Source organism: Pseudorca crassidens, chromosome 7, assembly GCF_039906515.1.
Source record: "Pseudorca crassidens isolate mPseCra1 chromosome 7, mPseCra1.hap1, whole genome shotgun sequence".
In the NCBI taxonomy this organism is placed as follows: Eukaryota; Metazoa; Chordata; class Mammalia; order Artiodactyla; family Delphinidae; genus Pseudorca; species Pseudorca crassidens.
In genome coordinates this window covers 104,693,583-104,979,548 of record NC_090302.1, presented here as the reverse complement: position 1 = coordinate 104,979,548, position 285,966 = coordinate 104,693,583, and the positions used below count along the sequence as shown (strand labels likewise).

The window sequence follows — 285,966 nt, the reverse complement described above, 5'->3', positions numbered from 1 at the left end:
TCCTTAGCTGACGCCGGCAATCATTGTTCGCTGTTAGAAGTACAGGCTCTGAGCTTCAGCACCCACGATTTTTCCGAGTCCCCTGAGATGAGTTGAGTGTGTGCCAGGGGGCTCATGCTACCTGAGGCTTGGACGTGAGTGCAGTGCTGGGAGAGGCGAGAAGCCAGTCAGTGGGAACCTGGACCAGCAGTGGCCAGGAGGAGACAAGGGAGGAGGGAAAAGTGGATCTGCATTGGCAATGCCTTCAGAAGCGCAATTTATGGCTTCAGTACACAGCTGGTACCAAAAGGACTCGGCAAGGAGAATTTTGGGGGGGGGGACCTTCAGGCATCAAAAGGTCTCAAATCAAAGGAAGAGTAAATTATATTCATCAAAAGCCTGATCCAGAAAGGGGATCCGGGTTCTCTGGTAATTAGAACGTCTATTTCCAGAACATTCTTTGGCCTCAGCATTCCAGGAATTGAAGTTTTACTGAACCTCAGGGTTTGGAGCTTAAGTCATTGCACTGTGTGTTCCTTAATGTCTGTACTTCTCCCCCTGGGGTAGATGTGAGGTGCGATAAAAGCACACAACAAACATGGCACTCCTGCATTGAGCGGAAATGTCATTTAAAGATTTAGAAAATAGCTCAGAAGTTTAAAACACAATTACATAATGAAATAGAATGCAAAATTCATAGATTTTATTTATTTATTTTTAAAATTACTTAATTTATTTATTTATGGCTGTGTTGGGTCTTCGTTTCTGTGTGCGGGCTTTCTCTAGATGCGGCGAGTGGGGGCCAATCTTTATCGCGGTGCGCGGGCCTCTCACTGTCGCAGCCTCTCTTGTTGCGGAGCACAAGCTCCAGACGCGCAGGCTCAGCAGTTGTGGCTCACGGGGCTAGTTGCTCCGCGGCATGTGGGATCTTCCCAGACCAGGGCTCGAACCCGTGTCCCCTGCATTGGCAGGCAGATTCTCAACCACTGCGCCACCAGGGAAGCCCCCAAATTCATAGACTTTAACAATTAAATTCCAGCTATTGAAAATACAGGGCCTCAGGATGTACTTTGGTTTACTGGCACTGCCTTTCCTAACGTGCTATGCAACGTTGGACAAGTATCCTGACCTCTCTGAGCCTCTGTTTCCTCAACTGTAGAACATGGGAGTGACTCGGACTCCGCCATTTCCCAAGCCTGAGGATTTAGCCTGCCACGCTTTTCTTTGTATTAACTTCACCAATCCATCTCTTTCCTTATGTGTCAGTCAGGGTCCTCCAGAGAAATAGACCCAATGTATATGTTTATGTCAGACTGCTTTCAAGGAGTTGGCTCAAGCCTGAGATCTGTAGGGCAGCCCCACAGGCTGGAAACTCAGCCAGGAGCTCTTGAGACAGAACTTACTCTCCCAGAAACCTCAAGTGTTTGTTTTTAAGGCCTTTCAGTTGATTGCATGCGGCCCACGTACATTTTGGAGGGTAATTTCCTTTAGTTAAAGTCAACTCATGGTAGATGTTAAGTGTATCCACAAAATACCTCTTTCACAACAACACCTAAGTCGGTGTTTGACGAAACAATTCAGACTGTAGCCCAGTAAGTGGACACGTGCCTACTGTCCACACCTGGTGGCGGCGAGTGGGGCTGGTTTCATGGGTGCTTGGCCTGTGCAGTGCTCAGAAGGCCCCCATGCTTGTTTTAATGCTCTGCTGTCACCCTCTTGAAATTCTCTTTCTTTTTCAGTTGAAGTATAGTTGCCCTCGTGAAATTCTTAATCGTTTTGTGCTGGGCCCTGTGAATTACACAGCTGGTCCTGCTGAAGGGGTAGCTCTTGCCCTCGAGGCCGTGGACTTAGGTCTTGAGCCAGCCTCTCTGGGGAAGTTGAGTCCAAGTGGACTGGCCAGGTCTCTGTGGCTGTGCCATTTCCCTGACACTCCATTACACACTCCCTGGTATTGCTATTTAACGCCCTATACACATTAGTCTTGTTTCCCTGAATTCGAATATAAATTTCTTTACTTTTATTGGGGTAAAAATATATATAACATAAAATGTACCATTTTAAGCATTTTTCAGTGTAGAGTTCAGTGACATTAAGTACATTCACTTTATTGTGAAAACATCACTACGATCCGTCCCCAGAATTTTTCATCTTCCCCAACTGAAACCCTGTACCAGTTAAACACTATCTCCTACTCTCCCTCCCTCCCAGCCCCTGGCACCCACTGTTCTACCTTCTGTCTCTGCGAATCTGACTACTGTAGGTACCTCATGTAATTGGAATTGTACAGCATTTCTCTTTGTGTGACTGTCTTATTTCACATAGCAGAATATTCTCAAGGCTCATTAACTGTAGCATATATCAAAGTTTCCTTCCTTCTTAAGGCTGAGTGATAGTCCATTGTATGTATATTCCACAATTTATGCAGTCACCCATCAGTGGACATTTGGGTTGCTTCTACGTTTTGGCAACTGTGAATAATGCTGCTATGAACATGGGTGTGCAAATATCTCTTTTGAGTGTCTGCTTTCAGTTCTTCTGGGTATGTGCCCAGAAGTGGAATTGCTGGATCATGTGGTAATTCTATGTTTAGCTTTCTGAGGAACTTCCATACCATTTTCTACGGCAGCTGCACCATTTCTTTTCATTTCCACCAGCCATGCACAAGGATTCCAATTTCTCCAGGTCCTTGACAACACTGTTATTTTCTGTTGTTATTATTGTTTTGATAATAGTGATCCTAATGGGAGTAAAGTGATATCTCATGGTGATTTCATTTTCATTTCCCTAGTGATTAGTGATGTGGGGCATCTTTTCATGTGCTTACTGATCATTTGTGTATCTTCTTTGGAGAAATGTGTATTCAAGTCCTTTGTCCATTTTTTTTTTTAAGGAATTTTGCCTTGTAAAAAAAATTTATTTATTTATTTATTTTTTATGGCTGTGTTGGGTCTTCGTTTCTGTGCGAGGGCTTTCTGTAGTTGCGGCGAGCGGGGGCCACTCTTCATCGCGGTTCGCGGGCCTCTCACCGTCACGGCCTCTCTTGTTGCGGAGCACAGGCTCCAGAGGCAGGGGCTCAGCACTTGTGGCTCATGGGGCCAGTTGCTCCGCGGCATGTGGGATCCTCCCAGACCAGGGCTCGAACCCGTGTCCCCTGCATCGGCAGGCGGATTGTCAACCACTGCACCACCAGGGAGGCCCCTTTGTCCATTTTTTTTTTTTTTTTTTTTTTTGTGGTACGCGGGCCTCTCACCGCTGTGGCCTCTCCGGCCACGGGGCAACAGGCTCCGGACGCGCAGGCCCAGCGGCCATGGCTCACGGGCCCAGCTGCTCCGCGGCATGTGGGATCCTCCCGGACCGGGGCACGAACCCGTGTCCCCTGCATCGGCAGGCAGACTCCCAACCAGTGCCCTTTGTCCATTTTTGATCAGCTGTTTGTTTTTGTGTTGTTGAGGAGTTCCTATATAGTCTGCGTATTAACCTCTTATGAAACATATGATTAAAATATATATTTCTGGATGCCAGGAACCTGTCTTAAGGTTCGTTTTTTAAAAGAGTAAATTTAGTTATTTAATTTTTGACTGCATTGGGTCCTTGTTGCCACGCACGGGCTTTTAGTTGCAGTGAGCCGGGGCTACTCTTTGTTGTGGTGCGTGGGTTTCTCACTGCGGTGGCTTCTCTTGTTGTGAGCATGGGCTCTAGGCATGCGGGGTTCAGTAACTGTGGCACTTGGGCTCAGTACTTGTGGCTTATGGGCTCAGTTGCTCCGAGGCATGTGGGATCTTCCTGAACCAGGGCTTGAACCTGTGTCCCCTGCATTGGCAGGCGGATTCTTAACCACTGCGCCACCAGGGAAGCCCCTTAAGGTCCTTTTAATTCCCCCAAAGCACTTGGCACCTTGTAGATGTTCAACAAGAGCCTGGTGAAAGAATAGCCACAAAGTGTGGTAGGTCAGAGACAGCTTGAAACTAAGTTTGCAGGAGGGATATGAAGAGCATTTTCCAGGCAAGTCCGAGACCCGTTACCTCTGGAAGGCAGTTGGGGAATCAGGGAGCCCCTGCTCCCAAAGGATTACCTTGGAGATGAAGAGGAGGGAGCAGAGAGTGAATGAACTCTTGGCCTTTATTAAAAAGAAGGCAAGGAGAGTCCCACTCCCCAAACATCCCCTGGAATAGACACACTGTAGGTCGGGCTATGGGAGGTCAGATGAACAGGTGGACCCTCTGGAAGAGGGCAGTCCCAGGGCAGGGGGCACGCACCTGAGCATCTGAAAGACCCTCGAGAGTGAAAGAAAGCAGAGCACAGAACACACGACCTCTGTGCCCAAACACATGCCAGGGGGACCCCTCCCTGCAAGGGTGGGCGAGAGATCCCTGAAGCTCCGGACACCCAACCAGCGGATGGAACCTGTGAAAGGCTGAATCCCGACCTCCTAGACACAGAACATTTGGGGGCTTCTCTGTCTTCTGGGAAACAGGATGTGGTGATTGCAGGCTTGGGCTGAAAGGATGCGGCGGAAGAGGTAAATGGGGATTTGGTGCTCTTCCTTACATGGGGTTCCTGTGAGGATGAGGGAAGTGGGAGCTGCCCGGATCCAGACTCCTTACTCTGGGTTAGAGCAGCTGTGGGCACCGTGGCAGAGCGCCCGGGGGAAGAGGTCTGTTCCCCATCAGGCCGGAGGGACGCTGAGCCTTCAACCTCATGGGACGTGGGCCTGGGGAATGGGATGGGGTGGGCTCGACGTGTTTTCTGTTCGGGCTTCAGTAGAACACCTTCTCCAGATGCGCATTCAGGAACATCCCTGAGGGGTCCAGCTTTTCTCGGATGGCACAGAACTTCGGAAAGGCAGGATACATTTTCTCGAAGTCCTTCCGGGTGCAGTTGTGGGCCTGAGGAAGCAACCAGATACAACAGGCCTCGTTCCCTGGAACCAGCATTGCAGAGGGGCTGCAAACAGGCCCCCGCGTCTGGATGCCTGCATGTGTGACGCTGCTACCCCCAGGCACACACAAGCACATACATGCACGCATTCATTCCCATGCACCTATAATGTAGAGACCCAAAGAGGAGGGAGGAAGTTCTTGCAAAGTAAAGAAGGAAGGTGTTAAAATGCAGCATTAAACTTCCCATTCCCTTTGCCACCTGGCAGTGTGTGAGTGGAGAGGGCTCTGGCCCCAATTCAACTGCTACTTAGTAAGTAAGTCCCGTCACCTCTGAGAGACCCCTAGTTTCCTGTCTGTTAAATAGACCCACCGCCTTATCCTGCTCGTAGGGTTACTATGAGAATTAAATAAAATGAAAGGTGAGGAAGTTTTCTGAAAACTCAGAGAATTAGTCACTGGGCTGTTGGAACATGAATGCAGAGGGAAGATGGGTCTGGTTAGGGTCGTGGGGGGGCCCTCCTTCCTGTCGCTTGCTCAGCCCAAGTTTCCCCACATCTAAGCCTTGGGCAGGCAGGGCAACTGGGAGGAGAGGCGCCCTCTGGTGGAAGCCTCAGCTCACAACAGCTGCCCAGCTGACAACCCTCATGAAACATCCTACCTTGGCCCAGTGGGGCCTGCCCCCCACCTTCTTCATGATGGTCTCGTAGGCCAGCCAGTAGTCCAGCCGCGGCACGTCCTTGCCGTAGGGCCTGGGGAGGGGGCAGAAGGAGGTGAGGCCCTGTCTCTGCTTTGCAGGGTCCCTCCCACTGTTATCAGGCACCTTGCCGGTGCCCTCAGGACATGGACAGCAGTGACCCAGCACCTCGAGGGCTTCTGCTCAGAAGGATTTGGAAAAGGTTTACATCCTCTTGCATATTTTTTAACTGGCCACTGAAAGTTGTCATGAGTTTAAATAATTTTAAAGATTTGTGTGTGTGTGTGTGTGTATATATATATACACACACACACACATATATATGTATGTATATTTATATATCATGTAGCTTGAAGATTTCAATTTTAAATCTAAATATTTTAAAATGTAAATTAAAAAAAATTTAATGTAAAGATTACTTTAAGGATATATATATATATATACACACACACACACACACAGACACACGCGCAAACCTTAAAAATAAACATTATATCAGAGCCCCTCACTGATGTATGGAAAGCATGGCCACATAGCCTCGCTGGTCAGTCCTGCAAAGTCAGATTTACTGACAGAAAACATCGAAGTCAGAGCTTTAAAAAATTCAAATGTTATGATGCAGCCCCATGGCAACTTTCTCACTTCTGAATTGACATGCACAGGTAGGGATAAGATAGACAGACAGATGTGGATGAGGCCGGCTGCAAGTTTGTCCCTACATGAAATAAGCCGCCTCTCATTCAGTACGTGTTTCAGAAACTCTCTTCTGGCTTCGGGGACTCCCGCCAGGACAGCGCCTTCTTGAATTGGCCCTTGGGATCCCTTGAGTTTGGGGTTTTTTACATGCTGGAGAAATACAGCATAGTAAGATTCAGGCTGGGAGAGAGTATATTTGTCTTTTGCAAAGTCAGAGAAGGGCTATGATCAATGGGGGATGGGAAGGAAGGAAGACATGTCTTAGGCAGGAAGTTTTAGGAAAGAGGAGCTTCTTAAACCGTCCACGTCCATAAGCCTCATACAAGAGATTACTGTGCAACTAATCAGGAAAAAACGCAGTCGTGAGCTTAAGGTATCGGCACAGGGCCTGGTGGAGCCGGTTAAGATGGGCAAATGCATCCAGGCCTGATTCTCTTTTTGGCTGAACTGAAACCTGGCCTCAGAATCCTTCTCGACACAGTTCCAGGCTCTCGGAATCACTGACTAGGGCAGGCACATGAGATAGCATAGACTTGTCATTCAGTAATATCAGCTTCACAAGTAGTAGCTACGCATATTAACATTAACATTAATATTACATATTCATTAATATTAATGACTGCATTAACGTAACATAGGCTAGAAAGGGTGGTCGTAGGAACTCGAAGGAGAGAAAAACGATTTTCTGCGGCCAGGATCAGGGAAGTCTCCTGGGAGAAGATGGCGTTTGAACTGGCCTTGAAAGCTGGGGAAGGAGAGGGGTCCCTTCGAAGCAGGGTGGCAGGGTGGGGGTAGGGAGCCCAGCGCCACCCTGCCCCCTACGCGAGCTGCTCACCTGTACATGATGATGTTCATGTAGCAACTGTCGCGCTGGAAGCAGGGGCTCAGCAGGATGTCGTCCCCCCGGGTGAAGCGCACCTCCACAGGGTAGTGGGCCACCACCTTGGGGTGCGCTTCCAGCATGGCCTTCAGCTCCAGCAGGGCCTCCTTGGTCTTCTCTCTGCACTCGGCCCAGGGGGATGGAACCCAGACCTCAAGAAGGGGCCTCCTGAGCTCCCATGAGGCTCTGCACGGCTTCCCAGCCTTGGGGGCCTCGGGGATCCCGGTCCCCAGGAGGCCCCTTCCTCATGGCTGCTCTCAAAGTCCTCCTCACAGAAGAGGAGACCTACCAACTGCTCCCAGCTCAGATCCCAGGGCCCCCGCCCAATCGGGGGCTCCCCTTGGGTCTCTGACCACAGCTGTCCCATGCCCCGGCCTCCTCTTCTTCAGACAGAGTCAGGTCACTCTGATTCCAAGACTTCTACTTTTTCTAATAGTCCTACCCCAAGAGTGTGGTGGTCTCAGCCCCTGAACATGGTAACAGAGGCATCCCTTAAGCCCTGGGCACCAAACCCCCCACCCCGACCTTTTCTTGGAGAGGGACAAAGAGGGGCAATTCAGAGAGAAAGCTGCAGTGATCTGGGCTACAGACCTAGCCTCAGTCCCGAGGGGGGTGTGTCCCTCGGGACTGAGATGCAGAGTACCGGCCCCCAGCCTGCTCCATGGACTCTGCCGACCGAGGGACCAGATGCTGGCCAGCCTGCTGTTACCCGGCCGCATGGCTGGAGAGGAGCTGATGGGGAAAGCGGAGGGGATCCCCTGGCTGGTCTCCTTGAGAGTCACAATGGTGCAAGGGCACCGGATGGGGATTCAGAGCCTCCAGTTTGCCCCCCACTAATAACAGGTAGAACGGGGAGCCTGGTTGGCAGTGTACGTGCTAGGGCAGATCCCAAGGGAATCTGTTTGTTGCCGACCCACCCGCAGGCTGGCCCACGCAGCCCCTACCTGGGGATGGCCCAGTCCTGCACGTGTTGCTTGAAGCGGCACTCGTAGGTGAAGATCTTGTGGCTGCGGTTGCAGTTTTCCTTCTTCCCATTGAACAGGAGCCAGAAGAAAAAGCGGTTGATCCAGCCCACGAGGCCTGGGAGGAAGGTGCTGGGGGGGCAGGGCAGAGGGGCCTGTGATCATCGTATTATCCAGCAGTGAGTGAGTGCCAGCTGTTTGCTGGGCGCCGGGCAGAGTCCTTTACAAACCAGGACTTCATTCTCCACATACTCTGCCACGTACGCTTACCTACAGCCTGGAAATCCCTCCAGGGAATGTGAATATCGCCCCTCCATCACTCTCTCCATGGCTGCCCCGTGATCCAGTTATGGATTTTAACTCACATTTTATCCCTCTCTTCCCCTTTAATGGCTAGGTTATTTTCAGGGTTTGGGTTTGGTGAAAAACCCAAAATGTGATTAAAAAAAAAAACATGTAACATAAAATTTACCACCTTAACCATTGTTTAAGTGTACAGTTCAGTAGTGTTAAGTATATTCACATCGCTGTGTGGTGCATCTCCAGAATCTTGCAAAACTGAAGCTCTGTCCCCACTAAACAACAGCTCCCCATTGCTCCCTCCCTCCAGCCCCTGGCAACCCCCATTCTACTTCCTGTCTCGATGAATTTGACTACTCTGGGTGCCTCATAAAAGTGGAATCACACAATATTTGTCCTTTTATGTGTCTGGCTTATTTCACTTAGCATAATGTTTTCAAGATTCATGCACATTGTAGCATGTGTCAGGATTTCCTTCCTTTTTAAGGCTGGATGGTATTCCGGTGTACGGACATACCCCATTTTGTTTATCCAGTCAGCCATCGGATACCTGTGTTGCTTCCACCCTTTGGCTGTTGCAATAATGCTGCTGTGAGCACAAGTGTGCAACTATCTCTTTGAAATCGTGCTTTCAGTTCTTTCTGATATATCCTCAGAAGTGGAATTGCTGGGTCATATGGAAATTCTATTTTTAAGTTTTTGAGAAACCTCCATACTGTCTTCCCCAGCGGTTGCACCATTTTACATTCCCACCAACAGCGCAAAAGGGTCCAATTTCTCCACGTCCTCGCCAAAACCTGTCATTTTCGGTGTAGTACCACCACATGCCGCACCATCACAAAGGTCTTTGTACTTATATCCTTACCAGATTGTTGGGGCAAAGGGCAGGCAGAGTTTTGATTTCAGCAGGTTGCTGCCAGTTTAATTCCCATAAGGACTGTAGTAATTCACCCTCCTTCCACACCTGGCCATCCTGGGAGGACTTGATTGCTGTAAGCGGCCAGTGGGGGCCAGTGGCCTAGCATGGGGGCTGGGCTTATGGATTCTTGTGTTTGGAAGTGAGCTGCCCAAGGAATTGCAAAGGGAAGGCTCTGCGCTTCTTGGGCCACGAAGGAGCTGTCACCTGGCTTTCTGCTCTGGGAAACTCATTCACCAAGTCACATTCTTCCAAATGTATACTTACACACACACACACACAGATTAAAGTTCATTTTTTCTGTCTTTATAAAAGAAATCAATTTTCACTGTAGACGTGTTGGGAAGCCAAGAAAGCAAAATCAGCCTTCTCTTTGCTTCTCCTTCTCCCGCAGGGGTTGGGAGGGTGAAGGGTACACGCTGCAGGGGTTGGAAGGGGAGGAGAATGCTGTCTCTCTCAAGGCAGATGCTCTCTAGTGTCCCAGGCCAGCATGGCCATGGGGCAGCTCCCACCGGCCCCAGGGCACCAGGATGCTCTCAGCACAGGAGCTGAGCTTGGCCCTGGTCCTGGCTGACCCTCCAGGGATCTGTTCCCGAGAAAGCCTGTCTCTCTGTCCTGGTCAGCCAGGGCCAACACCATCACCCCTACAGTTGACCGCTACTGAACACCTCAAGGACAGAGACCAAGCTTTTCGTTAGCATTTCCTACACAAATACTATGAGCCTCCCCTAGGTGCCAGGCGTTCTTTGGGGCTCTGAGGATTGACAGTGACAGGACAGACAGCATCCCTGCCCTCATGGGGCTACAGTGAGTCTGATCGCAAAGCAGCCATTAAGTCACCAGGTACCCAATCCATTATGTTAGTTTTCATTCCCGCATCCTTGGGCACATAGTTCAGCGAGAGGCCCAGAGCTGCAGGGATGAGGCTGAGTGGATGCAGTTTCCAGAAGACATGAAAACGGGGGCCACATGGGCTGTGCTCAGAGGTCATGGAGCTCCCCCGGAGCATCCGCCCTGGCTAGGATGTGCCAACTGTGATTTACAGCCCAATTCATTTAGATGCTCCCTGGGCCCGGACTCCACAGACACAAGCACATAAAGCTGCCAGGCTGCTGTGATGGAAGGGGAGAGAAGCTGGCTGGGCATTTTCCACTCTCACCCCCGATCCGTTATCTGATGGAGCAACGGCCTCTAGGTTGGACTCACCGTCTTTAAAAAGACACCAAAGTCCTCAAGATAAAAGACTAGATGGCTACATTTGATAGAATTAAATACATCTACACATCATAAAACACCATGAAAGTGAAAGATAAGACACCAACAGGGAGACCAACACACATAACCAACACACAAGGGAGACACCAACACACATAACCAGCAAAGGACTGGTGCTCAAGATACATGTAACTAAAGCTGTACAAAACACTAAGAAAAAAACAAGCCAATTTTTTAAAAGAACAAAGTGCGTAAATGGGCACCTCACAGAAGAGAAATCTGAAAGACCAATAAACTGAAAAGCTGGGCAGCCTTATTAATAATCAGGGAAATAAGAATTAAAAACCATAATGAGGTACCATAGCACACAAAAATTTAAAAGCCTGACAGGTCCAATTTTGTCCAGCTTATGGAGGACAGAGAATCTTACAGTGCTTGGCAGTTAACTTGGTATCACTACTTAGGAGAACATCCTGATCTTATAAAACTAAAGATGCTTATACTTGGTGACCCAGGAATTCCACTCATGATTATACACTCAAGACATCAGAAGCAAATTTCCAGAATGCTCACAGGAACGTTGTTTGTAATGGACAAAAAAATTCCTGGAGACAACCCAAATATCCAGCAACAAGAGCATGGATACATACATTGCGGTAAATGCGTACGGTGAAAAATGAATAATTACGGCTATTCATATCAACATGGAGAAATATCACTATCAAAGCTGAATTACCAATTTTTTCTTTCAGGATTCAGAAAACTACAGTATCAATAAAAGCAAGAGAATGATAAGCATAAAGTTGGGGGGGTGGTTTACCTTTTGGGGGAGATACTGTGATCTGGGAGTGCCACCAAGAGGACTCCAATTTTACTAGTGTTGTCTCACTTCTTAATACGGTAGCAACAACAAGATGTGGGTGCTTACTATATTAGTCTTTATATTTTAAATTTGTGTTGCCTATATTATTTCCATGTATGAAACATTTCAAAAATCTTTATCTGATGCCATTCCATGTCTTGTCTGGATACAGAGTCACCACTCAAGGCCCCATAAAACCTTCCCCATCACTCATAGTTACGTGTTTGGTGGCAGACATGGGGCCTGAGCCTGAGCACAGACTTCAGGCTGGGAAGGAGGTAAGAAAGAGGACAATACGAAGCTTCACGACACCTGTGAGCCAGGGAGTGAGGCTTGGGCACTGGTATTTTTTAGAAAGCTCCCCAGGCTTGAAAACCCCTGCTCTGGACCCAGGAGACAGACCCAGTTTGCACAACTAGGTAGGATGTTGTTCTTCTGATGGACCACATCTGCAACAGTATATGGCAGGTGCTGGGAAAAGAGACACTTGCATTCCTACCTGATCCAGAGCAGGAACTCCAGTAAATAGAATCCAACAGCATAGTCCCAAAACCAGTTGGCCGAAGAGGAGGGAGGCTGGGAAGCAGAATTTGTGGTCAGTTTGGGGCCAGAGCTGAGTGTCTCCTTAGAGGGAGATGTGTCCCAGGAGAGGCTGTGTGTGTGTCCTGGGGGAAGGGTGACCCACCTGCCAGGATGATTGAAAGCCTCACTTCCTACCGCTGATTCCCAGGCCCTATCCCCTCGGTTTCATGCTTTTTGATATGTTCAGGTATTCATGTATTTTGCACAAGACAAAACTGTGCATCTGTCCCTCCTCTTCAGAGCCCACGGGCCGGGTGTCCAGCAATCATCCTTTATGAACCCTACGCCAGCCCCTTGCACACAGTCGGTGTCCTGGCTTTTGCCTGACTTGTTCAATCAACATCATCCTAAGTGATGGTTTTGTTTTCTTCTGCTGAGAAGGTCACGGTGGGGAGACAAAACCAAGGCTTTCTTCACCTGTACGGTTGGGGGTGGGAAAGATGGGGGTGCTGGAGGGAAGGTGGGATGTATTAGCTGGCTTCTGAGGTCTAGCCCAGCTTCCTAGGACTCAGCCTATCCTGTCCTGCCCACACCTCTGTCCCCTGTTCCCCTGCCCCACATCTAGAGTGTCTCTTGACCTCACCCCTACGCATCCCTCCCTGCAGACACATGGACCCTTACTGGGCCCACCTTCCTTCTTCCTTCCACCCTCTGGCCTTTTGTGCTTCTCTCCTCAGGCTCAGTGATGCTCACCCTTGCTTTTCCTCTCACCTCTCACGGCTCATCAGCACGATAACAGGCGTCAGGCGCCCTGGGAGCTGGCGGGGGTGGGGGGTGGGGACATGTGGGAATGGTGGGCTGTGTGTGAGGAGCGGAAGATGCCCCGGCTACCTTGTTGGTGTGGTCCTGGTAGATGACGCTGACGTTCTCGCTGTGCGGGAACCAGAGGAAACGGAAGTATTCGGATTTTTTCAGGTGGCTGTCCAGGTTGTCAAGAACCTGTCCGAGGCAGGAGGGAGGAGCAGAGATTGTACTGGTCACAGGATGACGGTGGGGATGCTGGGAACCAGAGCCCACCATCAAAAGAAAATACCTGATGGTGTCCTAACATTGCCAAATAGCACAGAATGTGTCTTATAAGATGCTGGACGTTAACAATATCCACTTACAGGTGGACTTCCTTTAGTAACTTAGAGGACAAAAATGACCTCTCATTTGTTCTGGCTTGAGTAATTACTATCTACGTAAGTTTGGGCAAGTGCCTCAGTTTCCTTATCTGTAAAGTGGGATTAATAACAGTACCTATGTCAGGATTGTTATGAAGATTTAAATGCATTCATGCTTAGAAAGTGCTTAAAACGGTGTCACAAGCTTGGTGAGCCCTGTATAGGTACAGGCTGCTGCTGCTGCTATTACATTGTCATTGTCATCGTCGCTTATCCCCACAAGGCCGGACATGTCGAGGGCCCTCAGTGAAATGGACGGGAGAGTCTTGCTCGAATACGGCTCATCATTTGCACATGTGGAAATAACATCGCAGAGCAAATCATGTCTCCTTGACATCCATCAAGCTGATACAGGACAAGTTCTGAGCCAAAGCAGAGACGGATTTGGGGTTTGACAGGCAGCCGGGAGGGAGGGGAGGAGCAGTGGTCCTGGAATAAGTTCTGGATTCAAGTCCTGGCTCCGCAGCTGCACGACCTTGCAGGAACCACACCCCCTGAGCCTTGGTTTTCCCACCAATAACATGTGGGCACTTGTGCCGATGAAATGAAATAACCTATGCTGAAGCTTCCGAGTCGAGTGCCTGCCACGTGGCCTGTGCCCAGTGGAGAGTCTTGTTTCTGAATGTGAGCAATGCTGCCACACATTTAGGGCCCCGGCCCTATTCCCCACCCCCCGAGTTCTCAGCTGTGAGCCTCAGGAAGCCCTCTGAGGCCTCTGGGCAGCGTGTCTTCATCTGTAGAAACAAGACCTTAATAGTTTTCCTTCCTTCCTTCCTTCCTTCCATCCTCCCTCCCTCCCTCCCTCCCTCCCTCCCTCCCTTCCTTCCTCCCTTCCTTCCTTCCTCCCTCCCTCCCTCCCTCCCTTCCTTCCTTCCTTCCTTCCTCCCTTCCTTCCTTCCTTCCTTCCTCCCTTCCTCTCTTCCTCCCTCCCTCCCTCCCTCCCTCCCTCCCTCCCTCCCTTCCTCCCTTCCTTCCTTCCTCCCTCCCTCCCTCCCTTCCTTCCTTCCTTCCTCCCTTCCTTCCTTCCTTCCTTCCTTCCTTCCTTCCTCCCTTCCTCCCTTCCTCCCTCCCTCCCTCCCTCCCTTCCTTGACTGTTGTGAGGACCAAGGGAGTTGATGGATGTGAAAGCAGTTTATAAGCCGTTACACACAACTTGTGATTTCCACATCTGTGAAGCCAAGATGAAGCGCTGAGATGAGCCCACCTAAAACTTCAGTTTGGAGCATCTGGCAGCAGTGCGGGAACTTTAGAATTCTGGATCCTTGTCGTCACTTCAGGAAGGCCCCCTAACTTGTTAACCGATGCTTGATGGGGCCTGGGGGATACAGGAATGGGGTGCCTTCCAGTGACCCGGCTGCCATGCTAAACCTCCCCCGGCCCATGCCAGGCCCAGGCTGCCGGTCACCCTATTGCATCTCCGCACGTGTCTCTCCAGTCTTCCCTATAATCCGCTCCTGCTGCCAAGGATGGTGGCTGACTTAGCTGCCTTCGCTCTCACCGGCCCTCTCGCACTAGCCTCATAATTTGCTCCATTTTTCATCTCTCCAGACAATGTCACAGGGAAGCATCCCAAAACACAGCTCAAAGATCCCCAGCAGCGCTCCATTTCCTACGGAATCGAGCCCAAATAGTTCAGGACTAAGAAGCCTCCTTCTACAGACACTGTCCGGTACCTTCACCACTGGCCACGAGTGACAGTGGAGCACCTGGAAAGTGTGGGATCTGAACTGAGATGTATTGTAATTTTAAAGTTCCATGTAAATCCACCCCCCCCCCCCGGCCCCAAAGCTCTCTCCTTCCATTCTATTTATATCACATCCATCCCAGAAGTATATTACAGGTATCGAAGCATACATCTGTCTCTGAAATTCATCAAGCGTCTCCTATAGGTCAGTGACGATTTCATTCATATTTAGTTTCTCCCCGAGGGCAGAGATCAGCAAATTTGCTTTCTGTAAAGGTCCAGATAGTAAATATTTTAGGCTTTATCGTCTCTGTTCCAGCTACACAACTCTACCATGGTAGCGTGAAAGCAGCCACAGAGGATACATTAACAAGGAGCGTGGCCGTGTGCCAATAAAACTTTATTTACAGAAGCAGGCAGTAAGCCAGGTCTTCTCTGCGGGCCGTAGTTTCCCAACCCCTTGCCCTAGAGCTGCTAGCGTAGCTCCTTGGACACAATAAATGCGGGAGGGCCCTATGATTCCTTATTTGAAGAGGAGGGCCTTTTCTGCTGGGCTATAGACCTGGGGAAAGTTCAGGAAGAAACTCCAGAACCCTGTTACTATCACTTCCCTCCTGACTGAGTGGTGGACCCCTGACCCATCACCTCCGGGCAGAGCTGATTTTCTCCTGGGAGAGCAGGGAACACAGTCTGGGGCTTGGATGGAGGATGGGGCTAGGACACGAGAGAGCAGAAAATCCCCCATTTCCTCATGTCCCAGCATCCAAGGCCATCCTATATTGCCCAGAATCTTAGCAGTAAATGTAATGGTGCCCCTTTCTCAGCTCTGGTGACTGAGAGATGCGTGCCCAGATTTCCACCCCGAATGGAGTGATGAGAGCCACTGTCACATCACATTTTGTGCCTCTCTCCTGACCTCTGTCGTTTCTTTTCCTCCCTGAATTAGAGGGACAAGGCATATCTTTTTCCCTGACACTAAACTCTAAGTTCCTGGAGGCATGCACCACGCACGCTCCAGCTCTGTACCCTCTGTGCTCCCTAACTTAGCATGGAGTAGTGGCTGAAGGCTGGAGTCCATCCAAGGCCCATCCCATTGTGAGCTTAACTCTCTCCCTTCAGGGCCTACAAACAATCCTATCTGGAGGAGGAGGATCCCTAGGATCATGGATTTCCTCGGTCTGACCTGTGGTTCCTGGGAGCACCACCAAAGGGGTTTGGGCCCCAGAGGAAGTCTGCCTTGGCATGTTATTGGCATGAAGGGTTCTAGAGGATTCATTCCCACCAAAATTAGTGCCACTACTGAGTTGGTTCTTGGGACCTGGTTACCAGGCTCAAGAGCAGAAGCTGAGAGCTCCATGTCCCATGGCTGGGGGTTACCCAGTCATCAGCGAACGACCACCCAAGATAGTGGCAGGCACTGGGATGCTGCTGACAAGGCTGGTGTGTCCCTGGGACCAAACCTGCTTCCCAGAGCGTAGCGGGAGCGAGTGATGCAGGCAGCCAGCAGTACCCCTCACATCTCATTATGGTTTGCATGGCATAAAGGGCAAAAGGCTGACAGCTATTTCCAAAGTCCTCGTGTCTTCCCACGGGCTGTGATTTCATACCAATCAGACTGCAAAGCGTCAGAAATGCTGAGACTGTCACAAAAAGCCATGAAGGCTGCCCTTTTCTTGGCCTCACTGCCCAGAAGCACTGATTCCGAACTCCCCCTTCCCCTCATATGGCTTTGAGCAACCTTCAGAAACCGTGTTGAGATGTAGTTAAGGACATCAGTCACGGGAAGCACGGAATTGCACCTGAGATGGACCACACACAGCATGGGTGGGAGGAGATGCGGAAAATCCCAGAAAGGGATGGATTTTCAATAAATTCTTGACCCACTGACCTTGAGTTACCTGGTATTGAGGTCTGTATTTTGTGGACCCTGGGGAGGTAAAAAGACCTCAGATAACATCCCTGCTCTCCAGAAACTGACCACCAAGCAGGAAGGAGGAGGGAAAACAAATGTTAAGAGACTCCTGAGCAAATTAGGGCAACCAGCACGTGTGGCCTGGAAAGTGCAGTGTTGGATTCAGAGTCTAGAATCTACCCACAGAGCAGGTATCAGTAGGTAGTGTTCTCTTCGAATAAAGCCAGAGAGAGGACGGACTGAGGGTCCCTCTCTCGGAGGCTATAAAGGGCAGTGGACTCAAGGGCTGTGTGTCCTTGAGTCCTGACAGCAACCCCGTGGGGACAGTGGTGCTCCTATCCCTACTCTATCGGTGAGGAATCCAAGCTGGGGCTGGGGGAGGGCGGAACTGTGCAAAGTCACGGCGGGTCAGTGGAGAGGGCGGTCTGACTCAGAGAGGTGTCACAGGCTCTACACTGCACCCTCGTGGTGGCTTTCCTGGGACTCTTCCAGAGCTCAGGCTGGAAGCCCCAGGATAGATACACGTGCTGGATGGGAGGAAGGAAATAGGAAAGGAAAGACACACAAGGGAAGGAAAAGTGGCCGAGAAGCTGAATCTTCAAACCCGCCTTTACATGCAGGAAGCCATCGTCACAGTCCTTTGTACTGGCTTCCGGTCCTCTCCTCCAGTGCCCTCCTGTGGCTCACGGCCAGCCCACCTGGAGGGCTTGGCCATCAGGGAGCCCACCCTCGTCTAGAGGGGACATGAGGCTGGGGGGCTGTGTGCATCTCGGAGCAGCTGCTACTTAGAGGCAAACGCTCGGGGCAGCATGGTCTGCAGCCCCAGGGGAGGTGGGACAGCTTCCTAGACACCTGAATGGCAGGAAACTGGGAGCCGATGTCAACGTATGAACCCAGGAAGGTTTACTGTCATCCTATCGGTTCTCAGGAACCTGAGTGCTCCTGGAAGTGAGGCCCCGTTATTTTTCCTTTTGGATTAGAAGGAAAACCTCCATGCAACTCAAGAGTGAGGAACAACTGGTCTAGTGACGGTTCTCCGATCGGTCCTCTTTCCTTCCTCTATGGGCTGTTTCCTCCTATAGGGAAGCAGCCTGGGTCTTGGATCCCACCTCCATCTTACACTTCTTCCCAAGCATTCCCAGCCCCTTGAAGGGGCCCCTTAAAGGCTGCTCTGAGTGGAGAGAGGGCAAAAGTGAACTGAATGTGGGCCGATTGACTGTACATACTGCCGGCAGTAAATGCCAGGGCTGTAAATGCCACCCACCCTCTGTGCAGTCCTTATCTGTGGCCGGCGACTGGGGGCAGGGAAGGCTGTCCGTGAGCGTCCTGCATATGCTGATGCCGGGCCCGACAGAGACCTAAGCTGGGTGTAGGGCGCGGGGCGGCATAGCAGCAGGAGCCGCTAGTGGGTAGGGAGAGAATCCACGGGGGATCTGCTGACTCGTGGAAGAGGGGGAAGAGCAGGGTCTAGCCCCGGGAGGCCTTGCAGGATGGGCTGGGGTCCCAGGGGAAGGACGGGGCCTTCCCATCAGGGTTCACGCCCCTCCTTGGGGATAAGGGCCGAGAACGTCACCAGATGCTCCAGGGGAAAGAAAGAATAACGTAAGAGAGGACCCTCTGTCTCCAGGGCTGGGTGACGAGGTGCGGGCACAGTTTTGTATCGAAGTGTCGCACTGGTTTACAGAACGTCCGCACTGAAAAGGACCTCGGGGTTCACCTAATCTGACCCCACTTTTAAAAGACAAAGAAACCGGGGCTCCAGAAGTTTGAAGGACTTGGTCAAAGTCACACAGAGTGAGCTGCACAGTCAGGCTTGGGGCCCTGCCTGCTTCCCCAGAGCCCTTACAATATACTCGTTGAGTGTTGATCCATCATCCATCCATGTATCCATTCATCCATCCATTCATTCATGCATCCATCCATCCATCCAGCTAACCAACATGGGTTTTCATTCATTCAAAAAAACACTGCTATCAATCAGAAGCTATCCTTTCTGCCCCCCATCATCCAGTTCCTCTGAGCTCCCCTGACCTGCTCACAAAGGAATACTGCTACAGTAACCTAGGGCCAACGAAGGTCTGGTGAGGTCAGCCCACTGCCCCATGCAGGGGGCCTACAGAGCCGCGGGGGCTCTCAGTGGTGCATGACTTACTAATGCCCTCCATTTATTTTCTGAGGCTGAGTGGTGATGAAGGAGAGACAGTACCTCTGTCAAGGTTGAGGGAAAGGAAGTCTCCTGCAAGTAGAACTGGGGCACGCACTGCAGGGTGATGGTGAGGACGACTCCAAGGCTGCCCAGGTGCACCCGTGCCGCCTGGAACACCTCTGCGTTGCTGGACTCAGAGCACAAGAGAATGGTCCCGTCCGCCGTCAGGAGGGTCAGCGCCACCACCTGGCAGTGGGAGAAGAGCCACATTTCAGAACCCCTAGACTTTGCGTGATGCCCTCACTTCCCCGTTTGTCCTTGGAAGTGAGGCCAGGTGTCTCCTAGTCCCAGAAGCTCACCGTCATCTGGTCACAGGGAACTTTCCCAGCTGGGTCTCCAGTCACAGCCTGAGGGAGCCTCAGTCTTGAGGGAGGGAGGAAGGGGAAATGGGGAGAAGGAGGCTGTGTCTGGGTGGCATCGGCCCTCAGCCGATGTGGTTCCGCGGGACCCCAGTGGCTTGTCCTCCCACCACTGCCTTGGTCATTCCGTGGACTTCACACTCGGGATGCAGCGAGCTTGTCCTCGGCCCGGAAGAAGTCTAAGATGACACAGGCTCCAAAGAGCCCTGAGGCCCTGGGTACAGGGGGCTTGCGAAGGCAAAGGGAGGATGTGTGTGCATCCGGGGGAGAGCCGGCCCTGCTGTCCCAACACGCAGCCCGGGGACCAGGGTCCCCTGCAGGCTCTCTCTGCCTGTTGCCCCCCTGGGCACCGACTCGAGTCCATCTTCTCATTCAGGGACCTCTCACTTGCCTCAGGAACTAGATTCCCCTACTTGGCCACACACAACTGGAAACCTCTGGTCTCTGCAAAGAGTGGGCTGCGCAGTTGAAGACAGGCGGTTATCGTCAGTGTCCTTGCCCTTGGCCCCCATTTCCAGAGGAATCCGCTTTCACTGCCCGTGGAAGTGCTTTTCCACACCCTGCTACCTGCTCATTTGGATGCAAATTGCTTTCGACGTGTGCAGTTGGTGGCTGGGTGCTCAGGGTGATAGAACAGATACAGCTGAACTAATTCTAATTAACAGCAACCAAGACGAAAGAGGAGACATTGGCAGAAATGGGGCACGGTGGCCCTCTGTGGGAGTGAGGGCGTCAGAATGATTTTTATAAAAATCAGACTTTGGGGCTTCCCTGGTGGCGCAGTGGTTGAGAGTCCGCCTGCCGATGCAGGGGACACGGGTTCGTGCCCAGGTCCGGGAGGATCCCGCATGCCGCGGAGCGGCTGGGCCCGTGAGCCATGGCCACTGAGCCTGAGCGTCCGGAGCCTGTGCTCCACAACGGGAGAGGCCACAACAGTGAGAGGCCCGTGTACCGCAAAAAAAAAAAAAAAAAAATCAGACTTTGTCTGAGATCCAGGGCAGAGCATGAGAGCTGCCAGTGAAACACTGCAGCCGGGTCCAGTGACAATAAAGGTGGACAGTGGTTCACCAGCTGTGTGACCTTGGGCATGTGACTTAACCTCTCTGTTCCCTCATCTGTGAAATGAGGAGAATAACCAACTCAGAGAGAGTATGTGACGCACCCAGCTAACTGCCTGGGATACAGTGGATATTAAATATGCCAGTCCCCTCCCGTCTCCTGCGTGCAGGGGCCCATGCTGCTCAGCTGAGCCTCCTCAGGGAAGTGGCCAGTAAATCTCATGTGCATTTTGATTTCTGGCCACTCAGAATTCTTTTCCATACTCTGCTGATCATTTTGTAGAAACTGAGGCAACCAGCTTGACCTCAGCCCTGGAGAGCAGACTAGGACTGTGGCCAAATCTTGGGAGGGGTGGTTTATTATCCTTCAGCCCCAGTTACCACTGGGCTCTCCTGGACGGTGAACCCTGCTCTGAGGGGGTAACGACAAGTCTATGGAGGGCTCTGAGTGCCTGGGAATCAGGTCCCACAAAACCTACCTTGCTTTGCTTCGTGGTCGAATGCCCTGGGCCTTTCCCCTTCCCTGGCTCACGGCATCCCCTCAGGATGCCTCTCCCTTGCCTGGTGATTCTCTGAGGCTTTTGTGCTTGAAAGAAGGGGGAGGAAAAGGACAAGGGCCACCAGTGTGAGTGCATAAGGTTGATGAGAAAGCAAAGTGCGGATTTAAGGAACAGTAACTCTGAAGTGGCTCCCCCTCGTGGTGTGTGAGAAAACAAAGTGAAGCCTTGGAAAGTGCTGTTGGCCATTTTCTTTCCACCCCATGCAGCTCTGGACTGGAGCACGTGGGACCAGCTCCCAGAAGCCACAGTCAGACAGCACCTGCCGGGGTGTCCGTCTTCCTTAGAACAGAGGAGCCGTGCTCCTGGCTGGCTAACTGGGGAACACGTAAGCCATCAGTGCGGTCAGTGCCGCCAGGATGCTGAAATTTCTTTGACAGCATAGAGTGTGGGCTCTGGAAAGGGTCTTGTCCTACATACAAACCCATCACAAACATGTACTGAGCACGAACTGTGTACACTCAGCTAAGCACCTGCACGCACTGCTGTTGCGATCATCCCCATTCTCCAGGGGAGCAAACTGAGGCAGCCAGAGGGGAAGAGACCTGTCCCCTCCCTGGTCACACAGACAGTAGTCAAAGAGCTGAGAGGCAAAAGCCAAACCCCAGCACTTAGCAGTGATGTTCCGATGGCCAGAGGCCACATGGCCCAGAGTGTAGGTGGACTTTGGCAGGGAGGCACGCGGTGAGTTACGGCCAGCATGAGGGTCTCTCTCTCTTCCCCGAGGGTGAGCGGCCAGCCTCCACGGGTACCCCCCAGCAGCCTGCTTCACGGAGCCATAGCCTGGCCTGTTAGAAGCTCCTCCTAAAACTGAAAGTTAAAGGAGTTTGCCCCCCAAAGGGGTGGCTCCTGACGCAGGCGTCGTGAACTGTCATCCAGCCCCCGGGCATTGACACATGCTGTCTCATTGAACACCCTCCCTGGGTTGAGGAGTATTCTCCCCAGGTGACAGCTGAAAACAGGGATGTCCAGAGGAGTTAAATATCTGCCTACGTGCCACACACAGCACACATCAGGCTTAGGTCTGGGGCGCAGGTCTGAGCCCCAAACTTGTGCCCCAAATTGGGCTCTCGTGAAGTTTAAGAAATGCTTTTTGGTGAAGGTCAGGTGCGGATCCCAGGCCCGCCTGTGCTGGGCTTCTTCCTGGCTCCTCCCCGACTTGCTAATCTGGAAAGTCCCCTCGCTTTGCCTGACTCCTGCCTAAGACCTTTCTATGGGGATGGACCCCTTTGCTCTGCTTGCCCTTTTCCCCAGGGTGGCCAGGAGGCTCCTGAGAGGCAGGGCTGCGTCAACATGCACGAGGGCGCCTTCGTCACTTGTGTCTGCTGGGAACGGATGAGGGTTAGGGGAGACGATGTTTCTGAAGGACCCCTGCCGAGTCTCCGTCAGAGGTGAGACCGGGTGGGTTTGAGGCCCTCGTGGAGCTGTGCCGACACTGCCCTGGAGTACCTGCTTGTCCAGCAGCCACGGTGCAAAGGGTGAAAGGGGCTCCGTCCCAACCTCCCCTCTCCCTGGCAGTCAGTGGCGAAGCAGATAGACTCACCTGGGTGGCTAGGATGCCGTGCTTGATCCCCGTGTTGTGTGTTCCGGACCCGATGACGCCAGCTGCAGTCACGTCTGACACGGCTCCCAGGCTGGAGGGAGGGGGAGGGACGAAGGGACCAGTTAGGCTTCCTGTGACAATGCCCCCTAGGGTTTCGGTGTGAGGCCCCTCAGAGCAGAATAGTTGATCCATCTCCTGCCTGGGAATCTCATCCCCAACTTACCACATCTTAGATCGTCTGACTCAAGCCAGCCCTTGTCTGTGAGCCGCGTGGCCCGTCAGATGAGCTAGTGGGGATACGGCTCAGCTCCGAGGGGAGGCCTGCCTGCCTGCCTTGGGCTTTCTGCAGCCGAGAACATCCCTTTCCTCCGACCTCCATCTGCCAGCAATATCTTCTCCACCAACCACAGGCCAAACGCTCCTACTAAGACTTCTCCAGACCCAGCCTGTTGAGGCCTGTAGAGTCCCCATGTCAGAACTGCACACACAGCCATCCCAGGATGGTAGGAGGATGCAGGAGAAGGAGACCATGTCACCCCCTGCTCAGAAACCTCCAGGGTCCCCCGGGGCCTCCAGGTCAAGCCCGCACCCCTCAGCCTGGTGTTCCAGGCCCTGGAACAAATAATAAGAGGGTGCTGTGTGCACGAGGACCAGATTCCCAAAGGGGAATAAGATGCCTCCACCGGCGTGGGCTCTGAGGACAGGAATTAGCAAGATGTGCTCCGATCTCAGGGTCCAGGAAAGACAGTGGGTCAGGAGTTTTTCAGAAATCTTACTTCTCAGGAGCTTTCTCTGAGACATCCCAGCCCCGTCTGAAAGGAGAACGGAACCAGTGTTTACAGAAGGCCCACTGGGAGCCAAGGAGATTGGAGCTTTGCACGCTTCACGATAGCCCAGTTGCCTTGGTTCACACTTGAGAAATGGGCCCGGCCGGCAGGGCAGGGATCGGACCCAACCTGGCCCTCAGCGCAGACCCAGGGCCCCAGAGGCAGGAGGGCCCTGGCTTCCAAAGAGGCAGATTGACAAGGATGAGAAAATCTAGCCTCATACCCTCCTGCAATGGGACCTGGGGCGGCCCTGGTGAAACAGGAAGAGGAGGAAAGGAACCGACGCCTCTTCCTTCCTCTGCCCTCACCCTTGTGTCACTCTTACCTTTTTGTCCACATTAGTTGGGTGACTTGGTGATATCACCCCTTGTGAAAATACCAGAATGTTAAAAGAAGACCACAGAAATCCTGTTGCAGGGAATGCCCCAGCGTGTGGACAGGCAGATGCGCGAAGACGTTCATCACAGCGTCATGAACGATAGTGAAGAACTGAGGACGACCACGTGCCCATGACAGGGGAGGGGATGGTTCACCAACCTGCAGTAAGTCTACCCTTGTCCATGAAGCTCACAGAGACTAACGAGCGACACGGAAATGGGCTTGGGACCACGTTAAAAGAAAGAGCTGATCTAAGTGTCCATTGACAGATAAATGGATAAGGATGTGGTACGTATATACAATGGAATATTACTCAGCCATAAAAAAGAATGAAATAATGCTATTTGCAGCAACAGGGATGGACCTCAAGATTATCATACTAAGTGAAGTAAGTCAGATAGAGAAAGACTAATACCATATGCTATCACTTATATGTGGAATCTAAAATACAACACAAATGAACTTATTTACAGACCACAAGTGGACCCACAGACATAGAAAACAAACTTACGGTTACCAAAGGGGAAAGAGAGGGATAAATTAGGAGTTTGGGATTAACAGATACACACTACTATATATAATATAGATAACCAACAAGGACCTACTGTACAGCACAGGGAACTATATTCAATATCGTGGAATAACCTATAATGGAAAAGAATCTGAAAAAGAATACACGCACACACATATATGAAACTGAATCACTTTCCTGTATACCTGAAACAAACACATCACTGTAAATCAACTATGCTTCAATAAAAATAAATAAATAAGTAAAAGAAATAAGCTGGACAAACGTGAGGCCCTCAGGGAGGAAGAACTAGGAAGGAAGGATTAGACTTTAGTCCTCCGAGGGGTGGAGAGAACAAGGGGAAAGGTCACTTCCAGAGTCTGTGGAGCGAGACAGAGCCAGGAAAATGAAGGGGGAACCGACATTTACTTCGTAATTACTATGCGGGGCACCTTTGACTCACGCAGGGCTCTGAGCGCCCCTATTTCACAGCCCCATTTTCTAGATGAGAACTCTGAGGCCCAGAAGGGTCAAGGAACTTGAGTGACAGCTGGTACGAGGTAGAAGCAGGATTGCACCCAGGCCTGCTTCTGGAGCTGGGGTCTTCACCAAGCTGCTGTCCTCCCTCTTAGGAACAGCGCCTGTGTCCTGCTCCCTCTGGCTCACCACACAGTGGAAGCTCCAGAGCTTTCCAGCTGCATGACTTTGAGAAGCACCTTTGCTTCAAGACCCTGCTTTCTGCATCCTTAAATGGGGCCTTCCTCCCAGGTGATGATATGATGAGAGAGGGCATCAAGCCACCGGCATGTGGCCTGACACAGCTCTGTGCTTCCCCCCAAGCCCCCAGCCACTCCTGAGGTCCCCACAGCATCCTTGGAGCTGCAGACCTAGGTGGCCCCTGGGATACACAGGACAGGACATCCAAACTCCCTTTGAGAGGCAGATGAGCCCTGTGCAGGCAGGTACTTGAGGAGGACTGGGTCCCCAGGGAGGACAGAGATATATCATGAACAGGGCACAGAGATGCTCCAGGGCCCAGAAGCTAAAGCCTGTGATTAACAGAACGTATCTCCTGCTGGTCCTGGAGATGTGTCTGCTAGCTGCGTACAGACCCCTGCCCACTCCCACACCTTCCCTCTCCTGGGCTTTCACTCACGCTGCTCTCTCTGCCTGAATCCCTTCTCTCCTCTCGTTTTTCTGGTTCACATCAGGTCATCCTTTAGGGCTCAACCAAAGGGCCCCTCCTGCAGGAAGCCTGCCCTGATTCCCATCCATTCACACATTCCCCTGCCTGTCAAGGCTGAACATGGGCCCCCAAGAACACCACGGTGCCCTGAACACTTCTCTGGCATTGAGCCTCTTGCTTTGTGTCACGCTTGTCACTTCGTGGGTTTGTCTCCCCCCCTTGCAGGGAGCTCCTTGTGAGTGGGTCTGGGTTTTATTCATCCTGGCCTCTTCTGGGCCTGAACAAAGCCTGCACATGGTAGACACTCCATAAATGTTTGAGTTGCCATGACCCTTGGAGAGGCAGAAACAGAATGGTTTTCAGAGTGAAAAAGTATAGTGATGCCTCAGGGCCTGCAATGAGAAAGCTAGGTGAATGGACCACCCGCACTTGAAGACCAACCACAGGCTTCTATGATGGCAATTTCCAGCTGTGAAGAGATTGCTACCCCAATATCCAAAATAATTCTGTCACTTGTTTCTAGTGGTTGAAGCCCCACAGTTAGACATTCACTCCTTTGGCTGCATTCAGCCAAATTCATTTCCTATTTCAGTGGAAACCTCCTGATATTAAACTTGAGCATTCACTGATACCACGTTTGGAAGGAAAAACAAGTGAAGCCACATATAGGTAAACCAGGAAGCCCTGTGTCTCAATCAGCATATGCTCTTCTGCTTCTCTGAGTGCTTACTTTGTATATCTTTCGCTTTGGGTTCATATAGTTTTATTTCAAGTTTTAAGAAAGGCTTAATGCATGGTTTTCCCATCCCTGTACTAGACTTTTTTAAATGCTAGCCTGTTTCTTTCTACTCTCACACAATAGCCCCTGAACACAGGGGATGGGGAGATGGGTACTCTGTGGGGGAGGAACAGGGGTCCAGAGAAACAGGTGCATCCTAAGAAGTGCTTCTCTCTGGCTCCTGACAGATGCTTGAGTGTCCAGCCAAGGCCAGGGCAGGGATCAGGGGCCATCACTGGCCCACCTGGGAATCAGGGAGGTGGCTCTTACTTGGACAAGGCCAGGCCATGCTTGTCTAGCTGTGGGTGCAGGTCAGCCAGGAGGATGCCGGCCTCCACGGTCACCTGCTTCTTCTCCATGTCCACCTGCAAGAGACCAGCAGAGATTGGGATGAGCTAGGCCGTCGCTCAGTCCTTGTCCTGCAGTCCCGCAGGGCTGTGAGTACAAGCGTGTCTCCCGCTGCAGGCAGCCAAAGGGGTGCAGGCAGAGCCCTAGAGTGCTGGGGCTTTGGGACTACTCTGCGTAACCCTTCTTTTCACAGGGGAAAGAAATAAGAAGCAGGGAAGAGAAGGGATTTGCCCAAGTCACTGCGGGACTGGGAGAACTGTGCTGTGTCCTGAGACCCACCGCCCCCAACCATGGCTGCCCCGGGGGCTGGGGGAGGAGAAGTCTCCCTCCATTTCACAGCGAGGAGACTCAAGTTCAGGGACTTGGAGTCACTTGCCCAAGGTCACACAAACATCGGTGGCGGAACGGAGATGAGAATCCCATCTGTGCGACTCCAAAACACACGTTCCATTGACCCCGGGCGCAGAGCCTGGCAAAATCAATTACCGGAGCGCAGTCCTCACTAATGAGCGATCAGAGTTAATTTCTGCCATGACTGATGTCTTGACTGGAACATTTTCTACGGGGTGGTGACCGTCAGCCTGAGCAAATCAGGAAATAAATAGTAGAGAGAAACCCAGAACCTCTGCTAGCATGGCTGGAGGGGAGGGTGCCTGGCAAAAATTACAGCTCAGGGGAGCTGGCCCCGTCAGATCAGGTGAGAACAGGAGCCCTCCTAACGGGCGGCACGCCTGCCAGTACTCTCACTCCCAGGCAGGCACCTGAGGTGGTGGTGGTGGGGCCTGAATTCATGGCTGAATTGCATGGACAGTATCCCAGCACAGGGCTGATGTCAGACCCCTGAGTTTGCGGCCCGCTCAGCTGCTGATCGGCTGTGTGACCTTAGGCAAATCACTCTCCCTCTCTGATCTTCAGTTTCCCCATACGTAAAACAAGTTAAGTGCAAAGCCTTCTGGATTTGTCATTGTGAGTCCACCTCTGGGGGCCTGACTTGCCATTCTTGTTCTAGAGAAGTGGAGAGGAGGCTCTGGCCGGAGGGGAGGAAGGACATCCTCTCCGTGGCCACAAGGGGGCGCACAGACCAGACGAGAGGCCTGAGCAAGCCCAGGCAGGACCCCGGGGAGGGGCGATCACTGGGGACCAGGAATTGGGGGGTCACCTTGGGACTCAGAGGTGGGGAGGGGATAAGGCCCAAGGGAAAAGGCTAAGGAGTCTCCGCCTGGACTCTGAGACGGAGACCACGGCTGCCCGGCATGGGGCCCAGCAGCGGTGGGGAGCCCAGGGCTCCTGGTACCTTGAGGACGCGGTTCATCTTGCCCATGTGGATCATGAAGCCGTCGGTGCAGGCGATGTCTGAAGGTGAGTGGCCACCGCCCACCACCTTCACCCGCTTGTTCTGCTGCCTGGCCAGGGCCAGCACCTGCTGAGGCAACGCCTGCATCAGCCCCGGCCCAGGTCTTTCCCTGTGAGGCCACGGGGCCACCCAGGCTCTGGGCCCCCAGCCCCCCAAGGCCCTGCCTGGCTGGAGGCCGCTGTGCAGGCCACTCCGGGAAAGAGCCAGAGAGACGGGCCGGCGAGCGAGTGGGAGGGAGAACCAAGGAAGCACCCCAAAGTGGGGCTCCTGGGTGTGCTCCCCGAGGCAGCTGGCAAACCTGATCACATTCTTCTCCTCGCCAAAACCTTTCAAAGGCACCCGGCACCTTCAGAAGAAGGCCCGTCTCCTCGTGTTGGCCCACATGGGCCTCAGCTGCCTCCCAGGGTGGATGAAGGCTCCCGGGGGCAGGGGCGGTGGCTTAATTTGACACCGTAGCCCCCCAGTGTCTACCCCGGGCCTGACGGGAATAGGCCGTCTCTAGTGATCTTGAATGAATAAAGAAATGAATGCATGGTGTCACTCAAAGGAATCCATACTCTTTCACCCTTGTGTCTGGGCGTGGAACACCAGTCTCAGGATTTATATACCTCGAGGGGTTCCAGGGTCAAGGAAGATTGGGAACTGCTCCGAAGCACTTGTCTTCCACACCCACCCCCACGTGCGAAGCACGTTTAAGGCTGCAGGTTCTACTGAATGTCAATACAATGAAGACATCTGTTTAACACCATCTCCCTCGCACTCCCTTGACCACACAACTATTTTTATTTCCCCCCCGCCCCCCCCCAACCCTAACAGCTCTCCAGGGTAAACACAGGCCTGCAGTAGCCTCCTCCTATTTGTAATTCACAGTCGTGCAGGCTAGCACGGCTAGAAACAGCCTTCACACGCAGGACATCAGCACCCCTCCACCCTCTCCCCTCAGCTCAGAATGAAGCATATTGCCTCGGCATTCAAGGCCCTCAGATCTGTTCAAAGCCACTTTGCCTCTCAGCCTTCCTCTTCTGCCCTCCCCTTCCCCCATGCACCCTCCGGCAGCCATGTCTGACGACTCTCCAGGTGTCCTCCTCACCTTCCTTCACCTCACACTGCCCTTGCCCAGCTCCCTGTGGAGCTCCTATACATCCTCCAGGGCCCGGCTCAGTGACCACCTTCCTTCATTCTCACGCATGAGAGGTTGGGGGTTTTGAATCCTGGTTTGGATCCTGGCTCTGACACCTACTAATATGGGAAAATTACAAAGCCTCTCTGAGCCTCAGTTTGCTCATCTGGAAAATGGGGGTAATAATCACTACCTCACAGGGGCTTGTGGGGATGGATGAGACCACAGATATGAAGCAGTGGCGCTGATCACTTAGTGGTGACAGTGCCGTTCCCACCACTCTCCTCCAAGTGCCCTCACACACACCTGTGCACAGACTCACACCCATGCACACACACACAGCATGAATTTCTCCCTTCTCTGTTCTCTGCTGGTGCTAGTGAAACATCTGTATCCTCTGGGGTTAGTCACATGCAGCCTGTCTTAGGGGCAAGTCTTTTAAGGGCAGAAGTCGGGTCATGTCCATTCATTCATTCATTCATTCACTCATTCAACAAATATTCAGTAAGTGCTTCCTGTGTACAGGTCACAGGGCTGGGTGCTGAGGATAAAATGGAAAAGAAGACAAGCATGGTCTTAAATCCTTATGAGGGAGAGAGACAAAAGCATGCAAATGTTCATGTCAATGAAATCAGCACAGGTTTTGAACATGCAATGAAAGAAATAAGCAAGGAGCTGAGATACAGAAGATGGGGAAATACTCAGATAAGATGGTTTGGGAAGCCTCTGAGGAGGTGATTTACTTTGAGACCTAAAGGATGAAAAGGAGGCAGTCTCATTAAAAGGGATGGGATAGGCATCCCAGGCAGTGGGAACAGCAAGTACTAAGGTACAGAGGTAGTGAGCCAGGGAGAGAGGGACCTTAGGGAGGCCGGAGAGACAGGCCCAGAGGATGCATGGCCTTGGGGTCAGGAGTTGGGGTTTTATTCCACAAACAATGAAAGCTTCTGAAGAGCAAGGAAGTTGCCCAATTCAACTTAGATTTTAAGAAAATTACTTTTGCTGATTGTGGAAAGTGCATTTGAGGGAGGTAAGAACTGAAGCTGGGAGATCAGGGGTGAGGCCATCACAGGCCACGGCATGTGAGGAAGGGATGGTGGCCTGGGCTTAGTGACAACAGTGCCGGAGAGAGGGAGGTGGGTTCTAGAAACTTCTGAGGCAGGACTTGCTGAGGTCCGATAAGGGACAGTGCCCTACTTCCTGGCTTCTAGTCTGAGCAATCCCGTGGTTGGTATAGAGTCAGGGAGGACTACACTAGGACAGGTTGAAAGCAAACATCAAAAACATCATTTGGGGCATGTAAGTTTGTGATGTCTTTGATGAAAGAAGTCAAAACGAATCTGAAGTTCAGAGAAGAGACCTGAGCCGGAAATAAAAATCTGGCAGTCATTGGCAGACAGCACAAGTGGTCACGCAGCAGCAGCGTTCAGCTGCAGCCGACCCCGTGGAGCTGTCACCCCACCGGCAGTTCTGGGTTGGGGATGAGGGTCTTAGCTGGGAAGCCCACCTCCTCTCTGGGGCTGGCCTGGTCCGCAGGGCCCAGATGGAGCTGGACGTCCAGCGGCTGGACCACTGCGCACTGTGCTGAGAAGGACACTCACCTCTCTGATCTCCTCCACGGACGTGGGCTGGTAGTACATCTCCGGGTAACAGCCATAGGTCCTCGCCCAGTTTTGGAATTTGACTCCTTTGTACCCATGGACCTGTGATAGGACAAAACCCGGGTCACCACCAGTAAGTGGTCTAGGGCTGCCCTGACCCCCATCCCCCTGTCCCAACATTGTAGAGATGGGAGGCTGGGGCCACGGCGCTGAGCCACTGGGAAGCTCAAACACACAGTGGAAGCTCTAAAGCCGTGCAGCCACGTGCGGGCTTCCTGCTACGATCTCCCTTGACCCCCATGGTCAGCGCAGCAGATCACGCAGAAAACTCGGCCCCTCCTTCGGAGAAGGGGGCTACATGAGATCAGGGGTGCAGCCCTGGGAGACAGCACAGCAGCCTTTCCTGGCCTGGAGGCCATAGCAGAGAGCCTTGGGGAAAAGGCTCCCGTTTGTGGGATCCCCGCTGTGTGCTGGGCACTGTTCCGGGGTCCTCCACATGTCATATCTCTCCGCATGTCACCTTATTTAGGCCTTACAATAAAGCCACGAAATAGGTAATATTACTCTCATTTTCAGGAGCAGAAACTGAGGCCCAGAGAGGTACAGTAACCTCCCCGAGCTCACAGAGCAACCAAGGAAAGACACAGGAGTCCAATCCCGGCCTTCCTCTTCCATCTCTTCCCCAGCACCCCAGTGGCTCCCCAGAGCCGCGAGTCTATTCAAGAGCTTCCCTGTGGCCTCCCAGTAGCCCCACACCTGCCCTCATTTTGCCCTCCCAAGCCGGGTTCGCAGGCCCAGCCTGGATGCGGACCGGCAGGGCTGAACGGCTGGCCACGTGGACCTACCATGGCTCCAGCGGTGGGTCAGTGGCCTTGGCGGACTCCGGCCTCCTCGTGGAGCAGAGCACAGGGCAGCGGGGTGCGGAGGCCGAGCGGAGCGGGGGGCTGGAACCAGCAGCGCAGCGACGGTGACCGCGGGAGCTCAGGGCCGACTCTGCAGCTGCAGCACACAGAGGGGCTTGGGGCCCCGGCAGAGGTGGATAAACAGCGTGACGACAGGCTCCACCCAGACAAACAGCAGTTTGGCCTGCCCCCTGCCCCGGGGCTCCTCTCAGGCCGCAGGGCAGGCAGGCAGCCTTTACAAGGCGGCTGCTCTCTCCCCGAAAGCTGTTGAGCTCTGACACCAAGTACAGGCATTCTGGAGCCGGAGGACCCCCGGCCTCGAAACTGGGTCCTTAATGCCGCAGGTCAGGGGAGGCTGTGACATGGGGGCCCGCGTGTTAGTTCATTTGTCAGAGCTGGGGGAGGGGTGCACCAGGCTGCCCATCGCTATAGGGAGACAGAACGGGATGCTGGTGGCTGTAGCACGGGGGCGCGGGGAACGGGGTATGGGGGGGGCGGACGAGTGACACTCGGACCAGGCAGAGTCTTCTAGCTGAGGTCTTCCTTCCCCAGGCCTTAAGGCAGGCAGACCTGGGCTCCTCTTCCATGCCTTGTCGGTTAACCTCTGTGAAGCTCGGTTTTCTCTCCAATAAAGTGGTGGCACTTTTGCCTAATCCTCTGGGTGGACATAAAGGTTAGAGCAGACGTCTGAGGAGCCCCGGGACACCATCAGCGCTGGAAAAGGTTTCAAGCTCTTGCATCTGCCCCCAGCGTTGAGCTTTCGGTGGCAGGCTCCTTGGGACGTCCCTGTCCACGTCACCACCCCTTGGCTCAGTGCCTGGCACCGCACCAGCCTCTGAGGCACGTTTGTGCAATGAACAGATTAATCAGTCACTGAGCATCTTGGCATTCGATCTCTCCAAGCCAAGAGCTGGGGTCTAGCGGGAAGCGTTTTGGAGGCGAGGCCGGGCTGGAGGATCGGAGCTTGGGGTCAGATATACACAGAAGAAGTTCTGGAATGGGGGTTGGGGGACACCTGTGTCCTCCAAACCAGGATCTTCTCCAGCTGCCAGGTGCATGTGTGTGTGCGTGTGCATGCGTGTGTGTGTGTGATCACACTCCCCAACTGCAAGGTTGTGTGCTGAGGGGGAGTGGTAGCCATGTGCTCCCCACAGGGAGAGCCCAACTAGTGGAGATGCCGTTGTTTATGATCGCTTAGCAGCAGCTCAACAGCAGAGGGGAAAGTCCCAGGTATGGGTGAGGAATCTGCAGAGCTCAGGGCCACAGAAAGGAGCCGATTTGGCACAAGAGCTGGGACCTGTGTTATGGGCTGAATCGTGTTCCCCCCACCAAGTTCCTAGGTTGAAGCCTTAACCCCCAGGACCTCAGAATGTGACTGTATTTGGAGATAGGATTTTTAGAGGTAAAGTTAAAATGAGGTCATTGGAATGGGCCCTGATTCAATATGACTGTGTCTAAATAAGAGGAGATTAGGACACAGACACAAACGGAAGGCCAAGTGAGGACGCAGGGAGAAGACGGCTGTCTACACGCCAAGGAGAGAGGCCTCAGGAGAAACCAACCCTGCCGACTGCTTGGCCTTACACTTCCAGCCTCCAGAGCTGTGAGACCACGAGTGTCCGTTGTTGAAGCCACTCAGTCTGTGGTTCTCTGCTGTGGCCGCCTGCAAGCCCCTGTGCTAGGGTCTCCACCAAGGACTTCATGCGGGAGAAGAACAAGCCCGCTCGCCTCTGCGCTGTTTCCCTCGGGCCGTCCCTGGTGGAAGTCAGGGCCAGGGTGCTCCAATCACCCGAGGGCACCTCCCCATAGGCTCCCTGCCTGTGAGAGGCAGGCCTTGGTAGGGGTGCAGCGGGGAGGCCCAAGGGCTGAGGGATGGAGAAAGCACCTACCAGGTTGGCTACTGTCCCTCCTCCGAGTTGGAAGGGGGTCCAGGGGCTGTGGCCACCAGATGGGGAGGGGTAAGCATCATGCCAGGAGGGCAAAGAGGCCCCTGGCAAGAAGGGGAGGGGACAGCCCGATGCCACCCCAAATAAATAGCTTGCTTCCCGCTCACCCTCAAGCCCTGTCCCACAGCTTCAGGCAAAATGTACCCCGTGCCCACCCACAGATGTTCCTCTGCAACTACAGTGGAAGCCAGTTTTTCTCCTTTGGGTGAATGCATTCTGAGGCAGGACATTCCAGAAGCTGGATGCCATGGGTGTCGGTGGGCCTGGACTGTGTCCCCAGACTGCCTGCAGGCTCCCCTCCCTCCTCTGCTGAGATTTCCTGAAGGCTGGAGTCACCCACCAGGCTTGCTTTCTTCACCCTGTGCTACCGCCCTTGCATGGAACGCTTCTTCCCTCACCCCCAAGCCAGTCGCATCACTTTTATGAATCGCCTTTATGGAAAAAAAAAAAAATGACATGAAAAGAAATATAAAGATCAGCAAAAATGGTGTCTGTCAGTTAACTGAATCTGCCTCGCCACCACCTCGTGGTTGAGGTCGATGGTATATTGCTCATTTCTTCTTGTCTGAAGGACTCAGCTTGTTCTATACTTGCTGAGTCTCAACTTTTTCAAACATTTGCTGGCAAGGGAAATTAATGTTACCATCTCGATGGCCGCTGAAGCTTTCTTTAAAAATCATTTCCCCTCCTGTGCTTATTAATCAGTGAAAACGAGTCCTTAATATACAATTTGTACATGGTAACTTAACATATTTCTTTGAAACACTGTGAACATTTAGAAGAGTGTTTAATGATTTCTGATCGGTAGATATACTTCCTAGTCCCACTCAGCCAGCTCGTTCTCTTTAAAAAGGCTGATGGGGCTTCCCTGGTGGCGCAGTGGTTGAGAATCTGCCTGCCAATGCAGGGGACACGGGTTCGAGCCCTGGTCCGGGAAGATCCCACATGCCGCAGAGCAACTAGCCCCGTGAGCCACAATTACTGAGCCTGCATGTCTGGAGCCTGTGTTCTGCAACGAGAGGCCGCGATAGTGAGAGGCCCGCGCACCGCGATGAAGAGTGGCCCCCGCTTGCCACAACTAGAGAAAGCCCTCGCACAGAAACGAAGACCCAACACAGCCATAAATAAATAAATTAAATTAATTAAATTAAAAAAAAAGGCTGATGGACGTATATACACTACCAAACTTAAGGTAGATAGCTAGTGGGAAGCAGCCACATAGCACAGGGAGATCAGCTTGGTGCTTTGTGACCACCTGGAGGGGTGGGATAGGGAGGGTGGGAGGGAGGGAGACGCAAGAGGGAAGAGATATGGGGACATATGTATATGTATAACTGATTCACTTTGTGATAAAGCAGAAACTAACACACCATTGTAAAGCAATTATACTCTAATAAAGATGTAAAAATAAATAAATAAAAAATAAATAAATAAAAATAAAAAGGCTGCTGTACCGACTGTAAAATAGCTGGCTGGTGGGAAGCAGCAGCACAGAACGGGGAGAGCTACTCGGTGCTTTGCTATGACCTGGGGGGGGGATGGGGGGGGAGGGAGGCTCAAGAGGGAGGGGATATGGGGACATGTGTATGCAGATGGCTGATTCGCTCTGTCGGGCAACAGAAACTAACACAGTATTGTGAAGCAATTATACTCCAATAAAGATCTATTAAAAATAAATAAATAAAAAGGCTTCTGTAAGGCATAAAGTTCATTTGTTGTCATTCAACAAATGACAAAGCTGGATGGCAAGGTTTAAAGCATCCCCTGCTTCTTAGGGTTCCCTTCCATCTCAATCCAGGATAACTGATGGAAACACTGACCAAATAATACATCTCCTCAATCTATTCCAATGGCAACCAAGACCACTGTTTGCGGCTTTCTCTGGATTCTTCTTACCTTGATTTGCATAAACAAAGACTTGTTTTTGTCTTCCAAATTCTGATACAAGCCAAACAGTCACACAAGCTCCCCAGTGCTGAGGCGTTCTGCCCATCCATCTTGGCAGCAACTTTATGCAAAACAGTAAGGAACTACATACAAAACAGAGGTTAGGTCCTAACCCAGGTCCTTTTAAAACTGGAAGTAAATTTCTACTTGATTAAAAAGTGAGTTTATGACCTGCAGAATGGGAGAAAATATTTGCAAATCGTATAATGGATTAATATCCAGAGTATATAAAGAACTCCTACAACAACCAAAACCCAACCCTGATTTAAAAACGGGCAAAGAATGCCCATTTCTCCAAAGAAGATATACAAATCGTGACTAGCACATGAAAAGATGCTCGTCACTTAGTACTAGGGAAATGCAAATCCAAACCACAAAGAGATGCCCCTTCAAACCCATTAGGATGGCTATTACCCAAAACTCAGAAAACGACGAGTGACGATGATGATGCGGAGAAACTGAAACCCTCGGCATTGCTGATGGGAATGTAAAATGCTTCAGTCCGTGTGGAAAACACTACCATGGAGAGAATTCCCGTGCGATCCAGCAATCCCACCTCTGGGTACGTACACAGAAGACCTGAAAGCAGGGCCTTTAAGAGATACTTACTTGTACACCCAAGTCTCAACTGATGTATGACTGGATCAACAAAATGTGGAATATACATACAACGCAATATTATTCAGCCTTAAAAAGGAAGGAAATTCTGACACAGGCCACAACATGGACGAACCTTGAGGATTTCAGGGGCTCAGAACGAGCCTCCCCAGAGTGTGTTACTTTTGCACGAGGAGCTAAAGGCAATAGAGCTCCTGTGGGTTCAAGAGAAACTACTGCTCCTTCCTCAACTACCTACAAGGATTTAAATTGGGGATTTTTCCCAGAAAAGAGTTATTACCGGAGATAAATTCTGTCTGAGTGGCACCATGTATATGGCAGGGCAAATACCTAAGTACCCAGCATCTGCTCTTCCTTTTACCATCCTGTGAAGGGCCTCCTGTCCTTGGAAGGCCCAGGCTCCTATCCCATTCCTTAGCTCAGGGGGGCACATATACCTCATTTTACTTTTCTCTCTCTGACCCTCTCACGTATGTAGGGTTCCCGTTATGTGCAAAATTAAATTTGATCTTTCCTGTTAATCTATCTCATGTCAATTTAATTCTTAGACCAGCCAGAAGAACATAGAAGGGTAGAGGAAAGTTTTCTTCCTCCCTGACAGGATCTTATACTAAGTGAAATAAAGCCAGTTACAAAAAGAACAAATACGGTATGAATCCACTTATATGAAGTAACTAGAGGAGCCAGATTTATAGAGACGGAAACTAGAATGCGGGTTTCCAGGAACTGGGGGATGGAGAAAAGAGAGTGAGTGTTTAATGGGGACAGGGTTGCTTGGGAAGATGAAAAGGTTGTGGAGATGGACGGTGGTGATGGCTACACAGCCATGTGAACGTCCTTAATGCCATTGAGCTGTGCACTGAAAAATGGTAAATTTTATGTTACGCAAGTCTGACCACAACTTTTAAAAAGTGGATTTACAGGAATAGGGGTATCACTGGTATTCTTTCTAAAGCAGGTACCAGCCTCAAAATCCAGGAAATATGTATGGAAATAAGACAAAATGTATTTAGGTAAACTGCCACAATGACTACCCACACCTCATCAATATGAAAGCTGTAAAAACCTACAGTATCTTTAAATGCTTCAACTGTGTTATTAGAATAATTATCGCATTTGTCTCGTGAAGCAGAAGCTCAGTGACATACCCTCGTGGTTTATCCAACGGATCCTAGGGAAGATGTGGAGATGTCTAGCATCTGGATGTCTTCTCCTGAATTCAGTGCTATCGGCACACGTGCCAACAGTAAGAGATCTACCGAGGCTTGGGACGGTGAAAATACTCAGACCATTGGTCATCCATCTCATGAAGCAGGACATCAAATACTAAGCATTTGAAACTAACTCATTTACCCATTCAAAACACCAGGCATGCGCTGGGCTAGGGTCAAGGATGAATCACCTAGACAGGCAGGCTCCAATCCCAAGAAGCTGACAGTCTGGCAGAAGAAACAATTAACAATTGGGTGCAGCGGCCAACACTGGGGAGAAACTTCCACAAGTGCCAAGAAAGTATTTTATGTGTGGCCAGATGGATTCCTTTGAACTGCGAGGCATGACATTTCCCACCCAATTCTTGTTGCCAAAACCTTTGAGCTTCTGACCTACATATTTTAACCATTGTTTAGTTTTAATTTGTGCTCATGGTAATGTCAGTGTGAACAGTGGGCCTTAGAGTCACTTCCAGGCCTAAAACCGTGGGTTCGTTATACCCCAAGAGAGACAGGAATAGCTTTTTGTCGCATGTTCTAAATAGATGCATTTTTAGAAGGTATTTCTCCTGGAAACCTTGGACCCTGCTAGTTGACAGCCACCGAGTGTGAGGACAGAACCTGGGAGTGATCTCAGCTCCCTGGAGGGAGCTCTATGATCTCACTGATACGTGGGTGGGGTCTTCCATGCCTCTTTTAAAAAGCTATTTCCCTCTGCAGAGGTAAATACACTTGTTATTTATGCCCTTTGTAGTCTGAAATAAAAATAACATTTTTAAATCAAATCAATTTGAACATACTTCAAACAACTTGTAGTTAACAAGGCATCTGAAAAGTATTTTCGGGAATGACCTAAAGACCTTTTCCAAAGGAGCGTTTTTTTTATGACCCTCAATCTTGTATGACTGGTGATATTTGTGTTGCAATGCTACGAACTAGATTCGTCCGGCCCTTATTTGCCGAAAGAGTAGAATTTCTGAACATTTTGAATGGTTTACAGAGATTACTGGGTAGAATACTGGAAATGGAGATAGGCCGAATAGGTTTGCCTACTTGTGCTTCTTCAGATGAGAGATGTTCTAAGATTCTTGTTTCCTCCCACCAATTCTGGACAGATAAGCCTGGACACACGCAGTTAGTGAAATAATGTTAGTCGGCTGCTGTAGGCATTCCCCCAGAGCACACATTTGCTTTTTAAATGAGTCCTTTAATTCTCTGATCCAAAAGGGAGGAGGTGGTGGTGGGCTGGCTGGAAGTTTAAAGCCCTCAGAAGCCTCATCCTGGGATAAACCGGAAATTTTATGGCTAATACTTCATTAGCACGTCCCGTGTGCCAGGCACCGTTCTAGGGCCCTGTATGTATTCACTCATTTAATACTCACGACCACCTATGAGTTTGGTGCTATTAATGTCCTTTTCTACTGGAGGAAACTGAAGCACAGTGACCTCTTTCTCGAGGTCACTCTGTGGTCAGTGGCCGAGCAGGGATTTGATCTGGGTAGTCTCACCCCAGATTCAGAAAAGAAAAGAGCTTTTGGTAGATGGAGCTCAGCCTGCAGAACCAGACAGCATGCATCTGAATCTAGGCTCTGCCCCACAGGAGCCAAGTGACCTTGGGCAAATTATCTGAACCTCAGTTTTCCCATCTGTTAAATGGGAAGGATAAGAGTTGGTCAGTGTAGGGCTCCAGGCACACAGGAGTATTTAAGAATGATCGCTGTTAACATTTCTAAGCTGCCCCTTGCTTTCTGCACACACCTGGACATACGTACCCTTTTCTGCCTGGTTAATTTACATTCATCCTAATTCAGAATTCAGCCTGGAGACACCACCTTGTCCACAAGCTTGCCCTGCAGAAAGAGCAGCGAGGGAGGTGAACATAGATTGGTGAGCACACCATGCCAACAGAGCAGGGAGACAGGGCACATGGCTACGCGTGGCTGGTGGCCACTCTATCTGGTAGCACAGAACCGACCATTTCAATCGTGTCAGAAAGTTGCACAGGAATATAAATTGGTGCAGCTACTATGAAAACAGTATGGAGGTTCCCCAAAAAGCTAAAAATAGAGTTGCCATCTGAGCCTGTTATCCCACTTCTGGGCATATATCTGGAGAAAACTATAGTTTGAAAAGATACATGCACCCTATGTTTGTTCCGACACTATTTACAATAGCCAAGACATGGAAGCAACCTAAGTGTCCATCAACAGATGAATGGGGAACGAAGATGTGGAATATTAGCCATAAAAAAGAATGAAATACTGCCATTTGCAGCAACATGGATGGACCTAGAGGTTGTCATACTAAGTGAAGTAAGTCAGAGAAAGACAAAAACCATATGATACCAGTTACATGTGGAATCTGAAATATGATACAAATGAACTTATCTACAAAACAGAAACAGACTCGCAGACATAGAGAACAGGCTTGTGGTTGCCAAGGGGGAGGGGGGTGGGGGAGGGATGGATTAGTAGTTTGGGATTAGCAGTTGCGAACTACTACCTATAGAATGTATAAACAACAAAGTCTTACTGTATAGCACAGAGAACTATATTCAATATCCTGTGATAAACCATCATGGAAAAGAATATGAAGAAGAATGGATACACATATGTACCTGAATCACTTTGCTCTACAGCAGAAATTAACACATTGTAAATCAACTATACTTCAACAAAATAAATTAATAAAAAAAGAAAGTTCTACCAGAGAGCACTGTTCCGGATCATGCAGAGACTCGTAGAGTCAGAGCAGAGGAAACAGTGTTCACCCAAACGCGATACTTTCTTAGAACAATCACTCTGCTTTTCTCCCAAGAACTCAAACAGCACTAAGCCAGTTGTCTTCATTTTATTGAATAAAGGAGTTCCCATCTCTGCTGAAAAGCTTCTAAATTGCTGATTTTGCATCATCAAAACGCTGACTTGATTATCAAAGAGAAATCACCCCCTGGCCATCCCGTTCTGTCCCCCACAGAACACTAACCATCCTTAGACATAAAGCGATACGTTTATACCCAGAGGATTAATCACACGTGATTTTTCCTATATCTAAAATTATGTCAAATCTGACTCATTTCATTTAGAGAAAATCACTCTTTGCTGCAAACCCCTTGAGAACGACGCTGCTGGTTTTGAGAGATGCGGGTAAGGCCCCATCCGGGTACCAGAGAAGCGCCCCAGCAGATGGAGCGGTTGGACTGCCTGCTGGCGGCTGACACACGTCACACCCTAAAGCTTCGACACCCCCGGTGGGTCGCTGGCGTCGGTCTCCAGCCACTCAATGAGGATCTGATTCAACTCTGTGGGCCTGGAACGGGAACAGAAGGCAATTCGCATCTGTCTGGACGCACTCCCTCACTCAGGCCAAGGCAGGGGTGGTAAAGCAAGCGGCTTATTGGAGGCGAACAGGGAGCCCTGACGTCCCCCACCCAGGGACCGCCATCTCCTTACTTCTCCATCTGTGTCCAGTGTCCACAGTCCTTAATGTGACCCCTTTTCAGGTGAGGGATCTGGAAGAAAACCCCACCCGAAAAAGTAAATGGCAGAAGGCAAGTTCTCTGCTCCCGGTGGGCCGCCCCCCTGAAAACCCCGCGTGATTTAGGAAGGGAATGACCACTGATCAAGCTCCTACTGTGTGCTAGGTGCTCCACATGCACTGCCTTATTTATCTTTTTATTATATACATTTATTTATTTTATTTATTTATTTTTGGCTGCATTGGGTCTTCGTTGCTGCGTGCGGGCTTTCTCTAGTTGTGGCGAGCAGGGACTACTCTTCGTTGCGGTGCGCGGGCTTCTCATTGCGGTGGCTTCTCTTGTTGCGGAGCACGGGTTCTAGGCACGTGGGCTTCAGTCGTTCTGGCACGCGGGCTCTAGAGCGCAGGCTCAGTAGTTGTGGCTCATGGGCTTAGTTGCTCTGCAGCATGTGGAGTCTTCCTGGACCAGGGCTCGAACCCATGTCCCCTGCACTGGCAGGCGGATTCTTAACCACTGCGCCGCCAGGGAAGCCCTGCCTTATTTATCTTTGACCATGATCCTTTGGGTAATATGAAGGCTCAGAGAGGTTAGGTAACTGGCCCAAGGCCACACAGAGAGTGGCTGAGCTAAGATTCAAATTCAGGCTGACCCACACTCATCACAACAGACTGTCTCCCTCCAGAACCATTAGGACTTGGCCCGTTCACAGCCTGGAAAATGGCGGGTCGAGCTTGGCTCTTGCCCTGTAGCCATGACTGCGTCCCCTTCCCATGTCGCCTCCCTCCTCCCTGGTGGTCTGCACGCAGGGCTGTTCAGTCTCCCTTTCGGCGCCTGAATCCCCAAAGTGGGTCACAGCCCTCCCCGGACTGGCTCCACCACCCACAAAGGGCGTCCTTGGCAACATGCCTTGAATCACGCTCTCTCCACCGCACTGGATGATGCTAACTAACAAAGACACTGCCAAGGGCAGGCGAACGCTCTCAGCATCCAGCCAGGGTGCACGAGCCGTCACGGGGACCCCACCTGCAGGCCTCCCAATCCCTACCAAGCCCCACACTTTCAGCAGAGTGTGCTTCCACAACACGGTTTGACACCCATCTCTCCACCTCAACGGTCCCCTCACCCATAGGTCCACACAGCTCAGCCTGGCCCAGTGGGCTCAGGATAGCCTCCCAGCCGCACCCTCTGACCTCTCTCATCCATCCTCACCTCTCAACACCCTGTCTCCTCTCCCGTTCTCTCTCTGCCGGGCAAGGCTTAGGAGTTCCTCAAGGCCAGAGGCAGTGGTCAGCACCTCTGTGAAGCCCTCGCTCCCAGCTGGGCCCTTGTCCACACAAGCCTCCTGCATATGGGGTACACTGCTGGACATGACCTCCTGTGGGGTGGGGTCTGCACCTCATTCATCTTTACCGCCCTGGTATCTAGCACTGTCCCAACTCATCTAAGTGCACAGGAAAAGCCCATGAAATGAAAGAAGGAATGAGTGATGAGAGATTGCATCAGTGAAGGGGAAAGGAAGCAGCAGTCTTTTTTCGTTTTCTTTTGGCCACACCGCGTGGCATGTGGGATCTTAGTTCCCTGAAGTGTGGAGTCTTAACCACTGGACCACCAGGAAAGTCCAGGAAGGAGCGGTCTTTTTTTTTTTTTTTTTTTTTTTGCGGTACGCAGGCCTCTCACTGCTGTGGCCTCTCCCGTTGCGGAGCACAGGCTCCGGACGCGCAGGCTCAGCGGCCATGGCTCACGGGCCCAGCCGCTCCGCGGCATGTGGGATCTTCCCGGACCGGGGCACGAACCCACGTCCCCCGCATCAGCAGGCGGACTCTCAACCACTGCGCCACCAGGGAAGCCCTCGAGGAGCAGTCTTAATCGCTGCTCCCAAAAGGCGACAGTGATGCTGCTGAGGAAGCCCTCGTCAAGCGAGCGGTTCCCCCGAACATCCCACTCTTCATCCTCTGGGACGCCTGCGCCCTCCTCCAAGAAGCCCCGATGGCCCCAACCAGGACCATCGCCTTACCCAGTCCTCCATATGCTTGGACATCTCAGGAACGAGCACGAAGTCCTTCTCCGCGGTGACCATCAGGGCCGGCACCAGGATCTGGGGAGGGATAACGGGAAGGAGAAGCAGCCTCCACGCTCAGGCCCTCCCTCACCCGGGCGAGGAGATGTTATTTTCACACCGCGGGGCCTCCTCCACTATCAACTCCCCCGCAGAAGACCCCTCAGCACCACTGTGGTCTGGCTTTGTTTCCGCCACGTGCTTTGCGTGAAGGAGGCACCAGTATTACTAAAGATCTGAAAGGATGGTGTGCGAGATTAGAAGATGTGTATCTTGCTCTCTGCTCCTGGTTCCCGGCATAGAGCCCCTGAAACCCTTGTAAATCCCTAAGTGATGAGAGCACTCCTGTTCCAATGAGGTGACTCTGGCTGGGCTCCTGGATGGGGGCTGGTCACCAGGAAGACAAAGCCATGATTAGACACCTGGGATTTTCAGCTCCCTCCTTCCCCCCACGTCTGGAAGGCGAAAGGGATGAAATGGAGTTAACGATTGATCGCGTCTACGTGAGGAAGTCTCCATAAACATCCACATAACCCCAGTAGCAAGGAGTTCGGAGAGCTTCTCGGTTGGTGAAATCCACACCAAAAGGATAACACACCTCAGCTCCACAGGGTCAGAGGCTCCTGGGCTTGGGACCCTCCCAGACCTCACCCTGTGGATTCCTTCGTCTGGCGGTTCATCTGTGTCCTTTACCAAATCCTTTAATAAACTAGTAAACGTGAGTAAGTGTTTCCCAGAGTTCTGTGAGCCACTCTAGAAAATTAATAGACCCAAGGAGGAGGTCCTGGGAGCCTCCAATTTATGGCCAATCAGTTGGAAGCACAGGTAACAACCTGGACTTGGGGTTGGCGTCTGAAGCAGGGAGCAGTCTTGTGGGACTGAGCCCCTAACCTGTGGGCTCTGACGCCGTCTCCAGGTAGCTGGTGCCAAAACTGAGTTAAACTGCAGGCCACCCAGCTGGTGTTGCAGAGAACTGCTTGGTGTGGGGAAAACACCCACACACTTGGTGATAAGAAGTGTCAGAAAGAAAGCGATTTGTGTGGAAGTAAAGGAGACACACAGGAGGAAAAAAATGGGTTTTTCTCATACGGATGGATTCAGCCACGTATTGACCACACAGGTTTTGTGTGTGTGTGTGTGTGTGTGTGTGTGTGTGTGTGTGTGTGTGTGTGTGTGTGTGTGTGTGTGTGTGTGTGTGTGTGTAAGAACACGCGTGTGGTCCACTCTGTGTGACTGATATTCCTGACACCAAACAGGTGGCGCTGGGAAGGAGGAAAGATGCCCTTAGATGGAGATCACTATTCCTTTTCTATGAATTGAATAGAATATTCAATTGAATAGAATATTCACACTCTGCCCTTCACTAGGGCAGCCAGAGTGTGATTGGGCCAGCCTGACATTACAGGCAGGAAAGGGACTTCACTTTTTGTCTACTGATGCATGGGGCACCGCAAGGTCGAGAGAACCTCCTTTTACTCTGTGTTCTCAAGCTACCATGACAATTTCCAAATGGTGTTCACTGTCCCTGGGTAAGGAATGCTCACCGTTTTTTACCTACAACACAGAACTGTGCGCTTCTCACTGCGCCCCGTTCACCAAGGGGTGAAGACCCAGTGGTGGTTTTGTGGCTGAAATGAATCCTGAGGCTGCTGTGGGGGTGGGATGGACACTCTAGAATGTTCCAGGTGAAAACGTAAAGCGGTGGCAGAGGCAATGGGAGGAGGTGGGAGAAGAGGAAGATCTGGAAGGAAACTGCAGAAGAGGGGGGTCCCCAAACCTACTGCCATCGGGGTTCACCTCCCCGAAGACCTCATCCTCGTCCCTCATGCTTTGAGAGAGTCTGCCAATCAAACTGCAGTTTTGTCATTTTTGTCCATCACAGATTAGAGTGATGATAGGCTAAAGAGCATTAATTAAACCACTACTACGTACTAGGCACTGTTCTAACTCAGCATCTGATGTGCGTCAACCCACTTTATCCTTACACAGCTCCTGCCTGAGGTAGGCACCATTCTTGTCACTTCCATATTAGCGGCCACGGAGAACAGAGTGGTTAAGTGCCTTGCCCAAGGTCACACAGGGCACAGGTCCCACATCCCAGGCCGACTCTCTGCCCAGCCTGCTCTGAACCACTGTTTTTATGCTCTACTGCCTCAAGATCTAACCCTGTGAGGTCAGGACCTCGCCTGTGTCATCTGCACCATTCCTGGCATATAGAGGGCCGATCATTTTTGACTGAATCAAGAAGATGGCCAGGGCTACCGAGTGAGCTGAGGAACGTGAAAATGCAATTTCCCTTAGGTTTTTAATGTTCTGAATGTAAACCAGGGACCCCATGACTCCCTTTGCAGACCCAGGGGTTGGAAACCTGTCTTCTGCTTGACAAACAAGGAAACTGAGACTCAGACTGACTCGGTCGAGGGGAAGGAGCCAGAGGTTACAGCCCCGTCTCTCTGAGAGCATGTAATGTTCCTCTGTGAGCCAGGAGCTTCATCCTTGTTACCTCTGGGAGTTAACTGGACCACCTGCGCCCGGAGCCAGGGCACCACCGGGAGACCTAGGCGGTCCAGACCGCTGCTGCAGTCACCTGGCAGACCCCTGTCCCCGCCCTCTCCCCACCCTCTGCCGTTCCAGGAGAAGCAGCAGCAAAAGAGGTCCTAAGAGGAAACCCTGCAGCGCAGGCACCTCCCAAAGCAGCCGGCCGGTCTGTCCACCCCTGGCTCTGACCCAGCGGCCTATCCGTTGGGTCCATGGATGCCCGAAGGGTGACTTGTTGGGGAGGAGAACAGCGCTGAACTCACCTTCCTTCCCAAGCCTTTGCAGCCCCACCGCCAGTTCCTTTCCATGTTTCGGTACCAGTTTAGAGGTCCCCTGGGAGGGGCGGACGAAGGAATAAAACGAGGAAAGCTTTTAGTAGACGCTTGTGCTACAGACCCCACCAGCAACCCACTCGGCATAGAGCCAGTCTTCCCAGGAAGAGCAAAGGCTCCTGCAGGGCGAAGAGAACAGAGCCCAGGATTCACACCCCGGTGCCCTGCGTGCCTGCCGGGCTTTATCGAGCACGGCCTGGTGCAGGCACAGCGCTGGGCTGAGGGCTGATGTTCTCTGAAGTGGGCATCTGGGGACACACAGAAATCGGCCCTACAGGACTCTCCATTTTCTCCCGGGACTGTCTCGGAAGACGGGGGTGGGGGAGCCTGGTTTAGTGCCCTCACCAACCAGGGCCACTCCCCTGTCCCAGGGAGCTCGCAGAAAAGGGCCACCGGGAGGTGCTTCCTCCTAATGTGACATCGGGAAGTGATGCCGAGGTGTCTCCTCCGGACAGGTAGGGTGGCTCCAGGGCTGTACCTGGAGCACTGTCCCAATCCTCAGGTGTGGAATGGGTTGGTGCTGTCCAGCCCTTGAGGCTTCCTGTGAAAGGGAGGGCCCGGAGAGACCTTGGACACGTCACGTGCCCTTTGGGGACTTCTGATTTTCCCTCCTGTGCAAGGAGGGGTCGGATCGGATTGCCTATACGTTCCCTTCCAGAGAACCTCTGTCCCCCAGTCTAAGACTCTTAAATTGTCCCCCACTTCGGGTGGGGAGGGGGGAAGAAAGGAGATGCTTAGGGAAAGGTTGAAATTGTGATACTGGAAACACTGGGGTCTAAAGGCCACCACGGGTGTTCACTGCCAAGGTCGCCACACTGTGAACTTGTGGGCTGGGCTGACGAAGGCGGTCCTGCTGTTGGGCTCCTTCTGCGCCCCTGGGTCTGAGTGAGAGATGGGGGCGTGAGGAGAGAGGAGGAAGATGGAAACGCGGTGACCTGCAGCGCCCCTGAAGGACTCACGAGCTTCGAAGATTTGCAATACCCAAATACGTGAAGGGACACACAGAAAAGGGGCTGTTAAGAGGGATTCTCAGGGATCTCAGGGCAGGGCCCTGAACCGCAGCATAGAAACAGACCTGAGAAAAAGGAACGAAGTCTGACAGAGACTACAACATGGGCAGACCAGAGTGAAAGGAGCCACACACGAAGGATCACACAGCGTACGACTCCGTGTGCATGAAACATCTGGAATAGGCAGCTCCAGGGGGACGGAGAGCAGATGGGTGAGTGATCAGACCTGGGGGCCCAGGGGAAGTGGGGGTGACTGCGAAAGGGAACAGAGCTGCTTTCTGGGAGATGAAAACACTTTAAAACGGATCGTGGCGATCCATAAAATGTGTCGTGACGGCGCAGCTCCATGAAATGACTAAAAACCATTGAACTGTACACTCTCAGAGGGCGAATTCTACGGTATGTGAGTTAGAGCTCAGTAAAGCTGAGCCTATAACCACCGCCCCCCCACCGAATATGTATGCAGTTTTTGAGGTGACGTGGGGTTTTGTGTTTTTCTGAAGTAAGAACTCAGAGCTGTCATCTGATCCTCACAGAGGTCACCACTGAAAAAAAGTTGAAAACATCTGCTCTGAAGGGGCCCCTAAGCATAAGGGAGAACAAGCTGAACTCTCCAAACTAGAGCAGGCTGAGCATCGTCAGATAGTGAGCCTCCCGGCACTGGAGGCATTCAAGCAGAGGCTGGCCAGGCTTTCACTGGGACTGAGCTGGCACTGGGCCTCACCCTGCACTGCGAGAGCAGAAGAGCCCCCGTCTGCCCACCTTCTCTCTCCTGTGTTCTCCTGGGGTGCTGTTCTCTTTACCTGAAACCAGACTTCTTGAACTGCTGAACGTAGAACTGGATGTCCTCCTCGGTGACCATCCTGCTGAGGCTGGGCTCCCCTGGCGTACTCACAAAGAGTCCTCCTACAAAAAGCCGCTTGTTTCCTCTCCCACCCTCTGGGTCAGGTGTCCAAGTTCCAACACCTGAGACCCTTCACCACCTCTGCTTCTTTTATTACTGCTCTCTGTCTCCCCAAGAGACTTGGGCTCCCCAAGGGCAATGACTCTGACTCGTGCTTGTGGATACCTGCCCCTGCCTCACACCAAGTGTGCGCTCAAAACTTTTGAGGAATGAAGGACTGAACGATTGACTCCGTGAATAAGTAAAGAGGTGGAAGGAGGGAAGGGAGAGGTGTTCCTGACCAGTGAGAGGAGTGTGGTCTTTAGGCTTGGAGGAGTTTAACTCCAGCCTGGCCACTCTGGACAAATTCTGTAACTCTTCTGAGACCCATTTTCCTCATCTGTAGAATAGAGATAATAGTGAGAGTTCTTACGGATGTCACGAGAAATATAAACAATATTACTAAAGGGGGCTAACCCAGTGTCTGATGCACACAGTACGTGCTCAAACAAGTGATAGCAATCATCATTATTAATAAAAATACAAGGGAATGATGGCAAAGTCACAGGCTTGGGGTCAAGCAAGGTTCTGTGGGAACAGTGCCGGATCCAGGAGTCGAGGGGATGAGCGCCAGTCTGCTCCCGGCTCTGGCTCCTCACTTATATCCAAACTGGGAGGGAGAACAGGGGCTGTCTTCACGGGATGGAACTGAGCCTGAAGGAGGGGAGGCCAGGGCACTAAGACAGAGGAGACCTGGCTGGGGGTCTGGCCTGATTTCCTCTCTGCCTGCACCAGGTGACCCTGCAGAGGTCAGTTCCTCTCCTGGGTCTCTGTCCTAATCAGTAGAGGGTGGATCTGCCCTGAAGAGCTCTGAGAGTCCTCCAGGCTCTGACTGTTTAAGATCTTGAATCCAAAACTTCACGGGGGAGAGGAAGCCAAGGCTGTGTGGTCAGCCCAGGGTTAGGGTGAGTGCGATTCACCAGCGGGAACTACGTTAAGCAAGTCAGGGCTTAACTAGTTCAGGGCGGGCAGGTGGCTGCTTCTGCCCACAGCTGGCAGATGGAGAAACACTCATTTAACGTTCGGCTGGTTCCCGTCATGGCCCTCCTGTCTCCATTCCCTCCTGAGAATGTCTCTTACCCATTTCACAGACTCTGTTCGTGGTGAGAAAAGTCTGGAGGGAGAAAAGTTAGAAGGGATGTCATGGGTCAAGCAAAGGAAACATGCAGGAACGGGGCATCTAAAAGCCCTACAAGTGCCAGCAGACTATACAAACATGCTAAATGCCCAAGAGAGCTAGGCGGGTCCTGAGCGGTCAGAGCAGAGGCGGCTCACAGCCAAGCTCCAAGGCCAAGCCTGCTCCTGGGTGCTGGCGGGTCTTGGGAATGTAAGGACTTGGGTGTATCAACCAGTGGGAACAGGAGATGAGACCTCAGGTCAGATGCGAAGGTAAAAGTGAGATCCTCCCCACCCCTCCACGGTGAATCCGCTCAATCTGGGGTCCTCAGTTAAAGGGTGGACTAGAGAGAACCCACCCACCATGACAGAGGGATGTCAAAGGAGTTGGTCCATTCAGTTTGGTACTAAGAGGAGACCAAAAAAAAGCTCCCCTGGGGATTCACAGCCACAAGTCTGCCTTCACACGTGTTTCTGTTTGAATCCACACTACGAGATCTGGAAACCCCCACTAAGTGAAGTAAACAACAACAGCAAAAGTGAGCTTGGGCTGGCAATGCCACCAGAAGGCCTGGCAGGAGAAGCAAAAGCTAAACCGCCCAGGAGGGCCATTTCCTCCATCTCAGCTGGAGCAGGTTGGAGCAGAGTAAGCGCTGCTACAGAGGAGCTCACAAACCCAAATTATAGAGCTCGCTCCCTACCCTGCCCCACCCCCTGCACATATACACTAAAGCCCCATTGCAGGAGACAGCAAACACAGCAAACAGTAAAACGAGACTCTCCAGGAAGACCAAATAATAGAACTTGCACAGAGAGAGAATGAAAAATGAGGATGCTTCAAATGATTAAAGACCAAAGAAGGAACTGAACAACAAGAATAGAACAAGACTCTACTGAAAGAGATCAGAAGGCTTTGAAAAAGAACCAAATGCAACTTTCAAAATTAAAGATGGGCTGAACTGCAGATGAGACATGACTAAAAGACACATAATACACCAGAAGGTAGACCTGAGACCAATTTCTTACAAGCAATGACAGAAGCTTCTAGAAGAAAATAATTGTCAACCTAAAAATGCTATACTCAGATAAACTGTTCTTTGGGATTGAAAGAAAATAAAGATATTTTCAGGCCAAAAAATTACGAGTTTACTGCTAACAGACTCTTACTGAGAAAACTATAAAAGAAGGTACTTCAGTAAGAAAGAAATTTGAACTTAGTATAAAAGAGTGAGGTGACAGAAGTGGTCAGCAAAGAAACTGGCAAAAATCAGGCCAGCTAAGTAGGCACTGACCAGATACAGCAACAGCAACAGTGACTCCTAACACGTAAGACAGGAGGGTGGGGTTACCGCATTAAAGCATTTTAGGCTCCTGTGGTTGTTCAAGAAAAGGGTTAGAAGCATCAATTAATTCTGCACTTTGATAAGCAATTATCCATATGAAAATGGTAATAACAGCAGAATTTCTAAACTGTCACCATTATAATCCTTCTTTGATCTGGGTTTCATAGCCCTACTGGTGTGTGACAGAGAGGACAGGACCTTTCCTCATTAATGAAGGGACCAGTGGAGTGAGGACCCTAACTGCCCTAACTACAGAAGTCAAAGAAAAGAAGGCAAGTTGCTTATTCCCAGACCCTGACATCCCCTATCCCCCCATCCTCCCAGGGAAGCCATCTGGGGATCTGCACCCCTGCAGCTCCCTCTTCCTGCTTATCCCCTACCCTGCCTCCCACACCCCTCACCTCATCACTTGCTCTGAAGAAGCTTCTGAAAGTCCGATTCAGGTTCTGTTCCAGTTCAACCTCCGCCACTCCCTAGAACAACGAAGAAAGCAAAATGAAGGACTCAGCAGAGATCTTGGAAACTGATCTGACCCAAAGCCAGAAGCTCCCAACCTCTGTCCCATCCAGCCCAAGTTTCATTAGAAGTGCATGAATTTGAATTTTCATATTGAAACACGTTTGTTTTGTTTTTTTTAAAAGGTTTGAATAAAACATGAGATGCTCACAGTGGTCCCGTCCACCCCACCCCACACCGGGGAGGTGGGTTTACGGCTGCTGCTTTCTTTTCTGTTTATCTAAATCCCTACAGTGGGAATGTATTACTTATAATAATCACTTTATTATTATAGGCTGGGGAGCCTATAATAGTAAGAGTATGGCAGTGTATGGTGGTCCATTCTGGCTGCTATAACACAATACCATAGATCGGGTGGGTTATAAACTCAGACATTTATCTCTCACAGTTCTGTAGGCTGGGCAGTCCAAGATCAAGGCATCAGCAGATTCAGTATCTAGCGACAGTTTGTTTCTTGGTTCATAGATGGTCATCTTCTCACTGTGTCCTCACATGGAGGAAAGCACATGGAGGAGAGCTCTCTGGAGTTTCTTCTAAAGGGCACTAATCCCATTCATGAGGGCTCCACCCTCAAGAACTAATCATCTCCTCGAGGGCCCACCTCCTAATACCATCACATCAGGGTTAGGATTTCAACACACGAATTTGGGGGGCTCACAAACACTCAGTCTAGAGCACAGTGCTGGCCTACTTTCTTCTCCTCCTTTCCAACTGCTCACCTGAACCAGCTAAACTGAGTTGCAGGATGTTTTCTGAAGGGGCGCCCTACTTTCTCAGCTCTGTGGTTTAACGTATTGTAACTTCCACCAAGAGCACCTACTTCCCTCAGCTTGGCCTTCAAGAAGCCTTCAACACCTGTGCCAAACACTGCCTTCTCCAAGAAGCCCTACCCTCCCCCATCACAGTGAAACAGTCTCAGCTCTTCCTGGATCTCACAGAGCCTTTCATGTCCTCTCCATGGTCCACCCTGAGAGCAGGCAAGCTCCTACTCATCTTCTTCCCCAGGGCATCTGTGACTGGTCCTGGATGGAGCAGAGGCTGAATGTATGTTTGTTCCTTTCCTCCGAGGAATGTTCCCGCAGAGAAGGGTCCTGTAAGCCAGGTCAGCAAAGTGTTCTGGTGGCCAGGGGCCCTCAGACCCTGCACACTTTAAGAGGTCCTGCTACCCTGCACTCATTTGTTCTGCATATGGCACGTCATGAGAGCTCTGGATCTACGAGACAGCAGCACTGCAGGCAAGGAAACATTTATCATCAAGCAGTGCTGGATCTGCAGTTCGAGCTTTTCTGAAGCAAGCAATGCTGGCATGTGAATTACAATCCCCTCACATGCGTAAGATTCCATTATGACAGAGAATCAATCGTGGCCTTCAGTTACGTGATGAATGTCGAGGCGAGAAACAGCCATGGAAGGCAGTGCATTTTACGCGCTCGATAAACGCCCTGCACGTTGCCACGGGTCATCGTTCTTATTTATTGAGAGCAGTCCCTAGCTGCTGTTCATGAGCTTGTGATGTGTCGCAGTGTGTGGAGGAATCTCCACGAGTCCAGAGGTCTGGACTGGCTGCAGAGCTCAAATAGTACTTAAAAGAGCAAATGAATGTCAAAAGGGTCAATAAAAAATCAAAGACAGCCCAAAGGTAAATAAGTCTCTCTCCCCACGTGAAAGCATGTCAGATCAACAGGGATGAAGAGGACAAAGGTGAGGGCCAGAAAGGGGAGAAGATAAGAGCATTTGTACTCTGGTTGTGTGCCCTGCCGATACCATCGGACGCTCTGTAATTCATAGAAGGTGATACCCTATTTTTAAGTCCCACAGACCAATGACAAGCCTCCCACCAGTCCAGCTGGACAGGGTTCCTCCCTTTGTGCTCCTGCTCACAGGAATTAAAGGATGAACTTTGGAATCCAACAAACAAGGCTCCAAGCCCCACCACTACTACTTATTAACTGGGCAACTTAATCTTCCAGAGCCTCAGTTTCCTCATCTATAAAATGGGAGTTTTTTAAGGATGATAGGAGATAATGCCTGTTTCTGACCATGCCTGGTAGATACATAGGAGGGAGGCCAATAAATGGTGATTATTGTTATTATTATTATCTCCATCGTTAAAGTTATCTAGTTGCATGAGAACTGTCTATTTTGGGATCTGGTCCCCTTACAAGCCTGTGAATTTCTTAGGGACACACACTGTATCTTACGCATATTTTTATTCCCACTGTGATAGCACAGTAATAGCAGGTACCCAACACAGGCTAGAAGGTTGGGAAGAAGAGAGGGGAAAAAAGGAAAGAATGTGAGATAAAGACTTTGGTGGGGGGTGACTTCTAAACGATCACGTGGATTGTGGCTTTTATTTTCTTGCCCTCCATTGCAAGCTCACACTCATCAAAGAGGATGTGAAATAAAATGCATATTTTATGGCAGAACAAGAAAAATTTAAACATAAAAAAAATCTTCTCTGCCCTTTGGCCTCCTCTCTCCCCTCCACTGCGCACTGCGTACCTGCATTATGCATCGACCAAACCTCCCCCATCAGCAGAAATACCTGCTCAACCATAAAGAGCAATATTCTCCCAGCATCAACAAGACAACTCCTTAAAAGATAACATTCCTTCCTGATGTCGTAAGGGGCCACGATGAGCCATGACCCACTACTTGCCAGATTGCGTAAACTGTCAATAATACATCATTTAATACACAGCCCTCTGTCTCAAAACACGTAACTGCGTTTTGACCTCGAACAGGCAGAACAGCTCTCAGAACCTTCTGAGAGGCTGTCCCCGGGTTATAGCCCTCAATTCGGCTCGAACAAAATTTTCCATTTCTGTCTTAGATCGATGGATTCAGTTTTTTGTCGCAAAGGTAATTCTCCTCCAGCTTGAGGTGGAGGGGAGCAGTAAGCCTACAGAACTCTGCTCAATGTTACGTGGCAGCCTGGATGGGAGGGGAGTCTGGGGGAGAATAGATACACGTATATGTATGGCTGAGTAGCTTTGCTGTGCACCTGAAACTATCACAACATTGTTAATCGGCTACACGCCAATATAAAATAAAAAGTTAAAAAAAAAATGAACGAGTCTGCTCTACTGTTACCTCAAAGCTATCACCTGGGCAGGCAGCTCTAGGTTCTAAGGAAAAACTCCTAGAACAAAGCCTTTGGAATTCCATGAATCCTGGAGCTTTGTCTCAGAAGACTCTGGGGCTGTTTAAGGAGAAAGGCTTCCTAAGAGTCAACACGGAGCTCATGAAGGATATGAAGTATAAGAAACCAACCTTGGAGCTTCCCTGGTGGTGCAGTGGTTGAGAGTACGCCTGCCGATGCAGGGGACGTGGGTTCGTGCCCCGGTCCGGGAAGATCCCACGTGAGCCATGGCCGCTGAGCCTGCGCGTCCGGAGCCTGTGCTCCGCAACAGGAGAGGCCACAACAGTGAGAGGCTCGCGTACGGCAAAAAAATGGAGCAGGTGGTGCTGAAATTATCCAGCTGATTCTATTTGTCTTTGCTGCCCAGAGCTGCCTCCTCTTCCCTTTCTTACTACACAAATGCAAAGGCCATGATCCCTTCTCTGAGAAGAAAAACACAGCTTTTGATCTGAGTTTCCACCAGACTCGGCAAATTCACAGGACAGGAGAGTAAACGTTGGCCAAGAGTTCAAAGAGCTCAAGGAGCTGGATCTTAACCTGCAGTTTGTCTAAGCCGCACCTTGAGGTGCTCAGCAAACTTGAGCAACAGTTGGAAGGGCTGGGGGCGGGCGTCTGGACCCCTGAGTGTTCCTGGACACGGCCTCCAGGCTGGAGAGCGGTGCGGAAGACGGGGTGGGGTGGGAGGAGGGACGGGAAGGAGGGGCTCCCAGGGCCCACCCCTGATCAAAGAGTTGCTCTATGTTATGTTTTATTCATTGGCTTGAATTCAGCTAACGTTTAAAGCTATCATCCACGTGAAAACCATCCAACTAGACCATCCTTTTTCTGATGAGGAAACTGAGGGCCATAGATAGGAAGGGACTTGGCCAGTCCGTTTCCTCACCAAGAAGGAGCAGACAGGCTGGCGGGACCCCCCCCCACCCATGGTTTCTCCTTAAGGCCCAGCTTGATGCCCATCCGGACCAGCCCCAGTTGCTGGATTCACCCAACCGCTTCCTGGGAGCCTTTTAGTGGCCAGATGACTAATTTGAATATCGAACATTTCCCTGCCAAGAGGCTTTGTTCTAAGAACAAAACCATCCTCCAACAGCTACCACAGACCAATAAAGGTACCAATTTTTCCACAAAGACTGTAACAACCTTTGAAATCCTTGCTCTACTAGGACTGCAATTAAGTAAGCATCTTTCCCCTGAGGTCCCTCCTTCCATCAAGACCTTGAGCTTATCCTGGTTTGCTCCTCCCCTCTCTGCTTCGATGCACAGAGCACACAAAGAAAGTCCAAACTCCCTCCAAAGTGTGGCTTAAGAGGAGGTGTGTGGGCTTTGAAGTCAAACAAGGCGAGGTCAACATCCTGACCCAGTCACGTACCTGATCTCAGGCGAGTGAGGGAGGCTCCCAGAGCCTCGGCCCGCTCAGCTGAAAAGATGGGAAAGAACGCCACATACTGTTGCGAACAGAACCACCTGGCCCAACAGGCACTCAAAAGCAGCAGTTGCAACCCAAGTGTCCATCAAGGGGAGAATGGATGAACTAAAAACTCACACAATGGGATATTATTCAGCCTTAAAAAAAAAAAAAAAAGGAAATTGATACACGCTCCAACATGGATGGATCTGAGGACGTCCTGCTGACTGAAATAAGCTAGACACAAAAGAAAAAAATACTATATGATTCCACTTATATGAGGTACCTGCAGTAGTCAGATTCACAGAGACAGAAAGTAGGTGGGTGGGTGCCAGGGGCTGAGGGAGGGGAGGATGGGGCGTTAGTGTTTAATGAATAGAGTTTCAGCTCTGCAGGATGAAAAGAGTTCTAGAGATGGACGGGGTGATGGCTGTACAGCAGTGTGAATGTACTTAATGCCACTGAACTGTACACTTAAAACTGGTTAAGATGGTACGTTTTGTGTGATGTGTATTTTACCGTAACTTAAAAAATAATAAAGAAAAATAATTTTTAATGAGCTGAATTCTGTTGATACCTACCCTAAATGTAGTCTGATCAAAGGTAATACATAGTGAAACCACTACTTCCCTTTTTCTATCTCCTATAACTAATACAGCCTAAAAGAAATAAAAAGCAGTAATTCTCAAAGTATATTGTCTGGAGACCTTTGGGGGGCCCTGAGGCCCTTTCAGGGAATCCATGACAAAAAACTTTTGTAACAATACTAACATGTTCTATATCCTCTTTATTCTCATAAGCGTACAGTGGAGTTTTCCAGAGGCTCCAATAACATGTGACATCCCAACAGACTGAACGCAGAAGCAGGTAGGAGAATCCATCTGTCTCTATTAAGCCAGACATAAAAGAGGTTCGAAAACTGTAAAACAATGCTATACTTCTCACTACATTTTTAAGGAAAATAAAGATTAAAAAAAAATAAAAAGATGTTATTTATATCAACATGGGCACATTATCCTTTTTTAACGAATCGACAGTTTTAAATTTCAATATCTCGTATGGTAAATACCAGTAGATATAACCCACGTGAACTAAAGCTCTTTGAGGTCCCTAATAATTTGTAAGAGTGCAGAGGGGGCCTGGGATCAGAAAATCGCAGAATCACTGTTAAAAGGGAACCTGAGCGAGATAGTCAATGCCCTGCGCGATCCCCTCCAGCCACTCTTGAGTGGAGTCAGCTGCCCAGAGGTCTCTAATTCACCGAGAAGGACGGCTGCCCGCCCATCACTACGTGGGAGGTGGCTGGATCACCCCCCTCCTCGGGGTTATGGTCGTTGTTCTCGAGGTGTGGCTCCAGGACCTCACCAAAGAAATGTGAATCCTTTGGCCCCATCAAAAACCTACTGACTCTGAACTCTGGAGGGGGTGTCCAGGGATCTATGTCATAATTAGCCTTCCAGGTGATTCTGAAGCACACTGACATTTGAGGTTCATCGGACTACACAGTCACAGAAATTGACTGAGAATCACAGAAGACAGCTGTCAGAGCTGGGAGGTTATGCGCACGGGGGTCACCTGGGGGACCTGGTTAAAAACGCATATTCTCATTGGGCAGATCACAAAGGGGGCCGGTGAGTTCACATTTCTAGCAAACTCCCAGGTGACACTGATGCTGCTGCCCGCCCCCTCCCCGACTCCGCACCTCACCTGAAAGCCCAGGGCCATCCAGTTCAGCAGCTCTTAGCCTTTACCGAACTGCTAAGTTCTGATGAAAGTTAGGGACTCTTCCTGGAAAACTGCGTGCGCCTATTAAACTCTGGGGGCAGTTTCCAGATGTTCCAGACCTTCTGAAGTTCACCTAAAGGATCACTGACTCTTTGGTTACCCTCTCTTTCTCATCTCATGACATTTATCCCTGAGTTAAGGGGTTTCATAAGCATCTTCAGTCACTCGTCCCCTCAGGCTGGCAGCCCCTTCTCTCTCAGATCCCCCCACCCAAATCCTACTCACCTCCCTGGGTCCAGTTCAAATGCTCCTTCCTTTGCTGAAAGGTAACTGTGTTTTCTTGTGGGCTCCCAGAGTAAGCTGGACCTCCATTACAGTCCTTTCTGCTGCCTTATTCCCTGGGTGTCTCTTACGTGCCTGTCTCCCCAAGAGTTGTTTAAGCCCTCAAAAGTTGTCACTCACCTCTAGATGTCCCCCGAAACTGGCACACAATAGATGGTGCAGAGCTACCTGCTGGATGAACCAGTTCTTCACAATTGACACTGGTCGAAACGTTTCTGACATTTCAACAGGTTTGTCAGGCTCCAGCCCTCCCCCCAGTTGTGGGCCACCTGTGTTTTGCAGCAGTTAGGAGTCTTCTTACGAATGTCCAATTCAAAAAGATAAGAAAGAAAATGGAAAAAAGAGGTGGAAGAGAAAGAAACGGGCACACAACCCCACGCCCTCCCTCTCCCTCTGCTGCATGTGTGGTACCACAGCAGGGGGAGCCAGAGTGTCAAGGGCCCGTCGTAACCTATCCACAGGGCCTGGGGGCTGGGCCAGGGGAGGAGGCAGACAGGTGAGAGCAACTCTGACGCATGGGGCACTCGAGGTGATGGCACAGCTGGGCGGGGTCGCGTCCTCTGGGCACACAGAGGGCAGTGGGAGGGGGTTGGGTTTTGGGGGCTGGGGACCAAGCAGAGCCAGAGATTGAGAAAGGGTCAGCTAAGAGGTGACAGGGACCCAAACACCAGCTTCACAGTTTTATTTGGGGCGGTTTCCTTCCCAATCCCTAAAGGCTGAGGCAGCTGCCACTCAAGAAGCTAGAACCAGCACTTCATTTCTCTCCCACCACCAGATGCTTCTCACCAGTCTGAGATGCACCTGAGTGATTCAAACACCTGGGAAAGGGTGACAGGCAGTGCATCGCACCTTGGTCTGGGATGCTGACTTCTAGTCCAGCCGAAAGAATGAGATGGGGGCCCCCTACGATAAGCGTTAAACCTACAACAACTCTTTACTAATTCCGACATCGACTACAAACTTGGGGCTGCTTTCCGGGCCTTGCACAGGGACACGTCCTCCTTCCTGTCCCATGAGCCCGGGTCTCCTTCCAAATAAGTCAGTTTCTCACAGTCCCCACCCTTCATCCTCATGGTCCCCATCTGTTCCAAGCTGAACTGTGTCTCTCCCAAATTCCTATGAAGTCCTAACTCCTAGTACCTCAGAACGTGACTGTATTTGGAGGTAAGGTCTTTAAAGAGGTAATTAAAGTAAAATGAGGTAATCAGGGTGGGCCTGATCCAATGTGACTGGTGTCCTGATAAGAAGAGGAAATCTGGACAGGGACACACACATACAGAGGAAATGCCATGGTGAAGACACAGTAAGAAGAGGGCCATGTACAAAGCAAGGAGAACCGCTTTAGAAGAAACCAACTGTGTAGACACCTCGATCTCGGATTTCTGGCCCCTAGAACAGTGAGATAATACATTTTGCTGTTTAAGCCCCCCAGGCTGTGGCACTGGGTTATGGCAGCCCTAGCTGACTAATGTACCATCTAAATCATCTTTATCTCTCAAGATCAAGGTTACTTCAAACTAATTCAAGACACTGTGGTTCAATTCAAGCCAGAGGAAGCTCTTTAGCTGTCCACACTCTGGGCTGTGGCAGTGGGGCTCTGGCCTCAGTGGAGGGTGTGATACCCAAGCATCTTGTCATGATGTTGCCGGAGGCGCCTGGTGTCTTACTGAATGAGTCAGATTATTGCTTGAATCAAGAAGTTCCTCTTCCAAGGCACCATCTTACTAATTAAAATCATTCTTGGAGAAGAGTTACTCGCCAAATCAAAACTGGGATGGCTGTGACCCTCGCTGGCAATGGTACCTCCTATGAGCAGCAGACGGGCTAGGGCTGGATGAGGGATGAGATGAGATGCTCTCGTGCTCTTTGTCAATTAATCTGATCTATTCTTCTCTCTTTGGAGTGTTAGGAAACATCTTTTATCCTCTTTGGAATTGCCCAGACATAGCTGGGCATCGGGGTCCAGGGCCCATGAACAGAGGAGCAGGTACCCTCCACAGATGAGGGCAGCTATGGGGGGTGCAGCCAGGCCAGATGCTGCTGTTTCAGTGAATCCAGTGAAAGGAGGCAGCCACACCCATCACACATCATCCAAACCCCAGTGGGCATCTTTGAAAGGCATCTTGAGCTGTGGCACATGGGTGACACCTAGAAACCTTGCACACCTCTCAAAGGATGCTTGGGGCCTGATGCAGGGCTTTTAGGCTCTGCCACTCTCTGTAATCACAGATGTCACTCCTTAGCAGAGATATCAAATCCCTGGCAGGAGGCCAGGAGCTGTCACCACCAAGAGGTGGGTTTCACCAGCCTCTCAGCCAGAGAATTGAGAGGAAGCGGCTCCAAAATAGAGTTCAGCCCCCATTTCCCAATTTCAGAGAAGCAGGGAGCCCCACGCGCCAGCCCCACCCCCCAATCCCCTTATCACCCCAAATACACACACAGAGAAATGCATCGTCAGCCGGGAAGGACCAGCCCCGCTCTGGCGCCAGCTTCACCTGAACCCATCGGTGAACTCACTTCTCATTAAAGCCACAGAAGATTCAAGGGGACAGAGATAAGTCCGATCAATGGGAAGAAGGAACGAGGAAGGCAAAAGAAGAACAAAACCTTGCTGGGATCATTGCTCACAGGGCCCCAGACTTACTGGTTCCTGGAAGTAGAGCTGGTAATCAAAGGCAGAATTGGCTTTGATTCTCTCCATTGGGGACACTTTGGGATTTGCTGGTATGAAGGGAGTATTCAAGCTGGCCACTGCCCTGTAGAAAGAAGAGGTGTCAAGACACAGACCCCATAAGAAGACAGTCTGTAAGGACCAGAAAGGACCTCATGTGTCAGAACCCAAGCTCAGAGTGGGAGAGTGCTACACACAAGATCTCACACCAGCAGTGCAGGGAGAACGGGACCTGAAACCATACTTCTTGACTCTCCAGCCCAGTGTGTGTGTTTTGTTTTGTTTTTTTTTGCCACTAAACTGCAGTATTTCTCACCTACTTGCCTTCAACAAAGACACACGCACGTTACGTGCAGTATATCCACCTTGATTACAATACGTGAACAGTACAATCTTTCTCTGGTTTGTAAAAACACAGTCATTTCTTCCTTCCTTCACTCACTGTTTCCTCTGTGTTGAGTGTAATTCCACGCCACATACTAGGGGAGAGAAAATATAAAACCAATACTCCAAGAGCTTATAGTCTAATAAGGAAGGCTAGTCAAATACACCCATGACTATATTATGAGATAGACTGCAAAATGAGGCATAGGAATTCCTACAAAATACCACAGGAATTCAAGGAGATAAAGGATTTCTAGGTTTGGGCATCATGGAAGACCTTATGGAAGAGATAGCATTTGAACTTGACTTTTACAGGTGGGGGAGAGGTGGGGAGGGGAACCAATACCTGCAAGGGAAACATCATGAGGTCGCCTGAGCCAGTTCTAGAATGAGGCAAAGCCTGGGGATGAGTTTGATGGAGCGAGGAGTCTACAGGGCCAGAAGCCAAGTGGTTAATGGGGCATCTTGGGAAATGAAGCCAGAAAGGCTCGTGGGACCGGGAACATGAAGGGCCCTGAGTCTGGACTTGAAGCTGCAGAAAACCAAGAAAGCCATGAGGGCTTCTGGGAAGAGGTGAGAGTGGATGGAAGCTGCAGTCAGGAAGTGATGTATCAAGCAGCGATCCATCACGTGGATGCACAAAGGGGGAGAAGCCAGCAGACGACTAGTCATCCTGAGGGGAAGAGGATGGCAGCAAAAGGAATAGAAGAGAGGGTGAATTGGAGAGACCACACAAAGGCAGAACTGATAGAAGTTAGCCAGGACTACATTGAGCCTGGCTGGTCGGCAAAGAATTCCGTATCCCATGCTTACCCTGTGGAAACTTGTTCCCAGAAAAGAAACAGATATATAAAATAGGAGCAATGGGATAATTAGGGCAAATAAAACAATCAGTGGAAGGACTGGTGAGGCTTAACCAGCACCAACCAACAGAAATATAATGCAAAATAAATAAATATATATATATATATATATATATAAAAAATGCAAGCCATATATATAATTAAAATTTTTCCAGTAGCCAAATTAAAACCAGTAAAAAGGAACATTTGAGATTAATTTTAAATATTATTTAATATTAATTAACTTAATATTAATTTTAAATTTAATGTTAATTTAATATTTAATCCAATATATCTAAAGTATTAATAATTTCAACATGTAATCAATATTAAGAATTCCTAATAAGATATTTTACATTCTTTCTTTCATACTAAGTCTTTGGAATCTGGAAGGTATTTTCTACTTACAGTAATCTCAATTCAAACTGGCCACATTTCAAAAGTTCAACAGCCACAATTAGACAGTGCAGGTTAGGGTATAAAATAAGTTATACTGATGTCTGTAAGTTCCTAATGCTACCACAGGGAACCTATTTTAAGCATTACTTAAATCACAAGTCAAGAAATTCTAGCTTTTACTAAATATTCTGAACAGAATGGGGTTTTCTTTTTAATCGCTTTGACATATCATTTATCCCATATATAAAAAAATCATCACTAAACGAGATGATAATATATAAATGCTGCTGCCAACTGCATTAAGATGAAGAAAAAGCTGAACCACAGCCTCCTTCTGGCAGCAGCGTCTCCAGGTGATTGTTAAAGAAAGGATATAAAACAAACAAGAGAATAGACCCTGATTTTAAATAGGTTCCCAAAGCTTATTTCAGTAGAAAGGCAAAACCAAGGATTCAAAGAAATATTCCACATTAAATGTGGGCTTTTTTTTTTTTCTTTCATTCATTGTCTGGCTAGAAAGGCAGAGATTTGTGCTGTTAGCAATATCCTTAAATAAAACATGCTCCCAGACCCAGAGATGCGGGGGGACAGCCCTGCGAGAGGGTCTCAGCTCCCTCCCGCCCTCCCAGAAAGGAGGTAACAGGGCTGCTTTGATGAGAGCAGACGTAGAATGAGCAACTACTCCAGAATCAACAGCAGGCAGGGTGGAAACAGCATAGGAGAAGAGGAACGGGAAACCAGAGCACGCCCGCATCTCGGATCTGACGTTACTCTGCACAAAACCTCATTTGGCTCACGTTAAATCTTTTAAAATTCTCACAGGAGAACTAGATTAAGTTTAATAAAACAACAACAAGTGGAGACCATATGTTGTTGCTCTATTTCTTTTTGTTCCCTTCAAGGAGCATCTAACGCAGCCTGCAGGGTAACTTTTTGGTGAACTTGATTCTTAAGAGCTTTCTTATCTCACTTTTGAATGACAGAGAGGACAGAGAGAGAAGCTAAAGAGATCAAAACAGCGTGCAAAAACTTTAAAAATACTTTAGGAAATGTGTGATTCTTTCTGGTCTTTGAGATCATCCAACCATTTGAGCTGGGCTTGAGCTGAACAAAGTTTCTCCAGCGTTTCCATTCCTATAAACTCAGCAAAATAAAAAGTAACTGGATTAGTTAGGGAAACACAGATGGCTGCTAAGGATGTTGTTTTAATTAATTTGCTAAGATCCGAGGCTGAAATGGGAGGTCAGACAGGCTTTAACTGCAGTTACCAGCTCAAATGGGGTGTGGCCACAAGGACCACCTGACTCTCCAGGTTCAAAACCCATCACCTGAAAGCTCCCACTTGTGCCCTGAAATGTCATTCTGAGAATGATTATGAGTGATGTGATGGCAATCATGACATATCATTCCAACCTGACATCTGTTTTACTGTATTTTGCAGGTTGAAGAGTCGGGTAGGAGTGACCATTACCACTTTGTGGTTGAAGATACCAGGGCCTAACGGGTGAAGTGATTTGTCACGTAGCCAGTTCAGGGTAAAAGTGAAAGCCACATTTTCTGACTCTGACCAGGGCTAAAGTGTCTCCTGGCACTCAGTTCTATGACTCTGACATCCCCTGCTGCCTCACTTCCTCCCCTCAAAGCCCACCCTCATTCTCCTGCATTCCCACTGGCTACACAGGCCCTGAATTATTCGTTGCATTACTGGTGATTGGGACAGGCCTTGTGCCCAAGACGTTAGCTCATTAACCCCTCCCTACTTATACACCAATGAGCTAAGGAGCTACGGTGTCACCTTCCCAGGTAATAACCTATTGTTTTCAAGAAGTTTTCTGGAATTCAAGACCTGAGGAAGGAGTCTAGGGAATTCAAGTCCAGTCTGACCCAAATTCTTGATGCCCGAGGCCTAATTACCTCACTCTCTTGGGGTAGAAAAGAGCCATATTCCACACCAGCATGCCACCCCAGTCGTGGCCAATGAACACAGCTTGAGCGATGCCCTAGGAGGACAAAGAAGGGGGCTGAGTGTGAGTAGCTTTCCGGGACAGGACAGGGGATGCTGAGAGCCGGAGGCCTGGGGGCTCCCCTTAGGCCTAACCGCAGCAGCTACGCCCAACACCCGCCCTCTTGAAGCCTGTGGTCCCATGCACGGGCCCCGCCGACCCTGCACACAAATAGCTGGCCTCTTAAATCTTCTCAGAAGACTGAGGCCATTGGCCATGAATTCCCTCTCTATCTTCCCACAAATCAAACTTTGTTTCACCTCCTTTCCTCCCTTCTGTCTTCACGTTAGAATGACACCGCCCCTGCCCTCCGTGCTCATCTTTCACTGAGTGGTTATTATTCTGTTCCCCATTCTTTCGGATCTTTTCTACACGCCTCAGAAGCATCCTTTACCTCCCAGTTTCTCCCTGCGCCTTCCTCTCCTCTGCTGCTGTAACCACGAGCGACCACAGCTCCCTTCGTGCAGGATCTTCTGTGTCACAGGCCCTTTATCTGGAATCCTCCCAGTAACCTTCGAACTCACATTTTACCAATGAAAAGATGGCTCACAGGGGGCGGGTGACTTGGCCAGGCTGCACGGATGGTAAATGGGGGAACCGCCATTCAGACCCAGGTCTCCTAACCTAAACTAGGGCTCCCTCCTCTATGCCACCCGCTGGGCGCTTTAGGGCCTCCGATCCGCCCCGGCCCCACCACCAGCTGGAAAGGAGCTGGAAAGGCGGTTCCTTGCCTCAGCTCTCTGCCACACTCCGTCTGCTGTGTTCTCCCGCTTTTCACAATGGTTTATATCAGGTGCCTCCCTAACGACCTTCCTAAGTCCCTCCAGTGGCTTCTTCCCTGCTACGCCCAAGTCCACTGAAACTTCTCTCTTTAAGGCTACTAATCACTAATAATTTTGTTCCCCTCTTGGTTCTCATTCTTCCGATTGTTCTGCAGTGTGAGTGAAAAAAATGCTGTCTGGCGTATCAGTAAACAAAGGATGTTGCAGCCACCAAGTCACTGCAGTCACCCCGCTGGTGAACCCTCGGGAACTCAGGATGGAGGCAAACAGGCTGCCCACTGCCAAGCCCTCAGTCATGCAGCCGCCCTCAATGGGGCACCCGGAGGGGATTCAGGATGGAGAAAAGCAGGATACCGGCCCCAGCTAGCAGAGGTGCATGTCGAAGGAATGATTTCTATGAGCCCAGACTCTTGCACCTTCCAATACAGAGAAAAATGCTAAATTCCTTAACTTGAGATACGTGGTTTTCTTTAATTAAGAGTAATCTTTTGATGCTCCGACTACCTAGACTTTGTTGCAGAAACTACTATATATCCTGCCTCCTCTCTTACCTCTCTGGAAGCAGTCTCAGAGCTATCTGAGATGCTGTATCGGGCTTACGTCCTCAGTTTGTCCACCAAATAAAACACACTTCTCAACCTTTAGGTTGTGCTTTTTTTTTTAGTCAACAGCAGCATGAGGCATTTCCTTTGAAACATTCTTCCCTGGGCTTCTGTGAAACTCTGCCTTCCAGACTCTTCTTGCTTCCCTGAGTCTACGACTCCCTCTCTACCTCTCACTTGGGACTATTCCATGGCTCAGCCTTCAGGCCTGTCGTTGGGGAGCTCATCTCCTCCAAAGGCTTCAGGCACCACCTCCAGGTGGCAAATGACCACCTCATCTGGTCACCCAGGTCATCCAGGTTGGCCCAGTCTCCTTCCCACATATCCTAGTCATGACTGGGCCGGGGACGGACACCTGACCCAGCTGGCCAGCAACCACAGAGACTCCCTCTCAACCATCAGAATAAGAGACGTTCCCAGCCAGTTGGAAATCTTCTAGAAAAAGTCAGGAGTGGGGCGGCCACACTGGGCCTTAGCTATCCCCATCACACTCAAAAGTTCCAAAGCCAGTTCCACAGGACTGAGAATCTGCAGAGGATGGGACATGACATTGTTACCGCACGTCCTACACCAGGCCCTGCTGTAGATCTGGAACTCCTTCGTCATCTCAGCCCCCCTGTACCGTCACTGTCCTGGCTGGGCCCTCTGCCCCCTCAGCCATGCTGCGGTGTCTCCCTTCTGCCACGTGACCTGACTGAAGGTGGCAGAGGATGTACCTGAGTCTCAGAAGAGTGTGTGTGCTCTGCGGCAGTGTATTCTCAGATGACCCCTGTTGATCGTTTTCATTGAGTTTGACATTCCAAACCATGTTAAACGAAGACATTCGATTTTAAATATGTCAAAAGGGATGGAAGTTTTAAGAAGCTGGGAAGTATTAGCCTATCGGATGTTTCCCAACCTTCTTCAGCTGGCACTAAGGCTCTTCATCTGGCTTAAAGCCAACAGAGACATTCTATCCCCTGGAAGATGCTTTTCGTGAAACAAGAACCAAACCAATCTCACCTCTATATTCTCCAAACCTGTCTTTATAATCCCTTCCGACCCACCACCCCACCTTCCCCCTCCCATACCACTCCCTTCAGGGCTCTAACAGCTGACACCTTCAAAGGTCACAGCTTTTCTTTAATTGCCCACTTCCAAACAGAATTCTCCAAAGAGATGAGTTCAAAATAATTACTTACCAACTTATCCAGGAAGGCGACCATGTCCTAAGAAAGAAAACACACACACAAAATCAGAACTGTATCCATCACCTCAGCGGCTTTGAGGTTAGAATTACTGTGTTTGCCTTGGTTACAGTCTGAATTGTGTCCCCCACCTTCCCCACCCCACCCCCCCGCGAAATTCATATGCTGAAGCCCAAACCCTAACCCCTGGTACTTCAGAATGTGACTCTATTTGGAGATAGGATCTTAAGTAAAGATGTGATTAAGTTAAATGGGGTCATTAGGGCGGGTCCTGATCCAATACAAGACAGAAGATTTGGACACAGACACATACAGAGGAAAGACAAGAACAACAAGAGAAGCCACCACAATGAGAAGCCTGTGCACCGCAACGAAGAGTAGCCCCTGCTCGCCACAACTAGAGGAAGCTGGCACGCAGCAACAAAGACCCAACTCAGCCAAAAATAAATAAATAAACTAATTAATTAATTAAAAAAAAAAGGCAACAACAGATATGTCCAGAGGGCCAGACTGCACGCCCCTCCTGGCAGCAGTGGCATGAGAGCAGAGTACGAACTGCAGTGGCTGGAGTCATGGCAGGACAGGAATTTAGAAAGTTTCTTCCCTTCTTTGGCCAAGTATTAGTTGAAAGAAGTGCAGCCAAACCTGTATCCAAAGGAAGCATTATGCTTCCAGAAAATACTCAAGGAAAAGTATTGCAAGCAACAGTAGTTGCTGTTGAATCAGGCTCTAAAGGAAAGGTTGGAGAGATTCAACTAGTTAGCATGAAAGTTGGAGATGAAGTTCTTTTCCCAGAATATGGATGAACCAAATTAGTTCTAGATGACATGGATTACTTCTTATTTAGAGATGGTGACATTCTTGGAAAATACATAGACTGAAATAAGTCACTACTGAAATGGCATCACTGAGGCTGCCCATTCCACTGAAGTTCTGAAATCTTTTCATCATGTAAATAATTTCCATGTTTCTCTTTTATAATAAACTAAGGGGGAAAAAAAAGCAAGCACAGATGACAGGTTCCATTGGTGAAATTACACACATATTTTTTTAGAAGGAGGCTCACAGTATTGGTGTAATTCACTTCAATCATTTATTTTCATCTTCCCCCCCAAAGAGAGGGGAACAATTATTGAATGGTGTCAGGAGGTCTTTTGAACCCTCTGTTATATGGACTGAATGTTTGTGTCCCCTCAAAATTCCTATGTTGAAGCCCTAATTCCCAGTGTGACTGTATTTGAAGACAGGGTCTTTACAGAAGTAATTACAGTTAAATGAGGTCATGAGGGTGTGGCCCTGACCTGAAAAGATTAGCGTTCTTATAAGAAGAGTCCCAGAGAGCCGGCTCTCTCTCCCTGCCATGTGAAGACAGTGAGAAGGTGGTCACCCGCAGGCCAGGAGAGGGTGCTCACCAGAACCTGACCCTGCTGGCACCCAGATCTCGGAACTGTGAGAAACACATTTCTGTTGTTTAAACCACCTGGTCTGTGGTGTCTTGTTATGTCAGCCCAAGCCGACTAATGTACACACTAATGGGGAATTTAGCTGAGGGTTTCCCAGAAATCCTATAATGTGCAAAGTGAGGTTCCCCATGAGGAACCAACAGACTGTCTGACGTAAGAGGGTCTCTAAGGGATGAAGGGTGCAGAATTGTGGTCCAGTTACAGTGGTTGAGGTGAGCTGGGACCCCCATCAGTGAGAGAAGCGATTAAGGAGGAATGGGGGAAATTAAATAGGTGCAGGGACGTCTTTACCTTCTCCTTCTAGGACCCCCAGCTGATGTTGTCCAAACCACTCCCTCAGCACTACAGTTTTATTCATAGCATCTCTCTGCTTTCTTCTTTCTTTATTATTCCTTTAACTTTGGGGTTCTCAGACTGGCTCCTCAGACTTGTCCGAGCACGGACAAGCTCCCCTTATGAGACATCAAGCCTGCATGTGGGGCCTGATGGGGTGCTCCAGGCAGAGATGTGACCCTCCTAGATGAAGGCTTTCTGTAATTTTAGCATAATCACTGGCATCGCCAGTTTTCTGGCCAAGCGGGAGGCTGTTTCTTCCTCTCGGTCCCTCCAGCCTTTGCTTTTGCTCCAGGGCTGATGGAGGTTTGGGTGACAGTCTCTCCTCACCTCAGCCTTGGCCTTCCCCTGCAAGCTCTAAGATGAGGGTCCCTCTCCCCGATGGTGCGTATGCCTATCTTAGAACAGGAATGCCTCTGCAGTCCCCAGTCCACACACTAACTCCCTAGGTCTGGCCAACAATGTGTTTACCACAATAAAGTGATTTTTTTAAATTCTCAGAAGGGAAAGGTGATATGGTGGGGTAGCTAAGAGCAGGAGCATGGGAGCTACTACAGGGTTTAAACCTGGCTCTACAAGCTGTTGACCTCAGGCAATTACTTAACCTCCCCGTGACTCAGTTTCCTCTTCCATCAAATACTTAGAAAAGTACTTGATATACAGTCAACAATGGCTATTATTTCAAAATACTTCGACTTTCAGAAAGAATTTGTACCCAAATGTTATGAAATGCTGCTTTCCTAGGATTTAAATGAACACCCACATTTCTGTCTTATATCAATGAAAACACAAGGATGGAGAAGAAGTTACAGATGTTACCCAAAAATCCTTCTTACGTTGCATAACACTTCCATGGAATACTCTTCTATTTCTGCAATTAAAAATAAAAGAAATACACTTAATTTGCATGTTTAAAAATTACCAGAAAACTAAAAGAGCCCCTTTGGCAAAAAAAAATATCTTATTAAATTCTTAGGTTGATATAGTCTGCTTGTTTATTTTTGTTGTTGTTGCCTGTGCTTTTGGTGTCATATCCATGAAACCATTGCTAATACCAACATCATGAAGCTTTTCCACTATGTTTTCATTTAGGAATTTTAGTGTCAGGTCTTCAGTTTAAGCCTGTAATCCACTTTGAGTTGTTTTTTGTGGATGGTGTAAGGTAAGGGTACAATTTCATTATCTTGCATATGGATATTCAGTTTTTACAACACTATTTGTTGAACAGACTGTCCTTTCCCCATTGAGTGGCCTTGGCACCCTTCTTGAAGGTTATCTGACCAGATACACAAGGATTCATTTCTGGACTCTCTATTCCATTGGCGTGTATGTCTGTCTTTATACCAATACCATACTGTATTGATTACTGTAGCCTTGTAATGTATTTTGAAATCAAGAAGTATGAGTCCTCCAGCTTTGTTCTTTCTTAAGATTGATTTGACTATTTGTAGTCTTTTGTGGATCCATATGAATTGTAGAATTGTTTTTTCTATTTTTGTAAAAAATGTCATTGGGATTTTGATAGGGATTGCATGGACTCTGTAGATTGCTTTGGGCAGTATGGACATTTTACCAATAATAGCAATTCCAGAAAAGAAAAAGAAAGAAAAACAGAGAAAACAGGAGAAAAAAATTTTCAAAGAAATAATTCAAGAAAATTTCCAAGAACTGAAAGTTAAATGTACCCAGAAAAGTAGATGAAAAAAGACCCATATCATAGCACAATATCATAACATTTTAGAACACAACAGATAAAGATCCTAAAAGTCTCAAGGGTAAGGAAAAAAGGTACCATGGCACTGGAATGCTATATAGCAACGAGGGAAGCTAGAAAATACTAGGACAAAGCCTTCATAATTTTAAGGGAAAATAATTTGTTACTTAAAATCTACTGCCAAATGAACTGAAATTTATATACAAATGATCTGAAATGTACATATATGCATTCCAAATCATTGCACTTGGCTTTAGAATTAATGTTATGTATAATCTTTGACAACAGTTAACATGTAAATTATGTTTTTATTTAAAAAAAAGAGTCATAATTAGGGTATGACCATAAGTCCCAGTTTGTCCAGGACAGTTTTAGTTTATGTGTTATTATTAATAGTTTCTCTTTTAATAGTGTTGTAGTTTGAATGATAAATTATATTACTAAGTAATGCCCAGGGGATTCAGGGAAGATTGCAGTATAGATAAATAAAAATAAACATTTAAATAATGAAATTAAAAAAAAAAAACCTTAGATGTCTTTCCTGAATATTTGGACTGAAGTCCTTCCTTTTGTCTAAAATGCTTCTGCATTGTTCAAGAGGCAGTGAGGACCAGCTGAGTCGACACCATGACATTTAGGGAACAACCATGGAAGCACATCTCTGTCATGACAGGCTGAGTGGCCTGGTGGTGGCCTCCTGAGTGACTGAGAGCCCCAGCCCACGTCAGCGGGCTTCAAACCCAACACAACAGGCCTGACGTGCATGCAGCCGAAGCAGCTCAGAAAAGGGGTGGTGAGCTGCTGCTTGGCTTGCTAAGCTGCTAAGAGCATCATTGACCACAGAAGGACCAGCGACTCTGCTGCACACCTCGCTGCTTCCCATCCCTGCCTCCACTCAGGGTTCTTAAAGGTTTGGGGCTGAGGATCCCTCTGAAACGGATAAAAACAATGGACTCCCCCCTCCCCAAGGAAAATGCTCATAGACCCACACATGTTCTCAAGGGTTCACAGGTCCCTGACACCCATCCTTGGACAGACTCCCACTGGGATCCACAGACGCTGGGTTAAGAATCTGGCCTATGAATTACCATATGATCTAGCGGTTCCACTTCTGGGTATATACCCCAAAGAACTGACAGGAGGGACTCAAAGAGATATTTGTACACCCATGTTCATAGCAGCAGTATTCACAGTAGCAACCCAAGTATCTATCGATGGATGAATGGATAAACAAACCGCGGTCTATACATACAACGGAATATTATTCATCCTTAAAAAGGAAGGAAATTGTGACATATGCTATAACATGGATGAACCTTGAAGACATTTTGCTAAGTGAAGTCAGTCAGTCACAAAAGGATAAATACTGTATGATCCACTTAGATGAGGTACCTAGACTAGTCAAATTTATAGAGTGAGAGAGCAGAAGGGTGCTTGCTGGGGGCTGAGGGGAGGGAGAATGGGGAGTTATTGTTTAATGGGTACAGAGTTTCAGTTCTCCAAGATAAAAATAGTTCTGGAGCAGGATGGTACCTCCTACATCCTATATCCTCAATGACTAGCAGGAGACCCCCTTGGGGCACAGGCCATTGGGTTTCTTGAATTCATTCAGAGTATGAGGAGGAGAGACCTCTGGGGCCCAAAGTGCACAGACACAGACACTGCAGGAGCTGGGAAGGGAGGGGGAAGTCAGACCCCTAGAAGGGCTGCCTGCTCTGACCTGGGACCAGGGGAAGACAGTGCAGTTGGAGAACTCAGACAGTCAGAAGGCATGACCAACACCGACATCTGTAAAACAGCTAACCCACCAGAAGGAGCAGATGACTCTCCGTAGCCTTTCATGTCCACCGCTAGTACCCGGAAGCCCGCCTGGGCCAGAGCAGGGATCTGGAAAAGAAACAATTCAGACCCTCTCCAGTGTGGGCTCATCAGTGTTTTGCTGACGTCACCTCTTTGCTTCCTTCTATCTCCCTGTTATTGTAAATGGTTCAATTCAAAGTGCCACGTGGCACTACCTGTTGTCCTCACCATGGGGCTGGAATGAGCCCACCCGGCTGCCATGGATGGTCGTAGGGTTTGTGCCCTGCACCTAATGCCACACCTGACAGAGCACCTTTCCTAGCAAAGACCTTGCAGATTTCTATAGTCATTACAGAGATGTCCCAGCAGGTGGCATAAAGCATCTTGAGGAAGTATGTTTTTTTTAATCTGCAAAGGTGGCATATAGGCTAGCACAGGTCTGAGCTCTGGAGCAATCTCCGGCCCCAATATTTCAGAGATATCGTGGTATACTTGGGAGATCATGCTCCACAGTAAGGTGTCAGCTTCTTAATGATATTCCAGGCTGGCTCACACCATCTAGACACTTCTCTCCCCTCACCCTGACTGGGGCGTACTTCCCCCAGTTTCCCTTACCTGGTACCTCCAAGAGAACCAGCTCTCCGGAAATCCGTGGCAGAGGCATACGGCAGGGCCAGAGCCCAGCTCCACAAAATGCAGACACATCCCAGGCTGTAGAAGAGAGAGGTGAGCGGGGAGTGACCTCAGTGCAGGCCGGGGGTAACCAGGCACCTCTTCCGCAGATCGCCCCGGGCCATTTCAATACGTTGCCAGATCGCGCCTGACCCAGCTTTCTCAGCTAAAAACCCACCAATGTTAGAAGAAAATGTCTGAGAAGAGACACGTGATCAAACTGTGCAATAAAAACAGGCAGTTTCACTGGAACAAGAGCCTGAAAAGAAGATCATAATGTTGGAAAACAAAACAACTTGGCCTTCCTCCCTAAGAGGCCCTCATCCTGTCAGAGTTTCTGCTGTCATTTGACATGTTTTCCACATTTTAAACTGGGGGCTGATTTTGTACGGGCATGGTATTCACATGAAGGTGCAGAATACCATGATTATTTCATTAAAAGCTGTTTAGCTCTTGAATATGAACATTTTTTCCAGCTTTGCTATACTTCCGGTCCTTTGTGGGCTACGTGGGTATGGCCAAGACTGCCGGGGCCCAACATCCACCTCCTTCTCTTCTCCTTGCCTCCTGCTGGCATTTTCCAGGCCTCCCCCAACCTTCCTGCAGTGGCCGCGTGACTGGCCAGTGGCATATGAGCAGAAGAAATGTGTGGCCCATCTGGGCCGTAAACCTCCCGCGCACCTGGTTCTCCCTCTTTTCCTATCCGCACCTGAATGGACTGGGCCTTGAGGACGGAAGAACCTGCAGAAAGAAGGAGCCTGGGTGCTTGAATGACTGCGAGGAGAGAGCCTACTCCCAACCCACATGGGATTGTGCTGCAAGCCAGAAACAAACTTGGAGTCAAGCCACTGAAAGTGTGGGGCTGTTTGTTACAGCACTGAGCCTACTCTGACTATTACAGGGGGGTCTAAGCAAAAGAACTAAAGCAATATATAGTCAAAGTACCCTATTTTTCCCCCAAAGTACTTTATCTCTAACTTTCTAGTGGAAACAAATGAGAAAAATAAGCTTCACTTTATAGAAATCCACTTGGAACAACTCTATTTTGCTGCATCTCACACTACTCCAAGCTGGCGTTCCAAACCGGAAGTTTCATTCACAATTCCCAACAAGCTATTTCGCTCAAGAAAACATCAGGCTGACATTTCACAAACCCTTTCTTGGACTACAGTCTTTTTTTTTAATCAGAATATGTTCTCTAGTCTTCCCTTTAGTACTTGGCAAAAGGAGGGACTTGAACTTTAAATTCTATGCTCCTTTATACTGAAAAATGTTATAGTTCTGATGTCCAATCAAATGATCCTACTCCGCCTCTGTCCTCAATGGATCTTAACTAGAAGGCTCGTTCTTGCTGCTAGGTATTTGATTCAGCTGAGTAGCTCAGCAAATGCATGCACTTTCCCATCCTTTGAACAGTGTGCTCTAAAATTGCCGTTAAGCCAGAAAACTGAAAAGACCTATTATCAACGCACTTGGAGTTGCATTAGCATCAACGCAATAGCACTCCCAGAGCCTGGGCTCCCCAGAGGCCACTGCCCCAGCCCTATAGTTTTGGGGTGAGGGCAGAGGAAGTGGTTAGGCAGCTCTGATCACACTCCTTCAAGGTCAAATGGGGAATCTACTGAAACTGGCTGGATACGCAAGCATCAGGATTATGAGAGTAACCCTGTCTGTAGGATTGGAGAGGCAGGGTCACAGCCCAGACAGACCCCAGCCCCAGGCAAAGAGCCCCTTACTCGGCATGAACATTAGAGACGAGGTCTGAAGGGGGCTTATGAAACCTTATGAAACTGGTCCAGGAGCACCCAGGGTTCTAAGAGCAGCCACGTTGACCAGAAAAGCCCTTTCTCGCTATCCAAATCCCACACATCCTCTGATGCTCACTTCACCACTGAATCTCATCCCCCGCAATTACAGTCACTTTCTCCACCCCCTTCAGAGCCCATTCTGAGCGCTTGAGCCACTGCCGTTAGGGCCGCATCCTGTGATGTAACTGCAGGGAATGCTACCTTGGCAGAATGCAGGCCATACAATCCTTGAGGTCACAGAAGACCTCCATTCATCTAGGTATTTCTCTCTGTGCCTAGCAAATAGCAAATGCTCACTGAACATCCATGGGGCTCTCCTCCGGGGCATCAGGTCCTCCCCAGGTCCCAGACCTGCACAGCTCAGGACACCAGCTCCCTTCTTTATGAAGCACGAGGTACTACCCCCCGTGATCAACACGGGTTATTTCAATTAATCCTTACAAGAACATTGAGGGGAGGTATTATCGCCATCTCATTATAAAGCTGTGTACACTGGGGTCCAGAATGATAAGAAATGTGCCCACGTTTGCCAACTTAGTAAGTGCCAAAGCCAGGATTCAAACTGGTTCCACCCGGCTCCAAAGCAACTGCTGAGTTTTGTTTTGCTTGGGAGCTAACCCGTAGCTTTAGGTCCTGTCTTAGTTAAATGGCCACAGTGACAAATGAAGAAAGATCCCAAAGTGAACCTGAGAAGATGTTTTAAAGCCCTGCTCTGTATCCCGGCTGGGTCAGGAGTCAGGGCCTCTCTGCACGTGGCCTTGGTCTTGCTGCAGCCCTGACCCCTGGGCTAATGACTGGGCGTTTCCCTCTCTGTATCTGGTGCCTCCCTGCATCCCTATCTGGCCCGTGCCTGACACAAAGGAAGGGCCGATAACACCCGATGGATGAAATAATGAAATAAAGTGCCAGACATGCAGGCTGTGGGGACAGAGCAAGGCCCCACGTGGCCTGTTGTTCCGTGGGAGTCTGACCACATTGGTCCGCGTCTGCTATTGATTTTTTTTTTTTTAGCTTCTTAAATTTTCATTTATTTATTTTATTTTTGGCTGTGTTGGGCCTTCGTTTCTGTGCGAGGGCTTTCTCTAGTTGTGGCGAGCGGGGGCCACGCTTCATCGCGGTGCACGGGCCTCTCACTGTCGCGGCCTCTCTTGTTGCGGAGCACAGGCTCTGGACGCGCAGGCTCAGCGGCCATGGCTCACGGGCCCAGCCGCTCTGCGGCATGTGGGATCTTCCCAGACCAGGGCCCGAACCCGTGTCCCTGCATTGGCAGGCGGACTCTCAACCACTGCGCCACCAGGGAAGCCCTGCTATTGATTTTTGAGGAATCATACTTGTGGGAAATACCATTTCCATATACATGATGGATGTGTAGCTACCCTTGAGATTTCACAAACGTCTCACAAGTCGTTTTAGGGGGGCTGGTTAGAGAGACTCAGCTGCTGGTGAGAGAGCGCTGACTCACCTTTATGGGCACGTACCCATGGCTCACGGTGCTTGGATCGCAGGGGATTGGTCGGGGGGCTGCAGTTTGGAGAAGCTGAAAGTAAGAGAGACACAGTGAGGCAGATGGCTCTGCTTCCTTCCACGAGAAGGCCTCAGAGTGAGTTCACAAAACTCCATAAGACAGCCCCTGGGTCACCTTTGCCATGGCTTCCTGAGTCCTATGCGTGACTGACCAACCCAGCCCCCTCTTCTCTAGGGTCAGTGGAGTCCGGTGACTGAGTTCTGGCCAACCGGATGCAGACAAAAAGCATGGCCTATGCCATTAGAGATGATCATACTAAGTGAAGTAAGTCAGAAAGGGAAAGACAAATACCATATGTGTGATCTCACTTACATGTGGAATCTAACATATGGCACAAATGAACCTACCTACAAAACAGAAACATACTCACAGACATAGAGAACAACCTTGTGGTTGCCATGGGGGAGGTGGGGAGGGAGAGGAATGGATTGGGGATTTGGGGTTAGTGGATGCAAACTATTACATTTAGAATGGATAAACAACAAGGTCCTACTGTATAGCACAGGGAATGATATTCAATATCCTGTGATAAACCATAATGGTAAAGAATATTAAAAATGTATTAAAATAAAATTTAAAAAAAGAAGAGCATGGCCTGACCACCAGAGCTGTGAAAATCCCTACATGATTCTCTTTATTCTTTTCCCCCTTTTCATCTGGTGTTCAGCGTGACCTCGGAAACCACCAATAGAAGACGGGGGTTCTCCATCAACCTGGGTCCTAGAATGGCTGTGAGGCAAGCCCCTGGCCACCACCCACTGAATTTCACATCTGCGAGGAATAAACACCACTTGCTCCCAAACACTGAGATTTTGGACTTTAATGAATATAATTCTTCTCTAGGGCAGTTCCTCAAGTGGTCACCCAGGCTCATGCTGGACACAGCCAGGAATGCCAAGTTCACAGAGCAGTCATCCCATCATTACATGACTCTGTTGAAGGGTTTCTTCTTCAAGTCGGCCAAAATCGAACTCTCCGGGCCTTGTATGGGTCAGCTCGGGTGGCCACAACACTGTGCCGCAGACTGGGGTGCTTAAACAACAGACATTTGTTTTCTCACACTTCTGGAAGCTGGAAGTCCAAGAAGGTGCTGGCAGGGTTGGTTCTTCCTGAGGCCTCTCTCCTTGACTTGTAGACGGCCGTCTTCTCCCCGTATCCTCACATGGCCTTCCCTCTGTGTGTGTCTGTGTCTTAATCTCCTCTTCTTATAGGGACACCAGTCCTAATGGATTAGGGCCCATCCTTATGACCTCATTTTACCTTAAATACCTCTTTAAAGATCCAATCTCCAAATACAGTCACATTGTGAGGTCCTGGGGGTTAGGGCTTCAGCATATGAATTTGGTGGGGGAAATGCAATTCAGCTGATGAAAGCCTTCTGCCTGCCGGCCCCAGTTCTGTCCTCTGGAGACCCAGGGGGGTCAGGTTACCCATCTTTGTCCATCTCGGTAAACAGGAAAATGCCTGAGCAAAGCATCCTTAAGAAGCTTCCGTAATGTATTGGTGTCGGTTTCCTTGAGACAGAAATCACAAAGGACAGGATGCTGAGCACATATAAGTGGGCCTTTTGTGAACAGCATCATGTTGGTGACTCCCACCGTTTGACTTCTCATCTTTAGTCCTAAAGGTGAGACCTAAGGAAGAAGCCGTTCTCTTCCGCTACCCAGTTTTCTGCCCTCTAAAATGCGGAGGAGTAGGCTATGGAATTCACCTACTTCGAAACACGGAAGAGTCTTCCTGGGCATCCTCAGAGGTTGAGATAGGTGGGCGCCCACCTCTGTGGCGTCTGGAGAGGACCCAGGGTGTGGCCCGTGGGGACGGGCAGCTGGGTGCCTCTGACGGCAGTGAAGGAGCCCAGACACCCACCAGGGCCAGCGTACCCTGGGGTCCTTTATCTGATGTGTCCCCGACTTCCTAGGTCACACACCAGGGGATGTCCCATTGGTTCCAGGGGTGGGGAGGGTGCAGGTTTCCTACTCTAATGATTCTGCCATGTGTTTGTCCAGTTTATAAAGCCCATTTATGACTGATTCCCACAGCCTTCCTGAGAGACAAGAGGCGCTTCTCCTCTGTTTAAAAAGAAATGATTATCATTTTTCCTTATACCTTCCCCATATCCCTGAGGAAAAGGTAGGTGGGACAATGGCTCACTTTCCCAATTTTACAGGACAGGTGTCTGTGGCTCAGAGGTAATGAGGGGAGGAACCTGGTAAGTGGAACCGGCAAAAGGATGCTCCGATTCCAAGTTTGGATGCTTTCTTCTCTGCTACACAAGACCTCCAGGCTTGCAGAAGGACAAATCAAGCTTGGGTGAGATGCTCTAAGGTTGTAGAGTCATTAGATATACGTTTTAATTTATTTGTTAAAGACGAAAAGTCAGCTGTTCCTGTTATGGGGGCAAAACTGTGTGCCCTCCAAATGCATCTGCTGAAGTCCTAACCCCCAGGACCTCAGAATGTGACTAATATTTGGAGATAAGGTCTTTAAAGAGGTGATGAACCTTAAATGACGCCCCTGTAGTGGACCTACTGGAGACAGAATCCAATCTGACTGGTGTGTTTACAAGAAGAGACACATACAGGGGAAGACCGTGTGAAGACACAGCGAGAAGCCTTCAGAAGAAACCAACCCTTAACAACTTGCTCTGAGACTTCTAGACTCGTAGAGAGATTGCTGTCTCAGCCACCAAGTCTGTGCTACTTTCTGGCAGCCGTAGGAAGCTAATATAGTTCCCTTTGAAAAAACAGTGTGACGCCTTTTACGTCAATCAAGTGTATGGGCTCCCGCACCTCCTTTCCCATCATACTGACACGAGCAAAGCATGGCCTACAAAAGCCTACGAAACTGTCACTCCCAGACTCAGTGGGATCAGTGATCTTAGGTAACATTACAAGAACAAAAGGTGCCTCCGCTCTGGCACAGCAGGCTAATCCCATCAGCCCCCAGGGGCATTATTACGGGCAGCCCAGCCTCCCGGGCTCGGGACAAGTTTACTCAGGAGCCTTCCCTCTGACTGCCAAGAGGGTGTGACGCAGGTGGAGCTAAACCACTACATCTGAGTGCAAGCAGCATGACCAGGCAGAGCAGAGAAGCACTGGGGCCCCCCTCCACACCCCAGGGGCAAACCCAGCAGCTACATTCTCAGTATTTACTCTGAATGGGTGGCTTTGAAGGCCCCACTCTAGTCTTGGTCCTCTGAGTCTGCCAAGTATAGATTCTTGCTCTCAGAGTGTCCTTTCCCTGTTCACTGACTGCAGAGAAGGAAACAGGAAGTTCTTCATGGACATCATGCTGATTGCACTAAGGGTAACGGTCTCCCACCGAGGAGCTCCCTACTGGGAACCACACCGGGAGCAGTGAACGCCCTCACTTGTTTTGTCGCTTGCGTACCTAAACACAGATGAGCGACAGGAAATCTGACTCAGCGCGGACAGAAAGTTACCTGCACCCCGGTTACTTTCTCCAGCTCCCTCAGGGCAGTGTCAGTGTCATGCACGAGGATGGTGACCATCCCCAGGTCACGGGCCGGCTTCAGATTAACTTCGAAGTCATCCAAGAAAACCACCTGAATGCAAAGAGCATGGATACTAGCATCACTTCTACCAACGCAAAACTCATGCACAAGGGCCACTGGCCAGAAACACATTAAAGTGAGAACAGCGGTTGAGATTAAGAATTAATAATCTCACAATAAGATTGATTAGAGATTAAGAATTATTTTTTCTCTCCATGTAACTCTTTACTCTTAAAATTAAAAACATTTAATTACATAAACATAAACACACAGATAGATATACATGTTCACTGAATTCTGAAACTGTAAAAAGATTAAAGAAGAATATAAACTTATCAGGATGACATTAAAATTCATCTAGGAAAATGTATGAATAGACCCCCCAAAAAATGTCTGGAAAAGAACTATAATAAAGTCAGATAATAAAACAGAGAGTCGAGGAATAGACTCATATCCAAATGAAAATTTAGTTTCTAATAAAAGTGTCATGCTCAATTGGTGAGGAAAAAGATTATTTAAAAGATTATTAAATTATTTCAACAGTTTGGGGGAAAAAGTGGGTCCTTCCTTCACTTATTCCCCAAATAAATTCTGAATAGATCAAAGATTTAAATGTCAAAAGAAATGATACTTAAAGAAAAAAAGAAAATCCTTAAAGTTGTAGAAGAAAGCATGGGGCAGTTATTTATAATCTTGGATTAGGGCACACCTGGTTGTCTAAGCAGCTCATCCAACCTAAAAGCCATCAATGAAAAGACATTTATTTATATGCATACTAAAATTTAGAGCACTGTTATAATGCTTAATCAGGGGGCTGAGAAGAGCAGGCAAAGTTTGAGAGGAGAAGGGAAGAGATCTGGGATTGAACAGGTAAGGATTTCCCTCTGATCAGCTTGTGGGTGAAGCAGGGTTAACAAGAAAGGGTCAGAAATGCCAGAGAAAGGGATTTCATCTTGGTCCAAAGGCCTTTTTGGAGATTGGAGTAGGGAAACACAACAAAAACAACATTTTAGACTAGATAATCTAGAGACGGCATGAAGACAGAATTTAGGGGTGCGGGGATACCCCTACAAGGAGAGTTCTGCAGTATTGGAGCCCATTCCTGCCCAGCCTTTGGTGGGGTGACCCTGACCAGCCTGTGTCTTGGGAAAGTCTCCCAGGGTCTATGTTTCTTTTAGGTAAACTGAGGCAGCTGGTCTGGCAGCTTTTGACAATACCTGTTTTAACCAAGGTCCTGTAAGAGCCACGGAGAGGAGCCAGATGCCCACCTCCGGTAGAACTTTCTAGGTTGAAGTGGTGGGTAAAAGCCCTTCAGAAGTCCTGGCCTGGGAGAAGTGGCACCTGCCACTGGACATAGGACCACCCTGCCAGGTCCCAGGTGTCCCCCATCTCTTCACGCCTCCTCAATTTTTCTTGATTGCAATATCTCTAGAACATTCTTTTCGACTGAAAGGCAGTGTCTAGGTACCTCATTGGGGCTGGCCTTCAAGACGTCCAGCACGAACTTGTAGATCTGAGGGTCAGGCTTGGCCATTCCGATCCTGCATGACTCAATCAGGAAATCGAAGTGCGGCCTGAGCTCACACATCGTCTGGGCCAGGCTGCCTCTCTGGGTGCTGTCATCCAGCCAGATGTTGGTGAGGATGCAGGTTGTAAATCCTGAGTGAGACGGTACCAGTGAATAAACCAGCTATAGAACTTTGCTCTGAGAAGCTCCGGGTATCCCACAGGGGGCCCCAAGACGGGGCCAGGCGGGGTTCTGCTCACTTACATCAATCTCCTGATGTCTGGCTTCTAAACTGACAAGTTAGAAAAGCACCATCGTTACCCATAAGCCCCTCCCGGTGCAGACGCTAGAGCCCCTAACAGTGTGCACCAAGGGCTTTCAGATGGAAACACTACATCCCTTCATTTCTTGCAATCGTAGAGCAAGAAGTTGTGATATTCGTCAGCTCATTGGATCAGAGTTTTGACCTTCATCAGCCCATTCGATCCTCACACCTTTGGGGCAGGCAGGGCAGATCTTACCACCCCACTTTTACCAATGGGAAAATGGAAGCTCAGACACATTTTAAGCTGCCCAGAGCCGCAGAGTGCAGGCAGAGCTGAGGCCGGCCCAGAATCCCACCTTTGGACTGCCACTCCAACCCTCCTCTCAGTCTACGTTACTGCAAACTCTGCTGGACCACGCTTCAAAACACCTGCCTTGGCAGAGACGGTGCTCCCACTTCAAAACCAGAGGAATGTAAACAGAGACAGCATTATCCCCTGCCTAACCACACAGGACAAGAACCGGGAGATGCTGGAAACAAGACAAGGATAAGTCAATGGACAGACCCTTTCCATGTAATATGAGTGGGAAATATGTCTCAGACACAACCAGGTAAGGCTACTGATACGTGGGGAGGATGACCTCAAACATGCCTGTGACGAAGAGCTGGGCTCTGCCACTAAATAAATGTCTATTCAAGGAAAATCAAGTGAAGGAATTACTAATACATATGAGTATAAATGTGCCTGTCATTGAATTCAATGCACATTTAGATGTATTTTGACCTGACCCTCCCAAGGGTTCTCGTGTGGTTGGGTCAGAGAATGGCCAGTCTCAGATCCTTACCCTTCTTTTTGAGAGTGAGAGCTGCCTTAAGCATGGGGTCGTTGACCTTTCTTGCTGCAAGCGCCTTGCCAAAGATCTGATTTATAGAGAAATTCTCAGGGAGGCAGATTCCAGAGTCCTCAGAACATTTCCTGCAGTTTTCTTCCATGAATGGCATCCACTGTGAAAGTGAATTGATGAGGGATTGTCAATTGGTGAAACCACTTGGAAAAGCTTTGGGCAGCATTTACTAAATCTGAACACATGCATTCCCTGTGATCCAGCAATTCCACTCCTGGACACATACCCAGTGGAAATGTCCACATATGTTCACCAAAAGACATGTACAAAAATGTTCATAGCAGTACTTTTCCTAAGAACTGCAAACTAGAAACTACTCAAATCCCCCTGTTAGGGCTGAACTGGGTCCCCTACAAATTCATGTTGAAGTCCTAACTCCCAGGACCTCAGAATGTGATTGTCCTTTGGAAAGAGGGTCTTTAAAGAGATCATTAAGGTAAAATTGTGGTTCTCCAAGGACAATGGTGCTTCAAGGACAAAGGACGACCCTGCCTGTAAAAGTTGCAGCGTTACACCCCCAACAGGACTCTTACTCGCTCCCCTTACCGTGTTGTGATGGTTACGAAATTCCCTGAGCCCACCTGGGCAACGCCCACCTGGGCAACAGGACCTGGCCCAAATAAGGAAAGGCATCTTGCCTGTCCCACTCCACCCTATAGAAGGAAGGTATATGTGCCTCGACCAATCCGTAAATGAAATTTTCACCTCAGACCGTTCCTTTGTTTTCTGGCTATAAAAACTGATCAATAGCACATGTTTGGGCTCGACTCTCCCAGACTACTAGGAAGTCAGCCAGCCCACTGTTCAGGCAGCCACCCCTCCCTCTAATAAATTCTATAATCTTTACATTCTGCCTTTGTGTCTGGAAATTCTTTTCCAACTTGCATTGGGACCACGACAAAAATGACGTCGGGGGGCCCTAATCCAACCTGACTGGTGTCCTTATAAGAACAGGCGATTAAGACACAGACACACACAGAAGAAAGAATGTGAGGACACAGGGAGAAGTCGGCTACCTAGAAGCCAAGGAGAGAGGCCTCAGAAGAAACCAACCCTGCCAACACCTTGGTCTTGGGCTTCTAGCCTCCAGAGCTATGAGAAAATAAATTTTGTTGTTTAAGCCACCCAGTCTGTGGTATTTTGTTATGGTAGCCCTAGCAAACGAATACACCCATTAATAGCAGACTGGATTGTGGTATATTTATACACTATCATAGTAGCACTCTTGTCTCGTATATAATAGTCCCGAACTAAAAATTACCCAAATACCCATCAATAGCAGAATGATAGAGAGCCCAGAAAAAAACCCCACGTGTCAATTAATTTATGACAAAGGAGCCAAGAGTACACGATGAGGAAAGAACAGTCTCTTCAATAAATGGTGTTGGGAAAACTGTATAGTCACATGTAAATGAATGAAATTCATACCACTTCTCCCTTTCCTTACCTTCCAACAATATTACTGCAGCTTTTTTTTAATTGATTCACGCTTCAGTAATGTTTATCCCCAATGGTATCATTACAGTTTTCATTCACGAGTTGCCAAAATATGTGTGTGTGTGTGCGTGTGTGTGTGTGTGTGTGTGTGAAAGACAGAGAGTTTTAAAGTGACCACAATTCACTACACTCCCCACGCTAAGACCACACTTGTCTTCACTGGAAAGGTGGGCTTTGCTTTCTATTATGATGGGCCCCAAGTTCTCTGTTAGACTGATAGGTGGCTGTAATTCATAAATTAAAAAAAAAACCAGACTGCTTTATCTGTGTGCTCATGGAGTAGATTCTCAATAGCCTTTCTTCTCCGAGGCACTAATTGAGAATTCAAGTGGTTTTAGATCCTGATTACTTTATTTAAAAATAATCTCCAACTATACTTCAATTTTAAAAAATCGAGGTTGTAGTAACAACAATAACTACTATCTATTGAGCACTGATTACGTGCCAGGCACTGTGCTAAGCACTTTTCAAGCTTCATAACAACCTAGGAGACGGAGCATCTTATCGATCTCATTTTACAGGTGGCAAAACTGAGACTCTGAGAGGTTCTGTGACTTGCTGTGCTCACGCGTCTGTAAGTGGGAGCTATGCTCCAAATCCCGACATCAGATTCCACAGTCCACCCATCTTATAGTTGGTAATTAACAAAACTTCCCCTGACCCAGTAGCCCTTGTCTGATAATAAGTACTCTAAGGATGACTACTATCAAGAAAACAGAAAATAACAGGTTGGCAAGGACGTGGAAACACTGGAAACCTTGTGCACTGTTGGGAGGAAAATGTAAAGTGGTGCAACCGCTATGGAAAACACTATGGTGGTTCCTCAAAAAATTAAAAATGGAAAACTACCCTATGATCCAGCAATCCCACTTCTGGATATATATCCAGAAAAACTGAAAGCAAGATTTCAAACTTATATTTGTACACCCATGTTCCTAGTAGCATTAGACAAGGTGACCAAAAGGAGGAAGTAACCTAAATGTCCATTGATAGATGAATGGATAAACAGAACGTAGTCTATCCACACAAAGGAATCTCATTCATCCTTAAGAAAGAAGGCAATTGTGACACATGCTACAATATGGATGAACCTTGAAGACATCATGCTCAGCAAAATAAGTCAGTCACTAGAGGACAAATATTGCATGACTCCAGTTATATAAGAAATGTATAGTAGCTAAAGAGAGGCAGAAAGTTCAGTAGTGGTTGCCAGGGGTTGGGGAAAGGAGGAATGGGCAGCGTTGTTTAATGGGTATAGAGTTTCCATTTTGCAAGATGAAAAGAGCTCTGGAGATGGACGGTGGTGTTGGTTACCCGGCGTGAATATACTTAACACTACCGAATTGTATACTTAAAAATGATCAAGGTGGTAAATTTTATGTGATGTGTATTTAACCACAGCTTAAGGGGGAAAAAAAAAAAAAAGCTACTCTGGCTGCTGTAATTCCCTGGCATAGATCTTCAAGGGCTTGGAAATTTCCTAATCACTGGGGTGTGGCCCTCTGCTTGGATCAAAGAGACAATAGACAATCTGAAATGTCTCCAGCCCAGTCTTGTGAGTTAAGCGTTATAAGGGGTAAACGGGTGAGGCAGACATGGCCCTGCCCTCACGGAGCTTACGGTCAGCAGGGGAGATGGGTGTGTAGTTACAGAACACCTTCTCAAGGGAGTCTATGAGGGGTCGCCACACCTGGGAAAATGTGATCTCTCCCTTCATCATGCGGGCGCTGGAACCATCTGGGCCTCCTTTCACGAAAGCTCCATTCAGAAAGCCACTGCAAGACACAAAGAAGCATCAGGAACGTTCAGATGACTTCATCACAACGGCAGGTAGGGGACAGACACCTTGATTTTGGACTTCTAGCCTCCAGAACTGTTGTTGAAGCCACCCAGTCTGTGGTCCTTCGTTCTGGTAACCCTAGGTGATTAATACGCCTCAATTCATATCCATCTCTTATATGTGGTCCTGAGGAGTAGCAGACATAGAGAGAGCAGCTCATTGCCTTCTCGCTTCCCTACATTACAAAACATAAGGTCCCATTCCACTTTCTTGATCATTTCCCACACCCAGTGGTGGCTGAGCTACCCCAGCATGGCTGGCTGGGTGACACCAGCCATATAATGGATGGCACGTACCTGGCATGCACGCACAACTCTGAATCCCTGGCCGACTTTAATAACCCATCGCCACAGCCTATACCACTGCATCCAGACACTGATTTATGATCCTTCTTAGTCCAGTGTCCCAGGCAAATATTTACAATGGACTGGAATCGGCAACCCAGTTAAAAGTATTTACCATTCCCATGTTAAGAGAACAAATATCTGGGAGTTTCGTATCTGATAACAGTCAACAACCTTTTACCTGACTAACCCTCTTGCAGGTAACAATAATCAACTTTAGACAAAACATTAAAAAAATATATATCCCGGGCTTCCCTGGTGGCGCAGTGGTTGAGAGTCCGCCTGCTGATGCAGGGGACACGGGTTCGTGCCCCGGTCCGGGAAGATCCCACATGCCGCGAAGCGGCTGGGCCTGTGAGCCATGGCCGCTGAGCCTGCGCGTCCGGAGCCTGTGCTCCACAACGGGAGAGGCCACAACAGTGAGAGGCCCGCGTACCGCAAAAAACAAAACAAAACAAAAACAAAAACAAAAAATATATATATATATATATCCCTACTATCTGTACCCTTGCTCCATTTTCCAGCATCGGCAGTGGCTTTGGCACATCTTTGCCATCAGTTGTCTTTTTTAAAAAAACAGCATTGTTAAATTATGCTTACATAACAGCCAATTCACATGTTCTCAGTGTACGATTCAATGACTTGTAGTAATTTTATAGAGGTGTGCAAATATCACCACATTGCAGTTTTAGAGCATTTCCATCACCTCGAAAAGATCCCTCGTGCCCTTCCCCAGCTGCCGTCCAATTTCAAAGAGCAACATACAGTTCAACTCAACAATCTTGCACTGAGGACCGAAGGCATCAAGGCATTGTGCCAGATGCCGTGATATAAAGATGGAAAAATTTGGATCTATTCTTAGGGAGCTCACAGGAGAACAAGGGAGGCAACATATAAACAAATAACTATTACACAGTGGGTGAGTGAGATGGAAAAGCAAAGGGAAAATTGTTTTTTCTGCCTGAAGATTAGGGGCTGATAAAAGAAGGGAAGTGAAGGAAGAATACAGCTCTAGAGGAAGGAGATGTCAATGACTCTATAGGACAAAAGCAGGCAGTATTTTTTAAAAAGAAGCAATTTGAGATAAGTTGTTGCCATTGGAAAGCATGACTTTCAAATTTTAAGGTTAATAAAAGCAGTGAACAGTGAAATGGCTATTACAGAAAATGAAATTAGTGAATCAGAAGACCCACCAAATTTTCCAAGAACAAAGAGTAAAATGATGAAGCAATTAAAATTAATGTGCAAAAAGATAAGACCTATGGAGGCCAAGTTCCTTCAATAAACAAGAAAAATCACAGAAGGAAAGATCAGAGAAGCGATAGTCAAAGGAATAAGGGGAGAAGATGTCTCTGGGCTGAAGAAAAATCTGAGCTCTCAAATCAAAAGTGTTCGCCAAACACGAGGCTAAATTAATGAAAAAAGAACCACAGCAGGTATAGGGTAGGGAAATGTTTCAAATTCCTGGGATAAGAAAGTATAACAGACAACATTTTGTGTAGAGAAACAGATTATACACAAAAGAAAAACAATTCAGACTGATAACAGCCTTCTATTCTGCAACTTTAAATGTAAGAAGATTGTGGAGTAATACTCAGGAGACACTGAGATAAAAAGATAACAAGAAACAATATGCCCCCAATCCATCCACAGACAACTTACTTTATGTCCAGTGAGGTCCTTTGTTTTAGAGATCTTGGTTGATTTCAATAACTGACCAGTTGGGTCATTTGGTTTTTTCTCTTCCCATGCTTTAAATTCCTGCTCTGGTTTTAAATTCGCCAATAAAGAGTGAGCCCACAAAACCACAGTGGCCCCCACCATGATCCCCAGTAAAAGCAGAATTCGGGCCCATGTGCTCGCTCTCTTTCTCCTCACGTCCTCACTGTGTGGCCCTAGGAGTGCTGTGTGATTTCCAGGTCTTGTAAGTAACAAACCTTTACTTTTTTCCCTGATGACTACTCCTGAAGGGTGTCTTGCAGTCACAGTAAGAACCACAAGGGCTGGTCCGACCACAACGTTGATTATTCATAAGCTGAGAACCACACAAACCACTTTCATACAGGTAAAACTAATACAATTGTTTGCTATCACGGCTTTCCTGGAAAAAAAATTCAAGAAAGACTTCTAGTCAACTTAAAGATAGATCAAAATAAAAATCTTGAGGACAGGAAAGAGATGGTTTAAAAGAAATGATAACAAACAATTGGAAATGAAATTTTTTTTAAATATCATTTACCTTAAAATTAAAAAACAAACGAACAAAAGAAATCTAATGAAAGACGTGTACACTACGTCTTACACTACACTAAAAACTACAAAATTAAGAGAAATTAAAACCCTTGAAAGAGATTAGCGGGGAACCTTCAAGATGGTGGAGGAGTAAGACGCGGAGATCACCTTCCTCCCCACAAATACATCAGAAATACATCTACACGTGGAACAACTCCTACAGAACACCTACTGAACGCTGGCAGAAGACCTCAGACCTCCCAAAAGGCAAGAAACTCCCCACGTACCTGGGTAGGGAAAAGATAAAGAAAAAACAGAGACAAAAGAATAGGGACGGGACCCGCACCAGTGGGAGGGAGCTGTGAAGGAGGAAAGGTTTCCACACACTAGGAAGCCCCTTCGCGGGCGGAGACTGCGGGTGGCGGAGGGGGAAAACTTCAGAGCCACGGAGGAGAGCACAGCAACAGGCACGCGGAGGGCAAAGCGGGGAGATTCCCGCACAGATGATCAGGGCCGACCGGCACTCACCAGCCCAAGAGGCTTGTCTGCTCACCCGCCGGGGCAGGCAGGGATGGAAGCTGAGGCTCGGGCTTCGGTCGGAGCGCAGGGAGAGGACTGGGGTTGGCGGCGTGAACACAGCCTGCAGGGGGTTAGTGCGCCACGGCTGGCCGGGAGGGAGTCCAGGGAAAAGTCTGGACCTGCCGAAGCAGCAAGAGACCATTGTTTCGGGGTGTGTGACGAGAGGGGATTCAGAGCACGGCCTAAATGAGCTCCAGAGACGCGTGCGAGCCACGGCTAAAAGCGCAGACCCCAGAGACGGGCATGAGACGCTCAAGCTGCTGCTGCCGCCACCAAGAAGCCTGTGTGTGAGCACAGGTCACTATCCACGCTGCCCCTCCTGGGAGCCTGTGCAGCCCGCCACTGCCAGGGTCCCGGGATCCAGGGACAACTTCCCCGGGAGAACGCACGGCGCGCCTCAGGGTGGGGCAACATCACACAGGCCTCTGCCGCCGCAGGCTCGCCCCGCATCCATACCCCTCCCTCTCCCCGGCCTGAGTGAGCCAGAGCCCCCGAATCAGCTGCTCCTTTAACCCCGTCCTGTCTGGGTGCAGAACAGATGCCCTCAGGTGACGTACACGCAGAGGCGGGGCCAAATCCAAAGCTGAGACCCGGGAGCTGTGAGAACAAAGAAGAGAAAAGGAAATCTCTCCCAGCAGCCTCAGAAGCAGCGGATTAAAGTTCCACAATCAACTTGATGTACCCTGCGTCTGTGGAATACATGAATAGACAACGAATCATCCCAAATCGAGGAGGTGGACTTTGGGAGCAACTGTAGACTTGGGGTTTGCTTTCTGCATCTAATTTGTTTCTGGTTTTATGCTTATCTTAGTTTAGTATTTAAAGTTTATTATCATTGGTAGATTTGTTTACTGATTTGGTTGCTCTCTTCTTTTTTTAAAATTTTATAAATATATATTTTTCCTCCTTTTTCTCTTTTTGTGAGTGTGTATGGGTACACTTCTTTGTGTGATTTTGTCTGTATAGCTTTGCTTTTACCATTTGTCCTAGGGTTCTGTCTGTCCATTTTTTTTTTTTTTGTATAGTTTTTAGCACTTGTTATCACTGGTGGATTTGTTTTTTTGGTTTGGTTGCTCTCTTGTTTCTATTTTTTTAATACTTTTTTCTTTTTAATACTTTTTTCTTTTTTAATAACTTTATTTTATTTTTCCTTCTGTCTGTCTGTCTTTTTTTTTTTTCTTTCTCCCTTTTCTTTTGAGCCGTGTGGCTGACAGGGTCTTGGTGCTCCGGCTGGGTGTCAGGCCTGAGCCTCTGAGGTGGGAGAGCCTAGTTCAGGACATTGCTCCACCAGAGACCTCCTGGCCCATGTAATATCAAACAGTGAAAGCTCTCCCAGAGATCTCCATCTCAACGCTAAGACCCAGCTCCACTCAATGACCAGCAAGCTACAGTGCTGGACACCCTATGTCACACAACTAGCAAGACAGGAACACAACCCCACCCATTAGCACATAGGCTGTCTAAAATCATAAGGTCACAGACACCCCAAAACACACCCCCAAAAAACACCTGGACATGGTCCTGCTCACCAGAAAGACAAGATCCAGCTTCATCCACCAGAACACAGGCACCAGGCCCCTCCACCAGGAAGCCTACACAACCCACTGAACCAACCTTAGCCACTGGGGACAGACACCAAAAACAATGGGAACTATGAACCTGCAGCCTGTGAAAAGGAGACCCCAAATACAGTAAGTTAAGCAAAATGAGAAGACAGAAAAACACACAGCAGATGAAGGAGCAAGAAAAAAACCCACCAGACCAAATAAATGAAGAGGAAAGAGGGAATCTACCTGAAAAAGAATTCAGAGTAATGATAGTAAAGATGATCCAACATCTTGTAAATAGAATGGAGAAAATACAAGAAACGTTTAACAAGGACCTAGAAGAACTAAAGAGCAAACAAACAATGATGAACGATACAATAAAAAATTAAAAATTCTCTAGAAGGAATCAATAGCAGAAGAACTGAGGCAGAAGAATGGATAAGTGACCTGGAGGATAAAATTGTGGAAATAACTACCACAGAGCAGAATAAAGAAAAAAGAATGAAAAGAATTGAGGACAGTCTCAGAAACCTCTGGGACAATATTAAACGCACCAACATTCGAATTATAGGGGTCCCAGAAGAAGAGGAGGAAAAAAAAAGGGACTGAGAAAATATTTGAAGAGATTATAGTTGAAAACTTCCCTAATATGGGAAAGGAAATAGCCAAGTCCAGGAAGTGCAGAGAGTCCCATACAGGATAAATCCAAGGAGAAACACACCAAGACATATTAATCAAACTATCAAAAATTAAATACAAAGAAAAAGTATTAAAAGCAGCAAGGGAAAGGCAACAAATAACATACAAGGGAATCCCCATAAGGTTAACAGCTGATCTTTCAGCAGAAACTCTGCAAGCCAGAAGGGAGTGGCAGGACATATTTAAAGTGATAAAAGGGAAAAACCTACATCATCAAACTCTACCCAGAAAGGATCTCATTCAGATTCGACAGAGAAATTAAAAGCTTTACAGACAACCAAAAGCTAAGAGAATTCAGTACCACCAAACCAGCTTTACAACAAAGGCTAAAGGAACTTCTCTAGGCAGGAAACACAAGAGAAGGAAAAGACCTACAATAACAAATCCAAAACAATTAAGAAAATGGTAATAGGAACATACAGGTTGATAACTACCTTAAATGTAAATGGTTTAAATGTTCCAACCAAAAGACATAGACTGGCTGAATGGACACAAAATCAAGACCCATATATGTGCTGTCTACAAGACACCCACTTCAGACCTAGGGACACATACAGACCGAAAGTGAGGGGATGGAAAAAGATATTCTATGCAAATGGAAATCAAAAGAAAGCTGGAGTAGCAATTCTCATATCAGACAAAATAGACTTTAAAATAAAGACTATTACAAGAGACAAAGAAGGACACTACATAATGATCAAGGGATCAATCCTAGAAGAAGATATAACAATTGCAAATATATATGCACCCAACATAGGAGCACCTCAATACATAAGGCAAATACTAACAGCCATAAAAGGGGAAATCGACAGTAACACAATCATAGTAGGGGACTTTAACACCCCACTTTCACCTCTGGACAGATCAACCAAAATGAAAATAAAGAAGGAAACTCAAGCTTTAAATGATACATTAAACAAGATGGACCTAAAACTGACCATTTTAACCACTTTTAAGTGTACAGATCAGTGCCATTAAGTACCCTGTTGTGCAACCATCACCACTATCCATCTCCAGAACTTCTTCGTCTTCCTATCTTTACAACCTAAAATTTTGAACCCATTAAACAATACTCCTCTTTCTCCCTCCCAGCCATCATTTTAAATCAGATTATATTGCATACATTTTGTATCCTCCTCAATCATCCAGAAAACATTAGTTGTATATGAAATTTAATCTTACACTGTTTACTATCATCGTTACTAGTGATTTTTGCACACCTGAACTCTTGAGACTCAACCATTATATCTAGAATTCAATCGTTGTTCCCCAAAGGGAATCTTCACCTACTGAATACATACATTCATAGCTAATAATGTACAGCTGACCCCTGAACAACACTGGGGTTTAGGGCACTGACCCTCTGCAAAAATCCCTGTATAACCCATAGTTGGCCCTCTGACTACGTGGTTCCTCAAAATCCTTGGATTTGACCAACCTCAGATAGTGTGGTACTGTAGTATTCACTACTGAAAACAAACAAAAAAACCAATGTACCAGTGGACCTGCGCAGTTCAAACTTGTGTTGTTCAAGGGTCAACTGTATTAGGCAAAGGAGCTGGAAGCAGCAGATTTGTCTCATGATAAAACTGGAAGCAAAGTAATCTACCTGCCTGGGGAAAGTTCTGGTGAGAGTGAGCACGAGAGGCTGGAAGGAAGGATGGTTAAGTAACCTGGCTGTGGCAGTGTGGGGCAGAAATGTTATTATTGTTTCCACCCCAACTGGCCAATAGCAGATGGGTGTACTGCAATTCAATCCTGACACTACCTGTCCAGAGTTAGCACAGACCCCACAGGTTGAAGGCAAGTCTTCCACAGACCTGCCCTCACGTCAGACACCAGCTGCAGTCTCAGGGGTTCTCCAGGCCACCCATACTTCTGACCATCTGGCTACAAATTTGGGGGTTCCCACAACCCTCCAGTTCTGATAATTCACTAGAACAACTTACAGAACACTGAAAAGTGTTACTTACTTTTAAGTTTTACTATTAAGTTTTATTTTAAAGAATACAGAGGAGGCAAGGTCTGCGAGGGCGCACAGGGCATCGGGGCCCTCTCGCCATGAAATCAGGGCACATCATCCTCCTGGCAAACTGATGCGGTCACCAACCAGGAAGCTCCACTGAGCCTCAGTGTACAGAGATTTTATTGGGGCTTCATTAGGCATGATTGATTAACTCATTGGCTACATGTCTGAACTAAATCCCCAGGGTTCTCCCCTCCCTAGAGCTCTGGCAGGTACAAAGTCTCAAACCTCTAATCACAGAGATGGGCCTTTCTGGTGACCAGCCCGCATTAGGAAGCTCTGCAGAGCCTCCCACCAGGTGAGTAACCTCATTAGCACAACAAAGACACACTGATCGCTCAGGAAATCCCAAGGGTTTTTAGAAGCTCTGTACTAGGAACCCAGGACAAACACCAGACAAATTCATCATTATATTGATAGGAAAAACACAGGTAGCAATGAACATGTCTGCTGACAGAAAAGATTATGTTAATAGTAGGAGTTACTATATATGCATATTAAAAAAACAAAAGTAATCTTAAGGAGAACGAGAAACAAAATGTATCAGTAAGAAGACTAGAAACAAGATGTTTCCCCAAGGGAAGCTGGAAGAAAAGAACTTGATCAACCCAACCAAAGATGGGAAAAAGAAGGGAGAAAAAAAGAAGTAGCAGAAGAGATGGTAAGTGGAAAACATAAATCATGGTAGAAATCACGAATTCCTAGAAACCAAGAAGTGACAATCCAATACAAAAATGGGCAAATGGTATAAACAGGTAAACGCCAAAGGAAAAAATACAAATAGCCAACAACAATGAACAGTGGAGAGGAAAATGCAGACTGATACAAGGTAATGTTTTTCCTTCATCTGACTGGCCAAAGTTTAAAAGGGTTGGGACTTCCCCGGTGGCGCAGTGGTTAAGAATCCGCCTGCCAATGCAGGGGACACGGGTTTCAGCCCTGGTCTGGGAAGATCCTACATGCCGTGGTGCAACTAAGCTGGTGAGCCACAACTACTAAGCCTGCACTCCAGAGCCTGCAAGCCACAACTACTGAAACCCGCATGCCACAACTGCACCTAGAGCCCATGCTCTGCCCAAGCCACCGCAATGAGAACCCTCTGCACCGCAATGAAGAATAGGCCCCGCTCGCTGCAACTAGAGAAAGCCTGTGTGCAGCAATTAAGACCCAACACAGCCAAAAATAAATAAAGAAATAAATTTATTTTAAAAAAAAAGGGTTTAAGAGAACCATCTCCTCTGCAGGGAGGATCTGGGCTGGCCTTCTCATGCAATGTCGGGACAGGTACAGCATTTTTTGAACAGCTTGGCAGGATCTGTCAATATTTTAAATGTAAATACATACACTTTTACTTGGCAACTCCACTTTTAGAAAACTACCCTACAGAAACATTAGTGACATTATTTGTAACAGTGACAACTAACAAATAAATAAATGTCCACCAACAGGGAAAAATGGTTAAATAAATTACAGCACTTCCGTATTGTGGAATACTAAGGAGTGGTTAAAAAGAGCAAGGTAGATCTATGTAAATGGACACAAAAGATATCCAACTGTCGAATGAAAGCTAAAATTACGTAAAAAAATGAAAACCTAGAACAATATATGTTCTATGATTCTATTGTTTTTTTTTTAACCTACTTGTCTACCAATCTACCTACCTACCACTCTATGCGTAAATGTGTCTGTAAATTCATATAAATAAGTGACAGGCTGACGATCCCTTATTTGAAACCTCAGAACTACGTGAGTTTCAAAAGTCAGAATCTTTCCGATTGTTAAGGTAAAATGGGGGCTATACCACACATTAAGTACCCTCTCCCGGAAAGCCTGCAGCAGCCTTCATCATCAAACTCATTAATATGTTTACAGTGAGATGTGTGACTATTTACAGTAGTAGGATAGATAGTGGTAAGCCTCATGCTTGTTCAGATCAGACTTGCTACCACATGAAGACAGGTCGGATTTCACTGCCCCAAAATTATGAAACCAAACAAACGAAACCCTTGGTTTTGGATAAATGAACTATGTGTCAACTAAGATGATATCTGGGATGGGGAAAGGAACAAGGAAAGGTGAAGAGGAACTGACCTTTCCTGTTCTACATTATTCTGTTCATTTGAATATATTCATAATAAGAATGCATTTCTGTTATCAGTTGTCAAATTAAAACCCATATGTAAAATTAAAAATGAGGAAAGATGCTTCAGACAGTACAGAGAAGCCCAGAGGTGCAAAGAGCAACCCCAAATCTGGGAACTGCCCCAGAAGCTCCTGGAAACATTCAATAAATATTTCCTGAAACAGCACACAGGATATGAGTAGGAAGTTCTGCTTCTCAAATACTCTTTCTGTATTGGCTGGTCACTTGTTTCTCGTGCTCAGAAAACGTTCACTGAGCAGTGCATATGGCGAGCACCTCAAGTTCTAGGGTCAACATTTTTGAAAGAAACTGACACTTTAATCATTCCAAGGGTTCAGTCAGTCCAGTGGTGCCAGGCAGACCGTCCACGAGGCTGGGTGAGAAGGTATTAAATGCAGCACACGATGACTGTCTACAGGTCAGATCTGGATCTCAGGGAACCATCCTGGTTCCTCCAGATCATGTCAGCCGCCGTTGCCAAGGCACCACCTTCTCCAGCAAGCACACCCTCCGCGGCCTCTGCTCTGGAGGACCACAGATGAGACTGGAGCTCCCTCTCCCTGCTTCCCCTGTATGATGCTGGAGGAATCTGCATCCCTCTGTTTCACCCCAGGTATTCAACAATCTCTCCACTGCTGGAGTTCAGCACAGCCACTGGCCCCCGCACCACCTTGTCCTCAGGCAGGTATTGACAGATGTCTGGGCCCTCACCCCCTAATCCACTCTCAGCTTCAACACCAGCCTCTCACAGGCTTCCTCTGTCCCCTGCAGCCTGGATTCTTCATCTTCATCTTCGTCTTCCATGCCAGTGACCCTGCAAACTCCTAGCTCAAGAAGGTCTCGTCTGCTTCTGTTCCAGTCTCCACCGGGCTTCACCATCTCTCCACACTGTTCCCCCTTCCAGCTGCCAAACTCTCAAATCTTAAACCGGGAGCGGTGGCCTCTTTCCTCTTGCCGATGTACTTGATCCATCACCGCAGCTGATTGTGAGCAACAATTATTTTACTACATCTCCACCCCAGCTCAACTCAGAGTCAACTGCTATCAAATTAGGTACGCACTCAGCCTGACCTTCGCGTGGTGCTACAATGCAGGCCCAGCCAACTTCCTCACTTCCCTCTCATGCCTTCCCTCCTGTCTGGCTAGGCTGGAATATTCAGTGTTTTGTGAACTCTCCTTGCTTTCCACCTCCCAGCCTTTGCTCACCTGGAAAGTCCTCCCTTCACATCTCTCCTCATCAGCATCCTATCAGTCTTCTCAGGGTCTGCCTCTGGTTCCTGATTCCCCCTGATCAGACCTAATCTCTCCCTCCTTTGAAGCAACTAAGAACTGTGTACCTCTCATGGCACTGCCTTCATTTTGAACTATGGCACCTGTGGATGTCTGAGTTTTTATACCAGATAGCAGGCAAGTTGGAAATGCCCAGTGCAAGGTAGGCCCTTGAGGCTCACTGTCTGAATTCACACCTTCATGGTTAGTTCACAGACTCCATAGGCTAATAAGGTCAAAGTCACAGACTCTGACCTCCTGGGGTCAGCTAGGTTTGCTATAACCTGTTTATGGCTTCTGGGAACAATCGTGACCGTGGTCACAGGGAGAATGTGTGAGTCAGTGTCACACTAGATGAACGAAATATGCCCCAAAATCACTCTGAATGTGCATGAGACTTTAATAAATAAAAAGATGTATCAGGAACACAGTTACCCACCCACCTTACACGTCATCTAATCTAACTAGCACAATAATTTCTGGGGGAGGTGTTTTCTTATTTTAAGACTAACACTAAGGTCTCAGTTGAGTTGACTAAGTCAGGTTAAGCAAGGTCACCCAACTCTAAGTGTTAGAATTGAGATTTTAACCTGGGTCTGACTCAGAGACCAGTGCTCTTTGAAATTCCCCACATCTGTAAACTTGTACACTTGTGACCTGTGTACTCACAAATATACTCTCAAGTATATTCTCTGGTATACTCACAAGTATACTTGTGACTTATATATTCACAAGTCATGTTCACTCCCACATTGACGAGGTCACAGGTACAAACATATCTCATATTGTAGCTTACTCTCTTTTTATGTCTTTAAAAAAAATAAAATTTATGGGCCAAAAAAAAATAAAGTGAAACAACACCGTGGTTAAAAGAGCTTCCAGGAAATGCAATCAAAACCATAGTGAGATATCACTTCATATCTGTTAGAATGGCTATTATCAAAAAGACAAGCAATAATGTGTGTTGGCAAGGATGTGGAGAAAGGGAAACCTTTGTACAGCGCCGACTGGAATGTAAATTGGTGCAGCCAGAGGGATATTTTGGTATATTTCTTCCAGGCATTTTCAACATGTAGCTTTTTTCCATAGTTGAAAAATAGTTTTTCCATAGTTTCCATGTTGTATAAATAGTTGTACACTCTGGTGGGTTAGTTTTTTTGCACTTATTGTAACAGATATTTTCTGATGTCACTGAAATCTCTTCCTGAACGTCACGTTTACTGGTGATGCTTCCTTGTCTACCATTTTCCAGTGCTTAGGCTTTGGGGCCGTTTCTGGTTTGCTGTTATAATGTGCAGGGCACAGGACTTTTTTCTCTAGAAACCTCAGCTTAGGTCTTTAAGATCCATTCCATTACAGAGAAGTAAGCGGGCAGCAGTCAGCTCGCGGAGCAATTTCTCTTACTTTAAGAAAAGCTTTCAGGGGCTTCCCTGGTGGCGCAGTGGTTGAGAGTCCGCCTGCCGATGCAGGGCACCCGGTCCGGGAAGATCCCACATGCCGCGGAGCGGCTGGGCCTGTGAGCCATGGCCGCCGAGCCTGCGCGTCCGGAGCCTGCGCGTCGGGAGCCTGCGCGTCCGGAGCCTGTGCTCGGCAACGGGAGAGGCTACAACAGTGAGAGGCCCACGTACCACACACAAAAAAAGAAAAGCTTTCAATATAAAGGTCAATTTTGGAGTCCTTAGAGAGATTTAAATAATCAGCATTCAGAAAGACAGTGGATCTAGTTACACACACTGGTACTTTAGGGTCGAGTAATTGTTTTAACCTTTCACCTAGCGCTCTCGCCCTACAGCAATCTGAAACCAGGGCTGGGAGTCCCGAAACGCAACTTCTCCCAGGGCTCGCGCTCCTGCCGCCCGGACACACCCGCGCAGGCTTCTGAGTGCGGGCAGCGGCCCGGGTCCCCTTACCTGGGCAGCGCCAGCTCCTCCTCCGCACGGTCCCAGGAGCTGGCGAGCGAGGGCAGCGCCAGGACCCCGTCCAGGTCGAACACGGCAGCACGCAGCGCCATGACTGCCTGCACCTCAGCCTTCCACCCAAGTACAGACCGCTGCGAGGAGATGGACGAAGGCCGGGGCGCGGGACCAGAGCGGCGAGCCGACGGGGCCTCCCAAGTCGAGTTCGGCCCCGCCCAAGCCCCCTGTCCTGGCCCCGGCTCCGCCCCTGCCCCGGCTTCCGCCCCGCCCTCTGTTCTGGCCCCGGCGCCCCCAACCCCCTTGCCCTGGCCTCCGCCTCGCCCCCTGTCCCGGACTTGACCACGCCCCACAGCCGCCCCAACCCCTCGTCTTGGTGCCGCCGGCGTTTCGTCCCACCCGGCTTCACTTGATGTACCCGCACCCACCGCGGCCCAGGCTCCATCTCCACCGCCTCCCGGCGCCTGGACCTGGGGCTAGAATCTCACTTCGGCCCGGAGAGAAAGGGGGCCTGAGAAAGAGCCAGAGGCCACAGACCCTTGAGAGAGAGAGAGAGAGAGAGAGAGAGAGGCCAAAAGTTTCTTCATTAAATATTTGGATCCTCTATATTCGTTTTGGTTGTCATATCTAGTAAAGTAATAGCTTTGTTGCCCTTCTTTTCTAGATTCTGTACATATAGTTACAGGTCTGTCACTATCCTGACCGTGAGCCTCTAGTCACACTCTTCTTTGTCAAAGCAAAATGTATTTCTAGAATAAAATATCATGCTCCAGGTATTGTATGCCGACCCAGAATACGTCCATCCCAGTCTCTTGTGAAATGAAGTTTAGAAGGAATAAATGTGAACTATGATTACCCCTTTGTACAGCCTTCTTGTACTAATGCTGCCTAAAAAGGTTTGAGCTTTGTTTTAAACCACACTCTTGGCTCATTTGTGTTTCTGGAAAACCTAAGCCTTAGGAGTGTCCGAGCTGTGCTTGCAAATGGGTTGTTGGACTCTTGGTGCCTTTGTAGTCAGCTCCATGAATTAAAACATACTCCTGGCCTGATGTTCCAACTTGCCATGAGCACAGCTCAGGACATCGGTGCCGAAGACCTCCCTCCCTCCTTCACAGTGTCATCTGTGAATTTACCCAAGATATTTTCCCCCTTTAGCTAGAAGAGATAGATACCTGCTGAAATCAAGAAAGACTTGATCTACCAACCATCAATCTGATCGACAAAAGATATGAGTCTGCCTTGGGGTGTCTTGTTCTAGTGAACCAGGACCACACTTGCTTCTCTTGCTTTATAACCTCTTCTGGGATTGTGCCTGAGACAGTTAGTGTTTTCTGAGATCCGCTCCTGAGAAGCAGGAAATAATTAACCACACCAAATGTTGTAGAAATAACTGAAAAAAAAATTCGATATTGCACCTGGACGACGCTGGGTGACCTGTTTCAGAACACTTTCAGTGGAGTTTTTGGAGATAGATGCTAGATTACCCTAGATTTGAAGACTGAGTCAGGGTTAAAGTGAATACATACAGTAGTCACTCAAGAAGTTGGTGATCTCAAAAGTAAAATTGAGTTAAAAAAAAGAAAGCAAATGACAGCCTGCTTATGTAGTATGAAACCACTTAAATTGAAATCTCCAGTTTAGGCTTCCCTTTACCTCCACACTTGCATATGCAATTTCTTATTCAGCACTTCCTCATGAATATCTCATAGGTTATCTCGAATTTTTCATGACTGAAACAGAACTCTGGCTGCATTCCCACCTCCCAGGCCTGCTCCTGGTCTTACTAAAGGGCCTTCCCTTCCAGTTGCTCAATTCAAAGAACTTGGACCCCTGGTTTCCAGCTAGCCCCTGTGTCCTTGAACTCAGTCCCAGTGGTGGCCAGCTGATTGGGGCAGAGGTGACAGCTTCCACATCCGTGGTGGTGTTTTTCTGGGAGACTTTCTTAAAGGCCCAGTCTGAGGCTCACTATGCCATTCTTTTCAAAGATTTTGCAGGTTCCTAATTTCCTGTATTCAATCTCTCCCTATTTAAATTAACTAGAGTGATTTCTGTTGCCTGACTGGTGCAGTACTGTTTAGGAATACATGTATGTGTTTGTAAAATGTAGCGAAGTGAAGAGAAAGGTCACACTGACCGAACTGGATTTTATAAATCCCCCTTAAAAAAAAAAAAGAAACTTAGAATATGAGACTCCACTTTAGATGGAAATCATCTTTGGTGAAATTATGGAGCTGTCTTACGGACCTTTGTTTATTCCTGGGCTGTAAACTATAGCACCTGGTGAGTTACAGAGCTTCCTGGATGAATTGCTGAGGCAAAGATTAGAGGTCTCGACTGCATTTTATTGTGCTCTGCTCTTTGTCATGGGTCATTGTCCCGCTGTGCTTTCTGCCACCCAAGGTACGGGAAGATGAGAGCTCACTCAGCTGGGCTATGGAAAAGGGATATCTTTTTGAAATGTACATCCTAACCCTTATGTTTGCTAATTTGAATATTTATAAAATTTGTTTTAGGTGATAGCACGGATTCATAAAACATGGCTAATGTAGTCGTGAAAATTCAGAAGTTACGTCTGCCGTCAGTCACTAAATTTGTATTGAACTCATTACACTGAACTCATTAGATTTCGTGTTGGATTTCCTGCCCCTGCTACCCCTTCCCACCTCCTGCTAGGCCTTGGTTTTCCAACGCTACTTTAACACTGTTTAATTCCTAGTGGTTGAGAGAGAGGTTCACACTGCTGCTTCTCCTGCTGTAGGTGTTTGAATCAACCTTAAAGTTGTCTCAAGCTGTTTTCTAAACCCACATTCCACCTGAAGCTTTGTCTTTCTTTCGTGCAGCAAATGAATTTCTTTTATTCATTCAACAAATATGTAGGGAGCACCTGCTATGTGCCACGTGCTTTCTCGGCAATTGGGATTCATTGGTAAATAAAACAGACAAAAAATAGAGATGACCAAGAAGTTTCCATTTTAGTGGAATGATGAATTCAAGGAGTTGCCAGTTGTTTGTGGGACAATGAGAAAAATGAGACAGGGAATATTGATAGTGGCTACTCGTCGTGTTTCTTCTTTGTCATTGTTTTGGCTGCCAACACCTATAAGCTCTTGCTACATTTGGAAAATTCTGCCCCGTAGTGGACATCTATCATTCAGAGATGCACAATGTCCTTCAAACATCGCTCTAATTTAATATCTCACATTTTGAGTTTTACCTTCTTAAGGTAGCCTCCGCAAACACCACGTTAGCTGGGCTCCCTTAACACTGATCACGTGACAGGGGCTCTGCCAGTCACGTGAGAGTTGGGTATGGGAATGAGCAAACTGAAGCAACAGCTGTGTGAGCTGGAACTTTCTTCCAGCCACAGCAGTAGCAGAAGCATCTAGTTTTGATCTCGGAGAGACAGCAGGGGCTAGAGGTCATAGGCAAAGTGGCCCTGACTCTTTTCCCCGTTTGAAAGCTAGAATGTTTCCAGGAGGCAAAAACTGTAAAAACAGGTACGAAGTTTATTATTAGAGACACGGCATAACCTGTGGGAGAGCCCACAGAGAAGCAGTTTGTTTATTTAAGACAGAAGCAAGGCAGAAATACACACCCAGAGAACAGTCCTGGAGTCCTGAAAGAGGAGGCGGTAAGGAGGTGATTTAAATCACATAGGGCAGTCCTTCCAGGTCTTTGTTTACACTTGACCAATTATCTTGTTTCTTTTCTCACACTTGACTGGTCCCAGGACACTCCCCAACACGCATGCGCAACTTTTTGTTAAGGTGGATCCCACTGCAGAGGCCTGTGGGTGCATGTCCACACTTATTATGCAGTGGCATCCCCTCCCTTTCTGACCCACAAGGAGCCTTCCTGCGCATGTGCAGTCAGGGAAGTTTTCCTGACCTCAGGAGTGGCCGTCTTATCTCTTTATTTCAGCGGAGCTCAGCTTCTGCCACTAGCTTTGTCCTTGGAGTGTCTGGGTGAGAACAAAGCTTCGATTTTACTGCCCTTGACAAACACCAGCTGTCCAGCCCAGGGGACCATCTATCTCCTCTCTCAGATTCTCTGGGGAGGCTGAGACGGAGCTTCTCCAGTCTAGCTCTGGCTGTGCATGGTGCCAGTGGGGTGACACGGTGATGGCTTTGTTAAAATTGTACCTGGTGTGGTTTGCTGTCACTGCATTGTTCTTGGCTGTGTGGTTTCCACACCTGCTTCTCCTGTCCTCCCTGAGATGCTGTGAGATATCAGTATCCTATAACGAGACCCTTTCTGCTTATAAGACTGAGAGAAATGTCTGTGGTTGCAAAGAAGAACCCTGTAAGACGTAGCCACCTTATGAATCTTAGAAGGAAGAGCCACTCTGACCATAGAATCCAAAAATGCTAAGGGCTCACGTTCTCAGGCGAAGGCCTGTGAGCTTAGCTCAGCAAATCAGACGTACCCAGTCCAGACTTTACAGCAGGAGCTGGTGAGGTGAGCAGGGCAAGACGAGAAACGTTTTGGTTGGCAGTTTCGGGGTGGCAGCAGCAGCCGTGGTCCCCAGCTGGCAGGGACGGAGCAGGCCCTGTGACCCTCTGCTTTCGGCGGCAATAGTTTCAGCGCTATAGTTGACACTCGTAGTGCGAGCACTTCAGCGATAGGGTCCAACTCTAACTTTTACAATGACGAAGGCTGTGCCTGCCTTTTCTTCCTTACTTTGTTAATCTATTTTATTTTCTGCCCACTCCATTACTTTATATGCAGTATGCTTTTGATGGACTTTATGGTTTGTTCCATAAGAAACAGAATTTCAAGATGACCTTGTGTCAGGATGAGAGCAAGAAAGTGCATTGACTAGAGAGGCAAGACTTGGAGCTGACTGGAGTAACCGACGAGATGTAAGACTTTGTCCCTTTGGGGTTACGATGAGCTCTTTTGTGTCTGTGAGGAATGGCTGTCTTGTGTTAGTGTTCTAACTGTGTTCTCTTAGATTCACTATTGGTCCGTTTGGTATGCATTACAAACAAGGCAACTAATGGCCAAAATGGTTTACATCTTCCCAGTGATCCAGCCTTCAGGGGAGTACAGACATCATACTACAAACCCTCCAGCCAATCTCAAGTCCACCCCCCCGGCCATCTCCTTTACCTCTCTCTCACACCGGGCCAATATTTCCCCTGCAGTGAATCACCCCAGGGCCAGGTACTGAACCACCGGAGACCACCCCTATACCCACAGCCCACAAAAATGATTCAAGCTTTCCAGTCCTAGGCTGCTGACCCTGTCCTGCCTTCCCTTCCCTACAGAAACTCCAATACATTCTCTGGGCCATGCTTTCTCCTTTGCCCTTCCTGCCCTCTGTCTGGCCCATGTGCTTCCCCGTGTGGCCCTATGTGACATGCCATGATTCCTGCCTCTGGGGATCTGTGAGTATAAACTTCTTCCTCTGTGACAGTCATTCCCGTGTCTGCATGTCTTACCATACCTGATTGAAACAAATCCTGGGTACACATTTTAGAACAGAATGGGTAGGTGTGAGCATGTTTTTCAAAGTGTAATTATGGAAAGTTGGGTGTGCATTGGTGGGAGGAGCCAAAGAGCAAATTTGTGGGAGTTTCTCAGCATTTAAACTCCTTTCAAATATTCTGGGAAAGTTCCCAATGTGGCAGAAGCCACCTTTCACATAGAAGTTCCAAACACCAGATTCCTGCTTCCTCAGCCTTCCATGCATTTCGTTCACGAGCCCATGATCAATCAGATGCGTTTATCCTGACCTTTGTGTTGGGAGCTAGTGACACAATGAAGTAGGAATAGAGGAGGATTAATTCTGACAGCAGCAGGAGTGGCTGGTTTCCAGGGACAGCAGTGACAGCAGCACCAGTGACAGATGGTGCAAGGTTTTGCATCCACTTCTGCAGCAGCAGGGCCCACTATGCTGGTAATAGCTTGTGATTTGGGCTTTAGTCTGGCTGGTGTTTCCCTCGCTCTCACCTGTGCTCCAGCGGGGGGGTTCTCCAGCTTTGTAAGTACACCTGTGAACTTCCCATTGCCCTTTAATAAAATCATTTTCTGCTTAAATTAATCAATAGATTTTTATTGCTCAAACCAAAGACCCTGACTGATATAATCTATTATTTTCCCTTTTCCTTCCCTCTTTCCTTCCTTCCTTCCTTCCTTCCTCCTAGCTTTCTCTCTCTATGCATTTAATACTTGCATAACTCTATATACACACAGATATACATATATATCAATATGAAAGTACTTATGGTAAAATATTAACATTTGTTAATTCTGGATAGTGGGAATGTTGGTGGTTACTTTTATGTGTTCTAATATTCTCAGAAGATAATGCTAGCAATCATAGACACATGTGTAAATATATGCATGTATATATCATATTTGTATATATCACATATATATCGGGTTGGCCAAAAAGTGCGTTTGGGTTTTCTGAAGATCTTACAAAAACCCGGACGATCTTTTTGGCCAACCGATATTTACATATGTACACATATATATCATGTATTATTTCAGTTTTCTAAGCCCTTTATTTATACTAACTCATTTACTCCTCATTACAAGCTTATGAAGTGGAGCCAGTATTCATATCCTCCTTTTACATATGAGGAGACTGAGGCACGGAAGGCTCTAGAGACCTGTCCCAAACCGCACAACCAGAAGTTAAACCCTGGCAGTCATGTCCTGCGTCCTTGGCTTTTAACAATACGTGGGAGATGAGATAGCAAGGTGCAGACCCCAGAGTGTTTTTAGGATGGAGAATGAGCTTCCTTATGGGCTGAGGGGAAGGAACAAGCGAGAGGGAGAGGGAGATACGAGAGAGCCGGGCGACATTTGATAGATGGGGCCACCGGCAGGATCACAGGGCCACGCTTCGCCACGCACAGCAGGAGGAAAAGGACTCCTGATCTGATGCGGGGGAGAAGGAGGCAAAGGGTCAATTTATGGTTTGAAGGAAGGTGAACTTCCTTTTCTGGGAAAGTGAAGGCAAGGTCACCAGCAAGGAGGCCGAGGAGGAAACAGGCAAGCTGCCCCCAAACCAGGTGGCAGCACGAGGGAGCCGGGGTCCTGCAGGGGAGAAGGGGAAGGAGAGAACCGCAGGCTGCTGACTGGCGGCTCTGTCCTTGGTCCTATTTTACTCAGAGCTATACTGCTCTATTGACAGACAGACCCAGGAGATTCCCCATCTATGGGTGAGGTTGGGGGACCCCAGGAAGTGATCCTGGAGCGCAGGATCCTTCAGAGCAAAGAACGAAGCATCTTCGTAACCAGACGGCAAGTAATCTGCTGTTGGTCCCCACTGGACAAGGACTAGATAGTCACAGGCTCCTCCCCCTTCCCTCCAGAGAGGGTGTGTGTGTGTGTGTGTGTGAGAGAGAGAGAGAGAGAGAGAGAGGGAATGAGCATGCGTCTGTGTGCCTGCCAAGCTGGCGGTCCCTCCTGTGGACCCGCCTGGCTCTTACCTGCAGAAGCATCCGTGCCAGGCTCTCCGTGCTGTCCTCCTCAGCAGGACCTGCATGCGGCTTCTCTGGTCACCAGAGCTGGGAGCCTGGGCACAGCAGCCTGTCTTCAGAACTTGTCCAGCCCTCCCCAGGAAGCCAATCTGACTCTCAGTGTCAGGTCTCCCTCATCCGCCAAGGCATGTCCTGTCCCAGCATCTTTTGACAGGGAAATGAAGACACCCAGCTGTGCCCTGCACCTGCCTTTCCATTCTGGGGGGACTTTGGCCAGCTGACCAGGACCTCCAAGCCAGGCTGGTACTCTGTTCTTTGAATGGCTTGTCTTCTGTGGTCACAGGTAAGAAAGGTGCCCCCGAGCTTGTGTTGGGGACATTGTGAGGGCGGTTCAAAGTGATATGAGCAGATCAGCAGCTTCTGGGCACTTAGGAGGGAGGTATGTCAGAATGCTGGAAGTTGCCTGCTTCTAGAAAAATTTTAGTCTTTTGGTTGTCCCTGCTGGGGCCGTTCAGAGCCCAGTGACAGTCACCCCCTCCCACTGGTGAGGGTGGCTCCGTCTCAGGACTTATTGGCTTTACTTTGTTGAATCTGCTTCTATGTCTTTATTACCACTATTCCTCTTTGGTCATTTATTTATTCACTCAGTAAATACTCTGTATGCTTTAACAAAGGCTAACAGACATCAGTGTTATTCACTGACTTGGAAGACAGCAAGTTCTTCGTTGCTGGGTTTTTTTCTGAGGCTGGAATTTGTGGAGGAAAATGATCAGCTGGTGTGGTAATCCAAATGACCTTTAAGATTCCACCCGACCTTGAGATGGCAAGCTTCTGCGATTAATTGATGTATTGAGCAGATCAAATATAAAAGCTAGAAATAGGCTCTCTCTTCCCTAAGCACCTCTGATGAAATGATTTGGAAGAAAAGACACTTTCATTTCCTCAATCAAGAGACTTTCTTTGGGGTGTTGACAGTTATGGGAGCGCAATGACTCCCATGCTTGGGATTGTGCCAGATGGCGGAGAAGTGTGGGGTGAAATCGAAGCAGGTTTTATGGAGAAGGTGGGACTTGTGAAAAGAATAGAGTGGGGGTGAGAAGTTGAAAACCAGCTGCAGTAGGAAGATGGACAAAGAAATCAGCCCACATCACCTTGACTTCAATGGAACCAGCATTCAGGATGTGGGCAAGAGAGGCTGACTTGAGTTGGGGTATGGGGCACAGGATGGTCTAGACACACTGGTACATGGCAGCGATACAAGCACAGTGAGGATATTGGCGTCTGAGCCCTTTACATATGCAATATTTTTTGTACAGGTTTCCCTGTGAACTCCATTCACCCAGACCCACTTTACAAACAGGGACATCAGCCCGCAGACACCCACCCCCACCCCCGAACCTGCCAATCTGGCCGCTTAGAGGATCAAAAGGTCCAGGACTCTTTCTCTTTCAATAGCCTTCTAACAAGAGGTGGAAGTTTAATCACTGTCAAATACCTGGAAGAATTTCTCCTTTGGTTTTCGGTGACAAATTAATGAAATTATCATAGTGGGCTAATTACAAGGGATGAGGCATCTCATCCTGAGGCATCTTGCAGGAATTTGTCCGCTGGAGTCAATTCAGTCTCATTTGCACATTCTTCCAGAGGGTCCAGGATGTCTCTTGTTGGATCTTTATACGATGCAAGTTCAGCACGCCTGGACTTCTATTTCTTTTTTTCCCCTGTTCTCACTAATGGGGAAAAAAAAACATGCTTTTATTTAGTGCACTTGGTTGAAAGGTGAAACAGATTATAACCTTGGGATCTGTGCACGTGATATCAGCTGGAAGGAGAGGTGAGTGGAGCTGCACACAGAGGAACCTCTTAGAACCTTGAATCCAGGTGAGCCTGGCTTTGGGGTAGAGCACCTGTACCTTGTCGCCACCTGTCTGCCACAGACCTCAGTCGTGAGCGTGGCTGAGCAATGACAATCGTGATGCTAAGATCTATAAAACACAGTCGAGTACTGGCTGAGTTGCCCATACAAAGTTATCCTTCTAGTTGGCACCACTGAGTAGCACTTGAACATGTTATAGTTTAGAAGCTGAAGATGTGAGCTTGAACCCCGACTTCATAGCTTTTTAACTATGTGGCTTGGGCCAATCAGTCAACTTTTGTGAACAGCAGCATTTTTTAAATTTAAATAAAAGAGATAATAATAACCCTTCCCCATACCTTCCTAGGGGTGATGGGAGGCGCAAATGAGGTCAAAGGTGAGAGGCACGAAGGTTCACTTGTGTCAAAGATGCATCATCCTAAGAACCCTTTCCTGGGCTCACTCAGGCTTGGCAGTCAGAGGGAGCCACGTGGAATCCCCAGGGAGCTCCGCAGTGCCAGCTCCCCAGGCCCTGCTGGGGAAGCGGCCCGAGGTTCAACCCACAGCCGAGGCCCGGCCTGCCCTCCTTCTGATGTCCAGCGGCAGCCGGACCCCTCCTCTGAAGCCATGGGCCCCTCCCGCCCTGCACTCCCGTCCACGACAAAGCTCGGGCTGTGGTGGCTTCTTCTGGTCCCGGCAGGTGAGTGGGGATGGTCCCTAGGGCATCCTGTCACAGCTGTGAGCTCATACATGCCTCAGGGAGGAAACTCCTGCAAGTGGGCTGGTGGCAACTACCAGAGCCGCAGGGAATGGAGCTGTTCCACCGCGGGAAGGTGGGGGGGCGATCGCTGCGTCGCCCAAACCTCCCCGAGTCGCAGTGCTCCCCATCTGCAGAATGCCAACTGCACTGTGACCCTCCCAGGGCTATTGTGTGGTGACCTGGAATGAGAGCCTGTGACTAGCGCCTGCGATACCGCTGGCACACGGCAGCTGTTCTGACCGATGTTCTGAATTTTAGAGCAGTGGTTCTCGACCTGCTCAGGCAGGAGAACCCCAAAGAGGTGAAGCTGTTTGCAGAACACGGTGAAATCAGACACGGATAGACAACTGGGGACACTCTGCCCAGCTGATGAGAAGGAGCAAATGCCTGTGGTTTGAGGATAAACAGGCGAGATGCTCCAAATGGAAGAGAATTTCATGGCTGGCATTAGTGGTTCATGACAAGAGGATGGGAGTGAAAGTTCCCGGGGCCAGGTTCACGATGACACGCGAAGCCCTTCCCCCTGCAGCTCACCCCACACAATTGGGCTTCTCCCCCACGTTGCTGTCCCTTGGGGCTCCCCAGTTCCAGGCTGGATCTCATCCCCTGTCTGACTTCTTCTCACCGCTCTGCACCCCTCTCAGCACTTGTTTTCACCCCTTACCCATCAGTCACAGAGTAACTGACATTGCTTGAGCACCAACCATGTGCTGGTTGCTTTGTAAGCTCTAACACACAGGATCATATTTCCTCCTCGATAGTGTTTTGAAATAGGTTCTGGAATAGTGCGCCCATTTTGCAGATGAGGAAACTGAGGCTCAGTGAGGTTAAGTGGCTCTGATTGGACAGGAGAGGGAGCCAGGCGCCCAGCACCACGGACTCCCGGAGACTCCTCTCTCCCCTCCTGTCCCACAGCATCCGTGCAGCAGGCCTCCCCCACCCAAGCCGAGGACCGCCTCTTCCAACACCTCTTTAGGGGCTACAACCGCTGGGCGAGGCCAGTGCCCAACACCTCGGACGTGGTGATCGTGCACTTCGGGCTGTCCATCGCCCAGCTCATCGATGTGGTGCGTCTGTCCTACCATCCTTTGCCCCCTTGGGATCGGCCTCAGACATGGGCCCCTTTCTGGGGCTCCTCGTCCCTCCCCAGCCCCAGCCCTCCCAGCCCACCTCAGTCAGAGCATCAGCCCACGGAGCCTGGGGTTGCTGCATCTCCCTCCCGCTCTCAGCCCTGAAACCCCTCCTGGGAGGGCGTTGACAGGCAGCGGTGGGTTTCCTAAATGCCCTGCCCTGCTTGCTCCGCCCGACATAAGCCCAGAGGACCCCGTGGAGATAATCTGAGTGAGGGTGGCAGCGTCAGGAGGGGTGGTGGGTTGGCCGGGCTTGCGGTGTCACCTAACAGGTTCTCTGGTGAGTGGGGGGCCTGAATAAGCCCCTCCCACTCTACCTTGTTTTCTGGGGCTCGTTCATCACTCTCATTGCTTTCTTTCCCGCTACTGACCAGGATGAGAAGAACCAAATGATGACCACCAACGTCTGGCTAAAGCAGGTGAGGGCCCCTCCCCTGGGCAAGACAGGAGCGGGGTGGGAACCCACAGACCCCAGCACCTCCCAGGACTCTTCCACTGGAAGCATGATTCTGAATTTACCTTTTGCCTGAGTTGCCACTCGGGATGTTCCCAAGGCCAGCCGACTGCAGACGGCTTCTCGTGAGGGGCTGTGCTCTTGTGTGGCCAGGCTCTGCCCAGCACCTGAGAATGTCACCTACAAGAGCCACGTGGTCCCCTTTCTGGGCATTGCCTACGTCCCTGCTACCGTTTGCAGATCAGCTCACTGAGTCATCACCGAAAGCCATGCAAGGTTTAGTTCTGCCATTTTATAGTTGAGGAAAACAGAAGCAGAGGGCAGCTGGGCTAGACAAGGGCGGCCCAGGTGTGCCCCACTCAGAGCCCCAGGCTCCTTCTGCAGGAGAATGCTGAGTGCTCTGTGTCTATGCTGCCTAACAAGCTACCCCAAAACTCACTGGCTTAAAACAACGGACAGTTTATTACATCTTTAGTTTTTATGGCTAGGAGTTTTAGTGGTTTTTTCCGCTTTGCACGGGGACTCCTGGGGTTACTGGGTGACGTTTGGCTGGTGGCTGGTCTGCTCTGGAGGGTCCAAGATGGTTTCACTCACAGGTTCATCTATCAGCAGAGATGTCTGGAAGGCTCTGGAAGGTTCTGTAAGCCAGGCCCAGCTGGGCTCTTCTCCAGGCCCTTTCAGGGTCTCTCTGCCTGTTCTCTCCAGTAGGAGAGTTTGGACTCCTCACCTGATGGCCCAGGGACCCCAGAGCGAGGGTCCCAAGAGACAGGAAATGAAGTTGTTGTCTCTTAACCAGAAACTGCCTCAGCATCAATCCTGGCCAGTGGATGGGTAGCCCTCTTTGATGTGCCATTCTTGGGGCAGAACTTGGGGACACAGGCTTTATAACAGCCTGAATATATTCTGTCCTCTTTACAGATGAGGTGCAGAGCCATGAAGGGACTTGGGAAGCCATAGCAGTGCAAGGGTCAGACCTAGAACGTGGGTGGCCATAATTGTCCCCATAGGCCAGTTACCTAGGCTTCAGGGACTGGAGTAGGGAGGAGAGGAAGGAGCCCTGGAGCAGGAGTCAGGCCAACCAGCACCACCTCTGATTAGCCTGTGATACCATGCAAGTTAGTCTCAGAACCTCACTTTGCTCATCTGTAAAATGGGGCTAATATAATCTATTGCCGATTAATATAACACAACTTGGTGTAGATGCCCCCCAAATGTTGGATGAACCTGAAAACTTAACAGACAATGGACTGGGGGGAGGGGGTACATTTATGAAGACCAATCCCTTTCAAAATTATTCCTCAATGTCCCGAGAAATCCTGACAATTTTAGCAACACTTTTATCTTTCCTACTTTGCAAGTCTGGACCCTCTCTCTGCCTAAGCCTTCCCCTACAGAAAAGCAATCAGCACCACTGCTGGGCCAGCATCTTCCCAGGTGTAGTTTCAGTACCAACGGCAGTTTTGTGAGATGATTTTAGTTGGCTCTCAAACCCTTTTTTTAAATAGTCATATATTTATATTTTAGTGGATGGTTTCAAGTGCTGTGGGTTTTCCAGTTATTTCAGTGATGTAAAATTCAAAAATTTATGTAGGTTTAAAAATAATGAACTAATTTAAAGGAAAATACTAAGTAAATGCTAATATAGGCAGTGCAAATATATTGGCCAAAATTATGAAGCTGGGACTTGAGTGCTTGAAGTTTGTGAACCATTGAGCTGGATCAGTGCTTTTCCTCTCATGCGCCTGCTTCCTGCAGACACTCCTGTTTCCCTTACTTCTTCCTGGATCCCTAGCCAGTTGATGTGTTTGTGTAAATGTTACATGACTTTCCTTAGAGGGGAAAAGGCACCACGCATGGGAGACTTTTCAAGGGCACGTCACTGCCCTATTTTAGTGCAAATGCACAAAAGCAAAATGGCCCCTAGAATTAGGGCAAGTTTGGAGACAGGGAAGGCTGGGTTCAAGCCCCAGTGCTGCCACTTACTGACAGCGTACCCTCTAAGCCTCAGTTGAGAAAACAGATTCGCTTGGACCAGACGGTGGAAACAGGGATCCTAGGGGGCGCTCTAGCGCACAGTTGGAAATCCACTGGGTGACTCCCCTTTCTCAGCTGTGTAACTCTGATAAAGGGGTTGTTTTACCCCTCTTGTCCTCAGTTTCCTGATCTGTTAGATGGGGAAATACTTCCACCTGCTCTGCACTCTTTGCCCGGGTGTCCCACTAAGGGTCTTCCTAGACAGAGGGTGTGAAAAACCTTTGTAAACTGCGATGCACTAAAAAATGTTACTACGAATGAGTGAGGCTGCTTGCCGGGGTCGTCCAGCTAGGGAGTGGCAGAACAGAGGCGGGACTAGGGTGACCCGTCCTCCAGATGTGCCCGGGACTTTGAGTACAAGAGTGGGGGCAAAGCGAGGGCTAGATTATTTTAGACTGGACTCCCCGTTCCCATCTCAGGGCCCTATCCTGGCATCGCGGCCCTTTCTATTCTGTGGGGCTAGGTGAGGAGCTCCGGGTGCTCCAGAATCCAGCTGCTGGGCGTCCCCAGACTGCCCTAGGTTTGCCCCGAGGCTCCCTCCCCCGGCAGGGCTGCTGACCTGACTCCCCTCCCCACGCACAGGAGTGGAACGACTACAAGCTGCGCTGGAACCCGGCTGATTTCGGCAACATCACATCCCTCCGAGTCCCTTCGGAAATGATCTGGATCCCCGACATCGTCCTCTACAACAAGTAGGAAACGGCTGGGGTTGTGGAGGCCCCTTGGGACCCCTGAGACAGGGGGTTCCCTGCGAAGGGCGGGTAACTTGAGCCTAGGCTGGGTTGGACTTGGGAAGTGCGCCCCCTAGTGTCCAAGCTGCGTGGCCTTTCTTTCAACTCCTGCTTTGCTCATCCTCGCCTCACCACATTTTCTCTTGATTCCCTTATTTCTTTCATCTTGTTCTCTCACTCATACACCCAAAATTTATTGAGCACCTACTGCATATCAGTGCCTGCGCTGTGCTACTGGGACACAGCTGTGCCAACACTGAGCATTATTTGAAAAATAGGATTGGTGCAGGCTGTGAAAAAAGTACCTGAGTGTTGGAGATTTGCAGGATGGCATTATTGTTGGAACAGGTAAGCAGCATCCCAGGGTTACAACTTTGAAGGGATCAAGCATGGGTGTTTTAAAAAGTATTATTTATAGTTGCCCTGTATTCAAAACCAAAGAGGACCAATCTTTGAACATAATGACTAGAAGTTAGTAAAAGGCAGGGGAGTCTAAAGAGAGCCCCAGAGGACCAAGTCGGGTTGTTTTAATAGAAGATATAAAGAGCTATAATTTCATTCATGTTTGGCATCAGGTAATTCTTCATTTAGAAATGAAGAACTTAAAAGATATTTGGCATGATGTTTGTCTAAAAATATTTTCTGAAGTGGGACTCTAGGGACCACTAGTTCCTGGGGATATGAATAGGTATGAAAAATAGTTCTGTGGCCAAATAATTTTAAATAATTTTAAATAATTTTAAATAACATTGTATGTCGTTAAAACCCTTTCTGCACCCCAGCCCCAGTCCTTTGGAAAATGTCATTTTAAATGTTGTTAGAACTTGTACAGACAAGAAACCCCTTTAGCCCAGCATTTCCCAATTCATTTGACCCACATTTAGAAAACCTATTTTTAAACAATAGAATAAAGGGAAACAGATCCACTTCTGAAGTTAGGTGTCTCCAGATAGGTCAGAGGGGGGTGACAGTGATGCCTTTACACTGCCCTGTCCTGGTCAGGCCCAAAGCCCTGTCATCTGAGCCATCTCTGTAAACACACATTCAGCATGAATTACCTGCAAGGTCTAACATTGCCACTGGACTCACGGACCCCTCACCGCGTATCTGCACCCAGGATCCCTCTAGTTTCTGCTTCCTGTGCACCTGGCAGAGAGCAGGAACAAAGTCCTAGCATCAGATAGGACCCAGAGTTTTAGGATTGCCAATAAGGCTTTGTCCAGTGTTACTTGATTATAACACGAAATTCTTTTGATAGGACAAAAATTCAAACCAAATTCTTGCAGACATTTAAAGAAGGGTATCTCCTCCACCCACTCCACTTCTGGTTAAGAAGACCCGGGGAATTGCTTCTCTCTTTCCTCAAAATGGGGGCACATGTTGCCATCTAGTGGTGCTTCTGTATGATGACAAAAATGCCTTAAAAACTTTTTTTTAAACTTTTGCCTTGATCTGTTTGTAACTCCCTTTCAAAGTTCTGGTTTCCAACGTGCCTACCTCTCTATCCTGGAACTACTTCAAGGGAAAGAAGTCTCTCTTCCTGTGTATTCTTTTATTTTATTTTATTTTATTTATTTTTGGCTGCGTTGGATCTTCGTTGCTGCGCGCGGGCCTTCTCTAGATGCAGTGAGCGGGGACTTCTCATTGCGGTGGTTTCTCTTGTTGAGGAGCACGGGGTCCAGGCACGCAGGCTTCAGTAGTCGTGGCACGTGGGCTCAGTAGATGTGGCTCACAGGCTTAGTTGCTCCCTGGCATGTGGGATCTTCCCGGACCAGGGCTTGAACCTGTGTCCCTTGCATTGGCAGGTGGATTCTTAACCACTGCGCCACGAGGCAAGTCCCTCTTCCTGTGTATTCTTCTGGTTCCCCTGTCTTTAGGATTGATCGTGGGAACTGGATAGGGAGGGAAGGCGGGGGCTAAGAGCTCACTGCGCCACCTCGCAGGGGGAAATCGGACTCAGGCCCGAGTGGTCACCGCTGTTCCAGTGTCCCCTGTATCCTCATGGGCCCTTAGATGCCTTAAAGGCCCTCACGACGCCCACTCGGGCCCCGCCCTCACTCACGCCCCGCCCCCAGCTCGGCCCAGCAGCTCCTCCAGTCCAAGCACACACTGTGAGTTTTATCCTTTCCCTCCTCTGTTCTTTGTTCTGCGGATGCTCTGCTGGTCCGCTCTCCACCCCCAGCTTTCTGCCAAATCCTACCCTCCATCAGGGCTTTGTTGAAATGGCAGTGTGCATGGTGACCCTGCTCACCGGACGCGGGTTCCCCCCAGTAGTTATAATGCTGTTGCCAAACCGTCTGCCTGGCGTTGTAGGTGTTCAGGCCTGCTTCTCAGTTCCTCGTGGTTCCCTAAGGGCAGGCATGAGTCTCCCCTCCACCAACAGCTCCTGCAGAGGCCCCAGTGGGTGCGGCTGGCTCAGAAATGCATGTTGGAGGAAGACGGATGGCGTCTTCCTTCACCAGCAAAGATGTCAGGTGTCTTCTGAGGAGGGAAGTAAAAACCTCAGGTTTAAATGACATGACCCCCAGCAGAGGGGCTTACTCACCATCTGCAGGGGTGGGGGGTGGAGGAGAGAAAAAATACTCATGTAAACAATCACTCTAAAATGTTAAATGAATACAAACAGGCCATCAAACTACAACTATACCACATGATCACAAAAACGTAAAAATGCTGTATGTGTTATCTAGATGACAATCAGATATACATGAGATATAGATATATCTCATATATGTATAGATATAGATCTATAACATCAAAGCGTTAATAGTGGTCATTTTTAAAATTCTTGGTACTTTCCTATACTGTTAAAAATTCCTACTTTTGTAATTAAAAAATGGTGTCTGAAAGACAACTCAGGCAGCTCTAGATGTCTGTGTGCTGGAGAGTCTTACCTGCACAAATCCCCACAACTTGGCCCGGTCCGGCTGTGTTTTTGGGGTCCCCCTGCTGAGTGTTATCTGGAGCAGTCTGGCTTGGGTGCCTGGGGTGCGCAGGGTGCCCCCCAACACCTCTCCTCTCCGCAGTGCAGATGGGGAGTTTGTGGTGACCCACATGACCAAGGCCCACCTCTTCTCCTCGGGCACCGTGCACTGGGTACCGCCCGCCATCTACAAGAGCTCCTGCAGCATTGACGTCACCTTCTTCCCCTTCGACCAGCAGAACTGCAAGATGAAGTTCGGCTCCTGGTCGTACGACAAGGCCAAGATCGACCTGGTGCCGATGCAGCAGACGGTAGACCTCAAGGACTACTGGGAGAGCGGCGAGTGGGCCATTGTCAACGCCACGGGCACCTACAACACCAAGAAGTATGACTGCTGCGCCGAGATCTACCCCGACGTCACCTACTACTTCGTCATCCGGCGCCTGCCGCTCTTCTACACCATCAACCTCATCACCCCCTGCCTGCTCATCTCCTGCCTCACGGTGCTCGTCTTCCACCTGCCCTCCGAGTGCGGCGAGAAGATCACGCTCTGCATCTCCGTGCTGCTCTCGCTCACCGTCTTCATGCTGCTCATCACCGAGATCATCCCGTCCACCTCGCTGGTCATCCCGCTCATCAGCGAGTACCTGCTCTTCACCATGATCTTCGTCACCCTTTCCATCGTCATCACCGTCTTCGTGCTCAACGTGCACCACCGCTCCGCCAGCACCCACAACATGCCCCACTGGGTGCGGGTGGCCTTTCTGGGCTGCGTGTCCCGGTGGCTTCTGATAAGCCGGCCCCTGCCACCCTTGGAGCTCCGCGACCCCCCAGATCTGAAGCTCTGCCCCTCCTACCGCTGGCTGGAGACCAACGTGGATGCGGAGGGGACGGACGAGGAGAAGGAAGGCAGATGGGCGCGCGCGGGTCATTCGTCCCCCTTCACAGGCGTCCCTTACAGCCATGGGGGTCTGCGCCCAGGGGCCTCGGGTCCCAAGGCGGAGGCCCAGTTGCCGGAGGGTGGGTCCCTGCTGTCACCTCGCATACAGAAAGCACTGGAGGGCGTGTGCTATATTGCCGATCACCTGCGGGCCGAGGATGCAGACTCCTCGGTGAGTGGGGGCTGGGGGAGGGGCCGTCCCCTGGGTGACTCCACCTCGGTGAGTGGGGGCTGGGGGAGGGGCCGTCCCCTGGGTGACTCCACCGGCCTAGTAGCCATCCCTCCAGGGTGTTAGCTTGGGTCAACCCAGGCTCCTCCACGAGGACCCATCTCCCTTAGTCATGGCCTTGGAGTCTGGAATGAATTGTGGTGGAGAACGTCTAGCTGGCAGCTCTGAAGACGTTTATTGGGTAGGAGGCAGAACAGCAGTAAGAATGTCCCCGCTCAGCCTAACTGGGAGACACAGGACAGAGCTGGAGGGCGTCTCCCCACGCCACCCTCACGCAGGCCATTTCCCACCATTGCCCGTAGGCGGGGTGGGGGGGAACTCATCGGGAGACCCCAAACAATCCAGCCTCCCCCTTTGTCCTGACGGGCCCCTCCTTCTTGTCCTGGGCTCTGGGCATTTTGTGAACGTCACTGTTCACTCATGAACACTGAGGAAGCTTGGATGGGCCTGCGGGCTCCCCTCCCCCGCCCCCTGCTGTGTCCTGCCACTGCCCAGGGTCACAGAATCCTTCTTTCAATTTAGGGAAGGATGAAAGGCCAGGAGGTTATTACTGGGTGGCCTTGCTGAGTAGATAAGACAAATTAATTGTTATCTAATCCGGGAGCAGCTAGGACTCCAGATCCACTTGCCTGGGCTGTAAGCCCCAATTCCACAAAGCCCCTACCCCCCTGCAAACACCACCCAGCCCTTCCCTGGGCCACACCTACCCTCACCTATCCCCCCAGCGGGTGGGTGAGTGGGTCGGGAGGTAACATGGGGGCACAAAGTCTTCACCATTTTGTAACTTCTGAGCGTTGCGTTTAAATCACTGCAGGCCCCCTGGGAGGGTCCATGCCCCTGGGTGACTCTAGAACCTTCTGTGTCCCTCCAGCCTCCCTTACCGGGAAGTTGAGAGCCTATGGAAAGGCTCTGGGCTATTATCACAGGGGTGGTATAGGACGGGAATTGCTAGGAGAGGGCTGTTTGAGTCTTGAGATATCCCTGTTTACCCGCCCCCCTCCCACCCTGCTCCTTAGCTCCCAAGGTCTCAGTGGCGTCACCGCTGTCCCCAGTGCCATTCTTACAGGGGCTGCGCATGGGCGGGACACCTCCCCTTTCCCAAGTCCTCGGTCACTGTGCACCCGTCTCCCCTGCAGGTGAAGGAAGACTGGAGGTATGTGGCCATGGTCATCGATAGGATATTCCTCTGGTTGTTTATCCTCGTTTGCTTCCTGGGGACCGTCGGACTCTTTCTCCCGCCGTTCCTAGCTGGAATGATCTGATGCCACATCGCCTGCTTTGGCCCAGACGTGGCATAGCTGACCGTCTTTAACGGCTGCCGCCTCTGGAGTATGCCTTCGGAGTCAACGCCATCCAACTACAGGTGCCTTTCCATGGCGTCCGGACACGGAAGGCTTCTTGGGATGATTCACTTGACAGTATTGTACTTTGTGCTGAGAATCTGCCGGGCACGGAGCCCTGTTTGGATGCTGAAGAGCTGGGCCAAAAGGAACTTGCTCTGCAGAAGGTTACGACGTGGTGATGACAACGTGAAGACGTATGAGATGCTCCTGGGATGCAGACTCTGAGGGATGCGGGTGGGGGGAACCCAGGGGTTGGGGAAGGGCCATGAGAGGAGGCTCAGACCTCAAAGGAGGGGTGCATAGGGAGAGAGCGCCTCGGGGGCGTGGAAGGGCTATGAACAGCATTTGGGATTCAGGAACAGCCCGAAAAGGCAGGGGGGACAGCCAGGCTGAGGTGGGCTTGAGGATGGGGAACAGAGGGAGGAGGTTGGAAGGGGAAGAGAAGGAGGAGGGCCACAAGTGGGGCGGATGCAGGTAGCTGGGCCGTCCCACCCACCTGGAAGCTCTTGTGACAGCCCAGACTTCCCCTACCTTTAGCCCCGGCCTTCCCCGTGCAGACCTGCTCAGCACCAGCTGGCCCTCCGAGAGGTGTGGCCACACTGAGAGTCCCCGTCTGCAGGGGCGCTATCTGTCCTTCAATGCGCGTGGACAAACCAGAAGGACACCCCCAGCCATTCCTGACCCAACTCAGGCCCGCGGTGCTCTCCCCCCGCCCCACATACACAGGATGAGTGGTGGTCAGGCCCCAGGCATCCAGGACTTTTGCTTGGAGGAGCTGAGAGGAACGAGCTTGATGGCTTTGCACCCCGAGACGTTGCAGGACCCCTCCCTTTCCCAGCCTGCCCGCCCTTCTTACCCGAAGCCCCGCGATGTCTCCTGACCGGCTCTGTGCAGCCTGTCTTGCCGCCTGGAATCCCACAGTCCCTCGCCCCAGCGCCGTCCAGCCCATCCAGCCCATCCAGCCCGAGGGCAGAACCTCGGCCCTAACAGATGCGGCACTGGGTCCTCGGGACAGGGTGGGGACTCTGGACGAGCAGCCAAGCGGGGCAAGCACCTAGTTCTCTTTGACCTTCAGAGTCCCCTCCTTCTAAGCTCCACTTGCTCTCCCTGACAGACCCCGGGGGACCCTGCCACAGCGGGCCCAGTCCTCCTGCCCCAGTTCTCTGCAAGACCCCCCACTCAGAGGCCATCCTGGTTCCTTCTGCTCTGCAGATGCAGCTGCAACCTCCGCCGTCCTCCCTGCTGGCTCTCCTGGAGCAGTGGTGCTCCCAGACTTGACCTCCTGGTGCAGCGATGTTCCCTCTTGTTATTCCGTTTCCCACCCAACTGGCAAGTGAGTCAAGAGATCAAATAAAGCCGAAGGGCTGCTCAGTCAGCTGTGGGACCCCTCCCCAGCACCCCTGGGACCACCGCACCCCCCCAGAGCCCTGGCTATTTGATGGCAGCTGGGAGAGTGCCACTGGCATCCCTGTGTGGCCCTGGAGGGGCTGCCTGGGACCCCACTGGAAAGTCACCCCTGGCTCAGGTGCGGGGGGGCGGGCAAAGGCCTGGGGCAAGCGCCTGACCCCGCTGCCCTGGCATCACCGCGAGCCCCGGGGAGGGGGGGGGGGGTTGAGCCCTGGCTTCAGCCTTTGATCTTCGCCCAAAGTAAGCACAATCGATTCCTTCCAGGGCCGAGGCCCGTGGTCATCGTTACCCGCCCCGAAGGTCAAACAAACAAAACAATCAAACCACAAAGCAAATGGTACAATTTTAATTCCTCCACAAGTCAAATAGAAAGAAGGTAAAAGAGTGTTCTGCACCAACACAAGAACGGGAGGGAGGGAGTGGTTGAGAAAGGGGGAGAGAAGACAAGTAAGAAAAGAGAAGGAAGGGGCCAGGGAGGGAAGAACGGAAAGGGGGCGAGGAATGCGGGTCCAGTTTGGCCTCGTCTCTCCCCTTCTCCCCTCTTGGCGTGTGGACAACACAGCCTCCTGTGTCCCGACTCCCAGTAGCTTGTCCCTGGACTGTCCCAGGTCTCCCCTCAGGGGCACATACGGCTGTCAGTCCAGACCAAACTCACATTAAATAAATTCCACTATACACTGTACAAGAAAGCCAGGTCCATCCCTCTTGGCACCAGCCGCCCGCCTCCCCAGAGAGAGCCCCTCCCGGCCCCTCCCTCTGTGCACGGCGTGGGGCGGGGCTCCGTGGGCGGGGGAGGAAAGATAAGAGCTTGGTTCCCCAGTCAGCCCGCCCTTCACAGGACGCGTAAAGCCATCGTGGCCGCAAGGGGCCCCAGCATGGCCCCCTCAGGCCAGGCAGCAGTGGCTGGCGGACAGCAGCCAGGCTCCCTCTGAGCCCTCTTTGTCACCCCCTGCCGTCTGCAGCCCTGAGTCACCTCTGTCCAGCTGCGGCCTGAGCAGCACAGTCTGGGGGCGGGGTGGGGAGAGGGGACGTGCAAAATGGCAGGGGAAGGAGGACTCTCCTCGCCTGCCCCCCCCCCCCGGGGGGGACCCATAGGACCGAAGGTCAGGCAGGGGCCGGGGCAGGGAGGGACACGGCGGGCGGGGGCGGAGACGCAGGCGGGAGGCGTTGCCCTCTTCACTCTGCCAGCGGCTGGGCCAGGTTGGCCAGAACCTTGGCCTGGTCCACGGCGTCCAGCAGGTTCTTGGCATCCACAGCCAGCGTGTGGGAGGCGGTGAGCATCTGCCGTTTGCACTCCTCACTCAGGGAGGTCACGGCGTTTTGCTGCGCCAGTCGCATCTTATTGATGAGCTCCGCCAGGTCCTTGTTGAGCAGTTTCTGGGTCCCCTCGATCTGTAGGAAGAGCACACGGGAGGGGCTGGGACCCTGAGGGGCCGCGACGTGCAGGCCGGGAGGATGGGGAAGCCACACGGGAGTCCACCTGGCGCTGGCCCAGGAAGTCGGACGTTCTCTGGGGGGTGGGTCTGACCCAGGCTTGGGCTGAATCCAAGGCCAGTGCGGGCTGGGGGCCAGGTCGGCAAGAACAGACACTGCAGGCACCCCAGGCCCCAGCCCGCCTACGCCAGCGCCCTCCGATCCAGCCCCAGAGACCCTCCCTTTGTGCCCTCATACCCTCGTGCTGGCCCGACGTGGGTGAATGGTCAGGGGTCAAGTGCATTCACTCATTGGTTAACTGTGTACCATCAAATCAAGAGATCAGCGACAGCGGTTTGGGCTGTAGGGTTTTATTTACTACCATATCCCCAGGCCTAGTGCACTGCTGAACATATACTTGGCGCTCAAGAGATATTTACCAAGTGAAATGAATGACTGCCACTCTCAAGCCGGACGGGGGCTCCTCTGGGTTCTTGCTGCCACCCAGAGGGGGCGCAGGAAATGCCCAGACCCTCCTGCCCTATGCGTGGTCACAGTGGGGACAGTGGTGGGCTGCAGGGGTCGCCTGTGTCACATTGCTGACCACCGGGAGATGGTGGATCGAAAGCTACAGCCTGGCAGGGGGCGCGGTGTTCTGCTGGAGCCTGTGGCTGGTTTCCAGACAGAAAACCAACACACGTTCAGAGGCACAGCCTCAGTCTCCAGTTCTGCGGTAACAAATTACCACAAACGCCGTGGCTTAAAACCACGCAGGTTTATTCTCTTACAGTTCTGGAGGTCAGAAGTCTGGAATGGGTCCCATGGGGCTAATGTCAAGGTGACGGCTGGGCTGCGTTCCTTCCGCAGGCTCAAGGGGAGAATCTGTTCCCTGCCTTTTGCCGCCTTGAAAGGCTGCTGCCTTCCTTGGCTTGCAGATCCTTCCAGCAGTGGCATCATTCCAACCTCTGCTTCTATCATCCATCTCCTTCTCTGACTCATAAGACCTCTGCTTCCACCTCCCTCTTACAAGGACCCTTGTGACTACATTTTACCCACACGGATAATCTCAAGATCCTTCACTTAATCCCATCTGCAAAGTCTCTTTTGTCATGTAAGGTCACGTAGTCACAGGTTCTGAGGATGTAGACATCTTAGGGGGGCATCACTCTGCCTACCACTGGGACCATCTCAAGTTAGAGCACCAACACTCCCATTTTGGTTTTCAGTGATTGTTTCTCACTTAAATAGAGAAAATCGATTAAACGATCAATTGAAGAAACCTTAACGGCTATTTCTGTGACACACTCACCTTGACCTTAGTATGGAGGGTACTAGACAAAGAATCACAGGGGGCGGTAAAAAGAAGGGTGTGTCATCCTTTGCATGTCCTCACGCAATAAAAAGTCATCACAACCATCTGAGACCTAAACTAGGAAATTCACCCTAGGAAGCCGGCCGGGTCCCCGGGTGCCAACTCGGCCCCCTTGTGGTGCCATCCCAGATATGCCGTGCAGAGCCATCCGCTGGCGGCTCCCAGCAGAGAGGAGGCTGCCCCAGGTGGCCCTTCTGAGTCTCCTGTGTCAAACACAGCTGGGGCAGGTGAAGGGGGCATGTGACAGCTGATGTCACCGACTGGCACAAGGACACTCACCTCTGTCCGCGAAGACGACGGCAAGGACGGCAGGAGGTCGTCCACACTCGCGATGAGCTTCCGCAGCGTCAGGCCCACGTTCTGGGAGAGAAAGGGGCGGGGCGACCGTCAGCTTGGCTTCTTTTGAGAAAGCCACGTCTCCCTGGGGAAGAGCCCTCCTGGGATGGTGCCTGCCTGCCGAGGGTACCTGGGACTAGATTCCCTTTGACCACCTGGCTCTAATGGGGGTCTTCCTGGGAGAGGCACCTAGCCGGCAGCCTGGGATGGTCGGCCCCGCCCCCTTCCTTCCAGGGCTGAGCAGCCCGCCTCCCCAGGCCACGGCTCCGCCCTGCCTCTCACCTTCACCACCACCACGTAGCCCTCGGGGGGCAGCTGGCAGAGCTCATTCTTGAGGTCCAGCACAGCCCGCACCAGCTCCATGACGTTAAGGTACACCAGGTCGTGGGTCCGGTCCAGGTTGGCTGTGGGCTGGATGGACTGTGTGGGTCGGGGGAAGAGAAGCAGAGGGCCCAAGGGGAGGGCGGCGAGTCAGGGGCACACAAGCCATTCTTTCCTGGGCAGGCACTGCCCACTCAGGCGTCAGCCCAACTGCTGAAGCCTCTTCTCCGAAATAGTAGCGCCCTGTCCTGGGGGTGCCTCCCTCCCTTCTGCTTCTAGGGCAGTGGTTCTCACATTAGAGTCTGCCGGGGAGTCTTAAAAACATACTGCTGGCCGGCCTCACACCAGACCAACTGAACCATCCCCTGGGCCTGGGGGCCACGTGGTTTCAAAGTTTGTCAGAGGATTCTAACGGGTAACCAAGGCTGAGAACCGCTGTTCCAGAGTGAAGCAACCAGCATGGGCCCCACAGCCACGTGGGTGCCGGGAGCCCAAGCGCGGCTGGAGAATGGGAGGCGGGCCACACCCCCTGCTCCTCGGGCTGGACCAGTGAGCTTTCCTCCAGGTCAGGGAGGGGCCACAGGGAGACGGGGCACTGGCCTTCCCTTTGCTTTTTTATGAATTAGCTGTGTGGGCTCAGACAAGGCCAGCTTCAGCAGAGCCAGCACCTACCTGCACGCCCAGCCTCGGTGGCTTCTCTGGGGGGCCCGTGAACTCCGCTGCAAGGGGGGAGGGGGGACAATGAGCGCAGGGTGTTCTCAGCACCCCGACCCCTCCCTTCGTACCTGCTGCTAACCCAGCAAAGCCCCTCTCCACTACTACGAGGAGACCCGGGGAAATGAAACCCGAATCCCAGGACGATGGCGGGGAAAAGAACCTCTGGCCTCCCTGGTCCTCTGTAGTCAGGGATTTCAAAGACAGAAAAAGCCAAAGTCACGCAGAGATGGAGGGATGGCAGGGGCTGTTCCAGCCTCGGGGCTGCTGCACCCTGGGCCCTGACACCCTGACCTTGACAGTCATGAGGGAGAAGCCCACTCTGCAGGCAGCAGGTGTCCGTGGAGCCCCGCCCAGGTGCAACAGCTGCTGTGCAGTAGGTTTGCGAGGCTTTTCCCTCTTGTCTGCTTTGACCATTCGGGGTGGGTGGGGTCAAGGAAGTGAACTGGTAGAAGCAGCATGCTATTTCCTCCCCACTCTGATGAGCAAAGGCACACACAAGCCCTGTGTAGCTGCCTGAAGTAGACGTCAAAAGACCTGGGTCCACTCTCACCTCTGCCACCAGGGAGCTGGGTGACCTGGGGCAACTTACTGACAGTCCCAGGCCCTCAACTGTCTTCTGTCAAATGGGACGGTTCGCTCACAAGGGACCCTGCAGGAGCCAGACTACTGCCTGGGCTCAAATCTGAGCAGATCTGAGCTCTGCTAATCACTAATCGTTAGCTCTGCTAATCACTGTGGGTAAGTCACTTGACCTTCCTGTGCCTGTTTCATGTCCTTTGTAAAATGGGCATCGTAAGAAATTGTACCTGTCATATAGGAAGGACTGCTGTGGGATTAAACGAGTTGACATTTTTCAGCACCTTGGGCCAGTGCTTGTCACCATCACCACAGTCATCAGTCCCCCCACCCCATGGTGATGAAGAGCCTGGCTCACTGCCAGCTCCACCCAGCCAGCCTGCAGCAGAGGGCCTTTAGGCTCCAGGAAAGACCCTGCGGGCTCAGTGGGCCCCGCCCTCTTTCTCTCTTCGGTCCCTGGGGCCTGGGGAGGAGCAGTCACCTGGGAGAGACGGGCGGAGCTACTGTAGAGCCTCCAACGGAGTGGGTGGGAGATAGGATCACCAACTCCTCCAAATAAATGCAGCCACCCAGAGAGGTGGGAACAGGCGGCAGACGGAGGGGGATGGGGTGGGGCGGAGGGTGGGAGGTGGTGGATATCAACTCCCAAACCGCGCTTCTCTGCACACTCTGAGCTCAGACAGGGCAGACGTTTCTTCCAATTGCAAACACACTCCCTTTGCCGCTCTCTGCCCTGGGCAGGGGTGGCGGCTGCTTACAAGATGTCAAGAGGAAACTCCTGCCAAGAGGAAGGGCGCTCACACTTACTGTAGCCGACCTCCTTCTCTGGGGTCTGGAAGGAAGGAAAGAGAACAGGTCACTGATGCGGCCCTGGGACCACCCACGTCCCTCCTTGGCCTGTTCCCCACCCCCAGGTGTCCATTTAGAGGTTTAGAGATCTTAGCTCTAGGAGGACCTGGGGACCTCCTGACCGCAAGTGACCTGGGGGCCCTGTGGCCAAGGAAGGCGGCGCTAAGGGTGCAGCTCGAGTGTGAGCTCAGGGAAGGAGCCTGTGGAGATCAGAGTGAAGGGGAAAGACGTGCTCCCGAGGTGAGAGGCAGAAAGGAAGAGATGGGCAGGCCTGGAGCCAGGGTCCCCCCGCTGACTGCCAGGCCCTCCCAGGCCTTCCCCCTAAGGCAGAGACCTCTCGCGGTGACTTACCAACGGGGACTTGTCATTCATGTAAACCATGGGGTCCTGCAGAGGAGGAAACCAAAGCAGAGGACTTAGGATTCTAGAACTAAAACCCCCAAGGATGCATGGAGAGCGCTCACTCTAGCCAGCTGGGGAGGCGAAAGGGGACACAAAGTGACACGGCGGCCTGGACATCTCTCCCAGGGGAGCACGGTTATCAGAACGTGCCCGGCAGCACCGCAGGGAATGCGTCCCTTCCCGCCCCGGGGCTCAGCGGCCACTCACCAGGGATCGCTCCTCCTGCCTCAGCCACTGGTAATCTTCCACCATCTGCTTCTGCTGCTTCTCCTGGAGCTGCCGCATCCTGACCCTCTCGGCCTCCCACAGCTGCTGGGCCTCCTCTCGGCTGCTGGGTCGGATGAAGTCCTCCTCCTGGGAGGACAGCAGGGAGACAGGAGAGGACACAGTAAGTCCAGTCCCCACACCCAGGAGGGACAACCCTCTGGAGAGCTTTGCGGGAGCCACACGCCTTGGCCTCACCGGCTGCTTTTTTCTTGTAAAGTTGTCCTTAAATCTGCAGCCATCTATGCAGACAGTTATTTGTGGGTCCGTCAGCCGCACATACACGCCTGTGTGTCAGTGAAATGCCGAACCCAAGTGCACATAGTTTAACAGGCATTGTTTTCAAACGATCACGTGATCTGTCACTACCATTTTATTTTCAAATAACTGTCCTAATAGTATTTTCTCAGTTGGCATTTGTCATGGCTACTGTCACTTAGTACAGCTGGAAATGCAAAGCCAGCCCTCTGGGAAGCCTTGGGACCTTATGGCCACCTAAGACCGCGATGGCGGGTCTGGAAGCTTCGAGGAGCAGTGGTGTGCTTTCCCCCAAAGCTGTCCACAGTGGGGTGGGACCCGAGAGGAGGAGCGACAGCAGGCACCCATCTGATCATGCCTCTTTACTACAACATACTCTTTATTAAGAAAGTAGCTTGGGTTATTTAACCAAAGGTTAAAACAAATGCATGAGCTAAGAGGTAAAGTGAAGAACACAATTTAAAGAAATAAGGATCTATAGATACGCAATAAATGCTTCCTCTCCCTAGCTTTATTTTTTATTTTATTTTTATTTATTTATTTTGCGGTACGCGGACCTCTCACTGCTGTGGCCTCTCCCATTGCGGAGCACAGGCTCCGGACGCGCAGGCCCAGCGGCCATGGCTCATGGGCCCAGCCGCTCCGCGGCATGTGGGATCTTCCCGGACCGGGGCACGAACCCGCGTCCCCTGCATCGGCAGGCGGACTCTCAACCACGGCGCCACCAGGGAAGCCCTCTCCGTACCTTTATTAATCTAACCCTGTTTTAACTCATTTGTGGGGCTTTGGATCTATTCATAGTTCTACCTGCTATTTCTTAAACAGAAGGTGTTGCATGTTTTCCTGTTAGTTCTCTTCCCTCAGTCTTCCCCAGGGTTCATTTATATAAATACCTTCTCAGTCCCTTTAAACTGGCTTGCATTGTTTCTGCTGCACAACATTACTTGGGTCTCCTGGACACAGGAGCGTTACTGGCATTCTTTAGATTGCATATATCCTGGGGCGGCCTTTGCCAGGGGCATGTGACCTTTCCATGACATTCAGGCTGGCAAGCCACTCAGATCCTTTCCTTTGAACTGGCCAGTTTACACACAAGTCACTTACATAAAATGCTAAAAATTATTCTCACTCTACTTTAGCAAGGCATAGTCTCTGCCAAGCCTCTAAAAAAGCTTATCCCACCAAAGTCTCTAAAACACACTTGAATATAACACACAGTTTGAAAATAGTTACACTGGTATGTTTCTCCTAGGCTTGTTCAGCTACAATTACTGCTCTCAGTTTCTAACAGTACTTCTCATCATAAGTTTATTTTCTTGCTGAAATATTCTTTGTTTGTTACTCTATTCAGTAACTGTTTATTAAGCAGCTACTATATGGCAGGGATGGAGTTGGGTGCTGGGAGGGCAGTGATGGTTAAATATGCAGTGTCCCTGTTCTCATGGGTCCAAGTAACCAATAGTAGAACGGGGTTTCTCAACCTCAGCACAATTAACATTGGGGACAGATAATTCACTATCGGGGGGAAGATTTCCTATACCCTATAGGATGCTTGCAGCAACTCCACCCACTAGACGCCTACAGCACCTCCCCAGTTGTTTAAGAAAAATGTCTCCAGATGTCATCAAATGTCCCCTTGGAGTTGAGAGCTACTGAGTTAGATCTTATTTTAGTAAAACAAATTTCAGAACATAAGAGTATTTCATAACCATAGAATTGACAAAAATAAATAAGATTTACTTCACAACAGTTGATGCCCCCAAATGAGGGGATTTTAAGGCTGTAAATATCCTCAGTTAAACGCCAACACCTGCAAACACAATGGCATGTCTACCGTAGGCTAGTGACAAATAGCGACAAATAGAAACTAAGTGTCAAACATTCTGAAGACAGAGTTAGGAATCTCCAGGTATAAGAAAAATGTACGGACTGAGGAAGACTAGAGTAAATACCAGTAGAAGGAGTTGCCAGACTCAAGAAAACACTATGTAGTTTTGTAATTGCCAGAAGAAGATTCCTACCGCTCAAACGTCTAGCATGCGCCAGGCCTGATCACCACCTTACCGAATATTTTCACATGCATCGGTAGGTGTGTTCCTATGTCTTCCAATCGTCTCATAACACTCAAGGAGCAAATTACTATTATTATTTCAAATTGGACCTCTTCAGGGCTTACTGGTATACCTCAGGTGTTCTTATCAGGCAATGAATGCTTACATTGCTGGTCATTTTTAAGAGAAATCAGGTCCTTGTGGTGTTTTAAGACGACTCTGATAAGCTTTGACACCTTTTATAAATTGGCTACCCCCATCCTGCCAGTCTTATTTCTACCTCCACATGCACCTGCCTTGTTCTAGAAAAACAGCTCCTGCACTCATCCTATGGTTTCCCATCACTCAACCTTGGCTCCAACCAATGCTCTGCCTCTTTCATCCCCTGCATCCCAGTATTTTCCCCTCCGAATCGTCCCCATCCACTGAGGCCCAGCTGCAGAAAAGAAGCCGGAAGGAGTTGTTTTTCCCTCTGAGCTCCCACTGCACTTTCGCTGTACCTCTATGTGCCACTCACAGCTTTGTGGTTTGCATTTCAGGCAAGTATGCACCTGCCCTGTTCCTTCTGGCTGATGGTAAGCTCACTGAAGGCAGTTCTCCCTTCAGAACCTAGGACAGAGCCCAGCAAAGTGTCCCTTTAAAAAGGTGCTGTTTATTGAATTCTATTATTATTTTCAACCTCAATTGTGAGGTCTTCAAGGGGGAGATTGCTGCCATCCTGACGCTGGTATGGAATCCCACAGATTCTCAGATGAGTCAGGCAATAGAGTTAGTCAGTAGAAAAATTGTTTTTGTGGGAACAGAAATCTCTGATTTTTGTTAAATGCTTTCAAATGCTTTGCAGGGAGCCTATTATACCTTTTCAGCATTCTGCCTGGAAGAGGCTTTCTCGATGTTTCTGATGTATACCATGAAATGGAGTTTATGTTTTTAACTTTTTTGTTGTTGTTGTTTAAGAAATGCTCATTATGTTATTTTAGGCAGACTTTCCTTGTGGCAAGTACTTCTAAACCCCTGACAGAAAAGGTCTTTTTTTCCTGCCGCACAGTCTGTCTTTACGGAACTGAACAAAGTCCTTACGGTGAGTCAGGGATTAGACAAACGCGGTGCCATCCCTCAAATGTACAAAATACCTTCTTACTGAAAGGATGCATTTTAAAGCCAATCTCACTAAAACGCAATTAATTATGAATAAAGAGTCAAGGGCAGGAGAGTGGAGGAATTGAACACTGCCTAAATGATAGTGCATGCTTAAAAATGCAGTTTTATTATCGTTAAGTATATGCTAAGATATAAATTGGTTAAATTAATGTAAAAGAGAAAAATGAGCTATGTCAGGGGGATATTGATTCCACTAAGATCTCACTGCCTAGAATTCGAAGTTATCTTAATCATTTCAAAGTTTTACTAAATTAAGAATAACGGCATAGGATATCTCAACATACTTCCCCACATTTTGTAAATGTATTATAATAGAAATGTAGTTTCCCCTCAATTTTTAGAGTCTTATATGGTGAGCCTGAAATATCGTGCATGGCAATGGAGTTAGAGCTAAAATAATAAGGGTTTTAGTCTGTTATGTCACATATCAAGACTCCGTTTAGTAAAATATATCAAGTGTTCATGGCAACTGACCACGGGGACCATTTGTACTGAAGGAGAAGATGGGTGAGGACAAGTTACAAGTGGACAGGCAGAGGTGCTCTTTTTTGTTTGTTTGTTTTAACAAGACAATTAGAAGCTAGTCCACAAAATACTCAGGGTCTCATTGGCAGCTGAAAATAAAGACGTGACTGGGGAGGGTGTGGCTTAGCCCCACACTAGCCCCCAAGCTCCTTCTCGTACAGCAGCAACTTTTCCAAAGCAGCAGGAGTGGCAGCCACAAGGAAGCCTTTCCTTTGACTGAGGAGAGATTGAACAACCACAACAATCAGACAGGAAGGGCGGAGCAGGGCGGAGCCTCCAGGATCTTTCACTTTTCTGGCACCATCAGGCTTGACTGCCCTCTTCCCATGAGCCTTCACACTATCGCCAGGGCGGAAGGAGGGGGGGCAGATTTTACATCCTTCGCCACAGTGCCAGAGTAGGGATGGGGCAGGTCTGGGTCCAGCTGGTGTCCTCAAGAGCAGCCCCGGGCTTGGCCCCTTAACTCTGATGTGCTTGCAGAGGAGAGGGAGTCACAGAGCACCTCAGTGGCCTGACTGGTACATGGAGGGCACCTCCTGAGCCCCAGGATGTGCAGTTCCCGGTATCCCAGGTACCTCCCTCTAGCAGTCTCTTCGGTCCTGGCTGGGACCCAGCATGCAGAGCCCTCTTACCCGCATGCTGTGGCGCTTGAAGACATTGTGCCGGTGGAGAGGTGGGGTGTGCAGAGAGCTTACGGGAGATGGATACTCCATAGGGCTGGTGAGCGTGGGCGAGCTGGCACACAGACCCTCAGGGACCTATTCAGGAGAAGCAAAGAAGCACCAGGCACAGGGACAAGGCAGGAAGGTGGACAATTAGCTGCTACAAACACGAGCACAAAGAAACGATACAAGAGCTCCATGGGAGACACAGGACTCGCTCTCCAGGAGCTAATAAAGAACAAGGTGTGGGCATTTCATTGGCCCCGTTTGGGAGACACGGCGGAGCGACATACACGGCTCTCGGCTAGAAGTCAGCACAGACACGGTGGTTTCTCTTCCATCCAACAGCCCTCCCTGTGACGTGGTGCATACCATGGGTCCATGTGTGTTACTGACCTACTGAGTACGTCTCCTCCTTCAGGACTCTTCAGAAAGGAGTTATATTCCATCATCATGTTACAAATTTGACAGATATGATTAACCCACAGGTATGTGTATATATAATACACACCTTAAAAAAAACCCCACTATTTTAAACATCGCAAAAGGGTATGTTTAAACATCGTAAAGGGTATGTTAATTCTTTTCTGGGTACCCGAGAAGAGCCAATGCAGGCCGTCTCCATTGCCCGAACAGGTGACTACTGCTCCTCTAAGGCACGAGGATGGAGTTTCAGGAAGGACCGAGATGAGGAATGGCCCTGAACCGCCCCAGCCCTCTGGTTACATGTTTACCTGGAATTGCAGCTTGGGTGCTAGAAGGTTGGTTTGTGGAGGGGGTCTGTACTTGGGCCGGCTGGGCTGGAGAGAGAACACAGAAATGAGTCAGTCCCTGTCTCTCTCCTTGAGTGAGCACAGCTCACCAAGGGGAATATCAGGTAGGAAACAGGTCAGGCTCGTTCAGGATGAAGAAGATGAGGAACAAAGTTATCATTAAAATCATATGCGTCCACTAACTGCGCATCTGTTACTACTGAGTGATGGGAGGGTACAAAGAGGCCAGCCTCTCTGCCCTCCTGGGGGGGTTACTGATCTCTGTGTGTAGCCTCCGCGGAGGTGGGAGTGCCTGCCAAATGAGTACTCAAGAGCCACAGACACCCAGAGGGAGGTCATGGAAGGCTCCGGCACCCACAGCAGCTTCACGGAGGGGATGAAAACCGAGCTGGGCCTGACAGCAGGCAAGGGGGACAGTGAAAAAGGCCCTGCATCCATAGGGATTTGTTATGGACCGAGTGTCGCCCCCCCCCCCACTCATATGCTGAAGTCCTAACCCGCAGTGTGAAGGTATTTGGAGGTGGGGCCTTTGGGAGGTAATCAGGGTCAGATGACGTAACAAGGGTAGGGCCCCTATGCTGGGATTAGTGTCCTAATAATAACAACAACAACAATAACGATAATAATAGACACCAGAGCTCGCTCTCCTCACTGTGTGAGGACCTGCGAGAAGGTGGCCATCTGCCAGGCAGGAAGAGAGCCCTCACCGGATGGGAATCCGCCAGCACCTTGGCCTTGGACTTCCCAGCCTCCGCGCTGTCTGTTTTCTAAGCCGCCCAGTCTGTGGTGCTTCGTATGGCACCCCAAGCTGACTACTACAGGCACGGTCCCTCGCAACCCACCCACCTAACAGCGGGGCAGCGGGGCACTGGCTCCTGTGCCCAGAGATGCCACAGACATGGGAGGCTGCACCTCAGGGGCCCAAGGATGCTCCCCATCATGTACCCTCAGGGTAAAAACACGAAAAGGAAAAGTGCTCCAGTCTCTCAAGGGAAACATTTCCGGGGTGATCCCCTGCTGCAGCCGTCCCACAAGGTGCCTGCTCCCTTGCTGTCTCAGATTCCACCTGCCGATGTGCTGATAGATGGTTGGGTCGAAGGGCTGAGAGGACCATAGGGTGCGATCCTACCTATGCTGTGAGGGGAGTTACGCAGCGAGGCCTGGGAGGGGCCGCACAGGGGCCCGGCTCTGCTGTGATTCACGGGGCCAGTGAGGCCAGGGCTTGGCTCACCTTGGGTGGGGGTTCCTGGAAGGCCGTGGGCTCCAAGATTTTGGGAGGTCGGTAGCGAGCGTTCCTCTCTTGCTCTATGGCGACGTCCTTCTCCATCTGATAAATGTCACTGCCGGGGAGTCAGGTCAGATAAGGAGAGAGAAACAGGGTCAAAAATGCTACTGGGGGCTCCTCTCTGTGCTCCACCACAGACCGGATCCCATTCCCATGTCCTCTGCACAATGCACTGGGGAGACCCCTCGGAGACAGGCTGCAGTACGGATGCTGCAGCCCCCCTCACCGAGGCTGGGAAGATCACGGAATGGGTCCAGGGTGGGGAAAGGTCCTCGGAGAACGAGTCCTAGCCCAACCGGACAGTGCGAGTGTGTCTCCTGCCCATGTCCCCATGCCTCTTGCCCTCCTGTCCCTCCTACTGGCACTGATAACCTGTATAGATTTCTGATGTCCCAGACAACCTCATGACAGAGGCCCGTGCTCTACATCTCCTATTTTTCATTAAACCTCCTACCCATGCATTCCTGGTGTGTGCTAATGGGAAAGGGTGGTGGATTCCCTCCCAGATTAGCTAAGTGCATGCTTCTTGCCTTTTTAACCCAATCTGGTGGTTCCCAACCTGGGAATCACAGACCTCAGAGGACTCGAATAATTACAGGGGGTCCGTGAATCCACATGTTCACACGTGTACCAAGCACTGTCTGTAGACAAGTATTATGTGCTCTTGAAATAAATGTCTAAGCCCAGGATGGAGCCGCTACTGCCCAGGGGGTCACACCAGCAAGCCAAAATGCAGATAACTTTCATGTCCCTCTAAATGCTCTGCTTGACCAGAAACAAAGTACCACCCAGTTGGCCAACCCAAATGCCAAACCAGCTCTGGGCTTTATACGTACTTCCTGTTCTCCATTCATCCTCTATTTTTCTCTTCCTTGTTCCTTATTCTTTATCTTATAAAAGGGTCCTGACTTCCACCCCATTTTGCACTCTGGCCCTTGGGCACGGAGACTGCCACTTCATGGAGTGTTAAACAGTTTGTCTGTATCACTTAAACTGTCTTCTTTAATAATTTTTAACAGTACTACTAAATATGTAATATTTGGTGTTGTGTTTTCAGATGTATATGCATTATATTGTGTGCAATAAAAAAATCATTATACGGCTTACTGCATTCTGTCAATCAGTGGATTCTAAAAGTGTATGTTACATGGAAGAGTTCTCAAAATTCAACATTAAGAGGGTTCTTCCTACCCCCAAAGATTGGAAGCCCTCATGAAATCCTTTCTTAGCTCCAGTGGAGGACCACCAGGCTGGGGCCTGAGGGAGGTGTCCTGGGGTCATCAGGGTCATCTGAGAGGCTCCCCATGTGTCTCAAGCCTCCAGAATGAATGAAGACCCCGTGACCCCAGAGCTTCTGACCCCCTCAAGTTACGTCTTTCAAACACTTTTCTCCCGGAACCCTTTGGCTTCTCAAATCTCCCTTATAAGGGACCAACAGATGAGTCTAGAATTAATCAGGAGCGTCAATGAAGAGAGAGTCAGGGACAGAGAGGCCTTCTAAGCTGGAGGTCTTGCAGACTGTGTTGGAGCCCTGCCTGCAAACAAATGCAGCATATCTCCCATTGCCTGGACCTGGGGTTCCCAGCCTCCCCCTGGGGCTCCTCCCCACAAGGCAGTTTCTGGGGGCTATTTTCTTTCTCCAAAAAAAATGCCCACATGTTGACAACAGTGTTTAAAGTTGCAGTATTTAACATTAATTAAACACTAGGTTCCCTAACGTAGGAGCCAGCAAACTAGGCCCACAAGGCCAAATACGGTCCCCTACCTATTTTTGTGTAGCTTTAAACTAAGTATGGTTTTCACATGTTTGAATGATTCAAAAAAGTTAAAAGAAAAATATTTTAGGACATGTCAAAATTACATGAACTTCCAATTTCAGTGTCCACAAGTAACGTGTCACTGAAACCCAGCTACACTCATCATCTTCGGTTGCTTCCAAGCTACGGCAGAGTTGAGTAGTTTCAACAGAGACTGTATAGCTTGCAAAACCACAAATATTTATTGTCTGACCTTTTGTAGAAAAAGTTTGCTGACCCTTGCCCTAAAGGATGACAAAAGAAGTCAGACCACCCAAGGGGGCACTGGTGGCAGGCGGGCCACCAAGGCAACAGGATTACCCTCTAAAAGGCTCTCCAACAGCAACCTTCACCAAGGACCTCCCAGCACCCGGGGGTAATGGCTCTTGGGCACCTGAGAAGGATCAGACCCTCAGGCCACCAGTGCTTCATTCAGAAGGGACAGGGGATGCCTGTCACTGTCTTCACAGCCAAAAATCACTCCTTTCCCTGCTGTCTGGGGGGAACAATCAGAGGCAGAGGAAAGGCACAGGGGTGCTGCCAGGGAAGCAGGTCCCGTGCCCAGGCTGGTTGCCTGTAAGATGCACCCCAAACCTCAGCAAAGAGCACAGGCACTGCAGTGAAAGTCTGATGCAGCCTTTGAATTCAAACCTAAAATATATCTTCTGGGCACATACTAGGAGCAACGCCCTGTGCTCGCGGTTAAGAGATGCAGAGATGGTGCGGCTGACCCCACTCTGCGTCTCTGAGTTCATATATCTGACAGTGAACTCGGCTTCAGCCTCCTGCCTTTGACACAGCACTGAGCCTCTGTAAGGCCTCCTCCACTGGGAGGATGGGCTAACTCCACTTGGACACATGGCGCTGTGCTGGCCAGGGGGTGGGATGAGGTGGGGGCGGTCCCAGGGCAAGTCCCAGCCCCACCTGCCATGCCTTGGGCACTGAGTCACCAGCTGAGCCTGAATTCCCTCCTCCCTCGGAGGGGACCAGGACGCCGGCTGCATCTTGTTTAAGGAAGGATGTTGTAAACCTGTAAGCGCTATTGAAGAGGAGACCTGCTCTTCAGGGGCCCTGGGCCTGTAGCCCCCTCCGGCCTCCTTGCTCACCTGAGGCTGCACACGAGCTCAGTGAAGCGGGGCCGCTCACTGGGGTCGTAGTCCCAGCAGCGGGTCATGAGGGTGTAGAGAACAGGTGGGCAGAGGTCAGGCTTGGGCAGCCGGTCCCCCTTCTCGAGCACCCCGATGACATCCTTGTTCTCCAGCCAGAAGAAGGGCTGCTTCCCAAAGCTCAGGATTTCCCACATGCATACGGCTGAGGGCGGGAGGAGACGTCTCAGGGCCCCTGCTGAGGGGACTCTTGCCTAGAGAGGCAGCCCGCCCTCCCCAGGAACAACCGGGCAGTCCGCACTCAGCGCCTGCCAGGGACCGCCCTGCCTTCCTTCGTTCCCCGTATAGCATCCCTGGAATCTTGATCACTATGGCGGTCCACCAAGGGACCAATCACCTGCATCCGTAAGTGAACTAATCCCCCCACCCCCCGGCCCCTTCCACACGGAGCTGTTAGGGTCTGTGGGATGTGGAGGGGACCATCAAAGGCACATCATTGGGACCACTGGTGCCTTCTCTTAGGAGTGGGTGGAACCTCCAACAGAAAGCTGGTATATATGTCAGTTGGGACGTATATACACTACTATGTATAAAATAGATGACTAATGAGAACATACTGTATAGCACAGGGAACGCTACTCAGGGCTCTGTGGTGACCTAAATGGGAAGGGAAACTAAAAAAGAGGGGATAGATGTAGATGTATAACTGATTCACTTTGCTGTACAGCAGAAACGGACACAACATTGTAAAGCAATTAGACTCCAGTAGAAATTAATTTAAAAAAAAAAAAAGAAAGCAAGCAAGCTGGTGTTCAAAGCCTAACACCAACGCATGCTGCCTATGTGACCACGGGCAAGCCCCTGACTCGCCCGAGCCTCAGTTTCCTCATCTGGAAAATGGGAAGAATAATAATGAGATGTTACTGGGCTGGCTTTGGGGACCCGAGAGGGAGAATCTACACAGTTGTGTGCTCTGTAAGCGGCTGTCCATCTGCCACCTGGTTTTGCTTTCACCTCACCCTGCACCTCCTTCTCGGAGAAAACCTCAGCTTTGCCTTTGAGGATCCCCTCCAGGGTGGCCCACCTTAGTCCCGGGGCTGGTTGGTGGAGCACATGCTCACCTCAAGAGCCTTTTCTGGGAAGATGAACCCAGGCTGGCCCTTAGCCCATGTCACCCCCGACCCACCACTGGCCTCCCCATTTCTGGGACTTCTCAGTGGCTGTAGCAAAACAGAACCTGGGGGTCCAGACCCCTGCTTCCTGTGCCCCCTCTTAACCTGGTCACAGAGGTGAGAATCGAACACTTTTCCACGCCCTCCAGGAGGTCCACTCACCAAACATCCAGACGTCACTGGCCGTCGTGAAGCGGCGGAAGTTAATGGACTCGGGGGACATCCATTTGATAGGGAGACGCGTCACAGAAGCTTTGGGTGGACAGAGGGTTTACAGTAGTTATTAGAGAAGGAGATCCAGATTTGTGCAGAAATACAGCCTAGTCTCCAGAGACTGTTGGCCTGGGCTTGCCTAACAGTCACCTTTTGAGGGGATTCTGGCTTCAGCGACCCCTCGAGGGGACAAAGCCGTAACACCACCTGCACCTCACCTTTGTAATATTCCTCATCCTCAATGTACCGGGAAAGGCCAAAGTCCCCCAGCTTCACACACTCAGGGGAGGCCACCAGGATGTTCCGGACAGCGATGTCCCTGGAGGGAAGAGGCAAAGACACAGGTGAGTCAGCTGAGAATGCTTCAGGGGGACAGACAGACAGACAGATGGACAGAGAAGCAAAGGAGAAGAGAGCTTCAGGGCCCCGGCCTCCGGAGCAGAGTCGGGCAGCTTCTGTCAGTCGGTCCTTCCTGGACCCACGAGCCGTCTGGCTGGAGCCCAGCTCAGGCGGGAGCCTCGGCTGGCCCACACACATGCCTGTCGTCTCCCTCCATCTCGTTGCTGAGTCCTGTCCCCATGACCCCTTCTCCCGCGTCTCCACCTCCAAGCCTGTCTCGGTTCCCCAGACTTGCTCCAGTCACCGCCCTGCAGCCTGTATTGTCCCCTCTGCCAGGGATGCCGTCACCCTGCTGACGCTTCAGGGAAGAAGCCCAACCGCTCTCCTGGTCACAATTAACAACCTCTTCTCGTTCTGTGATTCCAGCAGCCGCTCACATCTCACTTCCAGGGAGCCCTGGGCTAGGCAGGACCTTCCAAAGACTACACACACCCGAGCCATGACACAGAGACCCTCAGAACCCCGGTACAGAGGAGGAGACCGGGGCAGAGAGCTGGTGGAACGTGCCCAGCAGCTGGCTGGTTGGGAAAGGCATCAGCCCAGAGCTGAGGTCTCACCACCCGCAGGAGCCCTCGCTGACTCAGTTACCTCATGTTCCCAGCATCACTTCTAGCCCCAAACTGGCTTGTCTCTTGCTTCTCCCAGGCAGGCTCCACTCCCTACCGTTTTTCTTTATTATTGAAAAGATGACTTCAAAGCACGACAACTTCACACAAAGCTGCAAATCTGGTATCCCACCACCTTTGCCCCATGACTATCCACCCTAGAAGATGCTAGAACGTGAGCTTCACAAGGAAAGGGATTCTTGTCTGTTTTGATTATTACTTCATCCCGGAGCCTAGGACAGTGGCTGGAGGCCCACGGGAGGAGTTCGATAATATTAGTTGCATGAGTGAGTGAATGAATGTTCATATCCCCCGACATGGCTTTGTGTAGTGTCATCCATACGGCCACATATCTGAGGTCGATGGGGTTGGATTGAAGAATTCACCCGCTCACCCCGGGGCTCTGAGAGCACCCCGTCTGTCTCCTCCAGGGGATCATGTTCCCAATGGTGGGGACCTCCTTTCAGGGAATGGGGACAAAGCCGGGTGGAGAAGGGGCCAGCTCCACAGCCAGATGGAGGATTGGTCTTGGCAGCCTGGAGGTGCCGGGGACCAGGGCAGTGCCAGCCACTTGGGCTGGCAGGGCCCAGACCCCAAGATCATACCAGCGCTGCCAGGACCCAGTCTCTCCTGCCTGGCCAGCTGCCGCCAAATGGAACTGCTGGAGGACAGCAAGCGAGGAGCAAGCAGGGAAGTGACCTCCTGGACCCCCAGGGAGGCGGCCTACACAGCACTGAGTTATAGGCGGACACCTCAGACTTCAGAGCTCCTCTTAATGGCAATCCTGGGAGGAACATATTGCTGTTCTACTCTTCAGAGGAGGAGATGGGCTCAGAGAAGGTGATCACATTGTCACACAGGCAGGACCAAAGCCAGGCCTTCACCCCTGTTCTGTGCGGCTACAAAGCCCTGCTTGACCCCAACCTCTCCAGGCTCCCCCACCCCCAGCCCCACCTGTGGACACAGTTGATGCTCTCCAGGTAGGCCATGGCCTTGCAGATCTGCAGCGAGTACAGGACAAGAGTGAGCACCTTCAGGCAGTTCTTGTTTCGCTCCAGGTAGTGGCCCAGCTGCAGGAAGGGGAAGATGCCCTGAGGACCCTGCCCGGCCGGGGCATGGAGCTGGGGGGAGGGGGAGGGCACACCCAGGCGGCAGGACTGTCTGGCAACTTCCTCTGCAAACGGCCTCTGGGCTCTTTCAGCTGGGAGTTAAGGGCCCCCTGGCTCTGAGCGCATCCCCCGCCCCCACGGCAGCCCAGCTGTCATCGCAAGGGTCCTCCTCGGGCCCCTCCAGCTCACCTCCCCGTAGGGGTACAGTTCCATGACGATCCAGGTGGGCTCCTCTTCAATTATGCCGATCAGCTTCACGATGTGCGGGTGATCCAGGTTCCTCATGATCACTGAAAGTGGCAGCGAGAGAGACGGGCCCGAGCCCTTCTAAGGTCCAAGGTGAGAATCGGGCTTGGCTGGTCCAACCTGGAGAGAGCGGCGCAACCCTCCTCCCCTGTGGGCGCCAGTGCCGTCTGTGGCCTCCCGGCCCTCGCTCCGGGCCCTCCCTGTCTCTGAGTCTGCATAGTGTCGGGGCCTTTTCCAGCTCCTGGTCTGGGGGCCTCCTCGGGGACGCCTACCTGCCTCACTCACGAACTTCTCCTTGCTGTCCAGAGTGCAGTCTTTCTTGCAGGTCTTTACAGCCACGTTGATTTTCTCCCCTTTCTGCAACGAGAGTGTGTCCAGGGCCCCTCAGTCCTGCCCAGCACTTCCCTCCCCGGCGTTCCCACGGTCTTCCCACAGGGAAACAGGTGATGTCTGGGCGTCTGGGTCTCCACGAAGCCTGCTCTTCCTCTGTCTCTTCCCCTCCTCCCCTCCCCACCCCCTTCTTCCTGATCAGGACTGGAAGAACTTTCAAGATCAGATCCCTCGAGCCCTGGGCCGTCCAGATGAAGACATGGAGCCTGAGGGGCCACGTGATCTGCCCAAAGTCAGCGGGCTTGTTTGGGGCACATGCAAGGTCATTGTCAGACATGGCGTCCTGGTCTCTTTCTCTTTATCACTGGTTTTGACATTTTTGCTGCCCCTTTCCTCTGCTCTGGCTTTTCTCCCAGGCCTGGTAGAAGCACAACCACAAAGGCAAACCTTGTCCCGCCCCCTCGGCGGCCTCAGATCCCACCCTTCCTTTGCTCACAACCGCACTACATGGCGCCTCCCCGTCGAGCTCTCCCACCAAGAGTCAGTCACCCCCCGGCAGGTGCTGCCTCTCTTTGGATCCCTGCTATTGCTGCCTTTCTGGGAAATGACTCTTGTTTTCCTCACTCCCCGTGTATTTCACAAATACTGCAAAGACCGAGTTGGGGAAGAGCCACACACCACGGCAGCCACCCCCACCTCTAGAGCATTCGAGCTCCTTTCTCATCCTACAGAAGAGCAGAGGAGCAGGGTCAGGGAAGAGGCTGCAACTCACGTGACTCGTGTAGACACCTTCATAGACCTCCCCAAAAAAGCCTTCGCCAAGAATACGATTCAGGACCACATCTTCCCGGGCAATGCCATACTGTGGGCCTGCACAGGTGGAGAAAGCAAGACAGTCCTGGAGTGCAGAAACCAGCTGGCACCCCTGGGAATCCGAGTGTCTGCATCCCCGGGAATCTGCGCACCTGCATCCTTGGGCATCTGAGCATCTGCAGGCTCCGCCCCCTCCTGCCCAGGCATTACCAGACCTGCCCCCCCCACCCCCACCCCGCCAAGCCCTCAGCCAGGATCCAGGGGCTGGGCTGGGAAAGGGGATCTAGAAGGTTTCATTGTCTCAGACAGGGGAAGAGTTGTTCCCTCTGAAGGCTGGGTCCCATATCCACAGGCTTAGGTTCCTTCTGCCCCCCTCCCCAGGGCACACAAAAGTTCGATGGTGTGGGGATATAAACAATGATTTCCGCTTTCACAATCAAAGATGCCTCACTCAGCTTTGTCCTTGTCTGAGGCACACGTGGGAGAGGACAAAGGAAGGAAAGAAAGTCCCCCTTTGGTGTCACATGTGTCCCCAAATGTCACTTCCCAGGGCCCTGGCTGTGGTTGACGTGCAGGGGTGGGGTGGGGCGGTCAGGGATCTACCTCCTGGTCTTCGCAGGGTCTCGTCGGGAATCTCTGCATAGATGTCTGATTCTGGAATGACAGAAGGAGGACACCCCATGGGCAAGATGCTTCAGGGGGCACCACCAGGAACCAGGTGTGGGGCTCCCCCCGTGCAGGCCAGTGGAACCAAGCTGACATCACCGGGAGGGGTGTGGGGAGGAGCCAAACAAGAACTGGGCTGCTGTCCGGCATTTCAGAGTGGCCATAGGGCCCAGGGACCTCGGCCTGAGTCTTTGCTCACTGCCGCTCACGGCTGTTATTTGGGGCAAGTTGGTTTGTCTCCTTTAATCTGTTTCTTTTCCATGAAATGAATGTTTCTGGGGAATGCAAAGATTAAATAAAATAATACCTATTATGTATTTAATGCTGTCATGAACTGAATGTTGTGTCCCCGCCTCCAAATGCTAATGTTGAAGCTCTGATTCCGTGTGATGGTATTTGGAGCTGGGGCCTTTGGGGGGTGATTAGGTTTAGATGAGGTCATGAGGGTGGAGACCCCATGATGGCATTAGTGTCCTTAGAAGAAGAGGAAGAGAGACCAGATCTCTCCATCTCTCCACCATGTGAGGACACACAGAAGGTGGCTGTCTGCAAGCCAGGAAGAGAGCCCTCACCAGGACCCAGCCATGCTGGCACCTTGACCTTAAGACTTCCAGCCTCCAGAGCTGTGAGAAATCAGTATCTGTTGTTTAAGCCCCTGGGCCTGTGGTTTTTGTTATGGAGACTGAGCTGACCAAGACAAACATGATGCCCTATACTAGCTGCCCAACATAGGTTAACCGTTATGATTAATGACATTTTAAGCCGTCATTGAGCAGTCATGGGGGAAGTTCATTTTTCTGCAACTTTGAGGGAATACTTGATGATGTCACAAGAGCAGGCAGAAGAAAGGCTCTGGGTGCAGGCAGAGGACAGCAGATGGGCAGCCTTACCTATGCTGCAGCTTTCTGAGAGGTGGGGTCGCCGAGTCTCCAGGTTTCTATAGGGGGAGATGGGAGGGCAGAAGCCAAGTGAGCTCAGAGCCTGGCAATGCTCCCCCAGGGCAGCCTCAGCCCCCTCTCTCCCACCCACCCTGCCTGGAGAAGCAGCCTGTCCTTATGGCAGTAACCTGGGAGCATGGCCCAGGCAGCCAGGGGGCAGGAGGGAGGGAACAGCAAAAATACCACCCCCTCTCCCCACTAAAGATGATGCCAGGTGGCATTAGGGCACAGGGATATCCCTGCATGAATTTTCTGGGAGAAATTTACTGGTGAAAAATCACCACTTGTGAAATGCTGGGATTCCAGCATTTTCTCCTGGGGTCCAGAAACCAGAAACCATGGCGGGGAGGCTCCCTGTTTGTTCTGCCTTTCCTGGGAAGACACGGGCTGAGTGCGGGGCCAGTTCCCCACCTTCCGGGTGTACTCACAGTGTGGGGATCTGGGGCAGGCTGTTCCGTTTCTCACCATCTGGGGAGAGGGGAGGAGAAGGGGGAGCTGGAGTCAGAGACACAGGGTCCTGGGTGCACTGCTCCTAGGGGCCAACACAAGGGACACCCCTCCCGCCTTTCTGTGGCCCCTGAAAGTCGGAGTGGAAGCTGGGTAGGCGTCTGGCCTGAATTGGAATCTTTTTAGTAGACGAAACTCTCAGGCTTCCTCTGCCACTGTCAAGTGTTCCAGCCTGACCTCTGCTTTCTGACTCCATCCCCAAAGAGGAGGGACCAGCCATGTTCCGGCAATAGCTTTGATTTTCCCAGGGCTACAAATCCTCTCCTCTAGAAGCCAGCCCCCATGCCGCCCTTGGCCAGCGGGGCCAAGGCTGTAGCCAAGGACACAGGATGGGACCACGGGGCGCAACCAGCAGGGCTGGGTGAGCCCCAACCCCACACCTCCAAAGCCTCTTCATTCACATATCAGTCAATGGTTTAGCTTCTCCCGCTCTGCCTCTGGGGGGGCTTGGCTCAGCTGTGCCGCCATCTGCCCGTTGGTCCAATTTACCTTCAAGTGGAAACACACCTTTCTTGGGTCGAATGATGAGAGAGCCTTTGTGCTCCCCCTGCAGCCGGCAGTAACCATCTACGAGGTCAGCCATGTTCTCGGCCTCTGCCAGAGAGGAGGTTTTGATGGACAAGGACTGCAGGGAAGAGACCAGCCAAGGATGAGACCCCAGAGCCTTGGCTAGAGTCTACCCCAAGGGACTGGAGAAGAAACTGCAGGACTCTGTTGCCCACCCCCGGCCTGGACGCCATCAGCCCCTCTCCTGGGGCTCAGCTTGCATTTCCCACCGCCACCAGAGGGCGCGCTCATCACCTCTCCCAACTGACCACCCTACACTCTAGGAAGGCAGCTCCAGGTTGGCTTATTCTGGTCCTTCAGGGCATAGCACATGCCTTGTACCTAGGAGGTGCTCAGTATGCAAGAGCAGAAACTGAGAGAAGGGAAGAGCGAGGGAGTGGGGCAGGGGACAGACGGATGAAAGGAGAGATAGACAAACTGTTCACAGCCTGAGGTCTCTCTGATTCTCCCACCCACAAAAAGCGCTGGGGCCCCAAGGTCTTGATTCTGAGTCATTGTCACTTGTTCAAAGTTAGACCTCTGACCCATACCTTGATTTCTGATCACTTTACCCCCGCTCCCCGCCCCCCCCCCAATCTCCTACAGCTTCTTTCTTGACATTTTTAACAATAACGTTGCTTCCTGAGATAGTTTCTTTAATTTATCATCATCCTGCTACCTTGTCTAAGAACCAGGTGCCATTTTCTTAACAAGATCTCAGGCCAGGCTGGCCTGAGCAGGAGCTCCCAGCCTGCAGCCGTTCCCAATGTCTCCAAGCTTCCGGGTGCCCAGGGATGCTCACCTGAGGGGCACCTTCAATGCCTATCTGCAGTACCGCCTGGCCCTCCTCCAGCGGGAGGCACCTGATGGACTTGATGTGCTTGAACTGGGCCAGGCAGGTGGGCTGTGGGAAAGGAGGGGGTCCTTCAGACCATCGCATTCCTGGGATCAGGCCATGCAGATGGGTCAGTATGGTGTGGGGATGGGGCCTAAGAAAGAACTGAGAACCGGAGTCTCTCACGGGGATGAAGAGGGAATCAGCGATGATTAAGGAGGATCATCTAGCCCAAGCCCCTTGCAGAAGAAAACAATTAGCCTGGAGAGAGCCAGGGCTTGCCCAAGGTCGTAAGCCAAGGTGGTGGTGGAGCCAGGGCTGGACCCAGCCCTTCTGACTCCCCGGGGCATGATTACCCCATTTTGCCATTGAAAGAGCAACTCTTTCATCTGAGCCAGAAGAACGATAGTAGTGTCCTTCCCTCTTCCCCTCCCCCCCAAACCACCCCGACCCCCTCCTCTGTGCAGGGGACAGTCACAGGGATGTAAAGAACCATTAGCCCCATGCTGTTATCCCAAACACCGTCTCCACAGCTACTGATAACCAAGGGCCTCTCTGCTCTCAGCAGTGGGGGAGGAAGAACCGATGGGGCAGGCCAGGGTACAAGGCAGCAGAAAGGGGAAGACGGCTCTGCCTGGGGCTGGGTGGGGCCTGCCCCCCACCTGTCTCTACCTTTGCATCTTGACTTGTCAGCTGGCGGATGCCTTTAGGGCCGATGACCAGGTCCACAGTAATGTTCCATCCTTGCTGGAATCAAAGGAGAGATGGGCTGTTGCCCCAGTTCTGCCCGCCCATATTTCAGAAATCTGAAAACAGCTCACTAAGCTGGACACGAGCCATTGTCTCCCGGGCCCTCCAGCTCCTTCCATCCTAACCGCACCCCGCCATACAGATTACCCCCCTCCCAGCACCCTGCCAGCACTGCCCACCTCCCAGAGCTGGAGCCAAGATTTCAGTTCCCTTCCTCAGGCGAGTGGCTTAGCGTTAGTTGCATTTTCAGATACATTAGGGAGGCCCTGATGCTACAGAACTTACAAGCAAGCCAAGCCGCTTCTCGGCACGCCCCGCGCCCCCCCTCCCCCCACACCGAGTTGCCTTCATGGCCCCCTTGCCTGAGAGGCCTGGAATTCAGGTCAGGGAGAGAATAAAGAGAGCGTGGCATTACAATGAGTTCACAGCGAAAGGTCTCCTGGTCGATGTTGGCAAAGCCCGCGAGGGTGTTGAAGAACTTCATGACGCACTCCTCCTCCCGGAGCGAGGCATACTGCTGGAACGTCTGCTGGATCATCTTTCGGAATTGCTTGGGCTGGGGGAGAGGGGCAGGGGTGAGCGGGGCCTGATTCCTTCCCTTACGATCTCACCGCAAGCCTGCCTGCTGCTGTAGGATAGTCCCCAGGCCTCTGCCAAGAGGGCAGTGGTGATGTCTTACCCACAGTGCACATCTGTTGTCTCAAGGGAGCTCACCATGGCCCTGGGAGGGAGGCAGGGGAGATGGCATCCCCGGTGCTTAGGCCACAAAGCTAATTGGCCTCTGATGTGGAACTAGAGCCGTGTTTCCTGATTCCCAGCCACAGAAAGGGCCCGCTGGATGGAGTGGTCCTGTGTCCAGATGGCCCAAGGCAGTGCAGACCCCTGGCTTCCCTGACTACCCCCAGCCCCATCCCTTTAGCTCTAGTCCTAGGGGGGACACAAAGGAGACACGCAGGGAGTCTTTCTGAGCTCCTCACCCACTGGTTTCCTCACCTTTAAGTTCTCCTGCATCTGCTTTGGGAAAAACAGGTCCAGCCCCACTTCTTTCCTGAAAGAAGGGGGAGAAAAGCAGCATTTGACTCCCCTTCATCCCCAACCCAAGACTTCTGGCCAATCAGGGAAAGGCAGGAGGACCAGGGAGACAGGTCCTTCCTGGCTGTGGTCTGGGGATGAGGGGGTGTATGGGGTGGCAGGAAGAGCTGGGCAGCAGGAAAGGAAGGGAGGAGAGGCTGGGGCCGGTCCCAGGACTTACTCCAGGAGCTCGAAGTTGGACTTTTTGTCCAGTGCGTTGTGGGGCATGTCCTTGAAGAACCGCCTGGAGAGAGAGAAGCCATGGAGAGGCTGATGGCTGGGGAATGGGGCCATCGGAGCCGGGTCACCCAATGCCCACACGTTGGCCTGGAAGCCCCCTCCCCCGTTCCGTTGGGAACCACTGGGAGGGAAAAGTTAGGAGAGTCGAAAAATTCGATATTTAGAAAACCATGAAGAAAAGGAAAACCCACAAATTTCCTTCCTAGAAAAGACTCCAGCTGTGCTCTGGGGGGCCCAGCTCTGGGACAACACAGTTGTTGGGCAGAGGAGGAAGATGGTGCTTCTACCAGTGGCCTCTAAAAATAAACGACCCAAGGCTGCCAACACCTGACTTATCAGCTAAGGAACACCTACCTCCACCTTTAGGCTTTGGGCTCCCTTTGTGATTTCCTTTTCCCTCATTTGCTATCTCTGTATATGTGTGTATGTAAACAATTGTTAAATGTATTAATAGTACACAGGAAAACTTTAGAACTTACGGAACAGAATATGAAAATAAAAATAATCCGTGATCCTACCACCAGGGGTGACATCTATTAATTTGTTTTACATATTCTTTAAGTCCCATTTTCTCTTAAAATGTATGTCTTGATAAAGATTTTTTTTTATGTATTATGTATTTATAACAATTAAGTGGAGATCAAATAGCCAATGTCCCCATTTGTGTTATCCTCCCTTCCCTGCTTGGATCACTGTGTCTAGTAATTTCTTCAACTGTTGCAGACATTGTCCCACTCTTGATTGTACATTAGAGTAGCTCAGTGTTACTTTAACCCGGGTATCCTTGTGCACATCTGGGAAGAGTTTTAAGCTACAGATACCATAAGCAGAGAGGGGCAAGCAACTTATGATTCAAAAGCAATAAATTTACATAATTCACAGTGTTTAGAAAAGAGTAAGGTTAGATCCTCACCTCGTACTTTATTCTAAACGGATTAAAGGGGAAAATGTTAATAATGAAACTATTTTAAAACTAGAAGAAAAGCTAGGGAAATATTCCCAAATCATGGGATTGAGAAGAATATCTAAAGCGTGAAATCATAGAAGAGATCTCCAATAAAAACTTAAAACATGTAGTGCTATGTCCTTAACAATTTTTAATAAATGGTATTTTTGAATATATTGTCAATCAAGTTAAGTAGTTATCTTTTAATAATTATGGTCTCAATTTTAGAGAAAAAAATGCATTGGAAAAAACCTGACTGGATCTACCCTGTTAATGGAGGTTATCTCTGGCTAATGAAATTTCAAATGATTTTAGTCATTTTTTTCCCCCTTTCTACATGTCCCAAATACTCCACACTGAACAGGTATTACCTTTTTACCCGAAAAAAAATTTAAGGCAGTGAGATTAGTCAAACCATCGTAATGCACGAGTTTTCTGCGTTCACTCCCTGCTGAGATGGCCTCCTCCATGGCTACACGTTTCCCCTATGTAGTAAGTTCTTCATTCGTTTCCCGTCCTCTCATTAGGCCCCTGGAGCTACGGAGACTAACTTTAATCCTTTCCTAGATGCCATATACTTGAAGGCAATTCTTTTATCATCACTTCTCTCTTCATTATGGTCCGTTCTCTTCTTATAGTCCCCAACACACACACACACACACACGTGCACACACGCGGGTGAACGCACACACACACACACACACACACCAGGGCATTGTCCTCAATTACTTCAACTGCTTCACTCAGATGACAAAAAGTGATGCAAAGTAAGAATGAGGAAGAAAAACTGGCTCTGTGGTGAGAGGGGCACAGGAAGACAAGTGGTTCTTTCCAGCTGGGGCAGGCCCAGTTATTCCAAATGCCAGCAGTTGGAATGGAGGGAAAGCAAAAGATAAAAAGTTTCCTATAAAATTTCTCTTACAGAATCAAAGACAAGTACATTAAAATGAGTTTCAGGGAGTAATAATATTTAATGACAGCTCAGTAAATATTGTTGAATTATATTTCACAATATTGAAATGTATTTCTAGTCTATCTCCTTCTAAGAAAAGATGCAAGGATAGTTTTTTTTTTTTCATTTTTTGTTGCTGTTGTTCTTTTTGGGTTTCTTTTGGCTGCACTGTGCGGCATGCAGCATCTCAGTTCCCCGACCAGGGATGGAACCTGTGCTCCCTGCATTGGGAGCCCAGAGTCTTAACCACTGGACCACCAGGGAAGTCCCTAAGATACAGTTTTGAAACATATTTAAACAAAATAGAGTTAGAAAGAAACCAGGCAATGAGGTAAATGAGATAAAAAAAATGTGCCAATCTGTGGCTTGGGCTGGTTGCCCTGGCAGCCAGGGTAGTGGACAGAATACCTCGCCAAGTGCTTAGCTCATCAGGAGATAATATTGACCATAAAACAAGGACTGCATTTCTTAAATTAAAAAGTGTGAAAAGCCACTGATCGAAAGAAAACTAATAGTCGTAACACTCATTCTACCAAAAAAATGTGAAGCCAATTTCATGGTTTTTTCCTCCTGCTGCAATTCTGGTAAATACCAATCGTATAACATTAGAGCACAATTCAGTAAATGTGAGAGTAGGAGGGCCTGACTAAATGTGGTCTGAGTGTATGACCTTCCAATGGTCTAATTCAGTGGTTTTCAACCAGAGGCAATTTTGCACCCTCTCCCCAGCCTGGAAACAGTTGTCAATGTCTGGAGATCTTTTTTTAGTCACAGCTGGTTGGGATGAGGGGTGGTCCTACCAGCATCTACTGTGTAAAAGCCGGGAATGCAGCTAAATATACTACAATGCATAGGATGGTCCCCACAACAAGGAACTATCCAGCCCCAAATGTCCCTCTTGCTGAGGCTGGGAACCCCTGGGAACCTGATCCAAGGGGAGAACTTGGGAAACTAGAAAGAGTGGCTCTTCCCTAACCCCACTTCTTGCGACCGGGTGCCTGACAGAGCGGGACTGCAGATGCTGGAGGAGTGTTCTAGCTGAGTAAGGGCAGATCTGCACTCTGGAAATCAGACAACAGGTGAGCAGGGGTGACATTCAGTTATAGGGCACGAGGAACTCATCCAGGGCTCTTCCCTGGATGGAAGATCGTTTTCCTCTTACTTCCACCCGAAGGCACTTGCAGTTAAGATCCAAAATTTCCAGTCAGTCATGGCAGCTTTAGAAAGTTTTCTGAGCCAGTGTTCCCTGCGGCTCTCCGCATTCACGGGAGACCTCAGAGCACGCCTGTGCAGCTTCCACAGCAGGCAGCACGGCCACCCGCATTTCCTCCTGGGTTGAGTGAGCTGCAAAATGTACTCCCAGGTAACTGAACGAATTGGCTTGCTGCACGCAGTTATGGGATTCCAACAGAATAAATGTTAGCACGCGCCCGCCAGAGAAGAGGGATTGAGATCTTTCAGGGTTATCCCTTCATTCAAGTACATACTGTGCTCTCACCGTGTGCCAGGTGAGGGCGGCGCCAACCGTGAGTTCCAAGGTTTGATAGATTTCAGACTAGTGGACGTGAACAACTGGGCGCCTGCCGCGTAAGTACGGCAGATCCCTGCAGGGTAGGACGGGCGGGGTGGGCACAGGGAAGGGGAAGGTTTCGAGGTGGAGAGACCCTTGAGGCTGCTCTGCAGGAAGAGCCCAGGGCCACCCTGCTTATTGCCGACATTTCACAGGTGTCCTCTGAGCTTTTCTATGAATGTAGAGGGCAAGCAGGCAACCCTGGCTCAGTGCATTTTCTAAAGCTGTCAGAACAAAGAAGAGTTTATCAGGCTGAAAAGGGGCACTAGGCGAGTATTCCACGCAGAGGGGATGCACCACCCACTGAGGAAGTGACATCTGCTTCCCAGTCCCAGGTGACAGCGGTCTGTTAATGTCACTCCTGGTTTACGATAACGAATGAATGAATGAATGAGTTTTGAGACTGGGGATGGATGAAAGAATTCTGAGGACTGGGGTATTTAAATAAGCCTTAGTAAAAAAAAAAAAAAAAATTGGGGTTGGCTAAATGGAAAGGTAAACAAATTTGGAAATGAACACTGAGGAATTAAAAAGCATGAAAAATAACAGCAGTTTTAGAATGATTAAGGAGGTGGTGAGTGGAAAAGTTTTTTATTAGGAAAAAGGAAGATAACACATCTACACCATCCCAACCTCTAGAAATCCAGCTTACTGCCTATATCACCGATGGCCCTTCTCTCATGCACTAAAGATCATGTATTGTGTAACGCGGGCCTCTCACTGTTGTGGCCTCTCCTGTTGCGGAGCACAGGCTCCGGACGCGCAGGCTCAGCGGCCATGGCTGGCTCACGGGCCCAGCCGCTCCGCGGCATGTGGGATCCTCCCGGACCGGGGCACGAACCCGTGTCCCCTGCATCAGCAGGCGGACTCTCAACCACTGCGCCACCAGGGAAGCCCTGTGTAACTTTTGACAAAGGTGCCCAGTCACTCGAGTGTGCTGTGATCTGTGTCCCTAATGTTTGGAGCGGTTGAACATCACTGAGATGGCCGGGAGAAGCAGTCACCGCCCCTCATCAGATGGACCCTCTCGCCTGAGACTCATCTTCCCAATCTTCTGTGCTGAGCCCCGTCTCAGCTGCTGTCAGTGATCCCCAACCTGCCCCGGCTGCCACCCTTGAATGAGGCTGCACCTGCTCCGAGTACCCTCTAAGTGCCTGGCTGGTTCTCCGCAGCCTGGTCCACCCCTGTGCCTGGCAAACTCCAGGTGGACAGCAGGGCCTCTGGGCAGGCACAGGCCCCTGACTGATACTCAGGTAAGGACAGCAGAAAGGAAAGAAAAGCAATACAAGTATTAACTTATCACGAACATTTATACATCAACTATGAGATAAAATGCCTTTTGAAACAAGCCGAGTGTTCTTTCTCTAATCTTTTCTTATTATCCGTTACTCGCTAACTGCTGTTGGGTTACACATTCGCTCTGAGTTTTTAGGTCAGAGTGTTCTGGAGCTCTGCTGGGAGTGGACAATAGTCCTGGATGCCTCTGGTGAGGGGGAGGCTATTTGGTTCCTCAGACTGCGAGGGAACTCCAGCACGTGGGCCATGAATTTCACACTTTAATTCATAGGGGGATATTTAGAGAAAATATTTGGCATTTATAAAGCACTTCCAGTAAGGGGGCTTCTCTGGTGGCGCAGTGGTTGAGAGTCCGCCTGCCGATGCAGGGAACACGGGTTCATGCCCCGGTCCGGGAAGATCCCACATGCCGCGGAGTGGCTGGGCCTGTGAGCCATGGCCGTTGAGCCTGCGCGTCCGGAGCCTGTGCCCCGCAACGGGAGAGGCCACAACAGTGAGAGGCCCGCGTACCGCAAAAAATAAAAAATAAAGCACTTCCAGTAAATCAACAAAAAAAATTAATTAAGTATGATTCCAACTATATGACATCCTGGAAAAGGCCAAATATGACGACAGTAAAAGATGAGTGGTTTTCAGGGGTTGGGAGGGGAGGGAGGGAGGAATAGGTGGAGCACAGGGGAGCTTTAGGGCAGTGAAACTGTTCTTTAAGATACCGTAATGGTAGATACATTGTCACTGTACACTTGTCAAAACCCATAGAATGTACAATACCAAGAGTGAACCCTAGGGTAAACCCTAGGGTAAACTAAACCCTAGGTAAACCCTAGGCTTCGAGTAATCACTATGTGTAAATGTAGGTTCATCAATTGTAATGAATGAACCATGCGGGTGGCAGATGTTGATGGGGACGGGGGCTTATGGGAAATCTCTGTACCCTCCACTCAATTTTGCTGTGAACCTAAAACTGTTCTAAAAAATAAAGTCAACTAAAGTAAATAAACAACAACATAAAGGTAAAGAGAAAAAATTAATTGGTACAAATGATGAATAACTAGTGAATACTTCCGTCTCTATCACTGTTCTAACTACTTTAAATATGTTAACTCATTTATTCCTCATAACAAGCCTGTAGGGTTGCTACCATTATCATCCTTCCCATTTTACAGATGAAGGAACTGAGACACAGGGAGATGAAGTAACTTGCCCAGTAAGTGGAAGACCCAGGATGCAAATTCAGGCAGCCCAGCTTCAGACCCTTTGCTCTTCATCCTTATGCCCAATGGCTCCTCGCTATGAATTGAGTCCATTGAGGTTTCATCTTGGCAATCTCATATCTTGTGCATATACCATACTTCTTTCTTAAGCTAGGAAAGAATACATTTTCTTTTTTCTGGTGACACCATATTATCGGTAGGCAGGTGACACAACAATGTTAACAGGACTTTTCCCCATAATCTGTAGATAGACTGCACTCTGGAATCTTTTCAGGAAAAAAGTCACAGCCTTGGAAAATTCTGCATTACGGCCTGATTTTCAGAAATGTATCTGTCTCTCTTGGTTAGAAATAGTCATAACTTGACTTTAAAATAGTCCATGATAATGGATAGCTTTGTATTCAACTTTAAAAATGATAGGCTTGGAAATCTATGAAGTTTACAAAATAGGTGTTTTCCATATCCTTTCCCGAATATATATCTTTGTATCTCAAAGGTCAGCCCGTAAGAATAGGAACATTCATCTGACTCTGCTCATCAGGCTAGGGGAGATGTGAAATAATACATCCCTGTCGTAAAACAAGCATGGGTTTTGGAATAATCCTGAGTTGATAAGACAGCCAACACCAAGAGACTATCCACTCCTTATAAGACCATAAATGGAGCCAGGTCAGTTGGCGCACTTTGTCCTCCAGTGTATTTAGCCCAGTGCCCGGTGCTAAATAATGATAGTCATTATTATTACAACCAATGATAGTTTGGGGGTGATTCGAGGAAAGAAGAACATGAACTAGGATGCTCATGGGTCTTCTCTATGTTGCTATTTTACTACTAAGTGATGGTATTTTGATAGTGACTTCAGTGATCAGAGTCTCAAAGTGACAATGGAGACCTGGGTATGAGATCCACAAACAAAAAGGTAAAGGTGGGCTTTTTTGAGTTGTCTAATTTCAGAGGAGAAGATAGGCGTGTGTAAGTTGCAATGCTGTGATGGTCTTGGAAGGCATAAATGGCACATGTGATAAGGTAAACTTCGCGGAGAGCCCCCGAACCAGCAGCACGCAACTCCCAGGACCACTGCCAACTGCGGCGAGGTGGTCTGTCTTCCAACTGGCATCAGGGGTGCAGACTTCCTCTGTGCAGGGGACCCTTGTGTCCCCTGGCTTGTTGAGACAGCCACCAAGTAGGAAAGCAAGGAGGAGCCCTCCGAGGCTGTCCTTGACCTATTCTGTCACAGATGCCAGCAGTTTCAGAAGCCCCCCCTTCCCATCCCACGGCTCTCCCTGGGGGACCCCTCAGCACTCTCTCTGAGATCGAGGATGGGAGCCAGAATTCCTCAATGCCCCCCAACTTAGCAGAAGCAGCAGCAGAGTCCTATTCTCTATACCTTTAAGGTCACAGATAGGGCAAGACTCACCCTGGAACCATCACCTCATACGAGGCTAACTGTCTCTAAATCATCTGGAAGACTTGTCAAAAATGCATGTCCTGGGACTTCCCTGGTGGCGCAGTGGTTAAGAATCTGCCTGCCACTGCAGGGGACACAGGTTCGAGCCCTGCTCCTGGAAGACCCCACATGCCACGGAGCAACTAAGCCCGTGCGCCACAACTACTGAGCCTGCACTCTAGAGCCTGCTAGCCACAACTACTGAGCCCGCGAGCCACAACTACTGAAGCCCATGTGCCTAGAGCCCATGTTCCTCAACAAGAGGAGCCACCGCAATGGAAAGCCCGCGCACAGCAACGAAGACCCAACACAGCCAAATAAATGAATGAATGAATGAATGAATAAATAAATAAATAAAATAAATAAATTTTTTAAAAAAAGCATGTCCCAAAGTCCCATCCACATCCACTAAACCAGAGTTTCCAAGGGTGGGGTTAGGGAATCTCTAATTTAATGAGCTCCCAGGTGATTATGATTTGCAACCAGATTTCAGAATCACTGTTCTAGGACAGACAAGGGGTACAGAAAAGGTGATGAGAGGGCAGAATGGGTCATGGATCCTGGTGGATGGTGAAAGTGAATGGTGCTGCTTTGGCTGAGAAAGTGCTAGAGCATGGCCTTAACATCCTCCTCCTCTGTCCACAGTGCTCCCAACGGCCAAGAATAAGGTTTATTTCTTAGACTGTCATTCAAAGTCTTCCACCATCGATCCCAACTCACCTCCCTAAGCTCATCTCCCACGGTCCTCCAGTCTGCTCTTTTCCTTCCACTGGTCCCCGAGCCCAGGATGCACCCTCCCCCACCTCCCAGTTCCCCCCAGTATCTACCGATGGAAATCGTTCTCTTGCTTCCTGGACCAGTTCACATTCCCTCTTCCTGATGTCCTCGGGCGGGATTACTGGCTCCTATATGTATGTCTATGTGCTGCTTATTTCACTCTGCTGCATTATGATCAATTGTAGACACACTTGTCACCTCCCAAACACTGTGAGTTTACGGGCCTCCCCGGATGATTTACTAACTTTGTCCATATCTATTAGCACCTACTGGAGCTGGAGGTGCAGCAGTGAACAATACAGTTGGAATCCCAGCGTTCGAATATCTCCCAGAAACTTGCCTAGTGCTCAGAGAAACATGTACTGGATCACTTGGATGGCAGCCAGAGGAAGATAGGGGGCACCAACCAGAGAGGGAGCTGGCATTTCTCTCCCGAGGACCAGACGCTGAGCACCTCGGGGGCTTACCCTCTGTCGGCCACAGCGCGTCCCTTTCCAGCTCTCACATACCCACTCTTGCTTCCCACGCTGGAGGAAAGTCCAAGCTGGCCAAGTGCCCAGTACAGGAGGGGAGGTGCAGGCACCCACTCTGGAGAGGCCTTGAGGCCACATACCTGAGCTCCAGACAGCCCAGCTGCAGGGCCATGCCCTCGCTGACCTTGCTGGCATAGCGTTGCATGTAGTCATTGCGGAGCTGGCAGGGAGAAAGGCCGAAGTTCAGATTCCCGCCCCCGGTCCCTGTTTCCCTGCGATGGGCAGGGCCCCAGGAGACGGTGGGTGCTTTGATCACCATCCTGCCGCCCTGAGCTATCTCTCACCCCCTCCCGCAGCTATGCACAAATACGTAGCAGGAGATGAAGGGCGGGAGGGGAGGCTCAGGAAGAGCCCTGGGCAGCGGTGATCCCGTTCAGGCTGCGGCCCTCCAGTTTCTGAAGCACTTTCACGGCACATTCTTTCATGGATCCACGAGGCAGGAAGTTCAGGCTCCCCTCCCCCACTCCTCATTTTGGAGATAAGGATGCTGGGAATTTGGGGAGGACTCAGTAATTTATCCAAAGCCTTGTTGGTAAGTGGTGACAGATGTCATCCACTGTAGAAGAAAAGTCTGGCTTGGTCTCTAGTGAACCAGGAGGGAGGTGTAGGAGGGGGTTAAGGCCAGGCAGGAAACAACGATGGCAACTCCCTGTACCCGGCACTCACTCCCTGCCGGGTTCTGTTCTGGGCACGTGCATTATAGCCAGGGGTGTGGTGAGCAGCTCTAATCAGCTCATGGAAGCTAGTTATTTAAGTTTTCCAAAATTTCGCAAGCTGGTTGAAATATTGGTACTTTGAAATAGACCACGATGGGAGTATTTACACCATGGAAATTGGCAAGTGCTACAAATCAGAGAGCTGGTTTACCAGCACCAGCTAATGCTATCATTAGGTCTTCACATGAACCCTGTAAAGTAGGTATTCTTACTATCATCCCAATTTCACAGAAGAAGAAACAGCCTCGTGCAGGTAAACTAAGTCCCGAGGGATAGCAGGTTAGGAAGCGGTAGAGCTGGGTAGATAACAGGTGTGTCAGACGGCTGAGCCTGCCTGCTAAGACCATTGCCTCCTCTTTGGACCTGCTCTGCCCACTTCCCCAGCCAGGTCTCCTGGGCACTAGTCCAAAGCCACTAGGAAAGTCCATGTGTCAATGGGGTGGGGTTAGCCAACCCTTAGCTGAGAGGGAAGCAGGGTTGGACAGCTGACCAGGGACCAAGGAATGTTCCCGAGAGAAGTTTCCTGGAATGGGACCTCCAAAATCTAAGCTTTGTCTTTCCATCTCCCCAGCAGAGGATGGTCATATGACCATGGGGACCACAAGATAAAATGCTTTTACCTGTTGGTAAAAATAAAGCAGTGTGGTCCTGTCTTCTTTCAGGCTCTCCATGAAGTCCTCTGGCAGGTAGCGGATTTGAAGGTCATACCTGGGACAGGAAATTCAGACTCTGTGGTTGACCCAGGGAAGCTGGTCATGCCAGGAGCTGCCCGTGGAGCTCCTGGCCTCCCACTGGGGACTTGTTCCTCTTTCCTTCCTCTGTGGTTGGCTGGAGGACCATGAAGGACAGAGGGGTGGCTGACCAGCACATGGTGGTCAGTGCTAGTTCTGACTCTCCATCTTCTCCCTCTGATGATAGCTGTTTACCTTCGGTTCACAGACCAGCCCTTGGCCTGGCTCTCCCTCTTCCCCGCACTTCTGTTCTTCCTTCTCCATAGTGCCAACGGCATCCTGTTTAGGGCTGTGCCTAGATATCCGTCTTGGGATGGGGATGTGCTGTGAGCCCATATTAGCTCTTAGCAAACAGATGCATTGGACGCTGCAGACGGACCAACCTAAAATGCCACTGTGACGTTCTAGAATATTCTCAGAGGTTGGGAAAGGGCTCCAAGAAAGGACCTTCCAGGGTCTCCTCTCACTCTGCACTTACCGCCCCGCCCCCCCCCCCCATTTGAGAGCACAGGGCTCCTCTCCTACCTCCACTCAGCTTCCATGTGTAGACACTCGTACTTGTCCTGCACCTCGCCCACCGTCATCTGCGGGTGCAGCCAGTGGATCTCATCCGACTTCATGTGCTTCAGCCTCAGCCCGTAGCAGTCCGCCAGCTGGATGTTGGGCCCGATCCGCCCGCTCAGCAGGATGGAGGTGATGACCTCCTACAGAGGAGAAGAGAGGGGGCATGACCCAGGGGTGTGCCTGCTGGGCCCCCACAGTCCTCATGCAGGCCCTGGAGGTGTGATTCTCTAGGCTGGGATTCTGACTTAACGTTGTATTCATCACTGATTCGCTAGCACTTAGTGCAAGGCGTGGTACACAGTAGGCTCTACGTGATGAATGGACAAGTTGGCAAAATGACACAGAGATGGAGGAACTGAGAGGAGACAGGAGAAGCCAAGGGGAAAACGCAGTGAGGCAAAGAACATGGATTCTGTGCTTCTGTATTTCATTCCAACCAATTAAACCCAGCATCCTCTGTGTAAGGAGGACCATCTGAATGGTTCCCAATTCAGCCAGCATTACTGAACGTCTGCAGTAGGCACTTCTGGGCACCGTGCATGCATTGTTTCATTGAATCTGTGCAACACAGGGGAGCAGGTGTCATATCCCCATTTGGCAGATGAGGAAACTGAGGGAGGTCACACAGCTCATGGAATTAAGCTGGGAGTTTGAACCCTGAGCCACTGGACTCTGAGGACTTGTAGTAGACCAAGCTTCTTAATGGGGAGGTGGGCTGGGCAAGATAGAAGGACAGGACTTGCATTAAGGATTAAATGGCACAATTCCCACACAAGAAGCATGGCCACTGGAAATAGAGTGTTGACAAGAAATTAGGTGCTCTCCTTATTCCTGCTTTCTTGACCAGAAGCCAACCTGCCCCACAACCTGATGCCATAGCTTCCTGGCCTAGCGCCAGAGCTGGATTAAGAGGGGGTCCATTGGCAGCTGCCTGGAAACCCATCATCTCTAAGGTCCTGTCTAGTTCTGAAATCACATTGGTTTCACTTTAACTCAGGTTTCTCATGTGGTTCCATGCGTAACTGGTGAATCAAGCCCACTCCTGATGGAGCAAAAAGTACCCTCAAAGGCAAATTAAAAAACTCACAAGCACTGTCTAATCTCTATTGAGTATCTTTGCAACACATGCCACCTAGCCTATATACAACCAGCCCGAAGGCAGAACAATGCAGGGTGGGTTGCTGTCTGATCAGGAAGAACAGTGACCCCGGATTACTTAAATTTTATGTTTTTGTTACATCTCCCAAGAAGTTGTCTAATGTAGTAAATCAAATGTAATCAATTCCTTAATTGGAACAAAAAGAAAGGTATACCATTTTTCTTAGAAGAAAATCAGTTTCTTCTTATTTTCACTAATAAAATGTCCAACTAATATTTAGAACACCAAATTTTTCTTCAGCCTGTGCACTCACATGTCTTAGTCCAGTTCTGCCTCCTGTCAGCCCTCTTTAACTCTATGGAGTTGTGAAGCTAAAAGACTCTAAGCTTGAAAAATCCCTTCCCCATTGGGAAAGCCAGTGCCCATCAGAGAAGTCAAGTATTGCTCTGAGATGGAAAGTGAGGCACAAAATGCAGATGTTAACTGCGGTAACAAATCAGCACAGAGATCAGAACTTTGGTCCTGGAATGAGGAAGAAGGCTGTGATCAATGGTACCTACAGTGAGAGGGGCACATACAATAGGAAGAGTTCAAGACTGGGAAGTTGACCATTTTGTCATTATTTCCACCCATGTCTCTTGCCACTCACCCTCTGTACTTCTCTGTCCACTTGGCCATCCAGAGCCCCCATGTCAGTTCCATATAGACTCCCAAACTGGAGTCCCAGGCTCTGGTGTTTTTAAACGTAGAGACTTCCCTACCCACGTTGAAACTTATATAACTGAAGTCTAATTTCCCCAGAACTGGGACCCCTGTGATTATTTAAAGTTTCAAATATATATGAAGAAAACAGAAGTCAGTAGAATAGTATAATAACCCCCCATGTACACATCGCCCAGCTTCAACAATTACTAACATTCTGCCATTCTTGCTTCTTCTACAACACCATCTACTCCCTAACCATCACTCAACTATCATCAATTTTTACAGTTCTTCTTTTACAGTGAAATTTATATTAATTTAAACGTGCAAATTTTAGCTATACAATTTGACACATGAATACACCTGTGCAACCCACATACCAATTAAGAGATTTCCAGATCCCCAGAAAGTTCCCTCATATCCCTTTTCAGTCAAACTTCATGCACATTCCCACCTCCAATTCTAGGCAATGATTTTTTCCTCCCACTTTTACTTAGTTTCGCCTGTTGTAGAACTTCCTATAAATGGAATCATTTAGTATATATTATTCATTCCCCTGTTGCTAACTACCTGGGCTATCTCTCATTTTTGGCTATTGTAGATAAAATTACTATGAACATTAATGTACAAGTCTTTTTGTGTATGTATGTTGTCATTTCCTTTGGACAAATACCTAGGAGAGGAATGACTAGGTCAAAGGTAGATAAGTGTTTAACTTTATAAGAAATTGCCAAGATTATTCTATTTTATATTTCCACTGTGATAGATGAGATTTCCATTACACCACCTCCTTACCAACATTTGGTGTTATACAAGTCTTTCTAATATTAGTCATTTTAGTGGGTATGCATAGAATCTCACTGAGCTTTTAATTTGCATCTTCCTGGTACCTAACAACATTGAGCACTTTTTCATCTGCTTATTGACCATCAATATGTCTTCCTTTGTGAAGTACTTGTTTAACTTCTTTGCCCACTTTGTGTTTGGGTGTGAGTGTGTGTGTGTGTGTGTGTGTGTGTGTGTGTTTATTGAAGTAGGAGATCCTCAGACATTCTAGCTAAAAGTACTTTGTATATGTTTTACGAATATCTTCTCTAGGTCTGTACTGTGCCTGTTATTTATTTCCTTAACTGCATCTTTTGATAAAGTCTCATTTATCAAAATGTTCTTTTATGGTTAGTGCTTTTTGCATCCTGTCTAAGAAATCTTTGCCTGCTTCCAAATCATGAAGATATTCTCTTTTCTTTTATAAGCTTCATAGTTTTAACTTTCACCTTTGCTCTGAGATTGATCTTGAATTAACTTTTGTGTATGGTGTGAGGTAGGGGTCAAGATACATTTTTTTTCTCATAAAGATCTATGGTTATTCAACATTGGTTGTTGACCTTCATTTCCCAATTGAATTATTTTGTTGTCTTTGTCAAAATCAATTGGCCATATAAGTTTAGCTCTATTTCTGGACTCTCAGTTCTGTTCTATTGATCTGTGTCTGCACTATGCCAGCACCACGCTGTCTGCATTACTGTAGCTTTCGAGGAGATCTTGAAGTCAAACAGCGTAAGCCTTCCACCGTTTCCTCCCCAAGATTATTGTGCTATTCTGGGTCTCTGCATTTCCATATACATTTTTGAATCAGTTTGTCACTTTCTATTTAAAATGTTTGCTGAATTATGATTGAGACTGTGTTACATCTATAGCTTAGCAAGGGAGAATTGGCATCTTAACAGCACTGAGTCTTCCAATCCTCACACATGGTATATCTTTCCACTTATTTGGCTCGTCTTTAATGTTTGTCAGCAATGATTTGTAGTTTCTAGTGTATATGTTGTACAGGTCTTTTGTTAAATTTATTCCTAATTTATTCTTTTGTTAAATTTATTTGATACTTCTGTAAATTAAAATTAAATTAAATTTTCTATTTTGGTATTCACCCTCTCTGTGGCTCCCTGTTTTCCAAGACTTTCCACAATCTTCTGGCTACTCTGCCAGCCCCAAGTTCTATCCTCTTACACCTCAAACCTGTAAGGCTGCTGCTTTCTGCCCCTCTAGCCCCTCCCAGATTGGAAAGTGCCATCAGGCAAAAGCCACAAATTTGCAGATTTCGTTCTTTTCAGTTCAGCTCTCAAGAGCAGATTTTCCTTCTGCTTTGCTGTGGTCTCTCTCCAGGATCTTCAAGAGAATTTGATTTTTTATTTTGTCCAGATTTTATCATTATTCTCTGTGGGAAGATTAGTCCAGCCAAGCTACACCAGTTTTGAAATCTATGTGGTATGTTAATGAACAAATCTGTCTTCTCTGCAGATGGGAGAGGGTTGGGGAGCAGAGAGCTCCCTTCAAGTCACAGGCAGCCATCGTGCAACACAGCAATAGCCAGAAGTATAAGCCCTGGTGTCAAACTTCTACAAGTGCTCCATCCACCCACCACCACGTAGCTAGTTTTCCTTGGACAACATATTTAAGCTCTCTGCATTCAGTTTTCTCATCTGTGACATGGAGGAAATAGCAGTATCTATTTTGAATGGTCTTACGAGGATTAAATTAGATAAAACCCCTTAAGACAGAACTTGGCACAAGGTAAATACTCAAAAAACCTTAGCATTATTTTAACACAGCAATCTCTTATAGATTCTGGTGCTTTCGTAAAAACAAAGAAAGAGTGGAAATACAAAACAAAACTCTGCTTTCCTCTTCTGCTACCTTTTTATCTCCTTTTCTTTTTTCCTTCCCTTGGAGGTGGTGGTTTGCCCAGGGGTCAAATTAGTGAGGCTGAGGGGTGGGCAGTGGCTGCAGAGCCAGGAGCGGATCAAAGGAGGAGGTGGGGCCAGGGGTGGAGAGGTCTGGAGTGGTTAGGAAATTGGTTACATACAGGTGGATTGAGCAAAGGAGTCAATATATTGAGGATAATGGGAAATAGGTTTCTTACTGTTGGAGAAAGTATTTGAAATATAGAGAAAGGAAGAATAGAGAGGAACCTTAGGTGAGGAACTGGAATTAAAAGCATTGGTGAGGGCTCCTGGTGAGAGAGAGAGAGGGGGAGAGAGAGAGAGAGAGAGAGAGAGAGAGAGAGAGAGAGAGAGAGAGAGAGAGAGAGAGAGAGAGAGAGAGAGGTTTGTTTACTGAGAAAGCCTGGGACCAATGACACCCTGATAGTCAAATGCATACCAAGCACCCAGTCTTACTTTCCAAATACCCTTCTCCACTAAACGGATCTAGGGTTCCTTGGAGAAATGGCCGATTCCAGGGCTGGGGCAAAGAAGGTAAAAGATGAGTCTGGAATATCTTTTTGTGCTAGAAAAAAGGAAGTGTTTAGAGAATGTAGGAGACATATAACAAGGAAGCAGTATCAGCTTACAGGGGCTGGCACGGGCCAAGTCTGGGAGAACCTAAGCATTGAAGTCTATAATGGTAGGAATGGATTGCATCCACTGAATAAAACAGCATCTAGGATAGATAGATAAATAAATGGGGGAGAAGAGGATGCTCTTCTTTCCAGGAGATTGCTAACTAGTAAATGTAGAAGAAAGGATGGAAATAGAAAACCACCATTTGGCAACAAACTCAGTGTCGGTTGGTTAATCAATGGATGATAAAACTGGAGGGTGGAGGTCTGATGATGAATAGGACATTGACATGGTCTTAGTGTATCTCCTTTCAGACACTAATCAAATACAAAGGAAAACCTGGCAGACACAAATGACCAGGTCATCAAAGTTAACATCACCAGCGTTAGAACAAGGTAAACAGGACATGCCTCCCACCTTGATACACTGAGAAGGGTATAGCATCATTTCTGAGATATCCCTGCTAAGAGTTCATGATGAGTCTAGTCATGAGACCTGGGTGAGGGGTCTCCTCAGGGATTGATAGAATAAAAGGCCTGTACTCTTTCAGACTGAGAAACTCTTCCAGATTGGAGGAGACCAAAGAGATATGACAATGCAATGCAATGTGTGTTCCTGGACCAGACAGGAAAAAGAGACATTGTAGGTACAGTTAGTAAAATCTGAATGGGCTCTATGTTTTGGATGGTAGAGCTGTTTGTAGCAATGGTGATTTCCTGATTTAGATGGTCACAGTATAGCTCTGTAGAAGAGTGTCCTTGTGTGGGGAAATAAACACTGGAGTCTTTTCAGTGATGGAGCAGTATTGCTGCCACTTGCTTTCAAATAATTCAGAAAGAGAATAGTGATAGTGGGCATACTGTATGTGTGTTTATCAAGGGATAGAGCTACTACATACGGCAAATGATACATTTGAACAATTGGGGAATCTGGGTGAAGGTGATATGGGAGTTCTTTGGACTGTTTTTTCAACTTTTTTTTATAAGTTTGAAATAATTTCAAAATGAAGAGAGATTCTGATGAGGGAAACTCCCAGCCATATGAGAAGTAATTTTTGCCAGGCTAGATGGGGCTTTTCAGCTTCTCTTCCACTCAGAGCCTCTGAGAGGGGCCTGACTGAATCCAGCTCTTTGCTCTGTGGTTTGTGAAACTCTCCAGGGCATAATTTATGCAAAATTTTTTCTAGGTTTCCTGCAAAAAAGCAACCAATTTCTGTTGTAGGGATGTTGGGATAAGGTTAACTCTAGATCCTTGGGGTGGAAATGCATTAAGAGACTCTTCATCCAACAGATTTTCAAAGGAAGATTGATTTCAGTTTCAGGTAAGGAAGAAGCTGGGGATTTTCTAAACATGAACTGCATTCTTGGGAGGCTGCCTGGTACTGAACGGACTTTTTATTGGGTTGCAGGGGAGCTTCCTCCTGGAGGAGCAAACCTGAAGTTCCTGGGGAGTTGGAGCTTTACCAAATGGCTACTCCACCCACCATCGCCATCACCCTGCTGGTTACTGATGACAGGATGTTGCATAGGAAAGAACTTGGCTGGTCTTGTCCTTGCTTCTGGGAAGGGAGCCTCCGAATGCTTGGAATTTCCTAAGCGATAAGAGTGCCTTTATTGTTCCTGATGGGCACCTTGGACCAAACCTCACCACTGAGGTTTATGGTGATGAGGTAACTCATGGTGGGCCCTTAGGTAGTCTCAGGATGGGGGCTGGCCTTGTTGGAAAGATCAACCATGTGGTTAGAGTTTTGGAGCTTTGAGTCACATGATATCAGCCTGGCCTCCAGGGAGACAAGGAGGGCTGGAGATTGAGTCAAATTACATGGCCGATGACCCAATCAATCAACAATCAATCAATCAATCAATTATGTCTACATCATTAAACCCCAATAAAAACTCTAGACACTGAAGCTGGGGGGAGCTACCTGGTTGGTAATGCTAGCTGGAGGGTGACATGTCCTAAGAACACAGAAACTTCATGTTTGGGACCCTCCTAGAACTCACCCTATGTGTCTCTTCCTTTGGCTGGTTCCTATTTGTATCCTTTATAATAAAATTTTAATTGTCCTGAGTTTTGTAAGTCATTCTAGCAAATTATTGAAACTGAGGTAGTGGGAACCCCTAAATTTGTAGCCAGTTGGTCAGAAGTGTGGGTGGCCTGGGAACTCTGAGGAAGGGTGTCTTGTGGAGGACTGTGCCCTCAACCTGTGAAGTCTGTGCTAGCTCCCCAACTGCACTGGGTCAGAACTGCACTGTAAAGTGTGTCCATCCTCCAGGCACACCTGGGGAGAGACAAAGTTGACAACCACAGGTGACATACAAAGAGCACTAACTTTGGGGTCACCCAAGCCCAGGCTGTGAACCCCATTCTGATATGTACTTCTAGTAGGATGACAAGCTCCCCGAGCTGCAGCCTCCTTCCTGCTGTTCCCTGCCCTTGTCCTACGAAGCTGCAGACAGTTCCCTCATTCCAACCATCAGCAACTATCTATGACGTATGCATTCCGCAAAGTGTAGCAGGAGCCCCAGAGCTCACACAGAGCCCCCGCCTCAAGAAGCTTCTATTCAGGGGGTGAGAGGAGGAAAGCAGCTTAAGTGGTGGGGGCCCCAGAGTGGGCTGGGAAATCAGTTTAAAAGAAAAAACTTTGAGGTTTGACACGATCTCCCCATGGAGGCTTCTGCATCAGCCCTGGCTTTCCCTCACCCTTCATTGCCTCTTCTCTCATATTCACACAGCTTCTCACGCAAATGGTGGGAGCAGCAAAACCAGCCCTCCGCCCACGGCTCACAATTTGTCATTAATGAGTTCCATATTTCTTTCTCTATGAATAAATCACTTTTAAAAACAACAGTATAAGATATTTACCTACTCACAAAATTGCCATATGTAACATGACAGAAAAGAAAAGAAAAAGCTGTCTTCATTTTATCAATTGTTATTTAGCTAAGCCCAGGATTCTATTTTGCTACAGGAAAAACCTTTCCTTCCACCCACGTTGAGGGCTACTGAAAAGCAGGCCCCCGGACAGCCCATGGCTCACAGCTTCTGAGACTTTCTTGCAAACAGTGGGGTTTCTATGGCTTTTCTTCCTGCTTGGCTGACGCTGATTTATTGGCTTTATCAAAGAGCATGAAGACCCCAAACTGCCTTCACCTCTCTCCCTATTCTCTGGTATTTCCTCTTGCCAGCCAGAAACAAAGAAGGAACAGGACTAGATGCTTGTCCCCAAGCCCAGAACAATTTATTTCCAAAGAGAAAAAGGTCACCCAAGCAATTAATTACTCAATCCACTTTCTCAATCTTTTGTTGGAGCAGAGCCACAATTTTTGTGTTTTTTTTTGCGGTACGCGGGCCTCTCACTGTTGTGGCCTCTCCCGTTGCAGAGCACAGGCTCCGGACGCGCAGGCTCAGCGGCCATGGCTCATGGGCCCAGCCACTCCGCAGCATGTGGGATCTTCCCGGACCGGGGCACGAACCCGTGTCCCCTGCATCGGCAGGCGGACTCTCAACCACTGCGCCACCAGGGAAGCCCCTGAGTCACATTTTTTAAATATGAAATTGATTTTTGTATATAGCGTGAGGTATGGCTGAAAATGAGTTTGATTTCAGCAGGATATCTAACATTCAGGGCCTATATGTGTGGGACTGTTTCTTGCCTCTTTCTCTGTTGCTTTGATCTAATAGTCCTTGTACCTCGGTCACATTTTATAACTTCTGTAGTAATCTCTGTATTCTCGTGATTTTCTCAGGTTCACCTAATTTTTCTTTTCATAAAATACCTAAGCTTTTTGGTTGTTCTCGCTTGAGCTTATGAAACATACTTCATGTTAGTGGCTGGGTTTTTAGGAACAGCCTGACAGCTGTATCCCCCACTCCCTCCCCCAGAAGTGCCTGCACCTTGCCTGAGGTCACAGCCCTTACTGGGGGCAGCCTGCATCCACTGACTGGTTACACTGGGGGTTTAAAGGCCCTGTCCTTTCATCCTAATTTGGAACAGCTCTGCTGGGCCATCCCAGCTCCCGTGCTCCCTGTGATGCGGCCGCGTCACAGCCCAACTTTTCTCTCTGCCCATTCCTGCCCTGTCATTCCCTGCAGGTGAGGTTCACGGGGGCTTACTGATGCTTCCTGCCTGCAGAGGGCATCTCGGGATCTGCTTCGCGGGAGCCCATCTGAGGATCTGGCCTTCATTTGTTTTCCAGGCTTGATTTGACTCACCCTCTTTACTCTTTGGTTTATGAAGGCAAAATGCTCCTCTTTTTAAAAATGATGGAACTTAAAATTTTAATAACTTGAAGCCTTAGTTTTATAAAGTCCTGCTTAAATTCTCTTTAAAAAGATATCCCTTTGAGATGGAAGGCAACTTTAAACAGGTGACTTTTGTCACTGGGTCCTCATTTCTATGTGATAAGATCCAGACTCTTTAGCGTGAGGCATCAAAGGCCCTATGGAATTTTCCTCTGTATGTTTTTTCCAGCCTCGTCTCCCACGCTCACCCATGATGCACTCTAAGTGCCTGCCTCCCAGGACTACTCTCTTTCTTCTCCAAGCCCAGCATGTCCCACCTGGAGGACACCTGGTCCCCTCCCCTCCTGTCCTCCCCCTCGCTGAGCTGCAAGTTATCCTTTTTAAGGCCCATTAGCACTGTGAGGTCCCCTGGGAAGCCCTCCCTGACTTGCCTAGACAGGGTTTGTTTCCGCCCCTGGGTTCCCAAAGAAGTCTGCACACACATCTTACAAGATGCTGTTATGGGTTAAATTTTGTCTCCCCCAAAAGGTAGGTTGAAATCCTAACCACCAGTACCTTAGAATGTGACCTTATTTGGAAACAGGGTCTTTACAGACTAATCAAGTTAAAATGAGGTAGTTAAGGTGGGCCCTAATCCAATATGACTGACGTCTTTATAAAAAAGGGAAATTCGGACACAGCGGGAGACATGTACACAGGGAGAATGCCACGTAAAGATGGGGGATTTGAGTTATACCTCTATGAGCCCAGGAGCACTAATGATTGCCAGCAACCCACCGGAGGCTAGGAAGACGCAAGGAAAGATTGTTCTACAGGTTTCAGAGGGACCATGGCCCTGCCGACACCTTGATCTTGGACTCCTAGCCTCCAGGTCTGTGATACAATGAATTTTTGTTGTTCTGAGTCACCCCATTTGTGATACTTTGTTACAGCAGCCCTAAGAAATGAATACAGACATGTACCAATTAGAACTAAGACAATTACTGATGTTTGCCTTTTTAACCTCTCAAATGCAAGGTCAAAAGCCAAACCTTAGATACAACATTATCCTCTACGAGCCCAGTCCTTGGCCCAAAGTAGATCCTCAAATACCTGAGGAATGAATGAATGATTAAATGAATAGGAGCCAGCTCTCTGGATAACAGGTTGGGGTTAATGAGGGACAGTGACCCACATTCAAAAATGTTCAAGAGATCAGGAGTGTGGTGATTAGTGACATCACCAAGGCTTTGGTGTCTACTGGATCTGGCCAAGACTGTGTGGTCGTGGCCGTGTCACTTCATCTCCATTTCCTCACCTGTAAAATGGGGAGCATATCTCTTCCATCGTGAGATTTTTGGGTGGGATTGGATAAGATAACATGTGATGTAAATAAAAGGAGCAGATATAAAATTATAAACATGTGACACTGCCCCCCTCCATTATCTAAGGAGGTTTCCATGCACCACGCAACTCTTGAACTTCCGTCGTGTGAACTTGGTAATGGGGGAGCGTGAAGCAGAGAGGTTCCAATCCAGTTGAACTTGACTTACACACTGGAAGAAGCAAAAAGTGACTGAGGGAAAAAAAAAAGAATGGATTTTGCCATGAGCAATAGAGGGGAGAAGGATAACAGCCTTCGTGGACTAGATTTCAGGAATTTTTAAAAATGCAAGTAAAGATATTTTTGGACAGGAGCCAACCCTATTGGATATTAAGAAATGGTGATAAAAATTTTAAGAAATTTTTCTGTTTATCTTGAAAGTGATCCCTCAATGATATTTTTCCCCAAAGAGATTTCAGTAAAGATTTAAACTGATTTCCAATTAGTTTTACATGACAGACTAATAGTTTTTTGGAAATGTGATACCAGTGAGACTGGCTTCAAGGGAAAAGCAAGCTGGCCAGGTTTATGTGGGTTCCAGACACGTAAAGAGCTTAGCCTAATGGTAGCACACAGTAAGTGCTAAATAAATGCTGGCCATGGTCATGATGGGTGGACAAAGAAGAAAGGATAAGCATGGCTCAAGCTCAAGCCATCCTGGGGAGTAATTAACTCAAGAAGTCTATAACTGAGACATATATTTGAGAGCCTGAAATGGAGTCTAAGGGTCCCTGGGCAGAGAGGCTCCTTAGACTCTCCCAGCCGGAGTGGGAGCTGGTGCCCTGAGACCGGGATCCACTCCCACAGAGTAACTGGCTGAGCAGTGGTCAAGGAGGGAGCCATGGTTGCTGGTAACTTCCAACAGTCCTTCAGATCCACAGAAGAGGTGCAGGTGGCTGAGTAAAGCCATCTCTGGAAAAGGGATCTGAGACCATTTCCAAGCTTAAGCTGGTACTGGCAGCAGCAGGAGGCTGACGCGTGATGAATGAACCTTGGAGGATGTCAGGTCGTGGCCATGGAGAAGAAAAAATGCAGAGAAAAATGACTTCCTTCAGCTTGGAGCAAGAAAGCCACGAAGGGCTTTATGTTCCTAGGGCGAAAGCTCACGATAGCAGGCTCCCTCCTTTCCCCTTCTGCTACACGTGCAGACAGGAAGTGAGGGTCTGAGAAAGTGCAAAAACAGGTGGAAAAGGCAACAAGAGGCCTTCTTTTTAAGTGACTTGAACCGAACATAAGAGGCGTCTCTGAAAAATATTCTGTTAAAAATGACACTATTATGTCAAATGTTTGGATTTACTAATAACCTACAAGGAAAGGCTCTGGATGCCAAGCTGAGATTTAGAAGGGATGAAGAATGTGATAGGTCCATTAGGACAGAACCAGGAGGACTTCAGGAACTTCTTTGAAAAAGTCTTCCTACCAAAATATCTCTTAAAGTAATGACCAATTTGTTTGTGTGGCGTGTGGTGTCTGCTTCAGAGCGAGTCACTTCAGCATGACTAGTGAGGTTTTATTCTCACACAGGGCAATGGGTTTGGGGTGTTCATTTCACCATAATGCTCTGTAACTCACATCAGTGAGCCCCAACGGGCGCCGTTGGCATTTGGGGCCCGATGATTCTTTGTTGTGTGGTGCTAGTCAGCACCCATGGCTGCGGCCCACTGAATGTCTTGCCCCTGGCCCTGGTCATCCTGACAGTGATGACAACGTGACAAGCAAAATAAAGTAGGCCCGTACACGTTTCCAAACACCACTTTCCAGGAGATGCGGAACAGCCCCCAGGGAGAACCGCCGACTCGTCTATTTGGTACCTATTTTCTTCTGCACATACCAAGAATTACACAAGAAAACCTCTCAACGATTCTTACCTACGCATTCAACAATTACATACTGGGCACATTCCCCGTATCAGGCCCCCTTCTAGTGCTATGGATATAGCAGAGAATGAGACAAAGTCCCAGCCCCGCAGAGCTCCCATCCTACTGCAAGGACAGATACCAAAGGAGTATATGTTTTGTATCAAGAACCTGAAATGTGTTTATATCTTGGCCTTAGTTCTATGCCTGGAAGCATGCTGTGGACTGAATGTTGGTGTCACCCCCAAATTCATATGCTGAAGCCCTAATACTCAATGTGATGGTATCTAGAAGTGAAGCCTTTGAGAGGTGATTACGTCATGAGAGTGGAGCCCTCATGAATAAGATTAGTGCCCTTATAAGAAGAGACACAAGAGTGATGAGCTCTCTCTCTCTCTGCCATGTGAGGACAGCAAGAAAAAGCCATCTGCAAGCCAGGAAGAGGGCTCTCACCAGAACCCAGCCATCCTGGCACCCTGATCTTGGACTTCCAGCCTCCAGAACTGGGAGAAATAAATTTCTCTTGTTTAAGCCCCCAGGCCCGTGACATTTTGTTATGGCAGCCAAAGCATAAATTGAAGAAACGATTTAAAATACAGAAATACTCTGTATACAAAGAAACTCACTGTAGCAATTTTAAAAACAGCAAAAGCCCCACAATAGACAACCAATCCAAATAGTTTGAAAAGGACCATGAAAATGATGGGAGGACCACACAGGGTTTATGTGCTAGTCTGTAAAATTGTATAAAGAGCTTGTTAACTCCCTGTTACAATTAGTGGGAGTTGTAGTAAATAAGATCATATACAAAGCATGATAGGGATAGAAGTAGAAATAAACAAGTCCAGAATGAAACATATCACAATGTTAACAGTGTTGTCTTGCAGGGGTGCAATTATACACATATGTGTTTTTATTCTGGGTATCCTGTGTTTGAACTTCTGTATATATTGTAGTGGTTCAGAGAATGGTCTCAAGAGTCAGAGTCTCTGATTTGCTTCGTGACTTTGGGCAAATTAACTTCTCTGCTTTGGTTTCCTCATTTGTAAAATGTAAAAATTTTCCTGTGTTTCATAGGGTTCTTGTGAGGATTTAATGAAATGATACAAGTAAAGAGGTCAGCAAAATGCCTTGCCCATAATAGTGCTAAATAAAATGCTATTATTATTATTATTGTTATTGAGTGAACATGTATTCATTCTACATATCGTTGGATTCAATTTTCTAATATTTTGTTGAGGATTTTTGCATATACATTCATGAGAGATAATGATTTATAGTTTTCCTCTCATGTTTGTCTCTCGTGTATTTATTTTATACTTGTAAAAAAATCTCTTCAAAAATAAATGTCTAAGTTTAGCTATTGCATTGGGCTTGGTTTAGCAGATTAGGCATAACAAATCCACAGTTAAATGACAGGAGAAGACATAAGCTTCCAACTTGAGACAAATGCCATAGCTTATGCCCACGAGCTTGGTTCACGTGCTACCCGGTGGAGACCTCCTCCCCTGCTTATAGGCTCAGCTTTTAAGAGATGAATAAACTCCTTGTAAAATATAAAACTCTAGAATTAAAATGCTGGGAATTCCCTGGCAGTCCCATGGTTAGGACACCGCCCTTCCACTGCAGGGGGCAAGGGTTCGATCCCTGGTCGGGGAACTAAGATCCCGAGTGCTGCACGGTGCGGCCAATAAATAAATAAAATAAAAATGCTGACTAGACAGTAAATGTCACAGGGCTAGAGAGAAAAAGAATGGCCTGAATTCACTCAGGTCTTGATGGAAGTTAAGCTGAATGGCTGTTTTGCCTTCTAGATCCTAGAAGCTCATATGTGAGAGCAAACCTCACTGATGCAGCCATAAGAATAAAATCTACAACTCCACAGATATTCAACTATTCAGACTTTAATAAGCTCATAAAACTTAGACCAGAATTTTAGAGCCTTACGTAAATTTAGAGATCTCTTAATTTGATTCTGATTTTAAATGAAGATACTGAGACCCAAGGAGGTGACTTGCCCAGGAGTATACAGGAAATTCTATTTGAAACCAGCTGAAATTCAATTAACCCTCCTACACTTTATCATTTATGAAGGCTGAATTTCCTTCCAGTCAGCTTCCTATTTGGTCTTTATATCAAGCGATGTAGGAGATTCCTAGTCTCATTTGTGCTCTGTAGGCTCAGCTCATCCACTTGTTCATTCATTCATTATACAGACAGCTACTGAGCGCCTACTTCGTGTGAGGCTATAAGTAGGCACTGGGGAGATAATGGTGAGCGATATATAATCCCTGCTTTCCAGGAGGCCACCTCCGTTTAGAGACTGACAAGAGGCAATTACGATACAACCTGTCAAGTGCTTGAATGAGGGAAACGGGAGCACAATGTACCACCTCCAAGCCCCTGATGCCCACCTACACTCCTCGTCTTCAATTCCGCCCCATCAAGCCTGCTCCTGTCATCCTTTCACAGACCCTCCAAGACTCTGAGTCTCTATCTTGTGAGTTCTCAGATCCTCTACCATGACTTCTTACCCTGGGGCTCCGCCCCACCTGGGGGATGGTTGAGAATCCTTCCCGGGGGCATGTGAGCCAGGTAGGCATCCTGCAGGCAGAAGTGGGTACTTAGGGCAGCGGCCAGTCCCAGCACCCCTGAGCTTCTGATTCAGTGAATTTGGATGCGACTTGGACAACTGATACATTTCAACCCCCCTGGTGACTTCAGATTGCTCGCCTCATCTGGGAAGACTGTAGCAGTGGTTACATGAACCCCTCTGCCCACACCCCATTCACAGCACCTCTTGACATGTAATGCCACTGACCCCAGACACTGCCCCCTGTACACACCAGGTCAGCCTGAAGCTCCCTCTCCCTTACTGGAATCTGGAGTTGAGACGTGGAATTCTAACCAGTCTCTGTGGGCTTCATAACTGGAATCCATCCATCTATCCATCCATCCATCATTAAATAACTACTCATTAATTAATTCAGCAAACTGGGGAAACAAAACGTCCCTCTCTCATGGAGCTTATTTTCTCTTGGGGGTTAACAATAAACAAATAAGCATAATAATATCTCAGGTTCTGATAAGTGCCAGGAAGACAAACAAAACAGGTAAGGGCACAAGAATGATGCCGGGGGAGGGGTCGGGTGGGGTTTCTGTTTTACATGGAGTGGCCAGCAAAGTCCTGTCTGATATGGCGGCATTTGAATGGATCCCTGAAGGAAGTCAGGGAGAGAGGGGTGGCCTCGTGGGGGAAGACCCTTCCAGGCAAAGGGACCAGATTGCACAGAGACCCCGAGGTGGGCATCTAGTAGGCCCTGTGTGCTTGGCACATCTGGGTGACTGTGAAGAGGCCAGTGGGGCTGAAGTGGGGAGGGAACAGAGGAAAGTGATGGGGGAAAAGGTCAGAAGGGCCAGGCCAGGGCTCGGCAAACTTTTTCTATAAACAGTCAGGTAGTAAATATTTTAGGCTTTGTGGGCCAGATGGTCTCTGTTGCAACTACTCAACTCTGCCCTTGTGCTCAAAAGCACCATAAACAATAGTTAACAACTGAGTGGGGTTTTGTCCCAATAAAGCTTTATTTACAAAAATGGGTGGTGGGCCGTATTTGGCCTGCAGGCCTTGCTTGCTGACCCCTGTTGCAGGCCAGGGTAAGGACTCTGGATCTTATTTTGGGCGAGGAAGGTAGTCATCAGAGAGTTTAAAGTAGAGCAGTGATATGCTCAAAGCTATACCTTAAATATATCCCTCCAACTGACCTGTGTTTTAAAAATTCACCATGGCCGCTACCTGTGGAATGGATCACAGGGGGTTAAGGGCAGAGGCAGTTCGGAGGTGAATGAGTCATTCCAGGTAAGAGATGCTGACAGCCTGGACCAGGGAAGAGGCAACGGAAGTGGCGAGAAGGAAATGGTCAGAATCCGGATATGTTTTGCTGGTAGAGCAGACAGAATTTCCTGATGGATGAAGTACAGAGTGTGAGAGGAAGAAAGAATTCAAGGAAGACTCCTAGGTCGAAAGCCTGAGACACAATAACTGAAAGAACAGAGCTGCAGTTAGTGGAGCCGGACTGGAGGAGAAGCAGAGTTTCAGGCGAGGATTCTGAGCTGATTCTTTGCACGGAGGCTGGGCGGCCAGCAGAGATGGCAGGCAGGCAGGTGGACACGTGGCCGGGAGTTATGGGAGGAGGCTGGAGAGAGCGTTTCAGATTTGGGCACCACTGGGTAAAATGAGAATTTCAAGCTATGTGACTAGATTAGATCGCCTGAGGAGTGACAAGGGACCAGCCTGTGGCAACATACAGCCTGTCAGTGTCACGGGAATCAGGCCAGGGAGGGGACAACCCACAGACGGCCGGCAACTGAGAATCCCAGGAAAGGGCAAGGAAAAGTGATAAGCTTTCATCAGCCTGTGGTCGCTTTCCGACACTCAGCCTTGCGTCACCGTGGGTGTGCATACGTGTGCAAAATGCTCATACTCCCCTGTGTGCTGTGTACGTGTGTCTGTGTGCCCCTGAATGGGGGTGGCAGCAACTGCCAGAGTGATCCCAACTGGTGGCTGCCGTGGCTTGAATGGTGGCCCCCAGAAGATGAGTCCAAGGCCTGGAACCTGTGAACGTGAACTCATTTGGAAAAAGAGTCTTTGCAGATGTCATTAAGTTCAGGACCTCAAGATGAGATCATTCTGGACTATCTGAGGGGCTCTTAAATCCAATGACAAGTGTCCTTATAAAAGACACACAGAGGAGAGATGCACAGAAGGAAGATAAAGGAAGAGAAAGGAATGCGAAGATGAGGCTGAGATTGGAGTGGTGCAGCCATAAGCCAAGGAAGCCTGGAGCCACCAAAAGCTGAAGGAAGCAAGGAAGGATTCCACCCGAGAGCCTTGGAGGGAGCCCAGTCCTGCGACCCCTTGATACAGTCTGGCCTTTGGCACTGCGAGAGAACACACTTCTGTTGTTTTAGGCCATGAGGATCGTGGTAATTTGTTACAGCAGCCCTAGGAAACAAATAACAACAGCAATACGAATTCTGAGTTCTTCACACACCTAAGGGATAATTTTAAAAAAATTATATATACACTAATATGTACAAAATGGATAACGAATAAGAGCCTGCTGTATAAAAAAAAATAAAACAGAATTCAAAAAAAAATGATTGAAGAGCAAAATAATAAAAGTTAACATAACTTACTGTGAAAGCTTTCATTTGGATGTGCTAAAAGAGCCTGTACCTAACAAGGACATTCAGCGATGCTACTGCTGTTTAAAATTAGAAACATAAGCACAGGCACCTGGCTGCTAATTTGTGGATGGAATGAATCTGGGCGCACAGTGAATAAAGGGGCCCAGGATGCTGCACGTCCGCCTCGAGCTTGCCTCTGCAGGTGTCAGGGCTGGGTGGGCAGGCCTGCCGCGCACATACAGGAAATGGGGACGGGGTACAGGAAGGAGGGGGTCCTTGTGAATGTGCCTCTTTTTATAGCACTGTGAGTGTCTCTGTGGTGTCGGTCCATGGTTTCCTGGATGAAAACAGCCTCAGGTTTCCCAGGGCTGTTCTCATGTGTGGGGGGCTGGCCTTGTGTGGCTCCGTTATTCGCTTTAGGGTAATCTTTCTTTCAGCGACAGCAGCTTCCTGGGACGAGGAGTCACGAATTCCCTTCTTCGTGCACCTCAACCTCATGGTCTTGCCCGCGGAGACATGCGAAGAGGGCAGCGGGGATTGCTCTGGAAACAAAGGACGTGGGTCCACGAACTGTGGCCTGGAGACTCCTCTGACCACAAGCAGCTGCTGCCCCTGTGTCTGCTCGGGCTGCTACAACAGGTGACCACAGACTGGGTGGCTTACATGACAACATTTATTCCTCAGTGTTCTAGAGGCTGAGAAGTCCAAGATCAAGGGGCCAGGAGACTGGGTTCTTGGTGGGCGCTCTCTTCCTGGTTTGCAGACAGCCACCCTCTGGCTGTGCCCTCACATGGCAGGGGAGAGAGCTCTCGTCTCTTCACCTTCTTCTCAGGACATTAAGCCATCGTGGGAGTCCAACTGTCATGACCTCAAGCCAACCTCCTAATACCATTGCATTGGGGGTTAGGGCTTCAACATATGGATTTGGGGCGGGGGATCGGGGGGAACACACATTCAATCCATAACACCCTGTGTCTGGTTAAGTGATAGGTTTAAACTTGAAAGTAACTGGGATGAATGTCTGATGAGTCTAGTGCAGGGACAGTGGGTCGCAGTATCTGAAATCTCCTTCTCTGGGAATATTCTGGAATGTATTGTATGACCACTGAATCTACAGGGAGGGCAGTTAGTCCAGGCATGTGTAGAGCAGGCTGCCTTTGGGACTGGACTGTGCTCTCCTCACACACCAGGTGAGCGGCACCTGCTGGCCATCCCGCAGCCTGGAATCCCTGCTGTAGAGGGGAGGGGACACCACTGGACCAGTGGGAAGGGCACAGGATGGCTCCGTCTCTAACCCTCCCAGGGATGTAAATGTGGATGCTAAGTGGGGTGATGCTTCGGGACAAAACAAGGGTGGGTCTTGATCGTGGCTTTTCAGCATGATAGAGGCTGGCTGAGGGAGAGGGTTTTTGAACGTGGGCGCTCTGCTGGCATCCTTGGAAGCACACCATATCACACACAACTGCCTCATTTTCTGCTCAAGGCCCTCCTGTATGAGACACAGATGGTCCACTGATGGATACAGATGGGCCCATGCAGGGAGTGGGTCAGCTGGGGTCAGCAGGGGAGGGAAAAACACCACGAGCCAGCAAGTCAGTGTGCCAGGCAGAGAGGAGTGAGAACGGCAATTAGCAGTAGGTGACCATTTATCCTCCGAATCATGATGCTCTTGAGATTGGCAGGGGCACTGTTCATAGTCATCCCTGGACAGTGTGTGTAAACTAGGACTGTCTGATACAACCGGGACATATGGTCAACCTACCCTGAAGAGAGTAAGAGTGGAGATGGGAAAAGGAGCAGGGAGAGGGAGAGAGAGAGAGAGAAATGAAGGAGAGGCTGTAAGAGTCAAAGAGAGACGTCCTGTGTGGGCACGTCTGCGTGGCACTCTGCTGGTTGTTTACAAAGTGTTATCTTAACCCCTTTCCCAGACAAGCAAATTAGCATGTTAGAAAAATACATAATGATAGAAGACTCCACTTGCTCCAGAGCTCCCAAACAAACACAATTTCCTATGAATATCAAACAAAGGGGAAATGGAAAATCAAGAAGAACAAAATCCATTTCTCATTCGGCACGTTGCTCCCTTCCCTCCAACACCTGTCTAATTTCTGTTGGGTCCTAAGCATAAGGGCCAGAGCTTACTTACATAGCTTTTAACAACCCAGAGAAAGCATCTGAGGAGATTACATTTGTATAGAAAGAAGCTGAGAATAAAAAGGAAAACATGAAATCAGCAAGGATGCATGGAGTAACCATGTTTTGGAAATGTTTTACCACATGGACTGTGCCAGGGCGATTCTCCATTGCTTCCATTTGATCAGACACAGCTGTACGGAGGTGTCAGAATTTTAGGAGTGTTCTTATAGAAGGACAAGTGCTTGGCCAGCTTGAAAGGGATGGCAGTACTTTGACACAGAGAAGATGGTGAAAGAAGATAGAGAGCTGGAAGTAGAAAAATCCATTAGAGGATGCAAACCCAGCTAGGCAAGGAGACTGCAAGAAATGCTCTGTGGAAGCAGCAGGTGGGACGGGCCAGTCCAGGAGATTCTCAGGCAGGGAAGCTGGTCTGGACCTACACGACCGGCCACAGCGTCTACAAACAGGCCCAGAATAGCAAAGCAGTTCCTTGATGTCTGGACCAAGCTCTTTTGTCTTCTATGCTCTCACAGAATCTCTGTCTTCTTGTCAGAGCTCTTGCCTCCATTTGTAAAGGTTTATTCATTAGTGGGGGTCAATGTCATTCATTAGTGTGAGCCCTTGAACTCAAAACCCATTGAAAGCAGGGAGTGCCTCTGGGTTTTGGGATTTGATGATACTTCCAGGTCATAAGCAGCCTGGTGTCAGGTACTTTTCCCCATGGTATACATGTAACTCCAAGATCCACATCCCAGAATTGTTTGTATTCTGTTTTTACAGCTTTGTTTAAAGCCCAAGCTATCTTAATGACATTGGACTCAATTTTATATGACACAGAACTAAGTTTCTGAAGAGCCTGAAATGCATCTTGTCAATGAACCATGCATACATAAGCACAGCTTCTGGGAGGAATCATATTAATGGATTCAATCTGTCCAAACTCTTCAAACAGGTTGGGTAAATCTTGCTGCATTACCGTCTTGTCTACCCACAGAGTAGTACTACATACACTTAATGTTTTAGATCTAATTGGAGGCAATCCCTTCTTCTGTCGTTCTCTCTCCCTTTCTCTAGCTCTTCTCTCACTTGAGAATGAGCGTGATGATTTCCTTTTTCTTTCTCCAGAGCGTTCTTTCTCCCTTTCAACACAAACTTGTGAAATGGATGGTGAAATTATTCAGGATTCCTTCATTAATGAACTTACCCATAGCTATGGCTCTAACCACCACCCAGAGGCTGAGAAGGTTCAGATGTCTCTCTCCAGCCCAGTTCTTTCCTCCAGAATGATATATCAAAAAGCCTACTCAATATTTTCACATATTTAATGTAACGTGAAAATGTTAGAGCATCCCAACTGCACTTGACAGGTCTGAAACTGAACCTATGAGTTCCCCACTCCCCAACCAGTTTCTCCTAAGTGTTCTTCGTCTTGGGGAGTGGGACTTTCTCCACCTGAACTAGGGCTGCTGTTCTTTCTTCCTTTTTTTTTTTTTTTTTTGGCCATGCCGTGTGGCTTGAAGTATCTTAGTTCCCCGACCATGGATCAAACCCGGGCCCTCGGCAGTGAAAGCATGCAGTCCTAACAACTGGACTTCCAGGGAATTCCTAGGGCTGTTGTTCTTGACACCTCCCTCTTCTTTATTCCTGCATCTCTGGTCCATCAGCAAAACCTTTCATTTTCCTCTCTTAAATTTTCTAGATTACAATCACTTCTCTCCACAGACCACGGTGGTTAAGAGTGCAGGCTCTGGAGGTGGATTGCCTTGGTCTGAAAACAGTCTCCACCACTTACTAGCAATTTGCTTAACTCTTCTGAACCTTGTTTCCTTATATATAAAATGGAGATAATAATAGTATGTGCTTCATAGGGTTCTTCTGAGAAGTCGAGGAGATAATGCATATGATGTGCTTTCAAAACGGTAGCTGCTATTATCACCACCACCACCACCATAAGCAGCACCACCATCATCATCGTCACTACCACCATCATCATCACCATCTCCACCATCATCATCATTGCTACCATCACCATCACCACCACCACCAACACTATCAACATTATCATCATCATCATCAATCCTTACTATCACCAATACCATCATCATCACCATAACCATCACCATCATCATCACTACCATCACTATAAACACCATACCACCACCGCCACCATCACCACCATCATCAACAGCATCAACATTATCATCACCATCATCATCATCACCATAAACGTCATCATTATCATCACCACCATCACCGTAACACCATCACCATCACCACCACCACCACCATCATCATCATCACCACCACCATCAACAGCATCAACATTATCATCACCATCATCATCATCACCATAAACATCATCATCATCATCATCTCCGTGGCTACAACCCTAATCTAAGCTATCATCATCTCTTATCTGGATCACGCCAATAGCCACCTAACATCTCCTCACATCCATTCTTGCCTTCTCCAGTCTATTTTCCACTATGTAACCCAAGTGACCTTTTAAAAATGCAATCTCATATCACTCGCATGTTTAAACTATATCAGTGGCTTCCCACGGAAGACGGGGTAAAATCCAAAATCAATAGCATGGCCTAACTAGTCAACTTTGGACATCCTTTAGCCTCAAACCTGACATGTGTGTTGGTCACTTCAGGATCTTAGCACATGCCATTTCCTCTGCCGGTAACACTGTTCCTCTTGCCTTTTCCTCCTTCCTTCCCTTCATGAGCAAAACCTCTCTGAAATGGTAACATTCACTGTCTCCACTCTCCAACTGACTGCACGATGGCTTCTGCCCCCATCTCTTCACTGAAACTGCCCAGTAAAAGATCATCATAGCACCTGTTGCTGAAGTCAATGAACCTATTTTTAGCCTTATCTGATTTGACCTTTCTGAGTGTCTGACTGCTAACCACTCTTTCCTCAAAGTTTCTTCTGCTTCTGTCACCTTCCTGTTCTCTTGGTTCTTTTCACCTTTCTCTGGATGATTCTTCTTTTTCCCTTCATTTGCCCCTCTTTACCAGCCACTTCGAGGTTGGTTTCCCAAGGTTTCCTAACTGGAACTCCTTCTCTTGCTCTGCTCATTCTCCGTGGGTGATCCTACCTATTCGCATGGTATCCATTGCAGAATGACTCCCAAATCCTCACCTCTAGGTCCTTTCTCCCTCCTCAGCTCCAGGCCCACATTCCTCTATGAGTGTGTTTCATAAACACTTCAAACACAACACATGTAAAGCTGAAATCTCAGAACACCCTTCCTTTCTCTGTTGGTATCTCAGTGAATGGCATCAACACCCATTCAGCTGCCCAAGCAAAAGCTTGAGTCGTCCTTGTCTCCCTCCCTTCTCTTCCTCCCTACGTCTAGTTAATCATCAAGTTCTGTTGACTCTGCCTCTTTAGATGCACTCAGATCTGTTGACCTGTCTTTGTTCCCAATGCCACTTCCCTAGTTCATCATTTCCCGCCCACACTACGGCCACAGCTTCCTAATCCATCTCCCTTTCACCAGCTTTTCCTCTCTCCTACCCTTTTTGTACTTTGGTCAGAGTTTAGGAAAAACGGATCCCTAAATGATTTCCTAGAGAACTGGTTGTCCAACTTTTAAGAGAAGGGTTTCTTAGGCAAATAAGGAATGGCTGACTTAAGAAAACATCACCTCTGTGGCTCTTTCTTGGTGACCCACCATGCATGACAGCATGTTTAAGATTCTGAGAAGTCCTGTCACAAAGGAATTGGTTCAGGATTGTTTAACCAAGCATTTCCCAAACTTCTTTGACCATAAAAACCCTTCTCCAGCATGCACGTCTTAACATCTTGCAGGACACTACATACTGTTTCAAAATACAAATCTGATCATCTTACTTTATTTGAAAATATGACAGATAAGTGGATAAACACTAAAAGAAGATGATTTGAACTTTATTCTATGGGTGATTAGAAACCCTTGGAGATTCTTGAGCAGGGTAATGACCCACACAGTCAATAGCTTCCAATGATTGAGCTCCTGCCATATGCTGGATGCTTGCCATCTATCACCTCTGATCCTTACAACAAGGTTACAGGTGGGCATAATCCCCAAGTGAAGGGACTGAGCCAGGTTAGTTGTGTTGGGTCTAAGGCCATAAAACCAGTAAGGGTGGAGCAGTATCGGGCTCAAAGTCTAGGTGATTTGAAAGCCATGGCTGTTTGCAATAAGCAGGTGATATGTTGCCTATAGGACAGATTGGAAACAGGCAAAATCACAAGGCTGGGACATAAACACCTAGAAGGCTATCGCTTCTTTCTTTGTTCCACCTCTGTTCTCACACCCCTCCAGGTAATGCCTCAAGAGCTAGCCATTCTTCTTAAGCTTGGGTCTCACTGCCCGTTCTGTAGGCTATTGTATTTTTTCCCCTTAGACACCTAGCAAGACATCAGACAGCTCCAGGAAAGCTTCTCCCCTGCTTAAAAGCTGTGTGTTTCTAATACCTGTCCAAGTACAAATTCCTTAGCTTGATATTCTAGGCCCTCCCTTATTGGCCATCAAATTTCCTTTCTGATCTTGACTTTAGATAATTTTCTAAATATAACCCATGCTCCAGCCTCCCTGGAGGCTCCCATGAGCAGCCTCCCTGCCTTTGTTCTTGCTGTCCCTTCCTCTTGGAAAGCCCCCTGCTCTCCTCAGCACTGCCTCTTCCAATCTACCAATCCTTTAGGGTCCCTTTGCACCATAATGCCACAGAACACGCTCTAATCTGGTCTAACCAGATGCTCTTTGGGTTTCAGCACAAAAAAGCAGGGAGGTGCTCCGAACATGGGAATCGGGTTGCCTTCTGAAAATTAAACTCGAAAACCCCACGGTAGATGGCATCAGCTATCTGCAAAGATGATACACCCAAAGGAAGACTCAAGAAGTAGATAGTTAAGGAGACATGAAAACATCCTCCTGGAGGAAGGTGCCCATGGCTTGCTCTCGGGACACAACTGTACCTACAGATCTGGAACCATAAGATGCAAACAAGGCCCTAATCAAATCAGTTATAGGAAACAGAGGGAAGAACCAAACCATCATCAGTTGTGACAACTGGCTAAGACAGTGACCTAATCAATTACATCCTGCTCGGGTGTACTGAAGTACAGCGTGTGCTGTTACAGACAGAAGGCAGCCAAAGGGACAGACGTGGAGAGGCTGCTGCCAGCACCGGGCAGAAAAGACGCTGACTGAGTTTGGGGGATGCTGACTTCCAGGACAGGGAAGGATTAGTGATGAGAGGATTGGAGATGGTTCATCCAGCTTTCTCAGACCTGCGCAGTTTTCCCAAGGTTCTCCTGCTTCCTTTGTTCAAATTACAAAGCCACTAAGCAAACTCTGGAGAATCGATCTGGCTTTCTTTTGCATCATCAGAAAGGAATATTCTGAGAGTGGAAAGGGATATCCTCATTGTATCTACCTCATGGCGCTGTGGGGAGGATTCAGTGAGATAATGTAAAGGGATTGAGTCAGGCATGTACATAGTAATTATTCAATAAACGTAGGCATTTAAAATCAATCAGTGTATTGTGACTCTGCTTCTGATGACAAGTTCTTACACGTTTGGCTAAAGAGAACTGGCTTCCTGGTGTCTAGGTGCCCTGATGACTGTGGGTACCTGGATTTGCAAAACAGATTCCGAGGCCCTGGGTGAAAGTGAGCCAGCTGAAGTACTGCCTCAGAAAGGGCCTGGCAACCATGCCCCTGGTCGAGGGCATCTCTAGTTCATTAGCATCCTCGAAACGCCTCACAGCTCCCTTCTGTAAGCACGCAGCGCATGTCCTAAACCACTTTTGTTCTATTTTCAATGCAATCACTTGTGTATTCCAATTCCATGAGAGTGTAAACCCTCTGAGGGTGGGGGGAGCTTACATCCCTAGCAGAGCCTCAAATGTCATAAATATTGAATGAGTTGAAATGAGATAGATCAAAGCTTGAGCAAACGATCTGGGGTTCAAACAAAGGCTACACAATCTGTGCCTCAGGCTGCAGAGCCCTGGAGAGGAGGCCTGGAGCCACAGGCTAAGAACATCCCTCCAGGGCCCCCAGCCCAGGTGGTGGATACAGGAGAGCCTGCTAGGCTGAAGGAGGGATGCTCAGCTGCCCAGGAAGATGAGGGAGAGACAGACAAACGGACGGAGCAGGCAGCACCCACCACACTCACCCGGATCTCGGTCTGCACAGTGCATTTAACTAGTTTGAAGTTCTTCCCGGGGTTGAAGCTGTTGCTATAGAAGCAGACCTTGAGGATCCGCACGTCTTCCTTTTCCACGTCTACTGGCACTGCCACCATGGGCTCTGGGGGGCCTTCAGGCCGACGTAACGTGCCCACCTTCACTCGGCTCAGGGTCTCAGAAACCCCGGACATCCTCTCAGACGGCAGCTAGGACCGGCACATCGCAGTCCTGTGGAGACAGCAGAGGGACAGCCCTGAAATGAGTGGTGTGGGCCCACACGCCTCATCCCCCTGGGACAGCACCCAACAAGCTCTGAGACCTGTGCAAAGCACACATCCACCCACTCCCGAAAACTCCCCTTAAAGGCATCCGGCTTCATGGATGGGGAAGCGGAAACACAAATAAAGGAGCAGTTTGCCTAAACATCCAGGTATCGACCGGGACCCAGAGCTCGCAGGCTGTGAGCTCTCTGCTAGAAGCCCCCTCTCGCCATCACTTTTCTCCTCCCACACTGGCTCCCAGGCAAGGGGCCCACACGTTGCAAACGCAGCTCTGAGAGGAGGCGGCCCCAGCCTGGTTCCAAGGCACAGCTGAGCAGAAAAAGCAAAGAGCGAGACAGTAGAAAATAGCAGGAGAGAAACAGGGACAAGGGGAGAGAAGCCGGGAAGGAATCGAAGTGGAGAATGGGTGGCCTGGAGGGCACTGGAATGGGAAAGACAGGCAAGGGCCCAGGTTGGGGGGCCAGCCTAGTAGCTGAGGGCTCCGCCCACCCGCACCTGCAGCCGCCAACCTGGGCTTTCAGGGCTCGAAGCCTCAGTCCCACAGGAAGTCATCTACCAGAGCATCACGCACTGCATACAGAGGGACAGCACCCCGGCAGCCCAATCTGCGAGGTCTTTCTGCTGCGGGGCGAAGAGGTGGGGCTGGGCCTCCAGACCCAGCCCAGTTCTGATGACAGTTTGGTTGACATCTATATAGACTGTAAGAATCCTAGGAGTCTTTAGATCACCCCAAATCTCAGCCAGATTGGTCCTGGCCTCTGGATCCCACGACAAACAGCTCTGTAGGGTTTATTCCCACTGGTCTAAAGCAGAAATACCCAAAGGAAGCAATGGAAGTTCTAGCTCCAGACTGGAGGTGTCGATCTTGCCTCCACATTAGGAGCCCCTGGGGAGCTGTCAAGAAAGTCTAAATGCAGACCCTGTGCCCAGAGATTGCCACTGAGGTTGTCCGTGGGAGGCCTGGCATTGGTATTTTTAAGTTTCTAACATCCAGGCTGGGTTGAGAACCTCTTCCAGACTAAGCTTAGCTCTCATATGGAACCCGCTCTTACAGAAGAATCTCTCCCTTCTAACAGGAGACTGTGATTTTAGGCGGACATTCCTCAGACTGGGAGTTGGGGGCTGAAGGACGGAGCTGGCAAAGTTAAAACACAAATGGGACAAATGAACTTATTTCCAAAACAGAAATAGAGTCACAGATGTAGAAAACAAACCTATGGTTACCAAGAGGGAATGGGGGGGAGGGATAAACTGGGAGATTGGGATTGACATATACACACAACTACATATAAAACAGGTAACTATTAAGGACCTACCATATAGCACAGGGAACTCTACTCAGTACTCTGTAATGACCTATATGGGAAAAGAACCTAAAAAAGACTGGATATATGTATGTGTATAACTGATTCATTTTGCTGTACAGCAGAAACTAGCACAACATTGTAAATCAACTAGACTCCAATAAAAATTAATTTAAAAATACAAATGTGGAGTCAAATATTTTAGATGTGGCAGCAAAGTCTATGTTCATTCAATCACACTGCTGGGCACTAGAAGGGAAACATAGACAGTCACTAGCTGCAAGGAGTCATTCCTTTAAAAAGCCAGTGTGTATTATGAAGACATGAAAGAGATGCTGTGAGGACAAGGAAAGAAGCAGGATGTGTCCCTTCCATCAGGGCAGGCAGACAAGGAGCAGAGCTCCAGCCTGAGTCCACCTGGGCAGGCAGAATTTGGGACAAGACAGATGGAGAAAAGACTACCCAGTCTGCTTTATTTTAGAGACTAGTATGTGTATTCTAGAAGCATCCATGCCTTTTTTCAATGTCTACTGGACCTGTCCCGTGTGCCAATCCTCTGCTATGTACTGGGTGTGTGTCTCGGTTTCCCCAGACCTTCAATAAGGAAACCGGGGAAGTAGTTTGAGAGGCAACCCCAGGAAACCTACCAGGGAGTGGGACGTGTGGGACAGGGAAAGGAAGGCAGCCTCTTATCAATGGAGCGATCGCTTGGACAACTGCAGAGGAACCCTGCTGGGAGCCCTGGGAGCGAGGACAGAACACACGCTGTAGAGCCACTCCAGCCAGCGAGCGACAGAGCCACACCACTTCTTAACAGCCATCGTCCCAGCATTTCCAGCCAGTTCTGCACAAGGGCAGAGTGGACTCAGAGCCAGAGGAAGTCCCCAGGCAAAAAGACGCAGATGCTGGCAGGTAAAAGTAAGCAGAATACTGAAATGGCAAGGCCCAAGGGGACATCAGAAGGGACCATGACAAATCTGCTATAGGATGTGAAAAAGAGGGAAGGATGTCTTGCCCCTAAAGAGCGTACACTCTAGTCATACAGACAACCGCATATATATATATATATATATAAAACCATCAATAACACACACACATCTGGTCCTAGGTTCAGGATCTCCCGTGTCTACTGAGCCAGGGGCCCCATGACCCCTGGGCATCTGTTTGTATAAACTAATTTCCAGGCAGGGGTCTCATGACACAGTTTTGTGAAACAGGCATCTGGGTAGGAAGGAAATGGAGTAGCATATGGTGTCTGTCCCCAGGGACTACATCATGCCAATGGAAGCCAAAAGGCCTACACCCCAAAGACCATTTGGAAAATAGGGGTGCAAGCAGTGTCATCAGGTTGGCCAGTGGGAACGTGGACTCAGAGCTGGAAGGAGGCCGTTATACCCACAGCTGCAGGTCACGCCATGTGGCTTCTGGACACCCACAGTGAAGGGGACGGGGTGCCATTCAGAAGATACCCCCCAGCCCAGGCAGCATTCCCACCCAAAGGGTACTGGTGCTGGTGAGCACACAGAGACACCCTGGGGACTCCCTGAAATACCAGGGGAGAGTCTGAAAGAGAACAGTTAAGTAGGAATAATATGAATTATAGGAATAATATTAATATTATAGGAATAATAATATAGGAATTATAGGAATAATAATAAGAGATCTGGCTGTTACGATCTCGGAAGCTCCACTTTCACATGTGATGTGTGTCATTGGCTGAAGAGAAGAGTGAAGGAGAGAAGCCCTCTCTGAAAGGCAGAGCCCAGTATCAGAGGCAGAGCAAGTCAGAAAGCTTCGCCAGGACAGAGGTCAGGGCAGAGTCTGCAGGGGGAGGGGGTTAGGCCCCCACGGTGCTTTTAACCTTGCGGTTACAGCCAGTGGTGCAATGAGATGCGGTACTTTTAAACTTGAGGGGCCAAGAGGATGTAAACATGTAACGAGGATGTGGGGCAACAGGAATGCTCATTTATCGCTGGCGCAAACTTTGGAAGACAGTTGTATGGTTTCTTACAAAACTAAACAGACTCTTACATGATTTATCAGTCATGCTCCTTGGTATTTACCCAAAGGGGCTGAAAACTTATGTCCACACGAAAACCTGCACATGGATGTTTATAGCAACTTTATTCATAATTACCGAAACTTAGAAGCAATCAAGATGTCCTTCAGTAGGCGAACAGATAAATAAGCTGTGGTACATACAGACAGTGGAATACTTTTTCGTTTGTTTAATAAACTTTTTATTTTAAACGAGTTTTAGATTTACAGAAAAGTTGCAAAGATAATACAGAGAGTTCTCAGATACCCCTCACTCAGTTTCCCCTATTCTTAACATCTTACCTTACTATGGGTACACCCAGACGACGGAATATGATTCGATGCCCAAAAGATATGCTCTAGCAAGCCATGAAAAGGCATGGAGGAACCTTAAATGCATATGACTAAGTGAAAGGAGCCAATCTGAAAAGGCTACAAACTGTATGGTTTCAACTATATGACATTCTGGAAAAGGCAAAACTATGGAGACAGTAAAAAGATCAGTGGTTGCCAGGGCTTGGGGGAAAGGAGAGATGAATCGGAGGAGCATGGAGGATTTTGAGGGCAGTGAAAATACTCTCCGTGATATGATAGGGATGGACACATGTCATCATACACTTGTCGGAACTCATGGAATGCACAACACCGACACTGAACCCCGATGTAAACTATGGACTTTGGGTGATAGTAATGTGTCACTGTAGGTTCAAAAATGTGATGACGAGAAACCACAGCCTGATAGTTGACTCCCGTTTCCCAGCCTAACTGGGCAGTGCCTGGCCCACGCAGGAGCCAGCCCCCACCAGACCCTGATCAAAGAGCAGTGTTCATATTCTACATCCAACCTAGACTGATATGTTGGCCATCATCAACACACTCGGATGACACTGGTTTCTTATCGTCATCAGTTTTTTCCTGGCCTTTGGTTCAGGAGCCATCACTCATAGTAGTCAACGTGGATCCCACTGAAATATCTTAGCAAAATTATTTCAGTCACCCGGGATCTACCTTTGCCTTCAGACCAATGCTAGTCCCTCAGGTCTGCCCTTAGTCCTTTGTAGTGGTAACCTTGGGCTATCTATTCCAAAAACAATTACAATTTAAACACTTTAAAAGAAACATATGCGTTTTGCACAACAATCCTGGGAGATGTGCAGAGATGATTATGACCATTTTACAAAGGAGAAAACATACTCAAGAAATTTTAAGCCATCTGGTCAAGGGATCATGCTTGTTGAGTAGCAAACTCGGATCCCAAAGCAGATTTGAATCCAAGTTCAAAGTTTTTCCCACCTTCCCATCTGCCTTTGAAGAAAGTAGTATCTCTTGATACCACAGACGTGGGCACAAACTCCATGCAAGAAGAAATGTGTCAACCCAGCATGGAACACCCCAGTCTGTGAAGAATCCAGAGTCCTCCTGGCTTAGAGAGCATCACCCCTCCCCAAGCTAGGACTTGGTCATGAGAGGTCTTGGAGGTGTTTGGCCGAAAGACCTCAGCCCAGAAAGGTGGTGCCCACGTCTCTGCTGACACGTGGCAACTCCCTCAAGGGCATCCAAAACTCCCAACTGTCAGTACAGATCTGCAGTGAACTGCCAAGGGGTCCCCCAAAACTCTCTGAAGAAGAGTAACTGAAAGGTGTTATATAAGGAAAGCCTCAGTCACCTGCCTTGGGGGTCTTGGAGAACACAGCCCTCAACGTCACGCATAGTCTTCTCTCCAGGCCCACCACGGCTGATTTCAAGCTACCAACATATGGCACTGGGTGCAGTTAGGAAGACATGAGAACGACCTGCTGACTCTAGCTCCTGTTTCTGGACAACAGAACTTGCCTGTTCCTCCAGACTTTGCCTGATTACTTGAATTTCTCATCAGTAGCTTGTCTCTGGATTTTGTTGATCACAAAATCCTCTGACTCTAAGTGTGTGAGCCAAAACCCCTGCTCCTTCCTGTAGTCCAGACCTGGACCCCAGCCTGGCAATCCTTCCTCCCTGCATCCTGGCCTGCCCTAGACCCTATGGGCACTGTCAGAGGAGAGACCGTCCCATGGCACTGGAGAAAACCCTGGCTCAGAGCCACCGTGGGCTCCGGCTGTCTCCCAACCCCCAGATCTGCCCAAGGCAAAGCCAAAGAATAACAAACACAAGGAAATGGGCTCAAATTAAAACAGGAAAAGTTTTGATTGGCTATAAGAACGTCTTGGCCAAGACCTGCCAAGGGCACTAAGGGAAGCGGTACAATCTCTGAGTCCCTGAAGTCTTCAGGAAGAAAATAAATGACACTCTTCCTGAACGGCAAGACATTCACCTGCCTGAAGGGGGAGGGGAGACTGAAGCAGGATTGAAGTCCCTTCAGATCCTCTGGGTTGTCACTGTCCCCAGGGCTGTGCTCCTGGTGTGGGGAAGATGTCAGGGTTATAGGGGTCAACATCACAGAAAAATACACTCTTGATCTTGAAGACACTGCAAGGTAACGTTACGTCTTATTGAGCACATACTGTGTGCCAGGGAGTTTATGTAAGTAACCTCTAATTCTCTAGGAGGATTCTGCAGGATAGGTAATGTGAGAGAGGTCTAGCGAGGTGACTGTCCACAGCATACAACTGGTAAGCAGCAGAGAATTAAGGCCACCATGTTGCCAATGGCGAGTGGGCTGCTGGTGTCACGTCCTGCCACCATGCTTAGGACTTAGTGTCTGGCTCTGCCACCAACTGGCTCTGATGCCTTGAGACGTCAAGCTGGGATGGGACAGAGTTCCCAAACAGCAGTTGGCAGGTGGATGATGGCCTTTCGTGATGTTTCGCCGTGTCCATGGCAAAATGAGAAAAATAAGAACACTGTAAAGAATCCATCATAAAGCTGAACGTATTCCATGTGAGAGGCAGTCTTTTATTCTAACTTTGTCTTTCCACCTTTGTTTTTTTTTTTTTGGTTTTTCAATGTTAATTCATTTATGAAACGACAACGATAGCCTTTACCAATTGGCCTGGAAGCTTGGCCTCTTCGGGAACCAGACTTGAGAGTGACGCTGGGAGTTCCAAGGGTAAAGGGCAATGTCTTGAGGACTGAAAGTTCTGCCCATGACTTCAGGGAGCACGGAAAGGGCACCATTCGTCAGGAAGGTGGCACGATGTCAGGGAGAAGGCACACACATCTGACTCATTCGAACCTGGGTTTAAAACTCATGTCCTCGGGGCTGCCATGCTGCAGAAGTCTAGGCCGTTACTCACGAAGGATTTCAGAGCTAGGCAACGTGGTGGCCTTAAGTGTCTGCCACTTACCAGTTGTGTCACCTCTCTAGACCTCAGTTTCCTCTCTTGGGATAGGAGGCTAACATTACCTATCCTGCAGAACTTTCTAGAAAATCAGAGATTACCTATGTAAACTCCCTGGCACATGTATTTTTAAAACGCCTGTGACTTGGCAGAAGAAAGAACCAGAAACCCAATACCAGCGCCCACTTAAAAAAATTAAACTGGCCCAGTAAGTCGAGGCTCAGGGGGTGGTGGCAGCCCCTCCTGTCTCCAGGGCTCTGAGGCTGCCTTTCCTCCAACACCCACCTTCTCCACCTGCCTGGGCACCTGAAAAGAACACCTCTACCTCCTACTCTCTGCTCACACGGAGGGCCGTCGTCTGTCCTGCGAACCCACAGCAGCGTGGACCGAGGCCACACAGAACACAGTCAAAACGCCAGCCCTTTGGATCTAGCAGAAGCCAGAATGTCATGAGACACACATTTTATTTCCACTCTGTCTCTGAGTCACTTCCTCTTGCCGTTTCCCCATCAACAAAATGGGGAACACATGCCTTTCCTCTGCAAAGGCCTGCTGAGAGCAGCCACTTAACGAATTGGCAATGACCTTGCCGTCTTGGGGAGCCAGGCCTGCCGTGTCTGGGAAGCTGGGCCCTACTGTCTCCACACAGCGTTCCCTCCCCAGCCCTGGGCCCTTTCAAACCCCAGTTCCCATGAGGGCCGGCATTCTGCCTGCTCCAGGGCCACCCAATCCATCACTTGGTTAATCCCTTCCCCTCCTCTCCGAGCGTCCCTCCCCATTACCTTGCAAAGGAAGGAACCAGGAAGGTTGTGATTAGCACCAGCTATAATTCAATGTAATTCAAAAAACCTTTGAGAGTCTCCCACATTTTCAGCTCGTCACCCCCGCACACACGACCCACTCCAGATCATTCTGTTGCCAGCACTTTGCGACCCAGAGGTCACCTGACTCGTAGCTGGCTCTCAGGGCGCTGGGAGGGGGGCAACAGAGACGCATTACCTGTCCTTCCTTGTTAACAGAACCTCTGTTCTCCCACTGGTTCAAGGACTTTGATCCCTGCAGCTGGGCAGAGTTTTCTTAACCTCCTGTGTGACTTCTGAGCGCCGCTAGCTCCCCAGCCCTTCAAGAAATCCCACTCCCCTTGGTCCTAGTCGGCCAGCTCATGAGTGATTCGGACTGGCCCGTTTTTCTCCCCCCATCGCCGCCTTTCTTCTTTTTCCTCTTCTCCCCTTTCCCTCTTCCCCCAGCCCTCCAATTCTCTCTCTCTCTCTCCCTCTCTCCCTCTCTCTCTCTCTCTCTCTCTCTCTCTCTGCCTTGCTATGTTTCAGGAGACACACCAGACTCCGGAGGTATGAAGATAAGCAAAAGTGGGAAGAGGGTCCCCGTCCAGCAGAGACTCACAATACCGTAAAAAGGAAAAGGATTCGAGCAAAGCAGCCACCACATGGTATGGGATCTAATAGGGGTCTCTGCTGGGTATTAGTTGATCACAGGAGAGGACTTGCCTCTGGGGCGCCTGGATCTCAGGAAAAGGTGACACAGCAAGCTCGGGAAATCACGTGCTATGGTATAGGGCTGGTCAGGAGGGTCCTGAAGGGCTGCCGGGAAATGAGAGGAGATGGTGACAATATAAGACCCCATGGAGAAGCAGATTTTCACATAAAAAATATAATTTTGGCCATAGGATGAAGCCAGGCATGAGCTAGGAGGCAGAAGAGTGGCTCACATAAGGCCTTGGCATGAGTTTCACCAGTAATCCAGGGCAAAGATGGCCTGGTCTGCAGCATTTGCCGATTTCTCTTGTGTCAATACTTCCGTCATCGCTGATTTCAAGCTACCAACATGATCTCACTGACGGCAGACTTGGGGAGAAATGCATGTTGTGAGAGCTGATTCCAGCACCGCACGGCCTGAACAGTGAGTGACCCGGGAGTAGGATGGGGGCAGATTCTATAGTCACTTGCTTCAAGCCTGCCTCTGACCCTTGATGTTGTCTGGTCCCGGCAGTGGTATCACCACCCAGCACTTCAAGATAGCAATCTACAAGGTGCACGGCAGCACAGAATTTTAAGATGCGCTCCTTCCTCCGAGGAGCTCCTGTGACTTTCCAATTTCCTAAAAAGTTGTAATTTTCAAAGCCACATTCTGTCCTCGTTAAGCTCAAACTAAATTCTCCTCTGCTTCGAGTCCCAATGTCAGCCTCTTCCTTCTCTCCCAGCCTGCAGCTCCAGCAAATCCCATTTGCCTCTCTGCATGTGATACAGAATTGGTTGTTGGGCTGGGAAATTCGGTACCACAATGAATCAACGCTACATTTGAGTATTTTGAATTCTTCCCCATTTTCTTGAGAGGAAGATGAGGAGGCCAAGTGACAAGGAGGTGAACTCATAACTGGCCAAATGGTTTTTCCCAACAACTGCTGATCAAGTGTCTGTATTAACCTGAGGACCGATGGCTTTTTGAATGGGTCCTTGTTCACACCTCTTTATTTGGCATTTAGGAGTTTGTGGTTATTAGACAAAAAGCACCATGTTGAGCACAGGATTAGGGGGCGATTGTGACTCTGGCTGAAGACCACAGAGGGCCCCTGACATCTGCACAGGCAGGCAAAACACGCCAAGGGGAACAGAATGCAGCCAGTGAAATGGGATAAATGTGAAGTTCTTTACGTAGACTTAAAAAAAAAAAATCTTCCCCAGTCTGGGATGAGGAAGATGTGGTTTAGCAACAGCATGGATTTAAACAATGGGGTTTAAGCTGTGAAGTCACTGTTAGTCACTATGAAAGAGCTGCCGAAAACTTTAACGTGGTTTTGGGGTCACTAGAAAATCCCTAAAATAAGGACAGTGATTCCCCCCGGGGCATGGAGACAACTTCATCTACAGAACTGGTGGCCCACAGCCCCGGGGTTTGAGAGACTGTGTTCTATGGTGAACATCCCAGGACTTTCAGAGCGTGGGGAGCCTGGGAGGCAGACCCTTAGGCTAAAGGGGGATGGGAGTCCTGGGAAATGAGGACGGGACTGTTGGTTTCAAATGGCTGCAGGGCTGCCATGCAAGAGATGGACCCCACTCCTTCATCCAAGTCAAGGTTTTTAAAAAAGTGCAACAGACTCTTTTACAAAACTACAATAAGATATCACCTCACACCAGTCAAATGGCTATCATTGAAAAATCCGCAAACAATAAATGCTGGAGAGGGTGTGGAGAGAAGGGCACCCTCCTACACTGTTGGTGGGAGTGTAAACTGGTACAACCACTATGGAGAACAGTATGGAGGTTCCTTTAAAAACTAAAAATAGAGCTACCATATGACCCTGCCATCCCACTCCTGGGCATATATCCAGAGAAAGCTATGGTTCAAAAGGATACGTGCACGCTAATGTTCACTGCAGCACTGTTTACAACAGCCAAGACATGGAAGCAACCTAAATGTCCATGGACAGAGGAATGGATAAAGAAGACGTGGTACATATACACAGTGGAATATTACTCAGACATTAAAAAGAATGAAATAATGCTAGTTGCAGCAACAGGGATGGACCTAGAGATTGTCATACTGAGTGAAGTAAGTCAGACAGAGAAAGAGAAATATCGTATGATATCCCTTATTTGTGGAATCTAAAAAGAAATGATACACATCAAGTTATTTACAAAACAGAAACAGACTCACAGACTTAGAGAACGAACTTATGGTTACCAGGGGGAAGGGTGGAAGGAAGGGATGGTCAAGGAGTTTGGGATCGACATGTACACACTACTATATTTAAAACGGATAACTAGGAGCTTCCCTGGTGGCACAGTGGTTAAGAATCTGCCTGCCAATGCAGGGGACATGGGTTCGAGCCCTTGTCCAGGAAGATCCCACATGTCATGGAGCAACTAAGCCCGTGCGCCACAACTACTGGGCCTGCACTCTAGAGCCTGCGAGCCACAACTACTGAGCCCATGTGCCACAACTACTGAAGTCCGTGCACCTAGAGCCCGTGCTCCACAACAAGAGAAGCCACCACAATGAGACGCCCGTGCACCACAACAAAGAGTAGCCTCCGCTCGCTGCAACTAGAGAAAGCCTGCGTGCAGCAACGAAGACCCAATGCAGCCAATAAATAAAATTTTTTAAATAAATAAATAAATAAAATGGATAACCAATAAGGACCTACTGTATAGCACGGGGAACTCTGCTCAATGTTATACGGCAGCCTGGATGGGAGGGGAGTCTGGGAGAATGAATATATGTATATGTATGACTGAGTCGCTTTGCTGTGCACCTGAAACTATCACAACATTGTTAATTGGCTATGCTCCAATATAAAATAAAAAGTTTAAAAAAACGATATAAAAAAAGAGCGGTGGTCTTTACATGCTCAGAACACCCACCGTGCACCCCTTTCTAGAGTGTTTGAACACTCGCTATCTTGCTACTATCTCCCAAGGCAGACGCCACTCCCATTTGGAGGATGAGGAAAAGCGACCAAGCACTTTGCCTGGGGTCACTTTTCTTAAGTGGCAGAGGCAGGACCAGCACTCAGATTTCCCATTTTAGCCCAACAAACACAGCCCACAGCCCAAGTCCCACCACTAGGGGCTTTGTCTCCGCACAGCAAGGTGGTTCCAGATGAACACTGCTTTTCTGATATGGCCCCAGAATTCTGCTCACACAAAAACTTACACATAAACATCAGTTTCCAGCCCTGCAGCGCTAAAAGGAATACTGGCCTTTTATATATTAATATGTGTAATAATCATTATGATGTAGAATTTTGTTATCTTTGATGATACATTTAATAAACAGAAAAAAAATTGACAATGAAATGAAAACTCAAGTACTTTTTTTTTTTCAGCCAGAAAGTACAAAGCCAGGTCTGACAGTAGAGGTATAGTCCCCTCATCCAGTACCACCTTAAAAACAACGAAAACATCCTCCTGAACAAGCTTCTCCACCTACCAACCCCCAATCTGCTACTCTTTGCAACTCCAGTAGACACTACAAATTTGCTTTCTGTAAACAGATACTCAAACCATTAAGTATGACAGTGTCCCCAATCTGTACACTGCAGTGATCAGCTTTCACTTTAGTGCAAATTTAGATGCTCCGTCCAGCAAACAGGATGCCACCTGTGTGTGAAAAGACTTGGGAACATTAAAAATAGATGGGAAAATCCTCAGCAGTTAAAAATGCTAATAAAAACCACTTTGAGGTATCACTACAAACCTTTTAAACAGCCAAGACACCTGGAGAAAAATAATAAAATCTTATGTTTATGGGCTTGAAATGAAACTGGTACAATTGCCTGTTGATTCAGAACCGGCTTCCTGAAGAGCAAGCTAGTTGAATAGAAAATGACTCACGTGGGGCAGAAGACCTAGATAGACATTCCTCCAAAGAAGACACACGGATGGCCAACAGGCACATGAAAAGATGCTCAGTATCACTAATAGAGAAATGCAAATCAAAACTACAATGATGTATCGCCTCACACCGGTCAGAATGGCCATCATCAAAAAATCTACAAACAATAATTGCTGGAGAGGGTGTGGAGAAAAGGGAACCCTCCTACACTGTCGGTGGGAATGTAAATTGATACAGCCACTATGGAGAACAGTAAGGAGGTTCCTTAAAAAACTAAAAATAGAGTTACCATATGATCCAGCAATCCCACTCCCTGGCATATATCCAGAAAAGACAAAAACTGTAATTCGAAAAGACACATGCACCCCGATGTTCATAGCAACACTATTTACAATAGCCAAGACGTGGAAGCAACCTAAGTGTCCATTGACAGATAAATGGATAAAGATGTGGTACATATATATACAATGGAATACTACTCAGCCATAAAAAATAATGAAATAATGCCATCTGCAACAACATGCATGGACCTAGAGATTATCGTACTAAGTGAAGTAAGTCAGACAGAGAAAGGCAAATATCATATGATATCACTTATATGTGCAATCTAAAAAACAGTGCAAATGAATTTATCTGCAAAACAGAAACAGACTCACAGACATAGAAAACAAACTTATGGGTACCAAAGGGGAAAGGGGGGAGGGAGGGATAAATTAGGAGTTTGGGATTAAGAGATACACGCTACTATATATAAAATAGATAAACAACAAGGATTTACTGTATAGCACAGGGAACTATATTCAATATCCTGTAATAACTTATAATGGAAAAGAATCTGAAAACAAAATTCACACACACACACATATGTGTATAACTGAATTACTTTGCTGTACACCAGAAACAAATACGACATTGTAAATCAACTACACTTCAATAAAAAACAAATAACTCACATGTATTGACTTGGCCACCCAACTGTGGGAAATGCACACCCCACATAACTAAAGAGGAAGCAAGGATCACATGCACAAAGATGTTCATAGCTGTACTATTTATAATAGAGAGAAAGTGAAATCAGAACAAAATGCTCAGGGAAATGCTGAGGGGGGGAATTCTAAGCAATATCATTAACGATATACGCCATTTAAAAACATGAACAGTGGTGATTCATGAAAATATTTATATTAAAAATGTTAAGTGACAGGGAATGAAGTTCACATACTGATTATAACTACGTAAAAATGCATGTACGTTTAGAATTACATACAGTTAATAGACCTTAAGTTTTGCTGTTATGTTGGTTAAATATATGTAAACATTAAGTGGCTTCCACGAGGCCAGATGCTGGCCCTCTTTCTCCTTTCAACCTCTAGCTCCTCCTCTGACAGCCTGACTTTCTTACTTTCTGCACGCTCCACATAGCCCACAGTGGCCAATCCTCTCACCCCAGAGTTAGGCTAGAGAGCAAATAGGCCCCAAATCTAGATGTCAGGACTTCCCTGGCGGTCCAGTGGTTAAGATTCCACGCTTCCGCTGCAGGAGTCATGGGTTCGATCCCTGGTCAGGGAACTAAGATCCCGCAGGCCACCTGGCCAAACAGGAAGAAAAAAATAAAAAATAAAAATAGGAATTGGGGTGAATAAGGCAGAGAGAAAGCTCAATAAAATCTGTCAAGAGAACCTGGGACTACAGGAAGTCATCCTTAACCCTAGACAGTCCTCCAAGAGACCAGAGCACCTGCCAAGGCCTGGGGGGTCTTTGCCACACTGTGACCTTGATTCCGTCTCCAGCCCTGAGCCCCTGAGCCCGTGTCCCCTTCCTTTCTCCTCCCCTGCACGCCTGCAGCAGGCTCACTTCTGAGAACTGACAGTGGTTAACCTAAAGCCCGTTTAATCCTAAGAAGAAATTGAAATGGTAGGTACTGTTAATCACCCATCTCAAGGATGGGGCAGCTGAGGCTGAGCAAAACGACTTCCTGAAGATCACAGGGCAGGGATTCCCATGTTGTCCCGAGGGCTCCGGGTGTGGGCTCTTTACTGCCACACCCTGCAGTAATGGGTCCGGGACTGCCAGAGAAGAAGGAGAAGAAGGCCTCCGCCCACAGACAACCCCAGGGCTCTGGATTCTAACGGTGAGAACAGTGGACTATTTGACCTGATACATCACCCCTAACAGCACTTGGACCCGGCCTTCCTCACCTGGCTGTGGGTACACGTGTTAATACACATATAGACAAAGATTCTCTCCATGACCAAACTTCATTCAGGCTCCTCTGAGCCCTCTGCTCTACTAGGCCTGGACGTCGGCTTCCATCTCTGTCTTTGTAGAGTCCCAGCTTTAGCAAGAATCCCACTAAGTGGGTTTAGCCAGAATTCCCCACCTTCTATTGCTGCCCATCCCCACCCCCCAGGTAACCTCTGGTCACTGTAGCCTGTCTTCAGCAAGAATCCTGCTAGGTGAACTTAGAAAAGGAAAACTCTGCCCTCTCACCCTGTCCATCCACTGGCCACCCCACCAGCACCACCACCCTGGTCCTTGGCAATCGTTTCCACTTTTCCTTGTTTTATTTCAATTTCTTTCCCCTACTGCAAAACTCCACTATAGTAGTTTCCCTGAATAAAGCCTGTCTTACCATTCTTTAGCAAGTATCTGAATAATTTTGCTTTAACAATATATACGTATGTATACGTATATATATCCCAATCCTTAGCCCTGTCTTCGTCTCCATGAATGGAGATCTCTGGGCTGAGGCCCAGTCATCTGTATTTTTTAATCACATCCCAGGTTATTCTGATACATACCAGTGAGGGTGCAGAACAGCTGGTTTGGCCCTTGTCTTGCTGGTGAGCACTGAGTTTCAGAGAGACTAAAATGCAAGGACTCTCGGCTGGAACCCAGGTCTCCCCATTCCCAGGCTGCAGGCTCCCACTGGCAGGGGGGAGTCTGACAAACACTTGGTGCAGTGACAGACCTCAGTGAGTTACGATTCTTAAGTGTGGGACATTCCTGGCTGTCTCTGAGACTGAGTCCAGAGCACAGTGGTGGTTTCTGTTTTAGTTTCTTACTGTTACCCAAGCCTATTATTGAGAAATGGACAGAAAGAGCAGAAATAGGTGGCTTTAATTATTCAGAGCTCAGAAAAATCAAAAAATTGGGGGGAACTCTGGCCTTTTAAAACTCTAGCCACAGTAGTTCCAAGGGAGGGAAAACCTGAGTACGGTGGCAAGAAATCCCCCAGCTTGTAGCTCTTCTCTCACAATGTTCTCAAGCACTTCTCAAAGTGTGGTAGGAATTTTTTCTCCTCTGGTTAGAAAAACAAAATAAAATACAAAGGGAAATCCCAAGCCAAAATTTTCTGAGCCCGAACGGTAGCAAAATTGCTGTTATCCTTTTACAAGAGCTATGGAAGAAAAAGATCTCACGGACCCAAAGGCAGGCATACAAACTTGGGGCCAGGTGGCTAGGCTAGGCTGGGGAAGAAATGACCCTTAGGGACCCATCTGTGGGTCACAATTTGAGTAGGAGGCCCTGAGAATGGGGGTTTATGGGCAGGTAGCTCACAATGTGCCATCAGGAAAAAAGAAAAAGAGAAGGAAGGAAAGGAAGGAAAGAAGGGAGGGAGGAAGAAAGAGAGCGAGCCTGGCATTTCCCCATAGTTCTGTCTTTCTCACCCAGGTACACAGCTTCACTCATAAATTAATTCCTGTCGTGTTCTAAAAGGCTAGGGTTAGGGTTAGGAGACTACTTAGGCATACACAATTAAAGTAAAATAAAAAACTCCAGAGATTCTATGCGTATTTGCTACACAAATATGTGCCCATGGTTATAGCTAGGTGTATGCAGAAAAGGAGACAGAGAAATGAAAACAGTTGTGGTGGAGAGGTAATTAAGCATTCCATTTTAATGGGTCTGGTTTCAGTGATAAATGCTTCTCAAGAATCACTGAGGCTACCTCCCAAGGTACAGTTGATCCAAACCTGAAAATATCCAGGACCCCCCTACCTACTTCCAGCCCCAGGTAGGAAATGGCAGGGGGCAGTCAGAATCCTGGGCTCTCGTTCCATAGCCATCATGAAGCTAGCTCCCCCCCAGGTCGGATGTAAGTCTATGTTTGGCATAACGGTCCTCAGCCCTTTCTTCCTTTAGCTGTTCTTTCTTTGAGGTTTCCGAAGCACACAGGAAGTCAGAAAAAACAACAGCCAACCCACTTCTCTACAGCTTCACCACAGACCTGGAGGGACAGGGCACAGCAGAACCCAGAAAGGGCCCTGCGTCACAGGAGGGGCTGGGGGGGGGGGCAAGAGCCATCGGTGGGCCCTCCTCACACCACAGGGCAAGGGTGGGAGCCGGCAGAAATGGGAGGGAGGGCGGTGAGGGTCATGTTCATAGCCGGGCCTTCCAGAGTCCCCAGTTCTAGTACTGGGGAACCCAGTTCTAGAGAACCCAGTTCTAGTACTTCTCTCCTTCTGTTGACTGAGAATTTTCTCTTTTTTTAATTAATTTTTTTTGGAGTATAGTTGCTTCACAATGTTGTGTGAGCTTCTGCTGTGTAGCAAAGTGAATCAGCCATACGTATTCATATACCCCCTCTTTTTTGGATTTCCTTCCCCGTTTAGGTCACCACAGAGCACTGAATAGAGTGCCCTGTGCTGTACAGGATGTTCTCATTAGTTTTCTGTTTTATACATAGTAGTGTGTATATGTCAATCCCAACCTCCTAATTCATCCCACACACCCCCCTTGCCACCTTGACATCCATACGTTTGCTCTCTACGCAGAAATAGAGACACAGACGCTGAGAATTTTCCGGTTACCTCACGTACACCCACAAAAGCTACAGCATTTAAAATCTTTTGAATGACATCTAACCTAAATGCCAGAAAGATACTTAGAGAACTCAGTCAAGTCACCTCGCCTCCTGAGACCTCAATTTTCTCATCTAAAAAGTGAGGGGATTGAGTGAGAGGAATGTTTTTTCCAACAAACTCTTGAGCACAAATGTTTCAAACTCTACAAGTGGTTCCTGCGGTGGCTTAATTCATTGTTTGGCTGAAATGCTTCCATGTTTATAAACCCCCCAAAACACCTTTCAGTGGCCCTGAATTCCAGGCTAAACCTGCTGGACCAGATTAGATGCTTCCCAAAATGCCCTCTTGGATATAAAAGTCTTGGAGCTAAGACCATTAGCCCCAAGGAGAGACCCTGGGTCATTGAAACAGGAGCAGGGAGGGGTAAGTCATTAGGACAAAAAGAAAAGGAACAATCTGGGATACTGATGAGGGAGAAAACATAACAACTCCAATTACAAATTCATTGGTGGTGAGAACCAGAGCTGAAGGGACTCATAAATGATGTATTTTTACCTCCTTTGCCTTATAGGTGAGGAAACTGAGGTCAGAGATGTCAAGTCACTTTCCCAAAGACACAGAGCTGAAATCTTGATGCGGGGAGCAGAGCAGGGACCCTTTGATGCATCAGCCACAGGACTGGAGGACCTGAGTTTTTGTCAGGAGGTCCACCTCACCCAAACGAAATCCCCTGTGGGTGCTGGAGTCCTGGTGACCCCCTATGGACTGACTACTCAGGTGATGCCAGCCGGGCACAGAGTTAAACAGAGGAGACTTCTGCCTTCTAGAACTTTCTGCATCTGCATCCAACACTTCGGAGGTCTTTACCTCACCCTGCCCATGGTGGACTGCCCTCTTGGGAGAGGTTTCTTCCTGCCCAGAAAGGGAGTCTACATTTTAGTGGCGGCCTAAGGTAGAAGTCCTCTCCCCTCACACGTGTAGTAGCAAGCGACAGTCCACAGACCACCTGTCCTTCTCCTTCCTCCTCTCTCTGGAGGTGGTACGGGCCCCTTTACAAGGGAGGGGAGACTGGCTCAGAAAGGGTAAGGCCCACGCTCAGCAGGAGGCAGAAGAGGGGCCAGAACTGAGGCCTCCCAACCAGCAGCCAAAGGAGGCTTTCCGGGAGAGGGAAGTTTTACATCATACTGGGCACAGAAGAAGCATGTATTTGGAGGTCTGTCCCCGCCCAGGCAATTCAGCTGAGACAAATCCTATACCTCACTGAAGCTCACTGTTCCCACCCACAGGAGTTGGGCATGTTAATACTATCTTCCCTGAACTGTTGTGAAGATGAATGAAAACAATGAATATAAAAACACTTGGTAAACTCCAAATCCTCAACAACAAGCATCAGTCATAATCACACCTCATCCGTGATCCTCTGGTTCCTTCAAGTGTTTACGCAAACATTTCCATGACAGGCACTCATTCCTGTCAAAGAAACTCATTTGTCCCATTTGGGGGCCATTTTCAGTACTGGAGAGGTCTTTCCTATGCTGTGTTAAAGGAGTTTTTCTGCAGCTTCGACCAGTAGGTGCTAGGTCTGCCTCAGGAGCTGCCAGGCATAATCCCTGCCCCCTCACCCCTGCTTCGCACAGCCAGTCCTGGTCTAAACACAAGGCTGCAGAGAAACATGCGGGTTTGGGGGACTCACAGATCATTCTACACCAGGACCACCCGCTGCGCGTACACACTTTAATGCCAACCTCAAGAAGCCCGTAGAAATCGTTTGGATGAGCTATGCCAACACCAGTGATAGTAACCGGCTGCTTGCTGAGGTCACTCAACCTCCAACAGTCAAGGCCCCCAGCGCCTGCCCAGACGTGCGTGGCTTGAGCCTGCCCCAGCTCCCAGCTCTCTGGGTCTAGACTTAGGTTCTTAGGATTTTAGAGCTGCATATGGGCTTTGAAGACCATACACGCCCGGACCTTCTCCCACGGCCTTGCAGTCACCGATGGGGCTCCTGGGAACACTCAGTCCACTGTGAACACTGGTCCCTGCTCATCCTCGAGCTGAGGTGACAACCACACCCTCCTTCGTCCCCACAGCACTGGCTGAGCAAACAACCTCCCACTCGCGGGTTCTATTCTCGGCTGTCAACATCGCCATCACCATCGCCATCGTCTGTCAAGTGTCTGATTGCACGTGGCTGTGTGCCAGGTGAGGGGAATAAAGGACCCAGAGCATGGGCTGCCCTGCGTGCTGCTGCAGCCCACGGCCCTTCTGAGAGCAAACAGGTCGTAAGGGCAGAAGCTGCAGCAGACGTGGATGGACACGGTGCACTTGTTATATACTCTGGGCTCACCAAAAGTGGGAAGCAGGGCTAAGTGCATAACTGGGGGTGGGGCGGGGGTGGGGAGAGGCTCACTATGGGTGAGACATGTGGGGCAGAGGAAAGAACTCAGCCCCAGGAGGCAGGGCCATGCGCTTCCTATGCTGAAACCTTAGCTGACACCCAGGACCTCAGAATGTGACTGCATTTGGACTTAGGGCCTTTAAAGAAGAAATTAAGGTAAAATGAAGCCATTATGGTGGGCCCTAATCCAATCTGATTGGTGTCCTTCTAAAAAGAAGAAATTTGGGCATACAAAGAGATACAGCTGCACGCAGAGAAACAAGCCTACGAGAGAAGGCAGCCGTCTCTAAGCCAAAAAAGAGGCCTCAGAAGAAACCAGCACTGCTGATACCTTGATCTTGGACTTCCAGCCTCCAGAGCTCTGAGGAATAAAGGTAAGCCCCCCAAGTCTGTGGTGTCTATTTCTGGCGGCTCGAGCAGACTAACACAGGCAGGAAATGTGGGTTCTGGTTCCCACCCCTCCCCTCCCCACATGGACCAGCCTGGACAGACCAGAACACTGTGGAATTTAGCATCAGAGACGCTCTCTAAGATTCCCCAGTCCGGATGCTCCTCAGGCGGAGACTGTTACACATACAGTTGGCTCACTCTAGATCTATCAGGTAGAATGAGCGGGTGGGGCAAAGGAAGAGGAACCTTTGTTTTAACAGGAAGGATGACATACAGCAGGTTGGGATCACAGTTGATAAGCCTGATACCAGGGAGGGAGAAAAGCTGCCCAAGTCAGACACTCAGAGCAGGGCCAACAAAGCTGGGACCTGCGTAGGGGCTCCCCGTCCCAGGCTGCATCTGCTCTGAGATCCCGGTCCTAGGTCTTCCTCGTGCATCCAGGGCAGAGGAGGGGGAGTCAGGATGTTTGCTGTGCTGGCAGGAACTGCACTTCTGACCTGCCCTGGGGACCCCAGGTGCTGCAGGCTGGAGGCGTTTCCAGGTCCGTGTTCTCCTGTCGTGGACTCTCATGGATGAGGACTCTGTGCCCGCTCCCTCCAGCCCCTTCCAACCTCAGAGAGTGGCCCAAAGAGCACTGGGTTCCGGGCCCTGCTCTGCAATGAACCTGAGACTTTGACCAAGTCCATTCACCTCTTTGGGTCCAGGGTCCCCTCTGAACAAAGAGACTAAGGCTGGACTCTTGGGTCACTTCTTGCACGGAGGTGCTATCTGATAGCCAGCACCTCTGGGCTGGAAGGAACAGGCAGCACCTCGCCTGGCACTCCCCTCCTGGTGCACCTGGAGAAACCCGTCTCCTCAGCCCTCGGGCACACGCGCAGAGCCTTGTTAATAACTGCGCTTCCAGGTTTCTGTATTTGGTGCTCTGAGCCCTGGGGCCTTGCTGACCCTGGAGGGACTGCTCCTCCCTCTGTTAGCAAATTCTTGAGAAGGTGCCTTTCCTGTACAAACCAACCAATCCAGAGCCCCTAATCACCCCGTAATCACCTCATTTACTGGGCTCTCACGATCTGGTCACTACCCCCCTGCCCTAATCACCCCAGAGCCAGGTACCAGACAACCAGGGACACTCCCCATGTCCCAGGGCCTGCTGAAATTATTCAAAATAGCTAATCCTAAACTTGCTTACCCGGTTTTACTTGTTCCTTTCCAGGGAAATCACATGGAAAGATTTGTTTAAGATTTTTTTTTTTTTGATGTGGACCATTTTTAAAGTCTTTATTGAATTTGTTACAATATTGCTTCTGTTTTATGTTTTGGTACTTTGGCTGCGAGGCACGTGAAATCTTAGCTCCCTGACCAGGGATCGAACCTGCACCCCCTGCATTGGAAAGCGAAGTCTTAACCACTGGACCAGCAGGGAAGTCCGTAACATGGAAGGCTTTTGCCCACGTTTTTCCCTCACTCCCTCTGCCTCCTGATGCTCCCTGGTGCTTCCCCATGTGAACCCCCCACATGGCATTCTCTGCCTCTTATTTTAGGGACCCGTGAGTGTCAACTTCTTCCTGCAGGACAGTCACCTCCGTGTCTGCATGTCTTTCCAGACCTGCCTAAAATTAATCCCTGGTCTCCTCAAAACTGCCATGGCCTGGAACTCTAGGCCTGTATGCAACCCCTTTTGGGGTTAAAATCCCCACTAGTTAACCTCCCACGTGTCACACAAATCTTTTCACTGTCTACATGTACCACCCACGAAGAAGGTTTGGGACCACTGATCCAGCCAACCTCCAGTCTAACCATCAAATCCCCTCTGTAGCCTCCACTGCCCCCTCAGCCATGGGGCCTTACTGCCTTATGCACTAGGCCTTTCTACTTCTAAGGAGCCCTCCTTGCTAGAAAAGTCTGTATTATGCTCGCCATAAACCTGCCTTCTCATGGCTGTTGGCCCCTGGTTGGATTTCTGCCCTCTGGGGATGTAGAGAGTTGGTGCCATCTGCTTCCGTATAACATCCCTTCAGCTTCTTAAAAGCAGCTCCCGGTTCCCCTAGAGGCATTTCTTCTTCCAGCTAAACACCCCCGATTCCTTCCTTGTGCCTCATTAGTGGAAAGTCATGTTTTTCATGATTCTGTGACTCTAGAAGATTCCATCCTAGGGCCCATCTCTGAGCATCAAGCTTGAAGGAGAAGAAAAGATACCCTGACCTTAAAGATGCCCGACCTCCCTGTGACCACTTCTTCTAGTTTTTCACAAGATTTTGAATGTGAAGTCTAATTTTTAAATGTGGATACAAACTTATAAAACATGGCAGCAGCGTGGAGCTGCTGGTCCTCTCCCAGACACTCGCTCAAGGCCAATTCCCTCTGGATGGCTTGGCTACTCCCTGGTTGAAGGGGATCTTGAGTTTTCCCACTGCCACCTAAGGCCCCTCCCAGTCAAACAGCTATGGAAGGTCTGTGGTCACAGGGACACTTTGGAGAGAAGCTTGTGAGGGAACAGAGCAAGATCTCGGGCATGTGCTTTGCCTCCCCCTCTGCTCTCACAAGGAGATGACATAGCATGCTGTCGGCACGGGCTCTCTGCTGGGGGCAGCGGGGGAGCCCTGATGTTCAGGTCAGGTGTCTTTTCTCCTACAGCAGGAGTGGTAGTAACAGATAATGAGTGCAGTGGGTCAGATACGGGTGGTGGAGGCTAAGCTAGCAGGCTGGGGGGCAGCCCTGGCTCAGTTGCCTAACCTATACGTGACCACTTCTATTTTTTCATGAGAAGCTAGAAATTCAGACTTTTAATGTGAACTCTTTAAAATATTGGCAAAAACTTACAAAACACAGTGTAAACTATCAAAAACACATCTTCACAAAGCCCCAGGAAAACTAGTTTGCATCCTGTCCTGATCTCAGCCAGCATTACCCTCCCCTTCAGGACTGGGTGGTCGCTCAGTAATTCCCCAAGGGCTTTCTCAGCTACAACATCCTCCAGCCATGGGTCCCTTTGCTGGCTGATTTTATGTGCCAATTTGAATGGGCCACAGGGTGCCTAGATATTTCGTCAAAGATAATTCTGGGTATTTCTGTAAGGGTGTTTTAGATTGAGGTTAATTTGAATTGGTAAACTGAGTAAAGCAGATTGCCCTCCTTAATGTGGGTGGGCCTCATCCAATCAGGTGAAGTCCTACTGTTTAAAAAAAAAAAAAAAAAAGGCTGAATTTCCCCTGAATAAGAGAGAATTCGTCCTGCCTGATGGCCTTTGAAGTAGGACATTGGATTTTTCCTGTCTTTTGAACTTGAACTGAAACACTGGCTCTTCCTGAGTCTTGAGGCTGCCGGCTCCAACTACACCATTGTCTCTCCTGGGTTTCCAGGCTGCCTACTGCAGATCTTGGGACTTGTCAACCTCCATAATCACATAAGCCAATTCCTTACAAAAAAGCTCTTTATACATTTACATATACATACATACACACACACACACATATATATGCATCATATGTATGAGATATATATATATATCCATCTCCTATTGGTTCTGTTTCTCTGGGAAACTCTGACTAATACACTCTCTCCTTAACCAAAGAGATCTATAAATCTGAAAAAGCTAAACATTTTATGGAATGAAAACACCCTTTCTGGGTCTCTGCCTGACCACTTTTACCATATTTTTAGTGTTAAGTATAATAACAGTGGGACTTCCCTGGTGGCGCAGTGGTTAAGAATCTGCCTGACAATGCAGGGGACACGGGTTGGAGCCCTTGGGGACACGGGTTGGAGCCCACATGCCGCGGAGCAACTAAGCCCGTGTGCCACAACTACTGAGCCTGTGCTCTAGAACCCACGGGCCACAACTACTGAGCCCACGTGCCACAACTACTGAAGCCCGCGCACCTAAAGCCCGTGCTCTGCAACAAAGAGAAGCCACCGCAGTGAGAAGCCCGCGCACCGCAACAAAGAGTAGCCCCCACTCGCTGCAACTGGAGAAAGACCGTGCTCAGCAATGAAGACCGAATGCAGCCAAAACTAAATTAATTTAAAATATATATATATATATATATATAAAATAACGGTAACAACCATCACTTATCAAGCACTTCTTGTGCATCAGGCATGGTGTTAGGTAACATACACACACATATATATGCATACGTACATATACATATACCTTATTATTTAATCTGAACACCACCTGTTCCCCTTATCAGAACACATGAGTATCATGAGGACAGGAGCCATATCAGTCCTTCCCACCACTGATGCTCATGCCCGGCAAGCACTTGGCAAGGAGGAGGTGCTCAATAAATTATGCGTTGATTTAAATGTTTTTTAAAATAGATACGATTAATATCCCCATATTACAGATGAGGAAATGGCATCTCAGAGACACTAAATAACTAAGGTCACAAGACTAAGGAATGGTGGAGCTGAGACACAACCCCGAGTTCACTTGAGTTAGGATCCCACATTCCTGACCCTCTGCCCCCTCCCGGTGCACATGGAAGAGTCAGGCCCCTCTCCAGTGCCAGACCTTGACATTCACGCCTACAACCCTCCCAGCCAACGGGGATGCCCAGAGTGAGCTCTTTCACAGCTCAGCACCCCTCACCCACCCCCAAATAGATAGCTCTGTTACCAAGCCATCCACTGAGGTTTCTAAAGACTAATTTGAGAGTCTAACCACAGTTTCATCTTTAAAAATAAGACAAAAGCAAGAGAGAAAACTTGCCACAGAGGTCTTGGGTGAGAAAAGGGCTAACCCTCTTTTCTCAGAGCTGCCTCAGGGAACAGAGGAGACGGAGCAGGCAGACGCCCAGGCTGACAGGCCAGACCATAGGGCGACTGAGGAGAGGCTGGCCACTCTTGGCCCTGGGTAGGAAGAAGGTTTGGAGGAAATTGTGCACAATTTCTAGAAACTACCACCTCCTTACTTTCTGCCTCTGACCCCATGTGGGTCAAGCCACACAGCTGGCCAGCAGATAAAGAGCGGATGATGAGTGGAGTTAGGTAAAGCTCATGAAAGGGGAAACACAGCAAGCACAGGAAAGAGGCAGGAGAGAGAAATGAAGGAGGGGCTCCAGGTGGACCACAGGGAGGTGGGAAGTCTGCACCATCATGGGTGCGCTGTCGGACCCACTTGGAGAAGAAGGTTAAAAGGGTGGTTCATAACTTGATCTCAAATGTGGCCACATACATAGGTCTCTTCATTTGCTCCTTAATGACCAGCCCCTCCCACCCCCTTGTATCTGGAAAGCCTTGATCCCTCAGGAAAGCCATTTCAGTCCACAAATACACTGTGTACCCCACATCTGTTTTGTCTAGAACAAACAATGGTCTGATTTCTCTTTTTGTCCCCGGAAGCATCATGTTCCATTTCAATGATTTCAGTACAGCACGGCCATTCTGGTAACGACACAGGAAGGTCTGAGGACAATTGCAGGTCAGGGTGTTACAGCTCCTACCTTAACTCCCGGGAGCACTGAGGCCCTGCGCATAGCACATCCCCAGCAGGACCTTGGTTGCTTCATCTAAGCAGGAGAGGCTGGGCCACCTCTAACATTCTTTGGCTTCAGTCCTTATTATATGAACTCTTGTGTCACTTGACTGAGTTCCTTGCAGGCCCTGGAGCCTCCAAGCCTAGCACAGGCTGGCTATACAGCAGGGGGCCATACTGTCTGGGAGGGGATTCTGTGATTATCAGATGGTTGAAGGAGAGCTACAGGGCAGGGAGGGAGGTGGAAGGGGTTTAGGGGAAAGCCTTTAAAAAGAGGACAGTGGAGTTTGGAAAACATTGGGAGGAGGGAGGGCATAAAGAGGAGATGATATTCCTTTCTTCTTTTATCCCAATATCACAGCTCTATTCATTCTAAGAAGCGACCAGCTGCAGCTCCAAAATAGATATGCCGAGAAACGCCTCTACTGACAGAGTGCTTCTGAGGGAAGCAAGGTTAGAACAGCTCTTTTCAAGCGGGAGAGCCTAGAAGGGGACACTCCTGGGTGCCCTGACGGCTCCCTCCTCCCCGCTCTGGTCCAAGGCAGTAGTGGTTCTTTCCAGAGTCTCCAGGGCATGGAGCTGAGATGGCCCTGCCTCTGCTTGCAGGCCCTGGTGACAGTGATCAACTCTTCCCTGATAGGGGTCCCATGGCCAGGTGTGACAGATGGCTTTCCTCTCCCCAGACCTGAATATCCTTTCCCAGCAGCTTTTCGGAGCTCAGGACAGAAAATGAGACAACGCAACAGAACCAGAGAGTTTGTTCAGAGCTTGTGTGGATACACACACAGGCACAGAGGAAAACTGCACCAGAGGGAGTTCAACAGGCAAGGAGGACTGTATTCGAGATCACTGCAACAGGGGAGAGAGACTGAGCTCATCTCCAGATACAACAGGGGCAGCTGGGGGTTTACAGCAAACAGGCAGTCGAGGGAATCAGAGGATGGAAAAGTACTAAGAGGAACTTGGTTAGGTATCAAGGGTGGCGGTATTCCTGCTGAGCTGAGCTTGTCAGGCCCCAGATGGGGCCTAGTTGAGAAGAGGGCTCCTGACTAAAGTGTGGTCAAGAAGAGGGTCTTTGCCAGCAGAAGGGAAGCAGAGAGATGAGTAGTTTGAGGAGAGACCCATTGCCTCCCCTCGTGGAAGGCAATGGCTTCCTCAGAAACAACCCAATATGAACATCAGCTCTGATAAGGGCCACCAGACGGTCACCCACTCACCCCATGGCAGAGTGAAAGGATGGCCCTCGGCTACCTGGAACTGCTCACACAGGCGGTGTGGGTTTGGACCCACAGAAGGACCATCCTCCCTGAAAGAGCAGGCCCAGTCTAGGCCTGAGCCCACCACGTTCTGATCCATGGAGCTCTCCTTGTCCCCCGGCTCTGGATGAGGCATCAAAGGGGGCTGACAGGAGTTTCCCATTGACGCCTACTACCCTCGCAGAGCACGGATATGAGGGGGAGAGGAGAATTTCTTGGTCCCCCCGCCCCAGCAGCTCATGGTCTGCTTCCCTGCCTAGCTGGACACTTGGCTGAGAATGGACAGGTCCAGACACTCACATGCCTGGCGTGTTCAGCCCCTCACCACCTCCAGCAGGACCAAGTGCAACCAGGTCTCTTCCGGGACACACGTTCTGGACTTTTTATTTAACTGCCCAGAATGCCAAGGCCTCCATCTTCCTCCCGAAGCCCCCAAGAGGGTCTCTCAGGAAGGGCTGGGCTGCCCCAAAGCCTAAGAGGGCTGCTGGCTCAGGCTCACAGGACATTATTGCTCAGTGAGTCCCTCCGTAAAGTCACCATGTATCTCTGTGTGTGTGTGTGTGTGTGTGTGTGTGTGTGTGTGTGTGTGTGTGTGTTTAAAACTACTGGTTGGTGAAAGTAAACATTTAAAATACATCGTGATATTTGTTGTCCTCTTTTGATATTTCCTCTTCTTTCTTAATACAGAGAGTCTCCAAAAATGGAAGAGGTGCAGATCTCTCTAGAACCTGAGAGACCCCAATTTCAGAGAACTTCTACTTCTTCAAATCAAAGATTCAAATACCAGCTAAGCCAGAGTACAGCCTCCTGCTCCCTCCCTCCCCCTCCTCACCCCTCCTCACCCCCCCCACCCAGTGCTGTTTCCTAGGCTGCTGCTCCCCACTCCCCTCTGCCCAGCGCCCACCCCACCCCCGCCCCGCAGCACCCTCTCCTCGCCCCACACACAGACCCACAATCACAAACACCCCTGACAAACGTGAGCTGGAGCCCCTGAGCTGTCCTCTCCCAGCTTCTGCTCTACAGGCTCAGAAGTTTCTAACGGGGCTTCCTGCCCCTCTCGGGCCTCCTTCACAAGCAATTGGTATATTGTGCAGTCCGACCAACACAGGAGCCCTGCTCGGGGCACTGCCTCCCGCCCGAGAGGCGGAGGTTAGGAAGCAAGGGGGATAAGAAGGAGGCCGGAGGTCTCTGCCATCCCCAGGTGGCACTCTGATCTTGGCCTGGGACAGTCTCTGCAGGATTTGGGGCAGATGATGATCGGGCAGCTGAAAGACCTCCTGAACTGAGCGAGGCGAAGGCTGCCCACCTCCACGAGACCCTGGGCACCCTCAACTAGAAGCTGGTTTTGCTTGGACAGACTGTGCCGTTTACATAGGAAACAAACTGGGTTATTGGAAAACCTATGGCATGGGAAAGGGGGAGGGGACTAACTTCGGAGTTAGTCCAAAGCCCCGAAATAAGTCCACAGCCTCCTGGGTCGGGGGAGGGTGACTGTGTACTAGCAGAACCCCTGAGATGCTATCTTTGCCTGTTAGGGCTGCTATCACAGGACACCACAGGCTGGGTGACTTATACATGACAGACATTTATTTCTCACAGTTCTGGAGGCTGGGAGTCTGAGATCAGGGTGCCACTGTCCTCTTCCGGTTGGGGTGACAGATTTCTGTGCCCACATATGGTGGAAGAAGCTAGGGAACTCTGAGGCGTCTCATTTATAAGGGCACTAATCCCATTCATGAGGGCTCCACCCTCAAGACCTAATCACCTCCCAAAGGCCCCACCTCCTGATACCATCACCTGGGGTGGGGGTAGATTTCAACACATGAATTTGTGTGGGTGGTGGGGGAGGTGGGGGAGGGACACACCTTCAGATCCCAGCAGATGGAGAGATTGAGAAGGTGGGAGTGCTCAGGGGGCACCTGTCCTCAGGGACATTGAATTGATTCTGGGGTCGGGGATAGGATAGCACCCCCTGAGATTTTCTAGAATGTGCTTGGTCACCCTGAGACTTAAGTTCCTAACCATGATTGGCCTGTTTGGGTTTCAGATTTCCTGTTGAGCACAGGAAGTGGAATATTAGGTAGGTTATTGTCCTATTTGAAAAAGAAGCTGAGCAAAGAAGAGATGATAGGGTGTTGCCAGAGCTGACAGCCAGAGGTCTCTTATTTCTGAGATAGCATCAACGGGGAACACTGTGAAAATGTAAGGTCTGAGTGGAGTTGTTCGGAATCCTTCTCTCAGGACTGCTCAGTCTGCAGTCCCTCATCACCTCATTGCACGTCTGAACCCTCCGAGGGTCTGTTTTGTGGCCTTGGACAGGAAGGTACATTTCAAACAACTACCCTCAACAGTCCTCATCACTTGGGGCCCCTCACAGCTCCCTAGTTTTCAGATGTGCTCGTCTTGCCTGCTAGGAGGAGGCCAGGTTATTAGCAACATATTATTATTATATGATTTTGGTTATAGTAGAACTATGATTATAAAGTTAGTATAATAACCTTAAAATAATGATGTATATTGGGTATTTTTAACGTATATTTTGCCAGTTACTAATATTAACTTAATTCTCAAAAACAAAGCAAAGAGGTTGGTACTGTTATTCTCCTGCCATGTTACACGTGAGGTATAGAGAGGTTAAATGAACTTTCCCAGGGTCACGGAGCTTGGAAATGGCAGATCAGGCTCCTATTTCCTTCACCAGTACATCACACGTCTCTTAGGGAAACATTTAGGACTTTGTCACATTGTGGAGGAAAACAACCAGGGCTTTGGCAGGTACCTGTTCTTGCTAAATTGTTTCTTTTTCCATAGAAAGCCTGCGTTGCGCTGGGTCAAGGTTAAGTCCCGTGCGCAGCCGATTTCCCAGGGTCTCTGTCTGCGCCCCCTCAGCCTGGGGCCGGACCGCAGGCGCTGTGATTACAATCAACTCCATAAACATCACTGAGCAGCCACCCAGAGGGCGGACAGGACAGGGACGACAAAGGCCAGCAAAGCGTGATGTGGGAACGTACAGCCAAGTCGGGCAGACAGATGTGTCCACAAATTAACTTCCCGTGGCAAAGTGTGGAATGTGCTACCAGAGAGGCATAAATCAAATCCTACCTGGGAGCAAGGAAAGAGAAGGAGTTAACTTCACCTGATGGGGCATGGCAGCATGTGGGGCGGGGGCGGAGGGGGGGGTGAGAGGGGACTTCAAGGATGGACAGGTTTGTAAACAAAGGAGGTGGGTGGGGAAGGCCATCAGCAAAGGTTAGAACGAATGTGGGCAAGACGGCAGGAAAGGGAAGGGCTTGCTGAGGATTCGGTCCAAGTGCCAAGGTTTATAAAGGTGACTCTACCCACAGCTATGCATAAGGAAGGACCCTGGGGGCAGCAACCTGGTGCCTGATGCATTGATTTAGGCAAGAAGCATGAGCGTCTTACCCAGGATGGGAGGTAGCAGTAAGGGGTAGATAGAGGGAGATGTCCATGGTAGAAGCCACAGGAATTGGGAGCGGATCGGAGGAGGAGGTGATGTCGCCCACAAGCTTCTCCAGTTGCTGGGAGCCTGGTGAGGCCCTTCATCAAGTCAGAGGACGAGAAGCTTGGGTTGGACAGTTCTCTTGGGGGCTGGGGCCACCCACGGGTGGGTAGAGAAAATGAGAGGGTCAGTTACGCTTGCCTGACAACTGCTCGAGACTTCATGGGCACGATTCCGTTACCTGAGGCTCCTGTTCGCAAAGGCCATTTCAAGCTCCATCTCTGTTATGAAGCTTTCCCTCCTGTCCTTCAATAAGTTGACCTCTTGTGCCTGATGAGGGACACCTGGCTTACTGTGAACACGCTATGTTCACTCTTTGGGACCACAGGTTTCTCATAAGTTGGGAATAGGACCTTGTGCACTTTCCCCCCATTGTATTTAGCACAGGATATGGAGTAGGTCATATCCCCCAGGAGTATGGAATTGAACGGCTCTGGCCCAATCCCCTGGGGTACATGCAGGCAGCTGCACGGAGCTCCCTCCTGCACGTCCACGGGATGCCCCTCACAGCTCCTGGTGGAGGCGCCAGTAGCACAGCTCTGTCCCTTACTAGTTGTGTCCCAGACACAGTCCCAACTATTCTGAGCCTTGCTTTCCTCCTCTGTACAATGGGGTGATAACGCAGCTGTTTCAGAGTTGCCTTAAGGATTTAACTCGAGGCTGTGTGTAGGATGTACGTAGAGCACACAGCCACTCCCCGAACGGCATCAGAAACAGCAGGGCAGGCTCCGGGCCTAATCTTAGCCCTGCAGTGGCCTGGGTATTTCCTTACTTCGTCATCTGCCTCCCGAGGGAGAGTAATCTTGACCCACAGGACTGGGGGTGGGTAAGATGAGCAGTAAGAATTCACAGAAACGCGTCACAGAAACGCTCGGTGACTGGACCAGCTCAGCACATGGCAGACTTTTCTGGGGCCTAGGCCGAGAGCCATCACACCGCCCACCCCAGGCCCGGGCACAGGCCAGCCCGAGCTTCAGCCCTGTGCAGAAGTTCCATCTTGGCCAGCTTCTGCTGGAATTCTTGTAGTGATAAGAAACTCACTATCTCAAAATGTTAGCGGCCTGTTCCATTGTTCAGAGCTCTCATTAGAGGCAAGCTGTCGTTTCTATTCAGCCTGGACATGCTTTTCTGTAAACTTCAGAGTCTGTGTCCTGGACATGCACGTAGCAAAGCACATCTCACTTTCACCAAACAGCCTTTCAACAGCAGAAAACAGCTCATCTGCTCCTCCAGGCTGTCTGCGGCCCTTCAAATAGTTCTCACGAGATAAGACCTTCCGATCCTTCGTCTCCCTAGATCCTTCCAGCAAGCTCTTTACCGCTAGTTCAAGATGGGGCCCTCCGAACTGGGTCCAAGACCACAGAAGTACCATGGCCTTCTAGACGGAGCTGGCCCTATCCTGGTCCCTCCCCCAACAGGGAGACTTTCCCAGGGTCAGGGGGAAGCATGCGCTTTTCCCTGTTTCCCACCCTGAGCAATAGGCTGGATGCTCTCCTTGGAAGACCTGACTCGGGAACCCATATCACAAGAATTCCCAGCTGACTCGAGCTGTGTGGGGATCACGGCTGTCCCTTGTCACAGAGCAGTGGGACAGTGCCTACAGAGCAGCTACACGCCCGCATTCCTGAACCTCATTTCCAGCTAGCGGTTCTAGGCTTCACACGGGAATGGCTCTCTGCCTGGGGGCTGGTCTCTCCCTGGTCTGATAGAGGAGCACTAACTGGGGACGGCCGGGGATGGACTTGTGAGGCTGGGCCCCTCCTTCCCAATCACCCCACTGGCCTCCCCAGGGAGCAGCAGGCTGCTGCACAGGGGGTTGCGCGCAAGCCCAAAGGACGCATTGCTGGGGGGAAGGTGAGGTGAAAGCACCAGTTCTGGGGCCTGGGTGGGGATGGAGGGGCGGCTGGCAGAGAACAGGATGAAGCTGACTGTCCCAGGCCCCTGCGTCTCCCAAACACCTCCCAGTGAGAAACACAGACAGCCTCCCACAGGTGATAGATAAATTCACTGCAATGATCAATCCCTACCAGGATGCTGCCCTGGGCTTGAGGGTCCAACCCTTTCAGCCCTATTCAATCAGATTAGAGGAGACAGGGGGGCAGGGAAGCGGGGGACACACTCATAGCCTGGGTCTCACCAGCGTAAGGAAATTATACGTAGCTGCCATGCTGAGAGGGAGTCACTGGGTGAATCACGCCCAGGATGTGGAACGGGGAGAGAACATTGGCCCAGAGGAGCGCAGGGTGGGGGAAAGGGGAGGGGAATGAGGCCCTGGGAAGCTCGGGCTCCTGCCCTGCCTCAGGCTGTAACTTTTCAACTCGGCCCTGCCTCCAGGTTATAAACTGGGTCAGCAACAGATTAGCACAGGCCTGCGAGGGATTGGTCAGCAATCTGTGTCCATAAAAGGAAGCTTCCGCAGGGAGACCCGGCTCTCGCTTCCCACCACCTGACCCAGGCAGGTTAATAAACACAGAGGAGACGCACACTCACGCCCATGCGGCAGAGATTGCATTTCCATGGCACAACGGGACTTCGCTGGCTGCCAAGATGGATTTGAGGAGGAGAAAAATTCCTGAGGGAGGGTGCTGGATCACGGGGCTGTGAGTGATGGAAGTGGGGGGCCCGTGGAGGTGAGCAGGGAGGCTGCTCCACAGCCCTGTGGGTGTGGGTACAGAGGCTCCAGGGACCACAGCTCACTGGGGACCGTGGGGGTGCGGGGCAGCTGGGCCTCACCAGCACTTCCCCTGGGGAGGCATCTTGAATAGCAGAGGCAGAAGGGTCCTTCCAGCCCCAGGGCAGCCTCCTCACCTTACAGGGAAGGGGCCTGGCTCCAGGCGCCCCTGACCGGCGGTCCCACCAGGAAATCAAGGAGAGCTGGGCCGTGGTTCTCCCAGGGCCCTTCCTTTAAAAAGCCAGATCCTCCCCGTATCCTTCCTTCATCACCCCACGGGCTACTTGGATGACCAGAAAGTTTTACTTAGAGGATAATCCAGGACGCTTTTATTTCTGGTCATCTTCTGGAAGGAGAAGAGATCCCCAACTCTAGACCCAGAGGACAAAAGAAATACAGTTCTGGCTTTTTTTTCTTCATGCTGCTAGTCAAAATATACCAGGTGCAATGTTCCAGACAGGTCTTTCACATCCCTTTTTTGTCTCGTTCACAGCAGGTATGGCCTCATACTTGGGGGTATCGCGTAGCACTGTAGGGCATCGTGCCGGGGGAAATCCTGCCCCTGCCACCCACCCTCACATCCGTAGGGTTTCATCACCCAGGGAGCCTGCTACCTGGTGGGGAGAAAGTTAGCTCCCAGGTCAGCCGAGCTCACACAGTGAAGGGGGAGGGCGGGCATGAGGGAGGGCCCTGGGGACAACTCCGCCGCCTTAGGCTGTCCTCTGGCCTTTGTGACATCTGGGCTGCTTCTTTCCTGACCGCTGGCTGAGTCAGGCCACACTTGGAACAACCACGGCCTCGGAATAATGTGCCTTTCCTTAGCTAGGGCTGCAAGTTTACATTTATTCCTCAGGCTACCTGACTCAAGGCTGTCTCCCTCTTTGGGTGTCACCCTCTGGGAGGGCAGGGCAGGCAGTCTCTTCATTCCGCACTGTAGCCCTCGGATCTAGTTGACTCAGTTATGTTTGCTCACTGAAAAAAATGAAAGTGAGCTTCTGCCAATGTAAGAATATGAAGTCGGATGATTTACAATCATCCTGAGAGGCTGACCTAGTGTAGAAGAGGCCCGCCCCCTTCAAATATGTAGAAATGCTGGACAAAACATAACAACAGAAAAATCTTATCACAGCCAAGCTGGAAAGAGAAAATTCTCAGGTATCAGAAACAAAGGGACTCACAGCCAGAGCAGTGAGTGGGGGCTGACACTGTGGAGACCCCAGGGGCTGGGGGTTAATGTTCATGCAGCAGGGTATCATCCGGGTTCAGATCCTTGTGAGGCAGGGATGGAGCACAGAGCACTGTTCACCAGCCCACGGAGGTGAGGAAGCTTGACCTCTGCCTAGGGGAAAGAAAGAAAGAAAGAGAGAGAGAGAGAGAGAGAGAGAGAGAGAGAAAGGAAGGAAGGAAGGAAGGAAGGTAGGAAGGAAGGAAGGAAGGAAGGAAGGAAGGAAGGAAGAATTTAGAAACCAAAGCCTGTGCAATTCTACATATGTGCACCTGAATCCTAATCCAAGTAATTAAAACAAAAACAAATCCAGGGATTTCCCTGGCAGTCCAGTGGTTAGGACTCCGAGCTTTCACTGCAGGGGGGTGGGTTCGATCCCTGGTCAGGGGAATTAAGATCTCACATGCCACTGTGGCACGGCAATCAATCAATCAATCAATCAATCAATCAATCAATATCCAGAAATGGTGACAACTGATTCAGGCAGAGGAAAAAGCAAAACTCGGGGGGCCAGTTCCACAATCGCAAATGAACGGGGAATCCCCACCCCTCACATACACAAACACACCATTCAAAATTACAAACCATGCAGACTAACAACCCACCGTGAAGAAGGCTCAGCAGACAAAAATCATCGATTAGAAAATCAAGGCCTGGAGTTAATAGAAGAATTCCAGGACCATAAAGAGTCTTTTGAAATATTTAAATAGAGGGGGAAAGAAAGGCATGAGAAATCCAAGATGATAATCCTGATGGCTAAATTTGGGAGGGAGAATTTTAAAAACAAGGTAACATTAAAATACTTGTCTGTACCAGCTTGGAAGTTGGGAGTCCAAAGACTGGAGCTGAAGTGCTGTATCCTTCCACTTTGGGGAGGAGGATGATGATATTGGCTAATGTTAGACTTCCAAGTCAAGTAACGTGTTAAAGATGAGCAAAGCCATTAAAATATGAGAATTGTAATATATAACTTCTAACCCAGGAGGGTGAAAAAGGAAGGAATTAAAGAAACATAATCCAATGAAAGGCAATAAGCAGGAGAAAGGCAAAGGGGAAGCTGCACTTGCAAGTATAAAATAATATATTGACAGTAGAAACGTATTGAATATGTTAGAAAGCTTAGTAATTTTTTTAAAAAGCTTAATTCCCTGTTAAAAGACAAAGACCTTTAGATTCAATCTTTTAAAAATCCAGCTGTATGCAGTTTACAAGAAAGAAACCTAAAATGTTAAGACATTAGAAAAGTTCAAAATAAGGGGAAAACTATAAATCAGACCATTACTTAATGAACGAAAGTTGATACAGATATATAAAAATAAACTAGCTCGATTTGAAGAAAAAATTAAAAATGTGATTATGAGGAAGAGTGATTTTGGAAAGAAAAAAATCACCAAGAAGATACAATAATGAACACATCCAAACACAAAGAAGTAAAAATATAAAGCAAAAAATAACAGAAATACATAAAGAAATTTCTCCTTCTGCACTTCATTTGGCCTGAGCTCTACAGAACTGTGCAGATGCCCTGCATCCTATCCAGCAGAACCTCCAATACTGAGCTCTGTCTACAGCCCTGTGCTCCTTCGATGGAACTCAGATGATTATCAGCAATCTCTACAGAAGGGGAGCCAAGAGAAAGGACAGTGAGAACTAATGGGAAAAAGTGGAACCCCTACTACATTTACGGGATTGTGCTAAGCACTTACATACCATCTGATGCAACCTCATGGAAATCTAATGAGGTTGGATTAGTAACCTCAATTTACAGTGAAGAAACTGAAATTCAAGGATATTGAGTAACTTTCCAGAAGTCACAAGACTGGTGAGCAATACAGCTTGAGTTCAGACTATTCAATATAAGCTCTATGAGGCCAGGGACCGTTTTTACCCTGTATCCCCAGTGCAGAAAACTATGCCTAACACAGATTGGGCACTTGATAAATATATGTTGCTCTAGACTAAATGTCTGTGTGCCCCCCAAATGCATATGTTAAATCCTAACTCCCAAGGTGATGCTATTAGAAGCTGAGTCCTCTGGGAGGTGATTAGGTCATGAAGATGGAGCCCCCAGTAATGGGATTAGTGACCTTATAAAAGAGACCTTCGAGGAATTCCTTGCTCCTTCACCATGTGCGGACACAGCGAGAAGACAGCTGTGAACCACGTAGCAGGCTCTAACCAGACACCGAATCTGCCAGCGCCTTGATCTCAGACTTCCCAACCTCCACAGCTGTGAGAAATAAATGTTTGATGTTTAAGCCACCCAGTGTATGGTACTTTTGTTACAGCAGCCTGAACAGACAAGGATGCCTGCTGAATAAATGAATGAATTCAGATAATACTCCAAACCCGTGCTTTTTCTATTAAGCCAGAGCACCTATTGTATCTCTTTTAATCTTAGTTTTCTGTCTCTTCACTTCACCTCAAATCTCCCCCGCAACAAAGGCTTCTCCTCTCTCCAGTCTGTTTACTGGCCATTTCCCCTCCCTCATCCAGACTTGGCAAAGGAAAGAGAAGAAAGCCAGGCTCTCATATGTCCAGGGTGTCTCACAAACACAGCCAGTCTCCTTACAGGCTGGTGGCTGGGAAATGATGCTCATGATGGCTGTTGAGAGACAGGGCAGGCACAGGGTGGTCCAGTGCACTGGAAGTTTGGGAGGAGGTGAGTTTTCCATTCTCCTCTGCTGTCAGTTGCTAACATCATCTCCCCACCCTATTTGGCCCTGAGCGGACGTCTAGAAGTGATGCGGGAAACATGAGGTGTTTAAACACCAATTGAAATGGATCTGGAACTATTTCAGTGGTGAGAAAGTTCTTGGGGACAGAAGAAATATTATCAGCAGACAGATGAATTTTAGTCTGTAGCTTTTTAAAATCGTTTTATTTTGAAATAATTATAGACTCATAGGAAGTTGCAAAAGTAGTACAGAGTTCCGTGTACCCTTGATCCATCTTCCCCTAATGCTGACATCTTGTAGTATAATATCAAAACCAAAAATCTGTCATTTGTATACTACTATGATGAGACAACAGACCTAATTCCATTTTCACCTTTTTCCACATGGATTTCTTTTTTTTCTTTTGCGGTACGCGGGCCTCTCACTGTTGTGGCCTCTCCCGTTGCGGAGCACAGGCTCCAGACGCGCAGGCTCAGCGGTCATGGCTCACGGGCCCAGCCGCTCCACAGCACGTGGGGTCTTCCCGGACCGGGGCACGAACCCGTGTCCCCTGCATCAGCAGGCGGACTCTCAACCACTGCGCCACCAGGGAAGCTCTTTCCACATGGATTTGCGCGTGTAGTTCTATGCACTCTCATCCTATGTGTGTGATTGTGTAACTATCTCCTCAATCAAGATACAGAATTGTTCCACCATCAAGAAAGAGCTTCCTTGTGTTACCCTCCAACTCTCCAACTACTGCTTTGTTCTCCAGCTCTATAGTTTTGTTTTTTTAAGAATGTTACCTATTGGGATCGTACATGAAAGCTTTGGGCACTGACTCTTTTTTTTCACTGTGTATAATGCCCTTGAGATCCATCCAGGTTGTTGTGTGTATCAATAGTCCATTCCTTTTTATTGCTGAGTAGTATTTTATGGTGTGGCTATACCAGTCACCCACGGAAGGACATCTGGGTCATGTCCAGTTTGGGGCTATTGATTGCCTCTCTTTGACTGAAGGGTGGCTCGTCCTGCCTCAGGCTGCAGAGCCATCAGATTTCCTGATGAGCAGCCAGGATCTCTCTCCACTCTCAGTTACTACGCACCCACAGAGTGGGGAAAGCATTGCATGCCATGAATTGGCTCTTCAGCTGAGGCTCACTCCTAGTGATCCCTCAGGTTTCAAGTGGCACGTCGCCTTTTCTGAGAAGTCTTTGTGTTAATGACCATCTCCCTGGCCGGGCTCCTGTAGCTCCCCAGAATCTACGTGTCCTCTGCCTCTGTACCCCTGGCTCTGGCGCAGGACCCCACATGCTCAAAGAGCATTTGTTGAATCACAAGACTGACAGCAATGCTACCACAAGGCCATTCCCACCCGTGATCACGACACGTTCTTGAAGCAACATGATAGAGAAGGATGGCCATCACCCCATGGGTCATGTTTCCTTACTTGTCAAATTGTAACTGTAATAAAGAAAACCAGCAGGGCCCTCAGAAGGTTTGGCTATTATAGATAATACCTTAATGAACATCTTAGTATATAAGAAGTACATTTCTGCATATCTGACTGTTTCATTAGGAGAGAGTCCTAGAGGTAGAATGACTGGGTCAGAAGGCCTACACTCTTTTGCATCTCTTAGAACTTGTTGCCAAGTTGCTTTCCAGAAAGGTAGTTGTATTCGTTTTCTACTGTAACAAGTCACCACACACTTTGTGGCTTAAAGCAACACAAATTTATCATATGGTTCAGGAAGTCAGAAGTCCTAAAATTAAGGTGCCAGCAGGGCTGCATTCTTTCTGGAAGCTCTAGGGAGAAGTCCTTTCCTTATCTTTTCCAGCTTCTAGAAACTGCGTGCATTTGCTGGCTCACTGGTCCCTTCCTTCATCTACAAAGCCCGCAGAACAGCGTCTTCAACTCTCTCTCCCTGTGACCTGTGCTTCTGTTGTCACATTTCTTTCTGTCGTCACATCACCTTCTCTGACTCGGATCCTCCTATCCCCCTCTTAAAAGGCCCCTTGTGATGTGCACCCAGGTAACCCAGGATAATGCCCCCATCACAAGGTCCTTAACCTAATCACATCTGCGGTGTCTCCTTTGCTGTGTACATTAACTTATTCACAGGTTTTCAGATTAGGACCTGGCCATCTTTGGGAGGTCCTGATTCTACCTCAGCTACAGAATATTAAAACATTAAGACTCCTTTTGAACAAGAGTGAAGTATAATCTGGAGACGGAAGAGGCAGAATCAAAAATAGTCATTTACTCTAAGAATGCCTTTCACTTGAGACTGGAGGGCACACTGGTTTTTCAATTTCAGTCACAGGCAGTACAATAAAAATATCATTCTTGAAAATCAGGGATGATTCTGTAGGAGGACCGTCACTAATAGTGACATCACGTTCAAGCCCAGGAAAGAAAGACCAACCAGTGAGCACGTGACTTGGTCTGTTAAGTCCTACAAGCAGGGCGACATGACCAGGAAGTCAAACACAGTTATCTCTTTCATATAACAACTGTTGTCAAACAGTTCAGCAGTATGTACATGATTGATTGACGTATAATTTATGAACTTGCCGTCCATCCTTTCTGCAAAGTTGTATTTAGTTCTTAGCTATAACATAATTCTACATTGCCAATTCCCAAGCACTTTCAATGTCACCATTTCCTTCCATTTCTCAAGTTGAATGGTCCTCCCAACAGACATACCTGCCAGCAGATGTGAATTTCCTACAGGACATTTGCAAAAAGCTTGCAAATTTACTGCAGGGGACCTTGATCTTGTCTGCCTGCCACGCCTCCTTCCCCTTCTTCAGAGAATTTCTCTCACTTTCTTTGTGGGGAGCTAGTCCTCCTTCCGTGCCAACCAGGTAGTTCTAGTGGAGGCCTCCTGTCATGGGAGACCATCTCTTCTATCTCCTCCCCCGGTCTGGACTACAGGATGGGATGCATTACCCAAGCTGGGGCAAACGTGGCACCCACCTTCCGGGCCAGGGGATCTGGTCCAGAAATGGACACATGATCTTAAGCAAACCAGAGTTCTTCTTTGGCATTTTTCAAACTTTGGCTTAGGGAAAGAGGTTTTCCGCTGTGGGTGAGAAGGCTGTAGACGAGAGCATGGACTCAATTAGCAATGATGCCCCCTGCCTTTTGCAGAAATTGTTCTGAAAGAATGAAGCCAACATGCAATGAGAGCCAGAGAGGCAGAAGGGCAGAGCCCGGGGCCCCTGGCTGTGTCTAAGCGCCTGGTTCCAGTCATCCCCAAGTTCAGCTGCTTCCCGAATCTTCCCTTAGTTTGGGTATGCAGCGAATCCCGTCTTTGGGGTTTGTGTCATCTGCATTTACAAGGCTATTGACTGTGACGATGGCAGGTGTGTGATCCTTTTCTTGCTTTATCCTCAATAGTAGGTTCTTTTCTGTGGATGCTTTTATTTTTCCTACTCTTGGGAAACGTATTCCAAAGCCACCCTTGGTGAGGTCTAAGTGACGGATAAGGTTTAATGAGTTGGCACTCCCAGACTATTCATCCTCAAGCAGATGAACAGTGGGAGATCACATCCCCAAAGCAGCATTGCCTTAGAATAATCCTATCGCCAAAGCGCCTCATTTATTTAAGCATTGGACTTGGTCCGCGCTGCCATTACAGGGAACATATGGGGATTGTGTTGTAGAAACCAAAGCATGACTCTGTGTGTGTGTGTGTGTCTGTGTGTGTGTGAGAGAGAGAGAGAGAGAGACAGAGAGAGAGAGAGAGTGTGTGTGTGTGTGTGTCTGTGTGTGTGAATGAATGCATTAGGGACTTTACTTACTCATACTCATAGGTCAACCTGTACAAGTAGGCCAGGCTGGGCCCTTCCTATCCCGTGAGAAGAGAGAATAAAGAGGTGGAAAATCTCAACAGCAGATTAGCAAGTAACAGGCACTGTTGTCCGCGGAGTTGTCCGGGCAAACAACAGCACTTTCTTGGACAGGCAGGCCACCCCCCAGACTAAGGGTGACCCACTGGCTTGCCCTGGTGGCTCTCTATCTACCCCACTGCCTTTATCTTGAGCATCTGATAGAACAAGCCTCAACACTACCAGCTCCATCCGCGTGTAGCTCACTGCAAATCTGTGCTCTAAACTTTCTGGGCCTCTTTTGGAGTGGGTGCTAACTCAATATGTTTGGAATGAATCCCCTTCAATACTGAGACTAGACAGGCAGTCCCATGAGCATGTAGTTCTCTGCCTCTCTGTATCCTTGAGGGGGCTGCGGCCTCAGCTGGCTTAGGGGAAGGAGACATGCTTCTCATCCCATGCTTTTTGCTGTTCTTGGGATAGAAAATGCTGGGACACGGTACCATCCCCTTGGGTTCAAAATCACGGTGCCTCCCAATTAATTAAAGTTCCTCTTTTGACTCATGTAGCCAAAACAAGTTCACAAGTGTGGGCTGGCCCAGATGACACGTCCCCTCTACACAGGGAGGATAGAATGTTCTTTTGCTCTAACAAGCGTTTACAAGAGGTGAGCTGGTAAGGAGGCTTTTCCTGTCTTTTGTTTTCATTGTTCACAGGAACGCATTTTGACCTTTACTTGGCCTTGTGGGTATCATGCATATGCTGGAGACAACAAATTCTGTGGATGAGTAGGTGGGTGAGAAAAAGCACCTTGGCAGTTTGTCAAGGTACGTGCACAGCGCATTCTTTTTTTTTTAAATGGGGTGGTGGGGCGACCCCATTTGTATTAATTGGTGAGCGTTTTGGAAGCTGGGGAGGGTGGGGATCTCAGTGCTCAGAAGAGCAGAAGGGAGCTTGGTCAGCAGGGGTGAGGGGAGGCCAGGGCCGGGGGTGGGAGGGAGCGTGCCCCCTGAGTTACGCACGACGGGCCCAGCACAGCACGCGCTGCAGTCAGCTCCCTGCCCAGGGGAAGTGGGGCCCGAACAGCAGACTGAGTCATACTTATTGAAGAGACCATGGGAACAAAAGCTGTAGTCAGGAGCCTGTGCGGGGGCCAGCATTCACACTGCTTTTACCACCCATTCGCAGCGGTCTCTTTCCTCAAGTGCATGGGCGACGTGGGATGTGGGTTAAGAACATCAAACACAGGTTCCATTTTGCACATCATCCTTCAGCGGGCAGGTTTAACCCTGTAGAACCAGGTGTGTTTGTGAAGTAAGTCAGAAAGAGAAAAGCAAATATCGTATATTAACGCGTGTATGTGGAATCTAGAAAGACGGTACAGGTGATCCTATATCCGGGGCAGGAATAGAAACTCAGACCTAGAGAACAAACATATGGACACGAAGGGGGAAAGGGGGGGGAGGGTGGGAGGAATTGGGAGATTGGGACTGACATATACACACTATTGATACTATGTATAAAATAGATAACTAGTGAGAACCTACTGTATAGCACAGGGAACTCTACTCAGTGCTCTGTGGTGACCTAGATGGGAAGGAAATCCAAAAAAGATGGGATATATGTAAACATATAGCTGATTCACTTTGCTGTACAGCAGAAACGGACACAACATTGTAAAGCAACTATACTCTAATAAAAAAAAAAAAAGAAAAAAACAGGTGTGTTTCGAGAGACTTGCTTAAAACTGACATGTTACTTTTAACGTTCCCCCTACAGTAAGGCCCCGTTGTATTCAAAAGAAAATGTTTATGAGATTCACCTAGAAATTGGAAAATACTGGTAATTTAAAGTTTTAAACTGTGAAGACTCATTGGCGGCATGATTCCACTCTTATCGTAAAAGATCTTTTTGCAAACCCAAGTCTAGACCCGGATGGAATCCCCCAGGGACAAGCAGAGGAACAAACTCAACAGATCTGGGGGCTCGGCAGCTTAGGTCCCTACACTGCTACGGGGCCTTAGGCAAGTCACTTTCCTGTTTTCTCATTTTAATAGTTTTATTTGAAAAGTAAAAAACTAGAAAATGGCAGTCACCCACATTTTCACATTTCCAAGTTAAGCACTGTTTACACGTTGGAGACTCGTCTCATTTACTAACAAAAGGGTTGCACTGGGTGATGGCCAAGGTGCCTTCCAGATTAACATTCTCTGATTCTATGACTAATTATTCCATGCGTCCGGTCATAACAAAGATTAAGTGTCCCCCTGAAACTCCCCCACCAAATACCTATGTTTTTGAAAAGTTAGTGGTAATGTGATTAACCATTGACACTTGTGCTGTATCCAACCCCTTGCAACTTTATTACGAAGCAGGAGTTCCCAACTTTTTAATGTATTTATTCATCTCTCCCCTGAAGCCATGGGATTGGAGGATGGGTAGCAGTAAAGGCCCTGAGTGAAGGGCTTGGAAATAGATCTTCCAAGCAAAGCCAGAGCTTTGAGAGCTGCCCACAGTGTCCATATTTCCTGTTGGGATCCTCCTTATATGGAGTCCCTGTACCTGCCTGGGGGGGAAGTCTCAAGGAAGAGAATACAAATACTCTGGAATGTTCATTCATCCTAGGCCAGACTCCCAAGCTTCAAGATTTCAATAACATCCAAATTCTATTGGTTGGTCACACTTTTATTTATTTAACTTACTGTAAACTACTGATATTAGACTACTCTAGTATCTCTGGCTTCAGGTATACTCCATTTGCAAATTCCACTTTTTCAGTCCACTATTAAACACAGGACCACCACAGACGTCTCCATTACATCCATCCAAACACCTCCACCAGTGGTCACTTCCCCAGTGGTCAGGCACGTTCTGACTCATTTGTTTTCCTTATTGAAAGGACAGAGCGCTATACACTTCCAAACCAGAACTAGAAAAAGCCTCTGGTACTAGATAATAACCAGCCATCTTGGTCATGGGGCCCAGGGATGAGGGAGTGGAATCTATTCTTCGGGCCACAATACAAATACACTCTCTGAAGAAGGATTCGGTGCTCTCCCAGAGGCCTTTGGAGGGCAAGTGACTGTCATCTCTCAGTTTGCTACAATTTTCGCACTTCAGGGGGGCTTTAGACATTTTTGAATCTAACTCTTTCATTCTACAGGGAGGGAAATGGGACCAAGGTTGTCCAAGATAATTCTTATCTCTAAAATTTGTAAAAGACTTTGAAATGTGTGGAGGCTAATGACACATATGATTTCCTTGAGCTTAACAGCAGCTCTGTGCGTTCGACAACACAGGTGTTCTCAGCTCCATTTTGCAAGTGAACAGAAGGAACCTCAGGGCTGTCTAGTGCAAGACCCACGATCAGAGGAACTGCCTGGGAGCCCTGGAGTTGGTCCTTTCCCTCCCAGTCCCGTGTCCTTGTCATTGCATAGCACCACCTCTTGAGAATCCAACCAGAAAACCGGTTTTCACTTGAGGAAGAGCAGCTTCCAAAAGATGAATAAACAGGTAGAGATGGAAGGAGAGGAAGGAAGTAGTCAGAGTTCTCCAGCTGTATGCGATGTATCTTGCTGCGCTCTTCCTATGTTACTTCATAGGATTGGCATCATAGCCCAGTGAGGCAAAGATTCCAATCCCCTTAGAAAACAAAAGCTTAGAGTGGCTAAAGAAACTTGACCTAAATCATAGCATCAAGGGGGAAAAAAGGAATCTGGCATTGGAATATACGTCTTCAGACTCCAGACCCTCTTGCCTTCTCTACTCTTTCATGCTGCACGACGCCTGGGAATTCCAAGTCACAACGATCTGGTTTCTGATCGGGACACCAATAGAGGGCAGGAGGTGGACCTCAGTCCACTGTGTGGTGTCTGGCCCAGTGGCCTGAGGCTGGGATGTAAAGAACATCAGGAAGGGGAGGGGCATGGCTGACCTGAGGACCTGGGGGCTGTCCAGTCACAAGGAGGAGCATCTGAGAGGCAGAGGGACCAGGGACTAGAAGAATAAGAGGGCTGCAAGGGGGCGGGGTGGGGACAGGGCAGTGCCAGAACATTAAAGAACAACCTCCAAAAGGAAGAGAGTGAGGGGAACGCAGAGGCTGGGGGCGGGAGGACGTAGGCTTGGTGCAGGGCAGGGTTGCGTGGGAACAGAGAGGATTCTGCAAGCTGCCCTAACTGCATCACAGGCATCCTGAGAACAAGTGCAAGCAGAGAGATCCGGCCCTTCAAGAACCACCTACCCAGCCGCCCCCACAGAGACATTACCCAATGCCAAGTAAGAGCGAAGTAGCAACCAATTTGGGCCCCCGGGGGATGAGCCAATATCTCTGGAGCATGATGCTGGCCACCCCTGACAGTTACCTTCCTCTAGTTGCAGAGAGAAACCAGGGAACTGTTTGTATTGTCTGCAGTGCTCCGTGGACAGTGCTGGGAGGTGTGATCACACTTCCCCTACTGGTTGCTAAGCAACAGCATTAAGACGATGTGCAAGGCTGAAGCTCTAGGAGGTGTGTGTTGGAGGGTGTACATGCTGGGGAAGAGCTGCGGAGTGGAGTGGAAAGAGGAGCAGGCTCTGTGGATTTTGCTTTGACTGAGGCATCTTGGCAGGTGAAGTTTGGGAGAGCCCTGTCTTGCAGAGGGAACATGGGAGAGGCTGCAAGATTCTGAATTGTGGGGAACTAATTAAGAGACTTGAGTACTCACCACATAGGAAGAGGACCGAATTCTGTTTAAGTCTTACCTCAAGGACAGTATCTCAGAGTAGACAGCTCTCAGGCATCTAGTCTCAATAGTTTCCAACTCCTGGAATATTTCAGACTTTTTCCCCATATGCTACTCAGTTGGAGAACATTTTTTCTGAATTGGAAGGAAAAGCACCTTCCATTTGTGAAGCTTGAGGCCTTTCTAGGTCCACGTTGCTAGTGTGGAAAGCTGCTGAAGCGAGCAGAATGGGCTGGCTCAGGGGAGAAAGGGAATTCTCCATCTCTGGGGGTGTCTACACAGACTGAACAACCACTTGGCGTGAGAGCTTCTTGGAAAAGTGGCCTTGAAAGAGAAGCAGGGGAGGCAGGGCAAGAGGCAGTAGGAACAAAGGCAGGAGAGGTGAAAATAAAGGATGTGTTCTGAGAAGACTGGGTCAAACCAGCTTAACTAGAAGACAGTAAGATGGAATGTTATGGGTTGAATTGTGTCCCCCCCCCAAATTCACATGTTACTGTCCTAACCCCTAGTACTTCAGAATGTGACTGTATTTGGAGCGAGGACCTTTAAAGAGGTAATTAAGGTAAAATGAGGTCATCGGGGTGGGCCCTCATCAATATGACTGGTGTCCCTTATAAGAAGAGAAAATTAGGACAAGGACATGAACAGAGGGAGGACCATGTGAGGATATAGGAGAAGGTGGTCATCTATAAGTCAAGGAGGGAGGCCTCAGAAGAAACCAATCTTGCCAACACTTGATCTTAGACTTTCAGCCTCCAGAACTGTGAGAGAGTACCCAGTCAGTGGTGTTTGTTACAGCAGCTGAGCTGACTAATATAAGGATGATGAGAAGCAAGGCTGTGAGAGTGGACCAGAGGCAAACTGACAGGAGTTCTGGGAAAGCCAGGCTGAGAAATTCAAACTTAATGGGATTGTAGATAGGTTTTACTTAATAACTTTAATTAGGATATTTCAAAACAGAAGGCCCACTTGGAGAGGGGAAGGACAGCAGCCCACAGTGATGAAGAGGCTGGAATCAGCTGAAAGGTCTTGTTTCTTGTGGAGTGTTAGCGTCTACTGCTGGCCTCGACGTTTCAAGATGGCAACAAAATCATTTATGCAGAAGTGGACAGCCAGAAAGGCAGGGCACGAGATGAAGAGGGGAAACAGTTCTTTATGTGAAGGCTAGATCAGAGAATCATGGGATGGGTGGCCCCTACCTTTCAGGGCTGTCATATGGAAAAACAGTCATTATTTGCGGCTGTTGCAGAGAGCAGTTCGAGCACTGGTGGGGGTGAGTTTCAGAGAGTTCAGCTCAATGAAAGGAAGACCCTTCTAGCAATAAGAGTTTTCCAACAATGATGAGTTCTCTGGGTGAGGCACTTCCCACAGGTGCTCAAGGAAAGAAGAGCTTTCTCCACGAGTTTCGCTGACAAGACTTCAGCACTCTACCCGCTCCTTCCCGAAATAATGCTCTGTTCAGTGGGGCCATCTCTGGTCTTTAGGATGCTCCACTTTTCTGCCACTTTCCCCATTACTCATAGCAGCACGGTGATTGCAAAGCAAGCAGTGCTGTTAAGAGTAGAGTAAAAATAACGATCCACAGAATCTCCTTCTTGAGCTCTTTCTTCCCCATCCATGAATGGGAAATGGAAACTCCAAGAGGGCAAACTACCTGTGATACAAACCATGGTCTTGAGTGACCAGACTTGCAGCTGGAGCAGGTCCTCCTGAATTTCAGAATCGCACTGAATGGATTTCTAAAAGATATGTGGAGAACTTACTGTGTTCCAGACACTTGAAGCCACTAGACAGGGCAGAGAGTGGATTTGAAAACAGGTGAGACTGTTTTACAGGGTTCGCTGAGAGTCGGAAGGAAGGGGTTGACCATTGTCACCCAAGGCCATGAGCTGGGAGGCCAGCAAGAACAGGGCTGCTCACTCTGACTACAGGCAAGAGGAAATCAGGAAGGCCTCTCGGGGTTGGTGGTGTAGAAAGCTGAGGAGGATTTTAAAGGGCAAATAAGAAGAGTGATGAGGTGGGACTTCCCTGGTGGTCCAGTGGTAAAGAATCTGCCTTGCAATGCAGGGAACACGGGTTTGATCCCTGGTCAGGGAACTAAGATCCACATGCCGCAGGACAACTGAGCCCGCGGGAGCCTCAACTAGAGAGCCCGCATGCTGCAAACTACAGAGCCCACGCGCCCTGGAGCCCACATGCCACAACTAGAGAGAAGCCCAAGCGCCACGACGAAGAGCCCGTGCCACAACAAAAAGATCCCGCGTGCTGCAACTAAGACACAACGCAGCCAATAAAATAAATAAGTTAAATAAATAAATACTTTTTTTAAACCTGAAAAATAAATAAATAAAATAAATATGCCATTAAAAAAGAAGAAGAAGAAGAAGAAGAAGGGTGATGAGGTAAGAGAGGGTGAGGGGCTTCTGGGTAGATGAAACAGTGCTTCTGGCAAAGGTGTGAGAAGCGAATAGCACTTTGGGGGACTAGGAGTTTGGACCCACCCTGGCAGGGTGAGGGGGACAGGCTCAGACCCTCGGGAGCCAGTGGTCTGAGCTTCTTTTGCTTCTCAAACTTCCACATCACACAGCCCAGAACACTCGCTGAGGTCTCCAGGGTCATGAGCTCCTGGACCCTCCATGATAGCTGTTTGTACACTTTCATTTGACTCACCTACCCATGGATGCATCAACCCTGTCTTAGGTTTTGGTTTTCTTTCATGTCTGACTCAACCATATATAATAGAGTTTATCTCTCGACAACTTGTTTGATCAGGAAGTCACTGTAGTGGTTAACAAGTCCCATCACCAGAACGTCGGGTCTGCAGTCTGAGGAAAGCAGCTGCTTCCATTCACGAGTAGTAAAAACCCCAACCTGGCTCAGTTTGCCTTCACAGGGGCAAACTGTTCCCACAACCTCTGTTCTCCAGCTGCTTTGCTCCTAGTTGTGGGCAGCTGCCCCACCTTGGCCTTGTTCACCATTCGGGCTCCCCAGATGCTAACTTGGGCGGTTCTGCCCCCAGGATGTAGCAGCATCTTTGTTTAAACACGTGTAAAGAATGATGAGATCTCCACTCCCTTAGGAGAGGGTAACAGAATTCCTCCAGGAATAAAACTGTAGTTATTTAGAAAGATGCCTGCTATGGTCTGAATGTTTGTGTCCTCCCAAATTCATATGTTGAAACCCTAACACCCAAGATGATGGTATTAGGAGGAGGTGGGAGGTGATTAGCTTATGAAGGTGGGGCCTTCATGAATGGGGTTAGTGCCCTCATTAAAAAAACCCCAGAGAGATCCCTTGCCCCTTCCACCATGTGAGGACACAGTGAGAAGTTTGTTTATGAACCAGAAAGCAGGTCCTCACGAGACACAGAATCTGCTGGTGCATTGACCTTGGACTTCCAGCCAACAGAACTGTGAGAAATAAATTTCTGCTGTTGATAAGCCATTCAATCTACGGTATTTTGTTATAGCGGCCCAAATGGACGAACATAACACTCCACTAAATCAAAGCAGCTAGGAGATGAGGCTCAAGGAAATTGGGCAAGTACAATTTGTTCATTGCCCTGGGAAAGGAGGGAGAAAAGGAAAGCAAGGGGTGGGGGTGGGGGTAGACCAGAGAATGAACAGAATGTTGTAGAATCTGTGTGTAGGGAACTGGGGAAGAGGCTGAGTTCTGTGCCTTGGGGTGATGTGACAGAACGAGATCTGACAGCACAGATGTGACCCGAAGCACAAGGAAGTGAGTCTAGAACTGGCAGAGATCACAGGGCAGAGCATGCAGCTGCCATAAGCCACGGAGCTGGGATTTCTGCCAAGCGTGACCACACAGATGAGGGGCAGGGGCCCCGGGCGACACTTCAGTTACACATACTTCTGTCTTCTAATAATAGATGCCATTGATAAGAGTAACTGCTGAATGAATCGAGTACTTATTTTGTGCACTGCTCCCATGTTAAATGCTTTACATACAGAGACATGTTATCTCTCTTTAGTCTCTGCAGTATCTCTTTAAGGAAAGCACTACCATTATCACTGTTTGGCTGGTAGGAAAGCTGAGGATTACTGGATTGAGAAAGTGCTTGAGGTCACGTGGCTGGGGAATAAGGAGCCACGGCTTGGGCGCAGGATCCTAAGCAGCGCTTCTCCCCGCTGACCTTGCTGCCGGCTGATGGACTGTCATTGTTTGTGTGCGAGCTGGCTGTACTGCTGCCTCCTCCGGGAGACTCGATTGCTCCATGTTTAAGAAGCAATAATGTCAGGCCCAAGCTTGTACCGGGGAGGGGAGGATGTGGAAGCGGGGGGCAGGGGGCGGGATGGCACACAAACAAGGCAGCTGATGCGCTTGCCATCTTCCTGAGAAGGGAAAGACTGGGTCGAGAACAGAGTCCAGGAGCCCATTCTCCAACCATAGGACATTTTCCCTTAGTCACGGCACTCAGAGGCCTCTCGGGGTTGGTGGTGTAGAAAGCTGAGGAGGATTTTAAAGGGCAAATAAGAAGAGTGATGAGGTGGGACTTCCCTGGTGGTCCAGTGGTAAAGAATCTGCCTTGCAATGCAGATTGCAAGGCACTCAGAGGAACAAAAAAAAAAAAAAAAAGAGGAGAGGAGGCCAGAATGCAATGCAATGCAGATTGCAAGGCACTCAGAGGAACAAAAAAAAAAAAAAAAAGAGAGGAGGCCAGAAGGCAGGGGACGAGGTTGATGAAAACTGAGCTTGGGAAGCGGTTACCGAGAGCGCGTCCTGCAGACTGCGGTCTCCTGCTCGCCTTGTCATCAGACAATTGTAAATAAACAGCAAAGGGCAGTGGTCATCAGAGATGTATCTGGGTCACCTGGGGCTTCTGATTCTCGTGGGGTCCTCAGGTCAGGGAGACCATCGGCCTGGGGAACCTCAGTGGCCTCATTTGAGAGGAATGAGTTCTCTTAGCAAGAACTGCAAGACAGTGTTGGGGGAAAGCAATTATGTTTGCAAGTTTTCTGAGTGTTGAGAGGACAGAGTGAGGGTTGGCTATATGTCAAGTGAGAGATCTAGAGGAAGTATAGGAAAGAGCCGGAAAAAAAAAAAGAGAGAGAGAGAGAGAGAGAGAGAGAAGGATCAATCATAAAATGAAATTCCTGAGGCTGACTTGGATGCCAAAGACGGCACATTTTTTTGCCCGAGGAAAACATTCTTAATACAGCTCTGGGGATGGTAGTTCCCTGAGTGATACAGATTAGTAATCAAATTATTTTTGAGGCTGATAAGCCCATCGACAATGCTGGCACTCGGCCCCATCATCTCACGGACGGGGTTCGGCAAACGCCTTCTCTTCTCCATCGCCTCAGCCTTTGTGGATACATTTCAAGAACCGGGGGCCAGCGAGGGCCAAAGTAAACAGGTCTTGGTTTGTTTTGGTTTCTTTCAGACACTCATTGTGATTCAGCAGACATGGACTGAACTGGTCCTCCACAGACCCATTGAAGGGGACACGGGCACCATGCCTGTGACCTGCAAGGTTTATAGTCTAATTGGGAAAGATGATGTTATGGTCTCAATGTTTTTGTGCCTCCCCCATCCATATGTGGAAGCCCTAATCACTAATGGGACTATACGTGGAAATAAGGCTTTTAAGGAAGTAATTAAGGTTAAATGAGGTCATAAGTGTGGGCCCTGATTGGATAGAGTTAATGTCCTTATAAGAAGAGGAAGAGAAACCAGAGCGTGCTCCCTCTCTCCCTCTCCCCACCCCCCCCTTCTCTCTCTCTCTCTCCCTCCCTCTCTCTCTCTCTCTCTCTCTCTCTCTCTCTCTCTCTCTCTCTCTCTCTCTCTCCCATCTCTCCCCATCCACCAAAGAAAAGGTGTGAGAGGACACGGCAAGAAGGTGACCGTCTCCAAGCCAGGAAGAGAGCCCTCACCAGAAACTGACCGTGCTGGCAGCCTGACTTCAGATTCCCAGCCTCCAGACGTGTGAGAAAATAAATGACTGCTGTTTAAGCCACCCAGTCAACTTTGTTATGGCAGCCTGTGCTGACTCAGAGGGCACACACATAATAAATGACAAAATAAGGCAGGAGGAAAGTGCTATCAGGGTCAGGAAGACAGCTTTGGGGACAGAGAGGATGGTGAGATGAAGCCAGCCTGAGGGTGCGGAGGGGAAGGGCTCCATGTCAAAGTCCACGGAGACACGGCAGGTATTTCAACCAGGGTGGGCATCAGAACCGTTCTGGGAGCGTTAAGGACAAAACAGAGCAAAGGCAGAAAAGGAAGAGATGCCTGCCTGGGTCTGACTGCAGACAGACACAGGAGCTCCCAGGGTCTCTAATACACACCCCAAGTAATGGAATCGGTGCTACACAAAGTGTGGTCCTTGGACCGCCTGCATTGCCATCACCTGTAAACCTGTCAGAAATGCAAAGGAAGTTGGAGTCCAGTAATCTGTGCTTTCGAAAGCTGTCCAGCTGATTCTGATGGCACTGACAGTGGAGAAGCACCACTGTCAGCTATGCTGGAGGATCTAGATTGCTTCTGCCCTGAAAGTTCTGCAAAGTGCATGCGTCCTGGGGTCAGGAAGTCCTCTGCCCACTCGTCTCTTTCAGCAGCTGATGAGATTTTTATATCTTGTTTTATTTGAATACTTCCGGTGCCCCTCATTTTCACAGGCATTGGAGACCATCTCTAAATTTGCACTTTTTCCTCAGCTCTTTTCCCCAAAACCTCCTCCATCCGAACAAATGTCTACTGAGCACAAGTTTCATATCCTGACATTTGCTGGAATAGGATCGGGAGACATAGGTGCATGAGACAAGGTCCCCGCCTCACCCCAGTCCATTGAGCAAGGCATGTACTTGTGAAAAATAAATTTATCTCACGATAACATGTGCTTGGCATAAGTGGATGGTACAGCCAAGAGCTCTGGGAGGAGGGGGGCTTGGGGAAGGCGGGGTGTGAGCTTCTGTCCTGTACCAAGTCCCTTTCCCTCCACCAGAGTCTTCTGGTCCTGAATGTCTTATACACCCCGTAATACCTGTGGGATACCCTATTCCAACTGGTGGGGCAAAAAAGGATGCCTGGCTGGCCCCCTGCTTTGCAGCAGGCGTCCTCTCCCTAGATTCCCCGTTCCTGTAGCTTGAATGCTGTCTCCCCCACCGTACTTCCCCACTGAAGGCAGGCCAGTTCTCGTTGCTGGCCAAGCCCCTCTCTGTCCTCTCTGCCCCCTCCTCACTGCACGTGGATGTCCAGAGGAAGGAAACAGGAAGTAGGCTGTTCCTCGGGGCCAGCCCTCGCCACACCCCTCTCTGGCCAGCCAGCAGTGTGGGTAGCTGCGACACCCAAGCTGACGACAGAAACTCCGGGCCTTTGGCATGACAATGCTGGCAGCCCTTGGCCACACCCCAGAAACACCTGTCTACGGGGTCTCCAAGCCAAACCCCTCTCTGTGCTTGGCACAAAAGCTGCTCTGACCCGGGGCCAGAGTTCTCTTTTCCAAAACAAAAATCTGACTCGCTTCCCTGCTTAAATACTCCTATAGCTACACATCCTATAGATATGCTCTCTTATCTATCCTGTCATCACTTCCCGTTGGTAGAGAACAAAGTCCAGTGCCAAGCGACCATGATGAAGGGCCTCTCTGCATCCTTCCAGCTTTATTCCCACAACCGTGCGGCCAGATCCAGCCTCCCTGAGCTGTTCACAACTTCCCAAACAGGCCACACTCTTTGATGCCTCATCTTTAAATATGCTGTGCTCTGTGCCTGGCAGGGCACCTCCCTGCCCTTTCTCTGCATAGCACACTCCTACCCATTCTTCAAAACCCTTCCCAGCATCAGCTCGTCAGTAAAGCCTTGTCAGCCTCCCCCTGGTAACGTTGGTAGCTCTGGGCTTTGTGCCTGTAAGGTGTTTGGCCATCCTCTCGCAGCCCATCTGGTTTTACTGCGGCTCTTTCATCTTGAGGATGGTCTCTTGTTCACTTTAGTATCCCCAGCACCTCGCCCAGCACCTGGCCCAAGGGAGGTGCTAAATGATGCGGAGCTGGACTTCAGATTCACACGTCACAGCCCCTGCTCCGACATCCTTAAAGAAGGAAACAACACTTCAAAGAGGAAGAATACAGATTCTTCTTCCCTGAAGAGGTTTAATACCAAGAGAAACATTTGCATGAGTGGTGGTGGGGACAGCTTAGACTCAGTGCCGTCATGGCACAGGAGGAAGGACTAGCTGTTACTGTCACTGGAGAACGCCGGGACCCCGCCTAGGAATGCACTCGAGTGGTAGGAAGGGACTCAGACTTTGCCTGATATACCAGACGTGCCCCCCTACTTCCCTTACGGACCACCACCCATGAAGGAAGGGGTCCTGCCCCCACCAAGGCTTCCCTTCACCGTCCCTCGCTCCCCGACCCCCAACTCCAAACATACATGCTCCAGCGGAACCGGGATGATCGTGCTGGGTCCAGCCTCCCTGAGCTGTTCACAGCTTCCCAAACAGGCCACAGTGTGGCTCCCCCCTCTGTGACTGCGGTGAAGGTCTTTCTAAAGAGCAGTCTCATCTGTCACTTATGCCCCCTCCAGGGTCTGGGCCTCGAAAAGCCACCTCTCGAGCTGTTGTCCATGCCTGTCACTTCTTCACACGTCTGGCCACAGTTTCCACTCTGGTCCTCTTGCCCGCCAATCTTCATCTTTCCTTTCCTCACTCTTACCCCAAACTCAGGGGTAAGAGTTCTCCAGCTCACATGTGTCTTCTTAAGAGAAGACTGGAGGGGAAGTATGGACAGGGCCGTCCCTCTCGGAGGAATCTGCTGATGAATCCCTAGGGAGTGTGATTTCTGAGATGGTCAGACTGTCCCACTCCCGAGAAGGGAGGGGGAAAGGCCTCCAGCGCCGGATACCCCCAGTCCTCACGCTAGTGGGAAGGGCAGCAGTGGACTCGAGGCCTGAATGGGGCAAACCCAAGAAAAGCCTTGCACCACATCATATCCCTAAAGGTCCTGCTCCAGCAATTTATAACCCTCAACCACTCAGTCACGTTATGTGGTCTTTGCGTTTCTCAACCACTTCCAGAAACTGGGCAGACTCTGGTTCTCCATTTTAGAGAAGACTAATAAAGAGTCTTTATTAGTCTTTATTAGCTGGTTTTCTCCATGGGAATAAAGACGAAATAAAAAGGGACAGATTGGTGTGGTTGCTTGATTGACTGTCTCACCAGCTTGCACTCCTTCCTTTGTTCATTCATTCATTCATTTATTCCTAAAGTTATTCGTCCATCCATCTATTTTCAATATCATGTATGCTCTTCCCCTCTCCAAATTATCTGTCACAAAAACAGGAAGTTTATATGCTAGCCCTTTTAGAATCTTTCATTTTATGGGCTGCTCTCATGATTACCCTATTTTGAACAAAAATATACGGCCTGGGAAAAAATATTAGCCCGACATCACTACAATAAATGCTAGTTTGGGCTGCTTACAAACGTCACCTGATAGAATTGTTTTTCTAAGAAAGGAAGCACGGTACTATAATATAGATTCAGTAACTTTGCTTGGGGGCATAGCCTCACAATTATAAGTGCTGAATTTTGTAAAAGATCATTTTTCAAAAAGCAATGCATTAAGTAGTTATACTGTAGACATCAAAAGGAAATACCTTCTAAAGGATTTGATTAAACATTTTTCCAAAGTGACATATGAATGGCCAATAAGTACATGAAAAGATGCTCAATATCATCAGTCATTAGGGAAATACAAGTGAAAACCACGACAAGGTACCACTTCATGGCCACTAGGATGGCTAAAATCAAAATTACAGACAATAACAAGTGTTAACGAGAATGGGAACGATCACACGTTGCTGACGGGAGTGTAAAATGGTGCAGCTGCTATGGAAAGGAGTTTGGCCATTACTCAAAATGGTAAACATAGTTATCACATGAGCCAGCAATTCTACTGCTAGGTATGTAACTAAGAGAAATGAAAACATATGCCTGTGCAAAAACTTGTACATGAATATTCCTAGCAGCATTACTCATAATGGTCAAAAAGTAGAAACAACTCAAGTGTTCGTCAACTAATGAATGGTTAAACAAAATGTGGAATATACATACAATGGAATATTAATTGGCAATATAAAGGAATGAAGGACCAGTACATGCTACGACATGGGTAAACTTTAACAACATTGCATTAAAAAGCCAGTCACAAAAAGACCCACAATGTTGCGTGATTCCATTTATATGAAATGTCTAGAATAAACAAATCCAAAAAACAGAAAGTAGATTAGTGGTTGCCAGGGACTGGGGGGAGGGGAGAATGAGGAGTGACGGCTGATGCGCCAAGGTTTCTTACGGAGTGATTAAAAAAAAAAATCCTGCAATTAGATAGTGGTGATGGTTGCACAACTCTGTGAAGATACCAAAATTCACAGGACCGTACAATTTTAAAGGATGAATTTTATGGTATGTGAATTCTATCTCCAAAAAGCTGTTATTAAAAAATATAAATAAACACTTGCTGGGTTAATAAGAAATAGCAAACTCTCTTTAGACTGTAGGGACAATGATATAAGCCAGAACACAGATGATTCAAAAAGGGGTTCTAGCGATGAGAAGGGCACTGATGTCAAGATGTTAGTCAGGCGCTGGCTGTTTCATAAACAGGGAGAGTTGGGGAAAAGCCATATTTTAAATGTAATGTATTATTTTATATAGTATGTGATTTAAAACATGCGTCACTAAAATCATATTAAATATTTTGAAATGTTTACAGATTTACATTAGCTGTTTTTTACACAATCCTCCTTATCAGGAGGCACACGTGTATATATCAGATGTCAACTGTCAGGCACCATCTGTCCCTCTGACTCTAAGTACAGACACGGTTCTGACCTCAACAGAGCTTACAGCCTAGTTCAACCGAGTTAAAACGGAGCTTAAGTTTGAGGTCATTTCTATGAAAGGTTTGTAAAATTGATTACGAAACCTGTGGGTCGTTCTTAATATTTGGTGGGGCCGTAAGTTCCTTGGAGCTCAGATGAAAGCTTTGGACTTTCTTCCCGTAAACATGTGAATTTGCTCAGAGGTGAAAATTATGCATCTTCTCCCAGGGCACTCATGTATGCAATCCCCCCTCACCCCTGGCACATACACACGCCATGCCCCAGGTTGTATTCCTTATTTTGATATCATTCTTTACTGAATCCACTTGCATCTAGACCCATTCTCCAGTGTATGTGTGTTTAGACTCATAAACAATGAAGGCTTCAAGAATTGGAGGCCTGGAGAGGATCCCAGATGATCTGGTCCCCCCGCGAGGCAGGAGGGTCCAGGGGTCACTGTGGAAAGGGCAGAGGGCCTGGCAGGCACCTGCCCTCCCCGCTTCAACCCTGGCAAGATCTACTTTAACCTGGTTTACACACTGGGCTTTAACCTAAGATCCATGTCGAAGAAAGTTCTCCTCTAGTTAAGAAGTCCCAAACCCCGTTATGCTAAGTACAAATGAAAACCCTGAGGCTTGAACTGGCCCACCCAGGTGACTCATCCAAGGTTACATGGCAGGAAGGTGAAGAGCAGTGACTTCCTGGGTCTGCTCCCTGGGTAGCGCTCTCTCTGTCGCCACACCTCTCCCTGGGAGTGAACACAGGTTGGCAGCTAAGCATTTAGCAAGCAGGTACAGGAAGGGTTTTACTAGACAGAGAATCAGGTAAAGAAAGAGGGAGAAGGTTCAGAGGCCACTCTGGGGACAACGGAGGGCCACCCTCTGGACAGCTCAGAGTGCAGCCACCACGGCAAGCCCCAGGCCTGTGCACAGGTGGGTGGAAGTCCAGGTCACTAAACTGCCAACCTCTGCCTTGCAAATCTCTCTCCTGTATCCCAAAAGCGACTTCACCCTCTACCAAGGCTCCCTGCCTTTTTTCCTACTCCCTGTTTTTCTCCTGTCATTCAGCCTGGCCAGAAGGGGCTCCAGAAGCAGGAGGATGAGGGGGGAGAAGAAGGCAAGGATCCAATGGGTTAGACACAGGAGTAGCTCAGCAAAGGGAGTATCAAGCTCCCGCTCTAAATCACCCACTCCCTCTCTCTGGGCTCTAGGAAACCTCCACACGCCCCAAGAGGCCAGGATAGCATCCCGAACCTGGGGGAGAATGCGGTCCTGCTCTGTTGCAACTGGCTGTTGTGAAGCCCGGCACAGGGAATGAGGAAGATCACATCTGGCCCTGGGGAGCCAGGCAGGAGCATGTAAAGAAGGAGGCACAAGGAATTCCCAATCCTTGGAATCTGAGGGAGTTTGGAAGAAGAACAAAAGAGTGGGAGGGGCTTGATCTGAGCCTGGGGGAGGAGTCTGATTGAAGAAGGTAGAAGGGGCTAGGTGGTCCAGGCAGGACAGAGGACTTGGGCAGAGGTTTGATGAAGACCAGTGGGCAGACCAGGCTAGCTGGGGTGAAGGGCTTAGTTTGGAAAGTATGGGGAAGTAAGAAGAGAAGGTAAATGAAGGTCAGATTACAGAGGGCGTTAAACAGTAAATGCAAGGGATCTGGATTTGCCTAGAGGCACAGGAGCTTCTGAGGGAACTAGAAATAAGGAGAGGCTCTTAGGTAACATCAGGTGATATTGGGTAATATGGGTCAGACTAGGGTAGGGGCATGGAAAAGGGAGGGAAGGAATGAGAGGCATGAAGAAAGAATTTGCAGGATTAGTGATGGGTAAGATAAAAGCAGAGGAGAAAGGGAAGATAATTCCAAGGTTTTTGACCTGAGCGTCTGGGAGAACTACAACTTCATGAACAGGAGGGATGCCAGAAGGAGACAGTTTGGTGTAAGAAAACGATGAGTTTAGTTTTCAACTTGTAACATTGAAGATGAGTTACTCAAGTGGAAACTCTTAGAGTTACTCTTACAGATTCTTGGAAGTGGAGAGCTGAAGCAAGGGAGGAGGGTCAGACAGGAGGGGGAGACCAGGAGTTGTCTGAACTGACGACGGTGGATAAGGGGGCGGCAGACTGAAGTGCATGACTCTCCAGGAGGCTGCTATACAGAGGCTGCCATGAGACCTCTAGACAGGCTGACACTTAGTGCATTGCTACCAAAGATGAGGTCCATGGGAAAGGGCTTACCTATGAACTGAGAACACAGAGGAAGGAGAAGATTAAGGGGAATGACAAATTACTTACATAACCTAAACAATTTGATGCTCCCATAAACCCTACATCTTTTAAATCCATGTAAGGACCAATTTCAACTCAGAGAACATAGAAGCCTCTGATTGACCAGCAGATATTCTCCAGGACCCACAAATCATCCCAGATTACAGAATTTATCCAGACTCTCGAGACTCCCACATGCCCCTCCTTTGAGGTCAAGCTCTTTACTCTCTGATCCACTTTATACACTGCTGCCCAAATCTGATCATGCCCCCTTCACCCAAGTTCATATCTCAAGAGCTCTCTGCAGCCTTTAGAGTAAAGTCCAGTGGCTCCCTACAGCCTTCAGAATGATGTCCAATCCCTTCAGCCACCATGTTTGAGCCTTATGTAAGTTTCCACCCTTAACTTAATCGCCCTTTGGTACTCTTGGCTCCAGCCAAAATGAGTCATTCAAATCATGCCTCGCCACCTCCCTTCTATTTACACTCTTTGACCACAACCACTGTTCCAAGTTTCCGTGGCCATACGCTAGATATCCTTTGGGAGCTTTTCCAAATGCCCCTTCCTCCAAGAAGCATTCCAAGACAACCCAGAAAGAAGAACTCTCTCTGTTCTCTGACCTCATATAGCACTTTATTGGTGCCTCTTTTATGGGACCAAAAGTCCCCATCTTGGCTTACCGTTATTTATCTTTATGTATTACATCCCCAAGCAGACTGTAAACTCGTTGAGGACAGATACAGTCCCTCAAACGCGGGGAAAGATTATATACTCTGAGTGACGAGGGGGCTGAAGGAGGGGAGAAATATTGAACAAATGCCAAGAATGAGTCACAGGTGAGAAAACTCAGGCTCCGAGGGGTTACATAACTAGGCAATGTCAACCAAGGAGAACGTGACAGATCAAGACTCAACCCACGTCATTCTGACCCAAACTCTTCATCCTTCCAGGGATCCTGCCCAGCAGTGCTTTATGAGGCATTTTCACATAAGCCAAGTGTTTCGCTCAACGACCCTATCAGGGATGCGGTACTATTTCTTCATTTTCAAATGAGAAAAGTGAAGCGACTTACCCAAAGTCACACAGTTAGCAACTGGAAGAATCTAGACCAAAGCCGTGTCTCCTGACCCCTGACCGTCTGTCCACTCACCCAGCCTGCCAATCTGCCAGCACTGAGCTGGGGGCTTGAGAACTTCAGCTCGGGACAGCCACTCACAGCTGCCTAAATGGACATGGCCATGTTTCCGTGCCCAGCATCCGTGTATATAGCAGACCAAAGGTAAACCGATGCCGGTAAGAGCATCTTCGAAGGTGCTGGAGTATCAGATCTCTGGTAACCTGCCTGGAGCTGGAACTGGGGGTGGGGAGAGCGTACACCTGAGCCAGGGAGAGGAGCTGGGTTCTCACCCCCAAAGCTCCGGAAGAACAAAGAGAGTGCTCGAGGCTAGGTGCGGGGGAGGACGAGACAGTTGACACTTATTTAGAAACCAGAAACACACGTGATGCTCCCAGTGGCAGGGACCAGAGGAAGGACGGTTCCCTCACCAGTGGGAAGTGGTACCCCTCCCCCAGAAGAGCAAAATCCCAACTCAGGGCAGAATTCCCAATGGGCCCACATGTGTCCCAGTGGGACTGCAACTACTGGGGAGTCTGAGAGGCAGCTGGAAGACCCTTAGAGAAGGAAAGGGCATGAAACAGGGGGACTGCGGTCCTGGGGCCCTCAAAGTTGTTGGGAGAATTGGCCTATTGAAGGGGACACTAGTCCACGAGTCAAGAACTAAACCCAGCAGCAAGCACTAAACTCCGGGCGAGAACATTCCTTTGAGCTCCTGTCCAGTGAGCGATGGTGCCAGGTTCTGCGTGGGTGGATTTCAGGACGTAAAAAGGGAAGAAGGTGACGGGAGAGGAGGAAAATGTTAGTGAACTGTCACCAGGATAGAAAAGGGGAAGGCGCCCCTTCCACGGCCTTGGTGGTGGTTGATTAGCTCTAATCACGTTGACCACTGCCTTTAGTGCTGGGCAAGGTAAGAGCTGGGTGGGGTCTGCGGCCCATCCGCAGCCCACCTAGAGGGTCACCTGGAGACAAAATCCTGCACTCCTATCAACCCACGCCTCGTGTCTAGGTAAAAAGTGCATCGGAATACGCAGTCTCCAGCCTGCTCTCTTAATCAAACCGTCATCGTGAGTAATAATTATACCTTGGGAAATGGCAGAGTGACTCAAAAGAGCTGCGCCCTGCCCCACTGCCGCCCCCTCGCATGGATCAGAGCTTCGTGCCGGGTGCCTAGAACCCCGGAAACCGAAGCCACCATTTTCCCCTGCCTGTCAGCCCTCTGAGCGCCTTCAGTGGCCATGCGGACGCCAGTGTCTGGTGGGCAGCAGTAGAAAGGCTCTTTGCTGGCTACAGAGCTATCAGGCCAGGCTGTCACAGACACAGTGCACTGCGGGTGGGGTGTGGGGAGGCAGGTTGGGGGCAAGAAGCAAATTCTGTCTTGTACCTGATGCACAGGAGAAGCCCACGTCTGCCCCTCAAAACACGGCCTTTTTCCCCAGGGGGGAAAAAAATGGCCCTTCCCCACCAGCTCAGATCAACTCAAAGTATGAAACAGAATGACAAGGAGAGCTACATTCATTGCGTGCCTACTGTGTGCCTGAAAAAGGACTGAATGTGTTATGCACAGCCAAGGTTATTAAGCTGGTGCATAGGGCCATCTGGGACATTAAAATACTGGACTAGTCCACCCAAGCTTGTGAATGTCGCCCCCCCACCCCCGCCGCCAGGGCCCTGACTGCCTGCCTGCCTCGTCCACCTCCTAGGTTCCCTGTGACCACTGGCACAGCAGGCTCAGTTCTGTTAGATCCCTGCCCACGCCTTAGTGGCTGTTGATATTTGGAATATTACTCCTGGTATACCTTCAGAAAAAGCCCTGTCATCATCTCAGAGACGAGTAAGAGAGGGCTACACGACTTAGCCAAGGTCATACGATGAGACCCAGAGCCAGAGCTGGAACCCAGGCTGACTGACCAAGTCCGGGCGCTGGACCACCGGACCACCAACCACGCTAATGTTTTGGAGACTCTCACCACTCTCCCTGCTCCTCCCCCTTTACCCTAGAACTGGCCCAGAGTCTAAGAGAAATTCTTGATCGGGGAGCCAGCAAGAACTTCTGTTAATTACCACCCTTTCTGCCCAAGGACCTCAGCAATTGTCCATCTTTATTCCGGCCACCTCAGAGATCCATTCATCTGGGAGGCCAGGGCCACAGAGTCCCGAGCCTATGAGCCTTCTGGGCAGGGAGAAAAGTAGGAATAGGACACCTACCACTCGGGGTTCACCCAAGGGACGCTTCCTCCCCTCGCCTGCCTCAATTGTACTTTCCTTAACAATATTAAGAACACATGGAATGACTGCCATACCCTGGAGGGCTACATGCTGAAGGACATACTCTTCCAGGGTCCTCCGAACAATGGGAAATGGGTGTGAACTGTGGTAGGAAGATTTAGGCTGACACAAGTGGGGGTTTGTGTCTGTGAGGGATGAGCGATGCTGGGACAGGGGCTTCGGTCCCTGAAGATCTTCTGTAAATTGGACACTACTAAGTCCAGGCTAGAGTTATGGGATGAGTAATGTCCGCAGAAAGATCTTTTTGGTTCCAGAACTGCACCTACATCAACAGTCAGTAGGAGTGGAGTGCCATTTCCATTGAGATGGTAGTAGGTGTCCCCCAAACCCACTAAAAGGGGTCTACAGTCAAATTTAGGGGATGCTAGTAAGTCCAGCGATACAGGTGTCTTTTCTGAGGAACTGACCATAGCCTTGATCATACAAATACGCAGGACGAATCTCCGAGAGTGGGCTCATTGGAGCGTTTCACCAGTGCAACACCTGTAACTATCTCATGGCAGAGAGTTTCTCCGAACACTGTGTGGCAAACGCTGCTCTAAAGAACTGGGGACAAAATGCTTACCACTGGGCAGGGGGGTAGGGAGATTTAGCCACTGGAAAGAGGGACCATTTGTAACCCAGTGGTTTCCACAAGGGAAACACACTTTCCATTTCCTCTTTCTCTTAACAAATTCTTAACTCCCTCCAGGTTCCCTTCTAGGAGGCCCCCTAATTCGCTCTTATAAATGCCCCCCATTAAAGTGAAAACAAGGCATCCTTACTTCTTCTACCCCTGAGCTCTATTTTTCTAATAAGGTACTCCTTATAAAAACGGGAATATTGACAGCTAAATTTTATGGTGCATTTGTCTGTGTCCGTTGTGCTTAGTGTGTTACCTGGATTCTCCCTTCTAATTCATTCACATTTCCTTTCAGTTAATTCAACTTTGAGTTATGGCCACCCCTTCCCCAGGGTCTTCCAGGGCATCTGGGAAGGAAGTCATTGACAAAGCTGAAAAACTGCCCCAAGCTCTCCCTTTCTGCTCAGGAGCCAACCCACTGTCTCACTAGGAGAAGGACCTCCACCACGTACTTCCCCTGCAACCTCTGAGTGCTCAATAAATATAAACAAATAAACGAGCCCCAAGCACTTCAGGGATGCTACTTTGGTTACCCCTGTGAAAGCGCTAGGAAGATTAACATCTACCACTTTTTCTTCAGCACTCCCTGGGCAATTTACATACGTTACCACGGATCCACCCCACAACCTGAACGAACAGATACTCTTATCCTCATTTCTGAAAAGAGATTCTGGGGTTCCAAGGAGTGAAGTGGTTTACGTAAGGCCTCACAGCAGGCAAGTGGCAAAGCTGGCATTTGAATCCAGGTTCACGGGGCTCCAAAGACAAGGAACTGTCTTTCTTTTGATTTTAAGAAATAACATGCTCAATCAGTGAAGGAGCCCCAAAGTGGAATCTAGGAGGATTGGTTACAAGATAATATGTCCTGGGCGGCGGGCGTGGGATGAAGTGGGAGATTGGGATTCGCATATATACACTATTGATACTATGCATAAAATGGATAACTAATGAGAACCTACTGTATAGCCCAGGGAACTCTACTCAGTGCTCTGTGGTGACCTAAGTGGGAAGGAAATCCAAAAAAGAGGGGATATAAGTATATGTATAGCTGATTCACTTTGCTGTACAGCAGAAACTAACACAACATTGTAAAGCAACTATACTCCAATAAAAATTAATTAAAAATTAATAAATTTTTAAAAATAATAAAAAAAAGAATAAAAAAGATAATATGTCCTGAGACTGTTCCCTTGGTGCCTGGGCACTACCTACCCTTCACTTCCCAGCACTGTAGCATCCTCAGCTTCCCCCTAGAGGACAGGTGCCAGATAAAATACCAGATGTCCAGCTGAATTTGAATTTCAGATAAACAGTGAATAATGTCTTGGTATAAGTATGCCCCAAAGATTGCACGGGACATAGTTATACTTGACAAATATTCATTGCTTATCTGAAATTCAAATCTGAGTGTCCTGTATTTTCTTTTTTTTTTACATCTTTATTGGAGTATAATTGCTTTACAATGGTGTGTTAGTTTCTGCTTTATAACAAAGTGAATCAGTTATACATATACATATGTTCCTATATCTCTTCCCTCTTGCATCTCCCTCCCTCCCACCCTCCTATCCCACCCCTCTAGGTGGTCACAAAGCACCGAGCTGATCTCCCTGAGCTATGCCGCTGCTTCCCACTAGCTATCTATTTTACGTTTGGTAGTGTATACTTGTCCATGCCACTCTCTCACTTTGTCATTTGCTAAATCTGGCGGCCCTGCACCCTTGAGTCAAGTCGGAGGCTGCTGGCTCTAGGGCCCAAGTGACAGGAGTTGCCATGGCAGCCAGAGCAGGCCCTTCTGGAGCTGTCTCTCCCACCTCTCCAGCTTCAACTCACCCCTGCACTCTCCACGTGCTGAACACCCCAAGCTACTTTCAGTTTCCTGGGTTCATCCCGCTGCTTCTGGCCTCAGGTCTCAGTACTTGCTGTGCCCTATGCCGTTTATGCCCCTCTTTCCCTCCCAGGCTAATTCTACCAATCCTTCAGGTCTCCACTTAGAGTCACTTCTGCCAGGAAGCCTTCCTGGACACACTGACCGGCTCCACCCACAGCCCCCAGCACTGGGCTGGTCAGCACCTGTTCCCTCCCTCCCCACGGCACTGCTCGGGGCGCAGGGCTGGGTCCCACACACCCTGGTCTCCCATGCCCAGCGCCAGCACCTGGCCTCAGGTAGGAAGTCAGCCAATGCTTATTGAATGAAGGAATGAGAGCAGAGTGTCATGCCAGAGCTGATCTCTCCATGTGACTACTTCCCTCCCTCCTTCCATTTTCACACACTTTTTTGTCTCTGCTTCCTCTTCGCCCTCCCCCAGAGGAGTTGTGAAAGGCTGGGGTTAGGTCCACACCTGCATTCCTTGCCCTCAAGGGAGGAGCCTCCTTGTGTCCCTTCCCTGATCTTTTCGAACCAACTGCCCCGAGGGCTCACGTCCAGCTGTGGGTCGGGGGAAAGCTCTTCCTCTTCTGGTTTCTGAGCGCCCCTGGCGAATGCCCCCTGTGTGTCCAAAATTTGGCTCTCCTTCTCCCCGCCCTGACCCCTTGGAGAAGCCTAATTGGATTGAGCTCCAAGCTTGGCGTGTGGGGAGACGCAAGTGTCAGATGGCTGACGTTTAGGGCAGGTGGTGGGGCTCGGTGGGCTCAGAACAGCACCCATATGTTGCCTGTTCACCCACCCAAGGCTTTGCCCACGCACAGCCTGACAGGAGAAGGCGGCACAGAACTTAACCCTTTAGGGGCATTCCGAAGTAATGTCACAAAGACCCGGGGTGGCAGCGAGCGTTAACTTTAGTCCCCACAACACACAGGCACTCACACACACACACACACACACACACACACACACGCACGCGCACACACGCACGCACAGAGTTCTGCTTCTACCCCCCTGCAGAGCCCTGCTTGCTTCCAGTCGGCGCTTGATTCAGAAGATGCCCTCTGGGGAGCGGGGAGCGCAGTGGGGTGTGCGTGGGAATGTGAGCAGGGTGGGCGAGCTGAAGGGCACGGCAGGGGGCAAAGGAGGAAGCGGCAGAGGCTCTAAGGCAGGAGTTGAAGAGTTGGATTCTGAAAGCTCTCTGGCCCGACCTTTAGAGGCAGGCGGCCTTTCTGTGCCCTCCCATCACCCCCCCACACACACACACCCATCCTCCCCTGTCTGATAAGAGAACTAAGAGGGAAAAACACCCTTTCGTCTCAAATTAACTCCAAAAATGGAATCCCTCTCCCTTCGCGGAGGGCTCGCCGGCCCCGGGAGCGCCCCACGCCGCAGCGCCCACTTCTGGGTCTGCGGCTCCCGGTCCCGTCCGGGTCCCCGCAATCCCAGAGTCACCCCGACCCTCCCGCCTCGTCCAGCCTCCACCTTCTGGCTGGGCGCTCAGCCCCGATTGCGATCGCGGGAGGGGACTCACACGGAGCGAAGCGCCGACTCCGGCGGCGGCTCCTCGGCTCGGCCAGGTGCGGCGGGGCGGCGGCAGGTGAGGGGCTCTTCTTAAGGGGTGCGCGGCGGCTCCGGAGGCCTCCGCTGAGAAACAGCGCTGACAGGTTTGTGTTTTCCCCTCTCCTTCTCCGACTTAACCACACCCCTGCTGCTCTCCTCCCCACTTCCTTAAGGGGTGGGGTGTGTTGTCTGCGGTGCCGAGCGTGTGCCGCTCCAGCCTCTTACCATAAACTCTGAAATAGACGCCGCCGCCAGTTTCCGGAGCTGCACGTGCCCAGAGATGGGGGGCCATCTCTGCCACGCCCCGACCCTAGGTGGGGTCTTCTGCTGTTCTGTGCCCGCCCCCGCCCCCCGTGAGCAGTTGAGCCCCCATTCCTACCACCCCTCCCTCTTTCTTCCTGTCCACTTGGAAACTTCGGGAGGCCACACTTAGAGGCTGGCGTTTCCTCTTAGCCCCCAGGTATGTTTCAGAGCTGGAGACTCACCTGCCTGTCGCGCTCTCAGCATCAGTGTCCCTCCCGGTCTCTTCAAGCCCTAAAGTGCCCAGGCCCTTTTGGGGGCGCCAGAAATCAGGTGACTATCACCAGGAGCTTTAGCAGAACTGGTCGAGGGGCCTGAACACCACGGACCAGGTCCCTGCGCTGTACCAGCCAGGACAAGAGGCACAAGAATAGGCATAGAAACTGGACAGCCTTTCTCACCCCATCTCTACATCAGGCCACTTGGTTTGTTGCCTAAATCAAGAGGCTGGTTTACCTCTTCACTCAGGCCAGCAGGGCAGTGAGAGTCAAGGCACTTAGCAACCCCTTTCCCTATCACTAGAAAGATTCCAGACTTTCTCCTGAGTAGGAGGAGGTGAACCGGGCTTAACATAAGGTCAAAAAGCTGGTGTGTCACAGTGTTGCCCCACACCCTCAGGGCTCCTCTCCAGAGCCCTCACCCCAAACTTCTTCATTCTGTATCCTGTGAAGGGTTGGGATCTCCCACAGTTCTAGAGGATGCTATTCACAAAGACGTCTCTGAGGGTGGTGCCCCCTGGCGTTGTGCAGCCACATGTGACAGCCCTGCATACACTATACTCACCCCCAGACTCTCTCACCCCCCACCCCAAACTCAGCAGACGGGTCACCCCAGGAGAAAAGCCAGCATTTGGTGAGCATGTCTAAATGCCAACCACTGTGCTAAGGAAGCACTCCGTTTACATTTCATCTATGTTTACGTTTCCTTTAATTCTTCCCATTTGCTGAAAAGAAAACCGAGATTAAAAGATTAACATGTCCAAGGCCACAGAATCAGAAAATCAGTGTTCATCCAAGTATGATCAGTGGACTACCTGTAGCTTTTAAAATGCAGATACCTGGGACTTCCCTGGAAGTCCAGTGGTAAAATCCCACATGCAACGCGGCCAAAAAAAAAAAAAAAAAAAAAAAAAGCAGATACCTGGATGCCACTCCAGGTCTACTGAAAATCAGAATCTCTGTGCCTGGGGCCCACTCACTCACTCAGGGTAACTTACAACCCACCTGACGGAGCTCACGGACTGCTGGAGCTCTGACTTGTTCATCCCGTCCACCGATCAGCCGTGTTCTCAGCACCAGGTAATGCCAGGGTCTGCAAAGCAGTGAGAAGACATACAAATAGGTATCGAGGGAGACCTTGGCTAGGGCTTGGGCGACAAGGCAAGTCAGATGGGGTGAACTGGAGTTAGCAGGGGACATATGGGGGAAGATGAGGCACCAACCGACCACTGTGAGGAAGATTGTCAGCCGGTGTCAGCAAGCAGGTGGCCCATCCGTCTTCCCGTGCATGGGAATGAGGTGATGAAGGTCCAGCAGTGTGGAGGTTGGGGACCTGCGTGAATTGTGGAGAGTCTGGTGCCCCGTGATGACAGTGGGAACTCAAGAGCAAGGCGACTCCAGACTGGTTTAAGGAAAGGTGAGTTTGCGTATGCTGCCTTCATGTGGCCAAATCCATGAACTACACTCTCACTGGGTCCTAATTCAGGGAAAGAAAAGTTTTCAGATATTCAAAATTTTGAGGTTGTTGAAGTCTTCAGCAATCTTTTTGAAGCTCCAAATATCTAGCTCCTAGAATCGTAGCATCATAGGTTTTATTTATGAAAGAAGCTTGAGAAACTCCCTGCAGTGGATGACTCCGTCTTCAGGTCTTCTTATGCTCTGTCCAGTGGTGCGCGTGAAAGGCTAAGGTGACAGGGTCAAACTTACTTGCCTCTAAGGAAAACCTATCAGAAACACTTTCAGGAGCCTGGAACTCTATATAAAGGCTCTTAAAAATTCTACCCATGGCTCTTTGTGGGTTGGGATAGTGACCTATGCCAGTGAAGAAGAAAAAATTTCCCTTCTATCTACTTCTGTCTGTCTCAAGCCGAGACAGTGCAATTGTGGGAAGCCCTGGTTGGAGGTGGGGGGAGAAATGTGGGGCTGGTTCAGCAGGAGAAGGAAACTATAATAAAAAAACACTTCGAATTTTCCATTTAAATGTTCCACCCTCACCCCAGGTTCAAGTCTTCAACCCTGCATCACATGGCTCCCCCAACACAGTCCTTTCCAGTTTTCCCCATGAGTGTCAGTAACATTATCCCAGGAACCAAGTGTTAAATCCCGAATCACCTTTGACTCTCCTTTATTACCCCACAGCCATTCTATCTCTAGGTTCTGGGAATTCTTCCAATCATTTTTCCTATTCATCATTTTCTTTCAAGTCCTATTGCCCCTACCATGGTTCATGGTCTGTTTGTCTTATGCCCAGACTTGTGAGGGTTCTCCTAACCTGACCCCCACTCCCATCCCAAAAGGAGCTGCGACTGGAGCTCGGTAAAGTGGTCTGAGCTGGTGATGAGCTTCTGGTTGGCATCTGAAACCACAGGAATGGATGAGATGGTCTGGGGTGGAGTAAGAGGGAGCAGAGATCTTAAGGTCAGGCTCTTGCCAGGAGCAAACTTAATGAAGAGGCAAAAGTTGGATGGGGCGGGCTGATGAGTGAATTGGAAGTGAAATCACGGAGGCAGCATGTCTTGGCTGAAGGAGGACTTGAGAGATGCGGGTGATTGAGGGGGCTGTGGGTTGAAAGAGGGCTGTTTAATCATTTGTTTAAGATGCAGGTTTAAATGCACATGGGAAGGATCCAGTCTAGAGGGAATACGTGACCTTGGGCAGGTGAATCCCTCTCTCTGAGCTCATATCTCCTAATCTAGAATAGAAGACTAAGGACTACCCGCTCTGCCTATTTCACAAGGTTTTGTGATGCCCAAATTAATAAGTATGAAGATGCTATAAAATGCTATAGTTATTATTTTTAGAAGTGATAGGAATTAAATAGGATAGGATTAGTGGGGAGATAGTACATATGTATCTGTTATATAGGTAGTTTGTCAAGTGTTCACTGTGACCAGAACTTTCATCCATCATCTAATCTTCACAACAGTTGAGGTTGATAATAATATTCCTATTTTATAGAAAGGAAAAGGAGGCTTGGAGAAGGTAAACAAAAAATTTGTCCACCCCTCAGGTGGTAAAGAGCGAAGCTGAATCCAAACTCATTAATAGCAGGGCCGTGATGGTATGTAATTAGAGTCTCTCCATTATGGACAATGGAATTAAATCACATAATATAAATTTACTATTTCAATAAAATTCATTTTAAAAGGACAGTATGGTTATAAGTGTTCAGAACAAAAAAAAATTAACAAACAAAAAACTTATGGGCACAAGGACTAAATAATTGAAGTTACTCACGACCAAAGGACATCTATCTCTAATTTAACCAGGCACCACTAGGCATACTAAATGGACCACAGTTGAGGCCAAAATGGAGGACTCAAAGCCACACCCTTGACTTCTAAAGAACCCTTTATTCTATCCATGAAAGCATTACTGGTTGTCCCCCTTTCTTCACTTATAGAGAATCCCTGAATTTTAGTTGGCCAGAGGCTGCCCAAAATAGACTACCCTTCCCAGTCTCCCTTGCAGGTGTGACCGTGTGATTAAATTCTGGGCAGTGGCTGGCGAGTAGACACTATGTGTGCAGCTTCAGGACCAAGTCCTTCAAGGGAATGGGTATGCCCTCTGCTAGTCCCTTTTCCACTACCACCTGATGATGGGACCTGGAACAGTCATCTTGGCCTGTGGCGTTGAGAATAGCAGAGCAACATTGAAGAGCAGAGCAGAGATGAAGCCTGGGTCCCTAATGAGCACCATCAAGCCACCATGCTAGCCCCAGACATGGTCTGGACCTGGGAGAACTTTTATACAAGAGAGAAAGAAACACTTCAATTGTTCACGTTACTGAACTTGAGGCTTTTCTGTTGAAAACCAAAGCCTAAACTGAGTTCTAACTAATATACCATCATTTAGCCCATTTTCTTTTATATACAAATTAAGGCAGAACCTCAACATCCCCATCTATAAAAATGGGAATAATTGACAGGGTTTTGGGAAGACTAGAGATAATTACATGTAAGTTTTCTTGCTAGTGCTGTGGTTCACAGTGGACAATAATATAATACAACAATATTATAACCTGTTGTAACTTTAAAAGATGCATTCCTGAAATAAAAGTCATGGTTGCTTTAAAATATTCCACACACGCCACCCCCCCAATAGTGTAGGGGAGAGGAGGAACAAAAACAACAAAATTGAGAACTGATGTAAGATGAAAGATGGGTATGTGGGGGTTAATTGCACTGTTCTCTCTAATACTGTGTTTGAAAATATTCATAGTGAAAAGGTTAAAATAAATAAAATCATTCCACAGAGAAAAGAAAAGGAATTCCTGGACATAATCCAAAGTGTCTCCTTGGGAAAAATGAAACCATATTAAATGTAGTGAGAAATTAATTTGGGTACCCAAGAGGGAGGGCAGACGGATCAGGCCGAAGAGTGTTTTCATTTTCAGCAGTTTCCACAGCCCAGGGCACTGCTGCCAGCCCTTCTGTAGCTCCCCAAAGTGGCCGCAGGACAGTGGGCTGTGGGACGTTCTTGGAAAGTGACTGCATGGAAGCGGATGGAGCCCAGCCCGCCCTGCTCACTCCGGGTCAGCTCCATGACTCCTGTGACTTTGACCTTCGTGGTTCTCAGTCCTTTACCCCCACCTGTGAGTGAGCTCACCAGGTCCCCCACTGCCTATGGAAAACCTCTGAAGCAACAGAGTGACTGCATGACTCTTGCCATTGTTGATGCCAGCGATTCTAACACACGTGGCTATCAGGTCCCAGCCCACACTATGCTAGAAGCATCAACTAGGAAGGGAGAGCAGGTTGCTGCAGGCAGATTCATTGTTAGTAGCAAGAAGAACCTCTAAGCAAGAAAGAACAAATGCCTAGCCAATGCAAGAACCCACAGATCACAGGCATCTGTGGCCATTTAAGGGACAGAGACAAAGAACCCCACACACTTCATTAACTCCTGAGGGCACCCCGTTATTACCCAGCCCAGCCCAGTAATTATTGTCTATTTTGGTAAGTCGTGAAGAAAAGCTTAAATTCTGTTCTGCATCCTCTATTTTAGAGAGAAAAAAGCACACGATGTATTTCAGAAATTTTTCTGTTAAAAATGTTTGCCATCAAATAATTGGGGGCTTAAATTTCAGGAACATGGAACAGCAGTTTAGATTTCATTTTGTCAAGTGGTCAAGCTGCCAGTCTGTACCAGAGTACTTTACCACCCTCGATCCTTCACAATGAGTAGCAGCAGTGTGTAGGCTTCACTGGGGACCTCCAAACAAGGGGTCAAAACCCCAACTGCTGACAGAGACAGGGTAGAGAGTGTGAGGGAAGCTGGCTGGATAGGGACTGTGGCAAACAGGAACAAATGTCCCTCCTACAGGGAGCAGCTGCTATTCAGCTCAAGTCTCTTGCCACGCAGGAGAGGGAGCTTAATGTAGCAATGTAGGCAGATCTTTCTTTCTTTAAAAGCAAAGGCAGGGCTTCCCTGGTGGCGCAGTGGTTGAGAGCCCGCCTGCCGATGCAGGGGACTCGGGTTCGTGCCCCGGTCCAGGAGGATCCCACATGCCCCGGAGCGGCTGGGCCCGTGAGCCATGGCCGCTGAGCCTGCGCGACCGGAGCCTGTGCTCCGCAACGGGAGAGGCCACAACAGTGAGAGGCCCACGTACCGCAAACAAACAAACAAAAAAAAGCAAAGGCAGACAGCAACTTCCATGGCGGTCCAGTGGTTTGGACTTTGCCTTCCAATGCATAGGGTGCGGGTTTGATCCCTGGTCAAGGAGCTAAGATCCCACATGCCTCAGGGCCAAAAAACCAAAACATAAAAGAGAAGCAATGTTGTAACAATTTCAATAAAGACTTTAAAAATTGTCCACATCAAAAAAAAATCTTAAAAAAAAAAGCAAAGGCAGACAATGACTATCTGAAAAGGAAATTAAGAAAATATTTCCATTTACAATAGTATCAAAAAGAATAAAATGGAGGTGAAAGACTTGTACACTGAAAACTGTGAAACATTGCTGAAAGAGATAATAGGACACAAATAAATGGAAAGCTATCCTGCATTCATGGATTGGAAGACAGTATTGTTAAGAGGGCAGTACTACCCCATTAAATCTACAGATTTAATGCAATCCCTATGAAAATCCGAACACCATTTAATGCAGAAATAGAAAAAAAACCCATCCTAAAATTCATATGGAATCTCAACAAATCCCAACAGTCAAAATAATCTTTAAAAAGAAAAACAGAGTTGAAGGTCTCACACTTCCAGATTTCAAAACTTACTACAAAGCTGCAGTAATCAAAACAGTGTGGTACTGGCATAAAGACAGACATATAGAGCAATGCAATAGATCATCCAGAAATGAACTCTTGTCATTTGATCTTCAACAAGGGTGCTGAGACCACTCAATGGGGAAAGGACAGTTTCTTCAACAAATGGTGGTGGGAAAACTGGATATCTACATGCAAAGGATGAAGTTGGATCCTTCTGTTGCACCATATATAAAAATTAATTCAAAATAGACTGAAGACCTACACATATGACCTAAAACCATGACACTGGCAATAATTTCTTGGATATGACATCAAAACACAGGCAACAAAAGTAAAAAGAGAGAAGGACTACATTAAAATAAAAAAAATTTTGTGCAGCAAAATGAAAATGAATGGCAACAAAATGAAAATGCAACCTACAGAGTGGGAGAAAATATTTGCAAATTATATATCTGGTAAGGGGCTAATATATAAATATATAAAGAGCTCATACAACTCAACAACAACAAAAAATAACCCGATTAAAAACGGGGCAAAGGACTTAAATAGACATTTCTCTAAAGATGATATCCAGATGGCCAAAAAGCATGAGACGATATTCAACATCACTAATCATTAGGGAAATGCAGATCAAAACCACATGGAGATACCACCTCATATCCATTAGGATAGGATGCCTATCCTATCCTAGGATAGGATTAGGATACCTACTATTAAAGAAAAGAAAGAAAATAACGAATGTTGGTCAGGATGTGAAGAAATTGGAATCCTTGTGCACTGTTGGTGGGAATGTAAGATGGTGAATCTGTTGTAGAAAACAGTATGCCAGTTCCTCAAAAAATTAAAATAAATCCAGAGATTCCACTTCTGGGCATATATTCGATACTCGAAAGAATTGAAAGCAGGGTCCCGAAGAGATATTTGTACACTCATGTTCACAGCAGCATCATTCACGATAGCCATGGGGTGGGAGCAATCCAAATGTCCATCAATGGATGAATGGGTAAACAAAAATGTGGTATACACATACAACGGAATATTACTCAGCTTTAAAAAAAAGGAAGGAAACTCTAAAATATGCTACAACATGGATGAACTTTGAGGACATTATGCTTAGTGAAATAAGACAGTCACAAACAAGTGATTCCACTTATTTGTGGTACCTAGCATAGTCAAATTCTTAGAAACATAAAGTAGACGGGTGGTTGCTAGGGCCTGGGGAAAGGAGGAAGAGGGCATTTGTTTAAAGGGTTCAGAGTGTCAGTTCTACAAGATGAAAAGTTCTGCATATTTGTTGCACAATAATGGGAATATGCTCAATACTACTGAACTGTACACTTAAAAACGCCTAGGATGGTCAGTTTTATGCTCATTTTAGCACAATTAATTTTTTTTAAACAACAAAAAAGCAGAGGGAAAAAAATTTTTTTTATGGTAAATCTCCCAATTTGCATATGTTGGCAACTGTTTTGATCCTGTAGTTGCCTGTCTTATGGTGATTTCCCCATCTTTCTAACAAATAGCTGAGCCCCAAAGGTATCTCAGTGACCAGCCCTCCAGCACATGACTCAGGTAAAGCCTAATTGGTTTAAGTCGGTCATAGCAGTCTCATCCTCCTTGCTGGTGATGGATTTAGAGGTGGGCATGTGACCCAGTTCTGACTGATAAGGCGTGAGGGGAAATCTTCTGGAGGTTTGTAGGAAAGGTTTCGTGGCTCTGAAAATGAAGCATACTAGGGAGAAATGGTCCTATTCCATTTCTGGACATTGATTTCCATCAGCATAAGGTATCTGGAACAGCTGTGGTAATTTTCTAACCCAAAGGCAGCCATAGGCAGACCAGAAAGATGGAAAGAATCTGGGGTCTCAGTGTCACAGGGCTGGACACAGCCTTCTTGCCTCCGGACTTTCTGTTATGTGAGATCTTCCATGCCCTTATTGTTTAATCATTGTGAGTTGCAATTTACAAGTTGCAGCTTAGAAGATCATAAGTGATACAGAGGAAAAAAAGCATATGGATCAAATAAAAGAAGTCTGAGACTGAATCTGATCCAGAGGCAGGCGCTTTACTACCCCAGGTGTTTCCCTAGTCACTTGCATTAAGCACTAATTCTTATGGGAGTTCCCCCTGCAAGTCAAACTCAGAGCCCCTACCCTCCTTTCTCTATGGCAGAGGCCTCAGAGAAGGCCTAAGCCATCACTGTGTCCAACATCAAGCATCAGACTACAGTGATTTCCTCTAAGATGTCCTTGGTAACGTTGCTGAACAAGTTCAAGTACATCTGCATCTCTGGTTGCCCGTTTCTGAAAATGGTTCTTGCTACTGCCAGCCCTGTGACTGTCAAATACAGCAGTCATCCTCCTTATCCCTATAATATTCCTTGACATTAAATCTGCTTTTTCTGATATGAATAGGGCCACACCAACTTTCTTTGATTCGTGTTAGCATGGCATATCTTTTTCCATCCTTTTACTTTTAACTTACTTGTAGGCTTATATTTAAGTGGGTTCCTTTTAGGTAGCATATAGTTGGGTCTTGCTTTTTTATCTAATCTAACAATCTCTGCTTTTTATTTGCAGTAGTCACTTTCTAGTCATCTGCTTTAAAAAGGAAAAAAAAAAGCTGTTCTTCTTTCTGCACCTAGGAATAGTTTTTTTCCTAACACGACATTTAATAAAGAGTTGTCATTCCTTACATAAATGTACATGGTGATAGCAGGGGGGTTGGAAATGTGGCAGTGCCTGGCAAAGATGCCTGGGGATGGGATGGGATGGGGCAAGTTATAGTAATGAGAACTGCCAGTTGAGTTTTGTAATAGTTTAGCTGGTGTACAGAGGACCTGAACTTCAGGGCCTCTGAAGAAGGTCCTTTCTACCGGAAGAAGAAACAGGAGCTGGTGACACATTAGTTACAATCACCAAGACTTCTCTTTCCTGGTCTCTGTATCTTAATCACCCTCTTTCCTGAAATTATGCAAAGAATAAAAAAAGTTCAGAGTGTCTGAGCTGGTAAGAATTTGGAACAATTAGTCCAATCTTTCCTTTTACAGTTGAAGAAAAGGAAGTAAGGAAAGTGAAATATTATGCCCCAGGTCTTACCCCTGGCTAATGGTGGTGCTTGGAATAGGACCAAGTCCTTTCCAGATTTCCAGAAAGACTGGAGGACCTTACTGGTTTAATGTTAACCTTTGTATTCTCCTTAAAGGAAAAAAAAGATCCATCTGTTAATTTCTACTCTTTACCCTTGTTTTGATTTGCGGCTCTACTCAGAGAGTTGAGAAAAGAACCAACAACAAAACAAACAAGGGACATCATAAGAACAGAATGAAACACCCATACAGCAAAACAGATTCGCAGGGCAACTGGGACACATAGATAAAACAGTGAAAGAAAGTGAGACTAGAAGAGACAAGATTTTCCAGGGAGGTGCCTGGCATGTGGGGTTATTAGCCCCATCTTGTGGCCTTTTCAGATATTGTCTCGAAGGTTAATTTTTGAACCAGTAAGTCTAACTGGAGACCTACTTGCTGGGTGAGTAGACCTAGCACGATTGGCCTCAAACTTTACTGTACCTGAGAATCACCTGGAGAGCGTGTGAAAAACGCAGATTCCTGGGCCTTTCCTCCCAAAGAGGCAAGTAGATCAAAGAATCTGGACTCAAGAATCTGTGCTTTTATTTAGAAAGCTCCCCCGGTAACTGCAGGAGGACCACTGATCATGTATAAGAAACACTCCAGAAAGCAATAACACTTTAGTGGCATCCATTGGCTTGGCATTGTGGGGAAAGGCCTATTCTGAGTAAAAGTTTGGAAGGAAATTGTCTAGATTTTAGCCTACTTGCAAGCTAACAAGTATCAATGGAAAAAATGCTGCCTGCCGTATCGGTAAACAAAGGATGTTGCGGCCATCAAGCCATCACATTAACGCTACCCCGACCTAGCAGTCAACTGCTGCAGCCACTGCCCCCTTCCCCCCAGTGATGCTCCCCGAAGAGACTCAGGATGAGAAAGCACAGGATACTGACCTCAGATAGCCGAGGTGCACATCAATTAGTGAGCCCAGACTCTTGCATCTTCCCATACATAGAAAAGTGCTAAATTCCCTAACTTGAGATATCTGGTTTTCTTTAATTAACAGTAATCTTTTCAAGTTCCGACTACCTGGTCTTTGTTGCAAAAACTATGTATCCTGGATCCTCTCCTACCTCTTTGGAGCAAGCAGTCCCTCAGGGCTTAAGTCCTCTGTTTTGTCCGCCAAGTAAGATGTAATTCTCAACTTTTAAGTTGTGCTTTTTTTTTTTTTTTCTCTAGTCAACACATGTTAGCATGCCACAGTTTCAGGAATGCTGGTAGATGAAACTCTTGAGTCAACGGACAGTTTATTACTAACAGCAATGGCAATAGTCAGATTATAGTCATTTGGGCCAGTTTCCTGAGCCTTAATTCCCAAAAGCCCACATGATGTGGGCCACAGGAGGAAGCTTAGGGAACCCAAATCTTTTATAATGAAGAGTAAGATTGCCAGATCTTTGCCTGGAGGGAGACATTATCTCTGCCTTCTGAGGCTGTTCATCATAGAAACGTCCTTGAAAAGACAGTACCAAAAAGGCAGTGTCTCTGGGTGGCATACAGAAACATGAGACCTGTGGAGACTTGTCTTCCAACGGAAGCCGGAAATGAAAGTGTTCCAGGGGAAAGGACTCCCACATCTGAACGTTGTAAAATGATCAACGTGACACAGGTTGGAGAGACTCAGGCCTGCTGTACCTGGCAGGAATTTAGCCTGGATTTCAGTTCCCACAGCTAACTTTGCAGACGTCCTTGATCTCTGTTTCACGCACGAGGAAATAGATTCTGGAAAGACGGTGACTTGCCCGCCTATTCAACCACGGGACAAGAATCGGATCTTCTCAGAGGTCTTCCACTTCCCCTTTCTCTCATTTGTTCCCGCCTTACCCCAGGGGGCAGGCACAAGACTGCCCAAAATAAGTAAGCAACTAATGCAAGAGCGGGCACAGATCTTTGAAAGGGCACTGCAAACTCTTAAGCGGTGAAAAAGCTAACGACGCCGTTAAGATCAGACTTCACTTCGGAACCACGAAGTAAGGAGCTCTGGCTTCTCCCACCTCACGGGCCTGAGATTTCCGGGGACCACTTAAGGAAGGGGCTCCTAGACTTCATTTCCCATTTGAAATCGGAAGTAGGTTGCAGTGACACGGAAGCCCTAGAACACTGCTGGGGTGTTTTTTCCCGGCTAAACTTGCTCGCCTAGGACTGACCGGGATTGCGGAGCATACGGGGCCCACCTCGCTCTTCCGGGGTTTCCCGAGCCGACCGGAACTGGGGCGGAGCCTCCCGAGCGCGCCCAGCGCGATTGGCCGGCACCGCTGTCGCTCAGTGCTCCGAGTGGAAGGGGCTGACCGCCGGCCTCCGCAGGGTCGCGGGAGCCGCGCGGCGGATGGGAGGGGCTGGAGCGAAAGTTGCGGGCGCGGGATCCGGTATCCGGGGCAATGGAAGCGGGGCCCGCCTTGTCCCCCGGGCCTTCCCGCTCCTTCAAGGAGGAGCTGCTCTGCGCCGTCTGCTACGACCCCTTCCGTGACGCCGTGACTCTGCGCTGCGGCCACAACTTCTGCCGCGGGTGCGTGACCCGCTGCTGGGAGGTGCAGGTGGCACCCACCTGCCCGGTGTGCAAGGACCGCGCGGCCCCCGCCGACCTGCGCACCAACCACACCCTCAATAACCTCGTGGAGAAGCTGCTGCGCGAGGAGGCCGAGGGCGCGCGCTGGACCGGCCACCGCTCTCCGCGCCTCTGCCGCCTGCACCGCGGCCAGTTCAACCTCTTCTGTCTTGACGACAAGGAGCTGCTGTGCTGCTCGTGCCAGACCGACCCCCGGCACCAGGGGCACCGCGTGCAGCCGGTGAAGGACACTGCCCACGACTTTCGGGTAAGCGCGGCCGCGTGCTGGAGGTGGCCGAGCGCGCACGTGGACTGGAACCCAGCACCCTGACCCCGCTGCTCCTGCACTCCAGCCTGCCAGAGCTGGTGTGCCCGGCCCCGCCCCTCTTCCCCCTGCCAGCTTGCTGGTGCCTCCTCGGGACCCCCACTCCCTGCCGCTGGTAACATACAGAGGCTGCCTTCTTCATCAAGGCCGGCCCAGGGGCCTGAGATGGAAGGAGAGAGAATGTCAACAGGAAGTGTGAGAACTGGGGTTACAGGATGTTCTCAAGACAGCTCCCCTGCCCCACCACCTCTGAAGGGCTGAGGCTGTGCACCCTTTCTACTACAGGTGTGTGGCCCATGCCACTTTTAGAAGCACAGGTGTGGGTAAGCCCGCAACCCTGGAACTTGGCACACTCAGGGTGGAGGTGTAGGACCCCAAGACCTGGCCAAAGATGTGGAGCCTTTTAGATCTCCCCACGTCTTTCTCCTCCTTCCCGGGCTGGAGCCCTGTATTGTGTAGCTGTGGGGAGGCCTCTGGCCCTGGCCCTGGCCAGCTGGTCCCTTCTGGATCACTCTCTCAGCATCCCCCTAGAGTTCCAGTGGCTATAAATAAGGTAAGGAACAATTTTAGGGCAAACTAACATGGAGAAGTTTTTGGCAGAGGAAGGAAGAATGATCAGGAAATAAGGATTAGCCATCTCAGGGGTTTTCAGATTTTTTGACCTCAGCTAGCACATGGTAAGACATGTTTTTTCCATTGAGACCCAGAACTGCCACATGCATGTATGGTGTCTGTATCAGCTGAAACAAAAGTTCTGTGAAAATGTCTATTGTACTCAGGTATTTTCTGTCGTTTTATTTTAAAAACTGCACAGGGTGTAAAATATTATTTCATCACCAACTAAAACCTACTAATACATAGGTCAGACCCACAGTTTGGAGAACCCAGCTCTGCTAGTCTGAAGCTGAGTGTATTGAAAAGGAGGCACTATAAGAATGCCTGTCTCCAGACACTTTTAGTTTGTTTGCTTTAATGCCTTTCTTAAGAAATATCAAAAGTTGACAGTTCCATACACATTTTGACAAAGTTCAAGTGAAGGGGAATGTCATCAATATGCTTGTTTGAACCCTACACTAGCTCGGCAATGGGATAAGCCTGTAACTGCTTAAAGCACTAATAAAAAGCAGTGCTTTTTATCCTTCATTTCCCTTGGTAGAAGTGCCAGGTCCTGATATGGGATAGCTGAAGTAAGTGCTGGGCATTCTGGGGGCTGGGGTTGAGGTAGAGGGCCACCATGGATCGAGTCATGACGAATCACCGTGGGACCACCAGAAGAATAGATCAGGAAGATGGGCAGGGGTCAAGGCCAAGAGCACTAAGGCAGAACCCAGGGCTGAGCTAAGCCAGGATTCAAGATCAGTGAGCCAGGTGCCCCAAAGTGCATATGGTCTGATGACATCTTTCTGTTTATTCAGCACATGCCTCGTACTGCTAGGCCCTGGGGATACTGCAGGACACGAGCTAAACAGTAATTCATACCTTCAAGGAGCTTCAAGCAGAGACTGAGGGGTTAGGAAGTGTTAGCCAGGTGAAGGGGGGTCAGGGAGGGTATTTCAGGCAGAGGCAGCAGCATGTGTAAGGGTCCAGAAGCAGTGACTTTCCAGACACTGAGAGAATGAGGATGGAGTTGCAGAAGGAGCGAGGAGGCCCCAGTCTTGGCCTTTGTTCTAAAGGCTGTAGGGAGCAGTTGGAGGGTTTTAAACAGAGGAATGATGCTGACAGACCAGTGGGCACTCAGGGCTGTGTCTGAAGGGGTGAGGAGTCCAGTCCGGAAAGACCTGAGGAGTGTGCTCAGCCTGGTGCTGGGTGGCATCACTCATGCGTTAGACAGCTGTGCGCCAGGACCTATGCTGGGTGCTGAGGCTGCAGAAGTCAGTAAGCCAGAGCCCCTGCCCCATGGAGCTCGCACTGTAGTGTGGGGACGTCAGCCAGCAAATAGACAAGTTGTCGTTCCGGATGGGTGGATAGGCGGTGGTGGTGGGGACAGTGTGGGAAGGCTGGACAGGTGAGAAGGGGCTGATGGGGAGCCCTGAAAGCTGTCCCATAGGGGCTTTGCAATGAGATGTGTACATTCGAAAGATTTCTTTGGCAACCGTATGAGGGACTCCAGCAAAAATAATCATACCAGCCAATGCTTTTTGACCACTAAACTAGGTACCATGTGCTCTTAAGTATTTACTTGTCAACACACTTAATCCTCACAAAAACCCCATGAGGTTGTGTATTAGTTTCCTCTCGCTGTTGTAATAAATTGCCGCATACTTTGTGGTTTAACACAGCACAGATTTATTAGCTTACGGCTCTGGAGGTCAGAAGTCCTGACATCAAGGTGTTGGCCCCATGCCTTTTGGAGGCTAGGAGAGGATTTATTTCATTACCTTGTCCAGCTTTTGGAGGCCCCTTCCTTCATCTCTGAAGTGCATCATTCCAACTTCTGCTTCTGTTGTCCCATTGTCTTCTCTAACCCCCCTGCCACCCTATCGTAAGGACCCTTGTGATTACAGGGGGCCCCCGCAGACAATCCAGGATAATCTCCCCATCTTAAAATCCATATTTTAATCACATCTGTGGAATCCCTTTTGCCGTGTAAGGTAACACGTTCCCAGGTTCTGGGGATTAGGATGTGGACATCTTTGGAGGGGCTGTTACTCAGCTTGCTACAGGTGGGTACTGTTCTCCCCATTTTACAGGCAATGACACTGAGTCTCACAGAGGTTAAGCAGCTTGTCCAGAGTTAGAGCATTTACTGTACAGTTCACCTGGGGCCTTGCTCTGCTCTTACTCTGGTCATGGACTTTTTTTTTTTTTTTTTTTTTTTTTTTGCGGTACACGGGCCTCTCACTATTGTGGCCTCTCCCGTTGCGGAGCACAGGCTCCGGACGCCCAGGCGCAGCGGCCACGGCTCACGGGCGCAGCCGCTCCGCAGCATGTGGGATCCTCCCAGACCGGGGCACGAACCCGCGTCCCCTGCATCGGCAGGCGGACTCTCAACCACTGCGCCACCGGGGAAGCCCTGGTCATGGACTTTGATAGACACTTCTCTGGTCCCTGCTGGCCCTCTGTTCCGGAGCCGTGAGGGCAGCCGCCTCTGTGTTGTGGGTCCTTAGAGGCTTGTGTGGATGAGAACCATCGTCAGTGGGCCGACAGGTGTGGACTGAGTGCCTGCTCTGTGCCAGACACAGTGTGTGCAGGAAAGGACAGGGTGGTTCAAGCCCCTGCCTTCTTGGAGTCAGGTGGGCATGATCGAATACTAATCACACCAATGGTCAGTCACGGACAGTGAAAGCGGTACCTCTAGCATTAGGACGCAGATCTCCTGACTCCCAGTCTGACGTTTGGCCCGGCTTGCATCTTCAGAGCAAACCAGCCCCGAACCTCCACCAGGTCCCAGGCCTCAGAACTTCCTTGTCTAGACCCCTTTCTTCTCCATCTCACCGGACTGATATGACGGCCATTCTCTGCCCTCCAGCTTCTTCCTGCCCCAGACCCAGCCTCTTCCCTTTCTGGGGTTACCTTCTTAGAATCAGTCTAGCCAAGCCTAATCGAGGTTTATTCCAGGCACCTCTGAAGTCTTCCCCCTTCCAATCCTTTCCCCTTTTCCCAACTGCTCAGCCTCATCCTGGAGCTCTCCTTATGGGCCAGGCCTTCCCAGATCCAAGTTGTACTGGAGGATGTTTAATTGCCTCCTGGCAAGGCCTGTGACCAGGGGCAGGATGGGGTCTTACTGAGCACCGCCCATTGAGGGTCCTGAGTTAGGGGGCCTAGCTCTAGTTGCCATGGTAGACACCTGCTTCTTAAGGAGGACTGACCACCAAGGGGAAAGGAAGAATGGGAGCCTGGATTGGAGTTGGAGAAGAAGGGCATCTGAATGAGATCAAGTTGTCCCAGATGCATCTCTGCAGTCCATTTAAGAAACCTGGAAAATAAACCAGGAGGAGAGTTAAGTTACCTGGGACCAAGTGACACTCAGTAGTAACGAGCTAACACATGCCTGGTGCACTCTTATAAGTACTGAACGTGGATCCTCACAGCCATCCTCTGAGCTAGGTAGTGTTCTCATCCCTCCTATCCGGATGAGGAAACTGAGGCGCCGAGAAGTTAAGGAACGTGCTGAAGATCACCCGCTACTAAGTGGAGGAGCTGGGATTTGAACCTGGGTGGCCAAGGGCCAGAGCTCTTAGCTGCTATTTCAATCTGCCTGAAAAACAAATGTTTGAAATACATAGGAAAAATGACACTACCTGGAGACAGATGCCAGAAAATCCTGGTGATGGGCTAGGTGAACATGTACAGAGAAAACTGCATTCTTCATTTTTATGGTGGCATTTGAGAGACCATGGGCACTTTCTTGCCTTTATCTTTCAGGGTTGGAGCCTGACTGCCCGAGGAAGAGCTTTTGCCAAAGTTCTCACCGGTGGTCAGTGAAAAGGACAAGGTACAGATCAGGCCTCTGAGCTCTCGATCCAGGAGGCCATGGGGTGTAGTGGAGAGAACGTTAACGCCGAGTGTCAACTGGGCAAGTGGTTAGTTGAGCATCTAGTTTGTGCTGAGACCTGGAGATGTGCAGTGGTTGAAACAGTCTCTACCTTTTCAGAGCAAGCCTTCATTCCGTCTGCAGTTTATGGAGCGCTACTGTGCTCGGTGAGAGGACCAGGCAAGAGGACCTGCCCCCAGGAAGCCTGCAGCCTTTACAGGAAAGTGAAGTGGTGATGCTGAATAGGAAGTTCAGTGGCAGAGGTGTCCACAGAGAGGCAACTAAACTCTACTGGGGAGGCCAAGGTGGCTTTCTGGAGGAAATGAAGAGGGCCTGAGCTTAGTTTTCAAGGCCACGTTGGGATAGTTGGGTGAAGCAGGTGGGAATCGGTCAGAAGCAGCAGTATATGTAGGGCCTCAGAGGACAGAGAACCTGGCTTGTGCTGGACAACGCTGGCTGCACACATAGCTCTAGCACTTTGATAAGTACTTGAAAGGGTGCTGTGACAGGAAATAATATTCTCTGACTGGCACCCTTCCCCTTTTCTTTTATATCACACAGCACCTGTGTTAATGGATATTTTGGGTAAAACAATATTGTAAAATCCTTAGGATATTAAATATGCAGTTGAAATTTGCTGCTTAAGGTATCAAATTATAATTTTTAAAAACACCTTGTAGACTATATAATCACATTCTGAATCCTTTAGTGTAAATAAAACCTTCCTATTTTGTGTGTATTTATAATTTAAGTCATCTTGAATGTTATAATTGAAGCCAAAATCAGAGCTTTTGCTGGACTTGGGCCCTGGGTGATGTTCCAGATGTGTCATGGGCCACTTAGCTCCACGCAGGGCAGTGATGACCCTTATTGGTCCTGACCAGCCTTTGCACCAGAGCCCCCACTAGTCTCTGTCATTTCAGGCACTCCTTGGACTACATGCGGGTCCCTGAATGGTGGGTCCAATTGTGATCCAAGTGTGTTTAGTGTTAAAATCAGAATATCAGAAGCAAACATGAAAAGTGTATTGTTTAGATTCATTTGAAATCGCACTTTCTCCCTGTAGTATTTTGTAGGTTAACCACTAAACGTATATAGAGGAAAAAAGTGGAATAAAAAGTCTACAGTCTAAAAAAAGACAAGGAAGAGAAGAAAAAGACGTATCGAGCAAGCAGGACAGATAGCACAGAACGCGAAGGTGGACTTAAATGCAATTATATTGGTAATTATGTTAAGTACTCCAGTTAAATGACAAAAGCTGTCTGACTGGATAAGAAAACAAAATCCAATTCTGGGCCACTTAAATATGATGAAGTCATTAAATGCAAAAATTGCATTTGCTTAAATTCAGTATCCTTTTGTGATTGAAAAAAAATTAGCAAACTAGGAATAGAAGGAACTTTATTAAACTGCTGAAGAATACCAAAAAACTTATAGCAAATATCATATTTAATGGTGAAACACTTAGAGTTTTCTTACTGAGAACAAGAAGAAGGCAGGAATGCCTATTATGACCAATTTTATCCAAGTTTGTATTGGAGAGCCTAGCAAATAAAGTCAGGAATAAAGGCATAAGGTTTGGAAAGAGGGAAACAACACTGGCATTATATGCAGATAATATGATTGAATCTGCATAGAAATTTCTGTGGCATAGAAAATAAAAAGGTGCTATAGATAAATTATAAATATGTAAATGAGTTTAGACAGAATGCTGGTTTGTAAAATAAAGATTAACAGTTGTATTTATATCAGTAGCAAATAGAAAATTTTAAAAACCATTCACAATAGTATTTTAAAAAAATCAGATATCTGGGAATAAATGTAACGAGAAGTGTGCAGAACTCTGGCAGGGAAAAATAGAAAACTTTGTTGAGGGACATCAAAGAAGACTAAGTGGGAAGATATACCATATTCATAGATTAGAAGACAGAATTTAAAGATGTCAGTTATTCTCAAACTGATCTGTAGAGTCAATTCTATCCCAATCAAAATCCCAACATGATTGTTTTGTGGATTTTGACAAGCTGATTTTAAAATTCACATGCAAGCTCAAAGGGCCAAGAATTGCCAAAGCATTCTTAGGAAATATTTATTAGATGTCAGTTTATATTGTAGCTGTAAAAGTTAAGATTGTGGTACTGGCGCAAGGATAAACAGATGGCCAGGGAAACAGACTGGGGAACCTAGAAACAGATCTGTGTGTGGCGTATGACAGAGGTGGCCTTCAGACCAGTAGGGGAATGGTAGTATTCTTTTTTAAATTAAAAAAAAAAATTTATTGAAATATAGTTGATTTACAATGTTGTATTAGTTTCCAGTTTATTCTTAAATAATGCTTTGGGAGCAAACAAGCTACTGGGTCACACCATTCACAAAATAAACTTCAGGTATCCACATTAGACCCAAATGTGAAAGGAAAGCTATAACTTTAAATAACATAGGAGATTATCTTTATGACCTCAGAGTAGGGAGGTATTTCTTAAAACCAACGAGCACTAATTCCAGAGGAAAACACTGATACATTGGATCACACTGAAATTAAGAAATAGAAGTGGTACAATAGGAGATACTAATTATGCATTTAACCCATAAAAGACATACACTGTGTATTTATAATAAATTCTTACATGCCAGTAGGAAAATGGCAGGCAACTCAATAGAAAAAGGGTCAAAGATTTTAATAACAGTTATTTAAAAATAAAGATCCAGACGGTTAATAAACGTTTTTCATCCACATTGCTCATGTGGTATAAATTGGTACACCTGCTTTGGAAAAACGTTTAGCATTTATCTACGAAAGTTGAAGATACACGTACCAGTGGCCCAGCAATTCTACCCCCAGGAAATATTTTGTAGAAGAACCAGTGTACCTGTGCCCTAGGAGACCTATACAAGAATGTTCATCCTATTTGTATGACTCGAAGTTGTAAATGACCCAGCTATCCATTGACAACAGAATGGATACCTGATTGTGGTGTATTCATAAAGTAAATTACAATGCAACGATGAACGGGTAAACTGACATACAATTATGTATTTGAATCCTACAAACTTTATGTTACGTAGAGGAAGCAAGACACAAAAGAATATATGTAGTTTTATTCCATTGATATAAAGCTCAAAACCAGGCAAAACCAAAGTGTGTAATTTAGGTTAGGGATCATACATAGCGGCTATAACTCTAAAGAAAAGCAAGGAAGTACCATAGAAATTAGGAGTTTCCTCCGACAGAAAAAAGGGATTAAGGTTCAGAAGGGACATGTCCTGGGTGGTGGTTACAGGGGTGTTCAGTTTATAATTATTTAAGAGATAGCACGTTTATGTCTTATGCAAAGAAAATAAATTGGTGACAACAACAAAGGAGATTGAAAGGTACAAAGTAACTCATTAAATTGGAGAGAAAAGAGAATTAATTCCCTGGCAGTCCAGGGGTTAGGACTCGGCGCTTTCACTGCTGTGGGTCAGGGTTCCATCCCTAGTAGGGGAACTAAGATCCCGCAAGCTACACAGCAGGGCCAAAAAAAAAAAAAAAAATTGGAGTGAAAAGGAAGGAATTTCCTCTCATTAAGCTCTTGGTAATTTATAAGAAAACGTTAAAACTTCTCAAGTTTTCATTTTATAGGCTTTTAAAAATTTGAGGTATAACTTACATACAGTTAGATGCATACATCTTAAATGTTCAGTTGGATGAGTTCTATTACACACACCCTATACCTGCCACTGCAAACGAAGTAGAGAACATCTCCATCACCCTGGAGGGTCCCTCCTTCTTCCCAGTCAGTCTTCCACCAAGAGGCAACCACTTTCTGATTTATCACCTTGGATTAGTGTTGCCTGATCTTCAACTGCACGTAAATGGAATGATACTGTGTACTCTTCTCCAGAGTAGTATATACATATACCTTTTGGTTCACCTATGTTATGTGTATCAGTAGTTTGCTCCTTTTTTTTTTACTGCTAAGTAGCTTTCCATTGTATGAATATACCATAATTTACTCACCCATCTCTTGCTAATGGACATTTGGGTCATTTCCAGTTTTTGATTTTCCGTAAGTTTTAAAGATGCGTTGTTTAATTTGACATTTATGGGAGGAAAATTTCATTCACATGCTAGGTTGTTTAAGGAATTGGGCAAAGTATGGCCAGAACTATAAGCTTTTATTCTCCAGAACTAAAGAAATTGACATGTTTGATGTCAACAGATTTGGAAATAAGATGACACATTTGGAAACACAAAAGACAACTAGACAACATAGTAGTAGCTCCCTGAATGAAATAGGGTGGGTAGTCTTGTGGTTAAGACTGTGGCCTTTATTCTTGGTCAGTTCTGCAGATAGATCGTGGTTCTGCTGCTAACTATAATTTTGGCAATTTACTTAACTTTCCTGGGCCTTCTTTTCTCTTCTATATATTAGCAATATAGCGCCTACCTTGCAGAAATGTAAGAATTCAATAGAATGATGTTTGTAAAGTACCTAATTTAGTGCCTTGTGCATAGTACATGCTCAGTAATAACTGCTTGCTGGTGGTAATATAATCATTGGTGGGTCTCACCAGCTAGCATCTCAGAGAAGGGCACATTTTATTTAGGGTTGGGATTTGCTGAATTAAAGCAAGACTCTCCAAGTGATTGAAAAGTTTGGGAAGGACAAGGGACTGTCACCCCCTTCCCATCTTCATTACCCCATAAATCCCGGACTGAAGGTTGAAGGGCAGAAGGTTGGGCCGTGTTGTTTGGGGCCAGCATGCCCCTGGGTAATGTGACTTGCTTCACTCCTGTCATTCACACTTCTTTGGCAAATCGTGGAATTGTCTTTGGGGACCCTATTACATAACTTTGCAACAATACATCTCGTCCCACAAAATAACACATTGGGATGATATTTCAGTGGTTTTGTGGGACGCTCATGCTAATGTTATTTTGCTGTTGACGAGACACACCTTAGAGGTGATATACTACGGAAAACAGTATTTTTAAAAAATCTGTTAAATATTGTCAAGAAGAACATAAACATGACTAGAATGAATAGAAAACAAAAGCTGCAGAAAAAGAAATCATTGTTTATTTTCTGTAGAAGAGTGGTTAAAAGAATGGACTGTGGAGCAGGACAGATGGGCTAGTTATCTAGTGCTGTGTAACAAATTACCCCAATCATAGTGGCTTAAAACAAAAATGTCTATTATGTCATGGTTTCTGTAGGTCAGGAATCTGGCGTGACCCGACTGGTTGTTTCTGCCTCAGGGTCTCATGATGCTGCAGTGTTGGTCGGGGCTACAATCTCATCTGAAGGCCCAAGAAAGCCAGGATCCCCACTCAGGCTCACTTGTGTGGTTGGTGGCAGGATTCGGGTCCTTGCTGCTGTTGGTTGGATACCCTCAGTTCCTAGCCCCATGGGCTGCTCCAGAGGGTGGATCACTTCCATGCAAGGGAGCAAGCACGGGAGGGCAAGAAAGGGGTGTGTGCAGACTTTTTGTCACCTCAGTTCATGTCCCATCACTTTTGCCATATTCTGTTGGTTAGAAGCAAGTCACTAGATCCAGCCCACAGGGAGGGGATTCCACCAGGGCATGAGTACAGGGAGGTGGGATCATTGGGGCCATTTTAGAGGCTGTCTCCTTCAATCTGTGCTCTGGCTCCAATGATGGATGTCCCTCCCACGTGCAGAGTATGTTCACCTTCTCCCAAGATTCCCAAGCATCTTGTCCCATTACAGCATCAGCTTGAAGTCCAGAATCTCGCCATCTACATCAGGCCCAGGTGGGGATGAGGCTTTCGAGGACAAATCTGTATTTATCACTCATAACAAATTAGCCTCAAATTTGGCATCTTAAAACAACAAACTTTCTTATCTCACAGGAGGGATCACTGGGAACGATCTTAGAGGCTGCCTGCCACCACTGTTTAGGTTCTCATCCTTGCTCTGCCATGAACTAGCCGTGTGCCCTTGGGCTAGTCACTTCCCCTTTCTGTGCTTCAGTTTTTTCATCGGTAAAAGCGGGCTGATAAAATTACTAATAGGAATAATGTGATGATTAAGTGACGTAATGTGTAAAGTAATTAGCAAAGTCCCTGGCACATAGCAAATGCTCAATAAATGGTAGTCATTTATAATTAATGCTGTTAGAATTGTTATTTTTCCAAAGAGAAAACTTGTGAGGCTTTTTCAGAATGTAGAGGGAAAAGGATAAAGATGGAGAGAAAATGCTAGGCCTGGGATACAAAAGGTCAGAATCCAACCTAAAACCAGCAGTGGTTCCTCTAGGAGCCCAGGGAGATCAGAGCAGAGGTTAAATTTATAAAACAAAAACTAAGCAAGAAGTATTTGAATCTGCTGATTAAAGTCTTTCACACGATCCAAGCACTACTAGAATATCAGGATAAGGCAGGGATGCGGGGAGACGTGTACAGTAGCCCCTCTGTAGTTACAGGTTCCACATCTGTGGATTCAACCAATGGGAGATCAAAGATATTCGGGGGGGAAAATCCAGAAAGTTCCAAAAAACAACTTGAATTTGCCACTCTGGCAACCATTTACATAGCATTTACATTGTACTTACAGCTACTTACATAGCATTTTATACAAATACGACACCATTTTTATATAAGGGACTTGAACATCCTTGGATTTCAGTATCCGTGGGGATCCTGGAACCAATCCCCTATGGATACCAAGGGAAGACTGTAGTTTAGATAAGGCCCTGTGGGAAGAACTGGGTCATCCCCACTATCAGGCCTATTCTTTCGTGACTGCAGACCAGTCCAGTTCAGAAAGTCACCAAGGGAGCCTGTGAGTACATTGTCTTTACCATCGGGCCCACAGCTCGGGTTCATGGCCCAGCCTTCACCAGCTTTAGGCCAAGCGGGATGCCTTCTGTGCTATCCCGTGACCAGTGTGGGAGGGAACAGGTCCCTTTACCTCCTCACCCTGTCTCTCCATCTGTATCAGGTATAAACGAAGGGGCTGGGTTAGAGGCTATCTGAGGCCCTTTATGCTGTACCCCATCCAGTTCAAGGTCAGGGCTGTGCTTTTCCAGCTGTGTCCCACAGCACGTGGCCGGACCGGGTTCAGTAAATGTGGTCGAGTGGTACCCACGGTGATGTGCAACTCACGCTGTGATGTGGCGTGCTGCATCCCTGCCCGGCCTGCACCCTAACCTGCCTCCTTGCCTCCTTCTCGACCCTCACGGCAGGCCAAGTGCAGGAACATGGAACACGCGCTGCGGGAGAAAGCCAAGGCCTTCTGGGCCATGCGGCGCTCCTACGAGGCCATAGCCAAGCACAATCAGGTGAGTGACGCTGGGGCTGAACGGGGCGACGGGGACACCCGGGGTTGCTGCGGGAAGAGGTGCAGGTGGGCCGGCCCTGGCCATGCTGCTGCCCACAGGGTTGGCCTTTGCCAGCCCTGATGGCCTCGCACAGCCTTGCCCTCGGATGCCGGTTGTGGCTGCGTGGCCTCTTTAGACACCACGCTAGCAGCCATGGAGCAGCTTCAACAGCCCCCTGCACCACCTGCCCTGTGGTTTCAGGCTGACAGCACGTGCCACGCTGCACCGCTTGCCCGGCCGCTCAAGCCAGCGGCACCCTCATTCTCACTCCCCACGTCCATGGTCTCCAGAATGCATCCGTCCATTGACAGTCGCGCTGCACTGCCACCATCCTGGTCCAGGTCCCCATTGTTTTTTCCCTGGCCTCCTACCCGGGCCCCGTACTTCCACTCTTGTCCTGAAGTCCACACTCCCTGGAGTGGGCTGATCTTTTCTAAAGATAGATCGATTGTGTCACTCCTCTGCTTAAAACTGTCCAGTGGTTTCCATGGCACCCATGGCACAGTCCAGACTCCTCACCATCCAAGGGCCTCATCCAGCCTCCGTCTGCCCCTCAGCTTCATCTCCTCCCAAGCTCGGCCTGTGCCGTGTGCCTGGCTGGCCTGGTGCAGGATGCGGTGGGGACACCTAGGGAGTGTCCATGTGTCCAAGTGACAGCTGCTGTCTGTCCATCCCAGGCACTGTGGAATTCTCAGGTGGTCTGGTGTGAAAAGTCCAGGATTCCAGCTTCATTAATGCTTTTCCTCTAAAGCCAGTCAGTCCAGGTGGATGAAAAATGAAAGTTTTGTGTTTACCTCTTTATTGAGGGGCTGCCACTGCCAGCATGGGAGTGGCTGGAGCTGAATTTACACTGGCTGGTTTTTCCTGTCTACTCTGTTTTTTATCTTCTGGTGTGATAAGAATCATCCCGGATTTCACTCTCTCCCTCTATACGTTATCAGTCTTTTTACCTGATATTTCAACAGCGCCATCTCTCCTCATATGCATTTCTTTGTTTATTAATAAGTGTGTACATCCCTTCACAAGTATAACAGCCATTTGCATTTCTTCTGTGAAGTTCACATTCTTTTTCTTGGAATGTTTGTCCTTTCTCCTTGCGCGTTCATAAGAACACTATTATGAAGAAGAATAATCTACCATATAGATTGGAAGTATTTTTCCTAGTTCGTCCTTTTTCAAAAAATCATTTCCCCCCTTTTTTTGGTCATTTTCCCTTTTTCAGTGAATCATTTTGTCATCGTATTATCAGAGGCATAAACATATATTGAATTTTCAGTTCAAAGATGTGGGTTACTAACCTGCCGTTGCTAGAGCACACAATTCGAGTTGTTTTTCCAAAATTTGTCATGGAATTGTACTTATGTATTTAGTCTCTTGCCATGTAAAACTTCTTATTTTTACATGTATCCAATTATCTCATTCTTTCTTTGAGGCTTCTCAATTTCATATCATGATAAGAAAGGTCTTTCTCATTCCAAGATGAGAAATAGGTCTCTGCTTTTTCTTTGAGTATGTTTATGGTTTTGTTTTAACTTATTTTAAATGCTTTTCATAGTTATGATTAGGAGTGTGCATATTATTAATGATTCAGTTTTAAAATAAAAACTTCCTACTATTTTTTTGGTAAGCCTCTCTATCAAATTTGAGGTCCTAATATTGGAAGGCAAATAATTTGTTTTAAACGATTAGACATTGGATTTTATTTTATTTACTTATTTTGGCCATGTGGCGCTGCATGCAGGATCTTAGTTCCCTGACCAGGGATTGAACCCCTGCCCCCCTGCAGTGGAAGTGCGGAGTCTTAACCACTGGACATCCAGGGAACTCCCGGGAAGGCAAATAATTTTTTAAAATCTTTGCTGTTTGCAACAGTTCACTTCTGTGATTCAGGGCTTCCCTCACTATTGCACAACCTATACAGGTACAGAGTATTGCTGAGGAATTTATACGACTACAGTTGTCATCTATAAGCAGTGATTTGATTTTATTTTTCATGTATCAAAACAACCTCATTAGGCTGTTTGACTTATTTTAAACTTATAAATTCGTGCTAAGAAAGCTGCATGTATATTTTGTCTTTCGAGGTTTTGCATGTGATTTCTCCTGAAAAATGGAGTTCCTCTGCTAAACATCTGGGAGCCAGATGTGGTGGCTGAGGCCCCCTCCCGCCCTCTGCTGCAGGTGGAGGCTTCCTGGCTGGAAGGGCGAATCCGGCAGGAGTTTGACAAGCTTCGAGAGTTCTTGAGAGTGGAGGAGCAGGCCATCCTGGATGCCATGGCCGAGGAGGCCAGGCAGAAGCAGCTTCTGGCCGAGGAGAAGATGAAGCGGCTGGCGGAAGACACGGAGGCCCTGGCCCATGAGATTGAGCGGCTGCAGATGGAGATGAAGGAGGATGACGTTTCCTTTCTCATGGTGAGGAGCTCAACGTCCAGAGTCAGTGACAGGGACCAGACGTTCAGGGGCCAGCGGGGAGCCTGAGGCCAGCGGCCCTGGCCGACCCAGCCTTCCCGTAGCTTCCGGACCCCAGGTTGGAGGAGCTTCCAGATGAGGTGCTTGGCTTGTGTCAGGAGGCCTAGGAGCTTTTTTTTTTTCCGTAGGAGCTTTTAATCAAGACCTTGAGGGCCTCTCCACTCCTCTCTGCCTCTCTCCTTCCCTCCTGCTCCCTCTCCCTTCCTCTCTTGCACTTATTCTTCCTCTCTCATTTTTTGTTTCTTCTCTCTTGACTCCTTCTTGATACAGTGGAGTGCTTTTTAAATAATGTTTATGCGCCACTTCTCTAGATTTATGGAAAGTTTCCATTCTGTAGGTTATCTTTTCACTTTCTTGATGACATCCTTTGAAGCACAAAAGTTTTCCATTTTGCTGAAGTCCTATTTATCTGTTTTCTTTTGCTGTTTGCACTTTTGGTGTCATAGCTAAGAAACCATAGCCTGATCCAAGGTCATGAGTTTTATAGTCTTGTCTCTACATTTAAGTCTGATCCATTTTGAGTTAATTTTTGTATATGGTACAAGGTGGGAATCCAGCCTTTTGCATGTGGATACCCAATTGTCCCAGCACCATTTGTTAAAGACCTTTCTTTTCTCATTGAATGGTCTTGGCACCCTTGTTGATAACCAGCCGACAGTAAATACGAGAGTTTATTTCTAGACTTTCAGTGTCCATTGATCTATATGTCCTTATGTTAGTACCACACCATCTTGTTTAGTGTTGCTTTTAATGAGGTTTTTTTTTAATTGAGGTATAGTTGATTTACAATATTATATTAGCTTCAGGTGTTCAGCATAGTGATTCAAAATTTTTATAGATTTATATTCCATTTAAAGTTATTAGAAAATATCGGCTATATTCCCTGTGCTGTAAATATATCCTTGTAGCCTATTTATTTTGTACATAGGAGTTTGTGTCTCTTCATCCCGTCTCCTTATCTTGCCCCTCCCCTCTTCCCCTTCCCTACTGATAACCACTAGCTTGTTCTCTATATCTGTGAGTCTGTTTTATTATATTCGTTTGTTTAATTTTTTTTTATATTCCACATATAAGTAGTAACATACAGTATTTGTCTATCCCTGACTTAGTTCACTTAGCGTGATATTGTTATTGCAAATGCCAAAATTTTATTCTTTTTTTATGGCCGAATAGTAACTTTTAATAAGTTTTGAAACCAGAAAGTGTGAGCCACCAACTTTGTCCTTTTCCAAGATTGTTTTGGCTCTTCTGAGTCCCTTGAATTTCATGTCAATTTTAGTATCAGCTTATCAGTTTCTGCAAAGAAGCCAGCTGTTATTTTGCTAGGAATTGCATTGAATCTGTAGATCAGTTTGGGGGGGGTATTGCCATCTTAACAATATTAAGTCTTCTGATCCATGAACATGGGATGTATGGCTCCTTTTGAGGTCAGAAACTCATGTTTTCTCTGTGTCTCTGTTTGTGTCTCTGTTTTTTTCTTTTTCAGAAACACAAGAGCCGAAAACGCCGGTAAGTTGCCAAGGCTGATAGAGGGGAGGGGAGGAGTCAGCAGAAATACCAGGGGTGCAAACTCCCATGGCTCCAGGGCCAGGCATGTAATGAGGCTGGCTGGGTGCAATACAGAGGGAGCAGGGGGACTGACCAGGTGGAGAACCCTCTTTCAAGGCACCCACTTCTGATTTGCACTGGTGCAGTGTTGTTTTCCTGAGTGTGGAACGTAACCATTCCCTGTGTGGGGAGAGAGTGCCATTGTGCATGGGGACTGTAGTTCTCTGGGGGCCGGCCCCCTGCCTCTGAGAGCCGCAGGACATGCTGGTTTGTGTTGATGTTTGTAGAGTTCACAGGGATGAATACGGAAGAACTGTGTCCCCGTCAGAGCCGTACAAAGATGGAAGAAAGTGCTTTGGGCAGTAGTGAGTTCCCTGTCACTGGAGGTGTTGAAGCAAAGGCCAGTGACACCTTCAAAATGTGGGACTAGAGGACCCTTAAGGTGCCTTCCAACTCATATACCCTGTGAGCTGATGTGTACATGTGATTTCTGCCCACATGCATGTCTGAGAACCTCCTATTTATATTTATCCCAGTGGGGGCAGGATGGGCTCAAGTACTGAGTCCTGAAGGGGTGTGAGCTGCCCAGTTGGCTCCTCTTGTATTGAGTAAGATGGCCAGGGAGTCTAGGCCTGAGGCAAGGGATCCTATTTCCAGCTGACCCAGTTAGGTCCCAGGATGCATGGCCCTGGCCCAGCACACCAGGCCCAATTTTCCTTTCCCAGCCTCTTCTGCACGATGGAGCCAGAGCCTGTCCAGCCTGGTATGCTCATCGACGTTTGCAAGTACCTGGACTCCCTGCAGTACCGAGTCTGGAGGAAGATGCTCGTGTGTGTCGAATCTGGTGAGAGGGGCCCAGGCGGGTGTAAGAGCAGGGAGGCCATGCAAGGCAGAGAGCCAGCTGAACTCACTCCTTCCAGCTTCCCACCCCTCTTCCTCCTCCCCTAACTGGTCCCTTCTCTAGCCTCTTTCATTCAAGCCCCTGTGCCCTACTCCCCTTCTTGCCCCACTGCTCAAACCCCTCCTGGCTGAACCCTTCCTTTTTGGGTCCTGACTCTTGGCCACCTCTTCAGAAAGAGCAACTGACTTCCCTTTCTATTCCGAAACGTATTGTATATATAATATAATGAAAGAGTTCCTCAGTTCAGGGGTGCCTCTCCAAGGTGATTCCAGCCCACATGAGTCACTATATCATGTGCTGTGGACTGAATGTTTATATGTCCCCCCGCCCTCCAAATTCATATGTTGAAGCCCTAACCTCCATGTGATGGAATTTGCAAACAGGGCCTTTGGGAGGTGATTAGGGTTAGAAGAGGTCATGAGGGTGGGGCCCTGTGATGGGGTTAGTGCCCTTTTAAGAAGAGACACAAGAGAGTTGGCTTTCTCTCTCTCTCTCCCTCCCCTGTGTAAGGACACAGCAAGGAGATAGCCATCTATAAACCAAAGAGGGCCCTCACCAGCAACTGAGCATGCTGGTACCCTGGTCTCTGAATTCCAGCCTCCAGAACTGTGAGAAATATAGTTCTGTTGTTTAAGCCACCCAGTCTCTTGATACTTTTGGAGTAGCAGTCTGAACATGATTTTACAGGGAGAAATGTCAGTAACCCAGGGGCATGTTACGTGCTTTTGTTAGATGTCACAGGCATTGTGTCAGGGTCAGGATCCCTGCCTTCATTGGCTTCCTGTGGCTGTCCGAACAAGGGACAAAGACTAGACGCTTTAAAATGGCAGAAATTTATTCTTCTGGAGGCTTGAAGTCCAAAGCCAAGGTGTCAGCAGGGCCATGCTCCCTCTGAAATCTGTAGGGGAGGATCCTTCTCTGCCCCTTCCTACCTTTTGGTATTTGCTATCAGACCTTGGCTGGTGGCTGCAGCACTTTGACCTGTGCCTCCAATATCACAGGGCTTTTCCCCATTATGTGTCTATGTCTCTTCTCCTCTTTTATAAGGACAACATTCATATTGGATTAAAGGCCCCCTCTACTCCAGTCTGAGCTCATCTTAAATACTTACATCTGCAACAACCCCATTCTCAAATAAGGTCACCTCCTGAGATACTGGGGGTTAAGACTTGAACATAGCTTTCTGGCAGGGCACATTTCAACCCATAACACCACCCCTCAGCCCAGGGCAGCTGCCTCCATGCACTGGGCCCAGTGGGACACAGTCTGTCAGTTTAGGGGGACCGGAGGCATCAGGCTGGCCTGACAGCAGAGCGGGCTGTCAGGTTTGCTGATTTCACCCACTCTCTTCCCACGGCCCACCCAGTGCCTTTCAGCTTTGATCCCAACACTGCGGCTGGCTGGCTGTCCGTGTCAGACGACCTCACCAGTGTCACCAACCACGGCTACCGGGTCCAGGTGGAGAATCCGGAGCGCTTCTCATCGGCACCCTGCCTGCTGGGCTCCTGCGTCTTGTCGCAGGGCTCGCATGCCTGGGAGGTGGACCTGGGGGCACTGCCGAGCTGGCGCGTGGGCGTGGTGCGGATGCGCCAGGACGCGGGCGCCGAGGGCCACTCGCACAGCTGCTACCACGACACGCGCTCGGGCTTCTGGTACGTGTGCCGCACACAGGGCGTGGACGGCGACCACTGCGTGACCTCGGACCCCGCCACATCGCCCCTGGTCCCCGCCATCCCGCGCCGCCTGCGCGTGGAGTTGGAGTGCGAGGAGGGTGAGCTGTCCTTCTACGACGCGGAGCGCCACTGCCACCTGTACACCTTCCACGCCCGCTTCGGGGAGGTACGGCCCTACTTCTACCTGGGCGGCTCGCGGGGGGACGGGCCCCCCGAGCCGCTGCGCATCTGCCCCCTGCGCATCACCGTCAAGGAGGAGCTGGATGGCTGAAGCCTGCCCTGCCTGATGCCGCCGGGTCTCGCACCCCGGTCCCGTTTTCTTTCTGTCTCTTCCCAAAGGCACACTTGCCTTGGTACCTCTCTGCCTCCCGCCTTCTTGCCAGGATCTTCCTACTGGCCATCCTGTCCTTTTCTGTGGCGCCAGGCCATGTACCTCCTCCCTCATTTTTGGTCCCTTCTCTACCCACCTCTGAAAGTTATCCAGGAGACACCTCCCTGATTAGACTTTTTCCAAAGTTGTGGCATCCTCTGGATGTGAATTTTCTGGTTCACATTCTAAGATTGCTGGGGATAATGTTTGCTTCTAAGAATGGGTCTGTTTAAAAATGTAAGTTTCATCATTTTCCAAGAGTGGTGAGGCCAGCAGACTGGAAGAGGACTGCTGTTGAGAAGAGTTTGTTACTCACAGTCTGCAGGAGGAGGGCCCTGCCATGGTGGGGGTGGGGTGGGGTTTGGGAAGCACCAGCGTCCTTAGGAGGCAGGGGGCGTGAGGGGAAAGCTTGGGTGGGAGACTTATTGTGCTTTTCAAGGGAAGGAACAGGCCAGGCAGGGTAAGTGGGTTTATGATTGGCAAGTTGGAATACTTTTGACCAGCGCTAGGGTGCAGGGGCTGCCCCTAGGGATGATTAGGACAGGGGGATATTGGCCTGGAGTGGAGGAGCCCTGTGAGAGCCTGTTACAGGAGGTGGTTGGGGGGTATAGCTCTGCGTGTAGAAGATTGGCTGCATTTGAAAGGCGTGCTCATAGGGGAGTTGTTTGCTGTATCTAGGAATTTGCTAGCCGGAGAAGCCCCAGATGCCAAAGTGTCAAGATGACAGAAAAGAAGAAAATATAGTTAATACAGGACCATTGCCATGGCTTTGGGGAGGACCCATGGCTAGGCTTGTCTGTCACTTTATACCAGTATTTAAAACTGCTCCAGGGGCCTCCCTGGGGCCCTTCAGGGTGGGGTTGGGGGCAAGACTGCCCATCAGCTCGGCTCTGATTTATTGATTTACACTTCTTGGATGATTTCCTGTGAACAGAGGTTCCAGAGCACTTAAAAACACACAATTTAAAAACCGTGGTTTAGACTTGTTCCCTCTGTGGGCCTCACTTTCCTCATCTGCAATGAGATTGTAGGCCTGGAAGGTGGTGCCCTTCTGTAATTGTGTGGAGCATCTTCCTCTGATTCTTCTCACAAAGGTACAGAAGGGAGGGAAAGAGGGGCCCTTTCGGTTAGGAAGGAAGGAAGGGGACGCGGTCCAGGGGAAGTACAAGGAGGGAGGGAGCTCCAGGGCTCTTGTCTTTGCTGACCTCAGCCTGCTCGTTCTTGTTCTCCTGGCTTTTGCGTTCTCATCCTGATTTCTTCTCCCTCTGCCATGCCTACAGACTCCTACCTCCACCTTTGCTTCCTCATACCTGCCTGCAGAGAGTTTTTAATTGTCAACTCACTGTGTCCTGGGACAGTACTGTAAAAGGAAATGTTTTCCCACTGGAGCAGTGTTCTAACGGGGCGCTTTCCTGACCAAGGGCTCACAAACTTTCTCCTGCTTGTGTCCCCTGGTTCACAGAAATGGACATTTTAAGCAGAAATGATGACTCAAAACTAAATATTGGTTATAAATGGGATGTGTACATCATTGGCAGCCATGGGGAGGGACGTGGTAGGATATGCCACTGAGTGAAGGAAGAGCAGGCGTGGGCGAGGGGGTGAGGATGTTGGCAAACAGGTGTGAGCTGAGCAGGGCCCTGCTAAAGGCTCTCAGACTCAGCAAAGCTCAAGGCACTTTGCAGCCAACACATCTGAGTCCTGTGTGCACTTTCTACCATAAAGTATGTATCTAGCCCATCAAATATAATTTCTACATAATATCTTGACCTGAAATTATTTTGTTAGTTGTAATAAACTTATAAAAAATGTTTTTCCTTTCCACCTTAGGTGTTGGAAGAGGTTTTCTTAGAGGATAATTTGCATAGCCTAGGGCCCTTTTTACCAAAATGAAAAACGATATTTGAGCTAAAGCCCACGTTGTCTTTTGACATTTTCCTTTCAGTGTTGTTGTAAACAAAAGTTCATTCACCTTGTATTCCACCTTCTTTGTTTTTATTATTGGATAATCTATTGTATGAATATTCTACATTTTATTTATTCTTCAGTTGGTGGAAACATTTCGATTGTTTCCACTTTTTGCCGTTATGAATAACGCTACTGTGAACACTTGAGTACAAGATTTTGTGTGGACATAGGTTTTTCGTTCTCCTGGGTATGTATCTAGGTGTAGACTTGCTGGATCATGTGGTAACTCTGTTTAACCTTCTGAGGGACTGCCAGGGACTTTCCAGTGTGGCTGCACTATTTTATAGTCTTACCAGCAGGGTATGGGGGTTCCAATTGCTCTGTATCCTCATCGACACTTGTTATTGTCTGTATTTTAACTTAGCCATCCTAGTGGGTGTGAAGTGGTATCTCATTGTAGTTTTGACTTGGATTTCCCTGATGCTTAATGGTATCAAGCCTCTTTTCATGTGCTTATTCTCCATTTGTTTATCTTCTTAGGAGAACTGACTTCAGATCCTTCGCCCATTTTTAACTGAGCTTTTTGTCTTTTTACTGTTAAGTTGCAAGACTTCTTTATATACGTTCTAGATACAGGTCCCTTATCACATACATGATTTGCAAAAATTTTCTGCCACTCTGTGGGCTGTCTTTTCACTTGCTGGAAGATGTCCTTTGAAACACAAAAGTTTTAATTTTGATGATGTCCAGTTTATTTTTCCTTTCGTTGCTTGTGTATCCTAGATCTCTTCTTACCTTTGACACTGCCCTTAAGCTCAGAGACTCCAGATTCTGGATTTTGGCTCCGGCTTGGGCATCTGTCCTGCTGACAAGGAGCCCTAGTCCAAGAGCCCGTTCCTTCTTCCCTTGAGCCCTCCTACTGCCGCCTCCCTCTCTCACTAGCCCCCATTTCACTCTCCTGCTCAATGTGACATCCAGGCTGGAGGTTGACTTAATGATTCATGAGCTACCTGAGCCTTTTGAGCCTCTGCTCCCTCATCTAAATGAGGATTAGGATACCTACCTCAGGCTGTTGTGGGGATTTTGGTGTACAAATGCCATGTGGTATATCCTAAACATAGTATAGATATAATACCTGTTGGCTAATTCTTCAGAAAATGGGAGGTTTTGAATGTTGACCTTACGAATCATGTTAATGAAAAATCCCAAAGGAACCTGAGAAATGTACGTTATCCAATATTGGGAGCGCTCAGATTTCTTGAGACTTTTAACAAGATTGTATACACAAAACTTACGTTTGTGACAAATTTCAGTAACATGGGAAAATGGTTATGTTGTGATGACCGAGAAGACTAGGATTTATATGTATAGACATGCAACACACACAGAAAGACCATTTGTCTCTAATTTGTGTGTGGTGTTTGATTAGATCATCCATTTATGTGGCTGTAAAATCCAAAGGTACAAAAGGTTCTAGAACAGTCTCCCACTTCTGCCCAAACACTCAGCTCCCTTCCTTGTGGGCAGTCATTACCATTGAAAAATCCTTCCAGAGAGATTTTATGTACAGCAATACTCTTGTTTTATGAGTATGTTCTGGTTCCCCCAATACACTGTAATTTAAAAGCAGATACTCTAGATCTGTATGTCTAAGCAACCCAACAAGAGGAGAACACTCAAAATAAAGGATGTTATTCAAATAATTTCCTCCCCTCCAGGGGGAGGTTTGTTATGGATATTTTCATGCAGTCAGTTCACTGGTGGATTCAGCTTTTCATTGTTTATTTCACCCTAGGGTTTTAAAACAGGGAAAAACAAAAGTGGAATTTAGTTGCTCCTGACATTGGAAGACAAAACTTACACTTGAGACCTCAACATATGTTTTTAAAATCTCAATCCTCACCAAGGTGTCCAGTGACCTACATAGCTAGTGGTTAAGAGGCTGGGCTATGGGACGGGCAACCTGGATTCAAACTCTGCCTCAGCCACTGTGTCACCTTGGGAGAGTTATTTAACTTCTCAGTGCCTTAGTTTCATCATGTGAAAGGATGGAGATGATATCTTAAGATTAATGGAGATAATAACCTACTTCATAAGGTGGTTATGAGATTAAGTGAGCAAATGTGTAAAGCACTTAGGATAGGGTCTGGCATATACTTTGCCATTGATAGTTTACCGTTGTTTCCCCTGGCTCTACTACTCCATAGCTCTGTGGCTTCAGATAAAGCCATTCGACTTCTCTTCTGTAAACGGGGAAACGAAGACGCGGGCATGATTTTTTCATGGTCTTTTCCAGTTCTAATGTCCTGTGATTCATAATTTGTGTCCCTAGCAAAGGCTGGGATCCTGCATGCAGTAGGGGCTGCTGATTTAGGGTGCTGCTGTCGACCAGTATCCAAGACCCTGCAAGTGGTACCAGAAGGCTTGCCTCATGTTTGAGTCTGGAGAAAAAGAAAACGAATGAGTCGTAATGTGTGAAGGATAGAAAAGTTATTCCAGAGAGCAGCAGGTCTTGAAACTTTGTTCCTAAGATTAGTAATCAATCATGCACAATAAAATTGTACTGTCATGTTCCACAGATGGCTCATGTGCTTGTTTGTGGGAGGTTAAAGATGATGTTAGTGGACTTCCCTGGCAGTCCAGTGGTTAAGGCTCCACGCTTCCAATGCAGGGGGCACAGGTTGGATCCCTGGTTGGGGAACTAAGATCCCACATGCTGTGCAGCCAAAAATAATAAAATAAAATGATATCAAATACTGACTCGCATGCACTGTGAATATGATCTCTGTGGCGGCAGAGCTGTTGGATTGGGCAGAAGATGACTGTTGATTGTTCGTGGTGGGGACTGAAGCAGGTCACTTCAGTTTTCAAAAAGAAACTGCATCTTCTCACATGCGCCTGTGTCACCCATTCCTTCCCCAGCCACGACTAGTGGACTGAGCAAGATGGATCACTGGCTGTGAAAGCCTGATTCCTCAGCACAGGGGAAGTGCTCCTATGGGCGCTGTCAGTCCTCTTTTGTGGGTGTCTCTTGGGTGGGTTTCTTTCGCTGGGGAACAGGCCGAGGAAGATGGGAGGTTTTGGTTTCTATGGATACTGGGCTAGCTGGGATTTGCATAATGTATTTCAGAGACAGACAGTCTGGGGACACTGGGCCCAGGAGGAATGTAGAGGCACATGGAAACAGGTTGGAGGGTCTGGGTAGTCAGGCTCCATTTCAGCCGTCCTCTGGAGATGCGGGTCTGGGATCCTCCCCTACCTTCTGGAAAGCTGGCAACTTGGAGCCCCAAGGATCCAAGGATGTGGTGCGTGAATGGCGCCCCCTACAGGGCATGGCATGTACTAGGGGGGCTCAACAAATATTCCCGCTCTTTTGCTTCCCCTTTTATCTCAGCAATGGACTAAGAGGATCCATCAATAAATAGGTTTAGCGTGTGAATCCTCCCTTGTTTATTTACAAAGCATTCCACCATGCCCCTCGTTTTTCCCTTCTCCGTTAATCGTATTTTTTATTTTTATTGTGGTAAAAATACACATAACATAAAAATTACAATCGCCTGGGACAACATTAAATGCACCAACATTCGAATTATAGGGGTCCCAGAAGAAGAAGAGAAAAAGAAAGGGACTAGGAAATATTTGAAGAGATTATAGTTGAAAACTTCCCTAATATGGGAAAGGAAATAATCAAGTCCAGGAGGCACAGAGAGTCCCATACAAGATAAATCCATGGAAAAAAATGCCAAGACACATATTAATCAAACTATCAAAAATTAAATACAAACAAAAAATATTAAAAGCAGCAAAGGAAAAACAACAAATAACATACAAAGGAATCCCCATAAGCTTAACAGCTGATCTTTCAGAGAAACTCTGCAAGCGAGAAGAGAGTGGCAGGACATATTTAAAGTGATGAAAGAGACAAACCTACAACAAAGATTACTCTACCCAGCAGGGATCTCATTCAGATTCGAAGGAGAAATTAAAACCTTTACAGACAAGCAAAAGCTAAGAGACTTCAGCACCACCAAACCAGCTTTACAACAAATGCTAAAGGAACTCCACTAGGCAGGAAACACAAGAGAAGGAAAAGACATACAATAACAAACCCAAAACAATTAAGAAGATTGTAATAGGAACATACATATCGATAACTACCTTAGATGTAAATGGATTAAATGCTCAAACCAAAAGACACCGACTGGTTGAATGGATACAAAAACAAGGCCCGTATATATGCTGTCTACAAGAGACCCACTTCACACCTAGGGACACACATAGACTGAAAGTGAGCGGATGGAAAAAGATATTCCATGCAAATGGAAATCAAAGGAAAGCTGGAGTAGCAATTCTCATATCAGACAAAGTAGACTTTAAAATAAAGACTATTACAAGAGACAAAGAAGGACACTACATAATGATCAAGGGATCAATCCAAGAAGATTGATATTTATGCACCCAACATAGGAGCACTTCAATATATAAGGCAAATGCTAACAGCCATAAAAGGGGAATGGACAGTAACACAATCATAGTAGGAGACTTTAACACCCCACTTTCACCAATGGACAGATCATCCAAAATGAAAATAAATGAGGAAACACAAGCTTTAAATGGTACATTAAACAAGATGGACTTAATTGATATTTATAGGACATTCCATCCAAAAACAACAGAATACACTTTCTTCTCAAGTGCTCATGGAACATTCTCCAGGATAGATCACATCTTGGGTCACAAATTAAGCCATGGTAAATTTAAGAAAATTGAAATCGTATCAAGTATTGTTTCCAA

The 285,966-nt window shown here is 48.7% G+C and overlaps 5 protein-coding genes and 1 pseudogene across 22 annotated transcripts; 3 read left to right on the top strand and 3 right to left on the bottom strand.

Moving 5' to 3' along the window:
* Positions 1-4,080: 4,080 nt before the first annotated feature.
* Positions 4,081-31,538, bottom strand: LOC137228166 (L-gulonolactone oxidase). 2 transcript variants are annotated; one of them, XM_067745239.1, is made up of 12 exons: positions 31,400-31,538; positions 30,555-30,656; positions 27,774-27,902; positions 26,402-26,496; positions 22,452-22,542; positions 18,935-19,120; positions 12,798-12,905; positions 11,884-11,960; positions 8,074-8,223; positions 7,085-7,249; positions 5,518-5,608; positions 4,081-4,865 (listed from the first exon to the last, which is right to left on the bottom strand). In XM_067745239.1, the coding sequence occupies exons 1-12, from the start codon at positions 31,400-31,402 to the stop codon at positions 4,737-4,739; spliced, it is 1,326 nt and encodes a 441-aa protein (XP_067601340.1). In that variant the 5' UTR covers positions 31,403-31,538; the 3' UTR covers positions 4,081-4,736. The 2 variants fall into 2 exon arrangements, with proteins under 2 accessions (XP_067601340.1, XP_067601341.1); XM_067745240.1 differs by having other exon boundaries at positions 27,774-27,899.
* On the bottom strand, positions 31,433-98,827 carry EPHX2 (epoxide hydrolase 2). 10 transcript variants are annotated; one of them, XM_067745231.1, is made up of 19 exons: positions 98,765-98,827; positions 84,691-84,775; positions 81,444-81,603; positions 80,295-80,485; positions 78,755-78,877; positions 75,250-75,324; positions 71,923-72,018; positions 71,316-71,394; positions 68,630-68,664; positions 65,992-66,018; positions 63,338-63,423; positions 59,772-59,883; positions 50,396-50,467; positions 48,616-48,649; positions 47,396-47,498; positions 45,514-45,583; positions 42,671-42,751; positions 40,631-40,689; positions 40,013-40,487 (listed from the first exon to the last, which is right to left on the bottom strand). In XM_067745231.1, the coding sequence occupies exons 2-19, from the start codon at positions 84,718-84,720 to the stop codon at positions 40,409-40,411; spliced, it is 1,512 nt and encodes a 503-aa protein (XP_067601332.1). In that variant the 5' UTR covers positions 84,721-84,775; positions 98,765-98,827; the 3' UTR covers positions 40,013-40,408. The 10 variants fall into 10 exon arrangements, 6 of the variants coding, with proteins under 6 accessions (XP_067601331.1, XP_067601332.1, XP_067601330.1 ...); XM_067745229.1 differs by lacking the exon at positions 98,765-98,827 and adding an exon at positions 97,590-97,828; XM_067745230.1 differs by lacking the exons at positions 40,013-40,487; positions 40,631-40,689; positions 98,765-98,827 and adding exons at positions 31,433-31,571; positions 97,590-97,830.
* On the top strand, positions 66,570-66,898 carry LOC137228168 (10 kDa heat shock protein, mitochondrial pseudogene; annotated as a pseudogene).
* Positions 98,828-104,973: 6,146 nt separating the features above from the next.
* Positions 104,974-119,171, top strand: CHRNA2 (cholinergic receptor nicotinic alpha 2 subunit). Of its 3 annotated transcripts, XM_067745218.1 has the most exons (7): positions 104,974-105,371; positions 107,251-107,583; positions 108,559-108,710; positions 109,148-109,192; positions 111,844-111,953; positions 115,019-116,027; positions 117,221-119,171. In XM_067745218.1, the coding sequence occupies exons 2-7, from the start codon at positions 107,256-107,258 to the stop codon at positions 117,344-117,346; spliced, it is 1,770 nt and encodes a 589-aa protein (XP_067601319.1). In that variant the 5' UTR covers positions 104,974-105,371; positions 107,251-107,255; the 3' UTR covers positions 117,347-119,171. The 3 variants fall into 3 exon arrangements, with proteins under 3 accessions (XP_067601319.1, XP_067601320.1, XP_067601321.1); XM_067745219.1 differs by lacking the exon at positions 104,974-105,371 and having other exon boundaries at positions 105,394-107,583; XM_067745220.1 differs by lacking the exons at positions 104,974-105,371; positions 107,251-107,583; positions 108,559-108,710; positions 109,148-109,192 and having other exon boundaries at positions 111,841-111,953; positions 115,155-116,027.
* Positions 119,165-247,967, bottom strand: PTK2B (protein tyrosine kinase 2 beta). 5 transcript variants are annotated; one of them, XM_067745212.1, is made up of 32 exons: positions 247,736-247,966; positions 181,996-182,236; positions 155,849-156,027; positions 155,213-155,300; positions 153,957-154,036; positions 145,083-145,145; positions 144,824-144,878; positions 144,246-144,386; positions 143,753-143,827; positions 143,048-143,149; positions 142,189-142,324; positions 141,621-141,660; positions 141,145-141,191; positions 140,192-140,242; positions 139,548-139,645; positions 138,718-138,802; positions 138,389-138,489; positions 138,045-138,160; positions 136,305-136,405; positions 136,036-136,125; positions 134,702-134,906; positions 131,746-131,854; positions 130,476-130,541; positions 129,703-129,837; positions 125,283-125,348; positions 125,028-125,174; positions 124,770-124,805; positions 124,377-124,401; positions 122,949-122,995; positions 122,238-122,375; positions 121,899-121,979; positions 119,165-120,226 (listed from the first exon to the last, which is right to left on the bottom strand). In XM_067745212.1, the coding sequence occupies exons 2-32, from the start codon at positions 182,197-182,199 to the stop codon at positions 120,011-120,013; spliced, it is 3,123 nt and encodes a 1,040-aa protein (XP_067601313.1). In that variant the 5' UTR covers positions 182,200-182,236; positions 247,736-247,966; the 3' UTR covers positions 119,165-120,010. The 5 variants fall into 5 exon arrangements, with proteins under 5 accessions (XP_067601313.1, XP_067601315.1, XP_067601318.1 ...); XM_067745214.1 differs by having other exon boundaries at positions 142,207-142,324; positions 247,736-247,965; XM_067745217.1 differs by lacking the exon at positions 181,996-182,236 and having other exon boundaries at positions 247,736-247,967.
* Positions 247,968-259,784: 11,817 nt separating this feature from the next.
* Positions 259,785-284,611, top strand: TRIM35 (tripartite motif containing 35). 2 transcript variants are annotated; one of them, XM_067745222.1, is made up of 7 exons: positions 259,785-260,446; positions 272,169-272,264; positions 274,485-274,715; positions 276,259-276,281; positions 277,046-277,164; positions 278,588-279,060; positions 284,303-284,611. In XM_067745222.1, exons 1-7 carry the CDS (start codon positions 260,012-260,014, stop codon positions 284,375-284,377), a joined length of 1,452 nt encoding a protein of 483 aa, XP_067601323.1. In that variant the 5' UTR covers positions 259,785-260,011; the 3' UTR covers positions 284,378-284,611. The 2 variants fall into 2 exon arrangements, with proteins under 2 accessions (XP_067601323.1, XP_067601322.1); XM_067745221.1 differs by lacking the exon at positions 284,303-284,611 and having other exon boundaries at positions 278,588-283,750.
* Positions 284,612-285,966: the final 1,355 nt, after the last annotated feature.

Bases quoted from the DNA above. Each gene is read 5' to 3' on its own strand.
- LOC137228166 (XM_067745239.1), bottom strand. The intron at 26,497-27,773 runs GTACCAGGAGCC...GGTCTCTTGCAG, and splicing joins AGATGAACCGCGTCCTCAAG to GTGGACATGGAGAAGAAGCA. The intron at 12,906-18,934 runs GTACTGTCTCTC...TGCCTCGGACAG, and splicing joins TTCCCTCAACCTTGACAGAG to GTTCTTGACAACCTGGACAG.
- EPHX2 (XM_067745229.1), bottom strand. From the start codon at position 97,690: ATGGCGCTGCGTGCTGCCGTGTTCGACCTGGACGGGGTCCTGGCGCTG. The intron at 72,019-75,249 runs GTGAGTCAGCGC...TCTCTTCTACAG, and splicing joins ATGGGTACGTGCCCATAAAG to CCTGGGATGTGTCTGCATTT. The intron at 40,488-40,630 runs GTAAGGAGATGG...TTCCCGTTCCAG, and splicing joins CACTGGACACAGATGGAGAA to GCCCACAGAGTTGAATCAGA.
- CHRNA2 (XM_067745218.1), top strand. From the start codon at position 107,256: ATGGGAGGCGCAAATGAGGTCAAAGGTGAGAGGCACGAAGGTTCACTT. The intron at 107,584-108,558 runs GTGAGTGGGGAT...CCTGTCCCACAG, and splicing joins GCTTCTTCTGGTCCCGGCAG to CATCCGTGCAGCAGGCCTCC. The intron at 109,193-111,843 runs GTGAGGGCCCCT...CCCCACGCACAG, and splicing joins CCAACGTCTGGCTAAAGCAG to GAGTGGAACGACTACAAGCT.
- PTK2B (XM_067745212.1), bottom strand. From the start codon at position 182,199: ATGTCCGGGGTTTCTGAGACCCTGAGCCGAGTGAAGGTGGGCACGTTA. The intron at 155,301-155,848 runs GTAGGAGAGGAG...TTCCTGTCCCAG, and splicing joins CACATGGAAGCTGAGTGGAG to GTATGACCTTCAAATCCGCT. The intron at 130,542-131,745 runs GTGAGCCAAGCC...TTCTCTCTCCAG, and splicing joins TCCAGGAACCCCCACCCAAG to CCCAGCCGGCCCAAGTACAG.
- TRIM35 (XM_067745221.1), top strand. From the start codon at position 260,012: ATGGAAGCGGGGCCCGCCTTGTCCCCCGGGCCTTCCCGCTCCTTCAAG. The intron at 260,447-272,168 runs GTAAGCGCGGCC...CCCTCACGGCAG, and splicing joins ACACTGCCCACGACTTTCGG to GCCAAGTGCAGGAACATGGA. The intron at 277,165-278,587 runs GTGAGAGGGGCC...CGGCCCACCCAG, and splicing joins GCTCGTGTGTGTCGAATCTG to TGCCTTTCAGCTTTGATCCC.